This window comes from Pelecanus crispus, chromosome 1, assembly GCF_030463565.1.
Source record: "Pelecanus crispus isolate bPelCri1 chromosome 1, bPelCri1.pri, whole genome shotgun sequence".
Taxonomy (NCBI): domain Eukaryota; kingdom Metazoa; phylum Chordata; class Aves; order Pelecaniformes; family Pelecanidae; genus Pelecanus; species Pelecanus crispus.
The window spans coordinates 54,719,596-54,999,066 of NC_134643.1; the positions used below are offsets into that span (position 1 = coordinate 54,719,596).

General features: G+C 40.4%; 2 protein-coding genes across 3 annotated transcripts; one reads left to right on the plus strand and one right to left on the minus strand.

Moving 5' to 3' along the window:
* The first annotated feature begins 5,247 nt into the window (after positions 1 to 5,247).
* Positions 5,248 to 230,352, plus strand: ANO4 (anoctamin 4). Of its 2 annotated transcripts, XM_075711548.1 has the most exons (29): positions 5,248 to 5,449; positions 9,316 to 9,552; positions 99,358 to 99,564; positions 115,838 to 115,948; positions 126,128 to 126,264; positions 132,981 to 133,139; positions 158,579 to 158,679; positions 158,936 to 159,037; positions 161,912 to 161,956; positions 166,689 to 166,820; positions 178,025 to 178,131; positions 180,089 to 180,144; positions 180,699 to 180,820; positions 189,234 to 189,368; positions 190,114 to 190,210; positions 190,739 to 190,799; positions 197,400 to 197,482; positions 202,113 to 202,253; positions 204,953 to 205,117; positions 208,742 to 208,778; positions 211,373 to 211,484; positions 212,587 to 212,644; positions 214,373 to 214,470; positions 218,132 to 218,274; positions 219,295 to 219,447; positions 220,952 to 221,099; positions 223,527 to 223,646; positions 227,264 to 227,369; positions 230,161 to 230,352. In XM_075711548.1, exons 1-29 carry the CDS (start codon positions 5,248 to 5,250, stop codon positions 230,350 to 230,352), a joined length of 3,567 nt encoding a protein of 1,188 aa, XP_075567663.1. The 2 variants fall into 2 exon arrangements, with proteins under 2 accessions (XP_075567663.1, XP_075567671.1); XM_075711556.1 differs by lacking the exons at positions 5,248 to 5,449; positions 9,316 to 9,552; positions 115,838 to 115,948 and having other exon boundaries at positions 99,495 to 99,564.
* Positions 230,353 to 240,948: 10,596 nt separating this feature from the next.
* SLC5A8 (solute carrier family 5 member 8) lies at positions 240,949 to 266,533 on the minus strand. Its single transcript, XM_009484705.1, has 15 exons — positions 266,201 to 266,533; positions 263,976 to 264,041; positions 259,973 to 260,024; positions 258,302 to 258,369; positions 257,273 to 257,427; positions 255,776 to 255,916; positions 251,684 to 251,813; positions 250,051 to 250,139; positions 248,636 to 248,748; positions 247,240 to 247,307; positions 246,853 to 246,939; positions 245,641 to 245,834; positions 244,317 to 244,420; positions 242,546 to 242,631; positions 240,949 to 241,080 (listed from the first exon to the last, which is right to left on the minus strand). The coding sequence occupies exons 1-15, from the start codon at positions 266,531 to 266,533 to the stop codon at positions 240,949 to 240,951; spliced, it is 1,818 nt and encodes a 605-aa protein (XP_009482980.1).
* Positions 266,534 to 279,471: the final 12,938 nt, after the last annotated feature.

The following is a 279,471-nucleotide window of genomic DNA, read 5'->3' on the forward strand; positions in this document are numbered from 1 at the left end:
AGTAAAAACATCAGGAGTCTCTGTGTGTGCTGAGATCAGGAGAGGGTTCAGAAAAGCAGAATAATCATTCAAATTTGGATGAAATTTCCGGTAAGACTACATTACCCAATGACAAAGAAAAAAAAGCTCTTCCATTTGCCACCTATCAAATTGTTCATTTTAGCCTGGCAAACCTGAGTGATACCTTATGGAACCTGCTACATTCAGATGATGCTCCTCTTGCAGAGGAGGAAGAAAGATTGCCTTACATTCAGATGGCAGGGTCTATAATGTGGAGCAGACACATCTGAGCCTTTGGGGGCAACAGAGACTCTTCTTAGGAGCTTGTAGAGAGCTGTGTGGGGTCTGTTGCAAGCCAGGAAATTTGTAAAAGTTGCTCAGCTGAGGAGAGGACCTGTTCTACAATATGCAATGGGAAGGCTTTATTTTAGTCTGTCTCACTGGCAGAGCAAAGTAGTTTCTCTTTAAAGGCTTGGCTTGTACTTTAGTCCTATATCTTCTATGAGGAGACCTTGCTGTGCAATTAAAAGCCTCTCTGTGTCTCTGGATGGGTTCACTTCCAGGCAACGGTAAGACCCATGGTGCCAAGGCCCTTGGGGCCAGGACCCATGTGGGGAAAATGACTTGGGCACCGTAAGGGATATGGAAGAGTCTGAAGTGTGGAGCAAGTGAAAGGAAAGGGGAGAAAGATAGATACAGGGAAAAGGATGATGCACATGCAGTTGACAGTATTTCAGGAGCTGAAGAAGGAAAAAGAGGAGTCTCCCTTTCAAGCAGGAGATGAGGAAAGTCATCCATTTTTATAGGCAGATAAATTTAACATTTGGATCTACTACTGATATTATACCTTTATCCTCCCCTTAAAGGTACAAAACCAGGAAGGCTACTTAAAAAACTAAGTCTCTTAACACACTTTTGCCCCTCAATTTTAAGATGCTTAAACAGGTCTGATTACTTTCTAAGCTTTTCCTCTTCATTTATGTATTATTTTTAAACAATTGGGGTTATCAGTACTGGGCTAAAAATATGAAGGGAGAGCAGATCTCAATGAAAAGGGGCAAGAGGGAAAAACGTTGAAGATAATTGCTCAAAGTACACAAGAATTTATGCCAAGGTAGAATTTCTTTTTCTTCTCTTTAAGTAAAAAGTTAATTTTAAACTGATAACTTTAAACTGATATTTAAATAATATGTGATGATACTAGGTCATGTATCACAGGTAGCTGGCATTCTGCATCTAACAGGAATGAAGGGTTAGATGAATTAGGGAGGTAGATTCATAACTTGCATCTAATCCACAGAGATTTCCCAGATAGATTGTGATTGATGTTCTTGTTTATTTTTTGTCAAGGTCTGTAGCAAACCCCATGTTATCCATTTTTCAGCACTTGCAACAAGGCTGTCTTCTGAACACAGTTCTCCTTTTTCTAGATATGAGAACTTAGTTAAGTAGAGAGACCTGGTTGAATTTCTTGCTGCTGTGAAGTCTAATCTTTTATTCTCCACTTCCACAGTAAAAAATAAAGTGTATAGGATTTATTTAACTTTTATTCAGCTAGAATATCACAGTTACTGATGGGAAGAAAAGCTGTTAGGCTTGTGCATTTTGGTGCTGTTAGATGTCAAAGCATTTAAAGGTTTCTTCCTGTATAGGCTACAGAATGCAGCAAGCCAGTCTCTTCTTGAACTACTTGTCTTTTCATTAAAATGCTAATCTGTATTACCAATAGAATATTTTTTAAAAACATTAATACAAATAACTTAAAGGTTTATAACCTGCTACTGGGAAAGAGGATGACTAGTAACTCCTCACCTTTAGTATGTAGGTTCCAGACTCTTTGAATACTTCCTGCTAGAGCCTGTCCTTCAGTGCCTTGGCCTTATTTGACTGCACCTAGCAAATATATGCCACATGTAAGGACATGAACAAAAGAGAATTAAAATAAAATTAGCAGAATGCTTTTTACTGTTAAATGCTTGAAAGAGCCATTGAACTACAGGTGGAGTAATAACCAGACAAAAATTAAAGAGCTCTGTCCCTGCCTGGGCTCTAGCAAAATGCCTGGGCTTGTACTTGGGACTGTAGATCAGTGGGGGGAAAAATAACTGGGAGGAAGGGGGAACTGGAGAATATTTCATACTGCAGTGCTGGAGACTTAAGTGGATTTTAGCTCCAGGATAGGAGAGGAGTAAATGGCTTTTAGAGACTCTTTTAGGCAGTGATTTTGCTATCTCTGTGAGATATGAAGGATGTGAGTAAGAACAACTCCATTAGGCTGTGCATTAAGCATTTTCAGGGAGGATGTTTGTAATGATTGTTCTCCTGGGCTTTTTCTGCAGTGGGTATTTTTAATGAAGTCACAGTCCTTAGTGTAGATATAAATCATTTTTGTAAATTAAATCTTTTTCCCATGCAGTATGCTCAAACTCTCCCCAGTCACTCTACTATGGTATGTCTATAGCAGGGATTTGCAGTGGTCCTGCATCTTGTGTAGCTGAACAGACTATCAAAAAAATCCATCTTGTCAATCCCACCACTAATATAATGAATATCCATAACAGTCTACTGTGTTGCACTAACATGAACAGACTCACCAAGGGCTCTCAATCAAGTCGAAGTCATCTGACAGATAAACACAGTCTGAGTTGATCAGCTGAAGACCAAGGCTTTTCTTACTGACAGATCCTTCCGTGTGTAAGCAGAGCAAAAGGTTTACTTGTTATTTTCTTTTAGGTGTCTCTGAAACTGCTGCTTCAACTCTCTCCTTCCATAGGAAAAAGTCTCTAAATCCTCAGGTAAGAAGACAAGGAACTATTCCCCACCCCTGCAGTTTCTGAACCTGGTGGCTGTTCTGGCTCTGCCAGGTGTTCTGCCCACTGCCCTGCAATGAGGCCTGGCGAAGCAACACCTTGGTCCTTGATATCATATTCTGCCTTCAGGTGTATAGGTGGCCAGCATGATCTCAATCATCTGCCTATGATTTGCTCTCTGTCCTGATCTTGGTGCATCCCCTGTGCAGAGGAGGACAAGCTGCGATGGTGGAGGGTGGTGCTGCTCTTCCCCACGGAACTGGGAAATGCACTTGTGCAATCGCCTCTCTGCAATAAGCTCTTCAGTGCTTATTGAATATAGCAAAAACTGGAAGGAGACTGAATCACAAAATGGATACTTGGGGTCATTGCTTACACTTCCATCTTCAGGAACTAATTTAGCCAGCTAAATTAGGTAGCTAGTTCCTTTGTGCTGTATCTATACTTAATGGGAGACAGAGAAAAGCTCTTATCGAGAATGATTCACAGACCACAGTTATGATCTTACTAAAATTTACTCTTGAGTTGATCCTTGCTCTCTCCATTTATTAGAGAAACTTATGGAGACCAGGCATCTAACTCAGCTAACTGAAGTTAGGCAGTGAGAATATGCCCTTGTGCTGTATGCCATATGGTCTCTTGTGTGTCTCTTCTTTGACTGAATCCAAAACTCTGTCCTTGGATGTGCATGTGTAGTTTTGACGTGAACCATAGGAAATTACTCGCATGTCAGCAGGTGCGATGTGGCCAGAGTATCCAATAATAATACTTTTCTATTCGTTTTTTAAATATATGCATAAATGGCACTTAGACCTTTAGTAGAGGAAACGGAAATTGCTGTGTTTTTTACCAAAAGTTTGCATAAATTTCAGTTCTTGTCCAGTTTAGATGTGAAGCAATTGATATCAACCACAGGAAATCTGGCTTTCCCTTGAGTATGTATCCAAATGAAAGGCACCTAAAGGATAATACCCTTTCCATAAAGGGGAAAGGATAGAGTGATTGCCAAGATGAAAAAGAAATTAGCCACTTCAAATCCCTGCTTTTTGCTTAGCTGGAACAGAATTTCTTGAAAGTAATTATTGTCATTCCATTTGGCTAAATATATCTGTATACGTACCAGAAATATGCAAGACTAAAAAAATGCTGTTGTAGGTGTATGAGGTTCCTTTTACTGAAAGGCTAGTACAATTGGTCTGTTGTTGTGATTTTTGTTGCCATGTTACCTATATGTCACTTATTCCCAAATGTATCTTTCCAGTGGAAAGAAACGCAAAGGTTTGTTCAGAACAAATTATTTTGAAGGAGGAAACTAAATTTGGAAATGAGATGTCTAAACCCCTTTAACTGCTTAGAAGGGTCAGAGAATACAGAGAGCATTTTCCAGAGTAGGTAGTCCTAGGAAGTCTTTCAGGTCAGGTTTGGAAGCAAGCTGAGCAGGCAGCAAGGCAAGCTCTGATACCAGGCACGGTGGTCCTCCTGTTCTGCCCTCCCTCCTGCACTGCAGAGCTTTTAGCCTCCTGGGACAAACCCAGAGCTGTACTGGGGGAGTTTTACCCCAGGAGACAAAGGGTGTTCTGCCTTGCCTGGTCCAGCTGTGTCCAGCAATGGCAGGTCCTCCCCAACATGTTGAGGCCTTTCAGAAGGTTACTTTGTTAGAAATGTTCAGTGGGATGGTCTGGGAAGGGTTTTTAGGAGTTTCCAGCAAGCTGCAAGCTGGGGACCCACAGCTGGGCTTACTCTTTTGGAGGAAAGCAGCAGGGTGTGCGACTCGGGTGGTCACAGTCTCCCTCCTGTGGCCTTGGCGGAGAAGAGGAGCTGGCTGGGTCCTGACCCTGACTAAACATCAGGCTCAGCTAATCTGTTGGGCTTTTTGCCTCCTTCTCTGAACAGGGGCAGGTGAGGTGGGAGAGCATCTCAGGTGGTAATGTAGCAGTGAAACTTGTCACCCAAGTGTCTTGGACTCAGCTTCATTTTGTCGTAGTATGTACTATGTGTGGGCTTTCTCCCCATATATACACTTCTTTTTAATGTACAATCTTTTGTGCAGATGTGTTTGACCCATCCTGCAGCAGCCTCATGTCCCCATGCAAGGCGTCTCTGTCTGATTATCCTTTACCACCATGGCTCAGGGAGGGTTTTCCACTGAGAAGGTATTAGGTGGATAAACACATGTGTGTCTCTGCAAATCCTCCTGTGCGTGTTGGTGCCTTTTTCTGCCCCCTCCCTGAGGAAGTCTGGTTCCCTATGGAGCAGCCTGGCTGGAGCAGCAGCCACGTGCACCACGTGAAGAGACAGCAGCTCATGCTCCACCTCGGCTGCAGGAGGGGAAAGGTGTGCCTGATTGCTAGGATCGGGATTAGCTGGAGAAGTGAGAGAGGAGAGGAGGCGGGGGGGGGGGAAGAAAAGCTTTAAATGGCAAGACTGAGCTTATAGCATGTGGCCAACATGTGCCATAGAGGCTTCAGGAGGCAGCAGGAGCACCCGCGAGAGGGTCCAGCTGGGCAGCAGCAGAGAGGAGAAGAGGCGTTGCAGGATGGGGGATTCCGGGAAACAAGCAAACAGGAGGGGTCTGCAGGTGCACAGGGCACGACTGACAGTCCGCTGTCACCCTGCAGCAAACTCAGCCTGGAGACCAGGTAGGGTGAATACATGGACTGTGCAAATTATAAATTATTTTTTCGTCTCTCTCAGTTTTTGGCTCATGACATTGTGGGGCAGAGGCAGGAGCTTACCGAGTTATGTGGTTGCTGTATGGCATTACTGCATTTGTGGGGGAGGAGGAATATTAGGGGGTTGCTTTTGAGGAGTACTGCTTCAGGAGGAGATAGAAAATTTTAGGTTTTCAGGGGGAATTTTTGGGCATGGTGGTGTCTGTGAGAGAACAAGCCTGGGGGCAATGAAGGCACAGCAGAGAGAAAACTCTGAGATGCAAATCAACCACTTCACAGAAAACTGCAGAGAGAAAGGCAAACATCTGTAACAGTCAAGGGAGTGCATAAAAAGTGGTGTCTGATAGGAAAACCTGAGGAACCGGGGTAGCCAGATTTGTATCCATTTTCAAGCTTTAAGATTTACTCCTCAGGGCAGTGCATCTGCAAAGCTCTGAGGGACTATCAAGCCCCTTTCAGCCCTCTTCACTGGGAGAAACAGTTCCAGGATGTACAATTTAATTTAATTTCCATATTGCTAATAAAGGGTTCATGCGCTTGTTTTTCCACAAAGCATAGTTGTATATAAGCACCTGGGAATGGCACTAAGCTTGCGGCAGGAACATTGTCTGCAGATTCCTAGGTGTTTCCAACCACAAATTCTATTAGACTGCTAAGCAGCTTCCTTCAGCACATCTCAGCAACCTTTTCCCTGCCCTGCTGTCAAGAAGCTGTGTTGAGAGCTAGATACTGCTTTCCTTCACTGTTATAATTTTGAAATTCTTGGCACAACTTAAAAAATATGTAAATGCTGCAGAAGTTTCTGTTTGAGATATTTTCTTTGGTTTTAGCTGTTGGCTTGCTGTCAGCTGGTAAAGCAAAGTGCATCTGTCTATACTGCTGCAGGGTTAGCCAGTGTTCCTTGCCTTTTGCAATGATCGATGGTATTGCTCTTACCTTGAAAGATATGTTTTTGAACTCTGACAACTTTTTAAAGTGGCTTTTGCTTTTTTCTAAGTGAAACATCTTCAGGGCCTTTTTTTTTCCACCTAAGAAAAAAACTGCTTTCTGCAACTTCACCAAGCGCAATAGAAGCTACTCTTTCAATGCTTTGCAATTTAAGAATTTAAAACTATGACTATCACTTTCTGAGTGTCCCAGCTTCTCATACACACACACACACACTCTCTTGTGCTTTCATAGGTGTGTGTCTGTTTAGATATATATTCATACCTAGATACACTTATATGTATCATTGATATATGCGTTTCTGTATGTATTACTTCTATTAGACAATTACTTTAATGTGGCTACAGGAAGTGGTTATAGTGAATACTGTTGTTAACTGATTGGACGATGAGATTAAGCAAAGTCAAAAACTTGGAGAGCTTGCCTTCACTCAAGAGTTCTGAGTAGTTTTATTTACAACCTTTTTATAGTCTAGCTTATAGTTCTTCAGTCTCAGAGTCTGTACATTATATGCTTACAGCTGCAGCATATGCTGCCTTGCAGACAAAACTGAAAGTGAAGCTGGAGGTTTTAGTATAGGCAAAATGGCCTTGCACTGGTGAACAGGTAAATAAGACAACAAAGAGTCTCTTCGATGTCATGTATCTGTGGGGTTTTTGTTTGTTTGTTTGTTTGTTTTCTCAGAAATTATCAATTCCATATACTTTCAGATGAGTTTATGGAATGACTCTTCATTGGCAAAAGGGAGAATCAATGTCTACTGGAACAGATACTGAAGAAAGGAGTGACTGCAAGCTCATTAAAAAAATCTGAACATAAAGTAGGATACTAGAAGTGCTTATGGATTTTTCATGATTATATTGACAGTTAAAAAGAGCCATAAATTTCATATCCTGTATACACAGGTACATATTGATGTGCTCATTTTTGTGAGCATTCACGATAAAGCAGTCAGGCACTATGGGATAACCATAGTCTTTAGTTAGTAAGTATCTGTATACAAAGAAATCAAAATTACAACTAGGAAAGCTGAGTAAAAAGCTGTGTCTTTTTAGGTACAGACAGACAAAGCTATGCGTTGCTAGCTCCATGTTCAGTTTTATGGGTAGGCTCAGATGTGTTGTATGTTTGCAAGAAAAATATAATAATATATTGGTAGCTAACTCCCTAGGAAATCCATCAATTTAATGTTTCCAAAAAAGCATGAGCCAAAGTTTTGTATAAAGAAAAGGATGAAAGTAGGGAGCACAGGGGCTTGTTAAACATGATGTCTACTGCAATACTAGCTATTACTGAACAATATTTTACTACAGTTCACAGAACTTTCTGCAGTGCCACCCAGCTCTTTCTCTGGAATGGACACACTTGAGAGTCCTTGATGTATGTATCTGTCTAGTGGGTGGCTCAAAAAACTCTTGGCGCACACACGTTTATTTAAAGAGGTTTATTTCCTAACTCTTAGAGGCTCTTCTTCTGGGCGATCCGATGAACAATTTCTGTTCTGTTGTTCCCTTTTAAGGGATCTACATTTAGACAACTGCCACTCTTCATGTCTGGTTTTTTGATGCTTAGTTACCGTACCTAACAGAATTGTGTTTAGAGCAACTAAAATGTGATATTACATTTGATACTCTCATATTGCTTTTGCAGAAGTTATGAGCCAGTAGTAGAGCCTACCAGTTCCATTCAGGAATGCTCTACTGTGAAATACTTTGTTTTCTGTAGAAGAATTCATTACATGATCATGTCTGAAATCTGCGTTGTTGCATCGTATTTCAGTGCTCGACGCAGCAGCGCTTGTAGTCTCAAGTGAGTGTTGCCATAACTGCCTGAGGGTGCTTGTAGGACCATCACGGATTTGAAGCATTTGTCTGCATTTGAGAGTACAGTTTTGTGGATAGGGTATTTTGTATTCAGATGTTGTCAGTCTTGCAAATATCACAAACCTGAGAGTTAAAAAGTAAGATAATACTTGTAGGAGAGACATATAGAAGTCCCTTTATTTTGCAGTGTCTGGTAATCAGCACTCCAAAGGTGGTCATTTTTGTTTGTTTGTTTGTTCTCTTCTGTGTTTTTTGCAGGGGGCAGAGGAAGTGGTATCACTTGCAGCAGAATGATCTCTACAGGGCAGCTCTCCTCCACAGTCTTGTGGCATACTGGCATAATAAGCCCTATTGTTTCGTGTCACAATGTCATATACTGTTGAGCTATTAGTAAGACGGAACATCTTCAGCAGGTGCAAAAATATTTAAAGAATACAAAATAAAGAGTAATTTAAAGAAAATGTGAAATAGATTGAAAGAATTTCAAGCCATTGATTGGTGGATAAGAGAATTGCTGAGGACTACAGCAGAACAGAGAGTTGCGTTGGGGCAGAGCCTGCACACCTAACAGCAGAGTGGGGTCTGAAGTGGCAGTGGAGTGGCTGTGCATTCCACTTCCCAATTTCCACTGAACTCTGAACCTCACAAGGGTTGGAACAATGGTGGCATGATGTTGATTTAAAAAAAAAAAAAAAAATTCAACATTGGCTTTTCAGTCTCACTGGGAAACCTTCAGGTTGTAGTGTGTGAGCAAGGCACTGCAGAAATCCAGGTATAAACAAATTGTAGGTTCACATTGGAATTATGATGGCTTATTTCATGTTAAATGCTGTCTTGTTCAGTACAAGGAGAACACATACTGAAAGTATACAGAGTTACACCAGCATTTAGTAGCATTACTGATAGTGGACCAGAATAAAATATGGCATTCCTTTTCAAGGGGCAGGCTAACCTAATGATCAAACCAGGAATTGATACTACCTTATTATAGCTTCCTTCTCCAAAATTTTAAGCTGCTACAATACAAGGGCACATGTTTTAACTCCTGATGTTTGTTGTCAGGTTCTGATGCTGTTGGCCCTCTTACGATAGGACTGCTTCGTTGGAAAAATCCGTATGTCTGTGGGAATCCTCACCTCCCTCTCACCTTTTCTGAAGATGCCCATATTCCTGTATTTCAATGTTTTGCTACACAAAATGACTTCTCGTATCCATTATCCTGCCCAGCTTCACTTTCTATCACTCCAGTGCCTTCCTACAGCAGTAGTAGTCAAGAAACTTTGAGTCAAGACTCTACAGGTAAGTGATCATTTCTTTTTTACATGCCAGAGCTTAGTTTAATCATCAGTTTTAGTGCTCAGGTTAAATAGCTGTTTCTGCTGCCAGACTGCTTTGACTGCTCCTAAGGCAGGATTAGACCACAGAAACTTCACGGAAGAATTTATGCTTATGCCAAGTAATCCTTATTCAAACAATTTGCCTCATGGTTTAAAAAGCATCAGAAACAAAGAGCATCATGTTCTCAGCCACAATAGCATAATTAGTGTATGTTTGCTTTAAAACTGGTAGACCAACTGTTTGATGAGGGTGGATCCATGGTAGCATACGGAGGCATTCGAGGACAGTATCCTCTCTTCTGTGCCAGTCATAAAACTTTGCATGATGGAGAAAGGATACACTGATTCATGTATCCAAAATGCTATGAGCACCTGGCTAATCACAAAACAGCATGTACAAGGTGCAAGGTGCATCCAATTACATCCATGGGAATGCACTTGTACTCCCACCCTGTTAAAAGGCTTATGTCTATCAGAAGCTATCAGAGACAGGAGCATTCTGGTCAGTGATAAGGTGCTTCCAGACTGGGGTTTGGAGGTCTCTCAGGGTCTGCAGGAAAGATGATGGCTGATAAAGGGCTGTGGTGTTAGGACAAATCACTTGACCCATAGTCTATTCCCATTTGTATCTGAGAGTTTTTGATCACAATGATGTTAGGAAGTGAGTCATGAGCTCAGTGAATTTTTCTGGCTGGTGAATGAGGCCCTGATCTACATGCAAGGTTAAATGTTGTGACTTTCATTTATCTTTTTTTCTGCTTTCAATTAACAGCAGTGTAAATCTGTACCTCCTGCTCACAATCCAGTGTTCTTTGTATGAACCCTGTGACTATATTCTGGAAGCCTAATTTATATCATAGTTTATTTTACCATCTATTTTAGTGACAGAAATACCATATCTGCTGTGAGATACTTCATATTTTCCCCATATGAGGAGTGACAACTCTGGTTTTAATTGTGAAGTTGTTTTGGGACAGTGAGGTGGAAAGTGAGCCTTTATGGTAAGGTTCACAGGCACCTGCCACCTAGAGGTGATGTTGCAGAGAAGGGAAGAAATGTTACTTAAAAGTAAACCAGAATGGTAGTAGAATAATAAAAGTGTAATAAAACTTGATAAGGAGCTGCTAGCACTGCAGAACAATTTCCCAGTTTTAAAGTATGGATACATATAGCCAAAGCTGCCAGTGTGATATTATATTAGTAAGTCAAATACAAATGTCCTAATTTTGATCTTCATTTAAGAAGCTACAGGGTCTTTGAAGAGTTCACAGTGAGATGTTTATGGAAGTATTGCACTGAAGAGCAACACAGCGGCATGGTGACAGGTCAGCACAGAAGTAATGTCTGTTTCCAACCGGGCTGGGAGGTCCTGGTGCAAAGTGTGACTCATGGCACAAGAAGATACAGTCTTCATCCCGAGGAGTTAATGTCCTAATTTCTATACCTGAAGAAACAATTGATAATCCGTGGGATTATTTTAAATCTAAATGTCTCCTGCAGCAGAGGAGATGGTACTGCATGTGAGCAGGGTGAGGTGTTTTATATGTACTGATGAGAAGTGCTTTACCCCGTTGCCAAGGGGTGGAAGGGCATTGTGTCAGCAGCTTCTCTGTACGACTGGATGTCGTGTCTGCAACACCAGTGATAATCCATGTCACTGGGCCTTATTATAATGCTTCTAATGCAAAGATTCCTCAAGCTTTTTAAACTTTGCCAGTTTTCAGGAACTGTCTTGCCATGATTGAAAAGCTTGTTTGCAGTGAAGATAGCAGCTGTTCAGTAGCGTACAGCACGTCTGTGGAAGCTCGGGCAAGAGTACTGCATCAGCTGAAATGGGGGAGTTTTTGAAAAGACAGAAGGTAACTCAGAGACTGATTAATGAGGTAGTGTATATCTTAAAGTTATATCCAGGTTCATTTATGTCCAAGACTACTTGATCAGCACATTTACAGGAACTTGATAGGCAAAAGAATACCGTGCCACAGGCTTGCAGTGCTGCTTCTCTCTGGTGAATTTACATCAAACTCTCTATAACGTTTTAATAACAAATTCTTAAAAAACAAAGTATGCTAAACCACCAGTATATAATACATACAATGCATACATTATCGTTTCAAAAGAATTCTTTTCTGAACTACTGATGGTGGGAAAATTCTGTCTGCTTCCTCCCAAGCAGGGCATGTTTGGGGCCTTGTAATAAGCCGTGCTTGGGGATGTCTGAGATGAATTTCAATGTGCAGAGCAACAAGATAGTGAAGTGGAAAATAAGGTATCAACGCAATAAAACTCTGTGTATTAGGATACACAGTATGAAAGAGAGAGAACTGCAGCTAATATAGTATTTGAGCAGCAGGTCTTAGTGGGTGCTTCGCATCCTACTTGAAACATTAGTCTCAATTTAGTGCTTTTGTTGCTTCACAGCATTCTGCAATGCTAGGTAATTTACAGAGCAGTGTCAAATTTTGTCCTTGGATACAGGAGTATAACTGACATCAGAATCAATCAATTTCATGTATTCTGGAAGGGAACTCTTGAACTTTTAATATTGCTTGTGATTTGAAATAATGTTTTTTGATAGGATTACACTGGTTAATAAAAAACATGCTTCTGTTGAGAATGGGACAAAACATGAGGAATTATGTTTTCCTAGCCTGGAAATCTTTTGAGGGAGTACTAGAGAGAAATGTAGTTTTGATAACTATTTCATAACTACATATCTGGTTTTTAACTGAGTCCTGGAGAGTTCCTGTTGATTAACTTTGTCTCCTCTTATGATCATTATCCAATGCTTAATTACATTGAACAATATATTCCAGAATATCCAGAAGACTTTGCTAGACAACACCAGCTGGATTGAGAGGAATAGATTTGCACTGGGTAGAAATGAGTCAGGAGCTGAACAATACCTGTCAAGTTTGTGTCATCTGCAAATTTTAAAGAAACACAAAATATCAGAATTCATGGAAATATTGAATATAACAAGACCTGTATGTCTTCTTTCTTGAAATGAATTCCCATGTTTACCAATAATAATCTGAATCTTTTCTTTCAACCACTTCTGACCTGAAGTTAGCGTACCTTCATCTAGACTGTATTTCTGGTTTTTGTTCATTACAGGGACCGGTCCCCTTGTATGCTAGATCAGCTGTTTTGAAAGCAATTATATTGATTTGCCATGAATTGTTCCTGACAAATCTGTTGGCTCTTTGTTGTCATCTTGTTTTCTTCAAGGTGCTTCCAGACCACTTGATTTATTGCTTGCTTACTAATTTGTCACCACCTCTTTTCAAATATCGATGTTAGGCTGACTGGGCTGTAATTACCTAAAGTACTTTATTTGCCCTTCTCCACTGTTTCAGGACCTTACTCCATCCTTACTCGGATGGAGTCTTCCTTAAAATGTATTTAGGTTCCTAAATCCCAGCAAGGCAACTGAAATGTGAAGTAGACACCTATGTGTCTTTTCTGTGCCCGATCCCTGGTGTGTGAAGGTATGGAATAGTGCTATTTCAGGAAAACTTGTACTCCCAGCAGAGACAGGGAAAATGCGGAGTCAGCTGGACCATCTTCAGGGATGCACCTGGGTCTGTCTTATAGCTGGTCAGAAACACATACTTTTGGAAAAAATAGTATTCTTACGATCGTGGTACACAAGATTTTGCAAACATAAGAAAATCTGAGTGTTTCAGCTTCATTGCTCAAATCTGTTGGAAGTCTGGCTGCAGCTCAAGTCCTCTGCTTTGTTTACGTAAATTCCTGTGACGTCTCCACCTTATTTTGCTGGTGCAATCATAACATCAAACCCTTTCTTTTTGTTTCTACGCTGCAAGGTGTTGCCACCTGCTGTGAATGCTATATTTGACATAGACAAAAATCAAATTAATTTGTTATGTATTTCTTGATATGTATGTAAATGCATACTTAAATGTATTCTTTGATTCTGCAGCTTCCATATATTTTTTTGACAGAGCTGTCTTGTCTCATGCAGCTTTTAAGGCCTGCATTAAATAGCACAATAACAGTAAAAAGCTATATAAAGAAATAATTTGTGACATTGACTACTTTTTAGTATGGTGTAGTACTCCAGTTAAATTTATTTGATAAGCTAGATGCAAAGGGAGTGCAATAGAACCAATGTTAGCTGAATTTTGTAAAAGGAATAGCATTGGCTTGCCTAGGAAGTTGTTTGTTCACCTGGAGAAAAATGAGACTTAAAAGAATTATAATGTGAATAAGGAGATGATTAAGGGGGACATGACAACAGTCTTGGGAGGGGGAGTACTGAATGGGAGGAAGATTAATAGTGGAGTTTTCACAGTACTTGTTTGGAAACAAGGTTAATATTTTTATGGATGACTTCTGCCTGGAAGGGAGGAGTGCATTGATGACATGTGCTGATGAGTCTAAGCTGGGAGACATCTTCACTACAGAGGAGAATCTGAATGTCAGGTAGGAAGAAATGGATGGCTTTTGGGAACAGAATAAGGGAAAAGTGATGAAATACAATAGTGCAGGTTTCAAGACCGTGCATAATGGGGTTTTTTGGGTTTGTTTTTTTTTTTTTTCTCCTGTGAGCTGGGAGTTCTCAGCTGGAAATGGTAGAGGAAGATAAATCCAGCTATTAATCAGAAGTGTGCTGCAGCTGTGAAAAAGCAAATGGAATCTTGGGATGTCTCAGGTGAAATATTTGCCACAGAGGGAGACATTAAAGTTGTTTACCCAAATTGACTGCTTATTTTCAAAAACAATAGACATGTACTGGAGCTTAAGCAGAGAGGAACTACCAGGACGAATGGGAGAGGAGAGCTCATCTTATAAGAGGAGAGTAAAAAAGTTTGCTGTGTTTAGACTAGCAAAACCAAAGGTTTAAAAAAAAAAAAAAAAAGAAAAAACAAGACAGAAGGTTTCCGTTTCTGTTTATTTAATAATTTAATGTTTATAAAGGTTGGGAAATAGCCTGTTCTGAAGACCAGGCATCTGATCCGTTCACTTATCCTGACCAGCAGCCTTCAGAGTCTGACGAAACTGCTAAGTGACCCTGGAGATGCAAGTGCTGGTGTTAGCACTTAGAGTTAACCGGTTCCAGTTGCAAATCTTAGTTTTAAGGGCTCATAAACTGCCTAACTCCTGGGGACTGTGTACAAAAGTGAAAGCCACAAGATGGTGCTGGTGCTCCTTACCACGGTTGAAAGCGTTATCAAAGATGCAGAGCAACGTGCAGTGGCCTGGGTGTAACTAGATAAAATTTCCATGGAGCTCGGTGCATATTAACCTGTAAACAAGTAATAAAGTCAGTGGCTCAGTTTGGTCTACAGTTTGTAGTTACACATTGATTTTTATTAAGAAGTCCTAATGCACACCCTGTATACTGGAGGGGAAGAGGGAGGTGAAGACAGAAAGAGGGGAATTGGAAAGGTGATGGTTATTTCTGGTTATTTCTATTTTTGCTTGGCTTTCAGCTACAAAGGGATTGATGAAATTACAAAACTGAGAAGTAGAAAGAAAACACATCTGTGTTATCTCTGATTAGAATCCTTACTTGAATTTCCATGCTATTTAACAGCTAAGGGCAAAATCTGCCATACCTACAGTGTTGCTGACTGCTTGTGCTTCTCTGCCTATTTTCTCTTTATGCTTGCATCGAGGCAGGGACCATTTTGGGAGGTTTGTTTAGTATTCTCTGTACAGTGTCTTAAAAGGGATTGTAATAGAGATAGGTTTCTGCAGTTTATGACTGTCTAATAGAGAGCTCCTAGTGAGATTTATAAAGAGGAAACATATCATTTGCAAAAATGTTACTTGGGAACTCTGAAATCAGTTGAACCCAAGAAATGATGCAGCCCAGTTGACAACTGCATAGACTTATCTCAGTGCCCTGACTGCTGACAGCCTGCCTTCGCTACTGTCCTGTCCTGTCTGCTAACCCAGACATCGAGTCTCTGTTCATTAATCAATATGGCCATGAAGAGGAGAGGTTTATCTTTCTCAGTTCTTTCATTCAGCCACCAGCAGAAACTCCAGGTGCTATGAATGGGAACTGTTAACTACTTTTATCAAAATTAAGGGGGAGTGCGATTTGTTACGGAATGCCTTTTCTGCAGTGCTGTGTCATCTTTTGCTCCTGAAATGCAGTGTATGCATTTTTCCCCTGAATAAAAGGAGACTAAATGTGTTTAAGTCTAAACCTGAAATGGCTAAAAAGCATACTGTATTCAATAAGCATGATGAGTTAGGATCTTAAAAAGAACATTAAGTATTTTGGTAACACTAGCATCCTTGCAGACTCTTGGGACAGAGAGTGCCATTACATCTATGCTTCCAAAGATCTTAAATACATGTCCTTAACCAATTTCAAGGCTCTGGCTACCAATAGGATTGCTTTTATGATTCAAAGATGTGTAATATTTTTTACTTAAAATTCTGGCTTATGTTAAGTGGACAGATAATTCTAAAAACCTCAAGTTTAAAAGGAAGGAAATAAAAATTGTTGAACTTCTGTAACCTTCTAACCTTATCATAGGATCAAGCCTAGAAGCTGCTGATCTGCCTGGTTCTGATCCAGCAAAGCAATTAAGTGTATGCTTAATTTTGGACTTGAGAGTTGTGCCATTGAAATCGATTTATCTGATTCTCTAATGGTTTTTACCACTTACCAATGAGAAACGAAAATTTGCATAAGCACAATGAGCTGGTAGTTCCTGTTATAACGTGTATTTAGAAATGCTAACCAGCACTGATCATGCTCTCTTGGTTGAAGACATTTAACACTGGCAATGCTAACACGTGCCTCCTGTAGTGCTGTGTCAGTGTGCTGCGATCTTGTCTTTAGAGAGCATCTTTAGAGCTGGAAGTGCATTTACTCTCCAGCCTTCTCTTTCTGCTAATATCTCTTTTGGAATTAACTGCAAAGCTTGGCCTTTCTTTTTATCTAGAATGTGGATATTTGCCCTTTTTGCTGATCTGAGGTTGGCACATCATTGCATAAATTTAAACTGGAATCTGATGCTATCACCATCTGCTCATTGCTGGTGCGTGTGAACTTAAACTCAGGAGGGTCTGTAATACAGAGTCTCCTTCTCAAATTGCTACTTAGCTAACACAGACTTGGTTTTATAAGTTTTCATTCTTTTTGGTTGCCTTATTCTTTCTTAAATACATTTCTGCAATGCCCACTGATGAGAGTTGGTGCAACGAGAATGCATTTGAATGTTGGAGACTCCTTTTCTCTGGGCAATATTCTGGTTTTGTATAGAATCATAGAATCATAGAATGCTTTGGGTTGGAAGGGACCTTTAGAGGTCATCTAGCCCAACCCCCCTGCAGTGAGCAGGGACAGCTTTAACATATGCCAGTCAGTTAATGCAGAAAAGGGTTAGGATGGAGTTCTGGTCAGTAATAGAACTGCTTTTTACATAAGGATGTGCCTCTGTGCCACTCTTCCAGTTGTAGCCTTCTAGTGCTAGAGAATCTTTAAGACTTAGTGCAAGAAGGAAATGTTTACTTAGCTCTTTGAATCTAATAGAGGTTTACTGATGCTGTGCAAAACAGCAACCTGTTTCATTCTTCTGTCAATGACATGCTTTTCCTTGTGGACAGTGTACCTATCTTGAATATTTTATAATCAAAATACTAGTATATAGTAAAAGACAGGCATGAAATTATTATTTAATATCTTCTTGTTAACATTACAGAATCAAAATAGGACATTTCCTAACTTTATCTCCAGAGAAATTAAGTGCCTGAAAATGGAATGATTTTTATTTTGTTGCTCATTAGAGAATATAGCACAGTTAAACCCTGAAGTGTTGTATCTGTAAGGAACTGATATATCCTTGTGCTGGAAAATCCTATTTTAAAAAAAGAACCTTCTAATAAATCTCCTTTTGATAGTCATGTTAGAGAGTGAGACAGAAAAAAAAAAAAAGTCTAATGTTAGAAAACCATAAAGAAAACACAATATTTTAATGAGCTTTTTCAATCTGATATGGATAATGAAGTCTTAGTCCTTTGAAAGAGAAAGGACATGTGTCAGAGTTGCAGATGTCAAGTAGGAAGCATTCATGTGTAGTGCTGCAGTACAAGACTGAGACAGAGAGCAAGAGCCATATAATTAAAATGGAATGAACTATGCATAATAGCTCCGATAAAGCCCTTATTTATTTTCTTCCTCTGTCTTTAAAGCTTGGTTCAAGATAACTTGGTTTCCCATCACTCCCTTATTAAAAGAAGGATAATGAATTTCCAGAAAAAAGCCTGGAGAAGCCAATTTGAAAAATGCAATGCTGTCTACTCTTTCACCTCCTGTATTCCCTTCTCTTTGCTCATTTTTCCTTGCATTTGTATATTTCTTCCTCTTTAGTCGTTCCTGTAATATTCATTGCATACCTCTGAAAAGCTCTTCCTATTTCCTTTCTCTTTCCTGCCCAACTCTTTCTTCCATGTACATACTGTGAATTTGTCCTCCCTTTCTTACCTATTATTTTGCTTTCCTCATTTATACAGTTTCCAGGCAAAAGGCACTTCCAGCCATGTATCTCTGATTGCCCTCAGCCTGCTTCTGCTCAGCTCTGAGGAGGAGATAGCTGGAGGAAGTTCCATGTAGCTTTTCCTTCCATGTTGGCTGCTGTAAGAAAAGTGGTTTCCCACCCCCTGGCTCCCAGGCAAGGTACTTTGCTTAGCTTGTGGCTTCAGGAAACTGAAAGGTTAAAAATTGAGAGCAATAAGGAGAGCAAACCATGGTGTTGCCTGTGGCTTTTACTTGGTCAGGGTGGATGTCCATGGGCCCATGGAGGTGGCGGGCTGCTGAACTGGCTGGTTAGGGCCAAGGGGAGAGTGGAACACCACCCTCCAGAGAGCTGGTCTGTGGCTGGCTTCCAGCTGTGAACCTCTGGTTCTATAACAGGCAAGCAGGGGGCTTATTAGGCATTTGCTGATCTAGTGTCCAGTAGATTATCTGCTGCTTTGTGCTTGCATCTGATTGGTTTTAATATTTCCATAGCATTGTCTTTTGGTTGAGAAGTCTGAGAAGCGTTTATTGGGGGGGGGGGGGGCGGGGCAAAAAACCTCGGACAGAATTCCAAAGTCTACTGACTTGCTCATAGTTGAATCCTAATTACCAGAGTGCAGGAGCCTCCTTACTTTGTTTTTTAGTTTGAAATGCGGGACTTTTTTAAGTTCCATTGGAATCAATGGAAAGACCCACTTGGGCTGCAGTATAAGGTAAATTAAACCAGGATAAAAAAAAACCCTTTTACTCAAATATAGCATAACTTGTTCATACATATTTTACAACCACCCCCTGCTGCCTCCTGTCCGTTCATGCATTTGCTTTGGTACTACTGTGTATATATTTTGCTGTCATACAACTGCGCTCTCTCTGCACTGTCTATGCTTCCTTTTGTCTGTTGTTTCCTACCCCTTTGTTTCATTTCTATCCTGGAAATAAAGCTGCAGAAATCCCCTGAAATGGGCACCTACTCCCTGTGGTCTGCATAGAAAAATATATGCACCTATCAGATACCACTCTGGGGTTACAGAAGTAATTGCTGCTTTGCAAATGACAAGTTCTCAAAGCCCAGTCATCTTTTGCACATCAAGAGTAAAAACTGCAAACATACCTCATGCCCAAATACCTACATGCTTCTGCCTTATTTCTTTTAAATACTTCCCCTGGGTGCTTCTTTCTCTCTTGCCAAAAATACTGTCATTCACATACTTGAAAAAATTCAGTCTTTAAGGTGAAAATACTGCAGAGTGAAAATAAATTATTGGAGATTAAGTTTGTGGGGGAAGGGAGAGCATCAGTGGAGCTCCATACATAAAGATAAGAACATGCTGCACCTAAAGCTTGTTGAAAACAAGCTTTTTTTCTTTTTTTTTTTTTTTCATGGGCAGATATTACACTATGCCATTCTGGATGGTAGGTGAGGGAGGAAGAAACAGAAAGGTGGAGCAATTATCCAACTATTCTGCAAAGTCACAAGGGTAGTGTTTGACAGAGTCAGAGCAGAAATCGGACCTCTCTAGGTGATCTTCAGGATAGCAGATTAAACAAAATATTATCTATTCTGTTATTTGTAGAGCTGATACTTTAGAACTTATATTAGTAAACATCCTTTGTTACAATGGAGTAAAAGGCATCTTTGCCATAAATTATGAGCAAGCAATGAAGCTGTAACAGTAAAAAATTTTAGCTATATGTTTTTCTGGGTTGAGTTATGTAATGGTCTAGAACTGAGACTGCAAGAGGGTGAGGATGAAATTAAATGAGTTGTTGTTAAAAATAGGATGCAGATCTGAATTAGGTGTTGAATGTGCTGGGCAGCTGAATAGAGGATGCAATTTGCTGTAAGGAATAGGCTGTGTCTGTATTATATAAATTTTGAATGCTACATAAACTTGTAGCGATTAGGGGTTACTGGTGATTTTGGTTAGTTGTTGTAAAAAGAGTTTGAAAACTGAAATAGTCTGGGAATTGTGTGTATTGTTACAACTGATACTGCGGGGGCAAGAAAAGCATCTGACTGGTCCAGTGATAGGTGTTTCCTCCTGTCCTAGGAGATGAGGTGCAACACTTCTTCATCTTTCTTTGTATTAAACATCATGAGTGGCAAAAGGGGAAGTAACTATATAAGCCAAGTGGAAATAGCAGAAGTAAAAAGCAGCTATGTTGGTAAATACAGGAAATCCTGAGCTCAACTTCGTTTTAAGCTATAGCTGGATAGGATGGGGGTTGTCTTATGGTTAGGAGGATGAGATGGTTCAGCTTATAGGGTGAAGGAAGAAATGATCACTTTTAATGTTGATGAAGATGGGAGGAAATGATGACCTCTGGCTATTACTGGGGGCAGAATGCTTCCCCAGGTGAACTAGAAGGCTTCTAGTCTGACCCAGCACACCAAATGGTTGGTTATGTTCTGACACAATTTAAAGATAGAGCATGACGAACTTAAGCTGTGGTTCACCTGCTTGTCACTGTTATCCAGATGGCTTTACAGAATTCCTTGATGGATATTTTCGTCAAAGTAGAGTAGCTACTAGTAACTCTGGATGGGTGAGTTTTCATTAGACAAAAAGCACCATGCATTATACTGGTGCTGTGTGGGCATCCAAGTCCTCCACTTAGTTTAGATATTGGAGAGGAAAAAAAGCACATTTCTCTGAGCTTACTTTGCACTCTAATTGTGGGGATGGGTGACACTCAAGAACAAGGTCTTTAAAAAACCAAAACAAAACAGCAGAGGATGTGCTGGTCACCGTGGAAACCAGGCTTTTGATGAAGAGGTTGTATATCTGGTAATACTTTATAATGAGTTCTGATTACAATAAAGATCCACGTTATTTTTTTCAAATTCTTCCATTTCCTCTTCTGCTCTCTAGTTTACTTTTTAGATGACAGAAAGGAGGAAACTGCAAAATACAGAGATTTGTCTTTAAAGTACAGTAAAATACTTATTTCAGCAAATTAGTAACCCATTTTGCTAAACAAGGTTTTTATGTAAGGCTAGAACATGCAAATGGAATTTATACCAAAGGAATTCAATGCTTAAAAACTCTTTGGACATGCATCAACTTTAAAGGCCAATTACTTCAAAGAATATGTGGAAAATTCTGTCAATAAATCAGTGGCTAAGATTGGCCATATGTAGAAATAATGCCTCTGCATTTGTAAGCATCCAGACATCCAGCACAGAGTCTCATGACTTCAGTGAAGTTATTCATGTATGTCTGCACACTGTGGACTCTTAGTCCAGACACACTATCTTCATATAACTTACCAACCCTGAATTTTGTGGTATGTTAGAAGTTTTTAATAAAAACATTATTGAAACTCTGTCAGTCAAGGTTTTTCTGAGCGCAGGTATATGAATCAGGCAGTAAATATTTGAAAGCTGAACCAGAAGAACCATCAATGGCTGAATAAAGATGGCTTTACATAAAAATCTGGGCATTGACTGATGTAAGCTTCAGTGAAACAGCTTCTGAGACACTTCAGAATAATATCAGATACGGTTATCTTCACAGAAATGGGGCCCTGAAATTCTCATTTCATGGGCTTATGTATATAGGAGAATAGATACAGGACTGAGGTAGGTTTAGTGCATATTTTAGGATGCAGTCTTTCCATTGTCTGCAGTTTCATGAGCACAGTGATATTTTTCTTGGATCATGAACACACTGTTCACTCTTATTTAGAACAACTGAGTATTAAAGTAATAGTAAATCCAACTCTGAAAAAATGTAAATGCAAATTTCAATGCACGTAAACTTGACTGGTAATACACGTGTTTTCTTTAAGGAATTTGTATTATCAATTTTTATCAATAAATCCTTTATCAATATTTATTAAATTTATATCTTAGTATGATTTTAATACAATACTTTTTAGTATAGTATTTCCTGATCAGGTGATACAAGTCTGATCAGCAGTATACATCCAACAATGACTCCATCTTCTTTCACTACTTCCTGTGTGCATTCAAAGTCTCGTCTTCCTTCTTTAGCTGTGGAAAATACTGTAGGATTTTCCCACTCTATTCTCTTGAAGTTGATGGGGTCTGTTGAGGTTCTGTAGAATGAGTTGCCCCCCACAACCTCTAGCTCAAGAGTAATCAAACATGGTTTTACTTTTTAGTGATAGAATCCTTTTTTAGTGGAACACTATAGTACCTTGTTTTGTAATTCTTTAAAATAATTGTATGAGTCTCAGACATATACAGAGGAGGGTTTGGCTCAGAGGAAAAAAAGCTTCATTTTTTGTTTTCAGGCATACTGTTTAAAATTCTCTTCGGCAACTGAGGAGACATGATGTAGAAGGTTGAAAGACTTAACAGATGTATTTTATTCTTAACATTGTTTTACACTGATTTAGGTTTTATTCTGAAGCAACTTAAAGATGCATTTCACTTCAAGCATGCCAGTTGTCTGGAAATTGCTTGCATGCACGATTATTTGCAGATTTGGATATTTCATTTAAAAATATGTTTATACTGGTTTCAACAACTGCATGATAAACATTCATTTGACTCTGCAGATCCTGTGTGTGGCTGTCTTTAAAAAAACAAAACCAAAGCAAAACAGAAAAAAAACCCAACCCCCCCTCTGGCTCTATATGTAACAGTCATCTTTAAAAAAAAATTTGTTTTATTGCATTTAAGACATATTTTGTATTAAATTCCTCTTGTTCTTTCAGTCTGTTCCTTCTATAAAAATAAAGATACTCTTGCTTTCAACAGTGTATTTCCTTAATAAATTTAGAATTTTCTATGATAGTGACAAATGTATTAATTTAATAAGCTAGGCTAATTTTCTATATTAATATGTCTTTATGCAGAGCACTTTTGGGAAAAGTAAAATAGGTAATCAATGTAAATGTGTTAGTAAACCAGCCTAAAAATACTAATATCTGATTATTCATGCTCACATTATTTAAAGTTATTAGAGTAGTTGTTTTTTCTTTTCTAACCAAATTAAAACACAGGCCTATTTGAGGTCTAGACCTTATGTTCAGTCTTTGAAGAGGCCCTTAATTTTCTTAAATAAAGAAGCCAATTAATAACACATACTGCTGAGACCATCATGGATGATCTAGCAAAACGTTTTAGCTAATGTTTGTTTTTTAGCACTTGAGTAACCTTTTTGGCTTCAGTGGTGCTTTCGTGTGCTTTAGGATTAATGCTAAAATGTTTTGGTTAATTAGGTCTTGAATGCTTGGTATCCTGGTTGAAGCCTCTCCAGTGAGGACACTTGGTTCTCCGTGCATGTGACTTCAGATCGCACCTTTGCTCGTTACAGAGAAACTTGTCAGCAGGAGACTTCTGGGAGGTTTTACTCATGAAAACTCTTTTAGCAGCTTAAGTAAAGAAAAAACTTGGCCTGCTTTGAAATTGAAACAAAGTCCTTTACTGGTGCAACAACTTTTTGCTAAGAGGCTGGACTTAATGGTCTCAAAATGCATTTATTCTTAAGAAACTTTGACTTTCTATAATGTTGGGTACCTGCAGAAACATTTGCAGTTATTTAAAAATTATATTGACTTCTGATGATTGACCTCTACTTTCAGACCTCAGAAGAAGGTTTTTTTTCTTCTTCACTTTATTCAATAACAACTTGCAGCTGAGAAACTCTGTGCTTGACTCTGCTGGCAGCCTTGCATGGAGGGAGGTGTGCTGAGGAAGTTAGCCCGTACAAGAAAAACAAACTTACCTGCACTGTGATTCAGTGGGACACCTGGAAGGCTCCTTTTGCATGCCAGACCTGTCCTCTCCATTTTTATTCTGCAGTGTGGTCACCGCGGAGGGCTGAAAGCAACCCAAAAATGACAAGTTTTATAAGGTAAGCGTATGCCAAATATTCCTGATGGTTTGTTATTTATGAAAAAGATGGTCCTGAGGGCACTGCAACCACCTGAAAAGCTACCTAAGCTTGGAGAAATATAGTAGAGAGCGTGTGTCCTGGTTTTGGGTGGGATAGAGTTAATTTTCTTCCTAGTAGCAGGCATAGTGCTGTGTTTTGGATTTAGTAGGAGAAGAATGTTGATAACACACTGATGTTTTAGTTGTTGCTAAGTACTGCTTATGCTAGTCAAGGACTTTTCAGCTTCCCATGCTCTGCTAGGTGCACAGGAAACTGGGAGGGGGCACAGCCAGAAGAGTTGATCCAAACTGACCAAAGGGCTATTCCATACCATATGACATCATGCTCAGTATAGAAACTGAGGGGGGTTGGCCGGGGAGCAGCGATTGCTGCTTGGGAACTGTCTGGGTATTGATCAGCAGGTGGTGAGCAGTTGCATTGTGCATCACTTGCTTTGTATATTATTATTGTTATCATTATTATATTGTTATTATCATCCTTACTATTTTACTTTATTTCAATTATTAAACTGTTCTTATCTCAACCCAGGAGTGTTTCTCACTCTTACTCCTCCGATTCTCTCCCCCATCCCACTGGGGTAGGGGGAGTGAGCGAGCAGCTGCATGGTGCTTGGTTGTTGGCTGGGGCTAAACCACGACAGTCCTTTTTGGCGCCCCACGTGGGGCACAAAGGGTTTGAGATAATAACAGATTAACCAGAGTGTATTAAGGAGTCTGTTAACAGTCGCCGGTCACGATATTAGTTTATCTGATCTGCACCATGTTCTTTTTTTTGCAGCACGTGTTAAAGCTTGTTGGTTTGTGTAGTGTGCTATGCTCTGCAGGGATTCATGACCTTTTGCTTGGGAGGCTCCTTATCAAAACCCTGACCTTGAGCATTCTTTGGTATTTGGGTTTCATACAGAAGTCACTACTGTACTTCAGGTACTACCTCATGGAGAGAGTTAGCAATTATACTTCTTACTGTGAGAGGCTTGTTGTGGAGGAAATACAGAATGGCACCTTTGCTACCTTCTATGATGTTTCCTCCTTCATCACAACAACTTTTCAGTATGTTGAACACCCCTGGGCAGTCAAGATACTTCTATTGATACTTCTTGGGAATATTGTTTCGGTTTTGATAAAGGTCAGTAAGCAATTTAAGAATATCATCCACAGATCTACCCCAAGGCTGGACAGTTATGAGTGGCAGGGCGTGTAGGATAGTACGGGCAAGTACCTAGGACAGCATGATAGCACTGTGTGATCAGAGAGGCCGCAGGGACAGGAGGGGCCTCACTCCTGTGCTTTTGTATCCCAAAGCCTGGGGATGAGACTTGGAAAGTGGTAGCCTTGGTTATGAAGAGAAATGTGAAGCCAGGAGTGGCTTTCCCACCTGTTAAGAAAACAGATGAGAACAGCAAAAACAGAGAGGTGGGAAGCTGTGAATAAATGTGGCTATGAGAGCTGGGAGGCTCTGCCTGGGCAGGAGGCGAGTGGTTTGGTGCACCAGCCCCAGTGCTGCCTGTAGGGCTCAGCTCTGAGGGGATGCAGTTACCCCACGTTTCCCCCCCTACAGCAAAAAAAGTGCTTCAGAAGTTTCAAGTGACAGCTCAGGGAAGGATCTGTCATCTTGTAAAACAGGTTTTGGTTCTTCTGTTCTCCTCTGCAACTTTGTCCTCAGGAACAAGCCTTTGGCTCTGACAGAATAAATTTGTACTGCTTCCACCTTTTCATTCTTGTTATTAAAAGCGAATCCCAATGATGCTGGCAAACTTAATGTATGTTGCTCCTCCAATTACAGTGAGTACGTACAGATAGCCACCTGGGAGGTGTAAGAGGAGGGGATGGACGCTTTCTGCCAAGCTGCAAGAGCAGTTTAAGGACTGGTAGCATGAAAGACCAAGTTACAGGGAGAAACTTTCCCATCTGGCATAGATGAGTGTGTCCTCACAAGCAAAGGTGGTGGAAAAACAGCTCAATCCTTCCTTGGCCACCTCACGTCATGTTTGAGAAAAGGTGTTGTAGAAGCTGAAATGGCTTCACTTCCATGACGGGCTGTTGATTTTTGCATTGAGGAGACACCTGCGCTGTCCTGGCACTGGCAGTGCAGTCTCTTCAGTGGGGTTTGTGGCTTGCAGCCCCCTTCTCCCAGAGAAAGTGCTGCCGCCATGGCAGAGGCATGGCGGCCGCAGGGACAGGGGCGGCAGGACGTGCCATGTCGGAGGAGCAGCAGCAGCAGCGCTTTGTGAGGAGACCTGCGCCCTGGCCCTGCGGCGATGAAGCTGCGGGTAGATCCATGGCAACCTGCTTCAGCTCACTTCCACATCTGCCTAGACAGACGTGCCAAAAATGTGCTGTTAAATGTGTGTGCAAGGGGCGGGACAGCTCAGCTCAACCAAAGGAGAGAACATGGAGATTGGGTTTGGCCTGCCTCTGTCCTAGGGGAATGATTGCGTGTGAGGGCGTAGGGTTGTGCTGCTCTGTACGTCCTTCTGCGCTTAACGCCTGAATTTATTGAATAGATTTCCTAAAGCAAGGCAGCTGGGGGGCCCCCAGGGCAGCCCCGGTCATTAGACATCTCCCTGGGGACAGGAAGGAGGACAGGCTGAGGCTGGGCTGGGATGTTGGCAGGTGGGTGAGGTCAGGATCAGGCCCGGCGAGGACCATCCCGCGGGCCGATGGCCTGGCCTGGCCTTGGCCCCTGTAAGGCTCATAGTGGTGGTCTCCCGGTCACCTTCCTCACCGACCTGACCTGATGCTGGAGGGTGGTTTTGAAATTGCTTTGGTCAAATTCAGGCTGGGATCAGAAAATGGAGGCGTTTCACCTCGTCAGGAATTTATCACCTGAACTAGCATTCTGAAAGGGAAACCGGTGATATATTGGAAGATACTGGGGAGCAAAACCCATCTCGCTTTGCTCCAGCCTGCTCTGTAGCGGCAGCGGTCAGGACAGCTTGACCCCACATCACCTTGGGGACACATGAAAGTGTGAATGTAAGCTGCTTTTCTGACTTAACTGTACTGTTAATGACTGCCTGACTATCTTTAAACTTAGCAATGTGTTTTTCTGAGTTTATGGCTATGAGACTAACTGTTCTGCTGCTTTATGGATATCTAACAAAATCTTCTTCTCTGAGCCCCAGGCAATAAAGTGTCTGAAATGTGAGGAGGAAGGTGAAAGGAAAAAAAAAAAAAAAGTTTTCTAGTAAGAGCTGACATTACTCATTTTTTTTTATTTGTTTTCTGCATGTCGTAGATTATTTTAGACAATTGATCAGAGTCTCATTTGGTTTTCCATATGTGTAGGTGAAAAATTATCTTTTTTCTAGCTTATCATTACTTTTTGCTCTACAGCTACTTATGGTGATCATTTTTTTCTTAAGTCACTTCCTGATGATCTTTGTTTAGTGTGGAAATTGCAATTAATCTGAATAACAAAATAATTACTTCTTCTAGGGCCACACTAGCGCTTCAGATCCACAACTGATAAGTAAAAAAATGAGGCAAAATGGCAACATTAGAAAATTATTGTTCTGAATCTGTGGCTTTAGGAGGCATGTCAAAAAGTCGGTCTGGGGAATCTGTTGGTTTTAAGGAGCCCTTCTCAGGCTAAGATAGGAAAGAGAGCCAGAGCATGTCTAGATACAAAAACTCTTCCAGATTTCAGGACTGTCTTCAAACAGTGTTTTGCTTCAGATGATAATAGTATTTAAGCTGAAAAAAACATAAGTGCAAATGGCAACTAATACTTCCAAGTGTGCACTGGTCATTAATCAGTCTTTGGTGGTATTAGGGAAGCTGAGGGTGGATCATGATAAGCAAGAATTGTTTTAAGTTTGGTTTGTCTTTCTAGCATCTCTTGCCCAATTATCTCCTGTGTTTTGCACAGGACATTCCCCCCACAGTGTGCACACGGGGAGCTGCAGATGGAGTGTTGTGACGTATCGTTAGTGCCAGCTGGACACTGCTGCTTGCATGATGCTTTAGCAGCAGACTAATCAGCACCTAAGTCAGCAGTCTTTCCACCCAGTCTTAGTTTCATGTAGTAGCAGCAGTTATCAAATGTTTAAGTAACGCAACAGCTTTTTCTACCAGGGATATTCATGTCCCTTGAATCCTCTTTCCTTGCATATGATTTATTGGTCTGTTGGGCAACTTGCTTAAGACCTAAAGCAACATGAATTCCAGATACCAATATCAATTCTTTGTAGTCAGCTACAGGAGCACGTCTGCTGGGCTACATCTGGATTTTCTTCCTGACTGTTTCTTTTGAACTGTGTAGGACTTGGTACATTTACCATCTTCCAGGGATAGCACATAAATATGTAGGTGTCTTCCATGTTGCCAGCAAGTGTCCAAGACTGAACTGCTTCCTGCTCCTCACTACAAATGAGGACCTACTCTAGAGTGGGTGAAATATTTTTAAATAGATATAACAGCTGTTACAATTAAAATAATAAGAAAATAAAAATAATAAGAAAATACTAAACTGTATGTTCACAACTAGAAGGCTGGGGAGGATCAATACAAGGGTTTCATGAGCCCAGAACGAAATAAAACACTTCCGTCTGTTTCAGTCAAAATACCTTGTGTGGTTCCGTAAAGATTCTTTACTTGATTAAGCCAGAAGAGCCTGTTAATATGTTGCTGACTCTGGTTTGCAGAAAACCTTTTTTTTTTCCTCCTTCTTCTTCTTTTTCTTTTCCCTCACTATAACTCTTCAGTTTACCTGCCCAGCTGAAGAAACAGTTGTGTTGATGTCTTTAGGCTCTTGCCCTTTTGTGGCTCTCTACACTGGAGAACCACTGGTTCACACATTTTTATATGTCACTTTAGTATAGACAGGGATGGTCATCAGTAAATACACACAAAATACTGAGTTTGTCACAAAGAGATGTTGATTTTATTACATTTTGTCCATTATATTAGGTCTTATGTGCCATGTTATACCATTTATTTTTCTTGGTGGGGAGCCAGTTCTTTTGAGCTCTTTCAAAAGATCTTTAACAAGGGAAGGCGAGCTGCGATTAAAAGGCTGTTTTGAAATACTGTTGTCAGTGACTGGCAGTATTTATGAATGTGGCCTGGAGTGATGCATTTATAAGTATAGTTCCAACCACTTCAGGATTTCTCTTTTCATTTCCTCTTGCTTTTGGTATTGCAGAGATCCAATAGGATTTTTACAGTGACATTTCTAGAATTTCTTTTTCTTACATTAAAAATCCATTAGAAGTCAGAAAACTCAAATAACTCATTAGTCCTTGTAGTTAATTTATGTCTGTTGCATTCCTAACATTTGAAAGGTTGTGTCCAAAAATGGAGCCAGTTTAAATGGTCTGTGCTTCAGAATGAGCTGAAATAATGGACCAATTAAAAGGCAGTAAGTTAATTTAAAAAATACCTTCTGGGACAACACTTAAAAATAATCCTATTACTGTTTCTAAGACACACTTAAAATATTTCTCTAGAAGAAAAAGTCCTTTAAACTTTGATAAAGGACTAGGACATGGGGAACCCATCCCAGCCTCGGTAGGCATGGTGGTGCTTAAAAGGTCGTCATTAGATGGGGGTACCTTCCACAGTCTGATCAGCCAATTTTTGGAACTTCTCAGTATGGGGCCTTTTATGTGGGTCCTTGCTGGGAGGAAGAACCCAGGATAAAATTATCTTCTTTTCTTGACTCTGCCTAAAATACTAGTGAATATCAGAGGGGGGGTGTGTAGAGGAAAGAGGGCATGGAATTCCTCTTGTGTCTGGAGATTTTTTTCATTTCTTTTTTTCTTTTAAAGATATTCAGGCTCTTTGATTATGATATGTGATGTGTGTGTATGTTCATCAGTGGTTATGATTATCAATTATAGTTATTATTAGTGGTGATCATTATAATTTTTTCTGTTGTTTTGCTTCTATTTGAGAGATTTTGTTTCGGTTTGGTTTTTTTTAAAGTTACAGAGTGATTTAGGTTAGAAGGCATTCTTGAGAAATCATCTTGTCCAACACCCCACTGAAAACAGGGACAGCTTAGATCAGTTTAGATTTTGAATAGTTCAAATTAGGTTTATATCCTTTAATCAAGGAATGGTAAACCTCAAATCAAGAGTTAATAAAACACTTGCTCTCTTCACAGAGATCACACATTTTTAGAAACTACATTTTATTTTAAATGATTCTTTCTCTAAACCTCTTGAAAGTGAAGGTGCCAAGTGTTTAGATGCTCAGCAACACTCTACTATTGTAAACTCTGACATGCTTGCATGTGTGCACATACATCTCCTAACTGATAATGTTTTTGTTTGCTCCATTGTGTTAGGGTGTCTGACCCCAGTGGACCTGCCCTCCAAATCTCAGTGGCCTGTCCCTGGAATTGAATGCTTTCTCTCATTTCCCTGTGCTACATTCTTAATATTTTGTTTGCAATTCGTCTCACCATCTGTTTTGCAAATTGCACTGGAAGTAGGGCTGGATGCAGCTACGAAACTGTATCACAGAACCGGCAGTGCACTGGATACAGGTCACAATTTACCAAGGGATGCTCTGCTGTGGCCATTCTGATATATCTACCCCTGCTGGGTCCTTCCTCGCTGCTTCAGCATTAACTTCAGTTCATTTTTCTGCTTTCATGAAGATGAATGATCAGTAGCTGGACCTCCGATTTGACTAATGGTCTGGCACAGCTCTAAGCCACCTGCTTTAACAGTGAACTGGAAAGCCCTCATGAGTGTCTGGGGGCCTGTCTGTTCCTGGCATCTGGCCCTATGCTTTCTAGGTGGCATCTTTCTTCTCATTCCCCCTCAGGAGTAGCTCAGCATTGCAGCCGCATCCTGCTCCGTGACCTGATGTAATGCGCATGGCTCCTTTCAGGTAAAAAGTTCCTACCACTCCTCTTTGGTGCACAATCAAAAGTCAAAACGGTATCTGGGGGTCGGTTTGTAAAGTATATGTATATATTTTTGCATGCTTTGTTAAGGTTTGTCATGCTTGTCTAGTGCAGCATGCTATCATCACTGACTTGTTCTTCAACTTTTGTATCTCACCATCTTCTGTTGCTGGTAATTCAGTGCTTAAAAAATTTCATAGAATCCACCCTGTGTTCTAAAGAAGCTTTCTTTCCTTTTTTCCACCCTAAATTCCTAGTCTGTTGAAAGAAAACGTTGTCACAGGCTTTAAAAATGTTTCTTTACTTTTCTGTTGAGGGGGAAGCAGAGCTTCTAACTTTTGTCAGTAAAAGACAAGTGGACCTCAGTTTAATCTTTTATTGGACAGACTGTCGTCTTAGTGCTGTGGTTATCCATACTAGGAACTAACCTATAGGTTGGGCTTTGATTATGTCCTTTGTGTAATCTAAATCATCGCACTCCAATGAATAATCCTGGAAAGGTTTGTCTTTTTTGTCTTTGTTTCAAGTGAACAGCAAACTTTTCTGTTTGCACTGACAGTAAAGTACAAAGATGTGTGGTAAAATGACTTCCTGTACTTTTAAGGAAAAGCCTTAATTTTTTTCTTTCTTTTTTAATTTGAGCAGATTATATCCTGTCCATCTGTTCTAGGTTTAGTATAGATAGAAGGATAAATGCTTTGTTTAGAAGAGAGGTAATTTTATGGGGTATCATAAGATTTGTTTTATTGTTAGAAGCTTAATTTTATTAGTTAAGGAAATAGCTAGAAATAAATGGAACATTCTGTACCATTAAATAATTACTCTGTTAAGAGTGTTATAAGTGCTTCACGTGTTGTGACACTTGTTTTGATAAGGTCTATGGTAACTTTACATTTATTGCATTGCACAAAACATCATTAATATGGAGTTAGGCAGCAGTAACATAACTGAGTTTAAAAGGTTTAAAAATGGTTAATCATTAAATAGTTAGTATTGGTTCCCCACTTTAAAAAGCAACATTAAATCAAGACTTCAGTTTGGTGGGCTCTGGACATTCTTTGCTTATACCCACCGGCTTTGGCTTCAGGCTGCAATTGTTTTTGTTATAGCCTCCTTGAAGATGCATTAATAAAACCTGTATTTTATGCTTTAAGAAATATTACCTGTATATAATTTTTTTACTTGATTTATAGAAAGTCTTACTCTGACGTCCTGAATTAAAGACCAAATACAATACTGTAGATAGTGGAACTGGTAACGGTGTGTGTGGTCTGAGTTGTGTCCCTCAGCTACACCTACACGGCTTTGATTTTACTGTCCCCTTTGGGAAGGAGGTGAGGAGGTGGGGGGAACGTTCTCACATTGGTGGAAAATGAAAAATATTGTATATTTATGCTTAAATGTTAGAATTTGTCATTTGTTGTGTAGTTTGGGTTTTTTTTTTTTTGTTTTTACAAATGTGGGTGCACAAACCTATGCCCCTTTTCCACAATGAAGCTATCTATAATAATTTCTTTTATATAAAACACCTAGGAAGATTCTCCATAAGTGAAAAAAAAAAATACCTGTGGGCAGCTATTATTCCCTAGAGAATTTCCTTTTAGACAACATCTCTAGAATGCAGACATGGTCATTACAGACTTTTCTGCCAAATGATGGCTAGGAAACATAGGTTTTGTTTTTTTCTTTTTGTTGTTGTTGTGGGTTGGGTTTTTTTTGTTGGTTTGTTTTTGCTTTTTTTTTTTTTTGTAATGAACTGCTTTTCTGCCAGCATTTTGGCTTGGTTATTGAAAAGCTCATGTGTTCTTATTCTTAAAGAGTAAGTCTTAGAAACCCTCTAATTAGAATTAGAGGTGCCATAGTCAGCAGTGGTCATTTCTATCCGCACAGCCTTGTCAGTTACTTGTACTGCTTCCCACCTGCATTAGATTTAAATTTATGTTGCAGCAATGAAAGTCTCTCTAGATGATTACTTATTCTCTTTTCCTCTATCTGGATATTTTTAGTACTTCAGAAATGGCTGTATGGATGACTTTTTTAAAAAAAAAAATATTCCAAGGTAGAAATTATTGGTAGTCATTTTGATTTTGCTTAACCAACATCTTTTTCTCAAAGTCCATCATGTTTCTTGGTTTTCTTTCCATCTCTATGTGTAGTTCAGCACCTCCATTACTGAATTTCAAATGGTGCATCAGCAGCATGAATGAAAACTTCTGAAACCCCCACTTTTCTAGAAAACAAAAACGATAAAATTTCCCCCTGGATTTATATTGATAATTCCTGTCTCATTGTTAACAGATTTGAAAAACAAAGTCACTTCTTTAATAATTAGGAATTGTTTATTTATCTGGAAGTCATTTAAGAACATTTTACTTTTTCCAAGGAAAGGACATTTTGAAGAGTGAAATCTTACTAAGAAAAATATATTCATTTTATAACTCTAAGATAAAAATGATAAAATAGAAAAAATTTTGCTACATTTACAGCCATGAATATTAATGTGTGATTAATATAGTAGAAAATAGGTAAGGTGTCTCTTAAAGCCAGGAAAGCTTTTAAAGTATATTAGGAATTAAATATTTATTTAAAATGTGTTGATCTGTTATAGTTCTATTGTAGAAATAGTAGAATTGTCCATAATAATAATAACAGCAGAAATATTCAGTAAATATTTCTATTCCACATTTAGGGCAAAAAATTAGGGCAATAACCTGAAATATACTAACTCAATAGTTTTCTAACTAGAAACCACAAATTATTTTAGAATCAGCAGAAAGATATCTTCTTTTAGAGCATTTTAAAAAAGAATTGGTTAAATTCCTACTTGACCTCAAAAAAAGAAAAAAAGTCCTGAAAAATTGCAAAAGATACAAAGACCCATGTGACAGGCTAACAGACCAGACAACATCTTAAACCTACCAAGATGACAACTAAGGAAAGATTTTTGTCAGTGCTCAATAGATGAATGTAGAGGTTAAAAATTTTCTAACTGAAAACACTTCAATCTAACAGATAATAAAAATAGCAAAATGCATAATCAGAAAGTTGAAGTATGTTCAAACTAGGCAGTATCAAGTACTAATTTTCCTCAGTCACCTTCACCCAAGACAAAGTTAGCAGAAACTTTCCTGCTTTTTGTTGCTCTCATCAAGCTCCTCAATATTGGGCACCAGAGCTATGCTGAATGCCTTGGGGAGGCTCACAAGCATTCTGACCAAACAGGAAAGGAAAATTTTATGCATTTCTTACCTTCGTGGTATTTTACTATTTCATTGTTGTCTGCTTCATTTAGTTCAGAGTATGGAATTTTTCTTCTGCAGGAGTGATCCTTGGAGAAACAAAACACTTGCACTTAAATTACCCATTGAAAATTTAAACACCTCTCCCTGAAATCTATGTTTTATTCCTTTATACCTAATGCTGCTTCTTCCCTCTCCTGTCTGCAAGGTGTCCTGTTCACACATTCACCTGTTGATGTGTGCTGCTGAGCTGGGACCTGCACGCTGGCAGACTGCATTGCCCTTGTACCTTCCTAAATCGTTCGCTTCTTTCTGAGCAGTTGGCAGTTCATTTGAGGCTCTAGTAGTGAGATTGGAGCTCTATTAAATTCTGGGTATTGCCTTTACCTTCCAGCTCAAAAATGCTGATTTGAACTGTTGTGCCATAAATTATTGGGGAGGAATAGAGAGAACAGCTCTGGACCACTTAGTCCTGAGTTTGTTTTCATTTCTGGACAAATGGGTACATAGGTAGGATAAAACAAGCCCCAGTTTTGACTGGCAGCATGCTCTTGGCTCTCTTTCATAAAAAAAGTAAGGGAGCTTTTTTCTCTCCTTAAACTAGAGGTGGGAGAACAGCTGGTTTCAGTAATTTTTTTCAGGCAGCAGTTGTTTTACTGAAACGGAAGAGAGAATTATCTTCTTTCTGGGGACATATGTGTGTTTTTCCCCTCATTACTCCTAATCCCTGAAACAGTTTGAAAGATAACACTTAAGTAGGTTGCCAGCATCCCTGGCGTGTGGTTATGGCCTCACCAGCCACAGTTTGAGGTATATCAAGAGGACCATCTGCAAATGAGGGAGGAAAGGAAAAATTAGGTTTCCAAAGGAATTTACTACCATTCCCTCAGCTCAATCAAAACACCACAAAGAAATTGGGATCTTTTATTTACCAGAAACATAGAACCCGCACTAAATCCACTCTCAACATCTGTCAGAAACTTCTCCCAAATTCTCGAAGGTGGCCTCAATAGGAGCTTAAACCTAAATTACTTGAGTGTTCAATCCTCTGCTCTTAGCTGAAAGCTTGAATTCATTACTCTATTAGGCTTTCTTCATATCTTTTGGTTCGTTATAGCTGTCACCAGAAAGCATGTAGATGGAATCACAGCAGCTCTTCTGTAGGTGTAGCCTCTTCTTACACCCCCCATGTTTATATGGAAAAAGTGGGGGACAAAACCCCCCAGTCCCTTCCTTTTTATGAAGTTCAGGTCCAAGTTTCTTTGCTGTGAGACTCATTGCAAAATATTCATAGTATTGTGCACTAAATTCTGCCTGTGACTTCGCTTTCTTCTCTCCAGACAGCTGCTACACCAATGTTTGGTTTTTTCATGTGTCCTTAAAGGAAAAAGAGGGAATTGAGAGTTTTGTTTATAAGGGATTTGTTTCTGATTTCTCCTCTGTTTATTGCCTGGTTCAGGACCTCAGCTATATAACATGGGAAAAAAAAAACTATTATTTTTTTGGCTGTGGAATGAATATTAAAACATGACCTTAGTGGTGCATGTGGACAGTCTTTCTTCTGTAATGGGTATCTCGAGACACTTTTTGAAGGTCTCCCATCGTCAGTTTCCTGAAACAGAAACTGCCTACTTCACCAAGCCTGTGGTGTGTCAAATATGAATCTTTCTGCTAGCATTGCAATATGTTTTGAAAGCTTGCTGCAGAGTTTAAATGTATTTTCCTCTGCTATTTCCTTCTTTTCTTGTGCTCACACCTATATTGGCTATATTTTTAATTTTGTTTATATGTATGTATGTGTATATCCCACATGCTTTATTTGTATGTGGCAATTTCCCTCCTTTCTTATTTATTCTTTTGATCTGTCCTTCACCCATGCCTTCTATGCCTCATACCAGTTGTCCTGTGTTTTTTGAACAAATGGTGTTTATGAAAAGGGAGGAATAAATATCATACAGGTTCTGTTGATAGCATGAAACAAGCCTATTAAAACCTAAATGAAATGCAAGAAAGTAATGGACCTTCCAATGTCCTGTCTTCTGAGGGGAGAAACTTTATTTTAAAGAAAAAAAGGATAATTTTGATTATGACCAACATGGTATGTCAGCCTGGTGTTCTGTGAAAATCACTGCTGCCTGCTAGTGGAATTTGTATGCTCTTGCACTATATTCACACTTTCAAACATTGCAGAACAGATTAGCTGTATTAAATTGCACTTTAGATTGTTAGTCTGCACTTCAGGCTGTAGAACTTCCGATTTTTTTTATTTTTTTATTTTTTTTTTCCCCCAGCCCCTCTGATGGGCTTATCTTGCTACCTGGTATGTTCTACAAGTACTTGATACTGACCAAATAATATGGGTACCACTGCTGGGAAAGCTTTGAGGTTCATTTTCCCCACCTTCCCCCCTTACACTACATAGCCTTTTCATCTTCTGAAATGTGAATATCAGATGGATGATATTCATGTTTACTTTGTGATATGGCAGAAATCCAGGATTGACTGTTTTAAGAATGTTTTGAAAAGGTAAGCATCTGACTTTGTCTGCTGGCAGAGTGTCTGCTTTAAGTAAATGCAAATGTGCATGCTGCATTTAGGTCTGCTCCATTGTGGACTGCATTGTGCAGTAGGACCAGAAGAATTTCTTCCCCTTTGTCAAATGCAGGCATTTGTATTTTAGAATCAGGAGTGTCCCCTGGAAGTTACACTGTTTGGCAGCTTTAGACTGCATCAGTTTCCTGTGTGGATTGGTTTGATGGGTTAAATGCCATAGAAAGGTTTGTCTTCAGATCCTGAATATCCTTATTGCAAATTAAGTTGAGGTCTGTCTGGTTTTTTTTTTTTTCTTCTTTTTTCCTTTTTTTGATGTCCAATAGTATGATAGATAGCCGCACAAACATATAATCCCGTTGTCATCTTGGTGGGGTGGGAGAGCAAGACCTTGGTTGCGTATTCTTTGTGGATCTGGTGCCATCAGGGGTCTATGATGTCATGTCAAAACCAGCGCCGGCTCTAACAAGGCAGTTCACAGCAGCAGGGCTGTGCTGTAAAATCTCTTATAGACCTCCTTCTCCTCCAAAAACAAACCTTTGAAGAGGAAGCAATGGTTAAGGTATGTTTTATATAGGGAGGCTACAGAATAATAAATTGCAAGTTAAATGATGCTCGTATTTAAAGCTCCAAACTTTTCTCGCTTTTGTACTATTGCACAGATGTAGAAAACAGCCTGTCAGAACAGCAACCCAGAAAGCTTGTCGCTTTCAAAGCGCTGCTTCTCGGAGGAGAAGACGCAGTGCATGAAGACAGTTTGTTTGCATGTGGGCACAGAAAACCTTGCTCGGGTTAAGAAGCAGATTAGCCCGGATCAGTGTTCTTGTGCAAGCCAGGAACGGGCTGGTGGCTGGCAAGCCAGGCTGCCCTGTGTTGGACAACTGTCACGCTGGCACCACTCAGTTCCTCTGATTGGGTACTCTCAGCGACTGATTAAAAATGCTGATGCTGTTTCTGGCTTCCTTTCCACTTGGAGGAGAAATCTCTTTTCCCCACCCCCAAGCCCACCTCTAGGATGTAAGTAATGGTGAGAAGATGAAGATGAAAACAATGCGGTCTGAGTGACTGGAAATACAGCAGTCTGTTTTAGCTGCAGCGTTATGTAGGAGTCATCTTCAGACTTCGTACCTTTGGTTTTTCAGCACAAACTGCTTGCAGGTTTCAGAAGGCTGTGAAAGGACTTACCGTTTGTGTGTTGGTGTTTTCTGTGTATCATCGTATTACCTTGCTTTTCCCTGGACAGCTGTGTTCAGAGCTTCATGTGGAAATCTTTCTATTGAAGAGAGATAAAAAGGATCCTTAATCTGATTCTCTTTGGATCTTTCTATTTTTATGGTAAGTGCCAGCATGTATTGGCTGAGCATAGCTTCTCTGCTGCAGTGCTCGTGCTCTCTCCCTCGCTCGCTCGCTCTCCCTCCCCCTTCCCCCGTCTGTTCTTCTCCCCCTATATTCTTAGATAAGCCTCGTGACCTTCACTCAATATCTAGTCATCATTTTCAGCATCTTCATAGCAGATGTTGGCTAACTAAAGTACAAGTTTTCTCTTCATTTTGCTCTTTCCCCTCTCCCACATGGAGCTCTGAAGTAGTGATTGCAATCTGAGTACTGCCTCTTTGTCCTTGAAACGGGAGGCTTGAGCGTTGCTCGCGATTGCCCATGGCAGCAACGGGGTAAGGTTCTGGGGAACAGGAATTACAGATTTGGTAAAGGTGACTCATTTCTGTAGGTCTGCACCACTGTGCTGGAAGGGCACGGAAACCCCCCTGCCTGACTAGCCATCTAGAAAACTCCGAAGCCCCTCAGTGTTCAAGTGTGGGGCATACATCTGGTTTGAAATGATATTTGCTGTCATTGGCATAGGAAGGACGGGCTCTTTCAGCATTTTCAATATAAACTTATGTCATCGGGTATTTCTGAGTTGGACCTTTTGCATCTTACAAGTGCAGGCTGGCACAAGAAGTTACAGAACAGGCAACCTAGTAACCCTCGTCCCTCTTTGTCTATACAATTGCAAATTCTTAGCCTTTTGAAGTGCTTTTACAACTCTGCAGTAGAAAAGAAGTGCATTCAAATGTTTGAAAATCTGTGCTCACTCAATCCATGTTCTAAGCTATTTTAACCGCTCTGATTTTGTAAATAGGAAAGGTCATTATTTAGTCCACAGTAAACTGTGCCCTTAGGACATACTTTTTCTTCCTAGTTTGTTGCATGAGATTTAAAGTAAATGTGAATATATGATTTCTTCTAGATAGATATATTCCTTTGCTTTTGGTATGAGAGAACTATGGAAATATTTCTTTTAACTTAAATGTGTTTCATGTTGTGAATCCATTATGTGGATTGACTATGCATAGCCCTTACACACTGCAGGAATAATAAAGACTTTACTAAAATCTTCAAAGGTCCACTGAAGGCATAGGTATAACACTGGCTCAAACTCATCCCAGGCTGGTCTGCCTTCAGAGCAAGGCAAAGAGGTGATGTGTTCTTATACCTTTGTTTTACTGAGGTAGGATAAAAATAAAGCTTTTATTCTGTCTCTGCATTGCCTTTTCTGGGTTTAAGCAAGAGATATGCTGATGTCTTGAAACTGTTTTCTTTGTTTAATATGTCTTACATTGTGGCTTAATAAAATAATTTTGTCGGTGATTTATCCTGTAATTCAGAGGGTTTTGCTTCACACGAGCTGTTTAGTTCAACAGAGTTTGCGTACCTCCTTCCCCCTCCCAAATGAGTAAAAACTTTAAAACACTGCGGTTATTTAAAATACCCTTCATTCCTTTTCTGTACGTGGGTGTAATGTCTGGTTGTATTGGTAGCGTGTATGTGTGTTGGGGGGAGGAAGCTCGGGGACCAGAGCAGGGCACTCAGTGTTAGGCAGTTGCAAGAGGCACTGAGGTACTGGCGGGAGGAGGAGGTTTACACAGATCTGCAGGTAGAGGACTTCATGGTGCAGTGAGCTACCTGCTGCATTGCCTTCGCAAAAAAAGCAGTACTGGCCAGCACATAGCCCAGATGTCAGCGGCCCAAGTCATCTCCCCCATCAGACCACGCGTTTTGGCATCGTGTTGCGCCCGCTGGTGCAGCCGATCCTGCGCCCTGTTTCTCTTCTCACTGACGCGGTGAGGGCACGCTGCAAACCTGCCTCTCTCCCCCTCTCTGGTAGGGAGCAGGTCTATCCTGGCACCTGCACGGCTCAGTGAACTGTTTAAAAACATTTACCTCTAGAGCAGTCCTCCCCACTGTCTATTGCAAAAAGGCTTTGGCACTATGTAGGGTCTATGAGTTACTCAATTTTTTAAAATGGCTAACAAAGGTGCCTGAGTTAGTTCTCTTCCAGTTGCAGTAAGGGCTGACACAATGACAGCAGCAAAGAAACTTTTTGCTGTGAAATGAGACCAGCAGGGGTCTTCTTAACACACATGGAGAAGCCGTCCTAAGTGCCTGCAGGTTGTGACATTGCCTCGGGGAGACCAGGCTTAGGCTTTTCTTGATTAAATATAACAAGCTGCACGTGGAGCTGCTTACTGTACCATTTTGTTCCATATCAAATTACTGTAAACTTAAAAAACAAGAGGGTTTGCAAAATACGTGCACAACCAAAATAATTCTGGAGATCACACAGTTAAGTATGGTACAGCATGTTTTTATTTTTAAAATGATTATTATATAATCAGGTATTCCTGTACCTACCTTAAAATATTATACATTCTTACCTCACATTTAATTAAAAGGACTGTTTTCACTCAAAAAATGACTCATGTCTAAGTAAGACTATCTTGCAAAAGCTAATTTTTAACCTAAGTGCATAATATGTCTTTCTCAATAAAAGTTTAAAAACTGAAGTGCATAAGGTAATGTGCTTTCTGAATAGTCTTTCTTGAGGCAAAAGGAAGGGAGGAAAACCAATAATCCTGAAGTATTTTCTCCAGTTTAAACTACATGAGCTTGTAACGGGATGTTTACATTTGGAACCTAATGTCTCTGCACTGCAACTGAGAAGTCTAGGCACCTAAAATCCTTGTCAGCACATCCTGTTGCAGGCCGAGGGCTTAAAAAATAAAGATGCAATCCTCTATAAAAGCCTTGAGAGGTAGAGAGATGAGTGAAATCCCCCAAATAACATGAAATTCAAGTAGGTAGATGTGCTTTTAATTTCTAGGGAATCCTATGAATGCTCTGATAAGGGGAATGCATGCATAGTACTTCCTTGTTTCACAGCATGGTGTCATGTTAATTCCTTTGCAGGGTGGCTGAAGACTGCATAGAAAACAACTGCAGGGGGAAAAAAAATAAAAAAACACCAAAGCTCTGTTCCTTAGCCAGCCAAAATCACCCAATGGTCTGATGAAGTCACTGCATTTTTTTTTCCTGTGTATGTTCAGTATGCATTCTTTACTTGACTTGTCTGTAGAAGCAAGTTCTTTAAAGCTTTATATTCCACAAATATTCAATCTCATGCATTTACATTGTCAATATAAAAGGGTATGTTTTTACAGAAAGCTCACTCATCTTCCATGCTGCTTCAGTAGTTTTATGCTTTCTATCTGCTTATATCCTTTCTGACAAAACCTACGCAGGCAGCTATTGATTATCACTGGCTGAAGAATCCAGGCAGTGGATTAGCCATGCCCCAACTTCCCTCCCTGGCCCAGACTGGAAAGTGATACTGGGATATGCATTATGCAGAGCTGAAGTCATCAGTACCAGGCAGTGCTCTGGCTAGTGTTTTTTTCAAAGCTCCTTCTGAAAACTGCTTACAAATGTTTTCAAAGGTAATGCCCTACATCATATTTTTACAAAGCACATGTAATTATAAGTTATAGTATGCATATTCTAGGTATATAGTACATGTTGTATTAATGGTGGTTTTAGCTGGCTGTTTCTTCAAACTTATTGACCCAAGCATGAGCACACATAGATAATCAAAAGTTGACCGCAATTTCTAGGCTTTCTCTGTTATTCATAGAGCTGACGTTTATGGTTTTCCTGGACACATTCTCTCATTTAGTCCACAGATTTGTCCAGGATGATTTCAAGGACTTTATAGCTCTAATGTTGCAAATATTACAAATCTATCTCTATATGTCTGCGGACCTTAATAGGTGAGCTGTCTTCAGTCCAGTTGCTACTTTTGCAGTTCATGGATGTCTGGAGTTCCTGTGCATGAGTGCTGTGCTGCATAACCTGTCAGAAGAAGTTTAGTGCTTTTGGGAAGTATTGGGCAGGGTGTTCGTGTGCTACATGCTTTCTCTGTATCTGTGGGGTAGGGTTAGCTTCCAGGCATTGTTAAACATCTCGTGTCTTCTGTGCACATGCTGCCCTCCTAGTAAATGCTTGCACTCTACACCTGTCATATCTCGGAAGGAGTCGTATTTTCTGCATTTGTGCAACTGCATAGCACTTGTGTAGATCTGATTCTTCATGGAAGCTGTGGCCTTTCAGTTCATGCTGTGCAGATTTGCTCGCATACAATATCTGCATAGCAAATATTGGACAATAAGGTGAGAGGTCTTCTGTACGTTAAAGAACTTTCTCCTCCATAGCATGTCACAATTATGTTGTTCCAGATTCAGTGTGGTAATAATGCAGAAGCATTAGGCCTGCTTGCTTTGGGAAATGTCAAAGGGCTGAAGCATTCCTGAGGGACCACTCTGTCTCATAAAGTTCTTCAGTACCTGAACATAAATTTAATGAGAAATTTTAAAGGTAAATTGTTTACTTTCAAGTGATTGTGGAAACATTCATAGCCTTTTTTGGTGGAAGGTGTGGAGAAGGCAAAACTCTATCCTAAATTGACTCAACCAACTTTAAGTGGTCCCATTCTGGAATCTGAGATTACTAGAATCAAGAGCTTTGCACTGTTTTGTTTGCAGTATAAAGTGAAATAATAATCTGGTTAAAAGTTACAGGCTAGTTCCTCGGCATCCCAGTGGAAGGGATCTTGGCACTGGAGCGGATAATACAGATGTTTGATCTCTAAGAACAACACTTCTGAACAGGATGAATATCACTGAAGCTGCAATTAAATCCCCAAATAAGGGAGCTAATGGCACACAGTTTTCTGCATATGGATAGATTTTACCCTAGGAGAGTACAAGTCTGAAAGAGTATTCTCAGGAAAGCCTCGTATGTCTACGAGCTGCATGTTAGGAACTTCTAATGCTGCAAGGCCCGTCTCTCAAAATACCTTCCCTTTACCACCTCAGGAGGAGCCACAGCAAGCACACCTCCAAATGTGTCTCCAAATACAGCCCTGAGAGAAGACTGGTCCCCACCAGGTGGTGAAGTTTGAACATTAATCAGAAATTTTCAGACTCTGCATTTACAATCTGACTGTCCAAAGGTAGGTTTGCTCTCCAAGAATTTTACACAACTTGGTCCCTCAAAAGCCCATACTACCCTTGGATAAATTAAAAAAAAAAACAAACCAAACAAACCCTATGTATTATTCTGAATGCACCTCCTGGAATCACTTCAGTATTGGTGTTAGCTCTTTGTACTGGCTGTTCCGTGTCAGATCTGAGCTAGCAGGTCATCCACATGAGATTAGAGCCACCAGCACATCTGGGCACCAGTCTAGTACCATAAAAACAACCATTTTCAAACAGTCGATATTTAGATGACAGCAGCCAGGATTAGAACCATGTCATGCTGGCCATAAGTGTGCTCTAAGATCCCAGGATTATGAAGGTATTAGCGATGATCATAGGAGGTGGGCTCCTTGTGCTCTCTGCAGAGGTAGAATAGCAGAAGTTAGCACTTCTAGAGCGTGGTCTGAAACTTGTCTAAGATAGATGTCCCAAATCTCCTTTAGGAGCCTATTGCTGTTTGATATGAAGCTAGGAAGAGTAGGCTTCTGTATAATTTAAGTTATCCATATGGTTTATATCACTACTGCTGGGAGGTGATTGAAATAGACGCCTGTTTCAGGACAGCTTTATTATTTTCATCCATTTGCTCTTGTTTGTAGCCCCCTGCAGTATTGACATTAATTCCTTATTTTATATGGTGCTTACAGCCTTCAAATATAGAAAAATGATTGTGCCTCCGTTTTTTTTTTTTTGAGAAGGAAGGTAATTAACAAAAATCACTTGAGAAGAGCAAGACTGAACCTCCTCTGAGCCAGTTTGCTGTAGGGAAAAGCTAGTCTGGTGATTAGCTGTTTTGGATCACCAGGAGATATAATCCTATTTCAGATAATTTTCTTTGACAAAACTGTTTTTCATTAAAATTAGGCATAATACTTTACACATGCTGTATTAGACTCCTGGAGACTTTTTCTAAATGAGCTTGGTACTTGTTTGAGAACCACATCCTATAAAATGCCAGCTGAAACCCACAGCTTTGTGAAGTCCTTTGGTATGTCTCCATGTGTCCTGGCAGACATGCAACCTCCCTCATATTGTTTATCTATGCCGCGGGCTCATTTCAGATCTTTTCTTGTTTGTGCGCTGTGTCACTGTCTCTCTCACTCTCACTTTTTTCCCTTGACACATACCTTTTTGCCTTTTCACATATTGTTTTGGCTTCATATTTTTCTTAGTTTTATTGTTGGTTCTTCTTTGTTCCTCATGGAGATGATATTTGTGTTACATTCTTTGTTTGGGTTTTTTTCCATCCTGATTGTCCTTTAATGTTGTTGGAGTTTTTTTACTATGCTAGTTGCCATCCTACACTGTGTTCAGTCTAGGCAGAGCTCTGCTCTGATTAAGTCCTTGGGGAACAGCAAATATTGTCTTTTCTAAATGAAGACCTTGGGCTGCAGTCCCAATATATTTTGAAACTTGGGTAGAAAAATGGAGAACAGGAGGCAACAGTAAGCAGGTTTAGCAGGACAAAAGGGCTGGAACCTAAGAGCTGAATAAAATGGCAGCCTTATTAGCATGAATACTCTTTTCCTGAATGTGCTAGGAAAATAGTATATTCTGTAGTTGTGGAATCTGAGGTCAAAGAACCATAACGGAGAAGAGTTAGGCAGATGATATTTGTCAGGGTTGTTCCAAGCTGTCTGCAGTTTCATGCAGGCAACACTGCTTTGGTTTATGTTTAATGTTTTTGAGGTTATTGCCATACAGATTCTTTATTTTAGATGAGCAGGGGAAAATGAATTAAGTTGAAGTTTGCTCCGCCCTCAGGAGAAGAAAAAGAATACCCCTTCTAGTTTTTTATTGTCCTTTGTTCCCATAGAAGCACCTGCATTATTTGATTTTCTAACTTGTGCCATTTAGATAATGAACTCTCCCAGAAATAGATGGGGGGAAATTCCTGATCCCATTTAAATTAAATCTAGGGTAGTCAAGTTTCTACCCATAGACTTATTTTTGTTTCATATGGTGCTGAGTGTTCATAATAATTGTCCCATTTCTCTGGATCTTTATGTTGACCACCATGTCAACTGAAGTATAAGACGTTATTTCTAACTGGTCACACTGAAATTGCTGTTGAACCACAGACAGAATTTCTTTATTTTCCTTGATAATGTAGAATTTGTGTGATGTAGATTTCAGAAATGCCTTGGCAAAAGATTGGATAACCCTCTGCTTCAGCATGCTTCATGAAGTTTACTTAGTTTACATTTCTAATAATGATGAATTCTCAACCATTCTGATCAATATATTATGGTAAAATGCTGGCTATGCAAACAACTTTTGTGAAGCTTACATCAGTACTCCATGACCCATGGTGAAGTTGTTACTGCAACTTATCATTGCACTATTGTCACCAGAAGCGGTTCTGCAAAAAATCTATACATTCTTGTGTAAGAAAAGTATGACTTTATTTTTCCTTTTTTTAAATAAAAAGCAACATCACTCAATCATTTTTTGATTAGTACAGAGACTTAATATGCTAGCATACCACAGCATAATTTATTTGTGACAAACTTTTAGGCCTAAATTATCTACTTGCTTTCCTTAAATCAGATCAGCGTTCAGGTAACTCTTTCTCTGCTGTTTTAATTCTACCTCTTCTTTTTCAGCTTCTGTCTCTGATCTTATTCCTTCTAATTCTCCATTATGTGCTTCTGCTACTTGCTGGACCTCCTGTCCTTTGACTCTCTTCCAGGCTCTGCTCCATTCTCCCTCTAGCATTTCTCTTCCTGCTCCTTCTGTTCTTTACCTGCTCCTCAAGGCTATTTCTGTGTCCAGGTGTCCCACTTGCATCCCAGTGTTTATTTTTTCCCCTCAAGTTCTGAATTGTGAAAAAATGAACTCACTCAGACCACTGAGTTAAGGTACTTCAGCAGTGCTTGTTACACAGGTTAGCATTCTTTGCAATGGCAATAGCAAATAATGATTTTCCATTAATTGTTTGAGAAACAATGCAATGAGGGTGTTAAAGGTCACTTTATAAGGTAGAGATGTATTAGATCAGAAGTGCAGTGTCAGATTTCAACATGATAATCTCATTTCCTGGACTTAAGGGAAAATGTTACAATTTAAATTTAGTATGTGTTACAGTGAGGATACTGTATGATAGGTCTGTGTTTGTCCTGATGCTCCTCATGTGAGATTGGTTGCTGAATGGTATCACCTCTGCTCATGAGTTATGTTGAGAAGGGAAATAGTGAGGAAAAGGGAGATAGGTTTAGGATATGTGCTTCATTTCAGTCCCAAGAGGGAGAAGCAGTGAGATGGATGTGGCACAGATTCACTGATTTTTGATGTTTTGCTTCAAGATCAGGTTGTGATGAAAGAAACTTTGCACATCTGGGAATTGCTATGTGCTTTCAGCTACCTTGTGACAGCATGACAGTTACTGCACAGAAACTGTTCATTGTCAAAGATTTAAGTGTCTTGCTCAAGGTCATACAGAATTTTGTGCCTTAGTTGAACTCGGGACTCTTGAAACCCATGCCAGTACCCTGCTCATGCCAGGCTACCCTATTTTTTCCACAGGGACAGTATAGGGGAAAAGAGAATTTCAGAACAGATAAACCATGTTCAAATAGGCAAGGTAAAGAAGAAAACTTACAATCTTCTAGGTTCTAAGCCAGATAAAAGTCCTCAGAGAAATTTCAACAAAGAAAAATTATCATATTGTTATAGAATGTGAAATAATACTTAAGATATTTGCTAAATAACTTTGGTAACATTGCTGCTTGTCATTGCCTGTCTCAAAATTCCCAGTTGTTTGCTTTCCAGGGCATAGCATGACGTCTGGTTGGATTTTGATGTGCTCTGAAACTCTCACTTGTGCTCTGGTTGCAGTACACTCCGGGCTAAGTAACTTCCAATTGATGTGGTGTTTCTGCTTCACTGTTGTCAAACATATGTCCTCTTTGCTTTTTATAGACTCCAGGGGAAAAACATGTTCTGGGGCCACACTGCTAGCACTGACATCTTTTGAACTGCATTTTTAGAAACATCTGTAAGCCTGCAAATAGATTTTATACCTCGGGTATGGCTTTGCGAGTCCTTCATCGCATTCTTGGGTACTAGCACTGTGCAATCTAGATATGTTTTATTACACTAAAAAGCAGGAGAGGGTGCAGCTTTGAGCATTTAAGAATCAATAAATGCCAGAATTTTGGTTGGCTTTATGCATTATCCTGGAGACTTTAGTCGTATGTTCACATGCAGAGTGTTTTTCACTGAGTTCTCTTTCTTTTGTTTTTGTTGTTAAGTAGTTTGTTCTATCTCATAGTTAGTGTATATTATTCAAACTATGCTCCAAATAAAAACCAAACAAATATTTCTTGATAGACATATTTTTATGGCAATTGCCACAGCTTCTGCTAATCTCTAGATGGCAAATAATTTTTCTCCACAGAAACTATGAGCTGAGATGATATTATTTCTCCTGCTGATGTTGTATGTTCTTATTACCTTGTAGATAAGGAGCTGAGGTTCGGCATGAAAGAGAGAAATGCTCATTAGCTTAGGATGCTGAATGTGAAATGCCAAAGGCATGATTTTTTCCATGTCTTTAGCACATTATAGCATTTCATATAATCAGAATAAGGTTTAAACTGACACTGACTGCAGCTATGAAAGCCGTAACTTTGATTAATCAGGTGTTGTAAGCTGGGTGCTTGGACAGTGACATACACCCACTGAAGTCATTTCCTTAGCAGTACTGAAGGCAGAGGTGGGTATGCAATCAAGTACGTTAAATTAAAATTCAAATTCTTTCATCCTGGGACCAACATTTCTCTTCATGCAGTTTCAAACTGTGTTTCTGCATCCACCTCCCAGTACAGCTTCCACTCTGTGCTGAAGTTGGGGAGAGGCCATGTGGAGCTGACTGTTATCTCAAAAGTGTGTGTCCCAAGCACACATTGAGGATAAAAATTCTGTGTGGTTGGGAATTAAAACCCATATCATATTGCATAAGCACAAAAGTGCTGAGTGTATTTCACAGATGCAGCCTTAATCCTGGCACTTCTTCAGGTCTGATGGCTTGATATTGCAAACTCGACAGTCTTCTGATATATTATATGTCAACAGCTAAATATTTTAAAAGACAATATAAAATCCAGAGATTTCATCCTCTGATATTGCAAAAAAATGTTGGTTATGTATGTAAGACAGATACTTAAGAGCTTATATTTTCTTCTTCCTGGGCTTGAGCGTAGTGTGGAGTCAGCCTGGTGTCTGTGGTTGTCATTCCATGGCTGGTAGAACAGTCAGAAGGGGGAAGTGCATCTTTTGCTACAGAGCTCCCTAATAATCTGTTGAGGGTAGTGTAATGGAAGAAAGTGTCCTCTACTGCCACTGGCCTTTCTGTCTTGCTATTAGGGTAATCATTCTTCACGATGCGGTGTGGCTGGCAGCCAGGAGATCCCAGGAGAAAAGAGTGTCTCTGCTCTTTTTCTCTAACTGTTGCAGTGACCCCCTTGACCTATAAGAGGGACAAATGCAGGGGGAAAAATTGCCCTTGTTAAAGTGTTCTTGACCACCACAGCATGATGATATTTTCATCCAATCACCAGGAAGGAACAGGTAGGAGCACTGCATGGTGAGGGCAGGGGGATCCTTAGAGAATTTGGAGGCCAAACTGCAATAACCTTAACTGTACATGAGAAATGCTCTTTCTGAAGCTGTTTTAGTGAGAAGAATTTGGTAAGCCTGCCTGCCTTAATGGGATAATGAATGTCTATCAAATATTATATCCCTGCTCTAACATACAAACAATATTATTATTTTTTGGCATATCAAAGTACATTTCTTCTTACTTGCTTAGGATAACAAAAGTATCTTTTGCTTTATAATTAAATAAACCAAAATAAAACAAGCCACTCAACCAACCTGCAGTAAAAGCTAGAATTAACTGTTTCACCCAGAAGATACTTTGCCTCATCTATTGTTGAGAGAAAAAAAAAATAGCTAATAACTCTAGGTAATTTTTTTTTTTACTATAAAATCTATTTCTATAGATGCAGATACATAGATGTTGACAGTATACATCTTCAAATCTTCAGAACTGACTTGTGCTTTTCTGTGGCCGAGATGTTATAAAAGAGCCTGAAATATTTAATGTTCTCCCTCTGAATTTCAAGCAAAATTGCTTTTAAATATGTTAAAGATGTCCCAAGTCAGAAATGGTATTTTAAATTTTGAGGCACACCTCTCTGTTTGTATGTGCATGGCTAGTGATATTACAGCATATTCACTGATGTGGTTAATGCTTGGAAGCTGCTCTTTTAAAAGAAAAGTCAATGTTGATTAGCTATTATGTGAGAACGAATTCTATCTTTACAGTTTTGGTTCTATAAGTAAATCCAATTAAATTGTGAAAATGTTTTCATTCCACCTTGTTAACATAGTTTTTAGTAAAGGACATAATATAAATAGTATAATTGCAATCATTCAAGTCCAAAAACCAAAAAAATCTTCTCCTGTCCTGTTTCAGGTGCCATGAATAAAGCAGCTAATACTTTACTTGTATGCCCTTGAAAATAGCACAGGCATCGCCTTGTTTCAGAAGCTTTGCTGGAGGGTCTGGCCAGTGAGCCAAGGTTATGGGAATGCAAATTTTGAATCAGCAATGCCTGCTAAATGCTGCTGGAGTGCTGTTGGCAGGAAGATGTCACAGCGTGGCGTCCTGCAGTGCCTGTGGCTTTGTGGGGTTTTGTCACCTGCGCTTTGCTGTCCCAGGGCAAGAATAAGAATTGCAGAATCCCAGGAAAGGGCCTGACCCTGTCTCTGCCTGTTGGGCTTCAGTATACACCTTACTCTGACTTCAGCTGAAGGAAAACCATGAGTTAAATTTTCCATGAGATATATCAGTGGATGTATCACGGGCTTAATATACTCTGAAGCCAAAGACAGACAATTGCAGAGCTCGGGAAACAGTACTAAGGATGTTCCTCCAATCATCATTTATCACTTAAAAGTGTAACTTGAATGTATCATGTAAATGTTTTTACATGTAATCACGCTTACAATTGTGCACTAAAAATACTGACACTCAGAAGGTGGAGGCAGCCATTTGCATAAATAGAAGCATGGAGAGCAAGATGGTAGGTTTAGTTATTCTACATGGCAGTTTTAAGGCAGTAAGTACCTAATTTTGTGTCAAGGAAATTAGGGACTTACTGATTTCCACTGAAGGATATACAAAATGCTCATTTTCCCACAAAGACCATTTCCTTTCAGCATAAGCAGGCACTTATTAGTTGATCTAGGAAAAGCCAGGCTTGCAACCTTCAATACCTACACAAAGGGTCGCTTCTGCATTGAATTTCACGCTTCGGGAAAGTCTGGAGAAGTTTTTCCTTACTCTTCATATGAAAGGTCTGACACACCACTAATATTATCCCTTGTCAATTTTCAGATGCTGAGCACTTTGGTGCAATGTTAATCCTTCTGGGTTTAGTATTTCTATTTTGCTGAGCAAGCTCAGACTGCAAATGCGCTAAAGTAATTCAGAAGCAGGTGCTTTCGATAAATGGAGTCATGCAAGAGACGTTGCAGATCTTCTGATCTCATATAAGAACATCAGTAGGAATTGACGTAATTGAAAATCTTTGAAAGAGTGAAATAGAATCTAGTGCTGCAGTTTGTCAGGGAATCAATTAGAAGTAAAAATGCATGCTTTCCATTTTCATTCTGCTCTTGCACCAGGGCATTCCCTGGCTCAGGCAGAAGCTGCTGTTCAGCCATAGTCAACAGCATCCCTGTGGTTGGAATTTGCAGCCTGCAGTGATACCTGTCCATCTGATTTTAGAATAAATTTACAAAATTTTAAAATTCAAAGCCTGACTTGGTGTAATATTTTTGATTGTAGTCACATCTTCCTTCATGGATTGGTATCAATTTTTATAAAGTACATCTTATTATTTTGAAAATTTTAGTAAATGGTCATTACAATTAACAGTAGCAGGGAATGAGTGAGAGAAAATTAGGTTTGTTCCAATTCCTGCTTATCACATTAAGTGCATCCTAGTTTCACTCATTTGCTTAATTTAAAGGCCCAAGTAATAAGAAGGTCAGCACCGCAGCCTGTGCCGCGGGGACAGGGATTGAGTCATTCTATGTCTGGTTTGGACAATGGGTGGTTGCCTTAATGAGAAATTCTTTGTGGAGCTGAGACGTGAAATATCTCCTTGTTTCCATGCAAATTTTTAACTAATTCTGATTCCCAGTGTTTGAAGAGGAACAACGCTGCTAACACAGTAGAAGTGAATGGCAGTAACAAGTGGAAGTGTGAATGATGAGAAGTAGCAGGGTCAAGAGTTTTCTCAGCCCAGTTTGCAATTTGTGAGCAGTGCAGATGTGTTGAGCTTGGAGCTGGATCTTACTGAGGACTTTCAAGAAATCAGGTAGGTGAGAAACAGGCAAAGTATTTTGAATTTCTTTTGCCTATGCTGGAAGTATAACTTATGGCTGTTAATTAGCACTTACCCATGGTGATGATTGGGTCTCACTCCATAGGTCATCCAGCCTCCTGGAGTCTCTGGGACTCCTCCTGGGTTAAGGAGCAACCCAGCCTCCTGTGCAGCCCCAGAGGCAGGACACTTTCTGATGGATACCAGGATAGTCTGCATGGAGCAGTTACCCACTGTAGGAGAAGTGCATAAGGCCCAGAAATTCAGAACTGTGTCCTTTTGTGTTTAATTAGGTCTTTATATTCCTCAGGGTTAAAAAAAAAAGGGGAAGGGGGGGGATTTTTTTTTTCCCCTCCTCTTCCTTTAGAAACATGTTTTGTTTTAAAGGGGAATTGAAGGTAACGAACAATGAACTAGGATAGGAAGTATGTTTTAGATATAGCATTTTCACAGAAAAATTGCAGAAATGTGAACGAGGACAGGATATAGTTTACTGAAACTTGCATTTTTCACTGATGTGAAGCTCTAACTTTTCCTTGATGTACATTTTTCTCCTTCAGAAACATATTCAAGCCAGCACGGAGGAATAATTAGGTTAATACAGTCAAATAAATGGTCTACATCTTCATGTTATAATTACTGAAGACCCATGGATTTTATGGGCTCTAAATTCTATATTGAGTTTGCAGGCTAAATTAATAGCAATTAACTATGCCTTGCTTAAAGTTTATGGAATGATCAACTAAGAGAAGAAAAAAAATCAATGCTGTTTTACTTTAATATTAATATTATTTCAGGATCATTGGATAGAAAGAGCCCCGAATTAATAAACAGTTTAATTTGACAATTAATTTTTAATGTGAGACATTAAATTGCAGACAGAAAAAGCTCCTCGATTCTATCTAGCTGATTCCCTGGAAGGAATTCCCATAGTTTTTTGTGTTACGGTTTCCAGGAGATTAGCATGGGGCAATGTCTAATTCGGGATTGAAGTGGGGCGTGTTTCCTGCCATGGTTAAATCTGTGAGCAGCCAGGAACTGCCTGGTTTGTAACACTGCAGTCTCTGAGGAGCCTTTATGAGGACTATAGTGCTTAGGAAATTGCAAACAAATGAAAGAGCTGATTCTACCATGACATGAAACTGCGGAGGAAGGTGTCTGTCCATCTCTAGAGCTATTGATGCCGACCATGCTTAGGTGAGACAGTCCTGACATTTGTTGACAACCCACAGGCGAAGCTACCTTAGCAGGCTCAATGCTGATTCGATCCTGTGTAAACGAGCATTCAACTTGTACAGAATTAATTTGAACAGATACTACGTAAATGTAGTGTCATGAGGAGGCTAAGCTCTTTTTTTTTTTTTTTTTCCCCTCCATGGTCATTTTTCAACATTATCCAAAATGAGATTTGGATTTTATCTCTTACTTTATTTAGTGGTTTCATTTTTATACTGTCAGTTGTAAAAATAAATATGTAGGGGCAAACCTGACACTAAAAAATTGTGATAAACAGCATCAATAAAAAACATTTTCTTTCAAAGTATCTGGAGAGGAGTTATACATTTTTATATCTTTGCATACACAGTGAATAAACTAAAAAAGGGAGAAAAGTGGAAGACAATTATGCAGGTTTTAAAAATACTACAGTTCGCACACCATGACCTTATCATAATCATAACAACATAGTATAAGAAATAAAAAATATGAGTGCTAGTTTCGAGACAAAGGGTCTTAGAAATTGTCAGAGTGAATGTTCTTGAAAACCTAGATTAGGTGAGTTTTAGTTGTGTAGCATTTCACAGAGCATGTCTGATAAAAATTGCTTTTTTTCAAACTTCTCTCTGACTTTAAGGAATAGTTTGGCTTGATCATATTTAAATAAAATTCCCATGGATAAAGTGCTGGCTTGTAACTTTCCAAAGAAAAAGAAAACAAAATATTGACATTTAGGCAAGGAATATAGGTAGTGGTGAAAGAGTTTTTGAACTGCTTGATGAAACTCCATTGTGAGATGTATCTAGATGTATAGGATTTTAGAGGAAAATCCAATACCCACTAGGATGGGATGTATGCAGAAAGCAAGGATACCCATCGCTGGGACCCAGCAACGGGTACAGTAAGTAGTTTCTTCTTCAGAAATTCATCCCTAATCGTAGCAAGAAATTAATATGATAGTAGTGTGTGTTTGGTTCTGAATAGCTTCAGTGCAAACCCACCAGAATCCTTACCCTGCTCTTGAAACCTAAACCAGGAGGAGCTGCAGGGACACTGCACAGGCAGTCTGCAGACTAGGGGAGAAAAGCACTGGCTTGGCAGAGGTCTGTCCACTTTGGATAGCTTACTGTGTTATGTTGAGATAATTTATTTGGGTTTTGTTAGCCAGCGATAATGAACATAGAGACAGTGTATGTTGCTGTGGGTCTGCAGACTTCATGAACAACTCGGAAAAACCTTCTACATTAATACCAGTTTTATCAAACAGAATGGAACTGTGTCAGTAGCAGGATGGTGACAAAACCTAGTATTTCTGCAGACACAGGAAGATCCTGAATTTTTAAGTATGGGCTTCCTTGGGCTACTTTAATGTGAAGCAAATATTTTCAGCCAAATGCATTGTAGGTAGATTTCTTTAGATTGGTTTCCTGTTACAATGAGATCAGTGTTTTGAACTATAGTGAATCACTGTGGTTTTACTTAATTATTTAACTAGTCTTTTATTTTAAGTATTTATTCTAGAGAGAAACAGAAAATGAGGTTGTGGACTGGTCTCAGCATAGTATATCTGAAGGGTGGGGACCTCCTTTGTGAAGCTGCCAATATTTTACAGTTTGACTTCTGGTCAAGTCACTTGGGCCTTGCCTACTGCTTTGCCAATTAGGCTCAGTTACAGCCATTGCTGTAACTGCACCAGATCCATACAGGAATGAGCACATACAGGCAAGATACAGCTTTTCCTGTTCATCTTGTGAAGATCCATCAATAATGCTACACTGATGACTGAAACATAGGCAGCCCTTCATATCTTCTTTCTTGTGTGTAAAATAAATTTTGTCTTGTGGGAGAGGTTTGAAAGATGGGTTAGCCAAAGTATGGAAACAGATGATAAATGTATACATTCAAAGTTGTAAGTTCCTATTGAAATATACTTTGGTTCTAAATTGAAGGGAAAATAGCACAAGTTTGTTTAATTATCTGACTACAGGCATGGTTATCTGTAATAAGTTTATTTGATCAGAATTTAGCACCTGCAGTGGGGTATGGGAATGAGAGTCAGAAGCAGGTCATTGGTGATGAAGCAATATGCAGCATGCAGGTTCAGCACTGTACACTGCAGAGTACAATCTTCAGGTTTAAACTGGAGTTTATCACCTCATTTTCAGTGCATTTTTGCTTATGTTTGCAAGTGAGTTAGAGAAATGCTCTGCCATGCTGCCAAATCAATGACATCCAAGAACTTACTGAGCTTCTGATAAACAGAAATTGAAGGTCACTTCTTCAGATCAGTGGGTTTATCTCTAATCCAGTGCAGTAAACTAAATTGACTGTGTATTTTGCAACAACTGCAAAAGTTTCAGAAGAGCTGGAGTGTAGTGTCTCATCCATTGCTACAATAATACACATTTGAGAGAACCAGGAGGAAAGGCCATAAGATTTCCATGATGTCATTAAAACTAGTGAACTTCCAGGAGAACGAGATTTTGCTTTATCTTTCAACTTAATGTCTGAGCTGTTCTGACAAATTCACTCAAAGTCAGGTGCTGTTTATGGCCGTATTGTTGTTAAGATCTCCATCACTACATTATTCTTATTGAGGAAGATATTGAAAGTTCTGTCTTTATCATACTGTTGTATTCTGAAAAATGTATCCAGGGCCATGAGCAGGCAAAACGTCTTTTACAGCTGAAGCCTATTCCTGAAGTGTGAACAGATTCCTGTCTTCATAAGAAGAAATATTTGAAGAATTTGTCCAGATTTTCTCAAGTCCCATTCTTTGCTTGGAAGAAGGGTAAAAACAGTAGGAGAAATTGTTCCCAGTTCTTGCACTGCCCCATCCTGATACCTGACTTAGCAGATGCCTCTTCTTCATCAGCACCAGCGAACTGTAGGCAAGGATTTCTTCCTTCTGCTGTAACCCATTGGCTTTGCCCAGTCTGTGCAGGGCATAGCGCCGGCTACCTTCCTGGCTGCTGAGCATTCCCCTCCATCACTGCTGATCTCCATTTGGCAGCTAGGACCAAGTTACGTCCTATTTGTACTTTTCAGATGATGCAGAGGGGAAAGAACTGACACTGCGGATTTATGCTTAGTTTGCTCAGGACCATTACAAAGCCTGGCATTTCTGTTCATTGACGACACTGATGACAGAGGTTTATGCCACAGGGGAGTGCTGCTACCCTAGGGACTGATCTAAAACATTTCTTATTCATTCCCAAAGTCAATTAAAAAATTAACATCACGGCTCTTATCAGTGCACGCACACACAAAAATAAAATCACTTGGAATGTGGTGCAGTTAGCTGCTATCTGACTTTTCTTTATATGCTTAAAAGGGTGAGCAAAACAAAGGAGTACATTTCCAGCCTCTAGTTGAGTATTACACATATGATAAGCTTATGTTTCAGTTTTGGATAGGAGTTGGTGGTTATTGCATTCATATTTCTGAACCCTTGCTGATCAGCAAGGGAACACTGGCAAAATTTCAAAACAAAGCTGCTTGCCTGGGAAATGGTTCCTTTTGTGTCAAACGTTGACAGGACAGCAAGGAAAGGGAGTTATGGGCAGTAAAATAAGGAGAAATTGACTCAATTGCTCTTTAAAACTTTTTATTCACATTTAGTTGTGGCAAAACACTGTTGTGAAGCTCCAGGAAAAAATATCTGTTATTTTTATGCTCCTTGGTTAGTTTTGCTGGTTTGGATGTTTTAATTTGTCGCCCTAGAGGCAAAGATGGTTGGAGACATTATGGCGGTGCCTATGAAAGCATCTACAGTGTAAAGACCAGTTTTCTAAGCCAGTTCACGCAAGTGAGTAGACCTAACAGATTAGTTAGCATTTATGGGCACGTGTCAACTGGTTTCTGGATTTTTTTTTTTTGTTGTTGTTTGGTTGTGCATTGTAGCCTGGCCAATGCTGGAGCTCATCTTCCTAGTGGTAGACCAGAAATGGACTGGTGATTTTAACCCTGCTCCACTCATGTTTAGCACCCATGTAGTCTAAACCAAGAACTCGAGAGCTGCCAGAGCATTGGCATGTCTCTAGTTTAGAACCAATTAACTTGAGCATCGATGCTTATCCTACAGTACTTAATCTGTGACAGCTTTGACATTACTGGAAATTGCCGACAGGAGGGAAGCAGCAGTAAAGCGCGAGGAAGCCCCATCTATTTCCCTCTGGATTGTTTGGTTGCTCAGAAATGCAAGGCAACTGGTTTGGATGGTGTAAGATAACAACAATCCCTTTCGCTTCATGGGGTATTAGGGCCTGTTTGTAAGCTCTGGGAGTAAGTTCTGCAAGCACTTGATAAAGCTTCAATTAAGTGCTCATCTTGCAGCCAAGCACTAAATTACCTGTCCTTCCAGGTCACTAGCTATTTGCTGATTAAGGTCTGCTCTCCATTTTGAAAGGATTTCTGTCATTGAAACAACTGCTGTATCTCCTGGTAGCTGACATAGCAGCTTCTCCCGTCCCTATGTTCTGCTCAGCTCCAAACAGGGAAACCACGGGAGCAGGTGGAGAGCGAGCAGGAAATATGCTTGTCTGATACACTGCTGGGATATGAGGATGCATCCTCCCAGCTAATTCCCTTCCTGACTCTTCTATGCGTGGTGAGGTCCGAGGAATCACTTCCATATAATAAAACTTGTGCTTGCTGCATAAGTATTGCAGCATGCATCAAAATTTTACACAGGCATAAATTCAAAACATCATTTTGCTAAATGAGAGGGCTGCATCCAGCTGTATCCTATCCAGGACCGCCACAGCTGTGCCAGGGAGGCAGGACTCGCAAGATCACCAAGCAGGAATCATGCAGGAGAACAGATAGTGAAAAAAGGAGTCAGCACCACTGGGAAACAAACCATACATGGAGGGCTGTCCAGTGCAAATAGAATAAAACTGCTGACTAGACAGAAAATACTGTTTCCTTCCTCTAATCCCACTCATCTTCAGTAACTCCAAGCACTGCCTGGGACAAAGCCAATTTAATATATAGCAATGTAATTACAGAATGTCTGCTTACCCCCGAAAACCAAGTCTGGATGGAAAACCTGAGATTATCAAGTCAGTACAACAGATTAAGCAAACCTATGAATGATTACAAAGTGGAGCAGGAAGTGCTGAATCAGACCGTTTCTTCATCTACTGCATTGCATTTGGCAATGGGCTGCTCTTAATGCTGTAGAGAACAACAAAGCTTCCTCATGATACTTCTGGTTAACTCCATACTACGGTGATACTTGAGAAAATAAGGCCTTTATTAACCCTTTGAGGTGATTAGTTTATTTCGTTGAAGGACAAGGTCTGTTTTGCCATGTGACATTGTCAAAACTTGCAAAATCACTAATACCTTGAAGTGATCCAGTGCATGCAGAAATCCTTTTGTGCTGTGGGTGCTGTTGGTGCTTCTTTCTCGGCAAGTCCTGCAGGTTGTCAGTGTAACAGATTTAAACTGAGACAAACCCCCCTTATTGATCCCAGTGGCTTCAAGCAGCAGTTCTTAGTGTTGTCAGAGGTGTAAGAATCAAGATGGGGAAAGGAGAACAAATAATAGAGGATGGCTCATATGAACCGTCCTATATTTGCCTCAGCTGGCAGGAGTCCTTTCTTCTGGAGTCTTTGCTCTGAGCTCGGGAGAGAGCAGGTTTCTTTCTCCTCCTTACACTTCTCCAAGATTTCTGCATGCAGTTCTGAAGAGTCCTGGGACTTTTTCTTCCTGCTACCTTGCACGGAGCTGAAAATGGTATGCCTTCTGCCACCACACACCCCTGGGTGAGAGAGACTGGGGGGATCCTTTCCCCTCTGAATGCCCAGCCCCGAGGTAGAATGTGGCCCCTTCCACCCCACCAGCCTTGCAGAGAGCCAGAAAAAGGAGGAGACAGGAGTTAATGCCTAGGATCTCAGAATAAGCATTTCCATGCGCGGAGTTATTTTAGGAAGAGCTGTTCTCCCTCTGTAGAAGAGCTCCCACGATGCGCGTTTATGAAAAGAAATGATCATCTGAAGTCTGTGGGGCTACTTTTGTAAGTCTTCAGCTGTGAACATTTAGGCTGCGCTGCCTATCGATTTTTGTCTAGTAGCTGTTAGACCTGTAGTCAATCTTGCATTAGGCATATTTTGGCTGATTTTTCTTGCCATTATGTTTCCTATGTTACTTCATTATTGGAACATCAAAATTGAATATAGTGCTGTGAACAGAATAAGGTATTCTGCTGCAAGGAACTTGTAGTCTAATTCAGGCACAGTGACGCACAGGCATACATAATATACAGGATAAGGATGCAAATTCAAAGTAATAGAGGTGTCTGGGGAAAAAACAGTGCTGCAGGCTAATTTACTACTCCTGAAGAGCTACTAGGCTGCAGAACATAGGGAAAATATTGAACAATACAAAAGATGTCTTTTCCCTTCTTTTTTTCTCTTCTTTCAAGACGTTAATTCCTAATGTGTCGTCAGATAGAGGGGAAACACCCAAAGAAAACAGAGAAAGAATAAGATAGGGGTCCTCTCTGTGTTTCTGTTTTCTGAACTGGAGCCCAGAAAAATGAATTGGAGATATCTTTTCTTGAGTATGCCTTGTGAAATAAAGACTTCATTTGAAGAAACAAACAAAAAAACCCCAAACAACAAAAACCCCAAGGTGGATTGAGCCTGGGTTACGAACCAGTATTGATGTAATTTGAGCTTTGTTGGCAACATACTGTGAGCTTTTGAAAAAATATTTAGTCTGTATTTGTCTTTATATGTGCCTGTAAAATTGAGACATTGGCCATTGCTTATCTTGCAGAGTGTAGCTGCAAACTGATGAGGTAATGATGATATAAGGTAGATACCATGGGTACCCAAAGTGAATGAATCCAGATTTTTCCCAACTAAATATCTAGTGGAGGTCCAGGCAGTTACATGCATGAACAAAATGTAGGAAGCAGCGATCCTATCAAATTTGCTATCAGTCTTTTACTTTGCATTTACGCTCTCATCTAAGCATTGACTTTGTGCCATTTGTGGTTCTTCTGTGTCAGGAGTGGTATCCAACATTTCTTAGGCCCAGTGCATAGACTTTCAGTACGGAAAGTGTTTGTGAGTCTAATCCACATTTTATTTAAATGGTCAGTGATGGCAGTGAAGGAATTGTCAAACATACCTTTGTGTACTGAACTCATTAACATCACGTGGCAATTTTGTCCCTGATATTGATCCTTCAAACTACATCTGTGTCCAGCAGTGACTGGAAGGTCAGAAGCAGCAGAAGGAACACAGTCCAAACACATGTGGACAGAGAACTTCTTTGCAAACTTGCAGGTGGCTACAAGTCCTGACTCCAGCTGCTACTCTGACATGCAGTGTAGTCTCAAACAAACCACCAGCTTCTCAGGGAATATACTGGTGTCAGGCAAAGAAAACTGTTAAATACAGGACAGTTTTTGAAGGGTAACCATCTGAAATGCAAATAGGGTTATGCACACACAGACATACAAACACATGTGTACTTGTGGATTATTTAAACACAGAAGCACAGAAGAATAAATTAACTTAGTTAATTCCAGAGAATTAACTAATTATTTCTAGAGAAATCAAGTATACTGGCATTTTGATAATGCTACAACTGAGACTACACACTGAGAGTCAAGAGCTGCTTTAATTATGTTGGTGAGCCTGCAACTCTGACTCTTGTTGTAGATGAGTTATTAGCATCACACGGCCTTGAACTTTTTTACTTTTCTGAATATTCTTGTTTTCATTCTGCTGTATCTATAGGTTGAAAGTGATAAATTCAAGGAAGCTGGGTGGACCAGTCTTTACAGTAGCTGTTCTGGACTGCCTGTAGTCTTCTAATGTGACCATAGGCGTACCACAGAGGCCGTGTGAATCTAGTAGGATAAGGCCAGTAACTTTGCTGTCTCATGGCTTTTTTTTATGAGGATAAACCCATTAAAGACTTTGAGACATTCAGATCCTATGGGGCTCAGCCATATACCTCTTTAAGATAGATTAATGCTAGGAACATAAGCAGTATATCTTTCTGTGGCATCATTTCATGAGGTTGCAATAATTCTGTGCTATCCTTTTTAAAATGGAGTTAATGTAAGTTATTAGAAACCCTACAAGATATCTTGTCTGTTTGTATTTTCTTATGTGCACTTGCCACTTCATATATATCATGTTGTCAGTGAAGTACTCCCATCTTTCCTCAGGAGTAAGAATGTTTTATAACACTCTGGTCAACAATTACCAGATGCCAAATAGTGATTTGAAAGTGTTCATTTTCTTTTGTACTTCTAGCACAAGTAGCAGCATCACACCATTGCATTTTTCTGTCAATGCACTGGTAAGTATTTTAGCACTGTGAAAACTAGAAATTGAAGAACAAGTGGATAAATGTTTATAAATACCTTTGAAAACAGCAGAGTTGTCTTTCTTTTCTTTGATTAAGCCAGCGTTTTAGAAAAACAGAGTTCCCAGGTCTGTATCTTTGGAGATTAAGTAAATCGTCTGATTCCCCAAAGAGCCAAGCACTTAGAGGTGTCCACAGACTTCTGCAAAAGAGCAGTTAGCTCTGTGCTGTGGGCATTTCAAAGACCCAGTCTTGCAGTCTGAAAACAGTGCTCTTGGCAAATTGGGGCTGAAAAAACTGTACCCCAAAGTTAACAAATTTTTAAGTGAGAGCAAGACAACAAGCAGCCACTGCAGACTCTCTAGCAGCCAAACAAATGCCCATCTGGTTCTTTGCATTGTGTGAGGGCAACATGCTGCAATTTTGCAAACAGAACATTTTTATTATTTAATTAGTCTCAAAAGCTAAGTGATTCAAAGAAATAAACTCAATCTATGAAAAAGAAAAAAAAACCCTAATAACAGCAGGCCCAGTGCCTAAGGGCCTTACTCATGAATGTAAAGATGACTGATTTTGTTACCAGCTGCATACTCTGGTAAATAATGGGCTTGAGCTTGCAGTTCCCTATTCATGTGAATATTTCCTTTGCTTTCGTATTAGGAAGATTACTCATGTGTTTATGAGTTTGCAAGACCAAGCTTATTTGAAAGCTGAACATGGTGGGAGATAGCACCCAGAACGTCGCTGCCTGGCACTGTGAAGGGGAGCTCTGGGTTTCTGCTTTTTCTTGCAGTACCTTTCTTGCTGTGAGCCTCAGTCTGCCCTGCTCAGCACATGAAGGCAACACTCCTGTGGGGAGTTAATATACTGGAACAGGTTACCCAGGGCATTACCAGTCTTGTAGGTTTTAAGCTGAGAGTCAGCTTCTAAGAAAGAAAAATTTGACTTATGAATGTATATGGAAAGTCCATTAGGCTAGAGGGTCATAGGGGCCCTAATGGAAGCAGATCATTGTCTTCAATGCAAATAATGTGGCCATTGTGAGGAACAGGTTTAGGTACCTACTGTCTAGTTGGTAGCATGTAAGGAATATGGGGTATCAATTCCTCTCCTAGACTAGGAATCATTCTGGAAGTATTTTATTTTTTTTCATTTTCTTTGCAACTTCACTCTCAGTTTCAGGGATTGGTGTGGCAGATTCATGTTTGAGCTGTTTGCTTGTATTAATGAGGTTTGGATGTGCTGAGGTTATTTACTTAAGCAAGTTGTAAATTACAAGCAAAAAAAAAAAAAAAAAGGTGCTTTGTTTTCTATATTGGGCTGTTCCTGTGGTGAGATGTTGCAGGCCTAGGCAAGTTGGAAAATGGCTGCTGCTTTTTGTACCAAATATTCATTATGTACTTTGTCCTTGGCCACCCATACTCAAGACAGCTGACCTGATGCTCAAGACAGGTCTCCAAGAACTGGAGACAAAAGCAGTAGTAGCTGGGACAGCATGGGAGAGGGGATTTCCTTAGCCCTCTATGGAAGATGTTCTGAGGACTGCTTTCTGAAAGGCTTGTCTCCTGTACATTAGTACCAAAATTACTTTCAGGTAGTGGTTGTGAGGGTCCGAGTGTGGCAGCTGCTGTCAGCAGTGGACTGTGAATTAGGTAGTTGCTGGTCCCACTGGTGGAAGCTGCCATGGGGCCCTTCCCAGCTACCCCTGGAGAGGAGGGAAGCACGCCAAACCTTGGGCTGGGCTTAGCAGCTGCTGCTCCTATGAACTGCGACTGCTGCGCAAGCACACAGCATGTCTGAGAGTACAGGCCACGTGCTTCAGGTGTACAGTTTTTGTCCATGGGGTCACAGCGTGGGTCTGACAAAGCAGGTGGTAGGTGGTCCCCACCTCCCCCTGTGTTTTGATTTCCCTGTGAATTTATTCGCTGTACTGCTCCAAAATGCCTTTTCAACTTCTGTTGTCTTATAGCAATTTACTTTATCTGGCTGCTGTATCCAGAAAAAAACTAACAGAAAATTTGAATAAAGAAAGAAAGGGATGAGGTAAACATAGCAAGCAAGCTACAAATAAGCACTAAGGATGCTTGTGCTATTGTTAATATTGGATATAACACACACCCAGTGCAGAAGTTCACAAGGCTGGAAAGGCATCTAGAGAGTAATCATGGAGGTGCTTAAAATGATGTTATGTAAGTAACTTAGCAGCAACTGCTGGAAGAGAGAGTTTTTTCTTAAGACAGTAGAAATTCTTAGATTTTGGTACTGCTTTTTTTTTTTTTTTTTTTTTTTAGTACAGTATTTTTGAATCCCAAGTAACCCTACCACAGTATGCTGTGAGCAGATCATGTATTTGTTGCGGGATTGAGGAAAACAAGTGGTAATTTGAATAAACTGGAAACAGAAATCTCTTTAAATATTTATTTAGAGCATGAATAGATTTATCTTTGTACATAAAGCAGTGGCACCATAATTCAGGAGAGCTCCCTCTCACCTCTACTCCACAGCAAAACAAATGATGATGAAATGAAGTGGGCTGAAACACAGCGGAAAGGCACAGAGTTTTATTAGTATGTTGCTCCTCTTGTCCCCTAATTTCAGCAGCAGGGACTTACCTTGCTACTTCAACTTTTTTTGCTGTCAGAGCTTCCTGAGGTGTAACACCATTTGGCAAGGTAGAAAGGTGTTTGCTTGGAAAGGCGATAGGTTATCCAGGGCAGAACCCAGGGAAAGCTGGCACAGCTGATGTCTCTCTTACACCTTCTACCAGCTGCTCCTTTAATTTTGTTCTCTGGTTGCTAAAACTTGTATTGAAAATTCAGGAACTTCTGCAAATACTTTCTCTCTGTGCTTTGAGACCACCAGATTTCTTACTACTTCTTTGTGCAAGTGTAGCTGTTGAAAAATAACATCCTGTCTAAGAGAGTCCCAATTTTCTGGTACAATATATGTCATCCTGATTTTATCTCCTTTTTGGAAGAAATGTGAGTGTGAATAAATGCTATATTCTTAGTCCATCACAACAGTAATCGTATTGCTGTTAAACTATATCTGTGCATTTCCTTTCTGCCTGGCAAGTGCATCATCTAATCTCAGTCATTCTTTTTCCCCATCCACTTTCAGTTTTGCTCCCCTCAACTCCCATACCAAGGAGTTATCCATGACATTCCAGTTTAATGATCAATATAAGGTGTGTACAGTTCATAATAAACTGGTCTTACTGCAGTCCGTTAATGAAGATCTTCGACAACAGAGCTGAGTATTGCTGAAGTCTACTCCTTACCCTGCAAGAACATTTTCTATATTTCGTTCATGAATTGACACAAAAGCATTTGCTGTCCTACAAGCTGCCCTAAGGACGTATTTTGGAAATATTCAGAACTGATTAAATTATTCATTGTGAATACCTGACCAAAATGTTTATAGGTTTTTTTGCAGAGTCCTGAAAATTTGTAATTATAGTAGTCATTTTTTCAGTTAAATGGGCCGTGTACTGCAGAGTGCATGTATATCTTCCCAGGAAGAACAAGAATTTATTCCTTCAGGCAGCTTGGCTGTAAATAAATATAAGGTTATATGTAACATTGCAGAAGGCAAGCAGAATCCAATTTAGTCAGTGAGAAGTAAATAAATAAATAGGGAAGACCATTATCTCTTTGGCAATATATTTGTATAATTTTAAGTTAATATGATGTAATGAGAATGAAAATGGCTTGGGAGAGAAGCTGTGCAAAACCAGGCACTTTAAGACCACAGAATTAAAATGTCTGATGAGAAAGATTAATGCAAAGCATCTGAGCTAATCCAACATTTACTAGGAAAATTCAGGTCAAACTTGGGATCAGTGCTTTTTCTTTTCTACTGATAACCTTGATGTTTCCCTGCTTACCTCTCTCCCTCTTGTAGAGTTATTTAAGGCCCATATTTTTTACATTAAGAAAAAAATCCTGTGTCTCTTACAGCTGCTATCTGTTCTGTTAGCACTGACAGAACAGTGCTAGCCTGGTGCCCTGAAACTTTGGTGGAAAAAGCTTCAGATGAGTAAGTATCAGAGACAGCACTGAACAGCTGTTTCTGTGGGTAAAATTCATCTGTGCATCTGTGAGTAGCTGGGCTTTTTGTTATCTGACATCTGAGTGGCAGCAGCAAAGCGAGGGTGAAGGAAAAGGGCAGACTATAAAAAAAAATCACTCAGATTTTTTGCCAGATGTTTTTACCTCTCCCAAATTTCTGCCAAACTGTGTTTAAGTTATTTTATATACTATTACAGAAATGTTGCTTTGCCAATGTTAATAAGGTCTTAATAATAATTTTGTTGAGCAGCTTTTGTAAATCCTTGCTTTGTAGCAAATCTTTGTTTTGCAGCAAATGCTTTTTGACAGGGTGGTATATCCTTGCTGTTTTGATGAAAAACTGTCCATGTTTTTGCTAAGATACAAAACTTTACAAAAATCAGAATTAATTCATAGGCAAAGAAAAAGTGATAAAATTGTGCTTTGAGACAGAAAATAGAGACACAAAGCAAACATTTCAGAGTTTATTTGCCCCCCCCAAAATGATAACATATATAATTTTAGGCTGATTTAAATGATTTGCAAATTTAAGTGAAATTCAGTGTTTAGAGCCTCATGAAACAAATGGAAAATATTTGAGGAGATGGCAGTGCCTTGTTTCAAAAGAAGTGGGGCCCTTTGGCGTTGCCTCATTCACTTCAGCATGGGAGTGGTGCTGTGTTGTCAAATGGAACAAAGATAATGTTTAAACCCTCCCCTCCCCAAATTCACAAACCCAGCAGAGTCCTGGTAGAAAGGGGTTGCATTTTAAGCAACTAGGAGAGAGACAATTTCCAAGGCAGAAAGAACAGAAAGAGGAGAGGCTTAAAAAGACCTGATTAAGGTAATGAGAGGGAGAGTACAATACTGGCAAAGCAGCTTGTCTGTCTTACAGTGCTGGTAGAGGAGTTAATTTGACCTTAATGTATTAAAGAGAAATTATGGTCCTTCAAGACAGTACAGGACTGCTTTACTGGGCGGGGGGGAGTTTAGCACTTTTATAGAGGAAGAAAAAAGGGGAGCCAGAAATTGTTGACTAGCGAGTTTAGCATTAATGCCTGAAAAAAAAATGTGAGAAGTTACTAAGCAAGGAAGCTTTTGATGCATATGTAGAACATAACAAGGAGATGAGCAGCAACCATCAGATTATGTCAAGAAGAAACTGTGTGAAAGCCATCTGATTTTCTCCTGTGACAAGTAACATGTTTTCTAGATATGGGAGAAATAGTAGTTGACATATTTCTTGGCTTCAGTAATGGTTTTTGACAAAGTCTTTCATGAAGCTTTCATTTGCAAACTACTGAAGCCTGATAGTCATGAAACTCTTACAAGGTGGGTACAACATTGTTCTAAAAAAACCAGGCACGGCATAGATATTAAACCTGTTATCCTGAAAGGCTGTGTGGTACAGGACTTTTTAGGAGGTGTTGTGGTTTAGCCCCAGCCAGCAACTAAGCACCATGCAGCCGCTCACTCACTCCCCCTACCCCGATGGGATGGGGGAGAGAATCGGAGGAGTAAGAGTGAGAAACACTCCTGGGTTCAGATAAGAACAGTTTAATAATTGAAAGAAAGTAAAATAGTAATGATAATAATAACAATATAACAATGATAATAATAATAATAATAATATACAAAGCAAGTGATGCACAATGCAATTGCTCACCCCCCACAGACTGATACCCAGACAGTTCCCGAGCAGCAATCGCTGCTCCCCGGCCAGCCCCCCCCAGTTTCTATACTGAGCATGACGTCATGTGGTATGGAATAGCCCTTTGGCCAGTTTGGATCAACTGTTCTGGCTGTGCCCCCTCCCAGTTTCTTGTGTACCTGGCAGAGCATGGGAAGCTGAAAAGTCCTTGACTAGCATAAGCAGTACTTAGCAACAACTAAAACATCAGTGTGTTATCAACATTCTTCTCCTACTAAATCCAAAATACAGCACTATGCCTGCTGCTAGGAAGAAATTAACTCTGTCCCAGCCGAAACCAGGACAGGAGGTCACCTGGTGTTTGGTACTCTACAATAACTTTTTAGAAGCTGGGGTTATAGAATATGATATACTCTTTCCAGGGTGGGCTAAAGTGGCTTGTGTCCCACACGACTTCGGTCTCCCAATATAGAAGGTAGAGGAGAGGCTGGGTGACCTTGCAAGCTCCTTTCTGCCCTGTTTTCCATGTTGCTGTGACACTTGCCTTGATGAAGCAGGGTTTGCACTTCCCCACAGAGCTCTGCAGTGAGAAGGCTCAACACAAGCATCACCCCATGTGGTGCTGTTGGGGGCATTATGGCACCAGGTTTTGGGCACCATTTTAATGTCATTATAGGCATTAGTGGCTCCTATGAAGTGAACAAGGTCTCAGAGCATCTTTTATGGTGCTGCAGAGCAGGTTTACATCAGGCTAGGCTCTGACCTTTTGAATCCAGAGAAGTTGTCAAGCTCTGAGCTAGGTGTACTTTCATGCCTGTGGTCCTTGCGATGCTTTGTGTCTGTTAGGCTTAGGACTCTATGGGATTAGGACTCTGAATTCCTGCTAATGTTTCAGGTTCACAAGGCTATGTGTGAGACTTCTTTAGGATGCATGTCTCCAGGTAATACTTTAAAAGAGCCCCAGTTACTATGTAACCTCATTTCACATAATGAGGTTTATCTTTCTTATGTCTTACTTCTTAAATGTTTCTCGCTACATCTGAGAACAGCTGTGGGCTAAGAAATTGTGTCTTCCTGAAGTATTACAGTGGAACATCTTGGTGAGAGCTTGGCTGCACCCGCAGTCACTCACACCTTGTTGCTAAACCACTGTACAACCATCGTCTGTTATTTGAGCAAATATCCCTTAGTGTTTCAAAAGGGCTCATATGGTTTAGAGTGGTCATATTTTAACTGACAATTTCAAAAAGTTCATCATCCAATAAAAGCTGGTCATAGCGTATCCTCAGTAAAACTGAACAGGTTTAAGCAAAATTATTAGCAATGCTTATGTGCTTTAAACAAGAAGGGGGATGGATTCTGAGACTATAAGGTGGTAAATGACATAAAACCTAGTGCAACGAACTTGTGATGACATTTTAATTCAGATCTGTGCTGAGAAAAAAAGATGAGCTCACTTGCCATCTCTTAGCTGCCTTCAACTCTTGTATAGGCTCAGTATGTACTATTAACTCTGGCTTGCTATTGTGAATCTGAAGGAAAGTTTTATAACATGCATAGAATTAGCTAAGCAATGCACTGACACTTCCAAGAATTGTATAGCAAAATCATGCTAGAGGCAATCCAGGTGGTAATTATGTAGTCAAAAATCACTCCAGTCAAATTAAAATGAATCTTCCTCTCTGAGGCAACTGATGACTGAAGAAGGCTCAGTTACTTCATTGTGTTTCATAGCCTCCAGGTAACAGCATTTTTCACAAGGAAATTTGAACTTTGTTGCAAAGGGTTTGGGAACAGTCATTTTTATTCTATTTACAGTAGATACTAATAGTGCTACAGAAAAAGATGTGCTGGAGAAAGGATGTCATATAAAAATGATCTCTTTTCCCAGATTCTTTAGTACCAAATGAGTGGCTCTTTATTATGTCATTTCAAATCCTACCTCTGTAAGTCAAAGAAAACACTAAAAGACAGAAAAGTTGGGGTTTTTTTTTTTAAGGAAAGGTTGTAGGCTAAGGTGACTTCAGACAAATAATAATAAAACATAGGTTAATGTATAGTAAGACAGGAATTGTCTGTGTCTTACGCCGGGAAAACATGGATTTATTAAGATATAATTTTCGAGATGACAGTTTGGCATTCAGCCAGATCAGCCTGGACTTCCATAGTCAAAAGCAAAGCAAAATAAGGTATTTGCATCTTCACTGAGAGTCATGACACACCTACTGTGAGATATCACAATATCTTTGAGGGCTTTGCATGGTGCTACCAGGTTCCTGTAAAAATACTGGGTGAGGGTTCAACTGTTCCATATGCGTGACTAGTATCAGTGATGATGTGGTTGGGGGCTTTGCAGCCCATGTCTCACTGATATCACAGTTTTCATGTGGTAAAATAAAGCACTGAATGCAAAATGTAATGAAATGTAATGTGGACAGATAATGTTCACCATTGTGGTAGGACAGGAATGATGAGACTGACTGAGGCTTAGTTGTTTTATACTGAAATTAGTATTCCTGAGGTCACTTCATTTCCTGGCATTTTATACCTTTTATCTCATTCATCTCTGATTAATGTGTAGATAGATATATTCCCCTCAGTTTATTCTAAAGAGGAAAGCTTTCCCACATTTATATGATAAAAATAAGAAATTCATGATGCAATATGACTGCAAACACAATGAAAAGTCAGTATACTTTGGGAGTTTGCTGTAAACAGAAGATACAAAAAAGCTATCTCTTTTTCATTACTTCATCACAAAGAAAATGTATTTTGAAAATAAGTAATGAGCTATCTTTTTCAGCCACAGAATACAGTAGCTGATTCTTTGGTTGTTTAGTTGCTAACTAGCTCACCGTTAGAAAAGCAGAAAACAGGATTAGGAAATAAATCACAGATAATATGTGACTATCAAAGTAAAAGCTGTACTGAGACTGAAAGAGTCATTTTGAAGTGAAAGACACAAAGATTGACCTAGGCTCTGGATTATCAGAACATGCTAATATTAGATTTGCTGTTGTGCTTTTAATGTGTGAATGAAGAGTTGATGTTATGAAAATGTGGGATCTTGACGAGTTTTCACAGTGATGCTTCTAAATGCACCCTCTAGTTTTGCGTTTTTGGCAGACTGTGCAATGTTTATCTGCATTATCTGTGGCCCATAGTGTTGTTGCTTTCCACCTCCCAGCATACGCTTCAGACCCCTGCTGCGCATCTCTCCTAACCCCGCAGGGCAACAGTTGAGTCAAAGCTTGACTTTATTCACTAGGCCTGTCCGCTTGCCTCCCTGACTTCTCTTAGTCTTTATACTTTTTATTAGCTTAGGTGAGCTTACTTACACACTACATATTTTTCTGCCTTGAACTTACTTTTGTTGCAGGCAGTTGCTCAACAGCCGTGTGTTGAATGTGCCTGTGTCATTAGAAATGGTCTGCTTTGCCGAGTACCACAGAAGTTAACAACCTCGTGGGTAATCTTCAGCTCCGGTATCCTGTGTAGTTTTGTTTGGAAGTGTCGCTCTACCTTCCTTGTCATTATTTTTGCAACTTTTTTTCAAACAGATTGCCCTGAGGGAATTGTGCAGTATTGCTATATTTTACTGAAGCCTGGAAGATCTTCCTTCTTGCCATACTGTTCCCTAGGGAAATCAAGAATGTTAACGTTGTTAGATTTAGAATATCATTATGACTGTATTTTGCAGAGATGGCAAGTATGACTGCTACAGTAGTAATACTTACGATGACTGATGACTTGTTAAATATATATATATGGGGGGGTTTTCAAATGTATATAAAAATACATACATAGAAAGAGGCAGAAAAATCCTTATTCTGCACATTCACTTTGGTTTGATTTTCTGACTAATTTCCTATGGGTAGAACAGAGACTTCTAGTAGATGATTTTTATTCTCTAGTCTTTTTTTTTTTTTTTTTCTTTTTTTACCAGCTGGGTCTTTATTGCTTTCATTTAAAGAAATGTCAGTAGTACAAGTTTTCTCTGGGAGCCAGGTACGCAAACCTCTCCAGCTGTTTGAAGATGACCCCTGAATCAAACACATTGTGGTTGGAGCTGCCTGGAGCACCACAGTCAGGGAAATGTCTGATAATGGCATTTGTAACATTATAATATCCTAAATGTTGCCGATTCAAGCAATGACTATGAAATATTTTAGTTGGTTGTAAGAGACTTAAATGGTTTCTGCCTGTAATGCCAGAGACTGCTATGGCACTTTGCTGAAAAATAAGGGAGGTGCAGTCTCAGCCCCTGGGAATGAACTGAGCAGAAAAGGTAGAAATGAGGGAGGGTGAGTGTGGCGTGGAAGCCATGAATGAAAACTACCAAAATTTGGCTGATGCCTTGTGGATCCAGGATTGCTTTTCTAGGAAAGAGAGATGGTTCACAGTGAAAGGGCAAACGAAAAATACACGTTTCCAAGGTAGTTTGGGGCAAAGTAAATGTGCAAGGCAGGAAGAGATTAGTCATAACTGGATGGGCAGAGGCTGTTACAACCTGCACATGGGGAAGCAGGAAAGAGAATAAACACTGAAGTGCGGAGAGAAAATTGGAAGTCTCTGTATAGGGTGAACACCAATGCAGCAATATTTATACACAATAAATGATTATTTAGGTAAGACAAAACTAGAAAAGACTTTACAAATCTCTAATGGGGCCTGTATTGGGTCTGGCTGAGATGGAGTTAATCTTCCCCATAGCAGCCCTCATAGTGCCGTGCTTTGTATTGGTAGCTAGAAAGGTGTTGATAACACACCAGAGTTTTGGCTACTGCTGAGCAGCACTCGCACAGCATCAAAGGTGTCTCCAACATTTTTTTTCCCTCATAAGTAGGCTGGGGGTGGGCAAGATCTTGGGAGGGGACATAGCCAGGACAGCTCACCCAAACTGACCAAAGGGATATTTCATACCATATGACATTGACTCAGCAATAAAACCTAAGAGAAAGGATGGAGGAAGGGGGGGCATTCGTTACTTATATTTGTCTTCCGGAGCAACCACTACATGTACTGAAGCCCTGCTTCCCAGGAAGTGGCTGGACATCACATGCTGATGGGAAGCAGAGAATAAAATCTTTGTTTTCTTTTTTTTCCTTCTGTGTGTGGCCTTTGCTTTTGCTTTTTTATTAAACTGCCTATGTCTTGACCCATGAGGTTTTTTTCCATCTCATTTCCCCCCTACCTGTCCTGCTGAGGAGGGTAGTGATATAACAGCTTGGTGGCACGTGGTGTCAACCCACCACAGGACCCAATGAAATGAAGTTAATGGGCAGCATGATGGTGGATGGAATTCAAAGTAGGTAGATGCCAAATTAGGTTTATATTAGGTGAAATAATTTGAATTATTTGCAAGAAGCAACGTGATAAGTGAACTATAATTACTTCTTTAAAAGTACTTTAAAGCAAGTTTATTTTTCTTTGGTTTTAATTTATTTGCTTTTTAAATAAGAATTTTAGCCTTACCATGAGGATACCAGAGGAACCTTGGCCTTAAAATCCCAAGTGGAAATTGATGTTTAAATGAGGAGTCTGCACTGAATTCCAGAAATCTGGCCTACTAGAATAACTGATGCATTCGGCAATCCCAGATGCAAGCTGGTATGCAGTATACAAAGACCTGTAGGCCTAAACTTAAACAGTAAGCTGCTGTAGCATCTTCATCCAAAAAAAGTATTTATTAAGTTAACATTTATATCTTTCAACTGGTGAAAGCCATCAGCTAGTAGCCAGAATGACAGCATTGGCAGAGGAGTCCTAGAGTCCTGCAGCTGGAATCTGTAAGTGCCTATTATATTAATTCTTTTATCTACACCTTTTGTCTGCAGTTGTGGAGAAGGTATTCTGGTAGAGAAATTAATTTACTGAATCTAGTCAATAGCAACACACTGGAAAGAAAGTAACAGTGGTCTCTGATTTTTTCTGCTTATGCTGTAGCCTGAGGTAGAAATATGTTTTATATGGGTTCGCTACATACAGATTTCCCTGCGTGCCAGGAGAGCAAGACAGTGCTGCCAGCGTGGGCCACACAGGCTGCAAAACAGACTTTTGTCCTGTGTTATACCAGTCCCAGCAGTGTTATTTGCCAGCTGTTAGAGGAGAAGCAGAGGTTTGCTTTCATTGAATACTATACCTAGATGCCATTTGGCATCCTGGAATATTTGTGAATGACATACAATTTACCACCTGCTGGAGCAATTTTTCTAAATACTGATTTTAAAATGTAATTAATAGATAATTTTAATGGGTGCAATTATATGAAGATGTTTTTGTTTTGTTTGGGAGTAAATTGTATTTAGTATGAAACCTACATTCATGGCTTTGGCAGTTAGGTGTTTGTACCTGGATGTAAGACTTAAACAGTGGATTAAATCCACGACATATTTCAGTGCTACTTTCACAATGACAACTTCATTTCCAGTGTAATCTAAAAACCTTCCTATAATTATATGATGTCCTGTAAATAAGCCATCTCCAGAAGGCTTTGGAGAATTAAATAGCTGAGGCAATATACAGTACAGAAAATAACACTGCGAAGGCATTGTACTGCAGTTGAACAAATGAAACGAGATTAATTAAAAGATCAAAGATAGAGGAAACGGAGGAAAGTACGTTTTAAGGAAACTGAAAGGAGACAGAGAATAAGTGAAATGGGGGACTTTTTAAAAAAGAAGGGAAATCTTTGAGTGACAGGTGAGATTGGGTGGGGAAAGAGTGGCAGGCTCGCAAGAGGGGGGAGCTGCCAAGGAAGCCTAAGTAGCCCCAGAGGTGATGCAGCATGGGCTGAAATTGAGCAAAGCGAGGTTCTAAGTGCCAGGAGGGCAGGGCTGGCTCCTGGCAGAGGTACTCTGGGCAGCTGCTGAGGGCTGCAGGAGGGAGCAGCCAGTCTTGCTTCTTCTGTGCTTGTGCCAGAAAGGCAGCCTGTGGGCAAGACAAGGGGACGTGAAGCAGCAGCATTTGAGGTTGAGATGTCGTCTTAGAAATGAGGTTGTTACTCCACCCCTTCATCCCCTGGGCAGCAGCAGAGCGGCAGACCCCGGCTCTCCCCGTTTCAGGACTGGTTTGGCCCTCCCTTGGCCCAGCCCACGGTCACGTCGGGGATGGCATCAGACTAGAGCCAGGGCTGCACAATGCTGTCAGCAGCTCATTGGAATGCCTTTGCTATGTGTGATGCTTGTTTTTTGTTGGTAGTGGTCAGTCAGTCCCCCAGAATGACACTGCCAACGTCACTTTTTAAGCAGTATTACTCGGGACTGGGCTGGTTAACAGGAGGTGGCATCATTAACAGCAGGAGCAGAGTCTCTTCTGGGAAACACTTGCTGCAATGGTCATTTTCCTATGATTTACTACTTTCTTTTTTCCTTGTAAAAACTACAGGTCAACATTATTATACCATTAGCATGAAGTAGGTCAGTATGAAACCATAAATATCTGCATTCAGAGCAAATTACAGTGTGTCAGTGGTGCTACGTGATCCATTACAATGTGACATTGCTTATGGCATAGCTCTGCTGAGGGAAAATGGCTCTTCAGGAATGAAAAATGATTAATAAGCTCCCAGACAAGTGAAAAACATATACAATAATTGTCAGGGATTTTGCTTTTGTTTGAGGTTTCCCTCTGTTTGTGGGGAGGGCATCTACCCCTCACAGCTTAGAAGGTGGGTGACTTTCACAGGGAGATGTGTGAGACACATTATTAGATATTCATCTTCATCATTGTTGTCTCTTGTTGTTGCCTAAGTAGTTTTGTGATAAGTTTTCTGTTTCTTGTGATTCCAGGTAAACCTGGTGAAGAGTATCTGTGGTGACTGGAATCTATATCTGTTCTTAACTTTGCTGCAGTGTTGTATAGTATTATTAATATTAATTTTAATACTTAATATGAGAAAGATTATTCTTACTCTCTCCGACAAGATACATTGCAAGCTGTTGCATTTAGTATAAAATTGTAGCTCCAGAACTACTAGTTACATGGCTAAAGTTTAAAGTTAAAGCAGATTAAATACTTTCCATTGTCTTTGATAATGCATTAGCAAACATAAAAGCAGGGAAGGAAAACTTTTATTATTTCAAAAACCTGGGGAGGAAAAATTAGAACCAGACAGAACTAAGAATGACTAATTACAGAAGTGGAATGCTGAAGGGGAAAAAAACCTCTGTTATGGAAAACTTAAGCTCATTTTTTTTTAATATCTTCAATATTTCTTGTATTGAGTATGTAGAAATAATGTTTTAATCTTTCCCAGCAAGGAAAAGAAAACCACTATGTTTTGTGAGTCATGTAACAGCATGCATCTAAATTAGCTATTTGCAGAAGTGTTGGAAGTATAGCTACAGTGCCAGCCATGGACACATACGTAGACCTGCTTTCTCCATAAGATCTATTCCTCCCTCCAAGTGTTATGCAGGTTGCTACAGGTTTCTATTTTCATTTTTGTCTAAGTTTACCTGGTGCAGATATGGTACAGCTACTATGCAGCCACTTCGCAGTTGTCTTTGCTTTTGCCTCCATTATTTTCCTGCACCATTAGCAATCTCCCAGTGTTAGTTGCTGCTTTTTAGAGTATTGCTCTTTCTGTTGTGTGGCTACCTGACAACTGTGCTTGGAATGGTACATCTGTGTGTAGTGGCCTCTGGCCTTTGCTCTCTTGTAACAGTCCACCTGCCCAACCAGTACTCTCCTGGCCGTTCCCGTGGCATGTGCTTCGCAGCTCAGCACTCCACCCTGCCTGCAAACAGCCTTACTTCGCCAGCCAGTGCTGGGCTGCTGTGCGGTTCCTGGGAGTTTGCAGTGGAGCTGTCCAGCTTTAAAAGATGTTGATTCCTACTTGCCTTGCCTTTGCCACTAAGCTCTTTTTGTAGCTGAATATCCAGGTGAAGATGATGTGTGCATAAATTTCTGTTTGGGATTGAACTACTTTATTCTAGTACGTTGTATTTTGACTTGTCTTTTGAAGGTAGCATGTTGGATAGTACACCACCTGCTTCTGTTTACATACAATAGTACTAGCCAAAGGATCACAATGCCTTTGCATAGCCCAGGTCTCAGAATTTGGAGAAGTCATCTGCTCTGATTACGTGCTTCCTGCCACTGAAAATGAACAGACCCTCTCTATTTTCTCCGAGATTGATGAATGTCCCTTCTGCTCTGTTCCTCAACTTGCACTGTATGACACAGGCACGCCTCATGCCCCAGGACTGGTACCCTGACATACTACTGTGCTTTTCTCTGTCCTTTCATGTGAGGTGCTGTGCATCTCAGGATGTCATTCCTTAATTCTGCTGGGACAGTATGGAAGACCCCTCAGACAAAATCCAGTCTTTGAGGAGGGACCTCATCTCTCAGCTGGGAGGAGGAGGTGCAGGAGATACATTTTGCCCCTTGCAATCTGCCTAGTCGTACAGTGTGAATAATTGTTGAGCGCCTGTAGTAACTCTTCATTTTCACCATTCTCCCAGATTGCCTTTAGCCTTCAGTGAGGCATGTTAGCTTATTGACAGAGGCTGAAGTCTTTATCTTCTGTTCCAAAGAACTATTGGTGTGGCATTGTAGAAAGTACATGCTGTTTGGTATTTCTACTGGCAACAGTGACCAAGGTGTTTTCAGTCTCTGTATAATGCCTTCTGTATTGTCAGGACTGCTATCACGTATGCTGAGCTACTGGCACTGCAGTAAGGCTGCCGTGGTTGACCTCTCTGGCACAGTGGTGCAGTTCTGGCTAGTTCATAGGGGAGCTCTTCAATAATATTAATCATGAAGTAATATGCTAGGATTGCTGCTTTGCTTATTTCTTTACTTACCCAGACAAATGTCTGGTGCCACAGCACCCTCTGGATCTGCTAAGCTGTATGAAGGATATGGAGGTGTAACTGATCCTCATTTGAGTCCTTTTGTCTCCTTGGTCTGGGCATTTCTTGGATGACTCAGCTGGAGTCTTTCAGATGTCCTCAGATATTTGAAGTTTGATAGATAGCTATCCCCCCTCTCCTGCCCCCCACCCCCCCCCCCCCCCCGCCCCTTGATATTCTGCTCCAAGTACTTGTTAAGAACAGGGTGTAACTTAATATCATGTTCCAGGATTGTCTCTACCTCAGCTCTGTTTCTCTTGGAGAAGTGTCTTTGCTGAAGCTTTGACACTTGGTTCAGTTTACACTTAACCTCTAGTCCCTGGCTGGTGTCTGCAGAAGATCAAAGTCAACAGAACTTTTGACCTCTCTGTCAAATTGTCGTGGTTTAGCCCCAGCCAGCAACTAAGCACCACGCAGCCGCTCGCTCACTCCCCCTACCCCGATGGGATGGGGGAGAGAATTGGAGGAGTAAGAGTGAGAAACACTCCTGGGCTGAGATAAGAACAGTTTAATAATTGAAATAAAGTAAAATAGTAATGCTAATAGTAACAGTATAATAATGATAATAATAATAATGATACACGAAGCAAGTGATGCACAATGCAATTGCTCACCACCCGACAACCGATACCCAGACAGTTCCCGAGCAGCGATCGCTGCTCCCCGGCCAACCCCCCCCAGTTTATATACTGAGCATGACGTCATATGGTATGGAATAGCCCTTTGGGCAGTTTGGATCAACTCTTCTGGCTGTGCCCCCTCCCAGTTTCTTGTGCGCCTGGCAGAGCATGGGAAGCTGAAAAAGTCCTTGACTAGCATAAGCAGTACTCAGCAACAACTAAAAACATCAGCCTGTTATCAACATTCTTCTCCTACTAAATCCAAAACACAGCACTATGCCTGCTGTTAGGAAGAAAATTAACTCTATCCCAGCCGAAACCAGGACACAAATATACTGAGGAAACTCAGTATTAAGACATTGAGGTGCTGGAGCGTGTTCAGAAAAGGGCAACAAGGCTGGTGAAGGGTCTGGAGCACAGACCTTATGAGGAGCGGCTGAGGAAACTGGGGTGGTTTAGCCTGGAGAAGAGGAGGCTGAGGGGAGACCTTATTGCTCTCTACAACTACCTGAAAGGAGGTTGTAGCGAGGTGGGTGTTGGTCTCTTCTCCCAAGTAGTTAGTGATAGGACGAGAGGAAATGGGCTTAAGCTGCGCCAGGGGAGGTTTAGGTTGGAAATTAGGAAAAATTTCTTTACGGAAAGGGTGGTCAAGCGTTGGAACAGGCTGCCCAGAGAGGTGGTGGAGTCACCATCCCTGGAAGTGTTCAAAAAACAGGTAGATGTGGCACTTCGGGACATGGTTTAGTCTAGTCTACCCTTGATTGGCTTAGAGTAGACTTGGTAGAGTAGGTTAATGGTTGGACTGGATGATCTTAAAGGTCTTTTCCAACCTAAACGATTCTATGATTCTATTCTATGATTCTATAACTCATCACCTTCTTCTTTATATCAGGACTTCTCCAATGCCACAGGAAGTGGGTAATTTTGCCCTAGGGTAAATGTTTTTTTTTGTCCTTCATGGGTACTAAATAGGAATTCTTCCTCCTGAATAGGAATTTATATTCAGTGCTTTGATCTATGCTTTTAGGTTCGTGAAGGCTCTCTGCCAGAGGGCTTCCTAGGCTGCTAGGATTGTTTCAGTATGTGTGATTGCATTACAGTCAGGCCAGTTACTTTTTCAATGACTCCTCTGTGGTAACACAATCAAGTGTTTCAGGAAGCTTCGGGCTGCATAGAGGGAAAACAGAAGATTTGTTGCTTGAGGTCTAAACATCCAGCACCTTGAGGGTACTGTGTTACCATTCTCTCCCCATACTGCTCTTGGACCTTGGCTTATGCTGTACTTCTGCCATGCAATGTGGAGGATGTCCCTCATGTCTACTTCTGCAGACTCTGAATGGCAATGTCTGCTGTTTCATGGATATCCTAGGGGCCATACATTTGTGTAGCAGTCACAGATTGCTCTTATGGCATATTAATAGCACTTGGCCACAGTTCTTCAGTCTAATCGTGCCACTTAGCAGTGCTGCAGGAGATTACATTGCAGTGGCTCCCCCATCCAGCTGGAACTGAATTGGCCATATTGATCTAATAGCAAAGTTGCAAATTTAGCAGCTGAATTGCTGGCAGCTTATTCTGGTAGTGCAGGATACCGAGTCATTGAATTTGCTACATTCAAACAGCAGCTCGTTCTCATCTGAAAATGATGGGGTAGGTACAACTATGGTCTGGATTGGAAGGGGACAGATTGACCAGTCACACTGCCCAGTGCTAATGGGTAAGGCATTGGAAGAAGGGAGGAAGCTGTATTTTTCTTCTCCCTTTGCAGGTAAATTCATTCCTCTTTTCTCATTTCTGGGCTCTGTTAGTTTAAGCCTGATCTCCTTGTTCTGTGTTACTAGCACTCATCATTTTGGTTCAGTCCCAGGGTGGCTCAGCTGGCCTTCCTATCTGGAAGCGTCTCTTTATATTTAGATCTGTGTCTCTGCAGTGCCTTCTTGTAAGCTGGAAACATCCACAAAAGTTTTGTCTCTAAAGATTCCCTTATATTTCCAAGATTGCCTATAGCATGGAATTTCCAAGTTCATAATGCAAGTATCTATTTCTCATGCTAAGTCTTCTCCTCTTTTTGAAAGGAGGGTAAAAGAATCCAGTATCTCTTTTTATTCCCATCCTGTGCAAGATCAAAAATTGTCCGGAACTTCTACCATGCTTTCAAAAGTTTTGAACATTGTACTCAGCAGTTGTGTCTTTATTTGCTTCTTTTCCTCATTTCCAGGTTGGCAAGCTCCTGGGAGGACCTCAGATGTGTTTTGAGGAGAGAAGGGAGACCACAATGCAATTCTGAGCTGGTGTATGTTGCCCGTGGTAGACCAGGGATCTCTCTGGCTGGTTGTCCAGCCACCTGCCCTCATGTGCTGGGATCCCTTGAACTGCTTTTTTTTTTTGGTGTGAGGAGCTGGTTGTAACACATTGATGAAGTCACAAGGGAAACATTAGCAGCTTGAGCGAGGCTGCTGAAGGAGAAGGTTCAGCTAAAACCACAGCATTTTCTTTTGGTTTATTTGGTTCGTTTAGCCTTGTCTTAACTGAAAAACACACTTCCAACTGCAGGCAACATTTATGGGATCATGCTCTTTCACAGTGTTGAGAATTAGCCAGTTGTGCTGTCCTGGCCAGCCAGCATCCTTCGCAGTATGTTCATGTATTGCCCACTTGTTCTGAATGGTGACACCATCCTAGTGAAGGACTGAAAGGCCAACACTCAGTTTTCATCTACTTTCAAAAGCAGATAGGTATCAGATGCTTAACTGCTTTTATAATCTGCAGATATTCCCTCTGTGTGCCTTTGCCTGTTTAAATACGAGAGTGCCTGTTAGATTAAACTTTCTGGGCATTATTATTGGTAAAACCCAGTACAAATTCAAAATAAAGGATAATTGCACAGAATGTGTTTTTTCATTTTTAACGTACTTATTCTATTGCATGCCAAAGCTTAAACAGGTCAGCACCGGTCTTATCCTTTCAGTGCACAACAGGTTCACAGCACTGTGTGAGGGACTGTGAAATAGCTTCCACTTTTTCTTGTGGCTGTTTCTGGTGTTATCTCCAAGACTTCCCAAGTGGGAGTCCCAGGCCAGCAGGTAAGGCCTGATCTCTTTCTCTGTCATTCTCCTTCACTGCCAGCTAATGCAGCTTGCTGAACCACCAAAGCACTTCAAAGCGCTTTGTCTGCAGGCTGTGATTTTGAATTTGTGCATCATCTGATGCCTGTTGCAGACACACTGTTGCCTTTCAAATGAAGTGGCTGTAACAGGCTTTGCTGTTCTTTTATTGACCAGTATTTGGACTAGTTCCCACCCTATTTATATCCCTTCTAAGCAGTGGTGTTTCCAAAGCAATTCACAAACATTCTACTTAGGAAGAAACCGTTCTGCAATTTGCTGAAGCTGAGTAAATGAGAAGCAAGTCATAGACTAAGGAAAATGCTCGTCAAAGGAAAGGAAACAGAGAGCGCGAAAAGGAAAGAAAAAAAAGTTCAAAGCACGTGAATGATGCTTCACTACTGTTCTTAGTTAGCTTCGCTTACTCCTGAACTCAAAATCACTCTCAGCTTTCAAAGACACGTTATGAAGCGATTGAGCTCTGGTAATTCTCAGCTTCATTCTGAGCTAAAAAGTGCTGCATGGAGACCTCCAGCATCTTCTCTGCTCCCAGGTGAAGTTTGACCTTTGTATTTGGAAGCAGCAGGTGAGGGCTGAATGGGTTTTTAGACCACTGGAAATGGTTATAGAAGAATACTAGCAACACATAATGCCCCTTGCCATCTCACCTCAGCCTCTTCCAGTGTCATATGGTGTTTTTCAAGTCTGGTATGAATGTTCATATCTTTAAATGAAGATAAATCAAGAACACAGCAATTGGTCTTTGGCTATGAGTAACAAAGCTGAGTAGTGGCTGGACTCCTTTATCTCCCTTTTGGCGTTTCTTTCTCACTTCCACAAGTCCTGAGCCCAGCAAGGGTACTGTGCGTGTCTGGAGTTGAAAAGCATACGATGGTAGCAGCATGGTGTTGCTGATGACCTCTCTGAAAAGTTCTTCTGGGGCTTCCTGAGACAAATGTAATCTTCATCAAGAAGAAAATGGAGCAATGTTCTTTTTCAGACAAGCAACATCTGAGAATGTGCTACCTCTTGCAATGTGAAGGAGTTAATATTTCAAATTCCTGCCTGGCTTTCACAGATCTCAACCTTTTCGTTTGTGGAGTTTTGTAGAATTTAGAGGTCTTGTGCTTGTTAAATCTGTAGTTTTGCTTCTGTTGTGTGAATGTGCACTCCTGAAATGACCTTTTGACAACATGTTTGTGGTTGGGTTTTTTTTCACTGAGCTGAAAGCTGTGTATGTGATTTCATGGCTAGGAGCAAAAACTCTGATGAAAATCCCAGTAGGAAGATAGCATTAGGGACCGGTTTGTTCTTGTTATGTCCAGTCTCTGCCCTGCCTCCTGTCCTAGGACTGACATTGGTAAATGCTGGTTTTCTTAACTGACTTAAATAATCTTGAAGACTCCTGGGCTCACTTCCAAAAAAGTAGAGAAACACTGGAAACTACCATTCTCTAAGGAGATTTAGGAAGTCCTAAGGTTAGGTTTCTGGAGTTTGGTTTGTCTTTGTAGTTCTTAAAACCCTTATTCAAGACTGAATATGGGGAATAGTTAGCAAATTCATCTATATACTTCCTCTATAAAAATTAGTGTGTAAAAGAATGAACTTACCTGTTGATGACAGAGATAACAACCTTGAAATGCTTGTGCCAGCTTAGTTGTTGGCATGTTGGACTCCAGTTTTCTCCTTGCTCAGCAAATGGGTTTTTCATTGCTTAAACTATGTGTGCAGCAAAACACAGCTCTGTGGGACATCTTGTACATTGAAACCAAACTGGACTTTCTTTAGGGAGCCAGAAGTTGCTGATAGGTGTGATCCTTCCCTGTGAGAGAAGGCAAAAAGGCATGGGGACCAGTAATTCAGGAGCAGCATTGCTGCTCTAGGGGCTGGGGAAAAAGATGATGACTCTTTCCTACCCAAATTTCATTGTATTCATATCTGTAACTCTGGTCCCATGCAGACAACAGGTTTTCCCCTCAAGGTCATAATGGGTAAATAGAAAGAATATGGATTTATTAAACTTTATGGTAATGACAGAACAGCAGTGGTAACTATTTGTGTGTTCTGCCATTTTTAAATAAGTGATTTCTTTCATTGTCATCATGATCTTATCTGTTTAACTTTAAAATAATTTGATATAATCTAGAATGTCTTACAATTACCATGACTGATGTGGTAGTAGATCAAGTAAAGAGTCTCTCCTGGGTAGTCATTCAAGGTAAAACAGGTGACACCTAGACACTGCCACCACACGAGTCTCAGCATGTTTTTCCTTCTCTCCATTTACACTGTGGATCTTTAAGGTCAAGCAGGTCTCTGAACCAAATTTGATTGATTGTATTAAAATCAACTCTGTCTACGTCAGACATTTTAATTGTGCTTGTACAGATACTTCTGTCTAGAGAGATAAAATATTAAACACATAATGAATAATGCAGCTGTCTCACAGTACTGTGATCTTTATGTGAATAAGGAAGTCATAAATTGCCTGGGTATTGAACTGGCACAACACTTGCTATTATTTCTGCAGTGACAGCTTATGCAGTGACAAGTTGCATGATGTAATGTTGAACATTGTATGTTTTCTAGAGAAGAAATGGTACTTTTCCATCTCTCACTGCAGGAACAGAGCTGTGCATTTGTCTGGTCCCTGGCAGCTAACACAGTTGTGCGGAAAGCCAAGGTTTTAATGTAGCCTTGCACGGCATTGTGCAGAGGAGAAGTCAATAGGTGGAGACATCCATGTGAAATTGCATCTTGAGCCATGAAAAGAAAACTGAAGATGCCTTAGGTAAAGAGCTGTTCATTAATGACCTTTGGCTTCAGCACTTTTTCTTTGGGGATGCAGATCTCTTCGCTCTCTTGCCACGCAATGACACTACCTCAGCTGACTGCTTTGCTGTTTTTTTCTGCTGAGCTCCAGCTACCACTCCCATTCCCTCCTTACCTTTCCTCCTTCCTTTCACTAGTATAACCTGGCCTGCTGGCTGCAGTCTGACCGCTGAAAGATGTTGCTTTTGTCCCTCAATTCTTTCTTCCATGAATATTTTTTTTCATTTTTAGGTAAAAATAGATATTTCCAATATTTTTCTGAAAATATCTTTGTTGCTGAAGTTTCAGTTACACAAAGGCTATGTCCTTTAATCTTCAAGATTAAGATGGGATTTTCATTCCCATTTGCCTTGCTGTGGACTGGGCCCTAGTATAGAGCATTTCTTCTTTAAAGAAAAAACTTTAAAAGGGGAGAATTTCACTTTTAAAATTAATCACCATGGCAACCTTTACAGTGAATTTCCAAACATAGAAAGTTGCCTTTAAGAAGCATGCTCGTCTAAGAGAAAGGTGAGTTTTTACAGCTTCTAACAATGTTCCCAGAGAATATAAGATTTTACAGAAATCAGTTAGAGGGACTTTTATATGCAGAAAGGAAAAGTTATATGATCCTGATGATGTTTTTTAAGGATGCTGCATGCTAACTAATCTCATCATAATGCTGGCTTAAAATAGACTTGGAGAACTAGATAGAGCCTGACGGTAATACTTATGACAGGACATCACTAGATACCATCTAGGCGAATTTATAACTAACAATTTGCAAATGTTTCTCTCATGGTTAAAAGATTATTTTTTCTTGTCCTATTTCTGGGCTGCCTTTTTATGCATATTCAGAATCTTATTGGGAAATTTTTAAATCAAAAAAGAAAGTGAAGTAACAGAATAGAGGGAGGAAAAACAAGTTGCTTGTGCATTAAAAGAAGAAAATGCCTCACACATTGCAGTTCAGTGAAATGTAACTTTAGTACTCATCTCTTTGTTCCTCTGATTTCTCTCAGTACTCAGCTGTATTATTTAATATCCTATTATCTGTGTGTATTAGATCCAAGGAACACGGAATTTCTTTTCCCTGAAATTAGAACTCTGGTGTTACATTTGGAAATCATCAAAATAAGAACATTTCAGAATGAAACTTTCTGTGTCCAAAGGAGGTGTGAGACTGGGAGATGGAGCTTACAGACAGACAACCTCAGTCTCAGTGAAGATTTCAGAGGGTGGTAGGGAGGCTGATGGACTGGCAAGAGACAGCTGCTTTTAATCAAACTGCAAAATTACCATGGAAAACATTCTGCTAAAAAAAATCCAGTCAGCCCTACCAAAGTTGAATATAATGATTCAAAAGTGTATCAGCGTGTGTGGGAGTGTTCCCGCACCGCACATAGGGAGCAGGAGGGCAGGTCAGCAGAGGACTTTCCTTTTCTCCCTTCATGCCATCTGTGCTTGTAATTGCTAGGTCTGAGCTGCCCACGGGTGGCTGGCTGAGCCGCACTGCTGACGTCTGGAGCGGGCACGGTGGGCTTCGCCCATGCGCTCACCGCCTGGTTTTATTTAGCTGTATGGCCGCAGTTCATTTGTATTTCACTGGTCTTGTCCCCAGCTTGGAGAAATCAAGCTGGTTCTGCTGGAATTAGTGCTGGGTGATGCTGTCAGCACTCCAGAGGTATTTCTCTGTGCAGTGCCTATCTGGAAGAAACAGATTATAAAGCACCTCTAAGCACGGGGAAGTTTTGGAAAGACTACTTAAAATTTATTTTATTAATAAGTCATTTAAAGGTGACAGCCTTAAGTTCAATACCTCAGTAGTTCAATTAAAAGTAAACGCAGTTAAAAATAAGCTCAATTACTGAATTATTCATGTTATGTAACATCTTTAGAAAAGTTTAACTTTTAGACCAAAGTTAGCAGTAAAGTTAGTAACAGTTATCTGAAGTGTGTGTTCTTTTGAGATGTCTCTGCCATCATGCAGAGATATTTTTATTTCATGTGAAATGTGGGTAAGTAAAGATTGCCTTTTGTGCTTTTGTAATGGAGGATAGGATCAGTGTGATCTGAAGGGCTGGTTTTTTTCTTGTGTGTACAGGGTCCTGTCAAGAACTTTATTTTAAATTCCAGAGTCACCTGAAAGCTTGACAAGGTGTTTGGTCAGCGAGCAGCTCAGCAAGCAGTACATTTACAACATACCACTGAGGCATGGGATTGTATCTGCAAGAAAGCCGATAGGTCATGCCAAGTGATTGCAAGTTGAACAAGGATCTTTCAAAAATGAGGCAACTGTTGTGAATTACCATGACTGAGTTTCTGAACAATTGGCTGAAGGATTGACCTTATGCAGGTTGTCAGATGTTTTCCTTCCCCAACACTTCCTATAGATGGGATTATAGCTAGGTCAAAATATTTCTCATACCATCCATCAGCACGTAGCAAAACCTAGTATGTAGTCTTTTTATTGAGAAAGTTGGATTTGGGATTTGCAGCTGTCAAAGGTTTGTCTTTATTGCCATGTTTTTACAGACAATATATGTTCATTTCTATAGAAAGAGTGAACAGTAGACTTTACATATAATAAACAAAAATTGTTTTTTTTTTAAATTAAGGAGAAGAGATGAGCTGTGGTGTAGTGCAATAAGAGAGGGAGAAAAGAACTTTGTTTCATATGTTTATAGTTTCTAGCACTTGTATAAATCAGAAAGAAAGCAGTCAGGGAATTATCACTTTGCATGAATTAAGAACGTTTATGGTCTTCATATTCACTGAATGTGAATTTAGTGTCAGGGAGAATAATCACTGAATTCTAAACTGTGGATATTCACAGAGATTGGATTAAAGTAACTGCTTTGAGGTTTTTTTAATTGAAGATAATATATAAAACATTTTGCCATATACCATTAAATTCTAAGAAGGGACATGCAGTTATGGAGCTGATAAGATCACCAAGTATCTCGAGCACATTTGGACAGCAATTTTTAGAACTTACGAATTTTTATGAATCATCGTTGTATTTGGTCTAATATTTAGGTTCTGATATATTTACCTATAAAATGGATTGTTAACTGGAAAAGCTAAGAAGAAAAACAAAGAAAGGCTCAATATTGTCAACAATGAAATTTTCTTTATCTTGATTGGTTTAGATTTACTTTTTAAAAGTCTAGGTGGAGACCCATAATTGAAAAATGCATTATGAGAGGAATAAGTTTGACAGTTTGAAAGGCAGGAGCAAAACCAAAACCCCCAAAAAAGGGAGAGAGTGTAATAATCATTTCCTTGCCATGGTTGATCACTGAAGGAAGTATTGTCAGTAGCCATAAAATGAAGACCATGCCCAATTTTCAACAAGGAGGGATACTCATAAGGAGACTGAAAACGTCATGAACATTATCAGGAATTGAGAGGAAATAACTCTCTAACAGATTATATTCTTACCTAATGTTCATTTTCTCACAAACCTTCATCCACTCCAATTCTAACTCATCTACTTCTTTCACTTCTAGGCACATAATGTAGTTTATTGATTGAGGCATTAAAATCATCTTTGGAAATCTATTTCCAGATTGCTGTTCATGCAATTGTAATTATGACTGCTGTGATCCATTAATAGCCTTTTGTAAGAAGGCTCATATTGCTTTGTAAATGAAGAAAAATGTTTCTGCTTGGGCATTAACTCCTCATAGAAATTTAACAAGAACATTATCTCTAAACCCAGCCTTTTCAGGATTTACACTTGTGTTCATAAAGGATTAGAAGGGAGAGATGAGTCTGGTGGGACCCATGACTTCTGGTGCCATTTTGATTCTGGGGCTTAGATCTAATATGAAGAGGTACACATTGTCCTTTCTTTCAGGGAGTATATAAAGCAGCTTTATGTAGTTATGTCTAACCAGGCATTCACCCAGGGAAGGAATGAGGTAGGTGGGTTGGTTGGTTGGTTTTATGTTGTTGGGTTTTGGTTTGGGTGGGGGTTCGGGGGGGGGGGGGGGGGTCTTTGTTTTTTAATTTTTTTAAAAAAAAAAGATTTTGCATTTGGAAGGCTCTGGTGGTTTTTTTTGTTTGTTTTTTTTTCAATGACTAGGCTGCTCATCAGTGTATTTAGAATCATAGAATCGTTTAGGTTGGAAAAGACCTTTAAGATCATCCAGTCCAACCATTAACCTACTCTACCAAGTCTCACTCTCAGCCAATCAAGGGTAGACTAGACTAAACCATGTCCCGAAGTGCCACATCTACCCGTTTTTTGAACACTTCCAAGGATGGTGACTCCACGACCTCTCTGGGCAGCCTGTTCCAATGCTTGACTACCCTTTCTGTGAAGAAATTTTTCCTAATATCCAACCTAAACCTCGGCTGGCGCAGCTTGAGCCCATTTCCTCTTGTCCTATCGCTAAATACTTGGGAGAAGAGACCAACACCCACCTCACTACAACCTCCTTTTAGGTTTAAGTACTCCGCTAATGGACTTTACTATTCTTGGTTTCTCAATACACTGCTGCTCCTGTATTTGAATTTTCTCTTTGTGGGTGGTATACCATCATAGGAGTGGAGTACACAACCATCTTTAATTGTTCAGATGCTATATATTGCTCAAAGACAGTCCCAGTTAATGACATGTTAAGCTCTTCTCAAAATCACTACTAACAAGTTTCAGGATTGTATAGGCAGTTTTGGTGATGAAATTTCAGTTTAGGAATTGTTCATGAAGATTACACATCTGTTGAACTGCATGTTCTTGACTCTGGGCAAAATGGCATCTGTGAACAGAAACAGTCTTTCTTCCTTAACTCTCTGGTTGGTTTGAATCCTCAAAACTCCTGTGACATTCAGAACAATTTCAACATCATTCTCAGACTGGAATGTTCTTAGAAATATAATTTTCAATATATTTGCAATACTTACAAATATAAATTACAAATATTTGCAATATTTGTTACATACTTTTTTTTTTTTACTTTCTGTTCGTGGTTTTGAAAATGAATGAACAGTGATGGGACATTGAGTGTCAGAGGTATGAGTGAAGAAAGTAAAAGTTTTGTGAAACAGTATTTGTGAAAGTCCTTTCACTGAGAAGACATCAGTCACAGGAGCTAAATTTAGGCACATGTTTCTTTTTATAGGTTCTTCCTATAATCAAGATTTTGTAGGTGGATTCAGAAAATTTGTATCTCTTCTGTGTCTCCTCTTAACCTTTAGGAACATCCAACTAATATCCAGTGGTTTCTGTAGTGCATAAAACATAGCCTAAAGGCTGTCCTGCATACTTTACATGTTTTTCTGAATTGCTAAGGTATCAGAGAATTATTTACACATGAAAGAATGGTGGGCCTTGCCCTTGCACAAGGCGGTTATTCAGTAAATGAGTTAAGAGCATGGACTGCCTTTTATAAATATGAATCTGAATGTTATAGACGTCACATCCTACAATGTAGTTACTGCATTTTTATAGCCTTCTACCATTTCTTCTGAGTATGCTATAAAAAGCTCAAGAAATTAAAATGCTATTGATCAGTAGAGCACTTCTTTACATCTCTATATACTAATCTGCCAAATTCAGACAATCATTATGTGATTACTGTTGTCTTTCAGAGTTTATTGGTCTTCCATCAGAAATACAATCTAGCTCAGAAGCAAAATAAGCAAGACGTGCTTTGTTCGATCCAGATCAGCATAAGTTGAGAACAATCAATTGGATCCCTATGAGGAATGTATGTACAAACGTGGCAGGTTTATGTATTCTTTTCAATAGCATTTTGTTATTGTTAATTGCCTGGAGTCTTGCCAAAATGATGAGGGGGCAGATGAAAACAGATTTTCACTGGCATCTGCTGCACACTATAGCTGCCATCTCCTCTGGGGATTGCCCTCACTTTATGACCATTTAGAAAGCTTGGCACCATAGGCTTTATTACAACCAAAAGCATTACTTGCCAAGAGAGAGCGTGCTGGAAATTAACGATGCACAAAAGAAAGACAAGTAGTACACATGCCTCAAAATTGCTGATACAACTGGCCCTTATGTTAACATGTCTTTTCCATGGAAAAGGCTGACATCAGACTTGGGTATTTCAGCGAGTGTGGCTGTGGAGGCTGGTGTTTCTTCCTTGCAGAGCGATGCTTGTCCAGGCTCTGCTAGAGCATACCACAGCACATCCTTCCAGCCACGTGGGAGCCCCTTCCCCAAGAGGGGTGTGAGGCTTCTGGGCCTCCCTCCAGCTGGGCTTCAGCATCAGACCCTGGACAGGTGAGGTGCTGGGGCCTGGGATGTGCCTGTGAGTCCCAGGCTGTCCCAGGAGCAGCCTGTATGTCCACAATGGACAGTCATTTTATCCGAGGCATTAGACGTGACCCAGCATGTGACCTGTTTAGTCAGATACACATCCATCCATACGCATGTTTATTTTAAAAGTATTTTATTCGAGTAATATACTTTGCTGCAATATGGGATATAAGATGATTTTTCCCATTTCGGGGAGGGGGGAGAAGAAGTAACTTTTGTTGTCTTAGGCCCTGCCCCTGAAGGCATTGGCTGTGTAGAGTCTAATTAAAATTATCATCAAAGTAAAAGTCAACTGATGGTTAATAAAACTATCTGTGGGCAGAGGGCATTTTGACTCCAAGCCTGTAAAAGGCCCCGTAGCTGGGGCACAGGCTGGGTGAAGGCAGGAGCATGCACTTGACCTGCTGCTTGCAGGTTCCCTGGGGAGCAGGGCCAGGGCTGCCTTGGCACTGGAGCAGTGGGAGGGTACCGACAGCGAACAGATCCCCTGAAACAGGACACAAAAAGACAAAGTTAAATTAAGCCTAGTTGCTGCGCTGAAAATCATTACTGTCTGCACTGTGGAGGCAGACACATTCAGACATATCCTTTTTTTCCCATCTGTGAAGTCTCCTGGGTTTTTCCCTGTTTCACAGATGATGTCTCTGATTGATTGCACTGTTCTGCATTATCAAGAATATCCAATAAAATAAGACTTGTGGTATTTGAAACGTAGCCATTGGCATTCAGGCAACACATTAAGATGTAAAAAAAAGTAATTCTCTGCTTTTAAATCTACCTACACTCAAAGCATATCTACATGGCTAGTGCTTCACTTCATTCTTCAGCCAGTAAAAAACATCTGGGATTTGGTGCTTTGCTTCATGGGGCATCGTGGTTTGTCCTGATGTTTGTACTGCATATCACTGCTGTGTATGGAGTTACCTTTTACTGCATGCATATGGGCAAAAGGCTCAAAATCAGTGCAGGCTTGATGAGAATGTCCTTGATTTTGAATATCAGAGTAGTAGCTGGTTGCTAAGAAAGAAAACAATTTTGAATGCCATGCTTAACACAAGTGAAAGTAAGTTTTAAATCATCTCAGTGTTTTGAGTCTATTTCTGGCAAGTAAATGCTGTGCATATATAGTAAAATGAATAAGACGAGTTACTGCATAGTTTCTACACCAGTAAGTGCCACTTAAAAAGACAGATCCAATCTTCCAATTTTTTTTTTTAAATAGAGATATTGTCTCAAAGAAAGAAGTGTTGGCATGATGTTATTTATTGTGACAGAAACTGATATGAATCTATTGTTTTTTGTGTGAACCTACATTCATCCTAGAGTAAGTCTATTCCACTTGCTTATAGAGACGGTGAGTCAAAAGCCAGAACACCCAATCCACAGAAATCCTAATATTCTTGCAAATTTTTTCCCTTTTGAATCTCTTTTGAGCACTTTCTGAAGTCATTTTTCAACACAATGCTTAAAATATTTCTATCAGAATTTGCTTCTGGACAGTTGAAATATTTCATCTTGGTTGGACTTCTTGTTTTCACTGATTTTGTTTTATTATTTTGATGTGTTTTGCTTTCTGGTTTTAATTTTTATGTTTTGAATTATTTCTTACTATTTTTATATTACAGTAACATTAATTGATGATTGGTATTACAGATGGTGTTTCAGTAATTGAAATGATAATTGTTTTTGCTTGCTCAGAGGCAACTGGTATTCTAATTGATAACTGGTGTTCTATTTGATATGTTAGATTACATTTTTCAAAGTGTAAGTGTCAAGTCATTACAAAATAAAAAGCCAGGGTATTCCAGTCCAGATAAGGTCAGATTTATTTTCTAAACAAAATTTTTGACAGCAGCTCTTGACTTTAGGAAATTTTTTTTTCCTAACAAATTGACAATTTTTTGATAGAGAAACATTCTACTGAAAATGTTTTATCAGCCTCAATTTTTGGTGTCTATTGTGTCTATCAAATTTCAGGAGAAGGTATTTCTCACTGCTATTTGCATACTGGGGCAAGCAAAGGAACCTTTTAATTCCTGCCCCCCCCCCCCCAATTACTCTTCAGAATGCATGTGGTTCTAATACTATTAAAAGTCCAGTTGTAACAACAAAGTAAATCAAAGTAGATGCTAAAACAAACAAAAAGAGTAAAGTAATAAACACAACAACAAAAATGCAGGCAACCCCAGTAAGAATTCAGTCAGCTGGGATGGTGACAAATGACACTGACTGCAGCATGCTGGGCAAACTGAAGGGGGGGATATTTTACACACAGTTGTTAGGCATTTATCCCAGTAGCCTGGGAAAAATAGTGGCATATATGTTGTCATATATGTCATACCAGGACAATGTACTACACAGTGTGTTTTCTTTTTGTAGAGAGGAATGAAATAATGAATTGTTAGATAGAAATAGAAATACAAGACTTACAAATTAATCAAATTAGTTGTCTTGCGAAAAAGGTTCCATTTATTCACCCAGACTCATAAGACTTACCTAGGAAGCACCTTGCATTTGGCACCATGGTCCTGCAATGGGCCCATGACAGTCACCCACAGGTCAGCAGCAACCAAGAAAAGCTTTATATTCACTTAGCTAAGCTTTTCTCTTCACTCATGCCTAAGGAAGACAAGTATTTTTTCAGACTGTCATGTAGACCATTAAAGTAGGACTATTATGACTCTCTCCAAGACATTTTCATGGCTTCAGGTTGTTATCCTGCATCTCTGAACACTACAGGAATTTTTCAGTCATGCTAGATAATCACTGTAGAATGCTAGCTTGTTGTAATTTAATAAATTACCTTCAGGGCTATGAAAACAACCTTTTGATGGTGGGCCTAAGGTAAGCACGATCTTTTTATTCTTTAGGACTTTGACAGACTTAAATTATTTAACACTGGCTCTGGATGCAGTTACACCACAGGTAATGTAGCCACTTTTGTAGGGGAGAATAAGCTATTCTGGACCAGAGCACATATGCAAGCGTAAACCTATGTCCCCTTGGAGTCTGCAGCTCTTTAACCGTTTGTTTCTAAATCGGTGCAGAGAAAGCTGCATAAGCACAGTGTGTACACAAGTCCCTTCTTCATGGAGCCCTGGTTCTAGTTCAGACACCGCTTTGATCACAGTTCAAAAAGCAGATCCTAACAACACCAGTGACTGGCAGGCACGGGATGATGCTACCCTCCTGCCATTGAAGGAGCGTAATTCAAAAAAAAAGAAAATGCAGCGACAAGTAATATACCTTTGTGAAGATTTGTTTTGCTGATACAAAAGGGCTGTACAGTGGTGCTCTTACAGAAGTGATAAAAATGAGACCTAGAAAGCAACTGAAGTGGAAAAAGATGCAACATACAAATGAGAGAAATAATGCAGTATTGTTTCTTGCAGCCTTCCTTGACATAGGGACCTTGAGCAGGTGGGTTAGGGGTGAGGAGGAATCCCTGATTCATGAGAAAATTGCCTGAAGAGCTGGCAAATGTTACAGGGAGGCAGAGGCCATCTGCAAGTATCTTGGGGTAAATGAAATTATGAGGGAAAGAACAAAATGAGAAACAGCATTGTGCCACTGTGTAAATCCTTGTTGAAGGCACAGCCTGAATATCGTGGGCATTTCTGGTGCTACTTCTTGAAACTTTCTTAATGTGCATTTCAGGTCTTCATTTCTTGAAAAAGGAAAGGAACAGAGAAGGAATATCCAGGGATGATTGGAGGTATACAACAGTTTATTGGTGAGGAGCCGCAGTGTAAACCAGGCCTCCTAAGCTTGGGAATGGAAACAACAGAGGGATATCATAGAGCTCCATAGTATCATGGGTGGAATAGAGAGGTAAAGAGAAGTGGTCGTTCATGATCTATTCCAATACAAAACTTCAGGGATGACATGTTGCAGAAAAAGAAAGAAAGCTATTCCTTCACAGGTTGTATATTTAAGCTCTGTAGTTTCTTTCCATGGAAAATTATATGTGCTAAAAGTTTATGTAAATTCAGAAGCCAGCTGGACAAATTTTTTGATAGAAAATGGGAAAAAAGTAACATTTAGGGAACAGTTTCTGAAACTATTATGGGTCTTGAAAATCGTGTCATCTCTCCAATATTTGGGGGTGGGGGGGAAAGACCATGCAAAGCCTCAGAAAAGTGAACACATTTAACTTGTCAAGATGCACAGTGTTATTAAGTTCCAGGGAAGTTCTGTAACTAGTCGCTTTTCTGTTTGCTCATTTAAAGGTTTGCAGTTGTGGGGGTTTTTTACATCTGATGTAGTCAGAAGTGTTTCAACATTTTCAAAGCTATACTTGAAGCATAATCTGGGCTTAGATACGATTTCATGAATCATCTGTGTTACCAATGGCAAGGGACTTGATGCTGTGTTAGGGAGGTGATATTTAAACTTCTGAAAAATTATTTAATCTAATGTGGGAAACCTAATGCTGTTGTAACATTTTTCCCTAAGGTGTAGAGACAGATAGCCATGCTTTTCTGGATGTATTTGTTATCTAAGTGGGGCATAGGGTGGGGGAAAAAAAGGAACTGCCTTTAAACCGTGCTTTCAGGCATATGTACAGAGAGCAGCAGGTGAATTTTTCTCTCATGCTCATTCACTTCCACCTAGGATTCAGAATAAGCAAAGTCGTCCATCATGGCATCAAGCATGGCTATCTCTCTGCGAGTCTCAGATGAAACTGATTTTGCATGAGAAACCTTTTATGTTATTTGCCCTTTCTGAGCTCCCCCTTATCAAAGCTAGCTTCAAAACGTGAAAAAGCTGAAGTTGTCTGCAGAGCATCATTGACTTTAATGGGAAATGTGGCAATTTGCACAAGGTGAGGAAAAGGTGCTTGGCTTTTTAAGGTGGACAAATTAGCTCACTTTCTCCTTTCCTGGATGTAAAAGTTGAAAGAACTAAGTATGTAATTTGCCTGTTTATGTACTGTACCTTAAAGCCTCATTTTCCACTCTGCTCATGCTTCCAAAGTGTTTCCTTATGACCTTGCTTATCTGTACCTTGATGACTGCAGGCTTTCCAGAGCTGCTTCACTTCTTGTAGTCCTACATGACACTGCAGCTGAGATTTTCTTCCTCACTTCTTGATCTGTGCTCCCCTGCACTCACCCTACTCTGAAAAGGGCTGTGAAGAAAGGGTCTACCTCACTCTGCTCCTAAGGCTTCCGCACAGGGCTAAAACAGAGTAAAAGACTCACATAAAGAAGAGAAATAGCTGGAGTAATCTGTCTCCAGCATGAGCACTGGCACTCTGACAGTACCAAACCAAAAGGACTTACTGCACCTGCCAGCAGCAGTTTGTTATCCCAGAGAAGGTCTACAAAGCAGGTCAGGGCACTTGAGGCTAATTAAGCACTGTTAGCTAATGGATTGTTAATACAACTTTGTAACTCTGCCTTGCATTATTATTGCTTATTCATGTTCATATGATCTCTCACTAGAGAAAGAAGGACACATCAGGAAGGAACCTATAAATATATGCCTGTACCCCAAAGTGGTACAGGGTGGAGCAGAACTGGTGCTGACCCAAACCTGACAGTCGCTACAGGGGGGTGCCTCCCCAGGTGGAGATGTGTCTCAGTCCTGGCACAGTATAGTTTGGATACAGTGCCTTGCTGACCCCAGTTCTGGCACTAGAGCCATCTCCACCAGTACCAGAGCTCAGCTGAATAGGGCAGGCATGCTGGATGAGGTCCACTGGGTGCAGGAATTGCTCCGTGCAGAGATGCGTGGTGCACAACACCTGCTAGCCAGGGCTGAGACATGACCAAAGCAGATGCTCCATCAGATGCCTTGGCAGAGTGACTTCTGAGTGGTGCAGGATGTGGTCGTTCATCACTGTAGCATCTGACAAGCCAACAAAACAAATATCACCATCACATAAAACTTTGCATGCAGGCATACTGTAGTGCTTTCTACTTTTAGTAATTTCTCCCTCCTTTTTCTTCTTTATGTTTGATTTTATTGCTTCCTGACTTGGAAGTACTTTAGTACTCCACTTTTAATGTTCTCATATGCAGGTTTTTTCTGGAGCGTTATAAATTCTTTAGTATTATAAGCATACTAAAGCACAGTTTATAAGAGGCAAAATATGCTCAATGTAAAATAAATGCTGCTTTGGAAAAAATGATAATAAAAAGACATAGCTGGGAGCAATAAAAGTTAGCCAGAAGCAGGATAGAGGCTGCTTTTCCCTGCTGGCAAACTTCGCAGCTGAGAGGGGTTGGTAGGAAGGGAGTGAAAGTGTTTCTTTTACATGAACCTGCAAGCTCAAACAGAGGCACCACAGGAGAAAAAAAGGACAGCAAGAAGAAAGAGCAGCTCCTCATGGAGACAAGAAGCTTGTATGAGAAAAAAAGATACTGTAAGTAAGGAAGAAAAAGACTTGAAGATTTGAAAATACAGAGAAGGAATTTTGCTGCATGCAGGAAAGGAAAAGAGCTGAGTGATACATGTAATACTTGAAGGCTCAAATCACATCCAGCTTCAGAATGCTAAACTTCCACTTCCCACTCTTAAATACCTGGTTTCCAGCCAGCCAGGTGCAGGTGACTGAGCTCTGTTCAGAAGCTAGTCCTCCAAAGTGGACTGTCAGCTGTGGCTACTGCCAGTATGTAAGCCTTTCACTTGCCTCTGCACTCCAGCCCTGGGTTGAATGGTGCTCATGATCCATTATATTAAGCCAGAGGAAGAGGCAGGAGAAACTCCTGGGGTTTGTAGCATCTATACAGCCTCTCAGAGCATGCCAGTGTGCTCGTACCCAGCTACTGAGGCTACCAAGCTCACTTGGAAATGACTGCGCTGCATGGACAGGCACAGTCAGGGGCCACGTAGCCAGGCACACACTGGGATTTTGGTGTCAGCAACTATATGGCCAAGCCTGAAGGCAGGAGTAAAACTCCACCAAACATAGTTAAATGAAGACTCAGTCTGCAGTGTACTGCTGGAGAACTCGTCTGTCTTTCTAGATGTCTTGTCTGGGTATTGTAATGCTGCAAAAAGTAATTGATGTCAACTTCAACATCTACTCTTCAGAGACCTCGGTGCTGTATTCTCACGTCACTGACCCATAAATCCCAGGGTTCATCAGCAGTGTGGGTTATTTGCAGGAAGAATAGGGGGAGCTTACTCTATAGAGTCTGCTTAGTGCCAATAGTTCATCAGGTTTTCGTCTCCCATAAGCTACATGCAGTATTGCAATAGCTTCTCTACTTCTGATTCCCCCTCCCTTTGTCTCTGCTTTTCTGCATATTATCTAGGGATGTATTTTCAACTGCCAATATCTCTTTTAAAAGGACTTTCGCCCACATGAAAACAAGGTAATACCGTGGCTTACTGCAATATTACTGTCTTACATTTTTGCAGACATTTACTTCTAGTTTAACAAAAGAAACATACATAGAAAAGCAAGATCTGGTCTCTCTGGAAAAATCTGAAATGGTAATTAAACAAGGACATTTACACCTTTGTTCTTTACCTGGTTCTCATGAAAATAATAAAACTCACTCTTCTAGTCAAGAGAATGCCTTATGTGGAGAAAATAACTGTGGTGGCAAGTGGTGAACAACTCCCAAATATATTGAATACATTGGTGGCACACCTTTGGTGTACACTATGGTAGTTTTTGAGCACTTTTAATTTTTGGATGTATCCAAAGAATAATCTGTAAAATTTCTAATAATGCTGGCACTTTCTTCCTCCTGTAGTTTGGTGTTATCATTTTATAGCACCATTCTTTAGTGGAAGAAACAAAAGTTTACATATAGCCAGAGTCAGACTGTTGATTGAACATAATTTTGGATGTGATCAATCTGCAAATTTTGCAGTCCTTCGGAATAATGATCTGGCTCCAGTATCTTTTATTTTGATGTCTGAAAATAAGTGCTGCACAAATAGTTTAGGAAGCTGAGTCACAGCTGCACAAGAGTTTATAGACTCTTTTTGGAATGTGAAGAAGCAATTTACTTGAACCTCAGAGAAATGTAGCAGTCAGTTTATGTTTGGAACCAGTTCCTAAAATAGAACACTCATTTCATGACCAAATGAAAGCACAGTCTTACTGTGATCCAGCTAGTAAGTACGTGCCCATGCCAGGTTCATGTTTAGTGTTGGAAGAATAACTTAACTTACTGACTCCATTGTAAGCTTCAGAGAGACGGTTGTTTTAAATGATACGACAACCAGTTGTGATGCTAAAAGGAAACAGTTGTGGTTAATTTTTTTAATACCTTAAGGATAATTGCACAATATTTTGATCATCACAAGTTTCTAGTGACTGCACAAGAAGTAGAGAGCTCATTTTACAGCTGGGGCATAGCTTCTCACTGGTTGAAGCCCCTTATGGCTAAATTATACAGCTAACATGGTCAAAGAAATGTGTTGTCCAGGCATGCTCATTGTCATTCTGCTCACGTGGTTACTACGCTCCCTTTCCCAAGATGAATCAACTGAACTGGGTGACTGAGATTTTCTGTCTGCGTTAAAGAAGATGATTTCAACAGTCTTTAGAAACAGCTGGCAGTTACATTAGCCCTGTAACCAGGAGGTATGTGAGCAGTTGCTGCAGGAGAGTCCTCGTCTGTTCACCCTTCCCACAGGAGATCTAATGAAGTGCAGCAAAGTCAGGTAGCAAGTAGGCAGCTTCAATTCTGAATGCGCGGAGCCATCTTAAAGGATAGCAATGTGCACAGCCTTTCCTCATGTGTGCAAGCCCACTGTTTTCACCATTTGCCTACAGAAGTGGCAGCTCTCTTCCCTTTGGTAGTATGTAGAATTGAAGTGTATTAAAGCTTCGGAGAGTCAAAACCTCTTCTGTGACCCGGAGGTTCACATACATTGACTTTCAGTGGAATTGGAAGACTAGAGTCATTAAGGCATTCTTGGACATTTCAATGCAGGACTCCTTTCACAAAAATGAGCAGTCTAATCAATGATGCCTAATGATTTTGAGTGACTGCAACTTACAATGTGCTTACAGTATCCATATTTCCAGTTTTTAGGATCTGCTTTTCCATCTGCTTCTCAGTTTTCCCATTTATATCTGGTTAGGGTTTTTCCTTTGTTTTTTTAAAACAAAGAGTGGCTGCTGATAAAAGCAGTAAGTCACAATTAAATTAAGTGTAAAACAGTAGCGTAGAATTATCATGCAGCTTTATTGCCCAAAAGATATTGTCTAAAGGTTTTCACCAGAGTATGCTGAGAGTAATTCAAATGAAGTTGGAGCAATCGCATCACTGTTAACACAAGGAATCAGAATCGAGTTTTTTTACTGTAAGATAGTATTTCTTTCTAAGACAGTACAATAGACACATAGGAAATTTCAACTTTGCTTTTCTCTTTGGAGAAGTAAAGCATATTTTTCATCATGATTTCTATTTAAAAATTGGCTAGGTGACAAATTTGAGAATGTTTGGTGTGAAAGACAATTTCCAGTGTTTTAGGCAATGTTTCACAGGACTGGTGAAAGTGGAATTGTTTTTCAAGCTTAAGGTCATGTTATTGTTGCTTGTAGCCTTACTTTTTTCCTCAAAACAGACCTTGTACTTTTTCCTTAAAAGCTAGTTACTACCTGAAGTGTAGCATCTTTTCCATATGATGAGACTTCCTAACACATGTGAATGCTCAGAAGACAAGAATCCATTATTGCCAAGTTCTAGTCCATCAATCAGAAAACTGTCATTTAAGAAACTCTGTGGTAGTTACCTCATTAATATTGTCCTGTGTGAGCTGTGTGGGTTTTTTTGAAGGAATGGAAGATAATTCCTCCTGCAGGCCAGTAGTGCAGTAAACCACGACTGTGTATTAATTTAAATATCTATTAGCGTGGGTGACTCTGCAGCACAGCAGCAAAGATGTTCACATTTTTTATTTTTGTCGAAAATTCATGTTTTTATAGTTTTTTCTTTTTTCTTTTTTTTTTTCCCCCCTTCAAGAAGGCTCTTACAGCTCCATTTTAGTCCATGGCAATTTTTGTATTTTAGTTATTCCATGCTGTTCTCCTGTATCTAACGGTGCTAATTCTTATTCCTGTCAGGTATAAGTTTATCTATTCATGGGGCTGAAAAGCGTGCGCAAATCTGTCAGAGGAGAACTGCAGCAAGCTACCCAGTGTCACAGCGTCCGCCTGTGGTTGGGCATCCTTCACTCCCACAAGTCAGAAGGTCAATAAGAATGGAAGCCTCATCTTCTGGATCTAGTATTTCGGCAGTCACTGGTGGAAAAGCAAAAACCCATCAGCCAGGTAACAGATTTGGCTTGACACCTTTTTCAGTTCCATTTCTTGTGTGATGTGCCATAATGTTGTGAAGCTGGTATTAATAGCATCAGATCATGCTTACATGGAGGTCAATCTGTTGATCATCAGAGCTATCGATTGATGTTTTGTCAGTTGGTATGTTGGTATGTTTTTGTCAGTTATAGAATATAGGGAGTAACAACAGTTGGGACAGCTGAAAGTGGGAAATAAAAATGTAAGTCTAATCATAAAAAAACATACAACATCCAAAACGTTAATGCAGAGAGAGCTTTGCGCTATTGTTTTTTAATACTGCTTCCCTTATATATGTTTAATTTTGATAAGCCCTGAGCTAATGTCAATGCTCTAGAGGCTACAGGCATCCCCCGTGGAACTCAGTAATTGACATTAATGTTGGTTTTGAACAAAGGCACAATCCAGGACATAGATCAAAGTCTTGCTGCTAGAATGCAAACAAAAAAACCTAGATCTGAAGGAGATTTTACAACATATGTTAACTGGTTAACAAAATGAAACTTTTTAAAAGAAAGCCAGAATCTCCTGGGAACCATCAAATGCTAATTGACATCATGAGTTCATTCCTTGTTATGTTAATTGCCAGAGCTATTTTAGAAGTATCTTTTCTTATAACAGGGGCGTACATTTTTGCTGGCCATGTTCAGTCATTCTTCACAGTGAAAATTAAACTCTAAATTTCTTTCCTGAGTAGAGCAAATTAAAGCTGCCCATGAAGTCAGTTTTGTAGCTTTTATATTGAAGGGTATCAATAATCTGCTAGCATTGCTGCCCAGGGAAGGGCATGAGGCACCCTGTATACAGCTTCTTGGGTGCTGTGGGGCACAGTCTGTTTGTGTGAGACAAACAGTTCTGCTTGCAAACCCTTAGCATGCTTCCATTACCTTGCAGATCTAGTAAATGACTTAATTTTTGTAGAACTTGAAAATTCAGATTATTTATTGTGGGTTGCTATGCAGGGCTATTGCCATGAGTTTCATGCACCCATACTATTTAGTCACCATAATCTTTGTCAACGTAGATTAATTAAGAATTTATGGTGACTCATAACCATATGCTTTGTTTATTTCAGTTTCTCTGTTCACTTGTTTGTCTTTCTATTTTTTCGGCTTCTATGTTTTTTCTTTGAAGTACAGAAATTACTACTACAGAAATGTTGGTGTTGCTAAAGAAATATAATCATGACTGCAGCATGCTAAAAGATTGACAAAAAAACCTGCATCACACTTTGTGAAAAAAGGATCTTGAACATGCACAATAACTATGTTAATTTTGAGCTGCTAAACATTCTACACCTATGTGTTGATAGATATGGTCTGTGCTTTAATACTAAATAATGTACAAGCAACATATGCTGGCTTCTGATTGAGAAAAAGATCCCTTTTTAGGTAGACCCCAGAGGTTTCCTAAAATGGAGCTCATTAGTGACCATCATTTGGATGATGATTCTCTGAGGAATTTAGCTCTCAGTACAGTCATATGAGATTAGTTTTGTCTATGATATCCTGCTCTTTAGACAGTAACAGCATCTATGACCTACAGAGAACATGCTTGGCAGCTTGGTTCAAGAAGACATTTAGTATTATGAGCTTCACTGAAGTTAAGAGGAGTTAACAGTACCCAGAGCCTTAAAGGCTGCAGATTTTTATAAATATGTTGTATGACGGGAGTCTTCTCTTAACTGACTTACACTGTCATTGTTTCATCTGGAATGACATAATGTTTTTATGATTTGGGTCTGACTTTTTAATTGAATATGAGAACACTAAATTTGTCTCTGTGTCCAGGTTAAATTACAACCATTTCAGTTGTATGCAAGTCTAAGAAAGATTATGGTCAGGCAGCAATAGTAATAAGTAGCACTCCGAAGAGAAAATTTTAATTTAAACCTAAAATCGTATGTTATTCATTCTTACTCAGCCAAAAATTAACAGCTGTAGCTTCATAAATAATTCACTTGATACACTAGTTGACCAATGGCAGTACCTTATCCACGGCATTATAAACATTATAAATAGTCTGGTATTTTAGAGAGAAAATGTTTTGATGTATGATAATTACTCAGGTAACAGACCTTACACCACCATTTTCCAAGCTATCCTCCTGCTATTGCATAGTAAATTTCTCATGTTTTTGTTCAGTCTAATTTCAAATAGTTCATACAATTTGGGTTCTTCCTTCTACTGGAGTCCTGTTATCATGATCAAGTAGGTCTCACTGTTGGAGTAGTATATATTATATTCAGTCTGAAATTTCCTTTGTCCAGTTAACAAATACTCCAAACATGAAGACTGTCTAGCATAATAGATTGTACAGAAAGGTATTTGAGGACTTAAAATGGCATTTCTAATTCTTATCAATCAGAGAGGCTAGAACCACGGAAAGAAGAGATCCTTGATGAAATGACAGAGTTACGAATGAGTGTATTTTTTCCCTCTAACAGCATACTGCTTCTGTTTTCTGCACACCACTTTGTTTCCCTTGGACACTTTGCTTCTTTCCAGAATGACACGTTCTATTATTTATCATTAATTCTTTTTTAATTGACAGCTGTTTCCTTTGACTGAAGTTCATAGGTAGCTACATGCTAAGGAGGAGGAACTATAGATATTGTTCAGTGTTACAGCACTCCTTTTCAGCTTGCTTCCCTGCCAGTTTTATTTGTAGCTGGTAAGGAGCCTGAGGTTGATGACTTCTACTGTTACTCTGGGTGTTAGAGTGGCTAGTGAGCAGTAAGTTGTCTGTAATGTGCTTTGTTAAAAAAAAAAAAAATTAAAAAAAATTGTCCTGTGCAAGCTTGCAAAGAAGTACTGCTCAGCCACAAGCAGAACCACAACTTCTGAGCTCTGATTTTAAGCACATCAGAAAGTATCAAGCAACTGAAACAAAACACAGAGAAAAATGGCTATTAACAGTGAATATTCCTGATATGTTTCCAGGTACATCTGTGTGAGGCAAGTTCCTCTTAGAAAGGAGAAAAGCAAAGACAAATAAAGCAATCAGATGGTAAATTCAGATGCAATGATACTAAGGCAAATATGCATTCCTTCCAGAATCAGGGAGGGACAGTCTTTTGAGTTTTGAGAAACCTCCAGTTATCATCTCCCAGTTATGCGAGCAGTTGTGGTATATTGTGGCTAATGGGGTACAAGGCTACTGAAGTACAGGGTTCACAGCACTTGGGGCAAGCTGCTGTAAATTGTTACAACTCTCCTGAAGATGGTTTATGATCGATGTGTCTGTGTTGTACACAGGAGGCTTATTTTGAAAGCAATGGTAATCAGCATTCAGGTTGTCTGTAAGAGCAGCAGAACCAAGTACTGAACAAGTCTAGAGGAGGTTAACCGTCATGCCAGTCCATTCCCTCAATGTCAGGGTTAGGCAAATCTGGGGACAAAAAAATGCTTACCTCACTTCTGATGGCATTCCACCTTTGCTATGGAGTAAGCAGGACTTTAGTTTCTAGGTTTCTGCCTGCTCTTTCCATTGATACTCTTTATTCCAAATCAGGACAATGTTACTTATTTCTTCTTTTTGGGGATGAATTCCTTTATTCTCAGACTCTGCGGAACTTGTCAAACCTAGTTTCTCTAGGAGTCATTAAATTTGCTGGCTGTGGAAAAAATGCCTTATTTAATAAGTCTAAGTAGCAGTAAAGTGAATTCTTTCATTGTGTGAAACTCTGGAATCTTCGTAGGTCTTTACTTGCAACGCTTGCTAACAGTTGTTACCCGTTTTGTAATAACAGGGATTTGAAGGTTCCCAGCAAGTTTTTCTTTCTCTATGCTTCCTGTAAAGGCCTCTGGTTAAACCTCAATCCATTTTGAGGTTTATGTAGAAGTGTATATATAATAATGTAGATATTAATTTATATCACTTGTACAGATTAGATCTGCAGGCAATCTACACATCCAACAGGAAAGGTTGTCTTTGGAATAATTTATTTCCAGAATTTAGTAAATATGTAAAGAGTCTTCACTCCAGGAAACACATAAAAATGTTCTGGAAATTTCTGCTTTCAAGACTTTACTGTTCAAAATTATCTCCTTCAAAGCCAAAGAATGGTACAATTTGGAATGGAGTTTCCTTGCCACCTGAAATAATATAGGCATATCCACGATATTTGGAAGAACTTTATGTTCAATGGCAAGGAAACACCTACTGAAAGGGCTGGTCTCTGGCATTACGGTGGAAGTCTAGTGGGATCATTGGAATTCAGTGAGAATCTTTTTTGGCAGTCTCTTGCCTTTTATAACAAATAGTACCTGATAGATATGTTACAAATGTTAAAGGAAGATGTGTTTGCCTTAGGCATGCTTTTCTTTACTTTTGGATTGTCTTTTTTTATTGCTCATCAAACTGTAGCATTTTTATTGATGCCTGTAGTTATTGGGCATGAAAATAAGAAAGAAGAGCTAGTGGTGTTGGCCAATAAAACAACTGACTTAGTAGACAAGGAAAAATGCATGGTTCTTGAAACTGTGGCAGTCAAAATTAAAAGAAAAAAGGAAATGTATCTTTAATGAGCTTAGTCACGACTTAATGAACTTTGAATCATCAAGGAAGCTAGAACTGAGTCCTTCAAAAATGATAATTTACTGTGCAAAAGATATCCTTTTCTCATCACAAAATGTGCACATGCTTGTCAGCATTCACATTTGGTTGTGAATGGTCTTTAGAAGATCTGTGTTAGTTAGATGTGATTTGTTGGTTAAATCACATTCTCTTTTCTTTGCTGACTGGCAGGACGTGTGGCATACATCTCTCAGATTAAAAGAATATACTGCAAATAATTCTGCCAGAAAGCTCTGTAATGCAAATGTTTCTTGGCAACAAATGCATGCATGGTGTGGGAATGGCTGATGTAAACTCACCTGAAAATTTGAATTCACACTGATAGTAGTGCTGTTATCTTACTTGTCTAACATTATATATTTTTCAATATGCCTTCTGCTGGGTGTACATAGAACTTCCTTCCATGTGGAATGAAGCATGGCAAAAGCAAGCAGATTTCAAAAAAGTTTAATATTTCCTTGATTAAGCTAATATTCATATTACAAAACAATATGTTTACAAGAAATGTCCCTACGCAGAAGGGACATTAATGTCAAAGAAACTAGCCTGCATACTTAACTTTTCTCTTTATCTACAGTTTGTGTTCAATACAATGCAAGTTCAATGCACCAAACAAAATTTCTCCCATGTCTATACCTGAAGCGTGAGCTCAAATACCTCCCTCCTGAACACAGAGACAGTTCATTCTCCTCACCAGTGGTGCTCTGGAGCCTCTGCAAAGCTCCAAAGGAGAAGGACAGTTTGCCTCAATTACAATGAGGACCTTTTGTCACTGGGCTGAGTGACAGGTGGTCACATGGTGATTATGCGGTACTTTGAACTTAAAGAGCTGAACTAGCTAGCAGATGATGCAGAGCCTGAAATCTTCTATCACTTTGCTTAGTCATTCAGCCCATTTCATTCATCACTTTACTTTTCTAGGGCAAAAGCCACTTCTTTGAAAATTCCTGTTCCTAAGCTAAAGTCTCCTAAAATGTTCATGCTAGCAGTTTGGAGAACAGTTTTGCAAACAGCATGTTAAAAAAAAAAAAAAAAAAAAAAAAAAAAGCTAGAGGATAAAGCAGTGTTTTTCAATGCTATCTATCTTGTTTAATTTTAAAATATTTTATTTGCACAGAAATTGCATGCTTCTATATGAATTTGTGCTGCATGTGACACACAAGTACTGATCCTACTTGGGACCTGTGCACACCCTCAGTAAGGGGCTTCAAAAATAATATTAATAATTTTAATAGTTTTAAGTGGCGGCTTTGAGGGTGTTCTGCTTCTCTGGGGAGTTTGTATTTTTAAACTCATCTCTTTTCAAAGACTTCTTTTTTTCCTTTCTGCTTTGATCAGTCTCCTGTTTGCTGTTATAAAACAGTCTTTCATTCACTCTTGCAATCAATTATGTATGGTTACTTTAAAATCAGTGCGGCTCACCCTCAGATTTTGACTCCCATAGCTGTTGTTAGTTTACAACATGTAGTCACCTCATGAAGGCTGCAAAATGCTGCTGTCTGTGGATGTTCTCGATTGTTCCACCCTCAGAGAGTCTCCTCCCAAGGGGAAACGTGTCCAAGATAGGAACAGGCAGCCAGATGTGGCTTGGCACAAAACAGGGTATATTAGTGATCCCAAGGCAAGGTTATAATGTCCTGAGACCAGTTTACTATAGTCATCTTAAAACAATTAAGAAAATTCTTGACCACTCCAGCTTTTGCTGAAGAAAATAGAAAAAATATATATATATAAAATTTTGCAATGTTTCTGAGAAAGTAATGACCCATTTTATTTTAAAAATAGCTTATCATTCAAGAAGCAATGAGAGAGACTGAATAATCAGTTATTATGTTCCTGTAATGTTTGACTGAAAAAATGTGGCTTTTTCTTAGCTCTATAGTTCTTGCTTAAAGGGGGCTTAGTATTATGTAAGCCTCTATTTCTAATGTAAAATATGTTTCATTTATTCTAAGGAAAGATTTTTTACGGGTATACTGTCAAAAGATGGAACAAACTAGCTTCTACTTTGGCAGAGATGCTTTTAAGATCGGAAAAGGGACTTGACTGTAACAGGGCTGCACGGCATTACTAATTTCCACAAAAGGTTTGTTCCAGTCCAAAAGACAGCAAGACCTCTTTCCTGACACCAAGCCTGCTGGTTCATTCTGAAATATCAAAATTAAGCCATACCACTCTTTATGATTAAAAAAAGGGGGGGAGGGGGTGGCTTGATCCTTGGGTGAGTAGATATGATACAAGTGAGTGCATGTAGGCGTCAGAACCCACTATAAATTCCAACCAGTGCAATGTATTGTGGTGCCAAAAAAGCCCAAAAGAATTGCATACAACTCAACATCACAACTTACAGCAGGCAGAAGGACAGCAGCGAAGCAAAGGTGGCATCATTTTTGATCTGTTCATTGTTCTAGAAGACAAATCCCTTTGGGTCATGCAGACTGCTGCCCTCCCCTGTGCCATGGGTGGCTGGATGTCTCAGGAAAGCAGAGGTGTTCTTTGCATGCTGGATAACTGCACAGAGGCACAATATTTGCTAGTCACATCCTTGGGGTATGCAGTTCTGTACCGTGCTATGCTTCAGAGGCCCAATGGAGCACAAAACATATGCATTTTTGAGTCTTCATTATTGACAACATTCAGGGTACTTAAAATAGAAAAAGGGAGATAGCACTATAGTTTAATGCTTTATTTAGAGCTTGCTTTAGGAACACACCTAGCACAGGAAAGGAATTCAGCACCTGATGGCATAAAGAAGTAACCCGCACTTTGATGAAACTGGAAGGTTTTTAAAGGTCATCAAACCTGCACATTCAAGGCCCTTTGTGCTGCCAGAATGCCTGAAAATGATGACCCTTGCCATTCAGATGCTCTCCTACTGCTTGCAAAGGAGTCTCTGCTTAATGCCAATTACTGAAAATAAACTATTTTGGGTAGGCATCCTGTGTGAACAGCCCAGAACTATTCCATGCATTTTAATGGCAAAGTGCTCTATTTCTCCTTAGCAGGTCTTGGTGATTACGGTGGGTGACAGGGCTTTTTAAGAAAGGCCAACTGCACTGGTATTAGGGGCAGGATTCCTGCTGCTTGTGAGGTACTCTCAAAGACAAAAAATCTGAGATATAATACTTTTATGCAGTCAATATATAAATATCGCCTCCATTCTTCAGCTGCAATTTGTAACTGAATGATGATATTTATCTTAACCTCTCCCTAATTAGGTCTTCACACACCCACACTGGTAGGCTGGAACCATATCTTCTACCTATGATAAACTAGGGTGGGATTCACTCCTCCATGCTTAGTTTCTGTACAGGAAGGCATATTTCATGGGGTCAGCATGATAACTGTTGTCTGAGACTAAAGTAAGAAAGGCTTCGTGGTGGCAGTGAATTTCTGGGCTTCATGGCCCTACCCTGGATGTTAGGGCTGACAATGACACTGTAACCAAGGAGCAGACCCACTAGCTCACAAAGGCTGGAAACAAGGCAAGTAAAAGGGGGAGGGAGGGTTGTGGTGGCTACCTGTTAGGTCACAAGTGACAGTGAGTATAAAAGGAACAGATTTGTAGAGGAAAGGGGCATTGGTAGCCATGAATCATTATCATCTAGATGAAACCTTCCACTCCAGAAATCTCTAAATTGCTGGAAGGAACAGACTGGGGATATAGACTGGATGTGCTTGCCCTGTTCATATTCCCTTTGCCTAAGCATCTGCTGTCAGAAATAGGATCCTGTGCTGGATAGACCCCTGTTCTGCTATCCTGTCTTTAGGATAACCACTTTCATATTCCTATGCTATGTTCATTCCTTAGCGGTCTCAGGACAGGTGAAGTTCCCAAAATGGTTTGGCTGCTGGTACTTTCTGCAGGAGTGAGTTACCAGGACGTGTTTAGACTGTGAAGACAGCAATAGGCTATGGTATAACATGAGTCTGTATAATTGGTTGTTACATTAAAATCCACCTGGAAGAGACACCTGGTATCTTGTAAAAGCTGTCTTGATGTCTCATGTTATAATGAAATAAATCTTTGGTGCCCTGAAGTTATTTGCTAGGTCGTGCCTCTTATCCCTGTGCAGCCAGCTTTTCTGCTTGTCTCATCAGTAAACTGCTGACTTGAGAACTGGGCAAGCTTTTTGCAATAAACAGTATATTCAGCAAATGTTTTCTTCCTTTCCTCTTTATGAATTTCCTGCTAACAACTCCTGATATTGTTAAAGGTAGATGGTAACTAAAGGATTTATCATTCACAAGTAGTTAGATTTTTTAAACACAGACAAATGTTTGAACATACGTGATACTGATCTTTGATAGCTATGCTTTTATATGTGCACTCACAGTGTAAAAGGAAAGAGGTAGAACTAAAATACAATTGTTCCTACTGTCATTTTTATATAAATAAGAGTAATAGGAAATGGGCTGAATTGTTCAGTCTATTTAGATCTCAGACTCTTTCTAGATTCTCATTTGCAACATACAACTGTGCAGAAATGTCTCTGCTTAGTTACACACTGTGGCTTTGTGCTGTTTTCAGACTGCCTCCTGTGGATTCCTATCCCAGGCATTGTGGCGCTTGAAAAGGATAGCTTTATTCCCAGTAGGAGAGCACACCCTTTGGTGCCCTGTCTCTTTGTATTATCCGTGAAAAGAAGTGCTTCTAGGGGGTAATTCCAAAGACTGGTTGTGCAACACTCTACTGATTGTGTAAGGATCTGCACAGGGGCCACGTAGAGCCAGGTAATTAGAAATATTAGGCATATGAATATGTGGCATGCTATGCTTGGGACTTCTGTGTGGACATTTGGGTCCTTTCAACTCTCAGAACATTGAGGCATCATTTGAGCATAGATGGGAAATGAAGAAAGAGGTTGTGTGCTTTTGCACAGCAGTCCAGTGGTTTGGGTGCTTGTCCATGTGAGAGACATGGATTATCAGCTCTCCTCAGCTGTTGTCCTGTTTGAACTTGCTGCTTAAGAGATGACTCCCTCTTGGTGATAAGAGCACAGTGTTGGTGGGTTTAATTGTCCCCATGCCCACAGTTCATTCTGGGCAGCAACCAAATTAGAAATGCAAGAATTGAGGGTTAGCAGGACCCTGTCCCCATAGCCTGGTGCTTGGTCTATTTTGGCAGTAGAGGAGATTTTCAAGGTATGGCTTAGCACCAAGGGCTGTCCATCCATTTTGTCTGTGGAAAAGGCATACACCGCATGGGAGAGACATAAAGAACAAGTGCTGAACACAGGACTCCCCACTTTTCTGTAGTTAATTGGCTGAGTGGACTTGTCTGTGTCTGATGCCAGCCATGGTTTACTGGATGGGAGAATGGACACCATATGTCTTCAAAATACTTTAGTTTATGATAAGTCAGTAATATTAGGTGTTTAGAAATCTCCCCTTCACTACTGCTGCTTCTGGAAGATAAGAAAAGAGTTTGTATTAACATAATTAAACATATGTCATGTACATTGCATTGCAATACAAAGGGAAACTATTTTTAAATTGCCTTTCAAAAATAATTCCAGTATTGTTATTACCATACCCTTCACACGACCATGCACAGACAACTATGGCATAGGTTCTTCTTGCTAAACAGAATGATTTGGGGATTGATTTTTTTTTTTTTCCTAACATTCATTGGAGTTTCTTATGGAAAATGAAGTAGCCCTATGTATTTATTCCAATAACTTTCAAAACTAACATGGCATTTTTGTGCTTTTACACTCAGCTTTTGTTTCTCGGATGCTAACAGGCAGACACATTGTTTTATCCATAATCAGTGAGAAAACCATTAAGATATATGGTGTATTCTGCACAGTGGAAGATTTGATTAGCTATGCTGAATAGTGACAGAGTATACACTTTTTTTTAAGGTAATTGGTAAAAGTAAGTACCTCAAATTAGGGAAAACTGGGGCCTTCAAGATATTCCCAGTTTGCCACTACAGGTACATATGTGCCGGCACTGTCATACCATACAGAAGCTACTGCAGATATGTTGCACTCTCTCAAATATATACAGATATGTCAAGAGGTTCTCATAAACAGAGAATTAAACACATGATTTTTCCTGTCCTTATCCCCACTGCCATCTTCAAAAAGAACCCAAGATTGGAAACAAACATCAAAATGAAAGAAAAAAGGAACTCGTCACCCTCTACCCCGCCACGCCCCCACCTGGCCTTGTAGAAATCTGAAATTGTGTTGAAGGTGTAAGGTAGAGGAAGCTTAGTGCTACTGGTAAGGAACAAGGACAGAAAGAAAGCTTCTGGGTAATGGTCTTGTTCAAGAAAGGAGTCAAGTGCTGGGCTGGTGGGCCAAAGAGTTGCAAGTTGAAAACTGAACCTTTTTCTTCTGTGTGGAGAAGGGGCAGCTTGAGGCAGAACACAGGATATGTTTCTGCATCATGTGCTGAGAAGATACTTGTGAAACCTCAATGAGGGAGTAGAGTTCATGTGGGGAGCAAGGACCTCAGGAGAAAGGTGAGCATGACTCACCAATGTTACTGCCCTGTGCACTGGTGGCTTGCAGATCATCAATGTTAACCTGACCTCCCAAAAGACCTTTTGACATTTCCAAAGATTCTTGTTCTTAAATCCCTCTGTGGAGGGGAAAAATAGATCTTGAAAAATGCTGATATTGCATCTTTTCATATCTGTTCAAGAGGAAGACAAACAATGAAAGACAGAGTTATCCTTCATGATGCAAAACTCATTTCTATGTGGACTCAGCCTGTACTTTCAGGAACAGTCTTAGCTGTACGTGGAGAGGACAAACTCCTCCACCTGGACAAAAAAGTTGTAGAAAACTCTGAAACGTCCTCTTTTTTGTTTCCTCTTTTTTATTTCCATTGAGGAAGGTAATATCTACACTAGAGTTAGTCAAAAGGAACCAATGTTTTATGTTTAATATGAAGCTGATCAGGATGAAATCAAATGATCCTGCTGATATTAAATCGTCTTTGCCCTCCCTCATTTCCAGTTGACAGCTGGCTAAACATGAGCCAGTAGGAGCAGAGGGCTGATTGTCCCCCTGTACTCAGCACTGGTGAGGCCACACCTGGAATGCTGTGTCCAGTTTTGGGCCCTTCAATACAAAAAGGACATTGAGGTGCTGGAGCATGTCCAGAGAGGGTCAGCGAAGCTGGTGACGGGTCTGGAGCACAAGTCTTACGAGGAGCGGCTGAGGGAACTGGGATTGTTTAGCCTAGAGAAGAGGAGGCTGAGGGGAGACCTTATCGCTCTCTACAACTACCTAAAAGGAGGTTGCAGTGAGGTGGGTGTTGGTTTCTTCTCCCAGGTAGTTAGCAATAGGATGAGAGGAAATGGGCTCAAGCTACACCAGGGGAGGTTTAGATTGGATATTAGGAAAAATTTCTTCACAGAAAGGGTGGTCAAGCATTGGAACAGGCTGCCCAGAGAGGTGGTGTAGTCACCATCCCTGGAGGTGTTCAAAAAACGGGTAGACGGGGCACTTTGTGACATGGTTTAGTGGGCATGGGGGTTTTGGGTTGATGATTGGACTGATGATCTTAGAGGTCCTTTCCAATCTAAATGATTTCTAGTTTTTACTTTCATTAAAAAATAATCCAGCCACCAAGCCAGGAAACAGGAAATTGCTACTCTACCCTGAACTGGTTTAGTGGTGGACTTGGTAATGTTAGGTTAATGGTTGGACTGGATGATCTTAAAGGTCTTTTCCAACCTGAACTATTCTATGATTCTGTGATTCTAAGAGTGACTGTGATTTCAGAAAGCGACCGAGTCAACTATTTCTGTTTCAACAAATGAGCAGAACCTAAGTGGTAAAACTCTTCAGGAACCCCTGGCTGCCTCGGTGAATTACAAAGATCAGCTCTGTTCTCACGTGTCCATCCAGAAATATGGAGTAAATATGAGCCCTTTATTGTGCATTGAGAAACAGCAGCACTTGTTCCATCAGCTTAATTTTGTATTTTTTATTTTTGTGCCAAATACTGAAATGATGTGCATTTTTCTGTGCACCCAAAGTGCTCATGCTCAATTTCAGACCACAGTGTGAGCGTATCCTCTACAAATATGATTTGCACATCACAGCGCATGTATAAAAATGTGCAGGTTTTCAAAATCTGGTTCCAGGTGTTTACTGTGTAAGAAAATAGACTTTTCCTTGTAAAGTTCATATCTAAAAATCTGGTTGTGATAATTGGCTAGATACTAGATACATGTAACAAGGCCTCATCCAGAAAAGAACCTGAGTATGTTCTTAAACAGACACAAAATCTCTCTCACGGCAGTGGGAATGACCTTGTTTAACATTAGTACCGTACTAACTACCTCGCTACGTAATTCGCTTATCTGAGATGTGATCATTTTAATATTTAGAAGTATGTTAAAATTCTGGTTTAGAACAAGCCATCTTATTCAGCCTCTAAAAATGAAATGCCTTTTTAAAATCTCATTTGTTTTCCTCACCTAATTAGTAAAGACTTTTCAAAACAAATAAAGGAAAAGGTATGCTATTTTATGTGCTGCTTTATGCATCAACAAGTAAATCAGAGTGAATGCCATGAGCTAATATAAAATATGACTTCAGTTGAACTAAAATGTCTCAGGAAGTTGAGAAAAATCTCAAACTGATCTTTTAATAAAATCACCTAAAATTTGATAAATGTAGTATTTACTTCACTTTTACTTGTGTCTGTTTATTTCTTATGTTTCTATGGAAAGAGGGTCTTTCCCTCTCAACCTTGCAGGCAATATTACTTAGAGTTTATTCAGTGGGATGTGTCACTTATAAAGCATAAATCACCAGCTGCTAAAGCAAGAAGGAAATGCTAAAGCCAGGCTCACGTTCCCTCAATAGCAACAGCAACACCAGATACTATCTTGGTTTGTTGTATTGGACATCTGTGGTAAGATAAAGAAAATAAATCTCTTTTGGATGTGGGACAGAATACTGTGGCTTTTTCCAAAGAGCTGCTGGCTAAAATCTCTGTCCACCAACAAATCAGCAAACATTAATTTGGCCAGTCCATAACCCATCACATAGGGATTGCTCCTCTCAGCTAAAAAATGCAGCGCTCCCTGCTGCAAAGTGGGTGCTGAGGGAGACGGAGGAGTGTAGAAGCAAATGTGCCTTGATGCAAGTCTGTTTATTGGCACCATGAAGATTATGGGAGAAGAAAGTGTTCCTGCAGCCACTTAGTTAGAAGCTATGATGTCAGCAGATACATTTCTTTTTCTCCTTTTGTTGAAGGCAAGTTTGTGATTAGCCTTGCATTGAATCACAAATGACCGGTAGAAGATTATGCCTACAATTTTGAGTGAAATCAGAGGACGATGTTGTTGGTCTGATATTTGTGCAGTAAGGCCAGATATTAAGGCTACTGTAAATCAGAGAAGCATATGAGACTGTCATTTGTGTGGATTGCTGGAAGATCCCTGTACTGCAAATGAGTCAAATACAGGAGAGGAGATTTGAAGGCAGAAAAATTTGTCTTGGCTTTGTAGGCTGTGTTAGGCTGAACAACAGTTAGGTTTAGGCTGGACATTTCCTGAACACTTTCTAGACAGTATTTTTCATTAATTAAAAAGTGGCCTTGAAATTGAATATGTATGTTCTCCGACAGCTTCATTTTACTAAGAGGCCTGTGGTTGGATAGTCCATCTGATATCAGCACTTCAGGACAGCCATTGCTGGCTGGCTGTCACTTCCTCTCTCCCTGGCCCAATTAGTTCAGATCTGTTGGAGATGCTGCAGGGATCCTGCTACTGTGTCCTGAGGAGCAGTGACTTGGGTGCAACAAGGATGGAGGGCTTTGGAGAGGAGGGGGTATTTTGTATTTGTCAATATTTTCATTATTTTGCTCTAACCAGGGTTGAAATGGAGAAGAAAGGCTGGTGGATTTGAGGATGCAAATATGTAATTGTATACGTTAAAAGTGGTAGCTGAGTATTTAACAGGAAACTAAATGATATCACTTGCAAAGCTGCTTAACTGAATTGCTGTCCATTACTTACTTCTCTACCTCCATTCTATTGTTTATATGTCTTTTCCAGCAGCTGCAGTATTTTTCCTTTGTCCACAGAATTCTCTTCTGGGGCAAACCCTGGCTTCCCACCTCTGAGGCCATCTGCAGATTTCCCTAGGTTGCTATTATACGAATAATCAGCTGTCTCGCTTAAGGAATTGTCTTTGTTCTACATCATTAAGGGCTGACTCCTGCTGCTGCTATGACAGATCACTTTACAGGAATCTACAAGGAGAGCTGTCTCTGATGTTAACAGTGGGTCTTTGCTGTGGAACAAAAGAATACGCTGGGGCAAGCATGAGATGGTTTGAATTTCTAATATTTTAACACTGGGAAATAAAAAAGTCTAAAGCTGGTGTATGTGTACCCATTTTGAGATCTGTATTTCCAAAAAGTGAAGGGTCTTTAAAATAGGGTTGAGTAATTTTGTGCCCAGGAATACAATTCATAGATCTCATTAAGGTGGTGGTGAGATAGTAATTTGGCAAGGGGAAGGGAAAGATACAATGGACTAGGAGGGAATTCAAAACAAGACCAGCTTGTTACAGGCAGACTGCAGAAGGAAAATGCTTCCATCAAAAGCATGAGTAATGGCCATTAGTGAAGGCACAGTAATGGACTAAATGACCTGAAGGTTTCTTCTTCTACCATGGCCTTTTTGTTGTGAAGTCCTTTCCCAGATAGCTTCCTGACTGCTGCAGCTCTCTGCTAACTCTGTATATTAGTTACTCAAGAGCATCACTTCTAACAGATGCCTTTGTGAAAGGTCAGGTTTTGCTGCCACTCTTTAAAAACCAGCCATATGCCCGGTAGCTCCCTCCTTGTCTCTGGCTGTATCAGAGTACCATGTAGCCAGCAGCTTAAACCCATTTGCCCAGTACATTTTCCTGTCTCCTCTTGACATGCAATTACCTTTCTTTACATGGAAAGGGTGTGTTTTCAAAACTTCCTCGTTTCTTTGCTCATGTTGAAAGAACACTGAAATGGGCAAATCTTGTGCCTATTTACATGTGCAAATAGGTTTGAAACTGTGACCCGCTAGCCTATGTTTTTATTCTGCAGTGCTTTTAAACAGCAACGATTACATACCAGTGTGACCCCCTTGGAAATGGACTGCAGTACTGAAGTGCTTCCTAGACCATGGCATGCCAGCAGCTTGGCATGTGAGAACGTATGGTGTCCTGTGGCTGAAACTTGCTGTCTGTGCTGGTTTTGTCCTAACGGTTGGTTTCTGTCTTGAGGTTTAATTCGTCCTTTGTGTGTTAGTGTGTTTTATTTTAGCCTGGTTGTTCCTGTAGTGCTGTGTCATTTGTAACAATGTGTCTTGTCTGTTTTCACATTTTGGAGTTAGTTTTGTAGACAGTGTGGTGAGGGGATGCTCTTGGCATGGTGGCACATGTTGACCTGAAGGCGGGACTAACCAGTGGTGACTCTGCATCATTGCTGATGACAGAGGATGTTGTTGTTCCATTCTCTTTAGCTTTAAATCAGTCCATGTTCTATCTAAAGCTGCTTGGTTTGAAGAAAAATTGGTTCTGCTAGGGGGAAAAAGGTATCTTTAAATTATCTTTATTCAATGTGTAAGTTCCCCCACCTGAAAGCCCCTTGGCTGGATTTTCTTCCATACTGTCACAAACCACATCAATCTCTTCAATTTCTTCAGAAGGAAGAGAAGATTTGCAGGTTAACCAGCTGGAAACACAGATATGGATAAAACCAGACATACAGAAGACAGATGTGGACTTTTCAGAAATTCTTAATGCAATACAAGAAAGTAAGTTATTCCTTGGATGCAAAATTGGGCTTATGGTAGAAGAATCAATTGAGATGCATTGAAATTATAACTGAAGGAACAAAGTGATGAACTGAATGATAAGTGAGTATGTATTGCTAAAATCTCTGAGAAAGTTCAATGAGTTATTGAAGGCCAGTAAGAAATCTTTTACTATCAGAGAAGTTGCAGTAAGATTTGAATTATTATGTGCCTAAGGATTCTAGCAGTATATATTTCTTACGCAGAAGTAATCAGAAATATTAAGATTTCTGTTACTTTAATCCATTCTTTACACTCCTGAATGGCTGTGTGAACTAATAATGTCATGCAAATGCTGCAGTCTGGCATTTATGACTGGATATGAAGTTCCAGCTGTTCCAAAGTGTTGGGGTATATTCACATTTTTTTCAGCTGGTAATTTTTGGGAGCAGAAGTGATGAGCTTGTCACAACAACTGAAGGTCTGTGTATCTTAGATACTTCATGAAACCATCTCTTTTCACAAGTAATGTGCTGTGGACTAAAAATTCATTGGTCCACCCTTCTTAAATGGAACTGCAGAATGATCTCAAGACTTGTGCTAGAAGAAATAGTACTCTTGTTAACAACAGCGGAAGACACCCCACCCAGCCAAAACTGACACAACTCTGGAATCCAAAAAATTTGGAATTTCAGTGGGAATTTTTCATAATAGACTGAAAACTCTTATGCAGGCTAAGAATCAAAATGCATGTCATGGCTTCCTGGTTTCCTTCTTTTCCAGTTTTATTTTAAACTGGGTGTTTTGGGTAACAATTTTCTAAAGTGAGAAACAGCAACATACATTCTTGAATGATAAAAGATGTATAAGAATGTAAAACCCTGCACTCCTCCTGATTTTTGCCATATGAGTAAGGAACTGTACAGTGGTAGGATCAGGTCATTTGGTGGTGGTATTAGTTTGGGAGTGGAAGGAAAACTCTCAGATTGGTATGATGACAGGGCTAATAATTTGAAATTGAATCACCTCGTTGTTTAAGCTGTAGGTTTAGGATGAACCCTGTGTTTTGTAACTTAAAAAGCTTTTCCCATCAGGAAATCTTAATACGAGATTTTGCTTTCTTCCCTCTTCTTCACACCTGCAGAGCCCAGATATAGGCCTGGGGGCAGTTGGGATGTGGACTGGAGAGTCTGAAAAGGCACTATAGTCTTTCAAAGGCTGAATAGACCAGATAGATAAACAAGGATAAGCAAATTCAAGTTGGGAGGAGACCATATTGGAATACAAGAAACAATTGTCTTCTCCATTTCAAGCACATGTGTGAGGAGAATAAAAATGGATGATTTGTTTAAAACAATTAGATGTCAAGATTAGATTTAACAGTGTTTGTCCAAAGCAGCTTCTTTTTAAAATGGCCATATCTCAACTTCCCTTGGTACTGTGTCATATTTCAATATCACACTCTCTGATTATATCCCTGTGATAAATAACCCCAAAGTTCCATTCAGCAGGGCACAGGTTTGCTTATAACCTCAAATATTAAACTTGTAGATAAAAAACAAAGTTTCTTTTAAAAGTATGCCGGGTTTCTGTGACCATAAAGAAGGCACTCAGCTGACTTGAACATAAGGGTTTACAATGAATGTATCAAGATCTGAATTCATTGTCTAAGCTCCCTTTGTGATCAACAGAATGTAACTAGCATGTCTACAAGTCCAGTTTGTCTCATTTGAAAGTAAGTGTGTAATATAGATCAGATGACCTGCAAATGGGAAGCGGTTATTTGCCTCTGTTGCCTGCAAATGGAATTTAGGGAGATAAGCTAACTTGAATCACTATCACAGCTTAGACACAAACATCTGCACTGTGGACATGTAAATGCAGGTGAATCCTACCCTAAGTAAAACAAATATTTGCAAGTGATTACTGGATATAAGCTGAATAGAAGTAGGCTCCCAAATTGTTTTAGCAATTTGAACATAATTTAAAAAAATAAATAGCATTAAACAGAGAGTCTTTTAAGAATTAACATTTTGATTTATAGATTATTTTTGAGCCATTTGAGAAGGATGCATCCTTGAAGACAGTGGATTTCTTTATTCAGACTAGATACAATTGCTGTTGGGAAGTTAATCTGTGTCCTTCAGCTACATTTTCTTCTGGAAAGACAAAGAGATTGCTATGACTGTACAACCCAGTTTGCAAAGGCTTGTTATGTGGCCAGGGAAGTGTCTTGTCACCTGCAGTCTGTTGTGAATATCAAATAATCAGGATAAACATGCCTAAATATTCTTTCTAGAGTGGTTGCTCTGCATAGTCATTGTTACTTTTATTCCCAGTTGTTGTTAGCATTGGATGAAAATTTTAAAAGGCTAATGATGTTTTTAAAGACCACTTTGTTTTTTTTCTTGCTAACGTGAGTTTTCTGAACATTTCCTTATTCAGAAGGTGCCTTGTGCAACTTTAGCTAGCTGGTATCTCATTCTGTTTGGTAGACTGTGAAGAGTGACTGTTCAATAGCAGAGGGTTTTTTGTTTTGTTTTGTTTTTTAAAGTTTAGTTACTTAAAACAAGTATTTTGCTCCAAAGCTACTTTTTTTTCTTTTACCTTACTGAATCTCTTAGACTGCAACTGAAGATAAAGATTTACCATCTCATTATTTACTTTTATGGGAATATACTGTTATAAAAGACTTAAAAGTAATTTCTACTGCATCAGAGCTAAATTCTGCATTTAAGTGCCATAGTTCATGGTAGTCTTAAACACATTTTTCTAAAGAATTCTGGTAAGTCTTTTATAAAACAGTTTCTTCTTGACCACATGATATTCAGAAATTATCTGTAGTCTATCACAGACAGTCCAGAAACAGTAATAACTAATCTGAAAATGGCTATAGACACACACTGTAAAATAGGGGATGGCACTGGGTGTAAAATTGCAAAACAGTGTGATGCATCTGACCTAAACCAAACGTGTAAACTAGACAGCAGAGGCATCAAGGATCTCCATGAACTATCTGTCAGATATATACCAGAATTCCCTGTTGTTGCCTACTCACAGCCTGTACCCATGCCACAGCCCCAGCCAGCAGCAGAGCAGCCGGGGGGCACTGGGGACAGCCCCAGCCCTGATCATCGGGTACCTCCCTGGTGCAGTGGGGCTGTGGCAGGGCAGGGCAGGGCTGTGGGGAGCTGGAGACCACCACTGCTGCAGCATCACTGGGGCAGGGGCTGACAGTTCGGGGGGGACTGAAATGGGGTCTTGGGCAGGGTGGAGGGAGCCCTGGGGTCAAGGCAGGGACAGTCAGGGCTGGCGGTGCCCTCAGGGCCATGGCAAAAGCTAGCAAAGTCTTTCATGGCTGTTTCCTAGTTATTACACTGAGAAGATGGACTTCTTGTGAAAAAGCAGTGAATAGCTTTCTTTAAAAAAAAAAAAAAAAGCTCAGATATCAAGCTTTATTCATTAATTTCTATAATTTGCTTCAATGTATTAAACTTATTCTCATTTCCATTGCAGTAAACTCAAAATTCTAAGAATTCTCTGGCTTTTTAGAATATTTTTCAAAATCCAGTTTATGTTGACTCTCACTAGATTTAATAAAAAAGAATTTGATCCTCTCATTTTAATTCTCATAATCTGGAAGCCAGAAAGGAGTGAGTTTCCTGCGACAGGGTTGCTGATCCACTGTGTAGTTACTGAATTTAGCATTTAACATGATAAAAAGTTCTGGGCTGCGTGGTATCTGTAGGATAGCAGCCTCAAAGCAAAGATTTGTAAATTATATCTGCCAGCCTTACTGAGTGCAGAAAAATGTTTGTATCCAAAAATCCAAATAGGTGCTGTAAAAACATAACATGTAGTACAACAAGATGCAGAAAGGTTCTTGGTCTTTCACACTTGAATTTTTCTGCTTTGAAAGTCTCTGCAAAACAGGTGTTTTCTACTCAGGAATTTTATTAAGAGGTATTGTTCAATATTGGTGCTTTTAAACCCAATCATTTTTTTTCCACCACCATTAACATGTAGAAATGCTCTATACTTGTTATAAACATTGCTAGTAAGAATTTTTAAGGAAATTTGCTCTTCAATGTTACTGACAAGCCTAAAAGCTTCCAAAGAGCAGTTTCTGGAATATTGATCTTGAGCTTGCATTATCCAAAGCTAGAGTATACTTGATGGCTTGGTGTGACAAGTGGTAATAAAATGACAATTAATTAATAGAAACATGATCTCTGAGCATGTGTTGTGGTTTAACCCCAGCCGGCAACTAAGCCCCACAGCCACTCGCTCGCTCCCTGCCCCCGGTGGGATGGGAGAGAGAATCAGAAGAGTAAAAGTGAGAAAACTCATGGGTTGACATAAAGACGTTTTAACAGGCAAAGCAAAAGCCACGATTGCAAGCAAAGCAAAACAAGGAATTAATTTGCTTCTTCCCATCGGCAGGCAGATGTTCAGCCATCTCCAGGAAAGCAGGGTTCCATCACATGTAACGGTTACTTGGGAAGACAAAATGCCATAACTCCAAATGTCCCCCACTTCCTTCTTCTTCCCCCAGCTTTATATGCTGAGCATGACATCATACGGTATGGAATGTCCCTTTGGTCAGCTGGGGTCAGCTGTCCCGGCTGTGTCCCCTCCCAGCTTCTTGTGCACCCCCAGCCTCCTCACTGGTGGGGTGGAGTGAGAAGCAGAAAAGGCCTTGACTCTGTGTGAGCACTGTTCATCAGTAACTAAAACATCTCTGTATTATCAACACCATTTCCAGTAAATCCAAAATATAGCCCCATACTAGCTACTGTGAAGAAAATTAACTCTATCCCAGTCAAAACCAGCACAGCATGCTTCCATCTTGCCACACAAAAACATGGTCAGGTCCCATTTTTTAATGAAAATTCTTATTTTCAAAACCCTCAGTTTTTGAGTGTCCATCTTCACAAGGTTAAAGGAGTTATCTTGTCTTATGTTTGAGCGCTGCTTAAATCATCCATTTGGTCCAAAGTGGCTTGTAGACCTGCTGAGATTGTGCATAGACTCTCAATTTCCCAGCATTCAGTTTTCAGAATGTATGGTTGTACTGTATTTGGGATAAAAATATTTATATATCTACATTTTTTTCAGCTCGTCAAGGGATTCTGAATTATCAAGTCATTTTGATTTTTTTCCACAAAATGGAACATGAGGGGGAGAAAAGAACTTGCATATTTAAATTTAAGCTGATCTAAAACCAGAGGGCGAATTCTTAGTATCTCCTGTGGCAATGTACATGCTGCTCTATATTGCTGTTAAATTTCACTGCTTAAAAAGAGATGACTCTATACTAGCACCAGTGTGTCTCCCAAATAGCATATATATGATGACATTATTATATATCATTCTGTTAAGGTCATTTGTGGATATATGCATATCATGATCTGAAGGGGACAGAGAAGATGGAGCCCTGATTATGGCTTTAGCATAGGTGTTAATGTCCATTGGAGTGAAGTGGCTGTGCTAGCCACAGGCAGCAGGAGAGTTCGCTTAGAAGTACCATCACCATTATTAAAATAAAGCAAAGAGGATTTGCTTTTTAAATTATTTATTTAGCTTTATGGAACAGTATTGTATGATTTTTCTTTTTTTTTAAGTATCCAATGAGATTTGGGGTAGAAAAATGTTCTCAGCAAATGATAGGGCCCTATGTTTAGTTTCAGTGACTGAAACACTAAGAGTGTATTTTCAAAAACATACACAGCAAGGCAACTGCAGTGTAAAGAGTTCCACTTTCTCACCAGCAGCACACCTTTTCTGCAGCTGGAAGAAGGTAACAGGCACCTTTAGCGCTGACCAGGTAGTTCAGCACATCTCTTCACTACCTATCCTGTTTGCTGAAGCTACCAACCAGCATGCCAATTATCTGCATACTTCTGATATAAGCCATTTTCTACTACAGGCTATCTGGACAGGTTCTGGTAGCTATTTTCACTAACTAGCTAAGATTCACTGCTTCCACAACTTCTAGACACTGCTGAGGTGGGCTGGATTTTAACATGACCTTGAAATAAGATTTTTTACTCCTCACAAGTCCTCAGAATAATCCAGTAATTTTCTGCTTGAAACCCCCAAACACATTCACTCTCTTAGACACCAAGTTGTGTAACTCAAAACACCCACTTGAAAACCATCCATTTTGCAACCCACAGCATCACTGGCACTTCAGGAAGCAGCAGTTCTAGTATCTCAAAAGCCTCATCTTTTATACCAAAGAAGTCTTAATGGCAGGAAAAAGCTAGTTCAAATTCCCTTGAGCCTAGCATACAGGCAAAACTTTCATTTTTACATCTTTCATTGCCTCTGTCTGCAACAGAGATATATCTTGCATAATCTTCAGGCAGCTTCACTATTTAATTATTTTTGTATTTTCCACGAATGTTTTCAGACTATATTGAGGTGTTGATCATATACAGGTTTGTGTGTTGCTCTCATGGAGGCACTCTGCTGGGTTTCAGTTCAGTGGAGATTCAAGTCATTCAAAATGTTTTCTGTTTCAGTAGTTTGTTCTGTTGAGTATTCAGATGAATTCTTCTACATATGAACATGTATGCAAAAGCTGGTCATGATCTACATCCAGATTATTATCTGATAGGGTGGAATGTTTCCATTCTTGCCCTTTGAAACAGTAAGGACAGTGAAGGGCAGGTGGTTAGACTGCTGTCTTGTGGCAGTTCCCCTTCTTTTATAGGCATCTGTAGAATGATTTCTGTAGATTGAAATGGATCAAGGTGCCAAATAATTCTTTAACATTGCTGCTGCATGTGGATAAACTGGAGCCTGTTTTTTGCCTTCTAAGTCTCCTAAAACTTCTGTAGTTTGTCCTAGGACAAGTTGGATACAGACACAGTGACACTGAGGAGCTGCAGGCCCTCCCCATCATATAAACCAAAACAACACCAGGATGCTCTTCTCCACTCCTGTCAGTAACCTCATCCCTAACTGGGAACAGGATGGTGTGAAGCCAAGGCCAGTTTTAAAGTGGAAAACTCAGTCCTGAATATTTGTCTCTATCCTGGCACTTTTTGCAAAAGAAGGATAAGTAAAATAAATGGACTGATAGTAAAAACAGCCTTAAAACAGCAAGAAAAATTTATCTGCAAAAAGAGGTTTTACATCTCTGATATGTTCACAGACTATTATGATATACACACTGTAAAAGAAAGTGAAGTAGGTGAAGCTATTACTCCCAGTGTCTCTGTAAAAGCTGATTGAGATCCTGCAGAACAAAGGATGCTATCTTAAACTGATGAATTATGATATGGAGTGTTAAGTAAGGATTAATTATTGTGCTATACTAACATTGGGATACAAAGAATGATGGATAGATTAATCTGTATGCAACACCAAAATTGGTAAACTTGAGGAGTAGTATGTTATCCTAAATACTGTAAATCTGGCACAGAATTTCTTATCGTTATGCTGTCCAGATGGGAAAAAATGCAGTTAAAAGTTAAAATCTCTGAATATCTATAAAAAATTATGCTGCTTAAGTTAGTTCATTAGCTTAGTATCTAGAGTGGATTCATTTCGATGTGAAGACTTTTCTGTCGTTTCTGAAATTTTTAGTGGCTTTATGAGAAAAAGCATTGCAATTGAAAGCTCAAAGTATTTCATTAACCCTGTCCTTATTTTATGCATGAAAATGAAGGAGTTCTTGAATATTTTGATAGGGTTTTCTTTTTTACCTAGCTACAGCTGTAATAACAGACTTTAGATACTGTAAAAGACATGCAAAGAGGGAGTAGTCTCTTCCCCATGGTCATGATTGATTGATAGGAAAAGAATAATATATTTAAATTGCAACATAGATGCATATTCAGGACCAAGATTATGAAGAAAACTTTCATCTGCTTGTGATAATGAAAAATAGGCTACCTGCAGAGACTGTGGAGTCAGTAGCATTGGAGATTTTTTTAAAAAGGTTTCTTAAACTGGGCTATGGCCCCTGAAGAAGGGAAAGGTGAAAAAGAGGTCACAAAATGCTCATGATGGCTGGGAACAGTTAATGCCCTTTAATTTCTGGCAGCTATTCATTCTCTCCACAGTGGGGGAATGGATATTTACACCTGCAGCCAGGAGTTAGAAATGGAACTAAGTTGCTGTCAGCAATTAGAGACATTTGGCTGTTCCCTGTTAAGATAAATTCTTGTCAACAGGAATTACAACTGCCTGTCACTAAGTTAGGGGAGTTGCAGAGAAGCAAAAGGATCAATAGGTTATTGCACAACAGAAGAATTATTCCAAAAGTCAGTCAAGTTTGAAAAAAAGGGTGAGGAATAGTGGGTTAGACAAATTTCTGTCAAGAATGATAAATGTTTGATCCTGCCCTAGTCATGGGAGGAGGCTCAGTAGCTGACCTTTGGGTGTCCCTTCTAACAGTTACGACTCTACTGTCGTAATTCTGGATTTTGCCCATGAAACATGAGGCTGGAGAGATGAATTCTATCCACAGCTGAAGCTTGATCCTTAGAAAAGCCATTTTTCTTCCCCCCACCACACATTTCTCCATCACACTTTTGCACCAGACCTGCAGCGTATGGGGTGCAAAGGTGGACCTCACTGGCCGCAGCCTGCCTGCCTTGCGTCTACCATCCAACAGCTGCTCAGTCAGCAGATCAGCGGCCCTTATGGGGGATTGTAGACTTGCACAGCAGCTCTGCCCACAGCTTCTCATTACCTCCTTGGTCAGCAGAGCAGGGAACGTCACCCTAAAGCTAATGCTGCTTGAACCTTGAGTACAGTGCCAGTTTTTAACTCATTGGAACAGGCTACCCAGAGAGGTGGTGGAGTCATCATCCCTGGAGGTGTTAAAAAAACATGTAGATGTGGCGCTTTGGGGCATGGTTTAGTGGGCATGGTTGGACTGATGATCTTAGAGATCCTTTCCAACCTTAGTGATTCCTAGTTTTTACTTTCATTAAAAAATAATCCAGCCACCAAGCCAGGAAACAGAAAATTATTACCCTACCCTTAATTGGTATAGTGGTGGACTTGGTAATATTAGGTTAGTGGTTGGACTGGATGATCTTAAAGGTCTTTTCCAACCTAAAGAATTTTATGATTCTATGATTCCTTCTAGTGGTTTGTTTTGGGTTTTTTTAAGTAGAGTAAAATTATCACATGACAAGGCATTGCATGAAAGGTGGAGGAAATTCAACCCATTTACTCAATCAGGTATCCCCTGTTGGGGCACCGCTGGGGCCGGGGGTTCCCCATGGGGGAAGGCAGGGCAGGGCCTGGCAGCCTGGGCTTGTTCCCCCACTCTCCCCCCTGGCTGGGGGGGTGGGACAGGCCCAGGCTGCCAGGCCCCCCCTGGGGGGGACGGGCCAAGGCCAGGCTGGGATGTCAGCCCATGGGTTGACATCAGGATCCAGTGAGGAGAACCGGGGTCAGACACAGCCCCAGGATGGCCGGGCAAGGTCTCCCCATGGCATCATCTGGGAGCCTCTCCCCACAGACACCAGAGGGAAGGGGCCGCCCTTGGCTGCGCTGGCTCTGCCTTGGCCCCGAGCCCCATTGCCAGCTCCCCAGGACTAGGGGATGTGCTCCAGGCCATTACAACTCTTCACTTTTTATCAGGGTTGGGTTTACTACAGCATCCTGTAGATTTAAGCTATTGCTTCACGCACAACTGAGGGCTGTGCGGTAGGTAGATCTGAACATGCCAGCTCTATGTGCATCGAAAGATGCCAAATTGTGCAAAGGCAGACTTCTGCCCAGGCTTCTTTATTCAGTGCCTTTCAAGTAACTACTTATTTGAGGTCTTTTGCCTCTGGCTGCCCCGCGGGTCTGTACAACTTCTAACTCAAAACTTTATGTAGTAGGTTAAAAAACTGCTTCTTTATAATAAGAAATTTTCAGAGATTATAGTAATCCAGAAGGCAATTGTTTAAGCCACTTACCCCAAGAGAAGCTGAGGCGATAGCTAATGTATGTTTTATTGTGACAGAAGATTACTTATTGGTCATCAGAGAGGTATTGTGGTATCCTGAATCTTTATGTGGCTCACTGGTGAAGAAAGCACTCCTCCAATGTGCCTCAGATTATAAATTTAACATAGCAGACACTTAAACCAGAACTAAAATGTGGGATTGTTGATAATGTGTTATACTCAGTGTATTCATTTGGCTCAATGGTGATTTGAATGTATATTTTTATTTTTGTTTTTAGTAGCTAAGGATGTCAACATTTTTTTTGATGAGTTAGAAGGCGTGAACAGCCCTTCCAAAGATGATGACTCCCTGCTTCACCATGGTAATTTGACCAGTACTTCTGATGATGCCAGCAGGTTGGAAGTTGTGGGAGAGGTAAGAACACACAGAATTATTAATGTAATAATTATTCATGCTCATTATAAAGAGGGAATAAATGTAATTCGATTTAAAATCTCATTCTGTGTAAGACAACTGGTATCTGGCCTTTGTCATGGGGACTGTTTTTCCATTCTAAGATTATAATGCTGAGATATAAAATATGTCAAGTTAAAAGGAGGTTTTATTTATTTCATGCACCCCCATTGAAAAGTCTATACAGGCCTTTGTTATCTGCTTGTTTTCTGAACCAGCCAAGTCTAATGCTTCACTGCTTCTGAAAATAATGGAAAAGTTTTCCGTATAGTAATCCTTTGAGGGGGAAGGAAGGAGGGGGAGAATTTATCATAAATCTCTCATGAGAAGCACTGGGTATCAGGTATGTGCCACATTCCCTTCCAGTGAAGAACAAGTGACCTGATGGTGCATACTGGTGATTCAGAGAACATGCCAGGGAGGAATCATTCAGCACATAGTCCCTTTTAAATTATGTCTTAGGGCAGGCAAAGCATCATGGATCCAAGTATGAAAATTTGGGCCTAAATTCCTTTCTGTGTCTTTTGTGCAGAAAGGAATGTGACACCCTTTAGCTTTGCCTCCAACTGCCCTACAACCCATAGATGTTAGGGCTATCTGCTTGGGGAGTGAGGAGACCAGGGACTTGTCTCCTTTCCCCCACCTCAGGAGTGGCTGCATCCAGACTATTTACTGGAGTGGTCTGATGTTACCTGCAAGCTGTGTCTGAAGATTTTTTGGCAGAGGGCTGACTGGCACAGAGCAGAACTGGCAGGGACAATACTAACAATTAAAAAACATGGAAAACCATAGGATATTGCTGAAGCCCCTGCCCTGGCCCTGTTTTGTTTACTAATTTAGATAAAATTTAGAAGATATAATTACAGATTATGTCTTTTTCAGGAGCTAGAGGGTTTTGTGGTGCAAGTTCTTTTGTGAAACACTGCTGAGGAGAGAGTTAGAGATTTTCCGTGTGCTAGAAATTCAGCTCGTAGAGAGCTGCACTGCTGGAATGTTTAGACAGATAATTAAAGCAACAAAATTCAGGGTACCCAGAGATATGTTTGACCTTGCTCACTATTTGATCTTCCCCTTTACTCATCACTCTCCCCCAGCTTCCCATACAACTTACAAAGGTCTCTCTTTGCCTGCTTGCACTGTAATACATTAACCTGACATGATACTCCTGTGTTGCATTTTGGGATCGTGTACCATATGGTCTCTAACAAAAGGACATGGGTGAAAGGGACATGATCTTTGCATGTTAAAGAGGAAAAGTGAACAGAAAATGCTCGAGACAGAGGATGAGAGAGAGCGACATATGCTGCTGTTACAGCAAAATCTTTCTTTCCTGTTCAATGTATTCTTTGTTGTTTTTTAAAGGGAAAGGGAAAACGTCTGAGGAGTATTTTCCTAGTTGAGCAGATTATCTTTTTTTTTTTTTTTGCATAACCATAACTGAAGAAAATGGCAATGTATGTCATGTATATGTATCAGAGGAAAAAAAAAAAACAACCAGAAAATTGAAAGTCTTAATGGGAGCTGAGGGATGCTGTAGCCTACAAAAAAAGTTTCAAGATACTTGGCCCCTACTTAATTTCAGAAGGAAAAGATACACTGTTTAGATGTTGTATGGTTTGTATGGATAAATATGGGAGCTCAACTATACAGTGGTGCAGTGAACTCTGAAGCTTCAAGCTTCCTTTCAGTCTTTCAGTTTAGTTTAGTAGCTAAAAGAGCCTGTTGATACCACTTAATGCCATCAGGAAAGGGGATCTGGCCCCAGTGAAACTCTCTCTGAATGTATTGATGTTTGTTTGGCTTAGTTTGAAAGCTAACATTGCAGCCAAATAATTTAATATGGTGTCTGTCTGAATTCATTAAAATAAATTTACAATCAAAAAAAATTTACAAGGACATAGCTAAGGTTTCTTATCACTTCTGTGTAGCTGACAAGTTGAAATATTGTTTGCTTCAACTGTTAGTTGTTCGTGCTCAACTAGAAGATCCAATGAAGACTTTACGGACGGAGCTTTATCAACAGTTCCTCAACGGATGCAGAGCCAGACTGGGATTCAGCTTGTCCTTTGGATAGAGATGGGTTTTTTTCTTTGTTTTGTGTTTCATTCAAACACAGCTACAGTCTGAGCAAATTAGAAATCTCATTTCCCTTTGTGTCCACTGACCAAATTACTTTTTACACATGCCAATATAAAAATTAGGTATACACTTTATAATTTAAATCCAGGGACATGTTATCACTAAAATATTGTATTACTTCCACCAAAATTTCATTTTCTGACAACTGGACAAGCAGCAGAAAGAAGGTAAAAATTTAAGTTTAGGAGTTATACTCTAGTTATGCATCCATTCTTGCCTTTCTTTCTATGGAGTAATAAATTAATCTTCTTTATCCAAACACGGGAGAATGATGGAGCTGGGACAAAATTTGACTTCTACTTAAATGGGCTTATATGGTGCATTCTTGACATTCCAGCTAATGTAATGAAATTAAAATTGTAAAAAGTCACTTCTACAGTCTTCACTCTAAACATCAAACTCTGTTGATATTTGGGAGCAGTGTTATTAACATTGCATTGAATAAAGTTTGTTTTAACAATCGCTTTTATAAATTGGAACTTGCACTGAAGATTATGGCAGAAAAAAGTATTCACATTGAAAAATAAGAATTCTGATGTTCTTTATGGCACTTATGGTAGCTTGTGCAATTTCATCTCAGTTTTCTTGTGTATATTTACCAGAATATAAGCTAACTACATAGTATTTTCCACCAAATCCTGCTCTTCTTCAGTGATTGGGATGGATATGGAAAGAGATTATCTAAGCTTTCAGAGAAAACTACAAATCTGTTACTTCCTAACTTTGGGGCACTTGATCTTGCAGCCTAGATAATTTTATTATTAGAAAAGCTCCATGTAATTAAATATATTATGGTGTCAAAAAGAACATACCAACCAGTGAAGATACATGGAAAAATAAAGTTGCAGCTTCCACAAAATTATAATCTAAATGGGCAAAAGGATATTAAGAAAAAAGAACACACAGAGAAAATATACTCATTCTTTGATTAGAACTGTGCCTTAAAAACTGGGTGGTTCTGGGTTCCTCTTTTTCTGCATAAATTATCACTGTTAGTGGTGGAGGTATTAACCCCCTCCACCAGCTGTGAAGTCGCATGCAGGGGACTCTAATTTCAGGTAGGCACAAACAACAGGAAAGGATGATCTCTTTAGAATTTAAAGATCCTATCTTCATTGAGTATCCATACTGATAATAACCAGGTACCAAAATAACTACGAATCAAGAAAGAATCTAATCTGTCATTAAATTAGCGAACATTGGAGTCCCTTCTGATTTTTTTTTTTAAAGACCTGAAGGAAAAGTTTCAGATTTCCTTGATTTCCCTAACTGCATTTTTGTTTAAATATTCTATTTAAAGTCTGTATAGCTGTTAGGGTTACAAATCCTCTGATTTTGGATAGTGAAACATTTGGGGTAAGCCCTTTAGTCTAAAGATCTCCTACCATGTGTGTGTTTATGAGTCATACGTCTATGAATGTCGACGGCTCCCAGTGTGGGTCTGAGAATATGGAAACTAGTGCACTCCTTGGAAAAGAGTTCCCAATTATACAACTTTAGATACACGTATTACAAGTAAAGCTGCAAAGATAGCCAGAAATGCTAAACTTCTTGCTAGAGTGAAGTCTTCCCTGTTCGTTCACTTTCTTCTGGCATCCTTCTTTAGATGAAGGAATGGAGATTTGACATACATGATTAGACTACTTTCCCACCAAAACCTGCGGTCAGATCTGGTTCTAGATTTTTTTTTTTTTTTTAATCAGTTTAGGAAAATGGAATTTTGAAGTCATAACACAGGGAAAGGAGATGCAATGTCTGGAGACAGGTCAGCAAAGCTCAAGTTAGGAGAAAAGTCTCTCTCTAGAATAGTGTAAGGCTGGAATACTGTGGACAATGCAAAAGCCCTGCAGCTGCTCTTTCCTGACACTGCTGGCCAGCCTGACTGTCTCCATATCATGCTAGATCCCCAGAGTTCCTGTAAGTCCAGGCTCAGCCTATAAAGCTGCCTCACACACTGTAACAGAGGGCAACAGAAATGGTTCCTTCTCAGAGGCCATATCAGTCTAGTAGGGTTTATCAGTCTGGATTTCACATACTGTGTTCCTAAAATGAAAAGGACCTCCAAGTACACATAGGAGTCCAAACTGCCTTTCTGAGCAAAAAATTACAACACTGTAGTGGGGAGTGTTTCAGAAATCTAAGAGAAAGTAGTTGTCTCAGGAAGTCATATTTATAGGGGAGGAAGTCCTACAAGTCAAATAACTTGGCTAAACCTCATAGACACTCTTTAATGTAAGGTTCTGCATGCACTGATGAGTCAGTGTGGGGCAAACCAATTTTCTTCAGAGAAAGATGAAACATAGGAAGCATAAAGTGCAAAACTACTTTTCCAGTGGAGTCTCTACTGCAGACAGGGAAAGACACATTCATTGTGGCACACTCTGAATGGGTCTGTGCTAACATTTTAGTTCAGTTCAGAAGTGTACATTTGAAGTAAATCTCTCAATTGCCCCTACCCATGCTTTGTTTGCATTCCAGAGCAGTGCTGGATTTCAAACCTGGATTCCTTCTGGATGCAAATAAATTGTGAGATGTACCCCAGTGAGTCTTCTGGACCAGACTAGAGTGGGCCCAAAGTAAGCCCTCAAGCTTACATAGTGTGGACAGCAGGTCCTCAGCACAGATTGTTTTGCTCTACAGATCCTTTGCTATTACACCACTTTGTTTGCTAAAATACACATAGTGACTCTGGGACCTCACAGAATGGGAAGGATGGCTCAGCAGGAGGCTTAGAAATCAGAACAGGACCACCAAGCTGACCCACTGCCTCTAAATCTCCTGCTGCACCCTTCCTTTATTTAAATAACCTTAAATACCCTTTTGGGATTTTTTACGTCTTCTCAACATAGATATTTTATGGAAAAAAATAAACTGTGCTTCCTGAGTTGTTTTCATATTTAATGCTCTGTGAAAAATACTTCTGATATCCTGATAATATCATTTGTCAGCATGATATGCAGTATAGATATAAATGGTTTGTTGCTGTTATTTCCTTAGGGCTTAAATCTTTTTTCTTGCCTTCTTTTTCAGCTCAAAGAACTGTTCCACTATATCAAGTCTGCATTAAGCTGTGTCAGGCATCAGACACTGTAATAAAAGAATCTTAGAAAAATTCCCTTTTCTGCCTTCAGTAAAATGCATGTACCAAAACGATGGGATGATTGGAATGCTCTCATTGGGTTTTACATTTAATCAAAATGCCTGCTGAGAATCAGAAGATAGTTTACACTAAAATCTTTAAATGGGATTTTTTTTTTTTCTGTAAGAGACATTTGCCTTATTACTATGTTCACTTTTTTTCAATTTAAATTAAGATGCAGTTCTCCTATGGAGAAAGTATTTTGAAAATTCCCTACTGTTCCCAGATGTGAAAGGCAAAATATTATTTTTTTTCAGAGATTTGATCATATATTATAGGGCATGGTTATTTCTGGCAGGAATCATTAGGCAAATTCTGGAAAAACAGAGAGGACTTAGCCTAGCCCTCCCTTCAGCTTGGAGCTGGACTGATCTTGAGGTCCCTGAAGGCCTCTTCCCATTATACTGCCCTGACGGAGTGCTGTTTGTTCCCATATAGCATTCACAGTGTACATTTCTTGTACAAAACACTCCAGCCCACAAACTGCCACACAATTTCAACTTGCTTGAAATCAAAAGCTCAACCCCTGGGTAGGGCTTGTATTATGTGGAAGTAGTCTTAAATTGTGAGGAGGATCTGTAGAGAGTTTCATGTCATGAATTTCTGAAAAAAGGATGAGCATTTTGATCTTTTAGATCTCAGGAAAGGACCTCTTATTAACAGTGAAATCAAGTTTCTTTCTGTCAGAGCAAACATTTGAACAGGCATGCTCTTTGCAGGAAATAGCCAAGAAACAGTATTTATTGTGTTTACGTACTGCTAGACCAAACACCAGGAATTATTTTCAAATAAATCCAGTGGACCTCCTCTGCTGTTCCTTAAGCCAAGAATACTCTGTAGTTAGTCTGATGAGGTATGATGAGGTAGGTACAGGACCTTCATACCCTTTCTGTGTCCTGTGAAGCAGAAGTACTATAGTCATCGCAAAGCAATGAGAATCTCTGTGCCAGGTCTTAGTGTTTCTCACCACAATAAATGTTCATGCCATTGTTTATTCTTCTCATGTACAAAGGCATTCTACCATGCTAAGTTCTTAATTTTAAATTTACGCTTCAGTAACACTATTCTCTGCTTTATTTTATATGTAAGAAGTTATTCCTAATTTTCTGGAGGGTGGTGGGGGAGGAAGGTTGGCTTGCATTCTCTATTCTCTCCTATCCCATGCCTATATGACCAAACATCTGCCTAAGAAGACCTCCTGGTTTTGAAATGGGGAAGTCTGTACTACTTTCAGATGACCTCAGAGGCACTGTATGCAAAGCACCTAAAAACTTGAACAGTTTGTTCTGATTCCTTATCTTTCCTGTGGAGTATTACTGAAAACTGCTGATGCAAACAGCAATGCAACAATTACCAAGGCAAATTAACATTACTGAAATGTTTGACTTTCTCTTTACAGGAAGTACCTGATAAGAACAAAGCCAATGGACTATATTTTAGAGATGGGAAATGTCGGATTGACTACATCCTGGTATACAGAAAATCTAATCCACAGACAGAAAAGAGGGAAGTATTTGAGAGAAATATCAGAGCAGAAGGTCTTCAGATGGAAAAAGAGGTAAGAGAGCTTTGTTGAAAAAAACTTCCAACATTTAAAGGTGTGTAGAATCTGAGGGTATGAGTTGTGTTTACTCTGAAACCCCTTTACTCTCTTGTAGTAGTGGAAAATGCTTTTAAGTATGCCTAAATATAAGCTATTTATTGCCAGAGCAGTGGGAAAGCATAGCCTAAAGAAAAATGAGACACATGAATTGAAAGCCAACACAGGGCATTACAGTCATCTTTTTCAACCTTATGCACAAGTAGGCCACAGAATTTCATCCACTGTGCTGTGCAATTGAGAAAACAAGTGCTGGGTTTGGATGGCCTAAATTCTATTGAGTGCAATGCACATTTCTGCACCTGCGTTTCCTTTTAGCTACCTGCTCCACTCTTTGCTGAGGCTCTTGGTACTCTTTCCAGAGACCTAACTAGACCCCTGCTTTCCTTCTCCTCTTAGCTTACGCATAGGGACTTGGGAGGTATTTTGGTAGTTTGAAAACAGCCTAAAATCTCTCCTTCTGTCTTAATCCTAAACATTGAAATAATTGGACAGTACATATGAATTGTTTATATCAATGTTATTTCCAATACAATGTTCTAAAACAGTAAACCTTTTCTGGTCAAGAGTGTAAAAATGAATGTAAAGTGTCTAAAAATGTATTGATGTGATAGGTAGCAGAAGCAAGGCTTAAAAAGACTGTTCCTCGTTTTGCCTAGGCTATATTCTTTCTTAAACTTTCACAAGTGTGCTTAAACAGGGCTTAAGTCTCACTTCCATGCAGAATAGATATTGCTGAATATTTAGCTTTACTCGTGCTTGATTGACTTACACTTGTGGTAATATTAATTGTCATGCTGCCAGTGATGGAAAGAGTAGAGGAATTTTCATGTTACAGGCTTTGGTCAATTGTGTAGGTGCTGTACATTATCTCCCATTCTTTCACTGAATTCCTGGTACATGTGTAGATATTCTGCCTGTGTACTTGAAAGGCACGCTTCTTTGGAGAACACTGGGGAGGAAAAAAACAGAAGCTGTTTCTCTCCAGAATAATGAAAATGTTTCCTTTCTTTAAGTGTTTTTGCATGAACACGGTTACTGGTGAATATAAGCTTATAAGGGCATATCACTGGTTACATCAACCAGTTACCATAAACTATTCCTTCAAATAGCATGGAAGTTAACATCTTCAGTGCTGCAGTAGTTGCTAGTGTTTTCAATGGCAGCCATTGTTCATTTATTACATGTTTCCTGTAAACATACTACTGTCTGTAGGAGTTGTAACCCAACATCCAAGAACACAGTAGTGTTGCTGCAGCTGTTCAGCTTCATATCCTAGAATTCTGCCCTGCTTCCACCCGGAGAGACGCTGAAGAAATCTCTGAAGTTTAGGCAGCGTTGAAAATGAACGTGGAATGAATCCTCCCTATTGATACATCTGCCCAGTGGTTTCGAACCAATCTTTCCCTACTTCATGATTTTTGCAGATTTATTACTGTGCTAAGGTCAGCAGTGAAAACTATGAAATCATTTTATATTTTAAGTATTATGAAACTTATTGCAATATTCTGCACAGAAAACTTTTTCAAATTAATGATTTAAGTGCTTACTATAGAGTTTTCTTGTGGCTTTCAAGTCCATTTACTTGGACTTTGCTGCCTAGGCTGCATGATTGTTCTGCCCATTTGATTAATCATTTCAGTTTCTATTATGCTACTGACATGCAGTTTTGTTTCTTATTAATCTCATTTGGCCTTGCTGTGACTTCTTGCCAGCATCAGCGATTGTACATTTTCTAAACGCAGAATGATCAAAATGAGGCTGTGTTACATGACTCAGGCTAATGTTTTTAAAATCTAGGGTAGCAATCTTTTTTAACATATGACTCTGACCTAAAATTAAACCCTAGCATGTATATTTTATGATCGTGTTAGTTTCCAAGTTGAATTATAATCCTGCAGGTAATAAGTACATTCTTGGTATACTCCCTCCTCTGCGCTGCAGAGTAACAACTGTGCTGCACAACACTTAGGTTTAAAATAAGTGGTGTGATCAGTTAATGCCTAGATTATTTCTCATTACTTTTACTTCTCCTTTTGGTGAGACTCATCATTTTGAATTTCAGTTCTGGAAGATTTTAACAACAGGTCTGTTTTCTAATTGTTCATACATAATATATTTCTTCCACTGGGAAAAGTTTGCTCACGGATAAAATGAGAGAATTGTCTGTGGTTTTGGCCACAGAACTTATACAGAGGCCACAGGCTGTAACCGTTGGACTGAAAGAAACTTTCTACCTTCCATGAATTTTGTGTCGTATTTAGTTCATTCTCCTTTGACTACTGGCTGTTTATATATTAACATTCGATTGTGTTAGTCCTGTCTTTTTGATGTGAAATCAGTGGTAGAGAGGAAAATGTACAGAGCTGTTCACACTGCAGTTTCAAAACCATATTCCTCAGTAACACTGCAGAGAGAGAAAAATGCACTGCAGTGGCTCGTGTAGCACAGCAAAATACCCAGGAAATGGTGGGTGCAGGGAGTGAAGTGTTCACTTAAGAGCAAGAAATAAGAAGGTGAATCTGAAATGAATTGGTAAATGTTGAGATAAATTCAGGCACAATGTCAAGATCATGTAGCTGAGAAAGGTCTGAACAGGGATATGTTTCTGACTCCAGAAAAAGGTGATAACGTTTTGCAGACATTCCCCAATGAATTCACACTCGCATTCTTCAGCTATACCACACCACTCTCCCATGGAAGTTCTGCCAGGTTTGGTGCTTTGTATATCCAGCAGCAAACAATGAGGGGATCCCAGACCAAGGAACAGATCACTGAATTGGTGAAGGTATGGAAAACAGAGCTCTAAGAGTGAATGCTAATCGAATGGAACAGCATAAATCATTTTCTGACCCTTCTCCCTGCTTTTCAGTGTATATTGGGTCTGGATAGGGTGACTGTTGTCCCAGTCCAACATGGATCACATCTGACACATATATGATCATATGCATAGAAGCTCTAGGTAAGTTAATTGAAAATATAGGTCACTGCAGGAAAAGAGACTGTATTTTCTTTTCAGCTAGATATAAAATTTCCTATATTGATTTATCCTTTTTTACAGTGTCTCACAAGTGAGATAAATAACTATGATATCCTGGCTCTGCGATTGTTGATGACCCTACTGTTTTCATTTTTTAATACTCTTTGAAACAGGTTTATGTATTGGGTAAAATGGAGAGGGCAGCCTCCAAATGGAGCAAATTCTTATCAGAGATGAGGTACCAATAGCATTTCTGGTTTGTAGGTACTGATACCTTCTGTCTGCATTACACAAGATTCATACCTTCCAGAGTTGACTGGCAAATGGTTAACAGGAGACAGGGTACTACTGTCCACCTTCTGAGGGTATGTTTCATATTTAGCCAAATACAAGATAAACCTGAGACTGAAATCAGCCCATTGACTCTCAGGAAAAATAACTTATGATCACTTTTATGTAAAGACAAAATACAGATAGAATCTGCCATTCCAAATACAGTGTTCATCCCTCTGGGACAGTAAAAACCCAGCATTTTTCTGGAAAACCTGTCTTTTCAAGAGAGAATAAAAAGTCACAATTACATTGGGCCCATGGTATTTTTTTGCAACAATAAAGATTTATAAATTCAACTTCTTGGCCAAAATACAGCTAAGTTCCCTTATCCCAGATTATTCCTGCAGCTTCAACTAATGTATTTTTATCCCTATCCTAAATGGCCAGGTAGAACTAAGTTGCTGTAAACAGTAACTACTCTGTGCTGGTACGTGGATACAGTATTACGGACATCTTTCAGTAAGGTACTTTAAATTATACTACACTAATAGAGCGTGCACAGAGGTAGTCAGCATGGAGCAGCTAACATACATAACTTGTTCACTTGCAACCTATTTAAGTTGGACTGTAATGCAATGCAAATGCAGGATAGAAGTGACGTAGTTGAAAGAAATCTATGCTGGATGAACAAACACAGACCACCCTTGGATTTGTAATTTGTAAAAGAGAAGAAGGAGGTCATCTTAGATTTAAGTAAATACTGTCTATCCAAAATGAATCTGATGGTGGGTAGAATCTGGTCATGTAGCCCTAGGAATAGACTACATTTAGTTTGAACTTGGCATGTTTGGGGTTTTTTTTTTTGCTTCTCATGACTGCACTAAACTAATTCATACAGAATAGTTCTACTACTAAATATACTTCATACATTTTCCTTGATGATTGTGTCCAAAGCTTTTAACTTATAATTTGTAAGTTGATTTGATACACTTTATTTGAAAAGGCATTTGACAAGCCAGTAGAAACAGATAGATAGAAATGTAGTAAAGGGGAACTAACCACATAAGTAGTGAAAGTAATATTCAGGCCTTTTATTTTTTATATTTTGCATACTTATGTATACTAATGTTTCAGTGTAAAAGCAATGAACTGCTTTAAAGCAACAGCATTCCTTACTGCCTTAAAAAGCAGGTCTCCTCACAGCTACTGGATGCAGAATATGTTTCAGGAACTAGTTTCAGATATTTTACAAAAAGCAGTCAATCCATTTGGGCTACTGCCCACACATTGATCTTTGCATCTCCCAGATGAAAGATGTTAGTGTAGTGTGTTGGACTGGTTTTCAGGAACAATCCAAATTGTGTGGGTTTTGTGTTACATGCCCAATTAAAAATTTAAACATTGCCACCATAAGTGTCAAGCTGTCACCAGGGCATTCACTCCCTGCCTCAAGCAGCAGCTGACATTTCTGGGGCAACATCTGGCAGCTGATATGCAGTCTGTGTATACAATAGGCAGTAGAAATGTACAATAGGGGTTCTCTGGTGAAAAACAAAAAAGACAGGGAAGAAAAGCACAGTATAAGCTTCACTTTTGTTGTGTGAACAAATATCTATTAGCAGGTATAATCTGAGTCTGAAAGTTATGTTAATCTGAGTCTGAAAGTTATGTTTTGAGATCTTTTTGAATAGTTAATGCAATATAATTGCAGGATACTATTATTTCATGACTTTTCAAGTTCACAAGCAGATGCAGATAGGTTCATGGCAATGTAGAAGGAGTTCTATGAAGCAGTTTCTCTTAATGTGTCTGTAACTTTGCACTAATGGGGCAGGACTTCAGAGGCTAGAAACATGTATTCAGTAAGAGACATATTTAGCAGCAACTTGGAGCCTGGTTTAAAATGATGAATGTTGAGAGAAATTACAGATGACAGAAAGAGCACGCAATGTAGTATCTCTGTGACTCTTGCCTCATCCCTGAGTGTAAAACCAAAATAGACTTATGGCCACGTCAAAGTGAGGTAAAAGTTAGAAATAAAGAATGAGTATGAAAAAACCAAGAACTTCAAAGACTGAATCTTTAAACATAGTTGTGCTCAAAAAGTGATGATGTGAAAAAGAGATGTTATAATCAACAGCTACTCCTCCTGAGCCAGTCAAACATCATCTTTCTGGCAAAAATGACATCTACTACTTTTTTTGTTGTTGTTAGTACTGCAGAGCCAAAACAGTTATGTGAGACTGATCTGCTTTTTTTCTGGTTTGTGCGTCATTGCTGCAATTGTTATGAGAGTCCTGTTACATAAACGTTGTTGCTGATTGTGATTCATGGGCAGAAAAGAATTAAGCTGACTTACAGACCTCAAGTGGCATTTGCAGATCTGAGTGAGGAAAGGTGTTTTATAAACTTAGCTTATGTAATATGATTCTTTGAGAAGCAGTGCACAATAAAATCTCTGTGTCTTTGGAGTGACTTGAAGTTTCTTTTTTGGTTATAACTTCAGTTTATTCAGTTATTGAAAGAAAAATAACTTGTTTGTAACTTACTGATGCTATAGATGTTAATTTAATCGACCAGGCATAGAGTTTATAACAGAGTGCTCAGCCTATGGCCCAATAGCTATTTGCAACTTGCCAGAAGAGTTTGTGTGGTGGTCAGGAGCAGGCTGCAGGTCAGCTGGGGGATCTTTTCCTGGCTGCTATTTTCCTTTGGTACTCATATAGCTTCCCTGTCATGTTGAGATTACTCTGCACATACCAAAACCTCCTATTCACTAGAGAAGAGGGTGGCTAGGGAAAGCTTCCACCACTGCATGTGCATCTGCTGTCCTCCAAGGTTTTTTTTACAGAGAGGAATATATCTGTGTGCATGCACTGTGTGACAGTATATGCCCGGTTGCTAGGAAGCACCAGGACAACTGTGCATGTGATGATCATCCATACTGTGCAGGCATGGTAGGTCAGGCCACATGGAGGATGTCACCTATGGCTAAAAGGCTTCCCTTTAGGAAGCTATATAGCTCCCCACCTAGAAAAATTAGGAGATGCTGACCTAATGAGTCGCTTAATTCCAACACTGTTCACATCTTCCTTTTCGGTTCTATGATGATGTGTGAGTCCTTTAATTACAGTCGGGCAGATTGCTGGCTGTCACCTTATCATTTGAGTCAACAGCTCAGTGGCAGTTTATGTTAGCTGAGGGATCTGTCTTTTACATGTTAATGCGTTTTAAATTATGTCATTTTGTATTTGTTAAAATTTACGCATTCTGGTTTTCCTTGCTGATTTAATTTTAAACCATACTTAAGGATATTTTCAAGAAGAAACGAAATCCAATTCTTTTCTGTTCTTTTTTAATAGTGATGGAGGATCCTCTAGTTACTGTCAGTACCTCCAGTCTTCACAATCTTACCCATGTACATCCTTGGACACATATACACATATGCACTCGTGTATATACACAGCAGAAACAAGGATAGCCAATATCTATCTCAAGGTAATGAAAAATACTATGTAGATGTTCCAGTCCCTTGACGTAAGGGAGAAAACTTTGCTTTCATGCTAGAGCTGAATAAGTAAAATAGTAAGACATGAGTAACAGTGGCATGCATTTCCCCCAGTTTGAATAACTGGTGTTTGGCAAAACTAGGCCTTCTTGGTCTTTGGATAAGATCATATGTAGTTCAATGTTAATCTACTACTGTAACTAATATCAAGCATTCTGTAGCTTTCATGCACTCTAGTAAGTTGTTTCAGTCTCTCACTTTTCTGATCCTATTATTCAATATGTAAATATCTACAGCTAATGAACTTACAGTACAAATTATGGAGCCTGCAGGAGCTGTGGTTTCACTAACAGCATAGTATCCCATTATTAGCAGGTGCAGTTTGTTATTTAATGTTTAAGCACTGTGTCTGATTGCATCCACAAATCACAGATGGAGACATCAAAGTGACATAAACTATGCCTGCAAAGGGGGAACGAGACTGAAATGCAAGCCCACCACATGCATTGTAAGTGAAAGTGCTTCCAGCTATTTAATTTAAAACATTGAGTGGTTCGTTTCATCCAAATTCAGCCAGACCAAGTTAAAAACAGGCTGGTCTTCCGAAGATTTATTGTTAGTTCATTATCTAATGCAAATAGCAAGTGGAATCTCTTTTTGGCAGTGTTTTACAGGAAAATGTATGGGTATGAACAGGACAATGTCCTTTTTCAGGGAGTGCTCTGTACCAAAAAACATTGTCACTAAATAGTGGAGGAGTTTGCAGCTACCTGGGCTTCTGAGGAAAAATGTTTTAGCTTTCAGATATTATGTCCATGTACAGTACAGTGGCAATTCAGAAGAGAAATTTGAGGACGTACATGGAAGTCTGGATGGACAGAGTCTGAACTCAAATTTCAGTGTGTAGTTTTTAGAAGCAACCTTCTTGATTGTCTGAGGGAGCCCAGATATGAACATGTTTCCAAATGACAAATTCCAGCCTTTAACAAGACTTTGTAAAGCTAGTAGACTAAGAAACTGTTGCTCAGAAATTGATCTACATTGGAAAAGAATATGGCTTTCTCATGGAGTATGGAGGTAATATAGAAAATATGTAGATAACTGAAAAAGGATAAAAAGGCCCTTGAGATACTTCTTTTTCTTCAGGAATGTTGAGTAGGAATTTTTTTTTGTCAAAGAGTTTCCTGTCATCAATCTTCACAAATCAGAATGTCAAAAACCTTTTGAAGGACACCAGGCTCATGGAAAACAGACAGGTGATAGATTAAAAAGAACAATGAAGGTTACATATGAGATGTCCCCTATATGTCCAAAGTCACCTTTCCCTTTACAATAGTTGATCTTAAACAGCAATTATTTTTGAGATATTGTTTGCCTGCCAGTGGCATCAGGACCAAGCGTAATCCACAAGGCTACAATCAGTTAATGCACAGTGAGAGTTTTCATTGCCCAAAGGTGACATGACTGGTTTGTTGCAACACTCCCCGACCGTACTGGCTTAATGAGCAGAAATCTAGAGCTGTCTGTAGGGAACAGAAAGGCAGAGTATATAGAAACACCAGTTTTACATTCTCATTTCATGTTGACGATTTTGGTGTTGGACCTGTTTTGAAAAGATGGCATTGTATTTACAGCATTACGCTTCTGAACAAGTAGTAATGATTTCAAGTGGCCACAGTACCTTCTTGGTCTGGGGGACATTTGCGTCTTCCTCTGCAGCATGAAGTGGTGTGGGGCTGCTCTCCCTGGAAGTGGTCCCAGGAGGGAAGAATGAATCTAGAAAGGACAGTTCTGTTTCTCACCTGCTTCTGGCACAAGAGGGCCTCTTGTCGGCCGATTACTTTCTTGTTGTACCAGGTTAATTCAGTCATGGAGCGAGTGGAGCACTGGTGCTGTGTGCCTTGGATTAACTGTATTTTAATTGCGCTAAGAGCCTCACAAAATAGAGCTAGTCAAATTACCTCAGTGCTCAGACTTTATTGAAAAAGACGTTTCAGTTTATGGCTCTCTGGGCCCAAATTAAATCCAGCATTATCCACTGCATATTTACGTATTTGTTTCTTGCTGCTTCAGAGTGGTAATGAAGTGATATTGTAAATGAAGTTTAATAAACCCTGACCTGAGGGAAAAGTGTTCCTGAGATAGCCACATCGACTGAAACCTCTGACAGTCAGTTAGTCATCTCCCCCTGTTTAAAGTTTTATCTGTTTTACGAAACTCTGTTCTGGCACAAATATCTTTTGTATTCTTATATGAAAGCTTTTAAAACAATCTCTGAAAGTGCCTTGTAGGCAAAGCAGTGTAAAGACCCATTTCTTTCCTCTTGGAGGTTTTCATGGTACAGTCCTTACTACTTTTCTTAGATACAGCTTGTTGTTTCTGCTCTTTATATGCAGAAACTCTTCTCCATTCAGAAACTTGTCTTTCCATACCTAGACTTCTGTGCCTTTCTTTGCCTTGTAAGTTAATAATCTGATCTGTGACCTCATTTCCTGGGGAATCTGGAGAAGCTCAAGCATTCCTACTGTGATAGGAGTGCTGATGGGAAAGCACGTCTGAAGGTCATCTTCCTGAAGCAGAACTGTCACCAATGCTAGGTCAGCATGGCCATGTTTTTTTTCTTCTGTACCTGTAGTTCAGTGCAGACTACAGCCTGGCACTTCATCTCCAGAGTTTTTGAGTTTGTATTGTGAGTGCTATTGCTATTGGAAATTGTGGTTTTCTGAGACAGGATTGGATTAAACAAATGCCCTGAAACTGCAGTTGAGTGCATGGAAGCTGTGGTATGTAGAACATCCAGAGTCAACAAACTTGTGCAAATTTATGGATTTTATCATTAGCTTCAGAAATTCACAGGAGGGAAAAATTCAAGTAACAAAATACAGAAAGTACTGACCAAAATCAAGAGGCCTTTTAAAATGCAAAGGACACTAGTGACAGGTTTTGTTATTTACAGATCTGTATTTCCCTATGTGTTCTCTGTGGGCAGAATGAATAAGGTGGGATGGGGGAAACGGATAGCAGTCACATCCTTGTAAAATCTTCTGAATCACTTGCTGTCACTGTGATGTGTCCCAGACAGCTAAGCAGTGAACTAGAGCCACCCATGAAGGTGCAGCTGTAGGAAGTAATGTGTCTACACTACCGCAGAAGTTGAGGTGGGTGGTGAGGAGGGTAATAGGAGTCCAGGAAAAATAAGGTGGCTGTACTGCAGAGCCCCAAGAGGGAAAAGAACCATCTTATTGACTGTAGCTGTTTACACTGTAGCTATCTGGCTGGGGAGGAGCAAGGCCTTCTGGGCAGCAGTTCATCTCAATCTGAGGAAAATAGAACAAACGAATTGTAACCTGAAGGTGCCTGTTCCTCTCCATTGCAGACTGCTCAGCATAGTTGCCCTGAATCACACCTGTGATGTCTGCTCCTTGGGAGGAAGCCTTCAGGCAGCTTCTTGCGATCAGTGGGCTTAGAGTCATGATAGTGCCATTGTTTTGATACAAATACAGCAGCCTGCCAGTGTCCAGCAGGGGAAACTGGATTAGATATATGGCACACACCATATCTGTAAACTACTAAAGATAAGCTTTTTTTGGTTGTCCTGTGCCCAAGTGATATCTAGGGACTTATGTGAGTAGATCTGTGGATTGCAGGATCAGCCCCAATACTGGTGGAGTGTAAAGCAAATAGCTAACAGAATTGTGTGACGATTGTAAAGTTTAATTCTAAAACCCCCAATCTATGGAATAGATTAATGCTTCTGCAGATTTTCCATTCTTTGACATCTTCTGTTCTTTGCTGTTCTGAGTGTGAATTGATGAGTGCTTGCCGTGTCAATCTACATGTCTGTCTTGGCCTGAAGGTGAGCACACTGGAGTGTTGGGAAAGAGGGGGAGAAAGATGATGGTCAGAAAACATCAAGAGGAAGCTAGTATCAAGATGGGGAGACATATCCACATTAAATCACGGCAGACAAGTAAGGAAGGAACCCTTCTCACTGTATAACTCCACCTATAAAAATCTGACTGTAAAATCTCTTTAGAAATACAACACAGGCCCTTAATGTCTTTAAACAAATCTTTTGTATTTATGGAGGATGACTTAACACAAGTCAGGGGAGGAGGAAGGCAAGGAATTAATAGTCTTTAATATAGAATAGACTCAGAAAACAGTTTTAGCTGAGGAAAGAGGGAAACGTTTTGAAAATGTGAAAACATTTCATTTAAACAGATTCAAAATTAAATGCCTCATATTAAAATGATATGCTAGTTGGTAAGAAGGGTTTAGCTTTACAAAAGAGAAATCAGAAAAAAAAAAAGAGAAAAAGTGTAGAAGTGATTATATAATCCAGTAATACACCGAAAGATGCTATTTTGTGTGGACAATATTTAAGCTTAAATAAAATTGAAATTTTTCATGTGTTTACCTATGAATTTTTAGAAATCTTGTTCAATTCGCTTCATTTTCATATAATTTATTCAGTTTGGTGTTGAAACAAAATGCATTTCTCTCTTAAATAGCATCACAGCCCACCACTGAAATGTTCGTATAGGACTAACTATGCTTAGCTAACAAAAGTTTTTATTTGTTGATTCTGCTCTTAACTTATTTCATAGACTACCTGTAAGGCATCAAGCATATTTTCCATCAGATTCTGTGTAACATAAAAGAAAACCTCATTTTCTAAACAATCAGAAATGAGCTGACAGCAGCTTTTGCAGTCAGATTCACTGCACAGACATTTTATTTCCTGTGACTACAGGAAAGTAAAGTTGGATCAATAGCCTCGCACACAGTGCCAGGCCCACAGTTTGGTTCAGATTTTGTTTGGATATACATGGAAGTGAATGGATTACTTGCACTTACATTTCTTATCCTATGTTCAGAGATTATCAGAGTCAGATCCTAAAAATGTGCGGTGGGAACATGAATAAGTTGCAGGTTTTCTTGAATACCTAGAATTTGTATTTTCTAAAAAGTGCATATGCACCCCTCTAAATTCCTGACAAACATTCTCCCTAATTCTATTAGTAAAGCCCTGGAGCGCTGTCAACAAGCTATTACCAATATCCAAAAGCACTGATCTGTTTCATTGTGTTACTCTTGAGTACCTAGTCTCTTGTAAATTGAATTGTTCTGAGTTAAGTGTATGTCTTAAACAAAGGGAAGACATGTTTCTAATGCCTTTAACTGCTTAATTTTGACCTTGAAGCCTATAGAACCTGAAGATCTCAAAATTCATTTTAAATAAAATAATAGTACATTCCACACTAAGTGCTGCAGACAAATAGTGTTAAAAATATCCTAAAATTATCTCTGAAGGAAATTGGATGGGTTTGGAGAAACTTATGCTCTAAATACCATTTTTTCCTGAATCATCTTTGATTTTTATTTATTGATTTTAGTATGGTGAAAGCAAAACAAGGAGGGGAGTGGATGATGGGTTTAGTTTTTCCAAAGTCAGGAACCATCTCTTCATTGCTACCTTCTTGCCAGAGATCATCACAGAAACATCCACATTGGGACCAAGATATAGGGCTTTTCCTTTTATCCCAGACTAGACACTGTCAGCCCCCCATATCATCCTTACAGCCACACATCCCAACTCCTGGAAATCCCAGGCCGGTGTTAGATGGGATATGTGGAGCCACTTTAGTTGCAGCTGTTGCCTTTGAGATGGTGCTATGCCTTGGTGTTTTCAGATTCACCTGAGGTTTGTATAAACACCAAAAAAGTTTAATGTGCAAACAAGTCTTTAGCAAAAGATTAGGTACCAGAACTAAAGAAGAAAATATGGCAAACAACACTTATAGCTCATGATTCTATGATACTTAACACTTAAAGCTCTCCCTGCTTGAGCCACTGTCTCAGCCACACTGGGGGGACTAGGGAAATCTTGTTTGTCTTGCTTCTCCTACTCCAAGTCTCCGAGGACTGACTTGATCTGTGGAGCATTTTGAGATTGCTTCTTAACCCTGCCTTTTCCCCAAGGCTGAACGCCCCATCCTCTTTCAAACATCTCCACCTCTCTCTTCTAGGTCCTTTCCCCTAGTAGGAATGTCAGAGATTTATGCCAAATATACTGATGATGTCTCAGTCCCCAGCCCTGCTCTTTATTGTTCTGACCCCTCTTAGGAAGTTTCTTTGAATTTGCCTTGCCAGTGTAATCCCTAATTATTAAAGCAGTCCTAACAACACTGTTGGCTTCAAGGCTTCTTTTAGCAGCCAGATGCAAGGGGTAGCTGTGTTGAGCACAGGACCACTCTTCCAGGTGTGTGGTTTTTAAAAGGAAGTGACACCATTATTTGCTCTCTGAATTGCCCCATTTCTTTTTCTAGTACCTGGTTCGTGTTATGCTTATTTTTCCTAGTTTATTGTCTCTCAAGATGAAATACTGTTTCCTGGATCTTGTATTATCACATCTTCCAGGGCAGAGTGAAGGTGAGCTGTGCCAAATAAACAAGGTTTAATTTTATAGTGTTTTACAACGACTTGATTCTCTTGCAAATCATAATAGAGGAGACTGGGAGAGTGTGGGGGCCTCAGGAGGCTAGGAGTCCCTCCCAGAGCTCCGAGGGTAGGCCAGCTACATACTGCCAATTGTTTATCCAATGTTTTCCTAAACACCAGAATCTTCCCTTGCCAGATCACTCTAATGTTTCAGTATTGTTCAGCTTGATTTTTTTTTTAACATATCTGACCTAAACGTCCCTTGCTACAATCTAATCCCGTTATTTCTTGCCTGATTCAGAAGTAACATGGAGAGCCGTTCATTCCCTTCCTATTCACAACTATTTGTTACTTATTTTTTAAATGTTACTGTGTTACCTGCTTAGCATTTTCTTGTGCATTTTGAATCACCCTGGCTCTTTCAATTTTTTGTTCTAGGTCAAATTCCCCAAAACTCTTGATCATTCTTATTATCCTGCTCTGATCTTTCTTTAATTGATCTGTATGTTTCTTACTTGGGCTGGACTTTACCCCTCGCTGAATAGATATACAAAATAAAGAACCAGGGAAATTTAAGCCCTATATGCTCTTAATTTGATATTTTTTTCCTCTTCACATACCTTACCCTACTCTTGCTAACTTCACTTCTTGATCCTAACAGTGACATTTTGTGAGTTCATCTTTTCTGCTTTTTGTACTTTTCAACCTCCTCACTATCTCTGCTTTCTGTGCTATGATAGCTTTGTCAGACCTAGAGTCATGTGAGAAAAGCCATTTCCTTAAGCACAGAGCATAATTTTTTCCCCCTTTTTTCTTTGCTCTTCATTATACATTAAAAAATTTCATATGCTAAGTTAAGTTCATCACTTTAGGCACTTGGTGACATTTCTGACATCAGACTTCCTATTTTCTTGCCAGTGTTGCTGTTGCTGCACTTTCCACCAGCCATGTACAGTGGTGGCGATTGCTCAGTTGTTATCCAGAGCTCTTTCCTTATTAATATTTTGGTACTTTCCTGTTAACCTTTCATGTTCTAAAGGAGAGATGGCATCTGTGCTGGATGGTTCTTCACATAAATGCTGTAAGGAACAAAATTGTTTTCAAAACTTGCAATTTGTTCCCATTTTGTGCTTAAATACCACTTGGGCAAATCAAGAATTCCCACATTCTTCTTCCCTTGGTAGTTTGTGGAATTTTATGTATGTTCCTCCAGCTCAAAGGTTAAGATGACTGCCTTTTACTTCCTCAAATTGAAATTTGAAAAAATATCTGTAATTTGTTGTGCTCCAGATGTTGCCATTCACAGAGGTCTGATGTTGGAAATACCTCCTTCATACATCATACACGGTCAGAGAGTGATGCATAGAACTAGTTGTCTTCTGTGGTCATGTGAGGGAACCTGGTGAGACAAAAGTGACATTGACTGATGTGGAGGAGACAAGCAAGCAAGACAGAGAGATGGGATTCTGGAGGAGGAGACAAATATATCAGTGGGAGAAGTTTGTCAGTTGTGTGTATGTTTGTGTAAGACAGAGAAAGGTGGAGAAAGAGATTAAACCCTGCCTGAGGGTTCCTGTGTGTACAGCAGAACTATAGTGACTCTATAAAGTTGTGCCAAACGGTGCAAAGCACATTTCTACACTACATTTCTTGGATGTGCTAGGTGTTATATTTCAAATATTTGACAGGAACTACAGCTTGAAGTGTATGAACAATTATAATTTGCTAAGTGGTGGTTTGCTGAGAAAGTGTTCTGCAGTTTGGATTTTTCCCTATTGTCTAGTGATGTAATGCTAACAGAATTTCCCCCCATATTTAAAATATGTTTTCCAATATTCATTGGGTCCAAACTGTTTTGGTTTTAAGCAAGTTCCTTTCAACAAAATGAATGAATTACAAGTTATACAGCCATATTGATTTTTTTCAGAAATCATGTAATGGTATTCTAATTTTCCTGTCAGGAAATCTTTGTAATAGAAGAAAAAGTGTATAATAGTACATCTACAAAGTGTATAGAAAAACTGGGATTATTAAGTGAAGGGAGATTTTATCTTATTTTTCTTTTCATGTTGCATTTTTACACTCCCCATAAAAGAGAATGAAACAGACTGCTGTAAGTATGCCAACTATACCAGTTCCAGAGGTATGACAGATGAGAATTTCAATTCTACTCCAAAGTTTTACACTGAATAGAAGTATCTGAATAGTACTACAGAGCTAAAAAACCACTTTGGTGACTTCTGTTCCACCTTTGGACTGTGAATTCTCTGCTGCAGCTCTTAGAGGCACAGCCCCTCTATGGAAAGTGGGCAAAATAAAAAATTCTAGAAACAATTACACCTAGTGTCATTTCTGTCAATAGATAACAAAGACGTTTGCACTTTCCTAAGCTGAAGAAATCTGCCTTTTGCTAGCCTGGGGACTCCTTAAAAAGAAAGAATATTTCTTCATCTCTAGAGAAAGATAATGTTCTCTATTAAGTGAAGATCTTCACTGCAGTTGGTTACCATGGTGCAAGTGAATTTGGAGAGGTGGATTCTTTGCCAGTGTATGTGTTACTCGAGGCCTCAGTTTCACAGCATCATAGAAATCTCAGATATCAGTATTATCCAGAAAACAATTTTAGGATTAGTTCCATCTCTTTGCAACATGTGCAATCAGATCAAAACTAACATTACCTTATTTGATAGTGATATTGGCCTTCAAGCAAAAGAAGACTTGCTTGTTTTCTGTAACTTCTTTCATTTAATCTTCATGTAAGAGCTCTGAACTAGGAGAGCAAATCATCTTTGTCCTCTGTCACATTTGTCTGAACCATTAAAATATCAAGCTCCATCTGGTGCTGCTTTGCTCTTCTGTGTCATACAGGAGGTGTTTTCATCCAGCACCTTATGTCACTAGGCACATTGGGAACAGCAATAATTGATCAATAGTGGAGCTTGTGTTTAGGTGTCTGCCTTCTCAGTACATTGTGCCATGAATAGAAGTTGCTTTATCACAACCAATTAGAACAGTCCAAGGCAAAAACATAATTTGCCCTTGTCATACATGGACCCTGTTTCATTTAAAGCATCTAGCAAATGAAGGGATTTGTACAGAGATGCACAAAGGATCCAGCTTTCTTCCTTCTTAGTTTAGAGATATTATTATGTAGTTCAATTTTATCTTGTCTCCAGTTAAATTCTAATTACGTTACCTTTGCTTAAGAAATTTTATTTTTCTTCTATTTCTGATGTACATTTTTTTAATATCAGATGATCTAGTTATATGCTATATAAGTCAAACTACTTTGAACTTAGCTGAGTAGACACGGATGAAGACTCATGTAAACAATCCAATATCAGGAATTTCCTCTCTGCACTAGGCTGTAACATTTCATGATCGACCTGAAACTGTGACTTGGTGAAGCCAGCACATTAAGATGGATTTGCCTTTATCTTTTGGTTTTTTGCATATTTAATTTTTCTGTGGGAATTCTTACACAGTCTGAGCATGGTTTGGGATTTGGAAAAAGGTAAATCTACCTAATTGTATTAATGTGAATTGTGAGCTGAACAGTGGTAACCAACCTTATTCTTGCCATCATATTTTGCTTTGGAAAGCATGTGCCTTTCATGTAGTAATGGTGTTGTACCTGGAGAGATGGCTGCTCTGTCATATGCTTTGGCAGATTTCCAAGACAACTTCCCTTGTAAAATTTTTGTTTGCACCTTTTGAATGCATCAGATCACTTAAGTACCTTTAGTAAGACTACACAGTGCAGTTGCTCAGAAATTCACTACGGCCATCTTATTAAAGTAATGTAACAACTATTTGCATAATGGAGAAGAGGAAAGGAAAAATGGCTCACTAACGTCTGCCTACAAATGAGCCAGAAGAGTTTTGCAGCGCTGAGACGAACAATGTGAAATGAATTATCAGAAGATGGCTCCTTAAACTCTTCCCTGTTCTAATAATCCTAGCAGTAAGATAAATAAAGCACAGAAAACTGAGATGTGAGCCCAGGGAGCAGGCATTTGAGTTTCCCAGACTCTCAGAGTATATGGGGAACTATAGATGGTAAAGTTGTGAGTGATTTATGTTCTTCACATGCATATTTCTCCTTCATCTAACTGCATCTTGTGTTTTCTCTGGTGCCTTTCCTTTCCTGGAAAATGGGGACTTGCGTTAAGTCTGAGAAGGTGCCATCAGAATGGTCCTCTGTGACTTTCCCTTTCCCGCAAAGCAGAGCAAAGTGTGTGTCCTGCACAACTAGGTGTGGTGCAGAGACCTCCCCCAGGTGTTGCCGAGTGAATTAGCTTGGGAACTGCAGGTATTATAGTCACAGCATGGGATAGCACCAGACCTAATCAGCCGTGCTAACATGCACATGCACTAATCCCGCTACTCCCTCTACAGCCAGGGGTGACATCTCTGCCTGTAATTCCCCACATTGTGGATGTGTAGCTGACTTGAAGAACTCAGGGCTTCACTGTGCTATGTGGACTGACCTAAAGCCTCTCTCCTGATAGAGTCATTTGGAGTAGGCTCTTCCTCAACTGTGGTTTTGTTGAGTTCACTTGCATCTCTCTTTAGAAAGAATTTTGCATTACACTGTCAAATACAGAGGTATACAGACTGTAACAGAGCTGCAGGACTGTTCACTGCATCCTGGGAAGTGCTGACACTGAACAGACTTTGGAGTCTAGGTTGACAGTCATATAAGTATTTCTTGTCTTCCTTGATTGTATGAGCTGAGAAACAAGACTCTGAAGAGGGATTTGAACAACCAAATAGCTTCATATTGCTGGAGCATAGGCAGGTGCTCAGAACCTGGGCTGCTGCAAACGCTTCTGCGTCCACATGAGAGGTCAGTGGTGGCCTTTCTGTCCAGAGATGCTCTGGTGCCCAGAGAGGTTGTAAGGGCTCCATCCATGGAGATATTCAAGACTCCACAAACCACTCTAGTTGTCCCTGCTTTGAGCAGGGTTTTGGACTAGATGGCCTCTGGATGTCCCTTTCAACCTCTATTATACTATGATGCTATGATAAGCAGCTTGTTCAGTTCCTCTAGGTTATTTGTATGCAAAAGCTATAATAAGCCTGCCTGCACGTTTTGTGTGTTTGATTGATTATTAAGTTTGTGAAATTAACTGTTGGACAAAAAAAATAAATTGCCTTTTTCTTTGCCAAAGCAATGTTTCTTCAATAAGCCTCTAAAAGAAAATGTTAATATTTAATAGACAATTCATTAAATGTAAGTATTTTCTGCTTCAAAAAATGATTAATGAGACATAAGTCTGTACTGGAAAAATATTGGGTTTATATTTTACACTTGGGATAAATCACAAAGGAAGCTGCCTGATAAAATGTATTTCAGTTGTATGATGTAGTTTTAACAGCCTGTGATGCCAGAAGTAAAATATTGTACATAAGAGACATTTTTGGCCCATAGGACAGTCAAAACCATTTGATGATCTCAAACATCGCTGTGTAAAATACTAACATTTTTAATCTAAAATTGCAGCATATAACTGATGCCTCATGTAAAGAGACTTAATGTCAAATAATGTGTTCGTAAGTAAAAACACATTATGCTGCTCAGAGGTTTTAGCTATCTGCATTATTAAATCTGCAAGAAATTAATTTCACATAGTATAATATCTTCTAGTCCAGAGGAATCAAAAGATGCATCCTATCTATTTGTCAGATGAAATCCATATGATTAGCTATTGTAATTGCCACAGAAATCTTACCCAGAGAGGACAAACCTGTATTCATTCAGTATTTACTAATGGGATTATCAAGAAATATTTTATCCATGCCTCAACATTCCCATCAACCTCTTCCATTAAGATGGTCATGCTGCAGGTATTTCTAATCCTTTTCTCTAGGAAGTAGAGTCCAAGTTAGAGGATATTATTTCCATGGTAGATTTAGTACATCTAAGTGACCTTACTGTGAGATCCATCCTGTCCATCACAAGTGAATTCAGATGACATTAGTTAGAATTAAAGGCATCCTTTCTCATGATGTTTCTTATCTCAAAGGAATTTGTATTTCTCTGTTGCAGACTGTAAGCTTATCATTGCACAGTAAACTTGAACAATGAGATAGTATTTGCATTTTACTTCTGCTCAAGTAACCTACCCTGTTCTTTAAGTTGCCCTCGCACTCACACATTTTTGTCTACATGAGAGGACGTTTGCAAGCATTTCCCCTTGTTACTAACTCTGTTCTGTTCCAGCATTGAGATCCTGTCAGCTGCTGCCAGAAATTAAGCACTGTAACAATGACACCTGCTCTGAGTTGGATTAGATGACACATTGCCTCAATGCTGGCAATAGCCAGACACCTGCCTGCATTACTAACTCCACTGGAGCTGAACCTCTGGAAGTATTTTGCAAAGTAAAGATAAAGCTTTACGCCATCATCTCATATAAAAATAATTTTCAATTGTTTTCATGTGACTCTGTCTTCTTATATCAAGTTATTCTGTATTTGAAATGTCAGTGTCCTTTTATGTCAAAACTGTTTTATTAACAGCTTCCTATTTATTAGATAAGGCTTTCTTTTTTTACTCTTATTTTCATCCTTACTGCTTTTGCCCTACAGTTTCTTGTAAGTCAAAAGATTCTTAAAATCCTAATTGAAATGTGAGGAGTGTATTCCCCTTTTTCACTAAACTTCTACTTTGAGTGAAAGTATATATGTGAAAGGCATTGGTGCTATTATTTACTAGATTCCTCTGATCCATGAACATGGAGGTTAATGCTTGTGAGTATGTAATATTTTGCCTGAAACTGGACATATATTGACAGTATCTAAGTAATTACCCAGTGGTAAGATATGTGCTTTTGAAAAGTATTGGCAGCATATTACTGCTGCTTTTCCAGTTCTATGGAATTACCCTTGTGAATTTAGATGTACTTTGGTTTTGCAGGGAAGAATGGTTTAATCAACTAAAATTTGCTGGGGTTTGTTTTTCCACTTAATTCACTCCACATGGCAAATCAATCTGTGCTGTTAACATAACAGAGTAATTCTCAAAAACAGTGGAACCTGTACCAGTTACTATTTACTACTCTGCACTCAAATGTCATATGGAGCTTGATTATAGAGAGAATTGTTACTAGAGGAAGGATGTTGATTTTCTCTCCTTTTCTGGCTTTTCCTGCATTATGGCCTTAACAGAAATAAGCACTGTTCCCATTCTGGCTTTTTAACTTGCCTTGCAGGGTCTTGCTAAAGCAGGCAAGGTTTTATTCTAGTTGCTGGATCTGTTTCAAAATCTTATTTATCTCCTTTTACTTTTATGAGGAAGGCTTTAAAAGGTGAGGAGAGCCCTAGTCTTGAGTATTTTTCTCTTCAGTGATGATAGGGAAAACACCTTAATGGTGAATCCTGATCTCTATTCCCTATTGATATGCATACATAAATGAGAGCATTGGTTTTTTGCAGTTGCCTACCTAGTAGCCTCAAGACAAATAAACAATTACACCATTCAATTGGAGACACTGTAATTTTACCCTTCTACAAGGTTATATGCTGTGAATCTCTTTTCTCAACTTTCTTAACTTTTAGACTCTATAAATGCTTGTATTAAGGTGAGTCCTACAGGTTTTTTTCTCTTGAAATGACTTGACAATATTATTGATAATGAACCAAAAAAAGTCTTTGTTGGAGGAGAATGTTCAAGAGGGTATTTGACAAAAGACACTGATCTCCAGCCTTGATCCTGGAAGACAGCCTGCAAATACAGAAAAACATGGGCTTTTCAAGAGACGTTCAATGTCAGCATAGCTTTGCTTCCATTCAGAGTAACAATAACTTCAGAATGAGCAGAGTCAGGTCAATAGTGAATATATATATTTAAATCCTGCCAACAAAAAGAGTTAGAATGCCTGCAGGAGTACATGTGAGTTTAGTAGCCAGGATTTAAATTAAACAGCAGTTAACACTACTCTGTGCCTGCTTTCAGAAGGGGAATAAGAACCTGCCCTTACAAGTTTTCCTTGCCAAAGCAGGTGTTCATGCTTTTGGAGTTATGTAAATGGCCCCTACTTTAGTCTCTTCCACTCCTTATATAGTGATACTGGAGAAGAGTACGGCGCTTAGGTTTTAAGCGCATTTGTGGTTGGTTTGTTTTCTTTGGAAATACAATGTCTGTATAAACTTTGTGGTAAAATGACAAGTCTATAATATGTGGGCCTGTGGTACTGCCTGTATTCCACGATTGGCAGCAATGATATGGTACTAAAGTGATTTGTCCATGAAGCCAGAAAGTTTGGGAACTAATTAATATCTCTGATACAGAGATATGGGCTATAGAAACTTGTGATTCTCAAATACTGATCTACTATTTTCAGGAATTACAGAATATGATTTCCATCCAAAAAGGGGGTTGGGGAGTAGAAAGAAGAAAGAGGGAAAAATTACAGCATGTGAAAAATAGATTAATGGCACTGAAAACCAAAACTCATTGTATATTGACTATCTGTAAGCCAGACTCTGGTGATCTGAATTCTACCAGACAAACCTGTTTTGAAGATCAGGGTTCAATTAAACTAAATACATCTTGCTAGTGCTTTTCTGATTGATCAGAAAAATAATTTTAAAAAACTACTTGTAAGAAACAAGTTGTTTCATAAAGAATGCTGTCTTTGCACTGAACATTTTGAATTTTCATGAATTTTCATGTGTAGAAACTTGTGGTTTTCAATCAACATTTCATGGGAGAAGAGTACAGTTCTTCCACAGGAAATATTCTTTTCTCCAACCAATTTCAGTAAGTGGGCTGTCTGGAAGCTGTGAAATTTCTGCCTGTGGAGATATTCAGGACTCAATGGGACAAACCCCTGAGCAACCTGGTCTAAGTTGGCCCTGCTTTAGCTAGAGAGTTAGCCCAGATGACCCATAGAGGTTCCTTCCAGCCTAAACTAGTCTGCGATTCCCAATTCTGATAAGTCTCTTGTCACACTGGGCTTGCACTGCTCTGAATACCAGCAAAATGTTATTACTGACCAGAAGAAAATCTGTTTTTCTATGCATATTCCTCCTCAAGAAATCAGTTTGAAACAACCAATTTATTTGAATGTTGGTGGCCTGGCAATTATCATATGGTGGTAACTCTATAGGCACTGGTGCCGCAGGTCAATTCCAAACACTTATTCCATTTTTGTGTTTGCAAAGTGTTTCATTTCATTGTCTGACCCCTTGATTCCTCTGGTTTTCTTTCTTCATCATCTAGACATCACTTTCGAGCAGATTGCTCGTGTCAATAGCCATCTTATTTAAATTTCCAAGGGGAGCAATGTTACATTGATTTTTGTTTGCATGTTCCCATAATGTGAAATTGAGTTTACTTCTCCAAACCATTTAATGAGCCAAGCCTCAAAAGTCAATTACAAAAGAATAATGCTCCTCTCCTCTCAATGAAACATTTAGAAGCTGAAGGATACTGTGTCTAAATACTAATCTAACAAAGAGACTTTAGCAGATTCCACTCACTAAAGTATTTTTGTAACTAAGATGATGCTCTTGATATTTTTTTTCAGGTATTTTGATTAGCTATTTTCTCCTTAGATTAAGAGAATGTGACATTTCATTCTATTACTCCTCCATCTGGATTTGTTCTTCTCTTTCCAATCTTGTTTTTCTCAGTCTTTCTTAGTGCTTTCCTTTACAAACACTTAACATGAGCAAACCCAAGAGAAATGGATTTCCATATTAATAATTTAGCATTATTATCTCTTTCTTCTAAAAATAGCTGAATGTCCCAAATGTATTTTGGTTAGATCATCTGTTGGCCAAGCTGACAAAATAACATTACAAGTTATTGAGTGAAAAATATTCTTTAAACATCTGTATTTATATTTGTGATAACTCTATGGGCTTGTCATGTTTCTGTGTGAAAACATGTAACACATAAGAAATCAAATTTAGATGAAGACAGTGTTCACTTGTGAAACAGCATCTCCACAAGTCATGTTACTGTGGCTGCCATATCTAGTATGGCTTAAACTACCGTGTGCTGGAAAAAGCCTATAAGCTTCCTGTTTAACAGCCATCACTAAATTTACAGGCTATTTTTAATAAATTTCCTCAATTTCTCAAATTTTATTGGTGTGTCAGGACCATAGTTTCCTTCTGTATATTGGGCTTCTTAGACGGTTCTTTGAATTTTGGTGGTTGTTTGGTTTTTTTTTTTTAATCCGAGCTGTTTATGTCAAAATTGCCAGCCTACTGCTGGCTTAACCTCATCTTTGAGTGAGTAGTTTGCAGGAAGTTTTCATAGTAGTAGTAGTACTTAGTCTTGATTTTGTGGTATCTACTTGCTAATGTCTCATGGGAAAATAAAAGATAATTTGTGAAACATACCTATAAAGAAAAACATCATTAGAGGCCTGATTTAGAATCCATAAAAGTCAATGGAAAGAGTACAACTGAATTCATTGTCTCTGAAGCAAGTCTCTTGGGGGCATTTTGTTGCTGTTGTATCATTTCATGTTGAACTATTTTTCAGAAACTCATCAGCAAAAGAATAGCAAGGGTTTTTTTTCTGAAGTTTTTAATACCAGAAAGTCACTTGTTCCATTATGCGCTAAATCCTTTTTTTCATGCAGCCCAATAGTACTAATATTTTTCTGTGTCTATTTTTGAGGATTCAAGTATTTGTTTTGTTTTAATGTTAAGTCTATAGTGACTGGGTTGGGTCTTTTTTTCCTTTTTTTCCCCTGTGCTAAAGAAAATCATATATTTGTATCTTAACTGTTGGAGCTTTCATTCCTATCACTTCACAAACTAGTAATAATGTCTAGCTACTCTAAGGACATGAACATACTATAGCGGTTTCAGTAATTTCAGCATCTCTCGGGATAGTGGAGGGAAGAATCAAACAGGTATCAAAAGTACAAATGTCAGCCTCCCCTATAGTGACCCATACAGTCACTGTAGCTTCCAAATAAACAATACTAGATTTAAGAACTCCCAGTAAGTTGTATTAACCAAGAATTAATGTGAGAAACATTGAATATAGTACAATATCTAAAAACTAGGAAATCATCCCTAAAGCCAACTAACAATTTTCTTGCTTGGTTTTCTCAGTCTCACTTTCCTTTTCTCATACCCTGTACACCTTTACCCATTTCCTGGATATTCCTTGAACTCAGCCTGTACTAATTGTCCTTGTTAATGTGATCCCTTTAGTTGTCTAAAGCTGTATTGTATGCAATTTTATGAGAATTTCATTGACTTCCATTAGAATTTGAACAATTCATCTTCCAATATTAACATGTGGTTGTCTGTGTTCTCATGGCAACTTCAGCCTACCCTGGTGTAGCTTTCTTGTAAAGTACTACTTCTCCTCCTGAGTGCAAACAGAACTAAAATTCTCCCCTTCTCCTCTTTACCACGTTCTTTGTTCTTCACCAGACAGCCTTCTGTTAGGTAACAGCCATTCTGGTGCAAATATCCTGTGTAAAGCTCTCTCCACACTACATACAACCCACAGAAAAGAAGGTGCGAGCACTACAAAGAGATCTTGCTGGCATAGTCATGGCCCTCGAGCTCCTGGGCAACAAATCTGTACAATACTATGCTGCAGGCAGCATCAGATTTCCTTTTTCCCACTGGCTTCAGTTCTGACATTCAGAATTCAGGTGGCCGAGAGTGAAGCTGGAGGAAGGGAAGCTGGAGACCATGGGTCTGTGGCTAAGACTTCATTATTTGCACATGTGGGGCAACAACGATGAGACCACACTGCCATACAAACTTTTCTTGATTGCCAGATGCAACTCCACACATCTGCACACATCACACATCTGTGTGAGTGCCAAAAACTGATCCTGATTTGCCATTTTGCTTTTGGCTGAATTTCAGGACCAAGCTCCCAGACCCAGATTTACCCACTAACCTTATTCCCACCCCACACTTGGACAACCCACAGCTGCACATCAGCCTCCCCCCCATGTCCTCCTTTCCATGTGAAGGAAACACATGTGCGGGCCAGAAGGGAGTCACAGCATGACTTTCAGAAAAAAAAAAAAGGAAAATAAGTTGACAAAATACTGATAGAACTACATGTGTTTGAGAAAGAACCAGGGAGAAGTGACACAAGACCAGAAAAATAGCTATTGACCACTGATCGCAGTGTCTTTCTTTTTTACCTGAAAAAAAGTAAGCCCTGGTGGCTGTTTTGTTTTTCTTTTGCAGTCATCTCTAACGAACAGCGACATCATCTTTGTGAAGTTGCATGCCCCTTGGGAGGTCCTGGGCAAATATGCTGAACTAATGAATGTAAGAATGCCTTTCAGGTAGGTGTAGTTGTATTTTGTCTCAACCTCCAAAGTCACGCTATACTGTAAAGCTAATGTAATAATAACAGCAAAATGCACTGGGAAAAGCTCTTCTATAAGATACCACACAACTTCAGAAAATATAAATGGAGTACCTTAAATACCATATTCATTGCTGTTTCTTGTTAATGCCTGCAATTTCAGTACAATACTGGTTTGAAATTAAGGTGAGCTGTAGCAGTGCAGCTGTTTTCATGGGGTGTTCTATCCTTAGGCCCTTTAACCCCTTCAATGCTGGAGCCCCCTGCATACTTGTGCGCTGCTGTTTTTTAAATGGACATTTCATTGAAATCAATGGGAGGTCAAGAAGATCCAGGTACGTAAGGCAGCACAGAAGGTGCATGTCTGTTGGACGTATCTGGTATGTTCAGCAGCTGTAAATTGCTTATATAGTGTGTAATTATGGAAATGCAGATTATAAATAAGTATCCCTTCTAATAGGAGAACAATTCACACTATAAATGCTTTTTTCTGAGGAGAAAATAAAGAACTTATATTAAATGCTACTGATAACCAAATTCAATCCACAGTGTCATTCAGATTATTTTTATAATTTATTTAATATCATTTGCATGTTGGGCTATGAAATTTTCTGTGTAAAATACTGATTTTACTCTGCTGGTTATCAGAACTGTTAAAATAGCACAAAGACTTCCACTGGAACTGAACAAAACCAATGAACTGAGAGGTCGTGATTCTTCTTTCAATTAGCAGGGTTTATAGATGTATAACTCCATTGATTTTAATGGAATTACTCCTGAGCAAGACAAGGATCAGACCCAGAATATGCAACTAGTGAGCTGGTGTCCTTTGTAGGATTTCTATTCCTGTTTTCTTCTTATTTAAGGATGAAAAATGCCTCTGATATGGGACAAGCTATAGCAGTACAGAACTTGTTAGGAAAAATGGATATGAATTAAGGACAAAATTGCAGGCTTATTCTGTATGTATTTTGGTTTTCATTTTCACAGCAAATCTTCAACTGTTATTTCTTCTGCTTTTAGTGATAAAGAGAAAAATATAAAAGCTATCACAAGTCATTGCAAGATATTCATATTCTTTTAAAAAAGTGTTCCAGCCATAGAAGCAATGGGATGGGCCAAAAGCGTACCTCCTTTGACTTCTGTGGCATTCCTTGAGATGAACCTGCCCAGCAGGAGCATAAAGTCTCAAGATTAAGAAATACACCAGGAACTCAGATTTTACTCACTGTGAGCAGCTTGTTCTTTCCTGATCTGAAGTCTCTTTTTTTTAAATCTATCTCTCAGAAGACAGCAAAGTAGATGCCATACAGATTATATAGAAAGTATTGCAAATACTAAAGGTTCCTTGACACACTTCAGGACCATGGCTTCATTCTTTCCACATCCACAGAGAGAGACTTATTACAGTATTGTTAAGAGGAAATCATGGTGATTTACTAATGTCTGCTGGGCAGGCTCTTAAATTTTATTTTAGGAGCAACAGTACTGTTTACCATTAAAAAACAAGGACCAGCATTTTACAATATGTGCACTAGTCTAGACTGCCTGTTTCCAGGTGCCCTTGTCTGGCCACTTATTTTAAGGGCTGTTGATTGCTTACAGCTCCCAATATTTTAGGTTGGCATTGTCCAAGGTCCACACATCAGTGAATAAAATCCTTGCTGTTTCAAAGCAGGGGTGCCAAAACAGTGGATACCTCTAAATATTTGAAGCAAAATCAAGAAGTGGATGGCATCTTCAGAAACACTTAACTTTGACCCTTCTCTGCTCCTGCTGAGTAGAGCAAGATAAATAACACTATCTTGTGGAGGAGTTGGCCAAAGGAGGCTGGCCAACATGAAATTGTTTTGAAAATTTCACTTCACCAGCACAATATGGACACTGATAACAAAAAGAATGTCAAAATATTATGTGTTATTTAAATTCTAAGTTCTGAAAATTCTAACCAGGTTTTTTTTTCTATAGTTTATAAAGCATCAGTGCTGTCTTATTTTAGAAAGGTTCCAACCATCCTTGCTTCCAAGGCACTAACAGCATTCCTACAGTACATTTAATGTAGAAAAATATTCAGAATGAAAAGTGTGGTATAAGCCCTTCATTTTCAAGAAGCGGTACAGTTCAGCATTACACCATGGAGTCTCTCAGAATATACAGAAACCACCTTGAGTTAACAATGACCTCCAGCAGATGACAAAGTCAGCCTGTGGAGGAGGAAACTGGAGTTCAGGCAGGCACCCAAATCTTCCAGTAAGGAGTATCAGCCCCAAACCTACACCTAAAAGCCCTCAGATTTTCTTAATTCTTATGAAGATATGATCTTTCTGCTGAAGACGATGGGTCAAATCCTGACAGCTGTGGTGTTATAGGCACGTATGAGGAGAACAAGAGCTGCCAGCAGCAGAGTGGGACAGGAGGTGGACTCCCCGTTCTGGATCTACACAGGATGGTTAGGGGACCGCTCCACCTGCCCACCCCAGGCGACGTGAGCCCTACAGGGCTGGTCAGGAAGCAGGCCAAGAGTGGTCAGCTTGTGTCTGCTTGCGCACCCTTGTCTGCTCACTGGTTCCCCACACGCATTCCCACACAGCTTATTGCACTGGCAACAGAGATCAGCTGTGCCTGTATGAGGGGCAGAGGGGGTGGCTGCATACTTGAGGGGCGGAGGGGGGATGCCAAACACATAACACATGCTCATTTGCTTGTGTAGCCTATATTCTGTTTCAATGGATGTTACCCCACCAGCAAGCACTGGTCCCGGTTGGTACTGCATGTGTTATGGCATATTGCAGCATCAGGTACCACTTTCCTGGCTTTTCTAAGTGATTCCCCTTGTGTTTCACCAAATGCAGTTTTAATAATTCACTACTGGACGGGAGCAAATTTATCCATATTTGTATCAGACCTATAAAATCCCTGCAACAGTTTATGGGCTTCTTTGAAATAGAAATATCTTTGGGTCCCTGTCTTTCACACATGACAAGTAGCAGAAAAAGAGAAGACAATGGGAAAACGATGACCTTCCTGCAATTCAAATGCCACCAGAGTCTGTGTGGCTTCCTGTGACAGTTCTGTTAATCTCTCTTTTAGTCTCTTCCTCCACCTCTTACAGGCTTCTGTCTTCAATCTCCTTTCCTTCCTTGCTAGTTCATACTGTAACTGACGATGGGTTTTCTTCTCGACTGGCTTCATTTTTGCTGTTCTTCCAGGAGAAAAATCTATTACCTGCACCGCAGATACAAGTTCATGAATAGGTGAGTACAATTCTTATGCCAGTCCAGTCTATGTTTGTTTGGACCCAATAACAAAAATAATGGTTAAGGTCAAGCTGGAAGAAAAAGTTTATTAGTTGTGTTTGTAGGAAGGGTGGAGGGAGTGATTACACACTAGGACATCTGCAAAAAACAAATACAGAAGTTACATTTTTAAGGCATCTGCCATGTGAAAGAGGCAATTAATTTTATCAGTGTTGCCTTTTTTAGGAATAAGGAAATATTTTTCAATTGATGGAGTCTTTTAAAGAAGAAGTGTGTTAGTTCAAACACTGTATCACTTTCTTTTCATGTAGCTCATTAGGGAGTTTCCTGGCGTTAAAATACCACAGTTAGTACTTTTTTTTCATTTCCATGCACCTTACTTACTTGTAATAGCGATGGTATTATTTATTTGTTGCTTCCTTTGTGGGGATGTCTAGTACTTTGTTGGTAGATAGGAAGGCAATGAACCAAGTTCATCTCTTCTGTAATGTTATTGAGCTTGAGAGATGAGTATTTTTCAAGAATCTTTGAAGTGTTTTCACTCAATTATTAAATATCTTTGAGGTTATGTTTTGTGCCTGTTTTATGCCTGACTTAATGCAGTGAAAAATTCCGATGCTGCAGTTTGTATTGCCTTTTTGATACCTTGGACAATTAAATGTCTCCAAAAAGCCTAAAAAAATACACAGGCTTGGCAAAGAGCAGATCATATGTTGGCATTTAATGCCGCAGTGCTGTTGATAGAGTTTTCAAAAGGGTCTAGCATTTGATTTACTGTCTCGCTCTGAGGTCACTGGAAAAACTACCATGAACTCTGAGAGAGAAGAATTAGCTTTGAAAAATCTGCATTTTGGAGTAAACAGCTGCATCACTCTGCAGCTAATGTCAGTAGGTGAACATCGATGGGAAAATACATCACATATTATCACTCTCCTGTATAGGTGTATTAAAAAGTATTTTGTATATTAAATTCCATCACACTGTGCTGGTTACTTCAAAGTACCGGTATTGATCCCACATGATTGTATTTGCTTCTTTGTAGCAGTAACAATCACATGGGCTCTTTGTGGAGTTCAGACATTTTACCTAGTTGGCACAGGCTAATAGGCGCACACAATTCTTCTAAAGCTTGTTGATGCTCCCCACTTTCCATCCCCACCTTGCAATAAATACTGTAGTGCCTGTTAACTTTGGACTTTGTCTTGATTTTAATTAATACATGGCTGACTTGACTAAAGCAATAGACTAAAAGGAAGATTCTAACATTTATATGCGGTGTATGAAACTTTGCTTTATATTCATTTTCTTATGAGTCAGGATGTGATTTGAAGTCAGTATGGGAAGAGGTATGATCTTTTTCTGGTATTTTAGTTCCTGAGTGATGACAACACTTGGCTAAATTCAATTTGTATGTTCAGGTCTATAAACAGCTACTTGAGGTGGAAAAGCTACAACTGAATAGTCCCAGTGGAAAAAAAGAAAACAAGTTCAGCTTTATTTTCATTTATGTGAAACTCAGATATACAGCTTCAATAAAAGCATCTATTTCCTCTACTCCTAGTTCAGTGAAGATTACAAGTAACTGAAGCCTTGGTCCATTTTTCTGAGCTAAGCCAAACATTATATTGACATTTGGGCAAAATGTATTTTAAAGAGGACTTTTGTTACAAGGTAAAGGCCAGAGCAAGTCAGTTGCATCTTGTCAATCTGACTTGAATTTTCTCTCTGAAAAAATTCTAGTGATTCTAAAATTTCAAATAACAAAACTCACCTCATATATTCTAGAGAAAAGGAGGGGTATCAGGTACCTATACTGTACCTAGAACTCTACCTGCATCATGGTTAAAAACTAAACTAAGACAATACTAGCACTACAATATGTGTTAAGCTCTATCAAAGCTGATCCAGAGATTAAAACCAGCCTTGATTTAAAACATTTTTTTCCTAACTTCCTTTTCCCTTTGAAGAAATTATTCTATCCCTACCTCACTTCCTAGTGAGAAACCAGTTTCTTTGAAATTATTTGAGAAACCTTTTGTGTGAGTTAAGTACAATATGTAGCTACAGAAAGAGGATGCTGCATAAAGAAAAGCTAGACCTGGAGGGCAGGGGCAGGATTGAAGTGGAAAAGACTCTGTCTTTGAGACACTATGTGAATTAAGACAATGAATTTTTGCCATGTGAGGCCAACAGGTGTTTTTTAAAAAGGAATTTAAGAAGGATATTATCATCAGATCTTCCACTCTCCTCTTTCATTGTGTGTAGGTTGCTCTGCTTTCCAAACACCATTCCCCTATTCAGCTGAGTATATAAACTTCTCCATAAGAGAAAATGAGGCATGGGTTAGCCTTGAAGAAGTAATAAAACACGGTAGATTTTTAACACTGTGTGTCTGTATTTGTTAGCACCAACACCACTCTTTCAGCGTTTTTTTTTGAGAGGTGCTCCTATAGAGTATAAAGCTTGTACTGCTGGCTGATGGCACTGTTGGAGTGGCCTGGAGGCAATTTAAGAGTTTGGTCATTTGTTTTTTCCAAGGAGATAACTAGGGTTTTTTTCCCTAGGGGTGGCTTTGCTGTACTGTACATTCTGGGCCTTGCAGAAAGGCTTTGCAACCTTTTCAGACTTATTTGCCAGCAGGGAAGGAGCCAGCTCACTGAGCATGCCAAGTAATCTGAACCTTGGGAATGGCAAACCAGTCAAATTCTGGGTACACTCAGTGAGAAGCCAACATGAATAATGCATTGCTCTTAAGTGGGGAAAGCACTCTGTGCGTGCTGTGCGTGCATGCATGGTGTGATAAACCTGCAGCACACGTATCTCAAATGTGCACATTGACTTGCAGGATGAGTGAGAAAGGGCTGCAGATTAGCAGGGTGTTAACAGCTTAGAGAATTCAAACGATTTTAGTCAACAAATAAGCATGGAATGGGATATTTAGAAAACCTGCCTGATTCCTCTTCCCTTTTCTATACCCAGAGTTACTAAGCCTGCCGAATATACAGTAATGCAGAGCTTGTGGCCTTTACAGAGGGAAAAATGGAGGCCAAGAGAGAGGGAATCCCCCTGGAGAGAACTTACTTTTCCCTTGTCATTCCTATCAGTGTCTGCACAGACTAACTCAAGGCTGTCAGGCTGGATGCTGCAACTGGAGAGTTACAGTTGGTCAGGCCCTTTACAGCACTGGGATCTGACATCTCTCAAGGTCCCTTCCAACCCAAAGCATTCTATGATTCTATGATCTCACTTGCACTCAGGCACAAACATTTGCAAGCTACCTCCTCCCGCACTCTGAACTGCTGGGCCAGTGCAAACACTGCCCAAGAGTTTATGATTAATTTAGTATAAGTCTTACGTAATGTTCACATACACATTCCAGTTCTTCCAATCAGTCCTGATGGTGAATTTGTGGCCCCCCCCCATGCTATTCCCAGAATAGAAATACACAAATGGTACCAAAACAAATAGAGCTAATTTGTTTATAATTTTTAAGTGTGCCCATGTTTAAAAATCAGCATTAACTTTCTTATCCACGATAAAAATACCTGATGGGAGAAAGTTGAATATTCCAGGAAATATTATATGTATTTTAAATTGAAGTATGCAATAATTTCATGTCACTTTCCCACACACTCAGCTGCTTGGGTATGGATTGCCCTCCTTCAGAGTGACAGTGCAGAGCTCACTAGTCATTTTCTAGTCATAGAGTTATTGCACTGACTTCTGTCAAAAGAAAAGAAACAACTACATTTCCAGTCCTTGAGCTTCATCCAGAACTGGACTTAAAGTTCAAAGGATGTCAATTCATGCCCTTTAGCTCCAGTTCTGGAAAGACTCATCCACTGACTGAAGTATGTGCATAGTCCATAATTTGTAGTCTATCATTTTTGCAGGCAGGGGTCACTGATTAGGACTTGAAGGTGTTAGAAACTTCTGAGAGAGTAGGGCTCATTGTGCCAGACACATCTCATCTTTCTTATGTGTTTTTCATTATAAATTTTTAGTTTGGATTTGAATTTGGTTTAGATTGTGTTCTACAATCAGCTCTGATTCTTCCCTTTCCCTTCATTTCAGTGTGCATCTTTGCATGAGTGTACTTGCAGTTAAATCTCCCTTTTCTCCAGCTTGATCTTAGTTTGCTTTCACCTTCTAAATGTAAGAATCTGCATAGCAGTCACCTGTTATCTATACACTGGGTATTCTGGTTTCATAGAGGTTGTAGTATTATAAGACACTACAGTTGAACCAAATGAACAAAGTAGCCTATTTTTTATAGAATCAATTGCGAGGTAAGAATCCGTATAAAGAGCAGTAAAGGGATGCAACTTGCTGGGGTTTAGCTGCCAAAGCTCTCTGTCACGGTCTCTGCTGTTCTAATGTTCATATGTCCAAAGTCTAATGTGTCAATTAAGCCTGAAATTTAAACTAACTGAAAAGCTGAGAAATAAAGGTTTAGAGAGTTGCCAAGAGCTTACTGGGCTTAGTAAGATTTATAGCAGCATGTACCATCAGCATTGTCTTTCTGCTGAGACAAAATAAGATGCTCCTCTGCTGAAAGCTGGTTATTAATAATCAAGTTCAGCATGTGTAATTTGGTCTGTCTCGAAAAAGTCAAAAGACATTGCGTCTTTTCTAGTTGTAAATGTTAAGTGGCCTAGCTTGCCAGCATGTGTTCTTTGTAAGTGCTCTGTAATGTAATGAAAAAACACTATCTTTTCATGTGCTGCAGGATCGAGAAACAAATAAGCAGGTTTCGAGGATGGTTACCTAGAAAGCCAATGAAACTGGACAAGGAGACACTGCCAGATCTGGAGGAGAATGACTGCTATACGGCTCCATTCAGCCAACAAAGGATCCATCAGTGAGTATTTTATTATATCTTAATTACAAAATGAAAGCTTTTCTTGCTGGATTCACCATGGAAAAAATCAATTTCTTAGTTCATGTCTTAAAGACTAGTGCCTTCAAATTAGTTCTTTGTCACAAAAAGGAAGAGATAGAGAGTCCTGAGAGAGCATAAAGTCTGTCTACATTTCTAATAATTAAAGGTCCAGCTCAAAGATAAAGGAAATCAATGAAAAAATTCCTTTTAATTCACTGGAATTTCAATTACATCCCTAAAATAGTCAAATGGCTAATTCCCTCTCGGGTCAGAACTGCAGTTGTTCTTTGTCACTTAAAGATGTGATTAAAACTTCTTTTTCAGCGTTTCTATGTCTTTACCATAATCAAAGTTCGTCCTTCTAACACTGATGGTTGAAATAAACTGATACTGAGTTTCATTCCTAGTTATGACTGTAGAATAAACAGAACTCTAAAGAAAGCAGAGAATGTAGTTTTGTTTGTTTTTCTCTGTCTTTTACTTTTATGCAAGCAAAACTGCTTGCAAAATGCCAGTGTTAAGACCTATCAGTGACACTTGCCCAAGCATACCAATGGCACCAGTGTTGCACCAATGTCACTAGAGAAATAATTTGTAGAAGCCTTTATTCACTTGCAAAATGCAAACCAGAAAAAGCCCCATGTGACTTTCAGATCCCGTGTTGAATTTCAGGGCTGTCCAATTTTGAAGAAAGAGGGTGTCTTATGGGTAGTTACAGTGTTTGTGACATGGGAAACAATCACTGACTAACTGAGAACAAAATCACAAATAGGCAGCACTGACCAGGGTACTAACAGAAGACACAGAATGAATTACAGGCAGCTCAAGGTCTAAAAATCTGAAATATGTGATTTTATTCAGAGAGAAGCCAAATTGATGTAATGGTCTTATGGCCTCACTTCAAATGAACAATTTTTCTGGGATTGGATTTAGTACCTGCAATAGCAATTAATAAAATAGACCTCCTCTGCCATAATGCCCTCTGCCATTATGGGGAGAAGAATAAAGCCCCCATAATCCTAGGGGAAATGGTTAACAACCTGCTACACCACTTAGACACACACAAGTCCATGGGGCTGGATAGGATCCACGCAAGGGTACTGAGGGAGCTGGCGGAAGTGCTCACCAAGCCACTTTCAATCATCCATCAGCAGTCCTGGCTAACCGGGGAGGTCCCAGTTGACTGTAGGTTAGTGAATGTGATGCCCATCTACAAGAAGGGCCAGAAGGAGGATCCAAGGAACTGCAGGGCTGTCAGTCTGACCTCAGTGCCGGGGAGGGTTATGGAGCAGATCATCCTGAGTGCCGTCATGCAGCATGTACGGGACAACCAGGCAATCAGGCCCAGTCAGCATGGGTTTATGAAAAGCATGCCCTGCGTGACCAACCTGATCTCCTTCTACAATAAGGTGACCCACTTAGTGGATGAGGGAAAGGCTGTGGATATTGTTTACCCAGACTTTAGTAAAGGTTTTGACACCATTTCCTGCAGCATTCTCCTGGAGAAACTGGCAGCTCATGGCTTGGACAGGTGTACTCTTTGCTGGGTAAAAAACTGGCTGCAAGGCCGGGCCCAAAGAGTTGTGGTGAATGGAGTTAAATCTGGTTGGTGGCTGGTCACAAGGGGTGTTCCCCAGGGCTCAGTATTGGGGCCAGTTCTGTTTACTAACTTTATCAATGATCTGGAGGAGGGGATCGAGTGCACCCTCAGTAAGTTTGCAGATGACACCAAGTTGGGCAGGAGTGTTGATCTGCTTGAGGGTAGGATGGCCCTGCAGAGGGATCTTGACAGGCTGGATCGATGGGCTGAGGCCAATTGTATGAGATTCAACAAAGCCAAGTGCCAGGTCCTGCACTTGGGTCACAATAACCCCATGCAACGCTACAGGCTTGGGGAAGAGTGGCTGGAAAGGACCCGGGGCTGTTGGTTGACAGGCAGCTGAATACGAGCCAGCAGTGTGCGCAGGTGGCCAAGGCAGCCAAGAGCATCCTGGCTCGTATCAGAAACAGTGTGGCCATCAGGACTAGGGAGGTGATTGTCCCTTTGCACTCGGCATGGGTGAGGCCTCACCTCGGCTGCTGTGTTTTGTTTTGGGCCCCTTGCTACAAGAAAGACACTGAGGTGCTGGAGCGCGTCCAAAGAGGAGCACCGAAGCTGGTGAAGGGTCTAGAGCACAAGTCCTGTGAAGAGCGGCCGAGGGAACTAGGGGTGTTTAGTCTGGAGAAAAGGAGGCTGCCGGGAGACCTTATCGCTCTCTACAACCACCCGAAAGGAGGTTGGAGCGAGGTGGGTGTTGGTCTCTTTTCCCAAGTAACTAGCGATAGGACAAGAGGAAACAGGCTGAAATTGGGCCAGGGGAGGTTTAGATTTGATGTTAGCAAAAATTTCTCCACTGACAAGGTTATGAAGCACTGGAACAAGCTGCCTGGGGAAGTGGTTGAGTCACCATCCCTGGAGGTATTTAGAAGAAAATGTGACACTTAAGGACACAGTTTAGGGGTGGACTTGGCAGTGTTAGGTTTATGGTTGGACTCGGTGATCTTAAAGGTCTTTTCCAACCTAAATTATTCTATGATTCAATAAGTAGTCTTTCCAAATACAGCAGAAAAACAGGAACAGGTGCAAAACTCCAGGTAAATTTCAGTACAAGTCTGCTCCTAGCACCAGCCAGCAGCCAGGGTTATCCATCGCTAAATGTCTGCGCCCTGAATAGACATCAGGTTCAGACTACAGAGTCTTCCCATACTTGAGCAAAAAGATGGGTCAGTTATTGTGCCCTGCAAGAGGAAGAGTAAGTGCAAATTAGTTCAAGAATAGACCAGTGATAATAAAAAATGAAGAAATTGGGATGTCTGGGTTGATATTTTTATTAATAGTGATATTAACTATTAACTTCCCTTAAAATTACAGCACATAAGAAAGGGGGGTTTTTGTGTCTGAAAGGAGAATTGGCATATATGAACGCAGATTTTTTTTTCATTCTTCTGCCTTGCTCATGTTTATGTTGGTAAACTGGCAGAGGGAGATTATTAAATACTGCGTTAGTTTCATTAATGTTCCTGCTGTTGTTTGGCACTTCTTTTACATCATTCCAGACTTTGAAGCTGTACTCCCCAGCAGGCCTGACATCTTCTCTTTTGCTGTCTGTGTGGTCTTCCATTCCTTTTGTATGGGGACTGATAAAATGCTGGCTGAGCTGCCCTCCTTCTCCTGAAAGGTGCTAGCTCTGACAGGATTCTTGCGTTCCCGTCATGCTCCAGCCTGTTGGCTGTGTCTGTCCTATTCTGCTTCACTAAAATTTTGAGATATAATGCCTTGTTCAATATGCATCTAGTGAGTTGCATGCAGGCATTTTAATTGTTCCAGAATTTCAGGGTATGTTGGTAAGCAGAGAATTTCAGGAACATCTTTAGTGTGTGCTTTTAATCTTTGATTGTGAAGTCCAGGTATCAAATAACTGGAAATGTAGAGTTAAAAATAATGGGTTTATTAGCATCAGTTAACAGTCAAGAAGTGTATGATGTTGGGGTTCGCTTACTTTGTGCAAATTGCTGCTTCCCAACATTCTGTTGAAAGACCTGTATATAATGAGTCAGTAGTAAAGATGCCCACCTATCCCCAAACATGGGGAAAGTATGAATAGAAATGGATTTTTTAATTTATGTTTATCGCAACACATACTAACCGATGTAGCAATCACTATGACTGGTACCTTCATTTCTCTGAGTCAGTTGTGCCAGATGAAGGTTTGATCACTAAGAAAATGATTTCTCTTTCACCTCTACCCACTGCTAGGTGTAGTAACCTTCACAAGAGCAGCACTGATAACTGTCACCTACTCAGAACAGTAACAGAAACACTCCAAAGTTGATAAAATCCTGCCTCCATATTAGATTAAAGATTCAGTTTTCAGTTGTCACTGTTGCATTACATAAGATTTTACTTGGTTTTTAACAAGTAAAAAAGTTACTAATTGAATATAATTTTTTTTAAAAAAAAAACCTGTCAAGGCTTTTATTTAATTTTCTAACCCAGAGCCCCACAATACTGTTTTAGGAATATGAAGATAAATAGTTGCTGAAATTCTTGAGCTGCAGAAATAAAGAATTGCTATCTACAACAACTTCATGATAATTTAACTTGCAGTTTTTTAGTGGTAAGAAAAGTCCATACATTTTCCTATTTGGTATAGTTAAGGTTTTGCTAGAGTGCTTTCACCATACCACAGTGCCATTACAATACAATTATAATGGTGTCTACATAATTGTCATGGGCAGTTATTTGTGGAGTTCACAATGTCTTCAACAAGTATGTGATCCTATAGGCTAGAATAACAGTGACAGTGTCTCCCTGCTCTTGGGCTTTTAGAGTGACCCTGCATCCCTTTCCGTCACACACTTGTGCCAAAACTACTTCAGACAGAATGTGCACAGGACAGGGGGGGTCCCAGTACCGCATCGATGCTCCGCTGGCTAACCTTGGTGTTATTTAAGACTTTTCATCCAACATAGGGCCATTTTTTGAAGAAGGAAAATGTCAGTAGCACATTGAGCTCTTGAAGCCCTCAGAGAATGGGGAATAAATGCAAGGCTTTCCAACCTTCCACACTGTGTTAAGGTCGTAGCTGAAAAATGTTACTAATGTCTGTTTTTCCTTTTTATCAGATCTTATGTACAGATTTTGAGTTTCAAGTTTATAGTAAAAAAGATAAAATTTTCTTGCGAATCTGGAATCCTAAGTGAGAAGAAGAGATGAGTGGGAAGTACATTAAACTGTTCTTTAAGCAATAGCCACAGGAGCCTAAAACATATAATCAGTCTTTTAATTACACTAACAAGGATTTTTCTGGCTATTGTACAAGTATTTCTGGAGAGCAAGATATGTACTTTTGCCAGTTGAACATATCTAGGATTTCTGTGTTGTCATAAATCAGTGTTTATCCAAGACACGCTGAACGATTACTTAATGGCCATGTAGTAAATCATTCACAAATACAACCATCTTGGAAGTATGAATCTCCATATACTGAGTTTTCGGATAAGATCTCCATGTCTTCACTGTAGGTTCTGCCACATACCGTACCTGGAGGTTGCAGAATTCTTCCTTCTCTCCTGGTTTTATGTGCTTTTAATTTTCCAAAATGTTATTCCATAAAAATTTATATGAGCTTGTCCATGTTTGATGTTTGTCCAAATATTGCAATATTGCAGTTTGAGTCTGGAATTCCTTATTTCTTCCTTTCTTCATTGCCTCAGACATTTTTTACCTCCGCAAAGAACAGGCAGCTTATCTTTTTTGATCTAGCCACAATTTGCACATCCAGGTCTCCAGTCTGATATAGATGATGTTTGAAACATGGTACAAGTACAGTCTTCATTTGTGACAGCTGCTTTTAGAAGCATGGAATGACAGATGACTGACAATACTTAAAATGCGGAGTCTGGGAAGGAAAACAGTTAAGACCAAAACCAGCAAGGCCTGATCAGACCTTTTTTCAATCAGATTAATATTTTTGATATAAAATAGCCCAGATGTGGAAAAAGGCTAGCTTTCAGAAAAAACTAAATTTGTTTTAAGAGACACAGCTAACCCTCTGTCCTCCCTCCAAAGCAGGCAAAGAAGAAAACTGCAAGAATCACATTTGTAAGATGTGCCTATAACTTTTGCAGTATGGCTTCAGGTTTTCTTTTAAAGGGATTATGGCAAACTTTATACGGTATAGCAGAAATTTTTCAGTACGACAGGAGGACTAAATTCATCTTATTTCCTAAGTAATAGGAAAGCTCTTTTTGGAGGAAAGAAGCTCTGCCTTGCTGAGGCAAGCATTTTCTTGGAATTGTGTGGAATACAAAATGATAATTTTCAAGATAGAGTAGTATCTCTCTTCTGCAGCCACAGCTTGGGAAAGGCTTTATTTATGCCAAAGCATTTCTTCTGAAATTATCAGTTACAAGAATGCACAGTTCGCAATATGTGAAAAATGTTTTCCATCAGACATGATGATAATTAGCTATTTTTCTACTACATCTTAGTTATTTTATGTGGTGAGCTGCTAGTCAGCTGGGAATAGTAACAGTAGTAATTAGCTGCAATTTCTTAGATAGCTGTATACTAGCTAGGAAAATGCTTTTAATTGCTGTTTAGAGATTTCAAACTTTTTATCAGGAGCTATTTTCCCCCCCTTTTTTTTTATTCCAAACGTGCTAAACTCTCTGGTTAAATATTAATCTAATATGTAATTGAATAAACCACTTAAAAATAAACATTTATTACTTCAGTGAAAATTAGATTAAAAATTTACACAATTAGGAGGACTAGGACAATATCTGGATTAATTAAACAAAAATAGCCCTGTATAGCAGAGGTTAATGGAGCTATTCTCATTTGTACTATGTCCCCTGGTGGTACGTGGGGATCTCATCCTGTATCTTTATCAGATTTCCAAGGTATGTGTCTCTCAGGGTGGAGTTACATTTTAAGCTTTTAATGCTCAGATTGGCCCTCATAAATTCCATCCCCACCAAGGTTATCTGGGTCCATGTCCCCCTGAGCTGCTTCACCCCAAGATCATGGATGGGTCAGGGAGCTGCTACCACTGCAGATGAGGCACAGGGCTGCATGGATACTTACTTGTTTTGAACCAGGATGGTCATTCTTGTGTTTATATTCATCTACAGTATAATAACCGTACATTTGCAAATGGCTTTTTATAAGCAGGAAATCACAGTTCTGTAAGATCCCTGCTCTTAAACAAATCTGTGTGCAACCAAACTTGGAAATGCCCTGTAGTGGGTTTTTTAAATTCTCTCTGATTCTGGAAGTTTTAATTGCCTGGCAAACTGAATGAAACAGGGCATGCCTGAAAAATACATAAAGCTCATTCTATCTCAGATGAATATTCCTAAGTGAACCAATTTAAATTAGTAAGTGATTTGGGTGGCAGGGTGATTTGGGGCGAAGGGCAGAAGAAGGTGGAGGAGAGATTCAGCACTTTCACCACTCTCTATTTTATTTTAGCAGTTTTGAGGCTGTGATGCGCCAAACCTGAAACAGACAAAGCCACTAATACATTCTTCATCCCAGTGTGACCCTGGTTTAGGCACATGATGTGAAAAATCCCTGATAACCATTAATTAACATTTTCTTTTAGGTAATCAAAAAAGTCAGCTGCAGCCTTAAAAGTCAAGCAAATGAAAATAAATAGAAAGTGATAATAATATACCCATTTTCAGACAAATAAACTACAGGGATGTATGGTAATATTCTCACTGGAATACTGCAGGCTCATCTTGTTGCTGCTACTAAAGCTGATGACTGACTTTCTCTGATGTTAAATGAGGTAGAAACCTGCTATTGCCTCAGCCAACAACAGCTAGCTACCACCAATGGTTTACCTGAGAGTGCAGAGGGTTGGGCATTTTTCCTGCACTAAAGAATACACATCTCATATAGTGATTACTGCTTCAGACAACATCTGTGCTTTCAGTTTGTACCGCTTCCAGCAACAGACATTTGCTTGGAACATACCTTTTCGTCTGGTGAGTGTCAGACATCGAATGTCTCAGTGTCTGGGGATCCTGTGGAGCAGCACATTGATACATGCACACGTACATCCTCACTTTGTAGCTTTGTAACCAGACCATGGGTGTTCAGCTTTCAGCTTGTATATCTTACCAGCACAGCAGAAAATAACCTTTTCCTGCCTTTTGCTTCTCCAAAATGAATTGAAAAGTAAACACATTTTTTTTTCAAATGGGTGTTAGACAAAAAAATCAAGAGTTAGATTTACCCCTAAAGGGTTTGTACAGTGTGCAAAATTACCAAAGAGAATGTATGAACAGGAATTCATTGGCAGTTTGTTCATGGTTGAATTCGCATTAATTTGAGGACCTTCTTTAGATGACAGTTAGTTTTGCTGTGCTTTGTTATCCATGGAAAGATAGTTTGAAATCTCCAGTTCAGAGTCTAATTAAGAAAGCTACAAATATAATTTCAAAGCAATTAACCTTTACTGACTCTTCATGTGGCTTACAGTATAAATGTAAGAGCAGTATTTCCACAATGACATTTTTAAAGGGGACTTTAATTAAGGATCAACTCTGGAACCTTTCCTGCCAGAAGTGCTCTCATTATCTTCATTGGGATTTTCCTTTTGAGTAAGGACAGCTCACACAAATAAGACTTACAGGACCAGGCTAATGGTTATAACTGTGCGGAACAAATCACTTGCTTTATTATCTACCTATACATTAACTTCACAGGTAATAAAAATAGTAGTGTATTAATCCTTAGTTAAAAGTTAACTTTTTTTAGTTGTGGAGAACACTGAAGGACATGTTCTTGTCCTACTCTAGCCATGGTGAGTTGTCCCTCTCCTCTGTCCCTCCTGCCCTCACATGCCTTTTACTGGCACGAGGATGGGCAGGGCAGAACCTCTGCAGCTCTCATACTCACACTTATTTTAGGACTGCTTCAGCCAGTTCTGGAATAGGCAGAGTTCTTCATGGCAGTTATTATACTGAGGTGTTGACATCTGTTTCGCAGACACATCTGGTTGTTCCTTCTTGGCTCCATGAGATCAAAAAGCTATAACACAATTGCTAAGTTTACAAATGAATGCAAATGACTAAAGTGTTTGTTTAAACAAGCAGTTCTTATTTCTTTTTAAGATTGCATAATGTTTGATTTTTGCCTTTTTTTCAGTCATGATTCATGAAAATAGAAGTGACTAAATGCAGAAAAACTATTAACATATTTGTCCAAAATAGTTGTTGAAATACCTGTAGTTGCAGTATGACATCGTCATGATAACAAATGGGCAAAATAACCTTATAACACAAGGAGAATAGATTAACATTATTGGTGTTATCTGGATCAATGTTGCTAGTTTCCCAGACAAGGTGATTCAATTCTCAGTTGAATCCTACAAGAACTCATAGCTAAGTCAGAATGAAAATTACTGTGTTGTTTTGATTTCATAAGTTTTCTTCACATTTCTTTGTCAATGCTGTCTGGGAAGTGAGCTCTTGGAGAGGAAGGTCAGACATTAAAAGAAAATCAAAGTGGAAAAACACTTAACTGTTCATTTCTGGTTTACTACTGTCTTTTAATTTGTTTCTGCTGCTACTAAAATGGCCTAATACAAAGCTCCAGCTTCAGCTGGAAATAATGCTTTTCTATCTGCTTCAGAGTTTAGATTTTTACATAATTTCTTTAAGAATTAAGACTTATGTGGTGACAGTATTTCCTTTTTGTCAAAGTCCTTCTAACTATTATTATTTTACATACCGGTTACTTTCAACTAAATTTGGTACAGGTGTAGCTGTCTCAAAGATAAGCAGAGTCTTATTTACTTTGTGAGTATCAACAACTTGAAGTGGAATAGTAGCACAAAATTGTGGCTGTACCAAAAAGGCAGTGGCCAGCGCACACCAATTGTGCTGCCATTTGGTAGCAGCCCATTGGTAAATTGGCATGCACATGTTGGTCAGCCAATGTGAATAAATCAAATTACTTTCAATAGGTACTGTAGGGCATGTGTAGGACTTTGGGAATAGTAGAGATGTGGGAGGAAGCCAGAAGTACAGTACTGAGTAGACTGTGGATGCAGAAATGACCTGTGAGTATCTGGGGTGGAGTGGGAAAGGAGACATGAGATAGTAACCTCTAGAAAACCAGGTTCATTAATTAGGGTGCTCTTGGAGCAACTTGTCTTTTATACCTTTACTTTGGAATTTTTTTTATTATCTGCCCTTGAAGCTGAGCATAAGGAGCTTATAAATTGTCTTGTATGGAAAATTTGGCAGAGAATTTTGATAGTAAAGAGGGAGCATATGGAGTCCCCAAAGTCTAGAAGTTGGACCCTTTGCCAGTTTTTCCAAATGACTGTGGAGGTTCAAAGCCATGTATGATATCCCATGGGTAAAGATTTATTCTGAAAAAGGCATTTTCATTTGGGTAAAATTACCTGAGGGGAAAACTGAGCAGTGGATCCCATGTTGTGCAGGAGAGAAAGTGACGTTAATCCATGCCAAGTTCCCTATTAAGATGATCTCTGTTAAAGTCAGATTTGTCTAGTGTGCAGTCCTACAGGCTGGTGTCTCTATGACATCTCTATGATTTTACCATTTTATTTATCAGTTTATTCAATTCCCTAGCTCTTCACCAACACAGAGGAGGAAAACAATCTTACCTCTTATCCAAAGTATTTTTAAAAACTATGAACCTTTTTATTCAGTCAGCTACTAAGGACCACATTTTAAAAAAAATACTTAATTTCCTTAATAAATTCATAGGCCTACTTAATAAGAAACTCCATCCACTTATCTGCTTATTCAAGTGTCTAAATGACTTTCACGGTCTATCCTGAAGCCCTACACACCTCAAGCAACTATAATAATTCTTTAGCAGTATTTAACTGACAAGTTGAAACTATTTCTAAACACTTACATTGTTTGCATTTTTCCAGTGATTATGATGATACACTAAAATATCTTGTTTTCCTTAAGTATGTATATTGGGATTAAGGAATCTATATAAAATTTATCATGCCAGCCAATCTAATCAATGCAATTTTTTTTTTTTTTTTAATTTCCTGGACTCATCACAATTCTGTCTAAACTATTGAACCTGCATTCATACATAAATCCATAAATAGCTTCTGAAAGCTAATTTTCTACTCTATTTTAGCTTCCAGGACCAAACAGAGGAGTATACAATATTTTCCGTTTCTAACATACTATTTGATTTTCAGTAAGGGTGGTTTACCAAGTACATGTTTCCACCTGACTCTTAACGGTAAAGCATAATAAAGAAGCCTGAAATAGAAATCAAATATGTATTTCTACAGCTGCACTTACAAATCTTATGCTTTTGCAAATTCTTGGGCAAGTATTTTGCAGTTTTCAGTGAATTAACTAAAAGTGATGCTTATGAATGCTTAAATATCTTTGATCTTTCTCCAGACTTCTCCATGTAGTTCTTTGTTAGGGAATGAATACTGTTATTGACATCATCTCATCCGGTGAATCATCTCACTTGATCTGGTGCCCTGTAATCTTCCATGCACTTGCTCACATACTGTAGATTTTTAGTGTGCTATAGAAAGTAATGGAACTCAATATTTGCTTTAAACATGCTACTATATATTGCTGAGATGTCCTCTGTTCGCATTTTTATATAGCTTCATCATACACAACAAAGATACTTTCTTCAATAATGCTACGAGAAGTAGAATTGTACACCATATCTTACAAAGAGTGAAATACGAAGAAGGGAAAAACAAAATTGGTAAGTGCTGAGCAATGTGCTTTTAAACATGGGTGCTAAGTCCCACCAAAAAAAGTAGAGAAGTCTGCCTGGGCTCATAACAGCCTCTTTTGCTTCCTTCAGTTTTGAGCTGTTTATGTCTCACCCACTGCTGTTGTAGGGGCTTTGCCTGGAAGACCTGATCATTTCCCTGTAATATCAGGCTGCTTTCACAGGCACGTATGTCACCACATGGGTTTTATCATCTCTTCAAGGAAAGAAACTGACTTAAGCAAGAAATATGTACAGATTAAGGACCCTGGAGAAGCAGATAGACTCATGCAGAAAAGCTTTCACTCCTTCATAAAAATGTATTTGGAAGGATCGCAAGATTTGTGCCGCTGCACATGTCAGCCTGTAGGGCTTCTCCCTGGATACCTGTCCATCCCTAAGGGAGAAGGAAGGTTGTTCTGTATCTCTGTAGCTGCTGTAAGTCAAAAGGGAGTTCACCAGTTACATCCTCAGTGTGAAGGATGCCATGCATAACTATGGCATCACTTTCAAAGAGTGGGTGCAGTGGGCCTTTGCAGCAGCACATATGTGGATCCAGGAGAGCCGGCAGTGACAGAGGAGGGCTGGAGTACAAAACAGTGGCCCTCAGAGCACATGCTGCTTGTGTACCACACAGGGACTGGGACATCACAAATGGAGAGGCAATCCCCATACAACTCTGCAGCCTATTTCATTTCCTGCTGTTTAAACTCCAACCTTCCCCAAGAGGTAGAGATACAGCCCAGAACTTCACTTGTTTTTTCCTCAGCTCCTGGGATGAGGGCAGTAATGGCTCTGAGCAATGACAGTGAGCGGAGGGGAGAGAAGAAAGGGAAGAATTCATGTCGTGCATGCAGCCATTGCATCTAGGACACACATTTGCAGTCCCTGCCTGCCTCAAGATCCCAAGCTCCCTCACATACCGACTTGTGTTGTACCTACCATGAACACAACCTTGCATTGATCACTGGGCAGAGCAAAGCCTGGCTCAGCTGTACAGGTTTTGCTTTTCTGCCAGAGACTTTGGAAAAAAGCATATTCTGCCAAGCAGATACTAACGCAATCACTGAAAGTGCTATTTATGTTAAATTAATACTTCTCATTGCTGTGTTCTTGCTGCTGTCATTCCCCTGTGAATTAGGAAAGGAATCAGGATTCTTTGCCTCTTGGTCACTGGAGTTCAAATGCCTTCAGGTTGTTAGTGCCAGTATTTAGTTTTGCATTGCCTGATAGTTGTTCAGTCCTATTTTGGTGACTTTCCAAGTGAAAAGTGCCCACATCTCAGCAATGATTCATTCTTTCTCTTGAGATTCTCATTAAAGAGAAACAAGGCATGACTGAGTGGGGTGTATGATTACTCTTTTGTGCCAAAGAGCAATCTTTTTCGTTCAGGTTCAAGTATATTTTCCGGTCTTGCACTACTACAGCCTATCTTGTTCCTGTTCTGTCTGTTAGTCCTGCAGCTTTCATAAGACATAAACTGAATATATTTTAAAATGTTGTTATTATATGGAAATTAAGAGTTGCAGTTACTTTACTGGTCTGCAGTTCAAAAATGTAAAGGTCTTCCCTGAAGTTTTCAGCTCCCAAGAAATACAGCCTTTCATCTAAATAGTTTCCTTAGACCATAATTTATGGGGTCAAACTTCAATCCTGGTGTGAGGTCCCTGATTTCACTGAAGTTACACTACAGATGGATTTGGCAAATGAATCTTTAAACCTCCGGCATAATAAATGATACATTATGATTAATATTTGAACAAGTCTTTGCTTGTATTATGTCTTAGTTCATAAAAATCTGTTAAAGATGAATTTTTCTATATGTATCTTTTACTGTCAATGGGCTTCAAACTTCATTTAGCCAGCTTATTATAAAAATATGTTTTGCTTTTTACTTAGCAGTTTTTCTGGTCCTATTGGTAAATAATTGGATACTTTTGATTCTTAGGTCTGAATCGATTGCTCAGTAATGGCTCCTATGAAGCTGCATTTCCTCTTCATGAGGTATTCTCAGTTTTTTTTTTCTTTTTGAACAGACAGTTCCCACAAAATGAATTCTTAATTGTGTAATCATTTATTCTCAATATTATTAATGTTATTACTCTCTTTTGCATTCTGTGACTGCCTCTGACATCCCTCCCATTTAGTAATGCTTTTTTTCTTGGAAAAAAAATGCTTTTTTTCTTGCAAAAAGAGATGAGTAAGGAGAGTTGTTCTGGATCTGTTCTGTAATAAGTATTTGGGTTGATACATCAGTATGGTTTCAGAGGGGAAAAATACCACGCTATAATTTTCTCTTTGAGATTCTCCAGTTTATAGCCTTTGACTTGGACACCATTTATCATAAATTTCTTAGGAAGAATAATCTCAAATCTTACTGAATTCCTTACAGAATCATACTGAAGGAATATGACATTCCTTTTAATGTCATATTTAGCTTTTTGGTACACAAGTATAGAGCTTGCATAAATTGCATGATCCATACCACTAGCGAGAGAGATTTCTTAGATATTCTTTTTTGCTGCTTTTGTTCATTAATTGCCAGATTTGTATTTTAGGGAAGTTACAGAAGTAAGAATTCAATAAGAACCCATGGGGCAGAAAACCACAGACACCTGCTGTATGAGTGCTGGGCTTCCTGGGGAGTGTGGTATAAATACCAGCCGCTGGACCTTGTGAGGTAAGACTTCCCTGCTTTTAGTATGTCATATTATAGGTACTTTGAGCATAGGTTATCTCTGTCCTAACAAAACCATTAAAACCTCAGTTAACTCATGTGTTTTTTAAAAACCAATCCTGAGGTCAGGGGAATCCATTTCATTCATGGCGCCACTATATTCAAAGAAGTATCTATAGAGGAGCTTGTAGGAGGAGCTGAAAGTGAAGGAAGTTTCCTTCTAGACACACCCCACTTCCTGACACCCTAACTTCTAATGAAGGTTTTGCAGAATATTTAAGAGAGAAAAAAAAGGAAAAGACAAATCTGTGGAGGCTGGGTAGACTTGGTTGCATGTCTATCTACTGGAGGATCTCTTCTTCCTCCTCAGAGCATGGCTTCAGTGAAAAACAGGCTCTCATCAATCAGATCTTCTTCTTTTTTTCCAAAAAGCAACCAGAATGAGCGCTGGGTGAAGTTTAATGATGCTTACAAATTACATGGAACAGACCTCACAGTCACTGAGTGTGTTACTGTGTTCAGCAGCACTAGCAGTAGGTGGGTGTAAGTCTCTCTTGTACCACCTCCCTTAAATTTAGCCCAGCCACATCACCACAGTCTGGATTACAAATCTTGGAAGTAGCCTGCAAAGAAGAGACACTGAGAAAGCTGAGACATGAATCTAAGTTCTTATAGCCCTTTTAAATAATGTTTTCAAATAGGCTTGCATGCGCTAATAGAGGATTACATATTTTTTACGGATATATAGAGAGCTAGAGCCTTTACTGATCATGTTGGCAGAACTATTATTGGGTATTAATGTTTGGGGTTTTTTTTTATGAAGAGAGGAATACAAAGCTACAAGGACCTATTAATAAAGTCTTTAGATGTGTTGGGATCACTGAAGATATTGATACATTGGCCATTGGGAAGGGTCATACAGAGCATGTAATTGGTCCAGCATATTAATTTCCCCTTTTATAAGTCCTGTAACTGATAGAAACCTTTGCTTTTACTGATTCTCAAAATTGTTTGCAGATAGAACGATTTGTAGAGGGTGGCCCTGGAGACAGTGTTATTGATTAAGACCATATAAAACCTATCCATTTCATAAACCAGGAGGTGTTCAATTTCCATGGAGAAAAAGTTCACAGAGAAGCACAATAAAAAAAATTTACTGAGTCATGTAATTTTTAAAATGCTTTAGAAAACAAAGTAATGTATTTGTACCTCATAATTTAATCCTGAAATCTTCTTATTTCTTTTTTAATATACTGGCCTGGACAGAAATACGGAATTTTTCTCAAATTACACTATAGAAATTGCTGATTTACTGAGGAGCCGACAGTTATACTGAAGTTTTTTATATTTAATTTCCCAGTATACAATGACATATTAATTTCACGGTATAAACAACTTATCTCTATAATGTTTTTTAATCATTTGTCCATGGTGGTCAAGGCTACTGTTCTTCATCAACATTTCTTGTTTGTGAAAGTGCTATTGAGCCTATATCTGGGTTTTGGTTTCATTTGGTTTATGCATATGGACCATGAGGCATCTGGAAGGGTTTTTAAGTATAAGAATAAATGGCAACAGAATGAGCAAGGTTAGACCCATGATTGTTCTGGATGTTGGTAGCAGCCTTCTTGAGAAGCTTGGGTTTGATGTTTAAGATTTTGTAAGATACTTTAGCTTTTTATCAGACAGTGACATCCACAGAGTTTTCCACCGCTATTTTACAAAAGAAAAAAAGCAGTCAAAACAGCAGACCCCCTAGCTGAGGTCATGGGTGTCCTCTGGTGGTTCAGGAGAGTAGGTGTTTACCCAGAGAGGAGGGGGGCAGGGGGAGCTCTGAGGCTCCCTGAGCATTCACAGCAGCGAGTCTTGGTAGCCATTGAGCTCAGCAGGGTTCAAAGCTGCGGCCCCAGCCCCGCCCGCTGTGTGCTGCCTGCAGTGCACCCATGGCTGCTATGAAGTCGCTGAAGGAGGAGTGACAGGAAAGGGGAGGAAATGCCTTTTTCTTCTCACTTCACAGACTAGATCCCTCACATTTCCTTAGCTCCTGCCCAGTATCAATTGAGCTCCTGTCTACTGAGCTGGAGATTTTTCCTTGAAGAGCTGACAATGCCAGCATTGTTCATTTCACTTGGAAGTATCTCAGCATGCATACTTTAACCAGAAGATTTTTTAGTACCAGTTCTGCAGCAGGAGCAACTTTTTTATTTGTTTCCCATACCAACAACTATGTGGGGTGTACTTGAAGGGAGTAGCGTGGCCATCTGTACAAAAGGAGTGGATGGATGTTAATTCTTCCACTGACATCTGGCCAGAACTTACTGCTGCTAGCTGACATTCCCCTTTATTATACGCTTTAGAAAAGCTAAGGAGCAAATTAGATGTAGATAATATAATTGTCTCATTAATAGATATGGTATTTCCACCTTAGAGTCAAGTTGCCACAATGGTAAGCAAAACTGTTCATACTTAGGTGCTGGTTTATTTTTTCCTTAGCTGTTAAAATGAGGCCTTACATCTCCAGTGCTGTCAATTTGGTGCCTCCCAGATTTCATTTAATCTCATCAGCTGGCTGTTATGGAGATAGTAGTCACTAGAAATAAATGAGAAAAAGTCATTTGAGGGGAATTGCACGGTACTGCTTTCACTCTGCTTTGAAATACGTGGCAGTATGAAGGCGCAGATTTGGCACAATTGCAAAGGCACTCCTATTAATCAACAGATGTGGTGCCATGTTTTTAATTACACTTCTGTTGGAATTTAGGATCCAGAGTTACTTTACAAGAATAATTTAATATCCTTAGAATTGATAGCAATTGGAAAGAGGCAGGACTTACTATATTTATATGCTCTGGGACCACGTAAATCAATGGAAACGGTTGCAGTGATTCCTGAGGGCTTTGGATCACCTCCTTCACACTTCTGTGCATAGCTGCTTTCCTCTAGGCTGTGCACAAATTGCTCCTGCTGCTGTTTGCGCATGTTATTTACAGGGCAAAAAAGGAGGGAGAAAACTATATTTACAAAGTGATTGTAAAGCTACCTAAATGAACCTGAAAACAAAAGTAATGCTTGAGTAACTTGCATTTTACTCCATGTTTACATTAAATGACTTGATTCCAAGCTGACAACTCCCTTTCAGTCTCCTGTCAAGCCTTCCTCCCTGCCCCATTGCTCCTGACATAAGAGCTTCCTGTGTCCAAAACACCTGTTGGAAAGCTCTAGCTCCCTCAGAACTTGTTTCTGTGATGTATAAAGTTCTGTGTAGGATTTCATTCTGACCTGCAAAAGGATTAATGAAGATAGGTAGGTTCCTGGCTTGAGTCCAAACCTGTCTATATTCTAGCTCTATGACTTCCTTCTAGTCATCCTGAAAGCAAAAGATCATATTATGAAGGTCATTAAACACAGAGGAATCCAATATCACACATTATGGGTCTGAAATCAGATTTTGTAGCTTAATACTTTTCAAAAATGTGCCTTATTGATAAATACTGGGATTGAAATCTTGGCCCAGTTAAGTCAGTGATAGTTCTACCATTGGAATGGGGTGAGGGGAGAGACAGGTCACCCTTAAGGTAGGCACTATTGGCGGGCTAGTACACATGCTAGCATAAAATTGAGAAGCTGAAATTATTTTTTAATTATTATTCTGTGGTGCAGCATATATGAGGATAGGAGAGATGGATTATTGTGTTAGGTGCCTGGGGTATATTTATGTCTTTTTGTCGTGGTTTAGCCCCAGCCAGCAACTAAGCACCACACAGCTGCTCACTCACTCCCCCTGCCCCGATGGGATGGGGGAGAGAATCGGAGGAGTAAGAGTGAGAAACACTCCTGGGTTCAGATAAGAACAGTTTAATAATTGAAATAAAGTAAAATAGTAATGATAATAATAACAATATAATAATGATAATAATAATAATAATAATATACAAAGCAAGTGATGCACAATGCAATTGCTCACCACCTGCCAATCGATACCCAGACAGTTCCCGAGCAGCAATCGCTGCTCCCCGGCCAACCCCCCCCAGTTTATATACTGAGCATGACGTCATATGGTATGGAATAGCCTTTTGGTCAGTCTGGATCAACTCCTCTGGCTGTGCCCCCTCCCAGTCTCTTGTGCACCTGGCAGAGCATGGGAAGCTGAAAAGTCCTTGACTAGCATAAGCAGTACTCAACAACAACCAAAACATCAGCATGTTATCAACATTCTTCTACTAAATCCAAAACACAGCACTATGCCTGCTACTAGGAAGAAAATTAACTCTATCCCATCCAAAACCAGGACAGTCTTCTTTTTAGGTTAGTTGTGGAGGAAATTTTCTGCAGGAGAACCATCAAAGACACAAAACATTTTTTTCTGTTCTTATTAACAATCTGAAAAATTGGATGGTAGTAAGTTAGCAAAGTGTCACGAAGGCAGGTCTGTGAATCCTGCTGATTATGTCAATTCACTACGAACGAGTGACTTTACACAGTTTGATTTAGTAAAAGTTAGAATTTACTTGTAGCAAATTGCAGAATTTGATTGTAATATTTTCAATAGCACTCAATCATCAATGATTAATAAAGTGATTAGACAAAATTGATCAAAACAGTGACTTAGTTACAGATTCGAAGATGGCAAGGTTCACTCTTACTACATAGAAGCACATAAAAGAGAATTAAATCACAGTGAGTTAAAATGATTCATAAAAGGATTGCGTATATATAGAATAAAGGCAAGGGGGGAGGGGGGGCCCTCCCGTTGAGTCACGAGGTTTAGACTAGACCCCCTTGCTTTCTAAACTCCCTCTCAGAGAGGAGCCTAGGTGCGGCTAGGTCTAGTCTTAGTCTCAGACTTGGTCAACAGTTTATATGGATAAGTATAATGTATATATATGCATATATGTATATCTTGTACATAGGAAAAATATATAAAGGAAATTGGATTATATGAGAGAGAGAGATAAGTTGTATGTAGGGGATATGGAAACCCTCCCGTTGGGTCATGAGGTTCAGAATGGACCCCCTTGCTTTCTAAACTCCTTCTCAGAGAGGAGCCGAGGTGCGGCTGGGCCCACTCTTAGTCTCAGACTTGGTCAACAGTTTAGGAGAGTAATGTTATAAGAATAATACAGCAATATAAAACTCCTTTTAAAATTAAATCATACATCTACAAACTACTTAAATTGATTCATGCATGCACACTTACAACTATAAATGCATATATGAAAATAATATACCTGTTAAAAATTCCCCTTGAGTTTAGTGAAATACTCACGTCTAATGCCTTGGCGTTTCTCAATGGGTGAGAGTAGAGTCTCGAGGAGTGAAGAATATCAGCAGCCCAGGCTCCGTTGTCGATCTCCGGCAACAGAGTTCTGGTAGCAGCAGACTTTTGGAATCTGCTAGTTTTCACTGACTCTGAGAGACATTTCGATCAGAGGGAGATGCTGGCGCAGCCTGCGGCAGTCCAGGAGAGCTCCAAGGGCCTCACTTAGGACTGTCGTTTATAGGATTGTGAGATGATTGACTTTAATCACCAGTAAATTTCCATCCGAGCCACAATTCGGGTCGGCTTGTTGCTGGAATTCCAGCAGCGATGATACCACTCTGTTTCAAGGCTGTCTGGGGTAGCTGTTTGTTCTCGTTCCCCTCGTTAGCCATAATATGAATGTTGATAAGAACAGAGCCGCTCTCTGCTCCAGCCATGTAGGAGTTTCTGGTACAATTAAGGGGCGCTTAACTGACCAACTCGCTACACAAAAGCTGCAGCCTGGAATTCCTGAGATTGTAAAGCATCCGAAGTGAAGGGGAAAAACAGAACAGAAGAACAGGGGCAGGGGGAGATGTACCACCACACAAAGTTAACAAAAATGCAAATGTTACCAAGGCTGGAAAATTTCAAAGAGGCCTTCAATGAACAGAGTGATAACAGGTGAAATTTAGGCATAAGTAATGCACAGTGATGCACCCTAGAAAAAAAATCCCTGGAATTCTTCATGTACATCACTGAGTTCTGGCTAAAGTGCCAGCATGCAGGTAAGAGAACTGCCATCACTGTGGAGAGCTATATGAAATTTTTGTTCTATATATAGTGACAGAGAAGAAAGAAAGTGCTTGTTCATCATATTTGGTACAACTTGAAGGGAAAGAGTGGCAAAGGTATCTCTAAACCCTCTTATCTCCTGAAGGTCATGATGATCCAGGCTAACCCAATTATGGATTTGAATAAATGTGGAATTCTCCAGAGACCTTGTAACTGCCATAGTTTTCTATAGCACTCAGTCTAGTGGTATCTGAGCAGAGACAGAAAACATATGCTGACTAGGGGGCCAGAAGTAATGAAATATTAACTTGATCCTGATGCAAATTACAGTAGTACAGCCTGTGAAGTAAAGGGCAGTAGTGGAAGATCGAGGCTGTTTGTCCATATCTAAACTAATATGCATCAAAGTAATGTCAACATCCCGCACTTATTTTTAAAATGAGGCTCACAATTGGCCTCGGATGCCTTTTCCTTACATTGCAGAGATTTAGGTTGCTCCCCATCATGTCCATTCTTCTTTATGAACACACTGAAGCTTGCTTGGGTCTTCATCTAGGATGAAGCTGTTTCATTTCTAGATCAAAAAAGATTACTATGATTTGTACTGTTAGATGGAAAGGCTCAACAGGATAGGAGATGGTGTTTGTCATGAATGTTTGTCGGCTCGGGGGCTGGAACGATGAAGCATTCATCCTTGAATGTAGGGAATGAAATAAAAAAATAAAACTTGATGAATGTTAAGTTTACTTCACTTTTTTGAACTATGTACCTGGAGAAAAATAGGTCATAAATATTCAGTGGAAGTAAGCTCAAAATGTGAGCTTGCTTTTTAGTGGAGCAGGCACAGCCTGACATCCTAGGTGTCAGGAAGATAATTAGGCCAAAGGGTTCACTAACACTCTTAAGTCAGGCCTCAAAAAGTAGTTTCCAGTGTGTCTTTTTACAACCAGACCTGCTGCCCTTGTCAGAACTGAGCATGTTATCATTAGCTTACCACCTCTTTAGCCTGTAAATTTAAGTCTCTGTTGAATGACAGAAGAATAGAAACAACACGACAATATTTGGCTTCTCATACAGTGGCAAAATCAAATGAAAGTAATCAGTGTAGGTCAGTATCATTCAGCAGAGCATGAGTTCAGCCCAGGCAGATATTTCTCATGCTGGAAATTTTTTATATCCATTTGAAAACTGATGGTTTTGTCCATTCCAGACCAAGTGTTTCTTTCTCTTCTCCACTGCCTCCAGCCCTAAAGTCCATCATGGGTCTTTTCCTCCTCACTGTGAAAGTTTGACCAAAGATGTTTTCTGGTAGCATAAAGGAGCCCGCAGTGCTGGCTCACTGCATTCTTTGCCTCTGGACAGATCAGAAATTTCATCATTAGTGTAAAAATGGGTTTTCATCAGCAGTTATTCTCAAATTCAGTTGATATGCAAGTTTAAGTTGTCTGCAAAGTCTCTGAAGTGCAAGAATATCATCTTGTCTCATTCTTTAAAATTAACCTTGCAAATAATCTCCTAAAATCTTCATTGTAGTCATGATAATTGCATATTGATTAGTAAAGCGTCCTAATCTAATCATCAGCCTAATGTACACAAGACCATCAAACACGGGACAATGCAGGCAGCCCACTCCTATGCTGATGAATTCAGCAGGTTTTTTGTGTGCTTGATGTATTTTTTTACACATAAATAAAGGTTTGGTTGCATTTGGGAGGAGGAAAAATGCTAATGAATATGTAGCAAATAGGAGTTTCCTGACCACTTTGCTGTTAATTTTTAAGCAATATAGCTCACAAATTCCTCAAATCAGTGCAAGATGATACATAAAGACATTTGTTGGACTTCACTCGCACTTTACTTTCCACCTGTGGTAGAATCATGAGATTAGTGTTCCAGGAACTGAGCTAAGAAAAGAAATAATCAAATGAAAATAAATTGGATTGGAGAATAATCTCTGGTTAATTGATTTCTTAGAAATAATGTGGGCCAAATCATTTTTGCTGTTACCTCAGCTTTAGGGATGAAACTGATTTCAATGCAATTATTCAGGAAGTACAGTTACACAGCCAAAAGACAAAGCAAGCCATCAGTTTCCCAAACACAAAGAACTAGCTTTTTAAAATTAACTCAATGTTTCCTTTCTGAGGTCTCCACTCATCTCACTGTAAACTGTGGTTAGTGAATTTTTAAATTAATTTTTAAAGTTCATTCATGAGGTGTGGATTTAGAAGCCTAGGTGCAAGCCTTTTTTCAGGAAATTCTGACTCTGCTTTCTAATCTGCCTTTCAGATATGACAAAATATTTACTTTCTATTAACAAGCAAGAATAAGCAGATTTATTCGAATTAGCAGGTAACTTTGCTGTGTTGTGTTTTAAAACAGACGGTACTTTGGTGAGAAAATTGGGCTGTACTTTGCCTGGTTAGGCTGGTACACGGGGATGCTCTTCCCAGCTGCCTTCATTGGATTGTTTGTCTTTTTGTATGGAGTCACCACTTTGAACCACTGCCAAGTCAGGTAACCTGGGCACTTTTATAAGGGAGCTCAGCTGTGGGTTATTATGAATAATTTAAGAGATCTTCATATGAATTGTTAATTATTTCATTTTGAACTGTTGAATGAATACTCAGGAAAAGGCTGTGCTTGGTTCTCGTAAGCTACCCAGTATCAAGCTTCCCTTGTTTTGTGCTCCTGAATTTGGATGGGAGGCAATGTTTCTTGCCCAGCTCCAGTTGCTAATGGTGATGGCAACTCAGCATGAAGTAAGGAGAAAGTAGGGCTTCTTCATTACTGTTGTAACAAGCCAGTAGAAGAGTGGGGAATTTTCACTCTCTTCAAGGCCTTTCCCAAAGATCCACTGCAGGGAGGCTTTCTTCAGATGAAGAACCCCCTGGACCTTCTGCTGAGTGCTGCACCTCTACGTTCTTGCACACTTAAGTCAGAAGAATAAGTCAAACTGAACTTTATCTGCAACTGTCCTCACCCTCTTCCTATCAAAGGTCACTTCTGACTCAAGGAGAAGCTGGAAATGGTAAAGAGATACTGCTAGGCTGGCCCTGAAGAACTGTCCTCTGCAATTATGACTGTAAACTCTGAAGTTTTAGACAGTCAACAAATATTAATTATACACATGCAGTTATGAACATCTTGGCTTCAGTTACAGTATTGCTCAATAAGAAACTGAATATTAGTGAAACTTACCAATCCATTTTAAGACCGATTGTTGTGCATCAAACTATTTTTATCTTTTCTATTTTTTCAGTAAAGAAGTCTGCCAAGCTACAGATATCATCATGTGTCCTATATGTGATAAATACTGTCCCTTCATGAGGTTGTCAGACAGCTGCGTTTATGCCAAGGTATATTTTAAACTATGCAAATAGAAATGCTTTCCTGGTAAAAGCATTAATTTTGCCTTTTGCGTTTTGTCTTTAGTGAGCTTGGGTAGATAAAATCTTGAAAGGACAGATCAAGTTCAGCCAAAATTAACGTTCGTTGTCTTTTACCAGGACTTAGTTTGGGTTGTAAAACACTTGAATGCAATTTGCACTTAGAGATTCAGCAGTCGCAGATGTTGTGTCCTAGATGCATGTGCTACAGTGTCCTTGGCATCAGCCTTTACCTTATGATCCATCCTTTGTACGTGGCTCTGTAAGATGAATCCTTTGGGTCTGAAATGATGCTCACACCTGGTGTTGGCAGGGGTCAGTCCCAGGCCACGCTGGCCAATGGTCCTGTCAATTGACAGGTGCATTTCACACATCAAGGGAAGGACCCTCAGGACTGTCAGGCCAGCTGCAGTCATGATCACATTAGTTTTATTAGGTGAAAATAGAAAATAAAGCCCTGTTATTATAAATTAATAACATTATTAATATATCCCTCAGGTAACCCACCTTTTTGACAACGGAGCTACTGTCTTCTTTGCTGTTTTCATGGCGGTGTGGGGTAAGTTTTTGTTTTGATATTAAGGAATTGCACAAACTTTTTCTTGAAGATTGTGATGCAACATAGGCCTTTGTAATTTCCAGCACAGCTTTTTCAGACACTGAGAAAAGCAATACAGGCTTGATTCTTTTCTGTTTCTGCAAAAGGAAGATGGAAGTCGTTGAAATCAGTTTTTTATGTGATAATAATTTTAATTAAAATAGAAACATGTATGCCGTATGTAGTGTCTATGTAGATAGTTATATTCGGGGCGGGGGGTGTAATTGTTTTTCAATCTGTTGGCACTAAGGCCTTTTGTCTGTTACTGTTCGGGGCTTCTCTTAGCTCAGGGCAGCTCAGTTTAGTGTCTGTAGTAAAATGAATTAACATATTGTTTTTCCCACCTTGCAGAAAGGCAGGAAAGCTTAAATACATGTAAGCTGATTGTAATTAAAGCAAAACTCTGATGAAATAAATGGAAGATTTATTTGAATGACTAATTGATCCAAGAGTGGTCTAACTGTTGCCATGGAGGCTGAATTTTGCCCATAGGACAGTTCTATTTCTGGCTCAGCTGTTTCTCCTGCTGTGGTCTTGTAGGCAGAATTGAAGGCAAGAGGAAACAATAATTTCTGGCAGCATAAAAAGTCTTTCAAACATTCCCTGACCATGCCCAGGCTCTTAGCTGCTACCATTCCATTCTGAGACAAGGTTAACACCTTTAGAAAACGGCTCAATGAGGTGCCTCAAAAATGGCACCCATCTCACAGCTCCGGGTGCTTGAGCTATCCTGATTGTTCTCCTGTTCTTACTCACACATCTCCAGCTGCTTTGGAAAGGTGTCCAAATAATTCTTATAATCTCCATTTTAAACTGCAAATCTCTTTACTGAGCCACAAGAGATATCCAGGAGCCAACATCAAAGCCATCAGGACACCACAGATTAGCCTACCAGTCTGCCTCAGTTTCTTCCTCCAAAACTATGTTTTTGTCTTAGTCAACTAATTAAATTAGGCCATACAGGCCAATCAAGCCTATTCATGCCATTTCAGGTAATATTGACGGTATTAAAAAATCACAAATTACATTAACAAAAAATCCACAGATTGTACAGATTTTCTGTTTCTCCTTGGTATTTCAAGCTTTGGCTTAGAGCTACACCAGAGCTGAGAATCAGCAAAAATTTCTAAGCCTTAAAGATTTTTTTAGAAGTTTACTCAGCTTTTCCAACCTCTTTCTCTGTGTGCTCACTGAAGTTGAGAATTTCCAAAACAGTTTAGAGGCAGGGATTTCCATCTCAGCTAGGAAAATTGATGGGTTAACATTACTGAACATTTATGTCACTTTTCCTAACTGCTGGTGAGCATGCCTTTGGAATGCAGCTATTTGCACCAGTGCTTTTGTTCCTCCATAACAGTAACACTGCTTTCAGGAAACAGCTGTGCTCACAGCTTTGCACCTGTGTCTTAGCACTGCCCAGAACCAGAGCTGTAGGAAAAGCAGCTCTAGGTAAGGGGGAGTTCCTCACTCAGGTAACCATGCCTGGTCCTGCCTTGTGGTTGCTACCTGAGAGAAGGCTGAGCAGGCTGAGCATGCCTGCCTACAAAATGTTGTATGTCCTCTCTCTTTCCTGTCCCTAGTTGACGGGAGCTGCACCTCACTTTAGTTAGCTTCTCCTTCCTTCCCATCCTTCAGCATCACTGTCAGACTCCCAGACCCAGTTCCCTCTGGGGATATCTCCCCACCAGCCTGCCAGGATGGGGAAATGCACTGCCCACCCGTGCATCTCCAGCACCTAAGCCCACAGAGACATAAGAAAAAATATAATAAATGCTGCCCTCTGGATGATTCGGCTAGTGGAGAAGAGACTGTAGGACAGTGGCTGGGGTGAGAGCTTTCCCCACCACTTTTGCTGGCTTACACTGTGCTTGTGAGCTTGCCACCAAGAGGGATGTAGGGGCAGCAACAGGAAGGAGGTTGTGAATGTAGGGTAATGGTTTGGAGAATGAGGTGATCCTACGGCTCCACCCAAACTGCAGTTTCTTAAATAAGACTTTGCTGAGACAACAGTGAGATTGTGGGGATATTTTCCATACAGTTAGGGCTAAAGCAGCATTAGAAGGAGGAAAGCCACACTTCCTAGGGTTTTTCTAGTACTGTATTTATGAGTTGGCTTACCGCCTGTCTTAAATGGATTTTGAGTCTGCAGTAGGCCTATTGGCAGCTGCAGGCATTACCATCATCTCACTAAATCGTAGGGGAAGAGAAGAAACAATGATAGCAGTTTGATTGTGGAAATGTTCTTTCTGTCAGCATGAAACAACTGGCAAGTGCAGGACAAATTGGCTGTGAAAAGTTCAGCCTTCTGGATGATCCAGTTTGACAGATGCTAGCACACAAAATAATGATGGCAGTGCTTTTAAAAAAAGAGAATGAAAGCAAAAAAAGGCAGCTAGAATTGTGTTACCTCTTTAGTCTGCGCTTAGCCACTGTCTTATTATCTAAACTACCTTCTTCACTGTCTTTAGAGCCATTAGTGAACTCCCATCTTGAGGGAGAAGCTTCAGCCATTTGCTTGGGGTCAGGTTGGGCTTTCCATGAAGAGGTGATCTGTATGGTGACTTCCTCCTTTTACTCTAAACACATATTTAATTGATGTACAAAGCGGGTTGCTCACTTTTTAAATAGAAATAAAATGCTTCTCCACATGATGAGCAAACGGCTGTGGCCAGGGTAGGGAGAGGAATTACCATGACAAATATCAGTATGGGCTGCTTGATTTGTGGAGCAGCAATGAGCCTGGCTGTAAGACTCTGAAGCACAGGGATCCATCTTTTACAATGCTTCATTGTGAGATAAGTGGGTCCCATCAAAGTAAGGTTGGAATTGTCAAGTGCACCACGAGATACTGGAATAGAAACACACTTTACTTCAAAAATTGCATTGACCCATCACCTCACTTACTCTATTTCTGCCCTGTTTAAGCAAAGTTCTATATAAGAAGTAAAAGTAATTGATATAATAGGAAAAAATATGGTACTTACTAAGGTATACACAAAAGACATAAGACTTAAGACAACTTTAATTTTAAACTGATGTAGCAAAGGACGCTGAAGGAATTCATTGGTACTTTGTATAAGCTTTTCTGTATTGGAACTTCTGTTGAAAGGAAAAACCCTTTCAAAAGGATTGAAACTATAAATCTCTGTGCTTTATAGGAAACAGTAATTCCCTATAAACACTATTACATTTTTATTGGTGAACAGATTGTTGCTGATGCTCACTGAGATGTCATCATCTCAGAAGCTGGAAAAGAATTTTTCCTTTTGAGAATCTCTAGTCCTGATGATATTTTCCAGATGTTCAAAGCTTTCAAAAAGAGGGGAGCAATAGCATTTTTTGTGTTTCTGTGCTAGAGGGAAACACCTACACTTTGCCCTTTATGGGTGCCTTGAGATATGTCAAGTTGGATGAAAAGGTAGGTCCCATTTCTAGGAAAAACTCTTCTCTTTTTCCTGTCTGAATTGGATACTTAACAAAGACAGAAAATGAGAGAAAGATGTTCATTCTAAATAAATGTTGACATTTAAAGTGCAAAAAAAATTCATTCTCAGAAAAAAAAAATCTAGGTAAATTTGATAATCAGTTGACTCCCAGCATGTTGCTGTAAAGCCAGATGGAATTGTAGATTTTGCTTTTCCAGATGAAGTACTGGGGAAAGCTAGTACAAAGATGTCACTGTCCAGATGTTTCCTGAAGCTCAGTAGCAAAGTTCTGTAACTGTCCAACAGGAGAGTCCAGCTATTTATCATTTCTAATGCTTTGCTAGAGACAAGGTGGGCTGATGGTAGTTTCTCTGTGTCCACGTATCTTTGGGGGTCTAAGGAACACAAGAAAAGTCCTTTTTGAATTTATTCTTGTCTATCTAGAAGCATGTTTCCTTTGATAAAGGAAGTAGCTTTAGAACACTTGCTGAAAGGCAAAGTTGGGAGGGGAAAAAAGGCCTGGCATGAAGAATTTAACTTTTTTCAAGGAACAAGAAATGCCAACATAAAACATTTTTTTCTAAATGTATCAATTAGTCTAATAAAAGATACTACTTTCCTACAAACCTTGCCTCTAGCATAAAACATTCACATTGATCTGCTCTCTGAGGAGACAGAATTTAAGGAGGTTCTTCAGCAATATTCCTGGTATATAGAATATATTCCAGAAGTCAGGATGGATATATTAAATGATGTTCTGAAATACAATAGGGAGAGGATTTCTGAGAGAAGGTCAGGATTAAGCTATTTGCTGCAAGACACTATTTGCATTACTAGAGAAGATCACCACTTGTTTCAAAAGCATCGGAGGAAATGATGTTAAGACAGCTGTTCATACAAATGGATGTTGAGGACTGAGCTGCAAGGTTGAGCAGGGCAAGCATAGTACAGAAAAAGCTAGCAAAAGACCTGGGAGTTAAGGCCAAAGAGAAATTCAAAATTCCAAGCAGGATTTTTGGAGATTTCTCAGCATCTCGTTTAAACATACCAATTGGAAAATGGGAGAACGATAAGTACAACTATGTCCTGTTGAGCTGTCAAAGTCAGAAAAGAATGCTGAAGTGTGATATAGGGTATTAGTGATTACTTGACTAGAAAAGAAGCAGAGAAATTTCAAAATGCAGTACTTTTTAGAAGACCTCAGTAGTACAGTGAATCAATCAAAGATGGTTATTTATAGCACATTTTAAAATATCTAGCAAGGGAAAAGTGCATACTGACCTGGATAGAGGGAGAAAAGTGTAGCACAGTAAAAGCTAAAACAGTGCTGTGCAGATCATCCTATTTGCTACTTAATGATTTGAAAATAGCTTTCTAAAGAAGTTTCAGGAACTGCACATACTTACTCTGACAGGTGCTAAATATACTAAATATAATATGTATAGATTCCTCACTCCAGGTGTGTGAAAAACAAGAAAGAAAAGAAGTACAGTTCAGCACAGACATATGTGAAAGGTTCATGCCTGTAGACTCATGCGCCCACTCAAGTCCTGCTTCCAGCTGCTTTTTGGAATGGAAACAGAGTGGTAGTAATCAATCAGGTTTGTTTCTCCCAGGTCTCCAAAAAGTGCAGGGCTACTTGTTTAGCCTGTGCGAAATAATTCAATATGAGCTGATAGGGGAGAAGCAGCTCCACCAGAAGACAAATCAAGGAATGAACAATGTGGTGGTTCAGCAGCAGCAGAAACTTATTAGCACTTAGTAGTTTTGCTGATCCCAACCAGTCATACTGCAATTATTACAAGAAGTCTATTTTTGTCTATTTCTATTACATAGAAACTTCAGGGTCAGGAGATTGAATTGACTTACTTTATTAGATTAAATCAAAGCACCTGGTTACCTGGTGCAACACAACTCCAGCTTTCAGAAAAAAAGATGACATGATATATGAAAACACCTCCAAACCAAATAGCTGCCTTCCTAAACTTGCTTTTGATATCTTACCTTATCTGCTCGCAGTGTTCATTTTCTAAGCATATTTTAGCTGCATTGGCTAATACATTGAAATAGAATAATTCTTACTGGCTAAAAATTCACTTTCACTGAACTGATGTTAGTGCTTAGTATAATGTCACGTCATTATCAATACGCTGCAGTAGGGCAGATAGTCCATGCTTTTAGGACTGGACGTGGAACACATTGCCAGGCTATTGTGACACTGTTACAGCTGATATTATGCTAGCTCATGAACAAAGAGGTTTATATTATCTGTGGTTATCAGCCTGATGCTTTTCAGTGAGCAATAAAGGGAAGAGCCAAACCTCACAGTGGGAGAGGAAGCCTTTCCATTGGTTTGTGTTAGCTTTAGGCAGCTTCTACATTCTTTTAACAAAACAAATTAAAAAAAACTGTAACCATAAATAGGCTTAGTGTTAATCTCCAGAATATTAACATATTATTTTATGACTGCTTCCTTGATTGTTCTTTCCATCACAAAATGGAAGCACAGTCATGTACAGGCATATTACGCTGTCTTGAACTCTGTCAATAAGGGCTGTACAGCACAGAATATTTGTCAGATGCTAATGCCACACCACATATACACTCCCATGTAGTGTAAAAGAAAGGGTCTGGATTAGAAAAGTGTAAGACAAAAGTTCCCATTTCCTCAGTAGTACTCTACAGATTTGCACATCACTGGAATGTTCTTCCTCTGGGTTCTGGTTTGTGTCTATTGTAAATGGTCTTCAAAGAAGTAAAGTTACTACTTTATCTACAGGAGCCCCAAGAAACCTGTAGCTTCATCAGAAATCTGCTATGTCTAGTAATGATGACTCACAGGAACAATTTTATTCTTTGAGAGTCTTCCCTTGGCTGGTTAGAAATTAAACACTCTTATTTAGCACTAAATGAAATATCTAAAGCCTCAATCATACTTGTAGCAAGCAAAGTAATCTTTAGAAAGCAATGCTTTTTGAAAGCAGTTTTGATCATCAGCATGATTTGCTGTTCAAAGGAACCCATTTAAGCAAAGAAATGAAAATAATGTAACAGCTTTATTCAAAAGTTCTGTGATAGTAGTTAACATTTTCTTGACTTAAAAACAATTTTGTGGGTTTTTTTCTATTTGCTCTAGCAACTGTTTTTCTGGAATTTTGGAAAAGAAGGCGAGCAGTAATTGCTTATGACTGGGACTTGATAGACTGGGAAGAAGAAGAGGTTTGTATAAAAAAAATGTGCTCCTGAATGTTTAATACAAAAATATTTGGTTAAAACGGTAAGCATGTTTTTCTTTTGGATTTATTTTCAATTCATTCTTCAAGTCTTCATAAACTGGGAAATAAGCATTTTTCTCCTCAGATGTTTCCTCTGGAATGTGAAGAAACTTTCCCCAGGCCAAACTGTCCTCTCTTTTTACACCTTTGTAAATCTAAATCAATTTCAATGTATCAGTGGCTGTCGTTGTGAGAGATTTCAGGAAAAAAATGCACTTTGGGGGAAGCTAACAAATTTTGCTTTTGAATCCAAGGAAATTCTTGACAGTACCATGAATTTTAGCAAATGAGCTTTTATCTATCCTTTTAGATAGACACTAAGAATATTGATGGAGAGAAAGCCTTGTGAGGCTTGTACCAGCTTCTGAACATTCAGGTGCTGGTTATCTAAGTATACAGTGCTGCAGAGAGACTGAGGGAGGTGAACCGACTCAAAGGACTTAATTCGTCCTCTGTTGGTAGAGAAAATCCCCTTAGGGAGGAAACTAAACAGCAAAAAATAGCCTTAACCTTTTTCTGTGGTGGTTACCAGAAAGAAACAACATGCTCTTGGGACTGAGAGCTGAGCAATAAGTGGAACTCAAAGGTTTTCATTATGAAGGAGAAAGCCAAGATTCAGTGGGTGTGGCAGAAAAAGTGCTCCTCGAGTGGGATTTGGACATATAGCTGTCCACAGAGTCTGCTCTCCTTCCTCTCCAGCGACTGTCCTGAAGCACTTGGAGGGACTGTAAGAGGCTGCTGTAGTGGTCTCAATGCAGTTGAACTTCTATATTGCTGCCTCTGCGGAAGAATTTCTTTTTCATTAATCTCGCCAGCAGAGAAAGAGAATTCTGAGTTACAGGATTTTTGTCTCTATGAGGCAATGTAGTTCAATGAGGCCATGAAATGGTACAATTGCTCATTTGCTGGTAGGATTTTTTTTAAATGCTTAATGACTAAGAAAATAATCCAAGAACATAAAATGAAATAACTTACACAACTGGAAATTGGTTTCTTTATAACAATAGGAACATTCATTATTTGTGTACATATGCTGTCAATTCTTGGTGATACTTCAGGACTGTTGTCATATATTTAGAAAATACTCTAATACTTATTTAACTCTCCTGCAATTAGCAACCTCGTCTTGCCAATGCTGACAAGTCATAGAGAGACGACACTGAGATAGTCCTGCCTGAGGTTCAAATATTGGTCAGGAGTGACCTACAGTGATCATGTCCCCTCATGACTAGTTGCAAAAAAGCCACTGCTGCAGTTGACAGCTAAGGCAAAAGACAGATGTATCAAATTGCAATTTCCAAGTCAGGATTATAGCTCAGTGTCCCCAGAATGAGAAGTAGCCTTTAAATTAACAAAATACACATGCAAGTACAGTGTGAGGCCCTTTTTATGGTTTTCCCAGGAAGCCTGGTCTATAGATGTTTATAGTTTGGGATCTTACGTATCTGCACCTTTCACCATTTAACATACCTGGATTTGGGATTATGCTGATTTATAAAGCCACCCACCTGACTCTTCTATGATCAGTTCATTTACAAATACTGAATTTCCTGGTAAGGTTGTCCTTAGGTGGTGCCTTGCTTTTTTTTTCCATGTAATAATACTAAGTGATTTCTGGCTGGTGTGGTAATGCTTGGAGGAGTCTTTTGCTCAGATGTGAGCACAATAGCTCCAAGCCCATTCAGGACCACTCCCCATTCTGTTTCCCTCTCCTGTTTATGCACATGCCCAAACTCTGCTTATAACATCAGTATGGTTTCTCCTGTGAGTAAAGAATTGGAATGATCCATGTTTGAGAAGCAGGAAGGAAGGAGAACGGTCTGTTTTATGTAGATTGAGAAAGACACATCCTGTGGAGTTTGATCATGAAGTTCTATATGTCAGTGAGATGTCAGTGAGACCTTTGTCTCCATAAGGTGAAAATTTTACTCCTAAAAGTGCTGCTTTCTAATAAAATCACTGCTAATTAAATTTCCTCTCTATATTCCATTCAGTTATCACTGGACAAAATCAGCTGATTTCTTTTATTAGCTATATCAAAGAAATCAATTAAAGAGTTCTAATTACCATTTTAAGTCACAAGCTTCTGTTAATGAAGATTGTTATTTTTATTAACATTATCTGCCACGTCTAGCTTTTGCTTGCTTTAATTTTCATTATCAAATTGAAAAATAAGGTTTTGCTACAGAGGGAAATTTATTAATTCCTACCAACAATAGACTGAAAAAAAAACCATTTATAGGCTTCCTATCACTTTGTTATCACTTTTCTCTTCTAAATGAAGAGACAAAGAAATGAAACAATGAAGATGATGGGAAGGAGAATTAAATTTGTTCAGATATGCAACCTTGTGAATTCCTCACCACTTTAGATTTTCACCCAAGAAAGGCATGCAGCAGCCCCTGCAGTGTCCAGGTCCCTCCCACCCCCCCAGCCTGGGGACATGGGCTGAATGTGTTCTGGCTCTTTCAGCCCTGCATATCTGGATTTCCTTTTCTTGTAAATGCAGTGCAAGGTGGGAGACATGGAGAGTAACTGGGCCTTGGCTTGGTGTGCAACAAGAAACCAACTGTGCAGAGTCCTGGCACTCCTAGCTGATATATGGCTTCTGTTGCTATTTACAGTGTACTTTTTTCTTTTTCTTCAGTGTCACTTTCTTTATATCATTAACCTCAGCCAGATACAGTACTGTTTACTGCCTGCCCCAAGCTGTGATCAGCATTGCTGAGTGTAAACAGGTACGAAGGTTCATGCCAGAGTTTCAGTTTTGTGTGGAGACATATCTGTAAAAACAGCATTTGCATTATCTGAATTGACCGGAGGTCATAGGAGATGCCTAGATTCATGGACAGGTGGTTAGGATAAGGACTTCCTTATAGTGCAGATTGTAAAATTTAATCAAATCTTGGCTTAGAGAGAGCTGCAGAGAAGAAAGGGTTTCTTGTCTATGACTCGGTAAGTCAGCTGGCAGAGTCCTTGCACAATCTACAGGGTGCAATTCTCAAGCGCTCTGCTTCAATGCTATCACACTCTGTCCTTTTGCACGTTCCTGGGCACATGGGAATGCTGCTTGCATTGTTTCTCTTGCTAGATTATGGTCTGCTCAGCAGCCTTCAGCCCTGATACAGCAGGAACAGCTTGAGCAAGGTAGAATAAGAGCAAGGTGTTACCCTGCCTCTGCAGAAGCATGCTTAGCCTTTGTATATAGCTAATGTAGGGCTCGTTCCCTCAAGCACATAATTAGTTACACAGGCATTGCAGCTGAGCATACATGCCTCTTAATGTTTTTTAATACCATGTTAGCAGGTTGCTGCTTGAATTTGGAAATTAACAGTATTGAGAAAGTGCCTTCAAAATTTGAAAGAATGAGAATGACACATGACTTTTTTTCCCAGGGGAATTTTATAAAAAGGATGTAGGTTTTTAGGATATCTTATTTTTAGTTACATTCTAAAGGCTTGTATGAGCAGTTAACATTCACCTATTTCAATGCAGTCATTTGAGGTCCGGTCATTTACAATTTTCAGTCAGTCAAAGTTCAATTAAATGCATTTGAAGAGTTGGAAGCGACTGAAATTGCTATGCTGGGTTCTTGGCTGTTACAAAGAAATGCACAGCAGAGGTCTGGTGGAAAAGCTGCAAAGACAGTCCATAGCTGCCTTTGTGCTCCCTTGTAGCCAGCTGTATGATGGGCCAGTTCTCCAGTAGGCATCATAGCATTGTAAAACTTGATCTAATGTATATGGACTGCCAGCAGCTGTGAGAGTCCATCTTCACAGCCTGGTGCTTTCTCTGATCTCTGACAGCATCCCTGATGTCAGACTTGGGTAAGGTGGCACAGGACATGTGGCTGTTGGTGAACCTCCCGGATGGCAGGGCAGCCCCACTGCAGCTGAAAACCGTGAGGTCTTACCCGAACTAAGCATGAACTCTGTCTTCTGACAAGGCTGTAAACAGATGTAACCAAGTCTCTCCCCAAGAAATCCCCAGGTTTCTTTTCAGAAGAGAGTTTTTATGGCAAAGCAGGACTTGCCATTTCTGCTGCTGGAAGCTGTTCCTGCTAATAATATTATATACGATATGAAGGAATTGAGCAATATTAGATGGCATGGGTCCTTCTTCAAATGCTAAGAAACTCTTGCTGATAACGGGAAGGTAACCAATTACCTAGCAAACTGCATTTGGGTTTGGAAAAAGGAGGGTGGGGTTTTTTTTCCTTTTGCTTTGTTGTAGAATTCCAGTATCAATAGGATAATACCAGGCTGAAAAATTCTGTGGTATCAACCTTAAAATGATTTGGCTTACAGCCATATAGTTTGAAAGAACATTGTTTAGATAAGTAGGTAATTGGGGAGTTTAGTAAATACTTCCAGTATGGTTTTGTGGGTACAGTGATTTATTCTAGTTCTCATGAAGGAGACCTGATTTCCCAGCTCAGCTTTTACTGTAGCTGGGCCAGCTGCTAAATTCAAAGATGTAATTCCCAATAACAGTGATCTGATAAATGATCTGAAGTTTCCTACAGAATCTTTCCTAGCTGTGCTGTATGTGAACATTGTCTGTCTGTTCTTTAGGAGGAAATACGCCCGCAGTTTGAAGCCAAGTACTCCAAGAAAGAACGAATGAACCCCATATCCGGGAAGCCAGAGCCTTATCAAGCATTTGCAGATAAATGCAGCAGACTCATTGTTTCTGCATCTGGAATATTTTTTATGGTTTGAGAACTTTTATTTATTTACCAGTTGAAAAAATGCAAGATAACATTATCTCTGCTGAGAGAGTATGGAGATATTGGATATGACTGTTTGAAAGTGAAATGAGCTCTAGCATGTTTACTGCAGACTGGAAATATGTACACAACAAATAGCCTGAGTTTCTGTAAAGTCCTACACTGGTTTACTCTTGACCAAGTCTCACAGATAGTTAAGTCCTTTCTTCAAGGCTATACACATAAGGCTACATGTAGTGACACACATACCAGAATAGTGACGCTACCATGTTTAGGCACCAACTTCAGCTGACTGAACTAGCTCGCTGATTTTCTTGCCTTCCCTGTGTAGACAGTGCAGAGTGATGGGGAGAGATGTCATGGAAGAGGCAGTTATTCCTTGTAAACTGTACAGAGAACCTAACTAAGGTGCTTAGAGTGCTTAATGGTGTTAATATGTCCTGGTTTTTCAGTGTATTGAGGAGGTAAGGAAAGAGGGTTCATATTCCTAGTGCAACTGAAATGGAGAAACCGATGCTCCTTGCCTAAAATGAGGCATCTCTCCCCCTTCCAAAGTGCAAAACTAAATGCAGTAGCAAAATCTCTCCTAACAGAGAGCTGCGTGCATTTCTGCTGAAATGCCCCCATCACCTAACTTCACTGAATCTGTTATTCACTGTTATTCATATGACAACAGCAGTGGTAGGACTGACCTTGAAAACACAGCTGGCATCAACTCAGACCCTCATGGAATTTACTGGGGCTTTTCCCAGAGGCTAAAAAAATTATATATGTGTAAAACTTCAGGAGCTGTGCAGAGCCAGGTGGGTGAGCTAGCTCAGCAACTTTGTGTTTGAATGAGATGGGAGGGAATAGGGCAGGGGGTTTGTAAGAAACTGATGGCTTCAAAGTTGTCCAAAGCAATCGTGGACAAGAAAGGCAAGAGCATTATTGAGATGAACCGTGCTCTGGTATGTCAGGTGGATGCACAGAGACACATAGAGAAACACTGAGCACAAGGAGCCAATGTACTATCTGACTCAGCCCTTGAAGACACTTATATCTGCTCAGGACTGCAGTCTCTGCTCAGAATTGATTGTAAACCTGCAACATTTTGCATTTTCCCTACATTTTTTTCTTGAAGGGGGGACAGTTTTCACTCCCTACCCTTTGCAAAGGCAGTCGTTAATCTTAGCCTAGTGATAGATCTTGCTCCAAGTGTCAGAGAGAGTAGCCTTGCTCTAAATTGCACGCACCACAAATTGTCCCCATAACAGTCCTTGAAACAGGACCAGGATTATTTTCACTGAAGATATTTTTTATTGCTGGCATAGTGTGAGCTTCCAATGTGTTAGAAAAAACTCTGAATTTTTCCCCATTTAGGTAAAATTATGCCTTAAAAATTATAGCTTTAAGCACAGGGGATACACACTTATCAAAACTTTGAGTTGGAGCGGTTCTCAAAATTTCACAGCATTGACTCTCACAGTGCAGTTACTAATAGAAATTGAACCAGGTTAGTGATTCCCTGTCAACAAAGGAAAGTGGTCCTTCTTCCCCTCAACACTATGCAGGGAATCCAGAGGTAATTCTCTAGCTCAAAAACTTTGTAATGTTTCTATGCGCTGCCAGTGTGGTATCAGTGGATCTAGAAAACTAGCCCTTCACATTCACACACACTTAACTTTTATTTTTCATCTGCATTGGGAGTATGTCAATCAATTCAGTAACTAATAAAATATGAAAACAACTTGGTTAGCTTTCAGTGTTTTCAAAATCATTTTGCCCATTCAATTAGCTTAGATATACTTCAATTTTGATAGGTTTAAGCTGTCTATGCATAACCTTCAAATACACTTATCTTTTGCAAATAATCATGTCTTCTACTGAAGAAACTCTCCCTCCTTGTCTAATAAGGTGTTTAATGGGTGCTGTGTCAAAGTTTCTATGAGATGAGTCACCCATGCTAATTCCCAACTGTTTGTCCTTTAGGTGGCTTGCTAAACTGTGACATAAATCAGTCACAATGGAAAACAGTTGTCATTTAGCGCTCAACTGTTGCATATGGAACATCAAGTGATTTAGCAGCCTGGCTCAGCTGCATGGCTTTCACATTATAACTATCACATTTGCTGAAAGTCTCATCAGAGAAAAAAATTACAAGGGCAGTTGAATTTGTTACCTTCCCTAGGTAGAATCTTTCCAGATCTGTAGCAAGAAACAGCTTGCTAGGGTAGCTTGCCAGGGTTGTTGAGGTAGTACTTACAAATAGATACATTTTTTCCTGTGAGTGTGAGGTCCATCAAAGCACAAAATCCATTCCAAATATGACCCCATCAAGCTGGGACATCAGCCTGAGACTAGCCTTTGCACATTGGAGAACATGCACGTAAGGAAAATTTCTAATTCCCAGAGCTGGCAACACTGTTTCCCACATTAATGCTAAGGAAGAGATACATTTTCAAGAAAATGTTTAAAACTAAAGATTGTATTAATATGATTTCAAAGGTATATTGCATTATGGAAAATAAAAAGGACTTCGCAATAAGAAGAATATTCATGTTGAAACCTTTCTCTGGAATCAAAATGGGTGTATTTTTCAAGTCTTTCATTTCATTGTTTTAGTTTTCAGAGTTTTGGGGAGAAGATGACTCCTGTTCTATTGAAAGTTTTCAGGTTCTTCTCTCTGATTTTTTCTTCCTTTAGATCTGTGTGGTGATTGCTGCTGTTTTTGGCATTGTTATTTACCGTGTTGTGACTGTCAGCACTTTTGCTGCCTTTAAGTGGGCTTTAATCAGGAATAACTCTCAGGTTGCAACTACAGGGACTGCAGTGTGCATCAACTTTTGCATCATCATGCTACTGAATGTGGTGAGTAAAACTAAGACATCCAAAGTTATACCCAAGCCATCAGATCAGTAGATATCTCAGTCTGCAGACCACCAAATGGTTTTGGTTCCTTTTTCAGCAGGAATGGAGTGTCTTGCGAAGCCAGACATGGCATTATTATTTACGGACATCATTCACTATTTATGTAAAGTACAATTCCAAACCGAAAACATTATGTAAAGCTTGTTTGAATGTTCTAAAAAATATTCTAGGGAGACATGTCTGTAGTCCTGTTTTATCCTCTGCCTCTTTTTTTTCCTTTCATATGTTTGCAGGTTTCAGTCCATTTCATTAATATTCTTCTTTTAAATTAGTGTTTTGATGTTGTTTTTTAAATACAGTGGTCAGGCTTAATTCTTATTTATACTAGTTTCAGTAATTCTAGCTTCAGTTTTCACAGTAGTTTACCAGTGAGGATATGCATATACAGACACAATGTCCATATGCAGGAGAACTCCCTTGGGCTGAAAACTTGAGGAGACTTGTGCAGACATGACTTGTTCTGTGAGCTGCCTGTGGCCCTTGCCAGGGTACACCAGAGACATGGTCCAGGTGCATTGCAGGGGGTCTGGCTGAGGCCAGGTTATTGTTGTGAACTGGTTTGGAACCAGACTTGGGACAAAGACAAAAATGGAATTTCTATGTGGTAACAGCCCCAGTAAGGCAATATAGCATAGATTAGATGGGGAATGAGTTTCATCCTTCCATCGAGGTGCAGGTACTTCCATATATTGCTGTGATAGCAATATGTCTTCTATTAGTTGCTCTTGGCAAGAGGTGCATGGCCTTTTGCCATCAAGTTCTTGTCAGCTGACATTATAAGAATGCATTTTAAGGGGGAGGAGGGATCAACCTACAAACCATCGAGGTACTGGAGCCAGGGTGGAGTATCTCTACCTACTCAGTAGCAAGTGTCTTCTGCAAAAAGCACGTTAGGCTTTGCTCCAGGATATATGCTGACTTACTTCCTAGGGGAAGTATAGGATGTTATTTCAGGCCTGCACATTCCAAGTGCTGGTTTGGAGATGACTTTCTTTCCTGTGCAATACCCAAGCATTTCAATCATCTAAAAAATAATTTTAACAGCCCCTTGTTTATATAGCAGGAAGTTCCAAGGGGCTTTGCTGCAGGACTTCACTTCTCCCTTTGGCATAGGCAAGACTGGATTGGTGACTAGGACAGTCTATCAAGAACTGTTGACTCTCCTATGTTTTCCCCAAGGTGGAACTATAGGTTGAGAAAGGGCAGAAAGAAGAGGTGGAAGCTGTTATTCTCTCTGAATTTGTACTGAGGGCTCTCTTATGTTATTTTTGATTTATTCTTTGTTGTCTGCAGCTTTTGGGGGTTTTCTTTAATCTGCCTAGAGCACACGATAGCGTAGAAGAAATAAAAAGAAAACTATATATATCTATGTCAGTAAAACATCCATTTCTAGGCTCTCAGTATAACTCACTGTATACGCAGTGAAGCAGCAACAAAGAAATACTGCACAAACAAAATTATTTGGTTCTCAAGGAGTTTTACAGCTTAGAGAAATTTTTAAAATAATGGAAGATGGCTTGAAGGTGCCTTTTGAGAAACTTTGGTTTACTTTCCAAAATACATCAAATAAATAGAGCACTGCAAAGATGGATTTCTTAAGCCTTATACTCATTACCATGCAGTAAACACCACAGCCTTAGATCTGGATATAGCTCATGGAAACAAAAGATCCCCAAAATATGAAACTGCATAAGCTTTTCAAAAGAAGGACTTAAGAACATAATCCCTCACTTCCCATGATGGATAATGTAGTTTGCTGAAGGACAGCAGGGGAATTTCTTTGGGGGGGGGGGGGGGGGGGCGGAATTTCCCCAGGAGCAATTCAGGTAGTTGAATCTTCTACAAACCGTGACTCAAGAAATGTAACAGGAGAGCAAGCAAATATACAGTAATAAAACCAGAATGGACCAAGATGCATATAACAGTAGGGAATTCACTGCTAGAAAGCCTGGAAAACTGCCAGTGACTCTGGTACAAGCTGACAACCTCTCTAAGCATCAGGGGAAAGGTCTAGACCACAAGTAACTTCTAGACTGGATGCTCTGAGAGCTAGGTACGTACACTGACACATTCATCATGACAAAATGAAATTGCCTTCAAGCATAATGTCTCCCAGATAACCCTGCAGCCTGACCTGGGAACAATCATTAGCTTTACCTAGGTTAATAAAACCTGTTAATTCCAGTGATATCACCCATAGAAAATATGAACACAGAACAGCATATGATCCTAAACAAGGCCCCTTGGGACTGGTAGTGATAAACTGCAGTAGCAGATACTTAGATCCAAACATTGTTAACAGAATCTCTAACACAGTCTTACTGTTCCAGAAGGAATAGCAACAAAATAGTTTTGATACCCCCTTCTGCAGAGCCATGTACATTTATAAAATAGCACACTCCTTGCTGGCATCAGAATATAAACCACCCAGACATTTAGCACTTTTACTGTTGCCCTTAAGAGGTGCCTTTAAACCTAGAAGAAACCACCTTTTCATTACTTGAAACAAAACTGGTTACTCCAAAGGCAGCAAAAAGCTATTCTAAACAAGAAGTGGTTGTTAACATGGATGAGATAATTCAGGATGACTTCAGTTCTTAAGCAGGCAGTTTGATCTGTAAATTGTACATAACTCAATTTAATCAAGAGTTTATAAGGATAACTGCAAATGAAAAGAAACGCTGCTGATATGCAATTTAGGAATAAGTAAGTACTTAAGCCTGAAATATGAGGAGCTTTGAATCCCTGTAGTGAGAGTTAAGGACATTTAGTGTTTTGTGGGAACAGACTCCAGACTAATTTAAAGCAAATGGAAATCATTGTATTAATTTACACTAATACTGATGTTGGTGGTGAGGTACTTTATAGGTTCAAAACCCCTTTGCAAATACTAATTGTGAAAATTCTCTAAGTTAGTTTTTGTAAGCTTTATGAAGTTAGCAGTCTCCCAGAGAATGAGTTTGAAAGCATGGTATCTGCTAAGTGCAGAAGGTACCACTTAGGATTTAGAACAATGTCACTGACTCAGAGTAAGAAATGAGGCTGGTGGGGGGGACTACTAATGACTCTCTGAAGCAGCCCTGTCTCCCCAGTGTCTTTCCTTTCAGCACCCAAAAATCCCAGACAAAACCAAAAAGCCCAAAATACCCAACATACCAGTGTATGCTCTTACTAGGGTGATTTTTTTTTTTTTGTGAGATAAGTGTTCCATAAGTAACTAAAACAGAAATCCCATTTGTGCTATTGTTCTGCTTTGTGTTTGTGGAAAAGTTATCTGACCCTTTTTCATTGCGTGTGTGAAATAGGGACAGTGACAGCATTTTTTCCTCCATGTATTGTGGACGAAAAGAGCTGAGTATAAGCTTTAAAAATATTACTGCTCCTTGTTTTATTGTATCATTATTGTATTATTACTGTACAGTTTTATTTTCATCATTACCCAAACATCACAGACACCATCTGGATGTCAGATTTAGCATGTAAGCGGAGTTACTCTACTTAGAGAGCAGTTCTACATTTTTGAGTTGGTCACGTATCTAAGAGGCTGTTTCTTCTCTGTTCCAGCTGTATGAAAAGGTTGCTCTTTTCCTGACAAATTTAGGTAAGCAATGTTAAATACAAAATTGAATGATATTGTACTGATTTTTTTGTCCCTATACTGTGATAGCATTCAAACTGTCTGTATAAATATGAAAAATCCTGATTAATTTGAAATCTATAAGAATTAATGTTTTTCTTAAGTTTATAAAAGAAGAGTATATAAACTAAGCTATAGTGCCATTCAATCAGTGGTGGCAACAGTCACCCACCTGTCATGCTTCGTTCTTGTTCCAATCCCTTACCTTGTAAGAACTTAAACAAAGTGTTACCTTGGCAAAAAAAGCATGACTTTTCAGACAGACTGAGCACTCGCAACCCCCAGGTTTTGTGAAGACCTGGAAATGGGGGAGTCACTTCTGGAAGCCAAATTTATAGCTTGAAACTAAGGTGCTTATTGACTATCAAATATATGCATGCCTTTAAGAGGGGCAGTAATTTGGAGGGAAAATAACTACGTGACTCATCAACTCTACCAACACCTAAACTCTAATGGTGTTCTAAGTTTCTGTAATCTTTACAGCTCACCCATAAAGCGATCTTTATGCTAGAGTAAGGACAACATGTTTTCTAAGGACAGCATGTACTGGCACTGGGGTAGCAATAGGCTATCATTCATATATCCATGGCTCAGGCACAGTCTCTGGCGATCTCGATCATGCTGGAAGACTGCAATAGTTGGTGGCAATTGGCAATTGGCCGTAGTGTCAAGAAGCCTGAAAACAGACTTGCTGAAGGCCTTTAAATGAACCATATTATGGCTTGTGTAGAAGTGGTTTGAGGACATTATTTTGAGCTTCTGCATATCTTTGTACATTGATGATGTTCAGTAAGGTATTTTGGACCAGGTGCACAGATTTTGGTGTCTTCTCGGAGGAAACACACAGCTTATTTTAGCTAGTGTCAGGGCTTTTCTACATCTGGGAAGACACAGATGATGTGCTCAAAGCACATCTGTGGAAGATAGCATTTTATTCTGTTGTTTCTTATTAGAGTGAGAGTCCTCATTTGTATGCTGTAAATTTAAAATATTTTTGCCATCCTGTATCCATGGAAAAGATACCTGCTAGTTACAGTTGAGAAATATGACTGTCAAGTATGTGATTTGCACAAGCTATGCCCTTTTAGTCCCTGTGACACCCTGGGGACAGTAAGATACAGTCTAGAGACCTTGAAGCTTGATTACTTTCTGCCAGGTTATCATCAAGGTAGGTCTGCTTCTTGTAGCCTGTACAGAAAGCACTTGTATGAAAACTCAGTGGTTCAAGCTGTTCTGACAGTGTTCAGACTGTTTTGTGGTTTTTACTTTGATGGCCTAAGTAGCTGATTTGGTTTGAACAATCTTTATCGGTGTAAAAAGCTCAGAGTGGTATTGGCAGCAAAGCTACATTCAGGATGTCCTTCAGTCTATACCTGACCTTGTTCAGAGCTCACATCCATGCTCCTCCAGAGCATTGCCATTGTCTCTGATGGGTATATGGGCAAAGCTTCAGCTGCAGAAGCCTTGTTAAAGTTAAACTTGTCCTTCCCACAGACTGGCACCAAAAATCTATGATGGTTTATTTCTTTCTGCTTAGCTAAATATGTATGTACTGGCATACACACAAACTTGGGTTTCTTGACAGGCATTTCCAAATCACTAACACAGTTGCTACTTTATGGTCTGTTTTATGGTTTTGTTGATGCATCTATTTGAAATTTCCTCATGGGTAGGGCAGCTCTAATTAAAGATAATCTAGTTTATTGTTGTTGTTTCTATACTTCCAGTACTTCACTGGAGACTCCTTGAGTACTACCATTATGATACTCAGAATCACCATTAGTACCTCCACTTCTCCTCTGATTACTCCTGTTCACAGCAATGGTTGACTAATAACAAGCTCCTGACAACTGGAAAGTAATTCCAGGACATGGTACTGGTGTGTTGGCATAGAAGTTGTTTTGCTAACTTCTGTCTCAATATCTCTTTAGATGGAGATTAAGGGCCTACCTGAAGGAAAGAATATGTCTTCCCCTTTCCCATTTGCCTTACGCCATCCATTGCAAAATATTTTTTCTCAGTCTTCTGTGATGAGCTCCCTGGGACAAGGAAGGGGAGTCATGCAGTGGCACTCCACTGATACCCGTGTAGAGTCCTTAGGCACCAAATGGTGGTGGGCAAATCCATGAAATAGAATTGCAAGGAGGATTTGCTCCAGTTCAGTGTGACATCTCTAACAAAAAGGCGCTTACATATCTTGCAGTGGGGTGCTTTCTGGCAATGTCATTATGGTAGGTTTCAGAAAAGAAAACAAGAGAAGACCCTGTAAAGCACACAGGAATCCAGGAGGGATGTTCAATATACACATTACCTCAATCACTTTCTTACAGTCTCCTGGGAATATACATATCCAGATATCAGAAAAGATTTCTAAGTCTTTACAAGCTCCCTTGCTGTGTGCTGCTTTTGGATAAAATTTCTTCTTTCAACTTATATTTTGAAATCAGCAGGCTAATTTACACATACATTGCCAGCTCTAATAGGTGTGTGCAGCCTTTGTGCCAAGGGAAATTGTTAATCTGATTAAACCTCTGAAACTGTGCTCTTTTTCTTCACAGAGCAGCCTCGTACCGAATCCGAGTGGGAGAACAGCTTCACTCTGAAAATGTTTCTTTTTCAGTTTGTCAATCTGAACAGCTCTACCTTTTATATAGCATTCTTCCTTGGAAGGTAGGATTGATATCTGCACCCTCATATGTGCAAAATGAAGTACAGAGAAGAAATAAAATTGTCTGTAATGAAACAAAATGGGACCACATTATCATGCATCTCAAAATGCAAATTCCATACTAGCAAAGCAGGACAGATTGCAGTTTTATTTTCCATTCAGAAGCCCGGAAACAGACATAGTTTTCATTTCCTAGCACCACATGGGCTCAGTGCTAACTTTTAACAATTTCACTACTGGGAACCGATGCGTCCCACAGTACTATACATGCAGGTCACTTCGCTCTGTCTTTATGTGTGTAATTTGTACAGGTAAGTAAATAACACTGTGTCTTTTTCTTTCAGAATAGAATAGAATAGAATAGAATAGAATAGAATAGAATAGAATAGAATAGAATAGAATAGAATAGAATAGAATAGAATAATTGGAAGGGGCCTACAATGATTGTCTAGTCCAACTGGCTGAATACTTTGCTGCTTCTATTATATGATTTGGGCTGTTAAGAATGAATTATGAGTTCTATCTATATCTAACTATCAGTTGGGTTTTTTTCCACAGAAAATGAAATATATATATATATATATTTGTATGTCTCTTTCTGCAAGTCCCCTAAAAGCAAAAGAGCCTTTGAGTAGAGAAGGCTTGAGTAGAAGAATCCATCAGTATGGATCATTTGCATGTGGGAAGTTGCAGGAATCATTCTGGGAGAAAACATAGGCGAATAGTAAGAGAATTATGTTTTCCTAATGAAAACTAACATTTTCACTGATTTCACAGAAAGGCAGATGTCACAGTCCACATTATGGTGTAAGGAAATGGACTGGCAGTTCAAAGCCATTTTCCAAACTGACATGAACAGTTTCATTCAGATTTTCTCTGTTCTCTGCATATGCTGAATATCCAACAGCAGAGTATTTGGTGTTGAAATGTATTACTTCATAGATATTATTCCAGGAATCCCCCAAAACTTTTTGCAGCGTAATATCTTTTATAGTTATATCAATCATGTTAAGATGACATTAGATTAAAACAGTATGAGCTTTCTTCTGCTACTGTGAACAGACTTCTTACACAACATAGTTGATGTATATTCCTGTGTTAAAGATTTACAGGACACCCTGGTGCCTACTTAAGGCTGATAAACCGGTGGAGACTGGAAGAGGTGAGTGTTCGCTAACTACACGCTGATTTATCTGCTGCCCACAGATGCAGTGAATGCAAGCAGAGGCAGACACATAACTCTATCTAGGTATTTTTGAGTGTGTTACTGGGTTTTCAGTTGCTGTCTAACTCCACACTACTGACATTATCATCTGCTACAAAAACATCTACATACTGATATATACGCCCTTTTCAATGCTAGCGGTTTTAGCATTTGCATCACATTTGGATAGTGGTATCAAAAGGTTTAAACATTACTCACATTTTTACATTGTAAATATTTCATCCTTGAGATGAATCAAAGTCAGATATGAATCTGACAACTTTTTGCTTCTAAAAAAATCCTTTCTTCTCAGCTTTTCTGGCCTCACTGACCAGGGAACTAAAATAATAAAATAATGACTTAAAAATCCAGACACATAAAATGTACTTGAAAATTGACCAAAACAACTGAACAAACTTCCCAAAAGAGCTACTGGCATTATGTTCCGTGTCTATAAAACCAAATGGATTCAGAGAGCAATGAGAGGTTGGCTTTTCAAGTCACTCAAGGACCAATCTCGTTTTTTTGGCAAATACATTCAGAACTCAAAAAACATTTGACAGTTATTAGAGGTGAACAGCGGCAGTTTCTGGATCAGTCATGTAGCTTCCGGTGCTGCTATTTGCACACTCAAATCCCATGGTTTCTTTCCTGCTTCACAGCTGAATAATTGAAACAACTTCGCAAATACATGACAAACGCCAAGTGGAAAATGCAGGTCTCACACTGCCAACACGAAACACTCCAGATACCTACGTATTTTGGTTAATAGAGGTCATCCAAACATTAGCTAAAAAAGGAATATTTTGAAAAAGTCATACTAATTTTGAAGTAGTGAATTCTGTACATTCAAGGAAAGAAAAATTGATAAACAGGCAGACAGAAATTCACTGAACATCCCTCCAAAGTCTGAGAGGGGCCAAGCTGACCTAACAGCTTGCTGCTGCCAAAAGAGGACAGTTCTGCTCTTCCTTTGACTTCCACCAGAAGTTTTCTCCTTCCTCTTCCTCTGCACTGTCTCTGGCTTGTCCAACCTTGTGAGGAGCCTATTCATTTCCCTGTATCAGCAGGAAATGCTTCCTTTTTCTGGCTGAATTAGTTTTCTCATGAGTTACTGGGCTGAATCATCTCACAGAGGCATCAGAGAACAGGGACAGAATGTCACTTGCAGGAGCAGAGATGGGAGGAACAAAGAACCAGCTTTGGGAGGGAAGTGCAGAAGCAAGGTGTTACAGGTTGGGTCAGTTGCTGGTGGAAGCTACTATTAGTAGTCCCTGCTATTCTGCCTTTCTCAGAGCAAAAAATAAAAAGTCTAATAATAAAAGAAATGTCTAATAAAAAAGTCTCAACTTTATTGACCATATCTGTGTTAGGTCTTATTAGAAACATAATGTAGAATATAATACCCATATGTCCCTCCAATAGCCCTCTCTTCACCTGTTGGATGAATCCAAATGTAAGACATTTAATAACACGATATAGTCCGGTCCAGTGTCTGTGGGCATATTCAGACCACAGTGATACAGTCTCATATGCTCCCAAGAGTTTGTATTTTTTTAAAAATTTAAAGAGAACAGCATTTAATTTCCCTGAAGTAAATTATCTAATATCCATTTACAGTCTTTAAGAAATGCTTAAAAACTCAGCATCATTTCTATTTAACCTTTTATGTCTTTTTTTCTGTAGTGCCACCCTAGTGGATGCCTTATTGATCTCTGTATGCAAATGGGTATTATAATGGTGCTAAAGCAGACCTGGAATAACTTCATGGAACTGGGCTACCCGTAAGTAAATATAATGCCTATGCTTCTGTAGGCCACAGAAGAATACTAAGTTTATGCTTTCCTTATGACCAGTTGTATAAAAGCAAGATACAGTAGTTGTCACAATAGAAAATCCCCCCTAGGATACAAAACTTCTAATATAGATTTTCAGATGTATAGAGATAGATGGTGTTTGGGGTTTTTTTTCACATTGAATGTAGTTTGCAAAAGTGAAAGTGTAATATAAGTATTAACAAATAAATAATATATGGGAAGTACTTGATTTCATTAAATTGTATTCCCTGTTTTAAAACTCCTTAAAAATAACTGTAGGTCTGCTGTATTCCTTACTCAGAAAGTATTATATGTGTCATTTTTTAGCTATGCCAGTAAATTCTAAATTGGCTTTCTCCTTGCTGGGTGATAAAAGATGCCTGAAAGGGCAGGTATGAGCTGGAAAAAATGCACTGCTAGCATATTCACTCTCAGAGATAGAAAAATGTACTGACTGGTATATAGGCAAGTTCCCTAGTGATCTTCAGGGTGTTACGGAGCTGTCCCCTGGCTAAAAAGGTTGACGATTATTCATTTCCTATTGGTTCATTTCATATTGATTAGTATTTAATGAGCATGTTCAATATGATTAATATAGGCAGTTGATGCTAGAGACAGCGTGGCAGGTCATCAAGGGAAATTAGCAAGTGTGAAAATATGAGAGCGCTGACATTGTCAGAAAGTTTGCCCTTGCAAAGTTCAGAGGGATTTGCTTTGCTGCAGGATCCACAGCAGAGCTAGTGCAGAGCTGGGTCCCTCAACTGCAGAAACGTGTTGCAGAAGCAATTTCAGGCAGCCTCAGTGCTGATCACATCTAGTTGTAATGAGAATGGAGTAAATGATTTAAATGCACAGAGTAATTGGCAATCAAGGTACTCAAAGCTCGCTATCTCTCCATCTTCCTGGGTTTGCACCTAGAGGTACTTTCTAAGATTTTGCAGCTGTTAGGGCTGGACAAATTAGCTAGGGTGGAGAGGAGGGAACAGCAGCAGCAGTATTGATCCTGTGCTTTCCACTCCCGGGCTCTTTTATCAGTTTTCATTAGATCTTTCTGCTACCTATTAATTGGGATTTCAAAACCTAATAAAGAGCACAGAAGAGGATTAAAGAAGGTGACTGAAGGAGATAGGAGGAGATTGTTTAAGAACAAGTGATTCAATAGGAATAAACTGCTTCAGGTGAAGTCAAGCTCTTCACTTTAGAGTCACAATGAAAATCACAACTCAAAACACACAGTCACAACAGTGTCAGATGCTTCAACTTGTTCTGATGAGAGATGTATTTGCTCTCCAGACCTTTCAGTCCACCTTCTAGCCCTGAAATGCTGCAGGCAAGTGTATTTCCTTTTTGTGTGAAAAAAACATGATCATTTCTGCTAAGAGCATGATCAGAGCCAGCACCATGTGGATGGCCAGAGGATTTGGAGTCTATAGTCTGGAGTAGAACGTCACCGCACCTCCACCCACGAGCCAGCTACTGCCTGCCGAGACCCAGGCAGAGCCAGCACTGTGCAGCGCCAAAGCTGATAGCAGAGAATATTTCCCCATAAGACAGCCCTAGGAGACGAGCACCAGCAGCCTGTTTTGGATAGTGGGTTTTTTGCACCATTTCAGGGTGGTAGCCCAGCGCTGGTGCAGGCATGTGCTCCTACAGGGTCCGCAGAGACACGCAGAGCAGAAATGCCACCAGGTGTTCCTTGGTGATAGGAACCCCAGCGCCTGCTGTCGTTTCTCACTGATACACGTGGCATTGGCTTCTCTTCTGAAATTTCTGCCTGAGAATTAAAAACTAGGTTTCAAAGATATCAGAGAGAGGCCCTAGAGTGTGTGCTAGAGCATTGGTTGTTTAGTGGTTACATTTTTAATAAAAATACTGGCACATCAGAGTGGTGCTTCTGCTTCATACAAACACCACCTGGAAATCTCTGAAAGTGCACATCAGTTCTCTTGCATAGATACATTTGCAATAACTAAGAAACAAAGTATAAATTATTGCTTCATTTGGAGGTGGAAAACTGCAATTTCAAGTCGATGTTTTTCTTGGAAGAAGAACATACATGCATATTAAAACCCATTACATCGCATTGCTCACATTTTGCTCACACATAAACCAGAAAATGGCATCTCTTTGAATTTTGCTAGGAGTCTTAGATATTTAGTAACACTGGTTATGGGTTTGGCCTCGCACAAAGGAGGAAGTTAACCTGGATCTGTCTCAGCGTATTGGTCTCCCACCCACATTACCCCTTAGTTTGCTGCCTTCTCACTTTCTCGCGGGCAGGACACAAGAGGCAAAGTCCCAAAGGGTGCTGTGGACTGCGAAGACGTGCCCTTAACTGTCCCACAGTTCATCAATCACAACCATGGACATTCACAGGAAAGGCCTTTTTAGGCTTTTTACACACTACTGACTGGCTGCAAGCTGCTAAAACCAAATATTTTAATAATTTCTTGTACTTCCAAATTTTGGCTTGAAGTCCATGCTTGTACTTCTGTATTTTTTTCTTGCACTTCTAAACTCTAGATTCTAATGCCCTGCACTCAGTTGCACCTACACTTCTTTAAGGAAGACAGGAAAAGCTATAACCTCTCTGGTAAATGGCCTGAATGGAAAAATAATACCTAAGCTTTAAAAAAACAAGCAATTGGCCAAACCGTTACCCAAATCCAATGGCCATTTGCCTACCATTCACAGACCAGGCCACCGTGAAGGGAAGGGAAGAAGCGAGGCACAGTCAGGGAAAGGATTGAATTATTTGGGTGAGCCATCACCTTCTATCTTGCTGAGACGAAGGGGTCAACTACAACTTTGGAGAAAATCTCTGTCATGATTTTTTTTTTTCCTCTCTGTACTAACTGTAACTCGTGTCCTTTGTTGGCCAAACCAGTGCAACTCCCTGACCTGGAGAAGCAAAGATGTTTATTTCAGATGTGAGCACTCACTTCTCTTCTGGCTCAGTGCCTCCCACGGTGCCCCTACATGTGCATTTCTTCAGGAACAATATCTTCCCCCTGAAGTCCAGTGCAGGTCCCCCATTTCTTGAGATGGAGATAGCTCTCATGTCAGCCATCCATCTCTAGGCCACCAAGTGTTGTCAGTGGTCCACATGCTTCTTTCTGCCTTTTGTTCCTCTGAATGTTTGGCTGCAGACACCATTCAAGGTTGCTTTTTCCCTTCCAGGATTGCCTGGGGACTGTTACCCTGCACACTGTAGAGTTGTGTAGAGAAGCGAGCTCGCACACAGGAAGGGATCAAGCAGCATTAGCATTCTATTTACTGATTTCTCAATTAGAGCTCAACTGTCTCCACACAGCACTGCATTCTGCCATATAAACAGACCCTGAAGTGATTTGCCATTCTGTATAGAGAAAAGAAGGTAGACAAATAATGAAAAGATGTCAAAATCCCTCCACCATTTTGACAACATCTAGGCCTGGATTACAGCCCATCATTATTATATTATTATATTATGCTGTGCCATCAGCCACATGTATTACTAATGCTCTATTTTCCTGTGCATTGGGAAATTAATTTTCAAGGTATGTTGTGCACACAGCATCTTCCAATTTTGTGATAAATAGCCACTGATATAATTTACCTTGTTTCTTTAATTTATTTGAAAATGTAGGCTAATTCAAAACTGGTGGACCAGGAGAAAACTACGACAAGAGTATGGCACTCAGAGAAAAACAAACTTCCCACAGTGGGAAAAGGACTACAATCTGCAACCTATGAATGCTTATGGACTCTTTGATGAATACCTAGAAATGAGTATGGCACTGACCTTTGTTCTCTTTCACTAGTTTTTAATGTTGTTGCTTTTTTGTTGATGTGGGCTGCTGTATTCTTTTAATTATTGCTGTATGAAGCTAAAGAGGCTGCAGAATGGTTTTCATTCTTGCAGGTCAGGTGAAGAATGGGAGTGAGTTTGTAAGAATGAAACCAAACCAATGTAGCTAACCACACTGCTGCTGGTTTGTTAACCCCGCACCTATGAAACACTTCTCATTCTGGCTTTGTGTGGGGAAGGTTGTTTTCCAAACCAGAGCCCACCTCTTCACCTGCATACATTTCTGAAGAACTCTGCTGTTATTTACTAAAGGAAGTTCCCTTGGGCTTTTATTTTTAAACTGCATGGTACAGACCTGCATGCTGGTTTATGTTTAAAATTCACCATCATCTACTACATCATGTTTACAAAGTAGCTTGCTGCCAAAAGGCATCGCTCTATCTGGAGGAGAGGGGAGGATAACAGCTCAAAGAAATGTTAAAGAACAAGAGCTTTTGCACTGTGTAACTAACAGCAGATGTCATGGTTTTTTTTCTTTTCTCCCTCACAAAATTTTTTTCAAATTAATTGGAAACTTGGCAGTCTGAAAACCTGCCTCTAGAAACTTACACAAGGTTTCAAACTGCTGTCCATCTGTACTATAAAAAAGAATGTATTCAGCCCTAATCTTTGGAGGTATTGAGAGATCCCAGTTGATGCTGGAGTAAAAATGTCCTTTTCTAAAAGCACAGTGTGTCTACCTCGAAACTTCGCTGCAAATGACAAAATCTAGATGTTGCTGTCCATCACGGGGACAGATATTCATTTGTTCTTGTCATCCTTGCTCTGAACTTTTGGTAAGGAATTGCTGTACAAGTGTCACTAGACTATTGTATGGTACGGCATAGTAAGAAATGTTTGTATATTTATACATAATATTTGTATGTATATATTATTTGGTATCTTAGACCTTGGGATTAGATCTTAAGAGTAATACTGTGATCTTTCCTTTTTTTTCCTAGTTCTTCAGTTTGGGTTCACAACCATTTTTGTGGCAGCTTTTCCACTGGCACCGCTTCTGGCCTTACTTAACAATATTATTGAAATTCGGCTTGATGCATACAAATTTGTTACCCAGTGGAGAAGACCATTAGCTTCAAGAGCCAAAGATATAGGTGAGCTCTTTGTATGTGTGTTTGTTATGTGTGTGTGTTATTTTTGAGGTGAAGCATTGACCACTTCAAGAGCAGATTAAGGTATTTTCAGTCATCTTCCCCATTAACAACACACAATTTGATAGTTACAAAAAACTTAAAGTATCTGATGCCAATCTACTTATGCAATTAATAGTCTATATTGGAAAATGTCTTTTAATGATTTTCTGGGTGACATAACAGCCAAGATGTTTTAATGAAGTGACTCAGGGGCTATGCCCACTAGGTCCTTGGTGGGTCGGATGGCAGGGGTCTAGATCCCAAGAGATGACTTGCTCTCAGTGAGGCATGCCTACATTGCTAAACAGAGGGTTCACATAACTTTGAGGTCACCCAACCACACACTACTGCAAGGGCTCTCCAAACATACTTTGACTATAAATCTATTCTTGCAGCATGCAAAAGCAGAACACCTTTAGGAAGGACTCTGTCAAACAAAGTCATCTGCCCAATGCTGAATCCCCGGTGTCTTTGGAGGTGTAAATAGGATACCTCACTGCCCATCTGCATTGCAAAAACCAGTAGCCCACACCGTGAAACAGCAGAAGCCCAGGCTTTGTACTCTCAGAATGATCTACATGTACCTAAAGTCTGTGTCTGAGTGAAGCTTTGTATGTGCACAGTGTGGGTCTACGAGTTTAGGTACAAGCCTGGACATCAGCCAGTACACAGCATACACTGCAAACATAATTCCTGAAAAAAACCAGTTATAAAATGTAAATAATAAAACACAGGAAAAAAAGACCTTTTTTCAGGCTGATTCAGGTGTGATTTCTCAAAATAAGTTGCATTCACTCCTTATTCAGCAAATTTTCAGGGACAGCTTTAAAATCTTTAAAATCAATGGGTAAGTCTAACCTTCCTTTGGTGTGGTTCTCAGTGATGTTCCTCATGACCAGAGTTGCTGTGTGCCTGTACCACAAGATCTGTCAGACGGTTGAGGATGGGCCAAAAAGCCCAGGTGGTGCCTATGGGCTGTGTGTCGTTACATAACATCAGCATGCCGTGAAGATTTTGATGCCGATAGGTACATGCTGACCAGCTGTGCAGGAGTTACACACAAGCCCCCTGTGACAGGCAGATCGTGGATTGCATATATTCATGGCTGCCCTGGCAGACCCTCCTCAAAGGCTGGATAGCCATCATGATAAGCAGGGAGGCTTACAGCATTTCTCAAAATTGCCCATATGTGGCTTGGTGGAGCCAAGGCCTCCATGAGCATTTTTGTGGCTTCCTTCAGATTATTTGCAGGATAAACAAAATTCCCACCCAGTGGGAACAGAAATCTGGTGCACTGAGGTCCTGGTGTTCAATAAGAAAAAAATTATTTTTACTCAGTGACTCTCGGATAGAAACTACATAAAAAGACCTTGGGTGGAGGGGACAACTGCTTCAGAGCATGCAGTATCTCGGGCACTTTGGTTCTTGTTTTTCCTGGAGCTAACATACTCTCCTTGTTGAACAGGAATCTGGTACGGGATCCTGGAAGGCATTGGAATTCTTTCTGTCATCACAAATGCATTTGTTATAGCTGTGACATCAGATTTCATCCCTCGCCTTGTTTATGCTTACAAATATGGACCTTGTGCTGGCCAAGGAGAAGCTGGACAAAAGTAAGCTTTTCTTTGGGAAAACAGACGTGCATGAAAATCTACCTGAATAGATACAGCAATACTTTCTGTACATTCTGATTCCACTAACCCAAATTTATTGTTTGTGCTTAGGTAACAGATATCAGTCATAGATATTGATGATTTGCATACTCACAGAATGGGTTGCTGAGTGACTATAATTTATGACGTTAATTCAAGGAAAACGTGGTGGCAGAGCTGCTACAGAGATTTGGAGTGTGTAACAGTATGCTGCACAAGCTGCACTTCCCAGCTGGTGTACATGGATATAATCCTCTTTTCATTCTGAAGCAATGCTGATATTTATCAGTTACGGATTTAATGAGCATTTTAAACTTATTCACTAGGCTTTCTTTCCTGATGTGGTATTCAGCATGTATTGCTGAAAAAGAGTAGTGTCTAACACGAGGAAGCAATTCCCAACTAATAAATCAAGATATTATTACAGAGCAAAGTGATTTGTTTTTCTTCTAAAAGTAGAGTCCTTACATTAGATCTTTCAGGAGACATTTGTGAACTGAATCCCAGCTGCCTAAGTGGATTTTCTTTCAGTGTTGCTAAACACTGAGATTATACTTGCATGTGCACACTACCAGCAAGCACAAGTATAGCTGCTACATGGCAACTTGTAAAATCTAGGCTGTTGGACTCAGGGAGGGTCACTGAATCCAGCTGAACATAAATAGACACAGTTTGCAAATGATCTCCTAGCAGCTCCATTAGCAAGGACCCTACTGTTCAGAGAAAACCAAGCTAAAGAGTAGACAGTGACAGAGAGCTTACATTCTGCTATTAGACATATGGCAGATTGATTTTTATTCCCTGCTACACAAAGCAAGTTCTTCTGTTGCTGCTTTTTTGCCGTCTTTTGGTTGTCAATACTGTTTAATCATACTGCTGGAAGAAGGGCAGCTGGTGTGGCAGCTCCTGATTAGCAGTGCTGCTAACTTGCTGTCCTGCAAGGAGTTTGGCATTTTAGTCGCTGTCAGGGGAAATGTTCCATATATTTTCATGAAGAGTTAAAGTCCCTTCACGGGTAAAGTGTTTGGTCTGGTGCCAGTCGCTCCTGAGCGTGTGCCTCTGCTTGTGCCATTATGAAGATCCATAGGACATTGAGGCACTGTCAGCAACTTCTCTTGCTACTGATTTTTTCAGGACCACCGTGCATGAAAAAGCAACACCTTTAGAAATGTTATTTTTATGAAGACTCAGATATGACTCACTGGCTTTGAAACTAGTTCTGCATAGGGGAAGTAGCTCAGCTTACAGAGGAAGCTCTTATCATCTTTTCACAAGCCTCTTGTATAGTGTTTTCACACTTCTGCTGTTTTTCTGAGTGAATCTCTAGATGAAACCATCAGAGAGTAATCCTTTGAATGAGCCAACTTTGATAAAAGCTATTTATGTCAGCATTCTGGATATTGTTATTAATAAGTATTGTTACAAAAGCAGGAAGCTATTAAAAATCCACAGGAATATTGAATTTTCTTAATTTAAGGAGTCAAGAACATCTGTTATTGAATCACTTAAATGAGAGGTGCTTTTTTCTTTTAAAAAACATCTGTAGGTATCAGATCCATATGACACTCAGTGATACTAGAAAAATACTGTAATTAAATCAAGTTCCAAATCCAATCATTATGAAGATTTTTTAGACAAAGCCAGATGGTGTTTAAATGTAATTTCTCAAAGACTGTAAAATCCATAGTTTAAAAAAAAACAAAAAACCAAACAACCCTTACTGTGCATTATACTCTGGACCAAGCTGAGCAGTATGCCTTGACTTACCTGTGCTTGGGCAGTGCAGAGTGAACAGCACAATACACTTGCTATGTCTCTCCTCAGCTTTACCAACACCAAACTTGAGCCTTCTAGTGACTCCAACAGCCCTTCATCAGGCGACATACATTCCCCTCCTCAGTGGTCTCCAAACTCTGCCTGACCCTCCCAGTGCTCAGCCACCCTGGGATCTTTTAGTACTGAGTTCCTCTGATTAACCGGACATTTTTTAAAAAGTTGGTTTAAGCATATCACGTTTCCATCCGATTTAATGTCCCTTTGTGCTAGTACCATGAGGGTAACAGTGGGAAAATTCTGATTATCTTCCTAATGTTACTCATCATTTTCTCTCCCTCTATTGTGTCACCTTTTAGGTGATTTCTTTTTAAAAGTAACCAGTTCCAGTCTTCACCATTTCTTCTCCCATAGAAATCTACCATTGCTTCACTTTTATCATCCATCTGACCTACTTAAGCATTTCTTTTATATTGTGTCAACATCCCTTTCAAATATTAATAAGCATCACAGTTATACTGTGGACTTCATGAAACCCAGAGAACATCCTCTGGGGTACAACAGTTAATGGAAAAACCTTGTTGTGTCCTGACTACGGGACTTTTTCCCCTCTAGGTGTATGGTTGGCTATGTTAATGCCAGTTTATCAGTATTTCTGGTGTCTGACTTTGAAAACCGTTCAGAACCAACATCAAATGGAAGTGAATTCTCTGGTTCACCATTAAAATATTGCAGGTAAGTATCTGATCAAAATACCTCTCTGCTTTAAGACATTGCAAGGGAGATGCATCATGATTGGGGTTGGAACTGATTTTCAGAACTTAAAAAACAGTAATGGAAAGAATTAACTGTGCTATTCAGGGACATGCTCATGGTACTGTTTGGCTGTTACCTGCATGATTCCTTCCTTAGATACAGGAGAAGCCAAAAAGTGGATATCTGGCAGGTGTTCCTAATGCAGGATTTCTATGATGTCATGGCTTGAATCAGACACAGCCATCATGGAGAAATATGGTATCAAAGGGCCAATAACAGGTGACTGATTACTTAAGTACCAGTGAGATGAAACTGTAATCAGATTATGTCATAGCACATGCACAAGGAAGTCGAGGTTGCACAGAAGTGACTCACACTGAGTTATTTCACAGGTCTGCCAGGCATAAACAGGGTCTGTTCTAAGCTACCTTTATGAAACCTCAGACCCAGCACTTCCTAATTGTTGAATGGTTTTTATGTTTCTGTCATTGCTTACAGGCGTAATTATTGGTAATAATCATATCCTTGTGGTTTGAATCAAAACAAAATTACCAGTTAATTATCTGTATGTCTTTGTCCTCAGCCAACAGATTGGAGAAATAGCAGTCTGAGACTAGTCTGTAATGACAGATTTGCACCTGATTGATTTTAATTGTCCAAAGAATCAAGAATCTACATAAAGGTCTTAAATGGGGTCCCAACCAAAAATACCAAACAACAAATACAGCTACCATTTTTTTATTGCAACATTGGCTTACAAGCACAAGTCCTGGTAGCTGCAGATACACTTAGTCCCAGTATTTTTCACTGTGAAGAATTAAAATATCCTTTCATGAGCACCTAAAGAACAAAAGATACTCTGTGATACAGCAAAAGTCAGTGATACTTTATGATACTGTGGCATTTTTATTAATAATAAGAAGTTTGAGTGGTATAGCGTAATGAACTGGGGGGTGTGGGGGGGGTGGCATTAATGCTTTCATTTAACTAACTGATATTTAAGACTGTTGCAATTTACTTGGCAGAAAGAACATCCTAATGTTGAATCCATAGATAATATTTTCTGTGGAGCAGAACCACTTTGAGAATGCTCCATTCCACATTGTTTGCCATAGCACCGTTTAATAATGTTTTGTAATTCTGACCATTCTCTTCCCCCTCGTTAATTCCTTTCTTCCCCAACTTCAAGCATGAGGTTGCTGCTACTTAAAGCCGATGGTGGAAATCCCGTCAATAAAAAAAAGTTGTCCCCTCAATATCACATAAACAGAACACTATTAGAATTAGTGCCATAAATCTCCAGAAGATAAAGCTGTTCTTTTGGGGGACACTGAATTGTTATGTATATCTACCCTTGAAAGAAAATGAACATCTTTCTTTAGCTGAGTTTATCAGCTACTTAACCCACCCAAATTCTGCTAAAACATCAGTGTCGTGGTTTAGCCCCAGCCAGCAACTAAGCACCACGCAGCCGCTCGCTCACTCCCCCTGCCCCGATGGGATGGGGGAGAGAATCGGAGGAGTAAGAGTGAGAAACACTCCTGGGTTGACATAAGAACAGTTTAATAATTGAAATAAAGTAAAATAGTAATGATAATAGTAACAATATAATAATAATAGTAGTAATAATATACAAAGCAAGTGATGCACAATGGAATTGCTCACCACCCACCGACCGATACCCAGACAGTTCCCGAGCAGCGATCGCTGCTCCCCGGCCAACCCCCCCCAGTTTATATACTGAGCATGACGTCATATGGTATGGAATAGCCCTTTGGCCAGTTTGGATCAACTCTTCTGGCCGTGCCCCCTCCCAGTTTCTTGTGCACCAGGCAGAGCATGGGAAGCTGAAAAGTCCTTGACTAGCATAAGCAGTACTCAGCAACAACTACAACATCAGTGTGTTATCAACATTCTTCTCCTACTAAATCCAAAACACAGCACTATGCCTGCTACTAGGAAGAAAATTAACTCTATCCCAGCCGAAACCAGGACAATCAGTCATTTTAATTGCACTTCAAGCCAGATATTGATAGTGAAGTAAGGAAATATGTTCTACTGTGCAATAGTGTAGGCACTTTTCCAGGAAGGCAGTCTGTCTGAACAAAAACCAGTGGCCATATTCAGTTAACTTCTGCTCATCTGGAACCCAGATGGTGCCATGCTATTCTGGTTGTTTATAAAAGGTTTCCCCATTTCTTCTTGTGTAGTGCTTGGTTCCTAGCAAGTACAAAAAGGAGACATACTCCACTGACTTGGGCAGGGATGTCTGTTTTCAGGATGCTTAGGATGTAAAACATCCTGAACTATAAAGTCAGAATGCTGCTTGCAGAAGGGAGGATGATCTGAGTTTTAAGAACTTGCACCAGACATACTACAATTTAAGAGAGGTTTGTTGCTGACTAAGATGTCAAGACAGTTTATTTCATTTCGTGTAGCACCCTCTGCAATCTAAGAAGGTGAACCTTCAGGGAGAAATACAGATTATCACAGAGATGAAATAACTGTTTATTTCCTTTGCTCACCTGAGTTTTCTTTAGTTTCTTAAAACTAACTTAGAGATCAAGCTTAAGTGTATTATTTAGTGTGTTATTTTCAATATTTTTTATAATGGGTTTTCTGTCCCATCTAGGAAACAGATTAAGGAGAAAACAATTTTTACACTACTTTTAAATTAAGTTTCTGCAATAGCATTTTGGAATTAACATACTGCTAGTAGAAATGGACTCCAGAATGTGTGACTTAAAGAGATTTAAGGTTTGTTAATGTAATTTTGGAGTCTTCCTGGATCCAGCTTTCCCAATAGATATCTCTAGTTACATTATTGAGACCTAAAGTCTTTAAAGAAACATTCTGTGAGACAAGACACTAGATCACTTTCTTACACAGCCCTTGCCCTGTTGGTATCCCAAGAGGTGCAGTTCTAGCTCCGCTGAAGTCAGGATGGGTCATGCTTCACACCAGAGATGGCCAACTAATTGACCAAGGGACAGATGGAGCCCATGAGGCAGTTTTATATGGATTTTGGGAGGGCTCTCAGGCTGACAAAATTGGGGACATTTATGGTTTTAAAATGAACTTGTAGTGGGAAGAAAGTGGCCCTCAAAACAGCAAAGCATCCTACCCTGCTCCATGTTCTGAGGAGGTGCCTGCAAGGCACACATTGTGCAGCTAAGGGAGATGCTGTAGGGTCAAACTGCTGGTGCTGAGCACTCAACATCCTCTGTAATTGCTTCAGCAGTTTCACTTCATGCAGGAACTGGCCTGGTCCTTTGCACTGAATTTCCATTCGCAGCTGGAGAATGAAGTGCACTCCTGGGGTGCATCTTACCGTTAGGTTTCATCTGAAAGTAAACACATTTGGGTGAATCAAAGCATGGCAAGTGGAGGTGATCAGGACACTTGCTTTGAAAGCATGCACCTGATCGGAAATAAAACACTAGAAGCAAGCAGTGTTGTGGTAACTTGTACAGTCTGAACTGAGATTATTTTGGTGCAGAAAATGCAATGATCAAGAGGGGTTGGGTTTGGTTTTGCCTTCCTCCCAGGCAGCAGAGCAGGAGCTTGCTAACTACCGTACTCTGCTTGTCTTTCAGGTACAGGGACTACCGAGACCCTCCTCACTCCCCAGTGCCCTACGGTTACACGCTGCAGTTCTGGCATGTCTTAGCAGCGCGGTTGGCTTTCATTATTGTATTTGAGGTCAGTGACCATTCAGGTGGCAAAACAAAAACAACAAATTGAAACAAATTTCCCTTTGAAGCTTTTTCATTGGCCTGATCTATGATGGCAGCTGTTGAGCTTTCTGTGTTAGTTTCTGCTATTTATATTGTACTTTGTATTCTCAGATCTGTTTTCTGAACAGTCACAGGTATTTAGGTTCTAACAAAATGGGGAATGCAGCACCTTGAAAGCTATAACAGTGACTCGCAAAGAGGGGAAAAAAATGAAGCTTTTATTTACTTTCTGAGGTCTGGCATTCATAACCTGTCTAGGCTGGGAAGCTGTATGCTGACTGGTGTGTGAGGAAGGGGTAAAGGAACATTAGAAGAAAAGGTGAAATCTGAACAACTGAAAAATGAAGATAGTTTAAGTTATAGTATTTACACATCTCACTTTTTTCTCTATTTTTTAAATACCATTCATTTCCCCAGAGTGATTAGCGTCACAAAGATAATGATGATGAAAAGGATTCAATACCTTTGCCAATGTTCATAATATTAGTACTTACTGTCAGTATCTCAGAAATCTTTAAGGCAAACCAGAGAAGATAATACCAACTTCACATGACTGGTATTCCCATGCTGATTTTGAAAAAGAGAGACAGGAGGGTAGATAAATGGGCTGAGATCATTTACAACACAAAAAGCAGCTCTTAAGGCCTGAATTTCAGGTGCCTGAATATCCCTGCCAGAAACCAGGGGCTCAGCATCTCTCCAGCACAAGGAGTTTGAAATGCCTTTTAGACTGTGAAGCCGCTAAACAGGGAACAAATGATTTTTAAAAACTCTTTACTCAATCCTCTGCTCTGAAATCACAGCAATGGGGCATCCAACACAGATATGGAAGCTGTAATCACCATAAATTATTGGCATAATGTTCATGAGCACATACTGCATTTCTGACCCACATTAATGCGTAAATTAATTCTGAACTGAGCTTTCGAAGCACCTCTTTGGATCTCAGAACAGAAGCATTTGAATTAGAGGAAAGGTGAAGGGGAAACACTTTCTAGATTATTTTTTGCACAGGAATGTATTGGTGGCTTAATAGAAGCCCAAGGTCTGCAATGAATTCCCCCTGATTGTCATTTTCAGCCCTTCCCAGACAAAGGGGGAACATGGCACTGCAGGTTGCGTTCCCTCCTTCCTCTGAACTGGGCTAACTCATGAGGATCAGCTCTTCCATCATCTCTGCCACACTCAGGGAAACATTAAGGAAAAGAAAGAAAGAAAGATTTGATAGAGGCTTGCTGGGCTTGATCTCTTCTTTGTTTCTTGAGCTGACGGTACTGAGAGCCAGGGTACCTGTCTCCAAAAAAGACTACAAGAATGGCCTTGGCAGGTCAGCCTAAGTAGTTTTAAGATTGAAGAGAGCCTGGCTTCTTGATACACACTTGGCATAAAGGCAGCAAGGCATAAGGGCAAAGATAACTGAGGCAAGAAAAATCAGCCATGCTCAAGTCTCAGTGCCCAGACAAATTCGCAACTTGCTGTGAAATAGGTTTTTGTGCCTGCCTAATACTTGCACAAGAGATTTGACTTTGCTTTGCCCCAACCAAAGCCATAGGCTGGCTCATAGCTGTCTCCTTCAACAGGGGCCACTGTCTTTATTGGCACTGCAAACTGTTTCCTTAACTATGGCTATGAAATCAAAAAGGTTATTGCAGCAAAAACCATGACTATCATTCATTCCACTCTGTGGAAAACACCAATGGGTGTATTGTGATTGCTACAGCAATTACAATAAAAGATTGCGCTAAGAGAGAAGTGATTCAAGGAGGTTTTTTCATAAATTAAGTAACTACCTAAGCTCAGACACCTTTTAGGCACTATGGGTGTGGTTATTTTGGCTATCTTGACCTCCCTCAAAACCAAAACTATTTCCTATCACTACAAAAGGAATTATTTGTCCAGGCTAAACTGACAGAAGAAGCTTTTTTTCTTTTTTTTAGGTTTGGCAAAAACCGAGCAATTAAAGGATTGCGGGTTTATTTCTTATGAGGGAAGAATACATGGGAAAACATGTTACATTCTCTGTTCAGTGGCTTGCAAAGGAGGGGCTCTGCTTGGAGAGGAAGAAATACCTTTATTTCTCCAGTCTAGAATGAGTGTCATTTCTGAGATGGAGGATTTTTCTGTTTCTCTGCTCCTCCTCTCAAGTGGAGTGAGTAAATCTCCAAGCAGCATCTTTGATCAAACAAAAAAGGACACTCAAGCAATCCTCCAACATCACACTCAAGCTTTGCTGCGGCATGCCTAAAACATGAGGGACAAAGGATCAGTTAGTTACCTTGTATTTAATTGTGATGTTTAGTAAATGGGAATGTCTTTGGATGAGAGACACAGTATAAGAAAAAATGTTTTGTTTTGCATACCAATGCTGATGCAAGGGTTTTCTGGCAACAAGGAAGTATTATATTATTTGATCCTCCTCTTCCTGCAGAGCAATCCACTAACACCAGGCCATGCCCAAACAACCTTACAGCAAATCACAACCTCAGGGGTTTGAACACACACATCATACAACAGTTTTGAGGCCTTATTTGAACCAAAATTCTCATAAACTTTGTTGCGATCCATACTCCACTGACTTTGGCTGGAGTTTTTGTCAGGAAAAAACTTCATGGTTTGGTTTCTTCAAATTTAGTAATGAATTTAGTTCTAACACAGCATCTTTTTGTGAATCAGAAAGAGAGGGGTTTCAGAAGATAGGGAAAGTACTTGTTTTCGTCCTAAGATTTTAATTTTTCATCCCTTTTTTGCTTTCACAGCACCTTGTCTTTTGCATAAAGCACCTGATTTCCTACTTAATCCCAGATCTCCCAAAAGATCTGAGAGATCGGATGAGGAGAGAAAAGTACCTCATTCAGGAAATGATGTATGAAGCAGAACTAGAACGTCTGCAGAAAGAGCGGAAAGAAAGGAAGAAGAACGGAAAATCTTATCATAATGAGTGGCCATGATGGGGTGAGGAAGAAACTGCTTAAAAGAAGATAGGAATTCTGTTTATAAAAATTTCCTGGTTTTGTACAGTGAAGAGTGCACTGAAAGGAATAGTCAGTCAATGTTGTGTGCACTTAGCACATGTGCACCCGTGTTTAATAGGGTGCATTTTGTCATAAGCCTTTTGAAATTAGAGGTCTTGCAAGGCTTAGTCTTCTCCAGAGCTAATGTCAGCATGAGCAGATCAGACCAATGCTTAAGTTTCTGCACTCTTTCCAGGAAGCTCCCAGGCCCTGACTTAAATTCAAGGCCCTGAACTTCAAAGGAGTTATATATCTTACAGTGCTTTACAGAACTCAGTGATCTTACAGCTCGTTCTCACGACCAAGTTGCTACTTCATAACCAGTGACTGCACGTTGGCAACATGGCAGTACTTGTCCATGTGTGTGGCCACCACCTGCAGCACATGCATGGCAATGTTGCCCTCTTCCACAATGGACTGTGTTAGCTTGCATTTACTACCGGTTAAGGTCACATATGCGGACCATTTCCATTACTCCAACAATACTGAAGTGTTTTTAGGAGGAGGTGCTTGATCATGACTCTAATCAACTGGTCTAACAATGCAGAAAAATTTGGGTGTGCAGAAGTGCTGACAGATAGACAAGCATCTAAATGTGGCCAGAGGTATTTAACTGTAGGGTCATTTATTTGGAAATGATACTGTGAAAAGTTGGTAATATGTTTTAAAGATTTGAACAGTGCCTTTTCAGCTATAGGACTGTCTGGTCTCCGAAGGAAACAAATCAGGCTAGAGCATCTTGCCCAGAACTGCCCATGCATTTGTATTGCAAGATCTCATTGAGGCCTTGTCAGGAATTAGGGTGTATGATACACATAACAGAAGACAGACTGTGTCTTAAAGACCTATCTGCATAAGTAAAACAAAAAAAACCCCAACAGATTAACAGCGTCAGCAGAGTAAAAGAACATAGTCATCCAGAATCTCTACACTTGTAACATTTTCTTTATTCATCCTTTCATTATCTAGGAAGAGGTGGAGGGCAAAAATAAAACAATAGCCTGTGGTATTAAATAGCTTGAAATCCTTCAAGAAGAGCAATTCTATGCAGGCTGCAGAATTAGATTTGGGTGAAATGGGCCACTGTCTATATCCTCTTGCAAATACTTCAGCATTAAGAAATTAAAAATTTCCCAGATCATTAACACAAAATAGTGCAGTTGTAGGTCTGAAGACTGCAGAAGTGTTGGGTGGAGCAACATGAATCAAAATGCTTGGGTGTTGTGAAAGCTCTACCACCTCTTGCCTCAAAGTGGTAACACTGCAATTCTTGCAGAACACGCAGTGGCATAATCAACTACAACACGAAGAAGGACGTTCAAAAGCCAAAATTGTAAGAAGCCAAGTGGAAGCAAGCCTATGTCCCAGTGAGGATATAGCTAGATACAAAATACTGGAGCTGATCCATTTGCTTAGCCCTTTTCCAAATAACTGAGGCTCCATAAAAATTATAGTTTTCTCAGAAAGCTTAAGGAATTGTGACCTTGTTAGTTTGAAGATATTTAAGAGGGAGGAAAATTCAGCAAGTTCTTTCTACAAGTTCTCATGGAAATCATTTGATAGAAGGGCTAGAATTTGCTCTTCTGGACAGACCACACAATGCAAGACCCTATGGATGGATGCCTCAAGCTCCACAAACATCAGGACCGCTTGCACCAAGACCCTGTATTGCCAAATTAGATCTATTAACTTCTTTCCACTGCAAGGGAGAACTGTGCTATTTCCATGTGGGGGGAAGGTTTTAATGAAACATAATATGGCTTGAGGAAGGAGAGGGGTGGAAGAAAACGTATGCACCCTCATCTCTGTAGCCACTGCCTGCCTACATTTTGCTTCCTCGCAGCAAGGAACCTCCTCCAGTAGTGACCCATCATCCTACATGAAGAGGATAAATGGCACAGCAGCTCCTGTTTATCAGGTGCTCCTGGCCCAAGCCTGAAGGTCCCATGAGGCAACATAAGCACTGAAGGAATTTCAGGATTAAGCTGTTCTCTGTTGACTCGGTGCCAAACTGAGTGGGGAGCCCGACTAGTGGTTGTGAAGCTTATTCCTGCCTAATGAGGAAGTGAACTTGTTCATCAGCCTGGGTTAGGGACATTACTAGGAAACTCCCCGACCTTGTAAGGCCCTCTGATTATTACCCATTGCTGGTTATACAGGTTGGCAGTGATGAGATTACAGAAAGAAGTCCTAAAGCAATGAAGAGGGACTTCAGGGCACAGGGGCGACTGGTCACAGGATCAGGAGCGCAGGTAGTGTTTTCCTCAATCCTGTCAATGGCAGCAAAGAATGCTGAAAGGAATGGGAAAACTCACCTGATTAACAGGTGGCTCAGAGGCTGGTGCCATCAGTGGAATTTTGGTTTTTTCGATCATGGGGAGGTTTACATGGCACCGGGCCTGCTGGCGGCTGATGGAGATCAGCTGTCTCCAAAGGGGAAACGGATTCTCGCCCATGAGTTGGCGGGACTCATTGAGAGGGCTTTACACTAGGTTCAAAGGGGGAAGGGGATATAAACGGGCCCACTAGTGAGGAGCCCAGGGGCGGCATGGCAACGTTGGGGGCGAAATTGATAGCCCATCTCAAGTGCATGTACACCAATGCATGTAGCATGGGCAACAAACAGGAGGAGCTGGAAGCCCTTGTGCAGCAGGATGGCTATGACACAGTTGCCATCACAGAAACGTGGTGGGACGACTCTCATGACTGGAGTGCTGCACTGGATGGCTATAAGCTCTTCAGAAGGGATAGGCAGGGAAGGAAAGGCGGTGGGGTGGCTCTGTATGTTAGGGAGTGTTTTGACTGCATAGAGCTCGACAGTGGTGATGATAAGGTCGAGTGCTTATGAGTAAGGATGAGGGGGAAGGCCAGCAAGGTGGATGTCCTGTTGGGAGTCTGCTACAGACCACCCAACCAGGATGTAGAGATAGATGAAGCATTCTACAAGAGGCTGGCAGAAGTCTTGCAGTCGCCAGTCCTTGTTCTTGTGGGGGACTTCAACTTGCCAGACATCTGCTGGAAATACAACACAGCAGAGAGGCAACAGTCTCAGAAGTTGCTAGAGTGTGTGGAGGATAACTTTCTGACACAGCTGGTAAGCGAGCCTACCAGGGGAGGTGCCTCGCTTGACCTGCTGTTTACAAAAAGAGAAGGGCTTGTGGGAGATGTCGTGGTCGGAGGCCATCTTGGGCTTAACGACCATGATATGATAGAGTTCTCAATTCTTGGCGATGTAAAGAGGAGAGGCAGCAAAACTGTTACCATGGACTTCTGGAGGGCAGACTTTGGCCTGGTCAGGACGCTGGTTGGGAAACTCCCTTGGGAGGCAGTCCTGAAAGGCAAACGGGTCCAGGAAGGCTGAGCCTTCTTCAAGAAGGAAGTCTTAAGGGCGCAGGAGCGGGCTGTCCCCGTGTGCCGTAAGACCAACTGGCGGGGAAGACGACCAGCCTGGCTGAATAGGGAGCTTTTGCGGGGACTCAGGGAAAAAAGGAGAGTCTACCGGCTTTGGAAGAAGGGGCGGGCAACTCAGGAGGAGTACAGGGATCTTGTTAGGTCCTGCAGGGAGGAAATTAGAAAAGCAAAAGCCCAGCAAGAACTCAATCTGGCCAGTGCTGTAAAAGATAATAAAAAATGTTTTTATAAGTACATCAACAATAAAAGGAGAGCCAAGGAGGATCTCCATCCTTTGCTGGATGTGGGGGGGAACATTGTCACCGAGGACAAGGAAAAGGCTGAGGTATTTAATGCCTTCTTTGCCTCTGTGTTTAATAGCCAGACCAGTCATCCCCAGGGTACTCAGCCCCCTGAGCTGGAAGACAGGGACGGGGAGCAGAATGGAGCCCTCATAGTCCAGGAGGAAGCAGTTAACAACCTGCTATGCCACCTGGACACTCTAAGTCTATGGGGACAGATGGGATTCACCCGAGAGTACTGAGGGAGCTGGCAGAGGAGCTTGCCAAGCCACTTTCCATCATCTATCAGCAGTCCTGGTTAACAGGGGAGGTCCCTGATGACTGGAGGCTTGCCAATGTGATGCCCATCTACAAGAAGGGCCGGAAGGAGGACCCGGGGAACTACAGGACTGTCAGCCTGACCTCAGTGCCGGGAAAGATTATGGAGAGGTTCATATTGAGTGAACTCAACAGGCAAGTGCAGATCAACCAGGGGATCAGGCCCAGCCACCATGGGTTCATGAAAGACAGGTCCTGCTTGACCAACCTGATCTCCTTTTATGACCTGGTGACGCGCCTGGTGGATGAAGGGAAGGCTGTGGATGTCATTTACCTGGACTTTAGCAAAGCCTTTGACACAGTCTCCCGTAACATTCTCCTTGGGAAGCCAGCAGCTCATGGCTTGGACGGGCGTAGTCTTCGCTGGGTAAAAAACTGGTTGGGTGGCCGAGCCCAGAGAGTAGTGGTGAATGGAGTTAAGTCCAGCTGGCGGACGGTCACGAGCGGTGTTCCCCAGGGCTCTGTTTTGGGGCCAGCCTTGTTTAACATCTTTATCAATGATCTGGATGAGGGGATTGAGTGCACCCTCAGTAAGTTTGCAGATGACACCAAGTTGGGTGTCAGTGTCGATCTGCTGGAGGGTAGGATGGCCCTGCAGAGGGACCTGGACAGGCTGGACCGATGGGCCGAGGCCAGCTGTATGGGGTTTAACAAGGCCAAGTGCCAGGTCCTGCACTTCGGGCACAACAACCCCATGCAACGCTACAGGCTTGGAGAAGAGTGGCTGGAAAGCTGCCTGGCCGAAAAGGACCTGGGGGTGTTGGTTCACAGCCCGCTGAACATAAGCCAGCAGTGTGCCCAGGTGGCCAAGAAGGCCAACAGCATCCTGACTTGTATCAGAAACAGCATGGCCAGCAGGAGCAGGGAGGTGATTGTCCCCCTGTACTCGGCGCTGGTGAGGCCGCACCTGGAATACCGTGTCCAGCTTTGGGCCCCTCAATACAAGAAAGACATCGAGGTGCTGGAGCGTGTTCAGAGAAAGGCAACGAAGCTGGTGAAGGGTCTGGAGCACAGGCCTTATAAGGAGCGGCTGAGGGAACTGGGGTGGTTTAGTCTGGAGAAGAGGAGGCTGAGGGGAGACCTTATCACTCTCTACAACTACCTGAAAGGAGGTTGCAGTGAGGTGGGTGTTGGTCTCTTCTCCCAAGTAGTTAGTGATAGGACGAGAGGAAATGGGCTCAAGCTGCACCAGGGGAGGTTTAGGTTGGATATTAGGAAAAATTTCTTCACGGAAAGGGTAGTCAAGCGTTGGAACAGGCTGCCCAGAGAGGTGGTGGAGTCACCATCCTTGGAAGTGTTCAAAAAGCGGGTAGATGTGGCACTCTGGGACATGGTTTAGTCTAGTCTACCCTTGATTGGTTTAGTGTGGACTTGGTAGTGTAGGTTAATGGTTGGACTGGATGATCTTAAAGGTCTTTTCCAACCTAAACGATCCTATGATTCTATGATTCTATGAAACGGGAGTATTTCTGTCTCTGTAAATAGGGGGTGGGGATTAGGCAGTCATCCTCCAATACACACATGCCAGGTGGGTTAGTATTTACCATCCACCACGTATGAGTGTGTGTACTGCACTTGCAGTCTGGGGACTCTCGGGCAGGATCGCTGCGCAAAATCACATTCAGACTAATTCACATGAGCAATTGGATTAGTTTGCACACCCTCTGTTTAATATCTAAAACAACAGATGACAAGAGCTTAGAAACTGTTTGCCAAGTAGTAAAGTGAGACATGAGTCATGCATAAAAACAGTGTCACCCATAAGAGTGTGAACCTTTGCAAACTCCTGCAGTAAGATATAGCTTTGTCAACATAGATCTCAATAACTTCTGAGAACTGAACTGAAACCTAGTAGAATATAAACTGACTTCAACTCCAGAGGAACCACAACGTAATGTGCCAAAACAAATAAAGTGCAGCAGAAATACAATAGATAATAATTGCTTTTGAGACTAGTTTTCAACACAGCTACATTATGATGAATTTTCATGACAATACATTGCTAGAAGCATCCTGTTCTGCTCTAAATGAGAACACGAGTTGGCTGCTTACCAAGCCTGTGCTGCGTATGATGCTGAAAGGGGCTCTGACCTCCCTGGCAGATCCTGAGGATGTTTCTGTCGCTTAACGTTGACCAGTCAATCCGCCGAGGTTTCTGGGTTGCTAGCCTGCTGAATAGATTTCCCTTGAGTCCTTCAGAGCTATATAGCAGATCACTCAGGAAAGATGACACTTTTTTATTTTTTATTAATTAGGAAAATATAATGCACATAATAGGCTAATAATAATAAATGGATTTTAGTGGTCTCTAGATAGCAAATTTATGCCATTCCCTTCTTTCTGATCTGATGATGGGTTTTGTTTAAACCTCCAGGTGACCATCCTATATGTTGTTTACTTATTCCAGCTCCACAAGAGCACTACCTTCAAGGGAATGAGAAAAAAATGCAACCTCAATGCATGCCACAGACATTTGACATAGCAAGCAGGACAGCACACATCAAAGGATTTACTGTGAAATCATCTTGCAATCAGCATAGGATTGATCTCCATAGACCACTCTTGACAGCAAGCATGTACTTCATGAGCAGTTACACGCCAGTTTTTAAAACCAAGGAAAAAAATTGTATATTGGGACTGTTTTTCAGCCTGTTTGCTACGTTTTTTGCATTCTGTCCCATGTTGGTTTTACAGATCTTAGAATAAAAAATGTAAATTAACAACCTGGATACTCTGACAAAAGAAAAGTCCTAGGTATAGAACACCATCTGCGTTCAAGCCACCAAATACTACAACAGGAACCGTGTTTACAGATCAGTTCTTTTTTATTTTAAATCTTTCGGGGGGGAGTTATGTTATTTACCATATATATTATATATATATATATATAAAGTATATAGAGAGATTGTTTATTTGTAAATAGAAAAATCCTATGGAGAAGAATGTCAAGTTTTCACACTTAAAAATCATCAACATAAAGCCATGTTTAATGCTTGTATAATGTGACGCAATAAACTTTAAAATAAATTATGCATATGAAATATTTTCTGTTTGGCATTCATGAGTTATTTTCTGTTTACATTTATTCAACAAGCAAACAGACCAGTCAGATGGAAGCAAATTTAAATGCAGACCAAAAAGGGCCAAAATCTATCACTCCTTTCTCTCTGTGGATCCTTTGTGTTTTCACATAGACAAATATTGTTCCTGTTGTGTTTTTAGTTCTTTTTTAAATGTTCCTACTTGTTTTGTCTCTTGACCCTGCCAGATGCTGCATGTAATTTGGACAGCATGGAGTGCTCCCACTCCCATAGAATTTATCGGCTTTGAGCGTCCTGCATTTCTCTGTCCGGTGAGCTTTTAGCTGGGAGAGATGAAGGATCAGGGTTCAGGAGTGTGGTGGGAGACACCAAGAATTATGGTGCTGCTTTTACACAGACAAGGCCCTGGCTGAGAGTCCAACTGGCAGAGGACAGTATATGATCCCAGAGAAAATATTACTCAAAATTAATCAATTGCTTTAATTAGTGAGGCCAATTTAAAAAAGCAGCATAAGAAAAAAGAAAAGCAGAGTCATTTTGTAGCTCTGCAGTAATCATGGGAGGTTAGTTAGCAAGAAATGGGGTAGGTGCAGGGGTCATCTGCAAAGCTTAAGAATGTTTGTCTCTAAACCACTTACAGCAAGATATTCTCCCCAGTGAAAACTCATCTTGATGTTGTGATTGTGGACCAATAGATATCACCTGGCCCAAACTTTCACTTCATACCAAAATTAGAATTAAATGACTGCTCAGTGCTCAAATAGTGACTTCAAGCAGGAAGTGAAGATAAGTTGGTCATTTACGTGTTTTCTCTGTTTTAAACAACTATGTGAATTCAAAGCACTGAGAAAAAAAACTCTGCGGTGCTACATTTTTTAACTACGATAACTGGGAAGATTAGTCTTCCTCCACAAACAAAACAGGTAGAAGTCACAGATCATCCAAGACAGTTTAAGGCAGTGTTAATTACAGTGCAGTGATCTCAGCACGTAGTGGCGCAATGAAGGCCACCCTGATGGTGTTTAACACAGCAGTGATCAGTCACCCTCCCGAGAAGCACATTTAGATGAGGGTTCAGTTTGTTTGTTGGGAGGACTGTAGCCATACCAGGAGGCACACAGGTCAAGGGCTTCTATTCTTTCTGTCCACAGCTTACTCTGTGCTATAAAGCACAGATACACAGAAGCACACCATTTCTGCACTCTACAGCAGCATGGAGATACCAGTACTTACCTTTTTCAGATCTGTAGGCTCAAAGTACCTGGTAAGTACAAATTATTATATTCCAAGGCTCAAGAACTACTCTGTAGCACAAAATGCAGTACCTATTCTGTGCCATGAAGACAAGGCACAGGGCTGAATGAGCTGCACTTACCTTCTGAGACTTGAGAAGCATAGCCAGCTCATTCAGTCAGTGGACTAGTTGTCTCAGAGTGAGTAGGACACTCTCAGAACAGAGACCCCTGTCCTGAATCCCAGAAGACTTCATTCAGGATGCTATTTGTTTGTCTCAGATCTTAGATATACGGACACAAGATGGAAGTCCTGCTCGCTCACAGCCCTTCCACACCGTGGCTTTAGGCACTAACCTGGTTACAGAGCTGCAGCAGAGGAATGGGAGACAAGGGGCTGGCCCTAAACTCTGCACTGGATCATGCAAACCATTGCTTCAGGAGGCAAAGGGGAAACCTGCCTCCGTCATGTAGTTTTGCACTGGGTTAGGCCAATGGAGACATGCCGCTGCTGGCAACCCATGCAGTGTCTGTCTGGCCTGTACTCCTCTAGTAGAGGTCTGCTCTTTGGAACCCATTTCTTCTTCCTAATGTTTTCAGATCCTGTCAGTTAATCTTATGCAGTAGATCATGAAGTGCCCTCTGTCCCAGGGGCATGGAATAAGTTGATTTAGATGCTAAAGGGCCCCCGTCAAGGTAGATAAACTAGCATTGTGTCACATTCCAAGTTACAGCAGCTCAGCACCTGGCACAAATGCAGCATAAACTTTAGAAAGCATTAAAGACAGGCAGTCAGTTTTTCATTTGATTTTCAAGCATGACTGCTTTATAAGCATCACAGCTCAACTTTCCTGCAATGGCTTTTATTTTCCAACTTCATTCTCTGCTGTAGAGGAGTTTTAAACACCCATGTATACCCACAGCAAAAAGTCTGCAGTACGAAACCAACACAGTGGGTCAGAGTCTGTTCCCTGCTGCACTGGAAAGCACACAGGAAAAGGAAGCAATGGGGGTTTTCACCCTCCCAAACCACAAGTACAGTGCATGGTCTGGAGCAGATGTGCTGTTCAGCTCCTCTTGGCAGCCAAGCCAGAGGATGAGCCATCCCATACCCTGCAGCCCTAGAAAAGCCTTCACTAAATGACAGCCTCTGTGATCCCTTCCCTGTCCTGGGGGATTCTACAGTGGACTCCGCCTGCCTGCCAAAACACACAACGTGCTCTTGCCTGATCTGGACCAACCTTGAATGTGAATCCCCAGAGTGACAACAGGGACTGCATGAACGCAAATGGATACATGAGGTTTCAGCTCACAGCTCCACAGATAACAGCAGCAGCAACTGCAGATGCAGCCCTCCCTCTTGTCCTGTACAGCAGAGAGTGCCCTCTTCTTGCATGAACATCTTTGCTGCACTATGCCCAGCCCAGTGCAAGAGCAGTCCTAGGCCAGCAATGTTGGGAATAAAGTAGAAGACTACCGTGGTTCTGCTATACAGCATTTAATAAAAAGCCCAGATAGCTCATTTCCTTCATGAGGACCAGCTCTGTAAGGGCAAGGCAGGGCAGAAGAAGGAGACAGGGCATGAAGGGAAGGATATTACTGACTCTTGCCTCTACCCATCACCAAAGACACTCTTGTAGCTTCCAGCAGTGAGCACAGAGGAGATACAGGTAACCAGGGAACAAGTGGCTTAATAAAAACAAACATATATGACAAAAACAGCAAAATCACTACACTCTCAAGATGTTGTACAAAGGAACCAGATGGCACTAAATACACTTCCTGCAGTAAAGAAAGACCCACTGTTCCTTGCAATCTGACAAGGTCCCACAGCCCTAATCTCTTCATACATCCAATGCCTTAAAAGAAAAAAGAAAAAAATAAACCAGAAAAACAGCAATGTCTGGGGGAACAGTGCTCTTACCAAATAAGAAATTTACTCTGAGAGTGAACTGAGATTGAAAGCAGGTATTTTCCAGGAGGCTCAAGAATATCAGGCAAATATTTCACATAGAAATGTTGCCTTAAGTCCTGTCACCAAGATCGAGAGTGAGACAGAGCATCAGCAAGTGCAAGAAAGACCTGATTCTTTTCTTGACTAACATCAAGGTCATGCATGAGTGACAGTGCCATAAAGCTCAGCAGATGCCTGCCCGTGACCCCAGCAGGGCTGGTAAGTGACCCGGCACAGAAACGTCAACAGTGCTTTACATGAACAAAACTGTCCTTGTGGGCTGACATGGCCCCATGTCATATATGAAGGCCATTGACTTTGTTCTTATCGCTTGCAACATCCATTTCAATGTGGCTGAAAGCAGGGTTGTCAGTTCCTTCGTCTGCCACATTAAACGGTTTCCAGTTTGACACTTCCACCTCCTGTGGCTAAAAAACAGAAGACAAAAGCCATGCTGTGAAGTAGAAGAAACAGTCTTCCTCTCTTTGACCTGCCTGGATGCCTTGCAGGAAAACACATGTTGGTTGCTGACAGAGCATAAACAGTATTCATTGCAGCAGCTGGTATTTTTCTAGGGGCATGGAAAGTTTCTTATTGCATAAGGTACTAGTTGTGTAAAATGTTCTCGTCACACAAAATCTTCTTGTCCTGCAAAGTGTCTATAAAGTATTCTTGGGTGTGCAAAGTTCTAATTGCTGTTTTCATGTCTAGCGATCTGTCACAAGGATGTCCCTGAGCTATTGACCCCTAACCCTTAGTCTTTGCCGCATCTTTGACATGAAGAGCAGATTAATGTGCATCATTGCTTTGAGGTTCCACCTCTGTTAAACATAATGAGCTGCTGAGCTCTTCATGTGCAGGAAGTTGCTCAGTTGCGCCTGATTTTTTCTTTTTCTCAACAACTTTCTGCATTATTTGTGATGCCAAGTATGTGTTATGCAGCTCCCAGCTGTATAACCAGGCAGACGCTTGTTTCTGAATCCGCACAGAAAATAGGCTGTGGACATTAGCTTCCATGTGGGTGGGTTTTTTTCAAAAGACTTCAGGGATTAAATTCCCAGATAGTGAAAACAGATGTTGGCCCATTGAAGACAGTGAATGACAATAGCTGGATAGCTGGTATCCAGTCCTGACATGGGCAAATAGCATTACAATAGTATTGTAAAAAGCCCTTTCTCTCCCTGGTGCGTATATCCAGAAACTGAAATATATGAGATCGTACTAATAGAAGTTGTCATCATGAGGGAGAATCATTTTGCATACTGGACCATCTCAAAAATATGATCATTGCCTATACTGCAGCGCTTGAAAAGCACTGAACAAAGCTGAGCTTGAATGTTCAGCATCCTGATGACACTGATTGAAAAGAGATCTATATTCTATTAAAAAAAAAAAACCACAAACAAATTTCCCCTATATTGTCCCTTCTAAGGGATGTTATTAGCCAATAACGTCTCACCTTTTCTTATATCTTAGGGAGGGAGCTAGGAAACAGATACACCAACTAGAAATGTTTTCTCTCAAACAGTAGCTCAAGTTGAGAACACATGTTTACAAACAAAGGAAGCTTTGCTGAGTCCAAAGCGTGCCTTGGGTCAGCTTCCAAGACACTAGTGAGGGAGTATTTTGGCAGAAACCCAGAGAACAACTGTCCCTTGTCTCAGCTGCTGCTCTGCTGTTCACTGAAATCAAGCTGTGGCCAAACACAGCTTCCCTGCCTATGCCAGCCGCATTACTCCTACCCGCCTTGTGCTCTGCTACTACCTTAAAGCAGACAGTCATATCAGGCACCATCAGGTGCTATTCATCCTGGTGGGAAAAAATAAGCCAGGGACTTTGCCTTTGTCCCCAGGAGGAAAGATTGATTTAAATGAGATGCATAATTACACTTACTGTCTCAGATTTAAACCATGAGAAGTTGGACAGGAAATCTTCCTTGGTCAGCAAGAATTTACGATCTGTGTTCTGCTTTAGTCCTCCTGCAAAATAGGTGGGTTTCCAGTCAGCTAAGTTTTCATGTGCAAATGATATGTCAGAGCCCAGCTACGGGCACCAGGCCAAGTGATCAGGACAGAGTCATGCAGCAAAAGCCATCAAGCAATCACAGGCCTTAGGGATCATTTCTTTACGATGTATACCCTGCACTTCTCAAAATAGAAAAGGATCCTCAAGGTCTGCTTGAAATGCCTTAGCCATTTCCCAGAGTTTCCTAGATCCTCCTGAGATTTCTTATTGGGTAAAAAACACCGAGACAATAATCAGAAAAGGATTAATCCCATACAATGATATCTGGGACCACCCTGCCAGTCCAGGACCTGTGGTACCAAGTGCTGCCCTGGAGCCTGAGCCCTAGTCCTCAGCTCCCTGTCAGCAAGTCTCCAGAGTTGCCAGCAACTTTTACAGTGAGTTATTTAAGGGCAGCCCCAAGGTGGGGGGATGAGGGTTAATGGGATGTCTGGGCATTTTTAAGGCATGGAAGATTAACTATTCTTGTGTGGGAATGTGTGTGGGAAAGAAGGAGATGCAAGTGCTGGGAATTAGCTCTGATTGCCACCTGAGGCTTAAATGGGCTCTTGCTCTACAGAAACTAGGGTGATATTGTGGTTGGGTCAGTTCTTTTGGGTTGCTATTTCTTGAGCTGAGGCAGTCTCATCTGGATTTACTAAGCTGCCCAGTTTTCATGCTTTGTTTCATGGCCTGTGGATGACCTGGTAAGAGGCAAATTTGTCTACAAGCATCACTATAGCAATAGGAAGAGCTTGTGATGGGAAGAAAGTGGGGAGCAAATCCTCTATAAACTCACAAGGAAAATGGTAGAACTGTAACATGCTTATTAGTTGCAGTGCACAGGGAAGCTAATGGAAGCAAGCTTGTGTGCTGGGTTTGGAGTTTTATAGTCCTGAAGCAGGTCAGACTAATAGGTCTGAAATCTAACAGCCTCATAGATGAGGGCTGTTGTAGGAATTTGGCTGGGCATACTGGGGAAAGCTGTGAGAGCAGCTGCTTTTGTGCTATTTCTGCCATGCATGAGGTGGATGACAGGTATGCTTTGCATATCACCTAGATGCAAAAATAGTGAGGCCATGGGCTGGAACTGAAGTCCCTGCTCTTACCTGTGGGGTGCTGCTTTTTGTTTGCACAAATACTACAGGGAAAGTGAGAAAGAAGCTAACATAGCCATGCACAGGGTCTGCAGCTCTTAGGTACGTGCTTGGGGAATGTGGTGAACAGCATGCACTGGACAGGTGCAGACAATAATCCTTGAGTGCTCTGAACTCACTCAAAGTAAAACTGCTTTTGTCCTCTAGGAGCATGGGTGTATCTCCTTGCGTGGAGCTGTTGCCATGTTCAGGGACAACCCTTAAACCTCCAGTCCCTGCTGGCATCAGGGAAGACAGATGACTTTTATCTTTTTTGCCCCTCTTAGGTTAAAAGACTGCTGAAACTTCTTTCTCCTTAGAAATCTGAAGTAACCTTTGCTGTGAGAAGAGATCAGGAGTGGGATGCAGAAGGGCTGAGGGGAGGAAATGAGAGTTAGGATGGTAACCTTTATACAACATATGCAATAGGGTCACCGGTGCTTCCTGTGGCAATGTAAGCTCTCTGGTCATCCTAGTTTGAAAGAGATCTAAGACACATTAAATCACAGCTCTGGAACTAGTACCTGTTAGGAGACTGATAATTATTCCCACAACTACTGTGGTAAGTGTCCCAAGTGTGCTGAAGTAGAGATAAGACAAGGAATACCAGTTGTCTGCCAGGGCAGGCCTGAAAAAGAGCAGAAAAAGTGTTAATGTCTGCTTTCCTATTCCAAGCACCTTGAAAATGTTGTCTGTTTTCAGACAGAGTATAAATACAGAGTTACTTCTGAACCAAGTGACCTGGTACTCTTGAACTACCTCCATACAATAAAATATGCAGTGAAAATCTGTTAAAAGTCCAGGAGATTGGTCAGTACAGTGAGGCAATGCATGGGACAGAGCAGGTAAAACAGGACAGTCCTGTCTCTGCTAGGAATCTAGTGCAGAGCTGAGCACTCCAGCTATCCAGATGAAGGGATAACTTCTTTAGAAGGGGGGACATTATTTAAAGAAGGGGACACTGGGGAAAAAAAAAAGTAGGAAATCAGCCATGTGCAGCTCTAAACAGCCAAAAACAATAGGGCAACTGTCACACCCTAGGTTAAACCTTATTTTGTTCTCCCTGGCAATGTGCTCTGTTGCAATGGTTACTTCCCTGCAGCCATGAGCAATGCTGGAGGACTCATGTGAGAGCTGAGGTATATGAAACTGGATGTTGGGCACCCATGAGTGTACCAGGGTATCTACTGCTGGTTGTACAGTGTACAGAGTGCTGTACAGAGGTTGCTCTATGGTGTAAGGATTGGGAATCCCTAGAAATGTGTCTGTTCAGCTTTTGTTCCTGCTATTGCCTATGTTGTCTTTCATAACTGTTACACTTAATTGTGATTGTCCAAAGTAAGACATATGGTAATTGCAGAAGGGAGAAAATCCCTTGTATTTCGCCCATTATATGGATTATGCCCTCTTCTGAATTTCCTGTATAGAACTATTTCTCCACAGACAAGCTGTTGTAGGTGGAGCTGTTAAACTGGCAAATTGCTGTTTAACTGCCCACTACTTTAATTCATGCGTCAGACTGTGGGAGTTAATCCAATAACTAATAATGTTATGCTGTCTTTGACACCATGGTTCCTGGTAAGGCATATCCAAGCCTTTAAACTCAAATATTGAACTGAAGCTTTTCAGATCAATAGGAAGATTCACTTTGACTTATGTTCTGGCATAACTCAGACAAACTTCACTCCCACAGGAAAAAAAAAAAAATTGAGAAAACTGTTTCATCTTAAACAGCCTGGCAGGTAAACCAGGGATGGATAGTTATAGCAACCCAAATGCTAGACAGATGTTCATGTTGCTTTAAAACAAATATATGCTTTCTTGATTGCACATGATGAACTTGTATACCTCTCTGCAGTCGTTGTGTTGAAGACTGTTGTTAATGGATTTCCTGTTGATGTCAAATTTACTGAGGTTATATTACAGCCTGCAGTTGAGAGATACAGTGGCTTGGTCCTCTCTGGGAGTGGAGGATAAATCTGAGATCCGATTCCAACCCAAAGTGAAATAACAAAGCCACTGACAAGACCCACAAATGCACCCTGCAAAACAGAAAATGAAACTTGGATTTACATGAAAAGCAAAAGGATATTTGAAAAAAAACAACACCTAGATGAGGAAAAAAAACAGTCAAGATAATCTAACCTGTAGACTCCATAGCAAAAATAAATATACAGTTGGGGAAAGCTGGGGAGTTTACTTCATTCCCCTTTTGGGAAATACAGTGTTTACTCACAGCTCCTGAGCCACACCTCTTCTTATTCTGCCACTATGCCTTTACAATCAAAGGATAGCTTTGGGTTGCACGGTATGTGGGAAAATACTGCTTTATTTGAACAAATACAGAAGCTATTTTTCCTTTTTCTTATGTGATCTGTTTTTGCATGTCTCTTCTACTTCAGGGTGGGGTTTTTTTTGGCTGACTGCTAGTCATTTCTGTTGTTTTTTTTTTTTTAAGTATATACATAAAATTTGCAACTGCAAAGAGGTAAAGGTTAGTGATTAGTGAACCTTACTAAATAGCAATCCTGTCAGACTAGCCTATGGACCATACTCCAAAGTTGGTCAAATCCATTTTTTGATGGAATAGCTTTTTCCTCTGGAAATTATAATTTCATGATACTAAAGCACTCTGAGAACGCACCAATTCAGTCTGCAAGTGCTTGGGCCCCATTTTTCCAGCCTGACCCCTTTTTGCTCAGACAGGCCAGCATCCTCTGAGTCTACTGGTTGTTCAGCTACATCTCAAGACACACTGTTCCCTGCTTCTAAAACTGTTTATTCCAGAAATCCTTGCCAAAATTCCATTTTTTATTTGGACTTTTCCCCCCCTCTGGTCATGTAAATCTCTTCACGGGATGGAAATTCAAGTTCCTATACAGCTCTGTTCATTGCTTCCTTGGGATAATGAGGAAAGGGAGCAAGGGGAAATGTCCTTGTGGAAAGTATCAAAGACATCTCCCTTGCTGCCCAACACAAAATTATTGGGGGGGAGGGAGAAGGAGGTGCCCAAAATTATCAATGAATTTTGGATGAACAGGGCTTTAAATTTCTACTTACAATTCCATTTGCAAAGGAGCAGAGGATCCCCAAGGTAAACAGTCCTAAAAGAGGGCCGCCGATCATGCCGAAAATGCTGAGTGCTGCCTGAGGAAGGAAGAGAGTCTGCTATCAGGTGCTGTGTGAGGAAAGTTAAAGCCTCCAACGTGGCAAGAAGGGAAGATGTTGAGAAGGAAATTATGAGGTTTTTAACTGGTGTGTACTCGGCTGGCAGGACTTCGTATAGTTACATGGGTGCTTAGAGCAGAGACCGCGCCATAGGCTGTTTGAGGCCAGCACTCAACAAAGAATAAAAACTAATCTCATAATGGTATCCAGCAATTATTTACTTACATAATTCATTCTGGGTCATTCAACATGGAGATGAAAAAGCAGTCTGACACCTACCTGTAACAAGGCTCCCAGGAGAGATGCCACTGCAGCCATAGCAATGCAGACTCCACCATAGAACAGGCCTGTGTGGGAAAGGCAGAGTGATGCGTAAATCTGCCAAAGTTTGAAAATCAATAATGGAAATGTTTCCGTCTAACCCAGCATGGCCCCCAACATCTCCACAACAAGCTTGTTAGGATATAGGTTTTTTCTAAGAGAGCCTGAATTGGCCAAAAGGTCAGGTTTCTGTGTACATTAAGAGGAGATCATGCAAACTTGACAAAGTCCTCTTCCTGTATATTGCTAAAGATTAATTAATAAGTGGCAACCATATGGATTAGCCATAGTGGCAATACCACAGGTATGCTGGTATTGCCCAGCTAATCTCCTGTGTCATAGTCCTTATTTTCAAGGAATGATTTTTGCTTCTCAGTCTAAAGTCTTTGGTGCAAGGAAGTAAATGCTGGCAGACTACTGGGAGCTGGCACCATGACAAAGAAAATCCCGGGTCACTGGGATGCAGTGTCTCTTCCCAGGACCCATAACACTGGCTTATTTGTTGTTTTCACCTCCACCCCTGTTGAGTTTCAGTGCACTAGTAATAGGTTAATCCCACTGTTCAATGTGATATGTCAGGCAACTCATGATAACACCAACAATTTTGGCATAAACCTTGTCTGCAATAATGTTTAAGAAACTGCTCTCAGGTGAAAATATTTAATACTTGTCACCTGCCACCAGTCTGCTGCACTCACTAGTATGGGCTATAACACCATGTTGGGACTGTGGTTTTTCCACACTTACTACAAACACTGTTTGGGTTACACCTGCAGCTGGTCATAGACAGTACAACTAGCAGTGAGGGCAATTGCACTTCAGAGATTTAAACCATTTGCTCAGCTTAGTTCTGACCCTCTTCTCTGAGCTACATTAAAGAGGAGCTAAACAGACTGAGGGTCTTAGGGTATATCAGAGAAGACGTGAAGTTTCTCATTCTCTGGAATGTTATTGGGACACAATGCTATTGCTCGTGTATCACTCAGTTCAAAATGTTTGTTACAAAATTGTTTCCTATGCTTCCCATTTTTGACAGATGAAAGAAACTAACAGCTGTTTCAGTCTGAGACATTTGGCATTGTAGTATTGCAAATCAATATCGAATACAGATGCAGTGCGTCTTTCTTGTTTAAAGATCAAACAAGATGGCTTTTTTCCTTGTGCTCACTTGAAATAGCCTGTCCCCCTTCTGTGTAAAACCTACGCAGCTGATCTCGTCTCCCCCAAGTATTGCACCAATGTAGTCTTATTGGTGTGAATGCACTTACTCCTGACTTATACTGCCATTAAGCAAGATCTGAATCAAGCCCTTGCTTTGTAAAGCAAAAGTGGAAAAGATATTTTCCAGACATACTCATCCCCATGGAAATCCATGACAACTTCTTTTCAGAGAGGGATCTGAAGCGCGGCCTAATGAAGTCTTCGACAGTCACGGCAGCCAGAGCATTGATGCTGGAGGACACTGTACTACAGAAGGCAAGATTTATACAACTTTTTTATCTAGAAGCTGAAATCATAGGTAACAGATGGGTTACTGGCAGAGAGAAACTGCCACTGTCTAGAACAGTGGCAGAAAACTAATGTAACTGCTGTATTGGTTGAAATCACTTATTATTCCAGGTGATGCAGTTAATAGCTTACAAAAATTGTTTAAAATAATTGCTTTTAGTGAAGATAAGGCAAATCCTGATGAAAAGATGGGCCTGGAGAAGTCAATGAAAATACCTATTATGTGGCTAAGCTGTAAACGTTACTGGTATATGTAATACCTTCACAAACAATCTGCACAGTATATATCTGGGGGGTAAAATTCCTACACACAGGTCACTGGTTACTTTGAATGCACTCTCAGAGGAGGATTCAGATAATCTATTATACTCATCTAAAAATTAGGCATCTAGTCCAAATTGAACTACTCCAGGCTCCCTATGGGGTCAGAGAAACCAGCACTCCTAAGGCACAAAGCCAGTCAGGTGATCTTGTATCTATGTGTACCTTGCTCTTGCAAGCCACCAGCTTTTCCTCAGCATGTGAAAAACAAATATCCTGGCTGTTCCTTCTATTATGAAGCTACAAGTACTCAGAACAAAAAAATTATTCTGGTGTCACGTTCTTAAGTTTCCTCATTTTTATCTGCTTATTATTGTTCAGAGCCTTCCTCGACAGAAGCAGTATTTCCTAAAAGATGCTGAACAAAACACTCCCCACTATGGGACAGAAGGGGATTGGTTTGTCTCCTTCAGTAAAAATATATTGTGATTGTTGTTTTCATGGGGATCATTCAAGACAATTGGAAGTCCAGAAACTTTTGTAAACAAGACTCTAAAGATCAGGGATGAGGAAAAGGAGATGGCTTTAAAGATATGCAGGTTTGAAACTGGAATATTAAAGATGAGCAGTAGGTAATTCCCCCAAACTGTAGATATTTTGTGTAACCACCCATTTATAATACTTTAAAATTCCTACAGCAGAGGGGTTTTAAAAGCACAGAGAGGAGGATTTGTTAGTGCTGTACATCACGTGTGGCTAGCTATTTCCTCACACTCTTGGTAGGGCACTCCAAACAGCTCTGAGTTGTAGGACCTCAGATCGCCACTGTTGGAAACTATGGATTTTTAAGCTGCATCAGCAAAGAACTTATAGTGGTTTTTTTAAAGACCAAAAATTAGCTAGACAAAGAAATAAAATGCAAAAGTTTTAGTATAAATGCAACTTTAGCTCTAACAAAGAAAGAAAAAAAACCCACTAGGTTCCAAATTATTAAATTACCTTAATGTTCCACTGTAGGCACTAGCCACAAAAAGCCCTGGCATGCCTGGAAAATCGTGGAGAATATCCAGCACTAGGTATGGCATTAGCTGAAAAATTCAGAGAGTAAGAAATATTACTGTCTGTCCTAATTTTCCTTTTTTTCACTGTATTATTTTTGTTATAGCCTTCTCACTGGCATTCTGCCCAGCTGTTCTAGTTTTTAATGTCCCATCTTGTACTATTTATTGGTTTTCTACAGAGAAAACCTATCCTAAAACATCCACTCGAGATACAGCAAAGTCTGTTTAGACCACCCAACTGAGATGAGCCTATAGCCATGCTGTCAGGCTTGCTTTCCAGTGACAATGGTATAGAAAACTAGTGCTGGGCAGCAGGTAGTCTGTATTGTACATCACTCTGTTGGGCTCGAGTGCCACAGTAGATGCTTATGTCTGCTGTCAACTCCATAAAAAGGTTTTTAGATACAGTCCAACAACCTCAGGGTACCTGAGAACAATTTCCATATGGAAACCATGTGCCATTTGTTGACCTTTCAAGATCTGAGTGCTGGAAAGGGGTACACATTTCCAGATTTTCCTCCTGTGAACCATAGTTTTTCCATGGACAAGTTGGTGTTTTTAGTACCTTGCTTCTAGTTTCCACCTGGCAGGAATGACTTAATTTTCTTTGGGTTTCCACCTTGGCTTTCCATATCTCATCTTATTCTACCATTAAAGACCAGGTGGTCCTGCCTCAGGTACTCTGCTGTCTGTGCTCTTCTCCTGGCTTTCCAGCTATTGTCCATGGGGAGTTATCCAGAGCCTACAATTATCCCAGGCATAAACATACAAACAAAAAGACTTGTATGATTTCCTTGGGCCCTAACTCTGGTCAGTCTACGGGCTCCCAGAGCTCTTGTTCCTCAGGTAAATCTCCTGCTCCAGGCCTATTTAGGGAGAGGCTGCCCATCGGTTAGAAGGCGATTTCTCTGCAGCATGGTATGATGCAATATGATTGCCCAGCTCTCCTCCAAAGGAGGGAAGGATTCACCATTGCTAGTGAAGAATTGCCTGCTGGTAACCTTCTTCCAGGCATATGCTTCGGGCATGATGATGTTTTGAGTCTCAAAAGGCCTTCACCTCCCTTGGCATAGAGTGGTTTAGGTTGGGTAATAAAAAGCAGCTCGCAAGGGCCTGCAGTCACTCACACAGGCACTGCTCATTTCAGCTGTCCCCAGTGGCAGTCGCCTTCCCTCACTTCTCTCTGAAGCAGTTTCATGCAATGTTGGCACTCCCGGGCCCGTTTTGGGTGAGAAACCCAAATAAGGGCAGAGGTGAGTGGACTGAACACTGCAGATCGCTGCTCTCCCTGCCACCCTCCTTACCTGGTGCTGAGAGACCTGCAGCTCTGGGACAGCTGGGGGGCACTGGGACTGAACAGCGCCAAGGACAGGTCTACTGCTTTCTCCAGGTTATTCCCTCCTGCCATGGTCTCAGCTTAATCCCTCAGTGTTACAGACTCGCCTGATAAGGGACTTGGGTATGTCATTATTCCCAACACCCTGGTTCTTGACCCACCCCCTCATCTGGTTGTTATGGCTGCAGAGGAAGGATGCTCCCTCACCACCTTCCCCTCAAACGTGGAGCCCTACCTGGTCAAGAGCCGACACCTGCTTTGCTGTCCACGGGTCGCAGTCCTTGTAGATGGAGTAGAGGGCCAGGCCACACAGCGCCGCGCAGGCCAGTATCGCCCAGAGACCCAACAGGTTGAGGTAGAGGGACCTGCACCAACACACACGGAAACACCATGTTAGAGCTCGATGTCCCGCAAGACCCCACTGGGGCCAAGCAAGCCAGTGCCGAGGAGACCTCCTGGTCATGATACGGCTCCCACCTTGTCACCCAGTGTGAGATCACGTTTTTAAATATATGAATTACACTTCTGGTTTTGGTTGTACGGTCTGAACGACCATCCCCTGACAACGTCTGCTTGGGACATGATGGGAAAGATGATATGGCAATCCCCACATTTCATCATGTGCACGAGTTTTACGCTGCAGGCAGCTGGCAAGATCACACTCTTCCCCCCTTGCCACACCCATTGCTAAAGACAAACCCCGGACAGTTTTGTAAGGCGGTGTGCCCCAGATCAAAGTGTGGGGTACCTTTTAGTCAGCACCAGCACTCCTTTGCCTCTGGAGCTGCAGTGCCGTGCTTACACAATGCTGGAGTTGCCCTTGTAAAGCAACAAATCCCCCATTTCCTTCTGGGACAGTCTCTGTGGGAGGCAGCAATGAGGCACTGGGACCTGGTCTGTAGCCACCTACAGCTGCCACTTCCAGAGAGCAGAGGGTGGCCACCAATCCCAGGGCTTCCCCTTTAGTAACTGAACAACTTGGAGCCTGGTATGGTCCAGTAATCCCCCATCGCCTCCCCACATCCTGATGGGAGCTTCAGCTAACACTGAGAGCAGAAATCCGTTTTCATCTGGCATTAACACTACTTTTGCCACACACAACAGGCAGACTCTGTTGGCAGTGAAAAACAAATTGTTCTCCTTGCCCAGTGAGGGCTTTTCCCTTCCATCTAACTATCCGATCTTCTCAAATGTTTCGCAGCTCTTGATGACTCCTGGGTCACAAAGTTCTTCTCACCTAGGGTGGTCAGTTCAAGCAAAAACACCCACCGGGAACTTGGCCTTGAAAAACAGCATTCCTTTCCAGCAGTTGCCTCCCAGTTACCTGTGTACCATCCACCGATAGTGATTTAACTGCCTCATATATCACGTACCCTGGACCTGTACCAACTGCTAAGACCTCTGTTGGGAGGATCTTTGGTTTCTGTGCAAATATATCCATGCTTGCAATGCTTCAGGAGGCCTTTTAGTGCTTTCAGTTCCCAAGAAGGTAAGGGGCACCAGCCTTTGGACTGCTCTAGAGGACTATCAGGATGAACGAAGAAGTAAACCTAACTTTATGGGCCTTGTTAGGCATTGAAATGGACATTTTCAGAAAGGCGTAACATAGATTAACTAGTTGAACTATCAGTTTTATACCATAGAAAAAATTATTGGCAAGCACAATGTAAGCTCCTAAAAAAAGACCTATATAAATAAAAGCTGATTTACACATGGTAGGGGAAACTCTGCATTTATGCTTTGTATATGCAATTAGGGGTGGTCTAAACACAGAACCAGCAGCACTTTAAATTCCTCTCTAGACTAATTTACTAAAAATTAAGTAGTCCTTATAGATGCTCACATATTGGTTGGAAGTCTTGCATCCATTTAGCTAAAGCTGTTCCTGCATTAGCATAATCTACTGTGATATAAACTGATTTAGCACAAAATTTAACCAATGAGTTAAATCAATCCCAATCTTTTGAACAGATGTAATAGCAGTATTAGCCTATAGCCTGTAGTAACAATCAGAAAGTCAAAAGAAACACATGGAGGCAAAAGAAATTGTTTGTCTGAATCCGACAATTCTTGTTTTTAAACTGCGTCAGTGTTGGACAGTTACAAGAAAGCTGTTTTTTTCCTTCTGATTTACATCCCAGCTCATGGTACACCCTATGACTAAGCAGTGGAGCATAATAATTGTAGTCCTATTGGAGGGAGGTGTTCCCATTAATTCTGGGTGAGTAACATGGGGTGGAGTTTGGGTGAAGTAGGCACTGTGACTGCACAATGCTTATTTTTGGCTGTTTGTTTCAGGCTGGCTCTAAGATTTTAGCACTGAAATATGCCAGGTGATGACCTTAAAAGGGAAGTAGAGAAAAATGTGTTAGTGGCCCATATTTTTCTGAAAAAGTAGCTCTCCTGCTCCGTGTGCCTGTTATCGTTCATATATGAGCATTATGTTCAGTTTGCCTAGTTACTGTTTGAGGATAACAGCATGTGCTCCTACCTACTGGTGTGTTTCTTAAATGGGGTGGAATCTTTCCCAAAGCCTGAGAAATTCCTATTCTTGTGCCACTGTTAAAGGCCTTCCCAAAAACTGCAAGTTGGGATCTGCGAAAGAATTATTTTCTCAGCTCTGATTTATTATTGTGCTGTCTCTTATAAAGCCTTACAGTAAATGCCACAGGGGTACAAAACCCTCTTACTTTGACCTGATGACATCTTGCACTTCTATGTACAGGTTAAATGGCAACAAGAGGTGCAGGCCACCAATGTGTCTTGCCAGATGTGACTAATTACATTTGCAAATGAACTAGATAGTCACCGTAGAATGGCAGTGTTTGTAGCTGTGACAAGCTGCAACGATTATACAAAATGATTTTGCCACTCAGGGGAAATTCCCTGCACAAGTGAGGCACAAGCAAGATGCCATGGAGTCCAGCCACCAACACCAGCAGGAGAGGATTCCACTGATTAAGGCTGTGCCACCACTAATATGGTATGAGCTATAAATCCCATCCAAACACCTCCAGAACCAGATAGCCTCCAGCCCTGGTCAAAGCTTCTGCACAGCTCAGAATATCTGGCCAGAAGGTGCCACAGTGCCAGATTCCCCTTGGCCACACTCTACTTCTGGGATGCTGTGGAGGTGTCCCTCCTTACAGAGAGGGTAGGGAGGGTGTGAGAGAGGAGCACAGCCCTAAGTGGAGCAGGTGCTCAGGAAGAAGTCTCACTGGCACAAATCTGGCACAATGTATGCAGCTGTTTTCCTATATGCAATCATACCAGGCAGCATTACAGATGTGGGATGCACCTCTTGCCTCTGCAGTGCCGAGAACCTGGAACCCAGCTATGCACCAGAGGCTGTGGAGAAGCCACGTGGTGTGTTGAAGATGTGGCACTGTACGCTGGAAATGTAGCTGATGATGAGCATCAGTTCATTCCTGCCTGCAGTGTAAATGACTGAAAAGTAGATTTTGCATTATTGCCATAACCAAAATATTTCAGTTCTAAACTGCAGATGATTTTGTGGGTATTCTGCTGACTTTACAAAGTGAAAGCCTTCATAAAGCTCCTCCTCTGTATGTCACTGTATTATAGAACTCATAGGGACTATAGTTATGATGTGCATTTATATATTTCTCCTATAAATAGACTTTATGAGCTCACTAATAATTCTTAAATCCTGAGTTATGAACTACTGGAATGATACTAAAGATAAAGGTAAGAAAACAGTGTTAGTAAGTATACTCCATTCTACAGTAAAGGTTGATAAGAGATGTTTAAACTCAAGGAAAACAACTCTCTGCCAGTTTCCATAGTGAATTCCTGAAGAAAAAATCATTATTATTATGAAAACAAAATATATGATTCCTCAGCAATTTTATCACTGAATAAAACATTTCTGCACTTTCTCATGCATATACTCATTGGTATGGAAAAATCTTTTAGTCTTTACTTACACAAAATTCCCACACAATGGTTTAGGTTTAGTAGAGCAGCAATTCCAGATGCTGTCTTGATATGGCTTCAGCATAAGTACTATATTATTTGGTCTTTAGGTTGCATATAAACTTAATGCAGCTATTTGTATGCAAGACTACCGGCACAGTGAAACATTCTGGCACAAAGTTCAATGTTATAGCAATTATGTGTAATTCAAATACCAGTACTTATTGTGCCAATTTGTCTTCTACCTGGTCAACAAAACAGCAAGCAAAAGTTGTTACCCTTTACAAATGGGTTTTATATAGACAAAAACTATTCCTTTAGAAAAAATCTCCCTTATAAAGAACAGACACTGCTAAATTCAGACACTAAGAGTTACTGTAGGCAGACTTACAGTTTTGCGTGGAACCTGCTTTTGCATGCAATGTATCTCTGTACTTGAGACTGGTTGACCCCATATATGCCAGTCCAGGTGAAGGTCCCACCTATAACAATCGTCCAGAAGGTGTGCCTTTGCAAAGGACTGGGATTAAAGCTACAATGAGAGGGAAAAGAGAAAACAAATTCAGAATATGAAAATCTTCTCATTACGAGAAGACCTTAAGGGCTAGGAGAAAAAATTTCCTCATACTTGTTCTAATACAAACTCTCTTAATTTGGACAGATTTCGAACATTCAGATATGTGAAATCTGAACTTATGTAAAAAAAAATTAAAACTCAGAGCTGAGATGCTGATCTAGTGAATACTCTGATCTGTCCAAAGGTGAAGTTTAACTAATTTGTTTGCCTATAAACCACAATGTTATGTAAAGCTGTATGATGCCTGTGATTATTGTGATGAAACGATGTTCCAGTAAAAAGTTGGACATCAGTCTAACAGCAATATAAAGGTGTGTTTGCACACCCAGCCTTTGTGGATAGAGCTTCTGTAAAACATTTTGCTGGTTTAGCTAAGTGAATAACAGATTTTGAATGGCCATAAATATATATTTTTTTAAATCACAGTTTAATATAGCAATCAATTATGTTTATCTTTGTGAACAATGTAATATTATTTCACCTATTGCATGCCTTTATTCCTTTTCTTTTCCCATCTGAGAACTCTATGACTGGGGGAAGAAGCAATGCAGTACAACCACTGCAAATCAGCCAAACAGATCAAAAAATGACTGTTCATGAGAAGGAAAAAAAAAATACCCACAGATTAACTATTTACTGAAGAACTTGGTGAAGAATTTTACAGGACAACCTGATGAGTATTGTGAACTGACAGACAAAGAGACAAAAGGTAATACTTGTTGCACTAAACCTTCACTAATAGCCCTGGGTGAAGCTTCTCATCAAAAGTACAATAACTTTTTTTTTTTAAACTTAAAGTGGTTTTTGATTCAACACTGTCAGAATGAATGCAAAATGATATTTTTAGGCTACGATTACTTACAGTAATGGAGGGTAAAATACTATTAAAACAACTTTTAATTTTTGTTTCAAGAAAAAGAAAAACATTTCCCTTTTTCAGACGAGAGAAAAACTATTATTTTCCCAGTTGTTTTGGTTCAGCACCTGAAATGCCAAATCAGCTGTTTGCAAATTGTAAGTATAAATATGATTGTCCTCTCCTATTCACCATTCCCTTTCAGTGAAATCCAAAATGTATGCTTAAAACACCTACTTGACAAAGTGAAAAGGTTTTGCTCTTTACAGGATTTTGCATGGTGTAAAACCTAAAAAAAAATCCCTCAAACTAGATAAGCTTGTTTAAAAATATATAAAAATTGGGTCACAACTCCTCCCCTCCTCCTCCTTCAGTAGCAACTTAATTTCACAGTTAGTCACATGGGTTCTATTTGTAGGAATAGAGAGGCACATAATCTGCAAGTACAAACTCACTCCCAGAAGTTTAATCTTCCTCCATAGTAGGAATCATTTACAATGCGTCCAATTCCCTCCTGAACCACCACAGCTCGTATAATCACAGACGAAAATCCAGCGACCATGATTCCAACCTGGAAAACGTCTGTCCACACCACTGCCTTCAGACCACCCTGTAGGAGGAACAGCATGTATCAGGTACAACAGGGCAGCAGCACTCTTGCTTTGCACTCACATTCAACTAAGAGAAACACTACTATCTGTATAATGCATAATAGATTAATTTCATCTTCTTCTTTAATAGAAACAATTCTGTACTGGAGTGTTTAGGAATTGCATTATGGAACCCATTCAGGACATCCCAGCCCTTTTTTTGAAGTGCACTAGAATTGACTTTGGCCATACACATAGTTTAATCCAGTATTTCCTTCATCACATAACCCAATTCAGAAGTTTGTATCAAAAGATAAATTGGCAGACACGGGTCACCTTACATATATACAGTACCACTAACTCCAGAAGGCATACCATTCGTGTATAAAAATAAACATGATTTAATCCAACACATCCAAATAAATTTGTCACTGAGGTTTCACTTAATAATTTCTAGACACTTGGTCAATTAACACTAATCTAAAGACCAATCTGTTCATATGACACTTGCTATTTTCAGTGGCTCTATTCAGTAACAGACAGGACTATTATAGTTGCAGTAAGCAGGTGCTTGACAAATTACACAGCTAAACCCTACAGGATTAGAAGAAAAAATTACAGGAGGATTTTTAGGAAGGGAAATCTGTCTTTTTGCTGTTCTTTCAGCAACAACAGAAGTTTGAATGTATCAAAACAGAAAAGGTTTGAGTTACATCATGGCTACCTTTGCATCCAGAGAAGTCCCTGGGTGAATATGGCCCTGTGGCTACAGCTACGCTGTGAAATGTACTCCCATGGGATAACCCAGTTATTAGGCTACTTTCCAATAAATTCCATCTATGATGTGAATGGTGAAAGGAACAGAGATTTTTCTCAGCCGAAGGGCCCACATACCAGCGTGCAGTAGAAAGTGCAGACCACGCCAGTTGCCGCCACTGCACCCCACAAGTCGAAGCCAGTGACTGAAAAAGAGGGAAATGGCACGGGTGTGAATGAGGCACTGGGGACAAAAAAATGAAGGTCAATTTTTCACCCCCGAACTTGTTGTTGAAAAAAAACTAGAAATGAGTTAAATGCAGAAGTAGGAGGTAATAAAACACAGCAATAAAAAGATTTGTGTGTCTAAACCAGGGGATTTGCGCTAAACAGTTCTAAAAATGAAACAGTTGTTACAGACATTGGAAACTGCTAAAAAGTTAGATGTGTTTCAGAACATATGTGCTGGAAAAAAAAGAGTTAGATATGCTTCAAGAAGCTATTTGTCTTTAATGTGAATGCTGCCAAACAATACATCCAGTATGTTTGTAGGCCCCAACTCAGGAAAGTTTTAAAACACATGCCCTTCCTTTGAAGTGCTTGGGTAGCCCCACAGAGTCCTCAGGCAGGGATTTAAGCAGGTAAACAGCAGGGGGATGCTCCACGGAGGCAAGGTGGTTCAAGCATGGTCTGGAAGAACTGTGTCAGACTAAAACCCTTTCTTTTATTCTTCTTTCTTTTAGGGACACATGACAGTATGTCTGTGCTAGACAATGCTGTGCTGTGGTTGGCATTACAAGCTGTCACTGCCCCAGCTTGGCACACTCACATGCTGCCAGGCAGGGCACTGGGGACTCCCCGACACATAGCTCAGGCTGATTAGAAACACTGCAACAAAACTAATGAAACTCATCACTTTGAGTTGAGAGCCAGCTAGGTCATAGCTTGGTTTAGCATGGATTCACAGGGCAAATATAAACATCAAGGACATAAAACCTGTGGGACTTACACACCAGAGGAGACCAATGCAGACGGTGTTGGGTTTTTAGTTCCTTTTTGTTCAATGAACAAGCCAAAAAAGCCAGCAAACAGAACAATTGTGATTTTCATTCTAGCCAAAATGATTAATTTTTTTATTTGCATTTTGTTATTGCCTTTTCTTGCCAAGTAGACAAATTAATTGTGTCAGATTAAAAGTTTCATTTGGCTCTACATAAAAGCTTTTTCCCCTTTAAAAATAAATGTGGCTCATTTCCAAAGCAAAGAGTCATTTTGAAGTAGAAAATGGAAATACTTCTTTTTGTAAATATCACAACAAACAATCTTAAGTTGAAGATCCCTTGCTGTTGATTTGGTTTTCCTGGCAAAACAATAGGCCAAGTTAAACAGTTCCAGGCAGCCCAAAACCGTATTTACAGAACTTTTGCCTCACTCTCCTCTTGAAGAAGAGCACTTAACCAGGGGAATTAAATGTGTGTTTAGTCTCTGCGTTGCCTTCAAAATTCCTGAAGTCTTCTTAACTGTTTTGAATGTAGCCATGACCTAAGGATATTACATGAGAGTTAATGAGAGCAGATTTTCCCCTCAAGTCTCTTCTATAATTCCTTACAGAGGGGATTAATGGACTAGGATTACCAATGGGAGGCCTTCTATCAGAGTTCCCACCAGGATCAACAGAAATCTTAGAAGGCTTCACAGTCAAGCCTTCAGCTATATCTCTAGGGGTGCATCACCAAAAAAACCCATACCAGTACTAGATGCAGAAAAAATTATAACAGTAGAACAACAGTTGCAGTATACTCATCTTACCTTGATTTAGTGCTAAAGCTGGAGCATAAATGACAATACCAGTGTATAAAATCTAGAAGGGGAAAAAAGATATAAGATCAAAATAAATGTAAATTCCTGGAAAGGTGGTAGCTTTCTGAGATGGTTTCTTTTCAAGCATTTATGCAGTCTGTATTTCCTAAATTCATAACTGTTGAGAAATAATTCCAACTGTTAGAAGATGAATGTCTGAGACTAATCGGCAGTGCAGCCTCACAGCCTAGTGTTCTTAAAACAAATACCAGGGACTCTTGAAGACCAAATCCCTCTTCAGCTTCTCCTGGCTTTTATAATTAACTTATTTTATTGCTTTAAAACTGCAGTCATATGGCAGAAACAAGAGCAAAAGGAAGTTCATGAGGTTTACAGATGGTTTGCCAGGGAATCTATAACAGTTTATTTTCTCAGTCTTGGGCTCAATGTGCATCTCAGTATGCAAATATAATGCACGTGAGTAAGAACAAAAAATACAGCATTAGTCATTATAGATAGAATTATAAGGAATTATACTCCTGTAAGATGAAGCCACGCATGATTATCAGCAGATTTGTATTTTCACCCAATAAAGATATAGACAAATCAAGGAGCTACTCCATCCATTTTTGAGGGCAGTGAGATTCATACACTGATATTCTCCATAATTACTTTGTGCATATTTTTAAAACCTGTTTGCTTTTTTATCACTGTTATTACAGCATTGTGCTACTGGGACAAGTTCAGCTGTGACATGGTTCAGGGGAATACAGCTTGCAATGTGCAGATCACTTCCGTGAAGGTCAGTGGTCTTGATTCAAAGGATCTACATCAGTGTCAGGTCCTGAGCTGACTTGCATTAACTTTCCATGACTGAGCTCTTCTGACTCCCTGATTTACAGGGGTGGGACTTGGGCATGGAAAAGCAGCAGAATCGGACATCATCCAGCATTCAGTAAGCCTTTGCCCTTACTGCGAGTGTGAAGTTGGCCCTAGGCACAGGTGGTAAACCAGAGCAGGCTGGCTAACTGCTGGATTACTCGCTGTGGCTTTTGAGCAGGTCAAATCCAGACCCCATGACAGAGCTCTGCCACACGGCCAGCAGCTATGCTCGCAAGAGAGCCAAGAGGTAACTGTAGTGGTAATCCATCTGTGGGAGGAAATGAGTATGGACACGCTGCTGCACCCAGCAAGACCAAATTGCCCTGGCCCTTTTCTGTGCACCTGCTACGAGCACATGCCAGAAAGGATGGTGGGGCCACTGGGGAAATAGTTATTCCTACCTGTGTACTACTCCCCACATGCATGTGCGCAAGTTTGTTTCTCTCTGTGCCACAAGTCCTCTCTAGGTTTTCATACAGAGGCTGTATGCAAAGAAAGTTGCTGGTCCTGACCAGCCCCTGGTGAATGCTCCCTCAGCACCGATTGCATCACTTCACAGCCAACAACTACTGACACCTGTCAAGCCCTGTCAATGCTCAACTTGCTGACCATGCAGTGACTGTCAGCATGGGCTGTTGAATCATAGAATGGTTTGGGTGGGAAGGGACGTCTTAAAGGTCATCTAGTCCAGCCCCCCCTGCCACGGGCCTGGACATTTTCCACTAGATCAGGCTGCTCAAAGCCCCATCCAACCTGGCTTTGAACACTTCCAGCGATAGGGCATCCCCAGCCTCTCTGGGCAACCTTGTGGAATGTTTCACCACCCTCACCATAAAAAAAAAATCTTTCTTATATCCAATCTAAATCTACCCCCTTTCACTTTAAAATTGCTGCCCCTTGTGCTGTCACTACAGGCCTTGGTAAAAAGTCTGTCCCCATCTTTCTTATAAGCCCCCTTTAATTATTGAAAGGCCACAATAAGGTCTCCCCACGGCTGCCTTTTCTCCAGGCTGAACAACCTCAACTCTCTCAGCCTTCCTGCACAGGAGAGGTGTTCCAGCTTTCTGATCATTTTCACAGCCTTCGTCTGGATCCACTCTAACAGGTAACAGGTCCATGTCTTTCTTGTACAGGGCACACCAGAGCTAGATGCAGTACTGCAGGTGGAGTCTCACAAGAGTGGAGTAGAAGGGGAAAATCACCTCCCTCAACCTGCTGGCCACACTTTTTAGGTAGCCCAGGATACAATGGGGTTTTGAGGCTGCAAGTGCACACTGCTGGCACATATCCAATTTTTCATCCACCAGTATCCCCAAGTCCTTCTCTACAGGTCTGCTCTTAATCAGTCCATCCCCCAGTCTGTACTGATATTGGGGATCACGCTGACCCAGGTGCAGGAACTTACACTTGGCCTTGTTGAACTTCCTGAGGTTCACATGGGCCCACTCCTCAAGCCTGTCAAGGCCCCTCTGGATGGCATCCCTTCCCTCTAGCATATCAACTGCACCACTCAGCTTGGTGTCATCCACAAACTTGCTGAGGATGCACTCAATCCCACTATCTATGTCATTAATGAAGATATTAAATAGTATTGGTCTCAGTACAGACCCATGATGGACACTACTCAGTACTGGTTTGCATTGGGAAATTGAGTCATTGACAGCAACTGTTTGGGTGGAACTATCCTATCTAATCCAGCTATCTAATAGTCCATCCATCAAATCCATGTCTCTCCAATCCTGCTCATTCAGGGAGTCAGCATGAGAAAGTGGCTTTCTCATATGCAGCAAACAAGTGCCAGAAGCTTTGAACCATCAGAAATTAAAATTTGTCACAAGTATGATCACATTTTTGTGTAAATTAAAACAGGACTGATGATACAATCTTTCCACTTCTTCAGTGGTTTTTCAGGTTGTATTACTACATATCCTTTTTTTTTTCTTCTTTTAAACACATGCCAATATTCACAGAACAGTTAAAATTGCACCATTAAAATCTTGGGGGATTCCTTTCCTCACTATTCTTTTCATTATTCAGGTTAAATTGTTAGTGCTTGGCACAGAAAGACACCTATAGATCTTTAGTTAATTTCTTTGGGCACATATTTAAGTTGTATAGAATTATTTTTCTGATCTTTGGAAGCAAAGACTATGCTTGGCTTGTTCCAACTTATGCAACTGTGATGTCTTTGTATTTGCTGGTGAAACAGTGTCCTATGGGCTTGTGTATCTATAAATGCCAGCTAAGCAGCACTTTTCAAGTAATTAATTAACACTGCATTCACCACCATCTTACAGGTGCAAGTGTGATTGTCTTGTAATGCATGGTGTGTCTTAAAAATACAAAAAGGGCAAAAAGCAAGCATGTAACTTGAAAAGCTTTCTGATTGCATATTCATTCTTGTTTTGAAATCCCCAAAAAGTCCACTTCAAAATTGTGAGAAGAACACATTTTTATCTCTGGTGCATTTGGCACACGCTTGCTGTGCATGTAAAGCTGTGGTCTCATACTGACTCACTGAATGGGCTGGATACAGCACACTGCACCAACAGTAACTGGCAGGGACTGCTTCAGTTTAACATTCCCCAAGGCAGTAATTTGCTCCTTCTCAGTTTGCAGACACCCAGTTTTTTTCCAGTGGTGGTGGTGGTACAAACACTTGTGCAGCAAATGACAGCTCCTGACAGCTTGTTTTGTCACCTTTCACAGACCCTTGAGAATTAGTCAGACTCCCAGAATCCATGGACCAGAGGATGAAAACTGCTGCTGTAGATAATTGGGGCATGTTTACATTTTGAACCCCTTGTGGGTTCCTTGAGCAGGCAGGCGAACGACTGTTCTTCACACTGCTACCCTGCAATGAAGGGTTGCTTGTCTCATGGCATGGCACTGATGCCAAGTGACTGCTCCGGGTGCTCAACAATGTATACAGAGACCCAAAGGGCAGGTAGCCCAGCATCTGCTCCCCACCTCATTGCTTTGGAGAAGAAAGAGCTTTGTTTCTCCCACTCCCAGCCACCCACGCACTGTGGTAACCTCATCAACCGTTCAGAGAAAACATCCAGTTACACTAAGATGAAGAATCCTGGTGGCTATGAGGACCACAGAACAGCTTTGAGGGTTTACTTGCCGTTTGTATAATGAAGAGGACTGTTCCACAGAGGCGCAGGTATTTATTAAATCGAAGCTGTAAATACTGCAAAAGAGAAGAAAACCCAAATGTTTATATGGAAACTTGGCACTATTGATATGACTAGAGTGAAGCAATGAACAATAAAGAAAAGGGCATAGTGTTGCTTTTACATTTTCATGAATGGCCAAAACTCCTAGAGTCACCTTGATTGGTATCTCTTTCAACTTGATTTGATATTCTTTACAGACCTCACCATGGGGTAATGACACACGAGCAAGTGAAGTAGACATAAGCTAGTCGGTATACAATGGAGTGTGCAGAATGGAAACTGGTGCTACCCAGCTGCCTCAAGGCATTTGATAGGCAAGGAGCTGTGCACCATGACCCACCAAAGATCAGCACGTATTACCACAGAATCATTTAATATCCTGAGTTGGAAGGGACCCACAAGTATCATAGAGTCCAACTCCTGACCTCACACAGGGCGACCTAAAAGTTCATAATGACATACCAGCAACCAACAGAACCCACTTGCGTTGTGAAATCAGAGAGAAAAAGAAAACATTATGGCTATTCCTAAGCCTTTGTCAATTTGGTAACTCTGGCATTATGCGTGTCCATCTGAACTGTTGTGAGAGAGGCCAGGTTTTCAATGGTCTGCATCTTCATCCCATGGTAATCTCACCTTCTGCACTGCCCAAAGCAGCTCACCGTATCCTACCGTAAGTAGAAATCTAGCCTTTTGCAAAACAGGAACCCTCACTTTTCTATCTAGCCTGGGACAGCACAGCCTCTGAATGAGTTTGTCACACTGTAGAGCAGATTTCTTCCCACCATCTGTCCTAACAACCTTCTAGGGTGTGTGGTTGCACAAAAGGGATCTCCCTTTGCCTGCCAAGCTGTTCAATCAACAAACATTGAATTACCTCAAAGCGCTCACTCATTAATTGAGCATTTAAAACGTGATCTGTGAGCAAGTCCACACAAGGAAGCAGTGCTGAACCCCTGGACAGACACAAAAAGTTGTTTCATCTCTGAACTCTGTCCACTAATAGAAGTTACATCTTTTATAGGTGCATTACTCTGATTTAACCCCAAGATTATCAGTGAGTTTCCTGTCATAATTATCATTCCTTACTTAAAAGAGCCCTATTTTAAGTGTCATCATAACTAAAACAGTCCAAAGATTAATAGTTTAAAACACACTGGAAGCCACCGGAGATTTCTGTTGGTGAATTCTTATCTAAATGTACCAACAGAAACCTTGTTTTCAGCCTCCACTGCTGCAACGCCCCTGTTCAGTGTAATAAAATGCAGAAGACCAAAGCAGCTAGCCAAGGAATTTCACCTGCACCGATGCCCCTTTCCCAATGTCCTCTGCGAAAAAAGCAATTTGCCTCCAAATCTGTAGCTAAGAGCTATCGCCATGCTAGGAACTATCACCATGCAAGCAGATAAACAGGTTGCACAGACCTAAATCAGAAGAGAGTGCTGACCAGATGCTTCCTCACCCCAGAACAGTCAGACTCGGCCTGTGATGTGTCCCACCGCCCCAGATATCTCTGTGCTGCTAGGTATAGCTTTAACTTACACACTGAGCTGAAGACCAGTTCAGCCAAATTTTGGTGGAAGTAAGAAAACTCTCCAGGACACAGAGCGTTGCTGACCTCCCTGTATAAGCATGATGGAGAAGACATTCACTGGTGTGAACAGCCTCACGTGGAAAGGCTGTCTCCCCAAAATCTCTAGGAACACCACAAACATCTACTCTGCCAGAGGGGGACTTTTGTGGCAGCACCTGAGCTTGGAAACCTATCTGGAGGGAGCGTGATTTGAGAACTCTGGTTCCTGTGTTAGATGCTCTTGCACTCTGCTTTTGGTATATTAATTACACATCATCAACCATATGTCACCATCCAAGGTGCACGAGGATTAATCCACTTGCTGAACTGAGTATTTGAAGTGAGGAAACAGATCTGGCATGGTGCACTGCTCCTGAGCCCAGACAGCAGGGTTGAGCATCTCCTCTCTGTGGAGGCAGTGTGGGAAGACTTGAGGACAAAGCACGTTGCAGCCCGCCCTTGGGACTGTGGAGATACGGGGCAGCACAGATTGCAGAGGGATTTGAGGGAAGAGACTGAGGGGAGACATGTAGAAAGCAGGCATGAGAGGTCCCTCAGCTCCCTGAAGGCTTCGGAAAGGCTCCTTCTACTCCACCTTACCTCGTAGGTGCTGGTAATGCCCAGCTTGTAGAAGACGGGCAGGAAGATCTCGGCACTGCACAGCACCACCAGGCCGTAGGTGATGGCGAAGATGCAGAAGATGGCACCATAGCGGTAGATCTCGGCAGGGGTGCCCAGCACGGTGACAGCTGACATGAAGCTGGCGGTGAGGGAGAATGCGACGGGGACGGCGCTCATGCTGCGGCCCCCCATGAGGAAATCCTTGGATGTCTTCTGTCCTCCTCCTGCGAAGGCGTAGTAGACCCCGATAACGGCCGAGATCAGCAACATGGCCGCAAAGACCACGTAGTCCCAGACGGTAAACCGCGCCATGGTACCCCGGAGCCAAGGATTTGCCCTAAAGTCAGACGGGCAGCCGCTGCCCCAGCAGGGCCGGCACGGGAGGAAGGGGATGGGGAGGGGACCCCGCGGGGGTGCCGCGGTGCGGTGCCGTGCGCGCCGCCGGCGCTTGCTCGGCGCGGAGCGGTGCGGTGCGGCGCGGAGCGGTGCGGTGCGCGCGGAGCGGTGTGGTGCGGCGCGGAGCGGTGCGCGCGGAGCGGTGTGGTGCGGTGCGGAGCGGTGTGGTGCGGTGCAGAGCGGTGCGGTGCGCGCGGAGCGGTGTGGTGCCGCTCGGAGCGGTGTGGTGCGGCTCGGAGCGGAGCGGTGCGGTGCGCGCGGAGCGGTGTGGTGCGGTGCGGTGCGCGCGGAGCGGTGTGGTGCGGCTCGGAACGGTGCGGTGCGCCGCGCCCCGCGGAGGTCTCGGCCCGTGTGTCTCCGGGCGGGCGGAGGCGGGCTGCCCCGGGAGCCGCAGTGCGAGTGCCGGAGCCGGCAGGGCGGGCGGGCGGGCCTTATAGGGTGCCGGGGCCCGCTCCTCCCCGCGGCGCTGAGCGCCTCCGCGGAGCGGGAAGGGGCGGCGATACCGGCGGCGCGGCCCCGGCCGGGCCGTGCCCTGCCCGCGCTATTGCCGCCCGCCCTGCGCCTCCGGGCCCTGCGGCGCCGAGGCTGGCGGGATGGCCCCGCCGCAGAGCCCCGCCTGAACGGGGCTGCACCGCAAACTAGGGTCGCGGTCCAGGGTTTTGGAGGGAAGGCAATTCACCCGACGGTTCCCCGGGGTGGTATTTCCAAGCCTTCTTCGTTAGCATATGCTACCATCGCCTCAAATGAAGCAGCTGAAAACACGTTTTAATAGATACATTTCTATGGTTTGACTAATCTGGAAGATACCTCACCGAATCAGACATCATAGTGATTTGCCAAGGTGAGCTGCTGAACGCTACGTGGCAGGGAAGCCCCACAGAAGTTTTAGAAGCTATGCTCACAGAAGTTTTGCTAATGCTCTTCAACTAATCGCAGGTTCAAGAGCCAAAGTGCACAGGAATATCACGGATGGATCTTCACATTCCTTACCCACAGGGGAATGCATCAAAAACACCTGTGGGTTTTCAAGGTCATGGATGTCAAGTGGTGGAGATGGGCCTGTTTCTATAGCTAGCACATCCGAGACTAACACAGCAAATACTACATTTGGCCACTTTGCCACACATTAGCAACCCCATATGCAGGATTAAGATGTAAGGATGCCAAAGCTGACTACGGTGGGCCTGACAGCAGCACAGCTGCACGCAGCACACCTTGCAGCAGGGCTCAGTAGCTTTGCACGAAGGCTTTCCGGCTTAAACTGTGCATTGGCAAAGTGCTATGCTGGAGGTCATTTCCTAGAGCGTCAGCACCAGTTTGAAGATAAAAATTTCTTCATGGCAGGTAGCTAAGTCTCTTTCCTGCCCAGCCTCTCCTGGCTCTTACCAACCGTTGGATTTGCTGGAAGTGGTCTTTGCTGCAAGTGCTCCGGGTTCAGCACAAGGCACTCTGACCTGCCTGCATCTGACCAATTTGAGACACGGTTTTCAGCAGCTTTCTGTATCTTAGACAGAAATGATTGACCAGACACCCAACAGCCAAACTCAGCTCATGATGCACTTCTATCTCCCTGGGAGCTCTGGATTCAGCAGGCCATTTGGAGGTATTTCTGAGTGCGTGTTGGAAGGAGGGGGTGCAGGTGGAAATCTGGTCTGGCAGTGTTACTAAGTCGAGCTGTGAAATCATGCCTGTGGTGGTCTGGCATCTAGATGCCCATCTGGGAGTATAAATGTCCCTGAAAAAACAGAAGCTGGCCACTGTGGTGCAAGTGGTATGTCCTAATCTTACCACAGCAGGTCAGGGCGTCAGTCTCTCTGGCCCAATTACTCTTTAATTACTTATACAATGAGTAACAGCTTCCAGACGTCCTGCTGAGGAAGAGCAAAGAAACTTATTCTGTATCCCTACCAATTAGGCTATGGAGCTATTGATTATCTGAGTTGGTTGCCCTAATTTGCTATCAGATTTTGACCACATGAAAGATGAGAAACCCTCCCAACAAAGCTTCAGTCAAAGCCAGCACCTTCCCACACAGTGCAATGAACTGTTGTTGTCCAGCAAAAATACATGCTGTCAAAAAACATGACCCTGCTTCGTCACAGGAAGGACACAAGCAGCCTCCTGCCCAGATCCACAGCTTGTGCTGCTCAGAGCTCCATGCTTGGTGTCACTTGTTTGCACTTTTTCAGGTATTATGTTGCTCAAACCATTCAAACAATAACATGCATTTAAAGTATTAATGACACAGGATTAGTACAGTTTTGATTCTGCCTCTTTATCATTTTTGACATAATATAAACACAGCAAGTGACAACATGTATTGGAAAATAAATCATGTTTCTTATCTGAAACACAAGCAGCTATGAGGAAATGCATGTCACTCTGGTTTCAGGTGGTATCTTTGATTCTTCTTACAGGAGCGTTAAGCAACTTGTCTTTCAAATCTCATCATGACCGATATGGCAAGAAAGGCTGGATCCTCCCATTTGGATGTTTCTGTCTTAGGAGCCAGCAACAAATCTGTATGATGCCCATGTCCTAAATCACAGTAAGGGGACCTGGAGAATAAGGCTAAATGTTTTTCTTCTGGATTTTTCACACACGAAATAAAATTAGCTCCATGGAACATGGTGGGCTTGTGCTGTGTAACAGAGATGGAACTGCAGATGTTTGCTTTTTCTCATTGCTACAATAGATGTTTAAATGTTTTCCAAACTCAGAGAGCATATTTCCTTGTTTTCTTGTAGCACCTGTCCCACCTGCATCGGGCCTTGTGTGGTCCCTCATTTCACTGCCTCTGTGACTCTATTCTTGTGAGATCCGCTGGCATCAGTGGGATTTGGTGTTTAATAGCAGAAGTGCAAGATTCACATCTGTCCCGCAACCTCAAGTTCAAAAGGCCATGAATCTGCCAAACAAAGCCCAGACTGCCCTATGGGGCCCAACGGTTCCTTCCTTGTACTGGTATTGGGCTCATTTCCGTCACTGGACACCTCTGTGAGGTGTTACTGGAAGTGTCTGTATTGTTTGGAAGGACAGTCCCTCCCTGCTCCTTTTCATGTGGATGGGCCACAGCAGTGGGAGATTGGTGGGATGGGTTTCCCTCTATAGATAAGAAATATATCAAGCCCTGCACTTGGAGACATGCTGCCCACCTCTCCGTACTAAGTTGTGGAAATACACTTTGAGGGGTTCTCCTGCTTGTAGGCAAGTGTGGGCATGGGCAAAGCAACTGGAATTGAGGTAGGAGAGCACTGGAGGCCCAGTGAATGCTGCTTGGCAGTGCTGCAAGACCCTTTGCAATTTGCGCTGGCAGCCGGGGAGCTCTCGGGCTTCCAGTGGTTTCTCGCTTGAGTGTGCAGTTTCAGACTGTGTGGGTCTCAGCTGTACCTACACCAGCTGAGCTCAGTTTGCAGCTGAAGAGCAATTCATGCTCAACGGTACTCCTGTGTAGTGCCAGGACTGGGTTCAGAAGTCTGAGCTCTGTTCTCTTCTGCTTACACAGGGAAAGGTTTGGAAATGTTGCCAGAGAATAGCTGGCCATTGGTAAAAACAAACCAACCATTTCAAAACAAAATCTGCAAAAACAAAACCTGCAAAAACTAATTTATGGCCTTTTGTGTACTTACTTTGGCCTCTTCTGGGAACAGTGTTATGATTTGTCATTTTGAAAAACTGTTTATTTTTGTTTGGATGACTTGCTTAGGAAATTAGGGTCATGGGATTGTGCTTCTGTGTGTATACATACATGTATGCACACGGAAGGTGTTTGCCCTCTATCCAATAACCATTGAATGCCGTGACCAAATTTACAGAGGGGCAGAGGCCTCAGAGATACGAAGGTGTTACCAGTTTCATGAAAGTAGCTGGGTAAAAAAAAGGGATCCCGTAAATGTTCTTGTTGAAAGGAAGACTGAAGCAGGAGCTGAACCTCTGTTAGATAACAGTGAAACCATAGGAAAGACCTTAAAAACACCCAGCTGCAGGCATAGCTTCTCATCTTCTTAAATACACAAGCCAACCAACACTAAGACACAGAGCTATGGGTATCCAGGTTCCATTTACTCCTGTGTTCATGGAGCTACCTGTTAAATTTTCTTTTGCTTATCATTATTATTAGGAATAATATAACAAGATTAATCATTGAATCCTAATTAGACAGTTTGATTTTGCTCACAATGCAATGCTGCAAGTCAAAATGCACTTCTTTTACTTCTGGAAGATTTTGATTCCAGCAAAATTAATAAAACCGCAACTGCTTCCTGCACAGCATCACTTAATCACCTTGAAAAGCCTGCTCGGATTTTGGTGTAATGAAAGTTCATTGCCAATGGTGTTTTATATTTCTGGAGATCACTTAGTGTTTGGCTCCACCTTAATCTCTCCAATTTGCTGTGCTTGTCCACATGCTGCTGTTTTGAATTGCTGGGCTTGGTATAGCTAGTTACGTGACTACTATCACCATTGACTGCTTCCCCTGGTTTAATGCTACCTTAGACAAATCTTCCACAGGGTTATTTAGTGATGTTCTTAGCTGTCTGTTTAATTATTTTTTTGTGAGTGTGTCAGTTCTCCTTCTGTTAATAGTGTTTGCACATGACAGAGTGACCCTGCAGGGGTATTCAGAAGAGCAGTATCATCATCAATATTCCTTGTGAAATTTGGATAAGTTATTTAGAAATAATCACATGGCACCTGTATTTTGAGCACTGGGATTTTCTTGTACAGAGATGTCCTGCAGTTGTCACCTCTTTATTTCCAAGAATATCACTAGACTACATTTCCAAGCATACTTTTAGAAACTTATTTCCAGCTAGTTAGATTCTCAGTAGCCAAAGCACAGAATGGTATGTTTAGAAAACCCTTTTGCACAGACTTTGTGCTGTTTGTGGGCAACAGCAAGAATGTAATGAAATGTGCAAGTGTCTTATGCCTTAAAACACCACCATAAACACAAGTTAAGTATTTCAAGAAGCATAGTTCCCTAATTCTATGTCTGTAGCATTTCCAATCCTCACCCTATCCAAATCCTAAATTTTCAGGGTCATAGGTTTGCAAAAGGTCTTTGCTTAAGACCCTAATCATGGAAAGTCTTTCAGGGTAAAAACTTGTTTGCTTGAAGTGCTTGTCCTTTCATGCTTAGCTTGTTTGGACACAGAGATGGAGTGACTTCCAGAGAAAGAGATCAATGGGAGGCAAAGAGACAGAGAGGTACATAAAAATCACAGGAATAGATCATGTTTCTATTGATATTTTGAATGACACCTCCTTGGTTGGTTGCTTTTTCTATTTTTGCATTCCACAGAAATTTGAATGAATGCAATTTGCATGCAAAATTACTTAAATGTGAGTACTTAATGCTTTTGAGAAGCAAACTTCAGATTGTGTAAACCCCTGATACCAACACACCTTTTAAAATCAATAGTCAGTGCCTCAGGATTGAAGGAAGTACTTAAATTAGCGTTGAATGCTGAAAATTTAAATCTGAATGATTTGGAACCTATATTTATTTGCTGGAGAATTCTGCTCTTCCATTTAAAAAAACAAATTTCAAAATTTATTTAAGGACTGTCCACACAGGGAGATGTGGCATAAATAATTATTTGCTCAGGAGAATAATTAGTATGGGAATAAAATTGTGGTACAGATTTCACTTCTTTAACTGAAAAGGATAAATAAGTTACATGCTTGAACTTTATTCTCATGGCTTTGGGATCTTTTGTTTGTTTAAGGTGTTCGATTTTGCATCAACAGAATTACAATTCAACTAGTTTGCTTACTTGCAGTTAATGTATGAGAAAGGGCTGTCAAATGTTCACCAGAATGATCAACAAAAATTTGATTTATTTTTCTGAGTAGATGTTTTCTGAATTTTTTAATTTTATTTCTGTTGTTTTCCCTTTTGCCACTACCTGCTGTCCAAACTATCTCTGTTCACATGTTCTAGTTGGTGTTATTTTGAGATGTGTTTGCTTTAGGTGCTCAGTGGAGGTACTTCAGTTATGCAGCTTGGCTCCCTACGTTTCCTCTGTAACTGAAGGAGAGAGACAGGCTCTTCAGAAAGAAACTTTGCTGCTTTGATATGCTCCCTGGAGGAGCCTGTCTCTTTCCATTATCTACAGAGGAAGCCTCTGGAAATGAGTCTGCTAACTTTGGCACTTAAAAATACTGTGAAAAATGTTCCCTGCCACTGCCCCAGTGCCCTAAGTAGCTCTTCTTTTTGATTATTTTGGTTTATTCTTCCATTCATACTCCGGAGTGTCTATCACCAGTTCTGACATCTCCCTTGTTATCTGCCTCCCATCCTTCGTTGTAATTCGTACTGCTAAATCTCTTGTGCTCCCTCACTCCTTTCATCCCCCTGACTCTTTATATTAAGAAATTTTCTCTTTCTCCTCCCTCCCACGTCTTCTGCCTGAATTCCTTCTTTTTTGGACCCCCAGTCCCAAGAGGCATTTCCCCCTAAATTGCTGTTTGCTATTCAGTTCGTTCTTCCATTTTTCGAGTGTCTCTCTGAGCTGACTGCCTTGCTTCTCTTTTAAACCCCTTTTGGATCCTCTCCAGTCCCTCTTCTGCTCTCTGTCAAGGCTGCCCATGCTGGAGATCACACAGGCACATACATCACTTGTAAATGTTTGAAGGCAGTTATGCATACTTGCACCAGCTCTATATGTTTAACTGGTTTGCTTGTCAGACATCCTCAAAGCTACATTCATCACCAAATGGAGATAAGAAAGGGGGTTTTCCCTCAGGTCCAACTGTCTGCAGCTGCTGGCTTTGGTTTGGTTTGTTTCTTACGTTTTCCTCTATAACATGGGACTCATTGCACATATTTCTGATATTATCTGGACATTTCAAATAGAAAATCCCCATTTTTCTGGAGAGTGGAAACACGTCCAGCACCCTTGGTCTCTCCCAGTGTGCTGCTGGGACACACCATACTTTTTGTAGCCTCTTGGACTGCAGTCTTACGGCTGTGGCAGGATGCTGGGGAGTGGTGGGTGATCTGTGGTGAGTGTGGGGCAGTAAGCATGTGTTACATGGATTTTCATGACCAAAGTCCATGGGAGGGGGACTTTACCAATCCAGGTGCACTGGGACTCTTACAGTGAATGTCTATATTATTGTAGTGTATTGGTATCTAGTGTTAGCATGCATTCAAATAGGCTATTGAGGGGTTTTTGATGAAAATGTGGATTGTGGGCTAAGGCAAGGGGGAAGAAATAATAACTTTAACACACATTTCTGAAGATGCAAAGAAGAATGGTGCAGATCCAGCATCATAAAGCCCCCACAGCTTCTGCAGGTTAATACCTGTAATGGAAATCCCATGTGATAGTGTTAGCAATTTGCAAACTCAGTGAATGCCGTGATGCACAAGGAAGCACAGAGGTAGAAATGGCAGTCAAGGAGAAGCACTTTGGCCACATCTGGTTTTAAGGGAATCCATCTCTTGGCACAGCAGATGCTCTGTATCTGTACAATACCATTAGCTGATCACCATTTTAAGGGAGCTCACTTCATCTCACTTCAAAACAGGCACTGGTGGAGCATCTGTTAACTCATCTATGTGGCACCCTGTAAGTACTCATCTTCTTCCACTGGCTATGAACACCAGGCCAAATACAGCCCTCCCTGCAGCGGGTGGCTATAGCCAGAGAGGTGAACTGCATGCACCCTTGTGGTAAGTGCCTGCCCAGTACAAGCAACGAGGACTTTACCTGCTTCAGGGTCTTTTTTTTTTCCTGACTTGGAGGTTGATGCTCATTTCCACTTTCTCTGTTTCTGAAGTGTCAGCCTCCACCTGGATATCTTCTGCAGAGGAATCTATTATTTCAGTACGTTTGTTGTATCAGTTGTTTTAATGGCTCCTATTTGATCTGATCATAATTTAGACCCACAAGTCAGTGCTAGAAGCAGCAGCAGGGTCCAAAAGCTTATTTAAGTTTTGTGGAAAGAAAGCACAGCCCCGTTTCTTTCCTTGGCATTACCAACATCTCTACAGTCAGAGCATCGATAAAATTTTGCATCTCTTCCTGCAGAGATAATTGTTTTCCAAGCAAAGTGCAGTTGTATCTCCTTGTAAGGTTTCTATCACAGACAGGGACTCATTGACTAGCAGAAACTTGGGGTGCTAGGAGTTAAGAATACCACCTGAGGTGTCCCTAAAAGTCCTACTGCAGTCTGACTAGTGATATTGTCTGGAAGCGGAACTGATTCTGGTGGCAAATCCTTCTTCTTCAAGTAACACGGAGTTTTGGAAATCAACTGAAGAATCTAGTCTTGGGGTTTTTTTCTGGTTTATATAGACCAATGCTGGAACTTTCTCATGAACATTTATGATTTAGCAGCCAGTACCAACAGCTGATGAAACAGTGGAAGTGGCAAGAAGGGCTGCTTTGTCTCTTGATGTTGTATAAGTTCTTCCATTTTTCTAAGCTACCCACAAATATTTGATCAAGCAGTACACACCAAAATTAGACTGCTTCGTAACAGTCTCAGCTTATGCATATGTATTAGTTTAAATGGTTTTTCTCTAAAGAGCTCTGCAGTGCTGAGATTATTAGACATTTTCTTGAGAGTTTCGGCTTTTTTACACTATGCCTCTTGGATCTGTGAGGCCAGGAATGGTTAGCCAAGGTACTGTCTCTATCAGAACCTGAGAGCAAAGTTAGAGCTGCATGAAAATTAGGACAGCTCAAGCTTCAAATAAGAAAAAAAAATTGCAAATTCATTAGCCAAAACCTCAAATCTAGGTACCTAAATTTTGGATCTATCTTGTATGAACCAGGTGGATGCAGAGACATGAAGAATAGTACCAATTGCTTTGTATGTTACCTGCTGTTCAATGGCAGGAGCGTCCCATTCCTTTCAGTAACAAAATGCTGATCCTGACCTTATTTGCCCCTGAATGTCATGCACAACTGACTTTGCAAGTTTGAAGGCAGAAACTATTTGAGAAAGGAAATATCCTTGACCCCATCTTTCTGTGATTTCGTGTTTTCTGCTCACAATTAGCTTCTCAACATCACTGTGAGAAATTGCTGTCTTGGATTATTGATTCAGTATTTCCTCAGTGGCCTTTTACAGACAAAGGGACCAATAAAGACAGAGCAAAAGAGGACAAAAAAGAGAAAGAAAATTTTATATGGGAGATGGCAATGATTTTGAGGGAAGCATTCCCTTGCGTGCATCTGTTTCTAAGAGATTTTTACCATTTTCCATCTTCCCTTTTCTGGAAGGTCTAACTTTACCTTAAAACTTACAGTTCTGATCCCTCAGCCCAATTCATCATCTTACACTGTCATTTCAAACTGCCAAACAAACAAGAGGGATTTGAGGTGGGGTGGAAGGAGACATCTGGGAGCAGAGCTTCAGATTCACTGCTAAAGGCTTTATGCTTTGCTCCTGGACATGCCAAACAGCCAGGTTTTGGGACAGTTGTCAGAAATCTGAGTTAGACTGTAATCAGACATTTAGTAGTCCCAGACAGCTGACAGGCAGCCTGAAATCCAGATGGTCTCTGTCAAATTCAGATGCCCCTCATTCTAGTTGGTGAGGGCGAAATGCAGGAGAGAATTTGTGTCCCATTTGGGGGACAAGACTCCATCCTCCCTGTTACTTTTCCTTTCCATGCACCCTGCTTCCTCTGTGGGTCCTCCTGCTGCCTCTGTTGCCATTGCTTTCAACAAGGCTGAAGCCAGTTCTGCTGCTGCCGCTATGGCAGAGAAATGGAATGAAGAACAGCAGCAGTGGTCACCACTGCAATCCCTTCCTGTCTTAGGGACATCTATATAAATGCTGTCTGTGCAGAAATCAGACCCTTTTTCTTTCCAACACAAATTAAACTCTACAACTTTCTTCCCCACCTCAAAAAAAACAAGGTGTGACTTCCTACTGAGTAGAAACCTTGGAATAGTACTAGTTGGCATGAACCAAAATCGTGCCAGGGATTGTGTTAATGATTAATTGCTGTGGATGATCCCTGTGCTCTGGCACTACTCAGTTTACTTCTAGAGATGGAGTTAGTACAGCCCACCTGCTCTAGCTCTGCAGCAGGACCCTGTCTTGCAATAGAGGAGCCACTTGGCCTAGATGTCTCGAGGGGCTGAATCAGGTTGTCAGTGCCCCTTTCTGTGAGGGAAGTTCCAAAGTTCAGGATATTTCAGACATGAATGCTCCCCACGCCTGCACCACCACCCCCACCACCACCCCCAAAATAGCTGCAGAAATCTGGGATCTATATTCCAGCTCCTTGCCCAAAACTCTCTGATCTGCAAACCTAAGGGCAGGTGAAATTATCCCCAGGACTCAGCTAGCATTGACCTGGAGTTGCAGTATTTGCAGAGTCTCTGTGCTTCAGGCATATTAGAAAAAATGTGGCCAAACAGTTCCACCAGTTTGCAGAACAGGATTCCAGTATCTTGTCTGCTTTGTTTTTGAAAATGCAAGTGCTTTCAGCCACATCCTACATAATCTTGTGGGGTTTTCTCCCACAAAGCAAGGCAAAATGCCAGCTAGAAGCTGAGGAGGAAACTGGCAGTGAAAATATGTCATTGTGTTTCAAAGAGTTCTTCTTACTGTCCAGACAAATTAAAAAAAAACAAACCAACCTGTTTGCTTCAGTTGAAAGAGTACACCAAAGACATCATGCACTTGTATAACCTGCCTTCAAATCCATGCCAGCTTGTCCCTCAATGAGGATTTCGGAGAGCTCCTGTGATGCAGCGGGTGTGCACCCATCCCCGTGTATCCTGACTTTTTCTGTGAGGCAACTCAAGACAGGCAAAGAGAAGGGCTTCTGGGTTCACAACCAAGGCAGGCAACCTTCATCACTTCAGGACTCCAGTTACTTATTTAGTGTCTTTAATATTGATTGACGAACCCACCTTTGGGCATCCAAGCTTGGAAGCTGTTGGCTAAATTCACGAGTGTTTCTGTTAATCTATTTGCCTATTATATTTCATTGTGAAAAGCAAGATCTTCGCACAATGAAATTCCCTATGTGAACTTCTTTCCTGGCACATCTCCACCATGCCCATATGAATATAGTAGAAAAATGAAAATTTCATCTTATACCTGTGCGCCTATGCAACCTACAATATCCTGAAGTTAAAAACAGGCTGTCCTGGAAGACTGGCTGCTCATTGGCTTATACCAGACAGCATGTCCTTTAGGTTAGAAACTCAGTGTTGTACAGGCTTCAGGAGTATGCGTTGTGCTTGTGATCAATACACGTAAAAATATGATGGAAGAAGGGCAACTCTGCAATAATTTAAATACTGCATATTTATGTAGTTAATGAACCACGCCAGAGGGGGCATTCATGGGGTCAGTTGCAGATATGCACATATAATGGGGTCTTCTAGACTCTGAGACTACCAGTTCTAAGGCATGATTCATTTTATTCTAACACTGATGTTTCAAGAACAAGAATGTGCCTAGATCTGCAGAGAATATAAAAGGAGCCTAAAGTGACTGCTCAGAAGTAGACATGCATGTGCATTGTAAACATTGCAGGTTATGTGAGATAAATTCTGTCCTGTGAGACCATCCTGGGCTAAATATTGAGGTATTTTACCCAAGTTACTATTATTAGGCTAAATTGACAGTGCTAATAAAAAAACCACAAAGAAAACCAAACAAAACTAAAAAAACCCAACTGGAGAGTGTAACATTGACTCAAGGTAAGACACATTTCCAGAGGACAAGCCTGTTTTGCCTCTACAAAGAGGGGCTCTGGCTCTTGCCGAGTTGAGGAAATAAATTTGGGGTAGCAGGACTAAAAAGCCCAGGAATGTAGAAGACATAGGAATCTTAGACCTGCCCCAGAAGTGCTGGTGGTTTACTGTCAGGGACTAGTGGTTGTAGCCCACAGCGAGTGTTTGAAGAAGTCAGATCTGCATAGGTGACTACTTCGACAGACATGCACGTGCTGTTTTACAATGGGTTCCTCTACGTGCCTCTACAGGTATTACTACCAATAAGCCCTCACCCTTCAGAAGGCCATCTGCTTGCCGTTAGCATGGATTTCTGGAGGAAGCTTGCTGACAGCTGGGCCCACCAGATAATCACAGGGTGTTGGAGCTGGGGCCTGCCCAGAGGTGAGACTGCCACATCTCTTCCTGGAAAAGTAAAGGAATGAGGCCTGAGGTTTGATGCGTTACAGTCACAGAGGAGTACGTGTAGAAATGATATTGTTAACATAGCTGTAACACATACAGAAGTGGGGAAGCGACCTTCTGGGTCACTGAATCTTCCCAGCTGAAGTGCCAGACCTACTGTCACGGCCATACTGGTATTAGTACCCGAGTTACTACCCTGACGCTCACTCAGATGTATCTCAAGCACTGTATTCAGTGCTGGTTGAAATATAGTCCATGATTAGTTCATGTGGGCAGAAGCTCTCATGAACATCAGCAGCTGCAGGGCTAGCCTGTCTCACTCTTCTGAGAAGTTGCCAGTTTACAAACATAAAGAAGCATTTGTAACTTTTTAAAAACTTCCTCTAATGTCTTTATTTTTGCTGGTGACTCTTCTGCAACAGGCAGAACACACCTGAGCTCTTCTCCCCGTTGATTTCCATGAATGTTAGATTTTGCTTATTCCCTTGGGTGATTTTGGAGCGCATGTATCCCAGGAAGTTCCACAGCTCTAAAAGATGCTATTCATAATGGAAAAAAGATCTCGTGGACTGTTTTTCACAAGTTCACAATATGTAGGAGAGATGTTAGGTGAATTTATTAACTACATCTGGAGAGGTATTTGTGTTCTTAAACATTTGCATATTGGTGCCTAAGCTCTTTTGTGGATCTAGACCTCTCCACGTGCTTTTAGCTGCACTTTCTCATGGA

Coding starts and splice junctions, on each gene's coding strand:
- SLC5A8 (XM_009484705.1), bottom strand. CDS start 266,533: ATGGCGCGGTTTACCGTCTGGGACTACGTGGTCTTTGCGGCCATGTTG. Junction 264,042..266,200: donor GCATTACCAGCACCTACGAG/GTAAGGTGGAGT, acceptor TCTCTTTTGCAG/TATTTACAGCTTCGATTTAA. Junction 248,749..250,050: donor GCCTACAGTGGAACATTAAG/GTAATTTAATAA, acceptor TGCCTTCTGTAG/TACAGTGTCCTCCAGCATCA.
- ANO4 (XM_075711548.1), top strand. CDS start 5,248: ATGTGGCCAACATGTGCCATAGAGGCTTCAGGAGGCAGCAGGAGCACC. Junction 133,140..158,578: donor GTCTTCAGATGGAAAAAGAG/GTAAGAGAGCTT, acceptor TTTCTTTTGCAG/TCATCTCTAACGAACAGCGA. Junction 205,118..208,741: donor TCATCATGCTACTGAATGTG/GTGAGTAAAACT, acceptor TCTCTGTTCCAG/CTGTATGAAAAGGTTGCTCT.